Genomic DNA, 233,570 nt, shown 5'->3' with positions numbered 1-233,570 from the left:
AAAGATGTATTGAAATTGTCCGTATTTCAAAGCACAAAATGTCCGTGTTTCAAAACGATACAAGCCATTTGGAGAGCGATTTCATCAATCTGCATCAGGAGTCTTTTTAACCCTCTACTGTTTTCCTACTTCAAGACGCATCGTAAGACTGTGATCCGAAATGTGACCAAAACGCTGTAGAACATTATTTAAGGTAATGTATGTAATATTAAGTGGAAAGCGTATATCAGATTTATTGAGCATTATGATTGTAAGTACATAAAATTAATGACCCTAGATTCAGACTTGTTACTTACTATCTGTGTGACCTCTCTGAGCCTCAGTTTTCTTATCTACGAAATAGAGAAAATAGTATCTACTTTATAGAATTGTTGTCAGGAGTAAATAAGATCATGTATAGAAGATGCTAAACACAGTGCATTGTACATAGGACACAATAAATGATAGCCATCACAAATTACACAATAAAAACTTAAGAGGGATTTTGGGTGGTGTGGTTATAGTAGTGGGCTACCGGTAGCTTTATTCTCTATTTCCCAAACGTAGTATATTTCTATAAAATATACCTTTAAAAATATATTGGAGGGGTTAGGCTGGTGGCCAAGTGGTTAAGTTCGTGAGCTCCGCTTCGGCGGCCCGGGGTTTTGCTGGTTGGGATCCTGGGCACAGACATGGCACAGCTCATCAAGCCATGCTGAGGTGGCATCCCACATGCCACAACTAGAAGGACCCACAACTAAAAATATACGACTATGTACCAGGGGGCTTTGGGGAGAAAAAGGAAAAATAAAATCTTTAATATATGTATATTGGATAGGTCCTCTGTGGGAAAATCTTTGATTTTTGGGATTTGATTTAAGGGAGGCCTAAAGATGGAAGGATGCCAGTGCCAGTCATCCTCTGTACTGCACCATCCTTGTACCCTGTGTTTTCCCTCCAGTAACTTTCATCATGCTTCTCTTTCTTTAATGTCTCTATTCTCCCACTAGACTATAAACAGGAATCGTGACTGTCTGGTAGGCACTCTGGAATTGTTTGATGGTGTGAGAACTGCATTTGGGAGAAACCTGTTTTGTTTTTGTTTTTTTGCTGAGGAAGATTTGCCCTGAGCTAACAGCCATGCCAATCTTGCTCTATTTTTAGTATGTGGGCTGCCAGCACAGCATGGCTGCTAACATAGCCGTACAGGTCCACACCTGGGAACCAAACCGAGGCCACCGATCCAGAGTGGGCTGAACTTAACCACTAGGCCACCAGGCTGGCCCGAGAGCAACCTGTTTTAAGCTCACTCATTCTATACATTCTGGACCAAGGTTCATTTCAGCCACACACACCCTTTGGTGCCACTAATGTCTAGCCTCATGTCAGGAGCTATGGGGATCTGGATTTAAGACAAATGGGGTGGAGTAAGGATATGGGATGGTGCTAGCAACTGAAAGCGAATCTAAAAGGAAATTTGCATAGCAGGCCTTCCTCAAAATCAGCGAGGGTTGTAGAAGATAGCAACCTTGTCCCACAAACCATACATTGCCAAGCCCTGGTCTACATGTGTCTAATGGATAGAATCTTCTGCATAAGGTTGAATTCTTTAAATAATGAATATATTGATAATATCTTAACCTGCATGTTTATAAATAAATAAATAAGGTCTCTAATATATGGCCAAATATCAGAAAGGTTTTTAGTTGGGGAACTACCTACAGGTATATTGCTTAGGACGCCCCCTCCTCATCTGGCCAACAGAAATTCTGTCCAGCTTTACAGTCTCCGTTTAGTGCTAACTCTTTTATATACACTTAAAGCCTACTCCTGTAATTATCCTTTTCTGTAAAGTTTCATTACATTGTGGTTGTTTGCTCCCCTTGTTCAACAAATACAGATTGAGTGCAAGACACTCAGTGTAGAAGCTGTGGATACAAAGATGGCTCAACAAAGCTTCTGCTCTGCTAAGACTGAGGATCTACTCAGAATATTGGAATATGCCCACATTAACTACATGGCTCTCCGAACTAGTCGGAGCTCTTGGCTGTGAACAACAGAAACCAGAGAAGGAATTGACTGGTAGAATATAGGGTAAGCTAACAGAATCAATAGGAAAAACAATGAACCAGGCACAGATAATGGGTAGGAACCAAGGGGTAGGGGCAACAGGGGACAGAGGCGAGGTTATGTCACAAAAACAGTCTGGCCACTCCTGCCACCACTTCCACAAGTAATTTCCAATTCCATGTCTTGAGCAAGAATATATAATTGGTCCATGATGAGGAAAGGAATGTGTGACTCTGCCTCCCACTCAGACACTTTGAGGTATGGGCTATCCAAAATAGACACTTCAAGGTATGGGCTGTCCAAAATAGAAGAGCTGTGTACTGATTTCCTATTGCTGCTGTAACAAATTACTGCAAATTTAGTGACTTAAAACAACACAAATTTATCATCTTACAGTTCTGGTAGACAGAAATCCAAGAAGCCTTTGTGTTTTTTTGCTGAAGAAGATTGGCCCTGAGCTAACATCTGTTGCCAATCTTCCTCTTTTTGCTTGAGGAAGATTGTCACTGAGCTAACATCTGTGTCAATATTCCTCTATCTTATGTGGGATGCCACCACAGCGTGGCTTGATGGAGTGGTGCTAGGTCCACACCTGGAATCCGAACCTGCGAACCCTGGACCACTGAAGCGGAGTGCAAGAACTTAACCACTATGCCAGCAGGCTGACCCCCAATCTTCCACTTTTTGCTTGAGGAAGATTCACCCTGAGCTAACATCTGTGCCAGTCTTACTCTATTTTGGGGCGTGGGGTGGTTTCTGGAAGATTAGCCCTGAGGTAACATCAGCCACCAATCTTCCTCTTTGTGCTGAGTAAGATTGGCCCTGAGCTAACATCCATGCCCATCTCCTCTATTTTGTATCTGGGACGCCTGCATGGCTTGATAAGTGATGCATAGGTCTGTGCCTGGGATCCAAACCAGCAAACCCCAGGCTGCCAAAACAGAGCACACAAACTTAACCACTATGCCACCAGGCTGGCCTCTTCCTCTATTTTGGATGTGGGTTGCCACCACAGCATGGCCGCCAAGAAGTGGTGTAGATCTGTGCCTGGGAACCAAACCCAGGCTGCTGAAGCAGAGTGCACCAAACTTAACCACTAGGCCACGGGGCCGGCCCCAAGAAGTCTTAACCTTAAGGTGTTGGCAGTCTTTCTGGAGGCTCTTGGGAAGAATCCATTCCTTACCTTTTCCACATTCTAGAGACTGCTAACATTCATTGTCTCCTGGCCCCATTCCAGCAATGGCATCACTCGAACCTCTGCTTCCATTCTCACAGCACCTCCTCGGACTCTGATCCTATGCCTTCCTCTTTATAAGGACCCTTGTGATTGTGTAACCGAACTCAGTGGGTTCGTCTCTTGGCGAGTGCTGAGCCAAAAAGCACAACCAAGGCAGAATTAGGTGAAAAAAGGTTTATTGTCTGCAAGAGTAATGGAGAATGCTGGGGCTAGCTCCCAATGCAGTGTATCCCTGAGCTCAGTGCCAGTGGAAACTGTACACATGAGAGCTGAGGATAACAGGTTTATTTGTAACAACTGTGTTCATTTAGGGCGCTGCGTAGCAGGTAAACATGCTACTTCGTACATGGCATGATCTGAAAATGGCTGCTTGGACTCTCCCAGAGGAGCAAAATTTAAGATGCTAATTACTTTAAGGTAGCTTTAGGATCCTTGGTGCTGGAACATTTGCCAGGGGTCTTGCTGCAAACATGTAAGTTTCTCTGTGAGATAGCAACATCTGCAAAACAGAGACATCAGTTTCTGCAAAACAGAACACACGGTCACTTCTTGTCTGAAAAACATTTGACATACCATGTTAGATGTTGATCAGATCCTCGGTAACCCTTTCTTTGCCTGGTTCCCTGGTCACAATTACATTGACCCCACCTGGATAATCCAGGATAATCTTCTCATCTTAAAATCCTTAGCTTAACCATATCTGCAAAGTCCAATATTCACAGGTTCAGGAGATTATCACTTGGACATCTTTGGGGGCGCATTATGTTGTCTACCACAAGCTTCCAAAAAAACAACAAATATCCAATACAGTTTCTTATAGCACCTATAAATTTAATATTCCTATGTCTTTTTCCCATCTACTAAATTACAAACTCTTGGAGAGAAAAAAGAGTTATTTGTATAACCCAAATTATTTGTGTGTGTGTGTGTGTGTATATATATATAATATCCAAGTTATTCATATATATGGTATGCATAAATATATAATATTTTATATATAACATATATTCCCCAAAATTGTATATATATATATATATATATACCAGAACAGTTCTTTGCCTATAAAATGTGTTCAATACATATTTCCAAAATGAATGCATAAGCTAGTTTTGGGTCAACAGATGAGGCAAATTATATTAGTGTGAATGCTTTGCTGCTATAACAAAGAGGCCTCAAAATTCAATTGCTTAAAGAAGGTAGCTGATTTTGGAAGAGTGGGGTGAAAGAAATGTCTCTTCTTCATGAGGTTGTTCAAAGACCAACATTCCATCCATAAATTTCCTTTGCTATCTCCTAAAGTAGTGCTTCTCAAAGTTTAATGTGAATGTGAATCACCTGAGATCTTGTTAAATTCAGATTCTGATTCAGTAGATCTTGGATGAAGTGTGAGATACTACTGACCTCTCAGGAAATCACCGTTTTGAGCAGGAAGACATTAAGGGACTTGTCCTTTTCTACTTATTTGAAGATGAGTTGCAGGCACATCTGGGTTTCAGCCCACAGGAAGAAAAACAGGGGAAGAGGCACAGGGCCCTAATTTCCTTTTAAGCAAGAGGAATAGGAGGGATGTGCACAAATCACTTCCATTCACATGTCATTGGTGAAACAGTTACATGGCCTTGCTGGATGGAAGTCTGGGAAATGTGGTCTCTAGCAGGACGGAGGTATCCAAGCTTAGACTTTTATTGTTATACAAGAAGGAGACAATGGATTTTGGTGGAAAACCAGCAGTCTCTGACATGCAAATGTTGGATTCTTTTGTAAGGAATCTTCAAGCTGATAAAGTTTTCCTGAAACAAGTGACAAAACTCCTGGTTGTTTAGTCTTCTCACCTGTAAAATGAAAATTAAATAATATCTTTCACCTGTAAAATGAAAATTAAATAATATCTTTCCCTAGATGCTCTCAATGTTGTAAGATTTGAAGAGCATATATGTCAGGAATGATGTCCAAATAGAGCTGATCCAGAAGAGAACACATGCCAGGTGCACTCATATTTTTGTGCATCTACCTTCTAGGCTGAGTTCAATTCCAGAAGATTTAATTAATGAACCCAAAACAAGAAGTAAATGATTTGTAATCCTTAACCTCAAAAAGTTTCTTTGAGAAACAAATATCTCCAGAACTGGACATAAATAAACTGTTCTGGCCCAATATTTCCCTACCTATACTACTTTTTGCTTCAGTTGAATTCAATGATACTTGAATATACTTCACTTTCTTACCTCCCATTTTTTCTTCCCCACCCCTACCTTGGAATCAAGTTCTCCCCACTTCCTCTCCACTTACTTGCATCTCACCTCCATGATACATTTCTAAACCCTACAAACTACAAAGTTTTCTCTGTCTCTTTAAGCAATTGCTTTTTGCATCATTCACTTAACATTTAATATTTACTGTCTTTTTTACATGTGTATAGAGCAAATATGTTTTATCTTTCCACCTAGACTATGAATACTTCTTTGCCTCTCCTTCATAAATGTTTGACAGTTAATTCAATTAGAGAATTCAGGATCATATCATGCTCTGAAGCATTTTAATAATTTTAATTCTATCACCATCTGTATATTATCTGCTTCATGTCTGGACAGCAACTACATCTATCTTGTTTCTCTCTGTATCCTCTAGGCCTGGCACAGACCCATCAAGGAGTAGGCATCCTATATTTGCTGAATAATGCATTATGGATGTTGGTGATAGGAATTACGAAAAGAAAGAAATTGAGGCAGTGGGGGACAGGAGGGTTCTGGAGAGACAGTAAAAGCAAAACCTCAAAGTAATCAAATTCATTAATTCAAGAATTATTTATTGATTGTCTACTCATGGATTGCAGGAGCTAATAGTCTATCAGAAAATGTAGAAAAAATTATTAAAATAAGTAATGACTGTGCCTATAGAGGATGAGAAGATTATCTAGAATAGAGCAGAAGACATATGTGCAGGGCTGTGGCAATAGACAATGTAGGGTGGGTAATATGGACATGATTATAGAGAGCCTGAGTGCCAGGATAAAATGTTTAGTCTCAATTAAGTAGAGTTTTCTATTTTCTTAAAGTCACTGGTCATCACAAATAAGAAAAGTAATATTGGAGTTTCCGTGTGCTAGACCTTTCCACATGATCCCTCATTCCAAAGCCAAGATCTAACCTAAGTCAAGACTTCTTTTTTTTAAGATTAGCACCTGTGCTAACATCCGTTGTTAATCTTGTTTTTCTTCTTCTTCTTTTCCCCAAAGCCCCCCAGTACATAGTTGTATATTCTAGTTGTAGGTCCTTCTGGCTGTGGTATGTGAGAGACTGCCTCAGCGTGGCCTGATGAGCAGTGCCATGTCTGCGCTCAGGATCTGAACTGGCGAAACCCTGGGCTGTGAAGTGGAGCATGGGATCTTAACCGCTTGGCCACAGGGCCAGCCCCAAGAATTTTTATATAGGGATCCCTGTGAGTCAAGGCAGGAAGGCCACTTTAATGTTCTCTACTTCTTCTTCTTCTTTTTTTTTTGGTGAGGAAGGTTGTCCCTGAGCTAACATCTGTGCCAATCTTCCTCTATTTTGTATGTGGGACACCACCACATCATAGCTTAATGAACTGTGTATAGGTCTGTGCCTGGGATCCAGACCTGCAAACCCCAGGCAGCCAAAGTAGAGTATGCGAACTTAACCACTATGTCACTGGGCTGGCCCCTGTTCTCTACTTTTAAAATTAGTAAAGTAATACATGTACAAGGTTTAAAATTCAAACAATAACAAGACAATATATAAAGAAAAATAGAACTCTTATCTCTCCTGCCCCACCCCCAATCCCACTTCTCACAGGCAACTGACTTTAGTCCTTTGTGATTTTAGGTCTCCTGGTGGTCACCTCCATGATTCTAAACAATGGGCTTATAAGCCTATTTGTTAATTTATCAAGTTTAAGTATTATCTATTGAATCCCTCTTGTAAAATATAAGGATGTGGCTTATCATGCATATCAACCTCTCCTTCCCAATCTTTTTCCTTCTCCCAATTTTTCTAATTATAAATTTTAGTTCTTTTATTGATTACTTTAAAATTTTTAACATACTTAAACCTCCATTTCTTTTTCCAGGAGACCTTAGACCATTTCTTGACTGCAAATATATTAGATAAGGAAGGTAGAACTTCTAGCTGTCTCTTCCCCTTTCTATCTCCCCTTTCACATTCCAATATCTTCCAGCTAGACCAACACTTAGACAGTGAAATATTGTCAATCACAGAAACTGAGAATATTATAGCATCAATGAGAAACGGACAAAAATTAGGTTAGCTCCAGAGGGCGGGGAACAAGAAAGATGTGACAGCAATGACAGTTTGCTCAAGAGAAATGAATTCTTTCATCATATTATTAGTTTATTAGTATCAACTATATTAATAATCCTTTTAATCTCCACTAAGCCATATTGTCTGCACTATCACTGTTTAGGTGATGAGCTCTCTTACTTAAGTACTGTACAACTTTAGTAGATTTTTTCAGGAAGTTTCTGAGAATAGTGAAATCCCTTATTCTATATTTTACTGAAAATATCTTTATTTCAATCTTATTCTTGATGATAATTTAGTTGAGTTGGGATTACTAAATTAATAGGAATTTTCCCTCAACACTTTGAAGATATTCTTTCGTTATCCTCTATCATCTAACATTAGTGAGGAGACCTTATTTTTTTGTTTAATTGTTATTACTTTGTAGCTTATGTCTTTTCTCTCTGGTAACTCAAAATTTTCTCATGTTCATAATCTTATGAGTTTCATTATTATATGTCTGGGTGTCTATTTCTTTTAATTCATCCTTCTCAGTATTTGGGTAAACTTTTGAACTAAGGACTTACATTTTTGAATATAGCCTATTCTCTCTTTTGGAATTACAATTAGGTTTTTGTTGAAAATTCTTTATCCTTCATTTTTCTTATCTTGTCTTTCATCTTTTTTTAATCCTTTATCTCTCTGTGAAATTACATTTTAATTCTCAGTATATCTTCTGAATCATTTATTCTCTCTTCAATTGTGTCCAATCTACCGTTTTTCCCATCTATTTCTTTATATTTTAATGATTATATTTTGCATTTCCAAGATTGCATATTGGTTCTTTTTCATAATTTTTCTATCTTGATGTGTATAATATTTGCCTATTTTGTTTTCATAATTTATTTGTCTTTTTAAAGAAGATATGATTGCTTCATTCATAGTAATTTTTTTGTTGTCATTACTATTTTTTAACTTGTTATTTTGAAATACTTTGAATAATACAAAGAACTCCTGTTTACCCTTCACCAATTGTTAACATTTTGCCACATTGCTCTATCTATTTATCTATCTGTCATCTATCTATCTGTCATCTATCTATCTATCATCTATCTGTATATCTATCATCTATCTACCTACCTATCAAATACACTCTCATGATTTTTTCTGAATCATTTGAGAGTAAGTTGCAGGTATAATGTCCCTTGGCCCTAAATACTTCAGTGTGCATTCCCTAAGAACAAGGACATTCAATTACATAATCATAGGACAATTATCAAAATCAGAATATTCAACATTAATACAATGATACTATTACCTAATCTACAGACCTTTCTCAAATTGTGCAAAATGTCCTTTATAACAATTTTTTTCTAGTCTACCATCCAGTCCAGGATCGTGTATAGTATTTAGTGTTATGCTTTTTAATCTTTAATATCAAACAATTCCCCTGACTAATTGTAAAGTCTTTTAAAGACTTTTACATAAAAGTAAATTCATCTAGAATAAAATCATAATGCCAGTTGTGTAGAGGATACACAACATTGTACAATGAACCTCTGTGTTATCAGTATCCAGACTTAACAAAAATTCAAATTTTACCTAATTGCCTCATCTACCTTTTTCCTTCTTTCTCTGCTTAAGAGCCTTAGTTAAGTATCTCTAAAAATATATGGATTATTTTCTTATATAACCACAATGTCATTATCACACCTAACAAAGTAACACATTTCTTGGAGTCATCTAATGTGGAGATCATAATCAAACTTCCACAACTGTCTTTAAAATGTTTTTTGTTGCTGTTGGGTTTTTTTGTTTGTCTATTTTGTTGGGTTTTTTTCTGGAATCAGGATCCAAATGAGATCCAGTTATTACTTTGTGTTGTTATGTCTCCTAAGTTTCTTTTAAAATAAAGCAGCTCCCCCTTTTCCTCCCTCCCTTTATTTTCATGCCATTGACTTTTAGAAAAGCCAGGTAAATTGTTCCATACTATAAAAGTACCATATTCTGGAGTTATTGGTTCGCTTCTTTGTGGCATCCTTTAACTTGTTTTCCTCTATCCCCCATATGTCTTAGACGTAAAAGATATTAGCTCTAGAGGCTTGGTTAGATTCTGGTTAAGCATCACTCCAAGTGAAGTAGTCTATACATATATATACAGTTGCTTTGTCATTCTTTCTCTGGTAGTTTATTTATTCATCAAGAAATTTACTTTGTAGCTGATTCTTGTTGCAAATTGCTTATAAATTTCCAAAACTCAAGCTTAATCCTGCTCCTTTTTCTTAGTTTATAAGGTCCATTTACTAGAGATTCATGTGTTTTTTTGGGAGGGAGGATCCATTTTATTCAATAAAAATGCCAAAGCTTGTCAAAAATAAATAAAAAAACCAAATATTACAAAAAATTGCGTGTAAATGAAAGAAGTATGTGAAAATTACATTGTAAATGTTCCTTTGTGGGTGTTTTTCTACACGTTTTTTGTATCTGAGGTATTGTGGAGTTTCCTGGTAATCTCTGTTCATTCCATTCATTCAACAATCATTTACTGACTATCTTCTATTTTTTCTAGCTTTATTGAAATATAATTGACATATAACATGGGGTAGGTTTAGGGTGTACAATGTGTTGATTTGATACAGTTATATATTGTGACATTATTACCACAATAGGGTTAGTTAACACCTCCATCATCTCACGTAATAGCCATTACTTTCTGTGTTGAGAACAATTAAGATCTACTCTCTTAGCAACTTTCAAGTATATAATATAGTATTGTTAACTCTAATCACCATGCTGTATATTTGATCCCCAGGCTTATTCATCTTATAATTGGAAGTTTGTATCTTCTGACCAACCTCTCCCCATTTCTCCCACCCCTCAGGCCCTGGCAACGACTATTCTACTCTCTGTTTCTATGAGTTTGGCTTTTTCAGATTCCACATAGAAGTGATAATATACAGTATTTGCCTTTCTCTGTCTGATATATTTCACTTAGCATAATGCACTCAAGATTCATCCATGTTGTTGCAAATGGCAGGATTTCCTTCTTTCTCACGGCTGAATAATATTCCATTGTGTATATATACCGTATTCATCTATAGCTGGACCTTTAGATTCTTTCCATATCTTGGCTATTGTGATTACTGCTGCAATGAACATGGGTGTACAGATATCTTTTCAAGAACCTGACTTCGTTTCTTTGGATCTATACCCAGAAGTGGGACTGCTGGATCATATGGTAGTTCTATTTTTAATTTTTTGAGGAAACTCCATGCTGTTTTCCATAGCATCTGTACCAATTTATATTACTACCATCAGTGCACAAGGATTCCCTTTTCTCCTCATCTTTGCCAACACTTGTCTCTTGTTTTTTTTTTTTTTCCTTTTTGATCTCTTGTCTTTTTGATGATAGGCATTCGAATAGGTGTGAGGTGATATCTCACTGTGGTTTAGATTTGAATTTCCCTGATTATTATTAATGTTGAGCATCTTTTTGTGCACCTGTTGGCAATTTGTATGTCTTCTTTGGAAAAACATCTGTTCAATTCCTGTACCCATTTTTCAATTGGGTTATTTGAGGGTTTTTGCTATTGAGTTGTCTGAGTTCCTTATGCATTTTGCATATTAACCCTTTATTAGATATATGATTTGCAAAAATTTTCTCCCACTCCCTAGGTTGTATTTTCATTTTGTTGATCATTTCTTTTGCTGTGCAGAAGATTTTTAGTTTGATGTAGTCCCACTTATTTATTTTTGATTTTGTTGTTTGTGCTTTTGGTGCCATATCCAAAAAATTGTTGCTAAGATCAATGTCAAATAATTTTTTCCCTATTTTCTTCTAGGCATTTTATGGTTTTAGGTTTTATATGTAAGTCCTTAACTCATTTTGTGTTAATTTTTGTGAGTGGTGTAAGATAGGAGTCCAATTTCATTCTTCTGCATGTTACTATCCAGTTTTCTCAGCACCACTTATTGAAGAGACTATCCTTTCCACACTGACTATTCCTGGCTCCCTTATCAAATAATAGTTGACCATATATGTGACGGTTTATTTCTGGACTCTCAATTCTGTTCCATTGGTCTATGTGTCTATTTTTATGCTAGTACTATATTGTTTGGACTACTGTTGCTTTGTAGTATAGTTTGAGATCAGGAAGTGTGGTGCCTCCAGCTATGTTCTTCTTGCTCAAGATTGCCTTGGCTATTCAGGGTGTTTTGTAGTGCTATACAAATTTTAGGATTGTTTTCCTATTTCTGTGAAAAATGCCATTGGAATTTTGATAGAGATTGCATTGAATCTATAGATGACTTTGGGTAGTGTGGCTATTTTAACAATATTAATTCTTCCAAACCATGAACGTAGGTATTTTTTCATTTATTTGTGTCATCTTCAATTTCTTTCATCAATGTCTTATAGTTTCATTGTACAGAGACTTCATCTCCTTGGCTACATTTATTCCTAAGTATTTTACTTCTTTTGATGTTACTTCAAATGGGATTGTTCGTTTATTTCTCCTTCAGATGTTTTGTTTTTAGTATATAAGAACACAACTGTATGTATTTCTGTATGTTGATTTTTCATCCTGCAACTTTACTGAATTTGTTGATTAGTTATTACAGTTTTTTGATAGAGTCTTCAGGATTTTCTGTATATAAATTATATCATCTACAGACAAAAACAATTTTACTTCTTCCTTTCTGATTTGGATGCCTTTTAGTTCTTTCAATGCCTGATTACTCTGGCTAAGACTTCCAGGACTGTGTTGAATGGGAGTGATGAGAATGGGCACCCTTGTCTTGTTCCTATTCTTAGAAGAAAAGCTTTTAACCTTTCACTATTGAGTATGTGGCTTGTCACACATGGCCTCTATTACGTTGAATTATGTTCTTTCTATAGCCGATTTGTTGAGAGATTTTATCATGAAAGCTTATTGTATTTTGTCAAATACTTTTTCTGCATATATTGAGATAACGGTATGATTTTTATCTTTCATTCTATTAATGTGAGTATCACATTTATTGATTTGCATATGTTAACCCATCCTTGCATCCAAGGGATAAATACCACTTTGTCATGGTATGTAATCTTCTTGTTTGTTTGTTGCTGAGCAAGATTAGCCCTGAGCCAATCTTCTTCCACTTTATATGTGGGTTGCCACGGCAGCATGACTGACAAGTGGTGTAGGTCCACGCCCAGTATCTGAACCTGTGAACCAGGGCCACTGAAGCGGAGCACACCAAACTTAACCACTCCAGCATGGGGCTGGCCCCTATATGATCCTTTTAAATGTGCTATTGAATTCGGTCTGGGAATATTTTGTTGAGGATTTTTCCATCTATATTCATCAGGGATATTGGCTTGTAGTTTTCTTTTTTTGTAGTGTCCTTATCTGGCTGCTCTTCCAGCTTCTTCCCACCCCCTCAAGGTCCTCCCCTACCCCTCCCACCCCCCTTCCCCCACCCTTCCCCCACCTCCCGCAGTTATACAGCCCATGATTCAGTACTCTGGATGAGGTGAGAGAGAAATGAGCCTCTTTGGCAGCATCCTCACACACTCTCACTTTACCCTATGGGAGAATTCATGGGCTGAGGAAGATCTTTCTTGGCCCTAAGCTGTGCTGCCTTGGATAGGTGGGGGGGAGGGGTGATAGGGGTAAAGCCAAACTGTTCCTCTTACCCTCTCCAATGTGTCCAAACTCATGTTTTTTTTTTTTTTGCTCCAATGGTGTGCAGAAATGTCTCTGCTAGAAACCTGAGCTTCCACAAAGGCTCTCTCATCCATGAGAGATTATCTAAGACAGTATTTTTCAGGGGCTCTTGGACCATGGACAAGAGGGTTTAGAGCCAGTTCACAGGCCACCATAAGGTCCACAGCTGAAACCGAGGTCTGTATGCTTGTTACCCGATGCACAGGTGGGCAAGACTCCTACCAGGTCCCTTGGCATATGGTGCTAGCTCCCACAGGTCCCACAAAGGCACTTCTGTCTGTGGATGGATGTGGAATTATTGTTATTAAGGGGAAGGATATGAATGAGGGAAGACTTATTCAGCAATGGTGCAGATTGTCCGAGCTCATATACTAGAGATTTGAATCACAGTTTAAGATTCTAAGAAAAATATCCTATCTTCTTAATCCTGCTGAAGGATGCCTCATATGGACCACATGAATTTGCCCCCTGAGTACAGCTGATTGGACAAGAGTGAGCACTGAATCAAAGGGCAACCATTCTTTGGGCTGGCTAGTGATGTATGAGATGGCTAGACTCAAACAGATGAGGGCAGCCAATCAGTTGTTTTCAGGAATTCGAATTTATACTGAGGAAATAGGACATTAACAGAAAAGTTTGTGATAAATTATTACTTGCTCACAATTGTTTGTTCCATTTCTGTCTTTGCAATGCTTCCTTGTAGGTACAGTGTCCTTTCCTGCCTTGTCAGCTTTGGGCTTGGCCATGGACCTTGTCTTGGCCAATAGAAATAAGTCCGTATGATGTACACCACTTCAGAGCAGAAGCTTTACGTGTGCTTATGTGGTTTGATTGTTTCTCTCGCTCCTGATCTTTTAGAGAACAGCGTCTTCTAAAGAGTAGCTACTCTTTCGGCCTGGGTTGTGGAATGAGAAAGCCTCAGAGCAGTAGAGGCCAGCAAAATCTAACACAGCTGCAGGAGACTTGCAGCCCCTATTAATGGGAACAAGAAATAAAATTTTTTTAAAAAAGAAATAAATGTCAGCCACTGAGACATTGCGGTTTGTTCCCGCAGCAAAAGCCGACTAATGCAAAGCTGTAACTAAAAGAATGTGTGAAGGGAACGGGGTTCCATTAAAGATCACAGCAAGCCAATCCTTTTCTTTGTGAGGTAGAGAAAAGATAGAAAGCAAAGATTCAACAGGTGCGTCCTGGCGCCCTCGTGTGTTAGGGTTCTCCAGAGAAATAGCACCTGTAGGATGTGTGTGTGTGTGTATTTATGAGTGTGTGTATACACACACACATATATATAAACAGATTTATTGTAAGAAATTGGCTCATGCGATTGTGGAGGCTGAGAAGTCCCAAGATCTGCAGTCAGCAAATTGGAGACCCAGGAGAGCTTGTGGCCTGTTTCCAGTCCCAAAGCTCGCAGGCTTACGACCCAAGAAGAGCCGATATGTCACTCTTGGTTTGAAGGCCAGAAAAGACCAGTGTCACAGCTCATGCAGTCAGGCAGAAGGAGTTCCCTCTTTCTCAGCCTTTTTGTTCTATTCAGGTTTTCAACTGATTGAATGAGGCCCACCCACGTTAGAGAAGGTGATTTGCTTTACTGAGTCCACCAATTCAAACGCTGACCTCATGCAGAACCATCCTCACAGAATAATGTTTGGCCAAATGTCTGGGCACCCCATGGCCCAGTCAAGTTGACACATAACACTGACCATCACAACTGCTATTTCAAAACTCGTGGCACCACCTACTTAGAAGAGTCACCTTGATTGACAGTCAAAACAGAACACAATAGCAGAATGGAAGTTCCTCCTACGCCCCCAAAAATTGGGATACTGAAACAAGAAGGAAAACGGATGTTGAATGGCAAAAGCACAAATGATCCCTATCGTGGGTCTTTGGCCTTGCCATCAGAAGAGACTAAAATGACCTCAAAGCTTCACCAACACTACCTACAAAAGCGTGTAAAATTGGTCAAAAACATGCTGCATTCAAGGATATTGATATTAGACAAGTCTAGTGGTACCATTACTGTGGAATGAGCAAAACATCCTTCAATTACTTTCTCACTACAACCCTAGCTCCTGCTCCCTCATTACTCACCTTTAATTATGTGAACAATTTTTAATTATGATACTCCTGGTACTATAGTGATAAGCAAACTATTTTGATAAGGTTTAACTCAACAAGTTATTCAGGTATCCCTTCAAATTATTTAAAACTGCTGCCTATGCATATTTACTTATGTTAACATATTTAAGTTTTAGGCTATCTAGTACAACTTGATTTTTTTTTTTTTGAGGAAGATTAGCCCTCAGCTAACTACTGCCAATCCTCCTCTTTTTGCTGAGGAAGACTGGCCCTGAGGTAACATCCATTCCCATCTTCCTCTACTTTATACGTGTGATGCCTACCACAGCATGGCTTCCCAAGCAGTGCCATGTCCACACCTGGGATCCGAACCAGTGAACCCTGGGCCACAGAGAAGTGGAACGTGCACACCTAACCACTGCGCCACTGGGTGGGCCCCTACAACTTCATTTTTAAATGTGAAAATTTATCTACTAAATTTCTGAAATTGATACTTGCTTTCACAACTCTTTTTTTTTTTTATTAATGTTATGATAGATTACAACCTTGTGAGATTTCAGTTGTACATTATTGTTAGTCATGTTGTGGGTACACCACTTCCCCCTTTGTGCCCTCCCCCCACCCCCCCTTTTCCCTGGTAACCACTGATCAGATCTCCTTGTCAATATATTAACTTCCACCTGTGAGTGGAGTCATATAGAGTTCGTCTTTCTCTGACTGGCTTATTTCGCTTAACATAATACCCTCGAGGTCCGTCCATGTTGCTGCGAATGGGCCAATTTTGTCTTTTTTTATGGCTGAGTAGTATTCCATTGTGTATATATACCATATCTTCTTTATCCAATCATCAGTTTCTGGGCATGTAGGTTGGTTCCACATCTTGGCTATTGTAAATAATGCTGCGATGAACATAGGGGTGCAAGGGACTCTTGGGATTTCTGATTTCAGGTTCTTAGGATAGATACCCAGTAATGGGATGGCTGGGTCATAGGGTATTTCTATTTTTAACTTTTTGAGAAATCTCCATACTGTTTTCCATAGTGGCTGTACCAGTTTGCATTCCCACCAACAGTGTATGAGGGTTCCTCTTTCTCCACAACCTCTCCAACATTTGTCGTTCTTGGTTTTGGATGTTTTTGCCAATCTAACGGGTGTGAGGTGATATCTTAGTGTAGTTTTGATTTGCATTTCCCTGATGATTAGCGATGATGAACATCTTTTCATGTGTCTATTGGCCATATTCATATCTTCTTTTGAGAAATGTCTGTTCATGTCCTCTGCCCATTTTTTGATCGGGTTGTTTGTTTTTTTGTTGTTAAGCCGTGTGAGTTCTTTCTATATTGTGGAGATTAACCCTTTGTCAGATAAGTGGCTTGTAAATATTTTTTCCCAATTAGTGAGCTGTTTTTTTGTTTCAATCCTGTTTTCCCTTGCCTTAAAGAAGCTCTTTAGTCTGATGAAGTCCCATTTGTTTATTCTTTCTATTGTTTCTCTCAACTGAGGAGTTATAGTGTCTGAAAAGATTCTTTTGAAACTGATGTCAAAGAGTGTACTGCCTATATTCTCTTCCAGAAGACTTATTGTCTCAGACCTAATCTTTAGGTCTTTGATCCATTTTGAGTTTATTTTGGTGTGTGGTGAAAAAGAATGGTCAATTTTCAATCTTTTGCATGTGGCTGTCCAATTTTCCCAGCACCATTTGTTGAAGAGACTTTCTTTTCTCCATTGTAGGCCCTCTGCTCCTTTGTCGAAGATTAGCTGTCCATAGATGTGTGGTTTTATCTCTGGGCTTTCAATTCTGTTCCATTGATCTGTGGACCTGTTTTTGTACCAGTACCATGCTGTTTTGATCACTGTAGCTTTGTAGCATGTTTTGAAATCGGGGATTGTGATTCCGCCGGCTTTGTTTTTCTTGCTCAGGATTGCTTTAGCAATTCGCGGTCTTTTGTTGACCCATATGAATTTTAGGATTCTTTGTTCAATTTCTGTGAAAAATGTTCTTGGGATTCTGATTGGGATAGCATTGAATCTGTAGATTGCTTTAGGTAGTATGGACATTTTAACTATGTTTATTCTTCCAATCCGTGTGCATGGAATGTCTTTCCATCTCTTTATGTCGTCATCAATTTCTTTCAAGAAAGTCTTGTAGTTTTCATTGTATAGATCCTTCACTTCCTTGGTTAAGTTTATCCCAAGGTATTTTATTCTTTCTGTTGTGATTGTAAATGAGATTGTATTCTTGAGTTCTTTTTCTGTTAGTTCATTGTTAGTGTATAGAAATGCTACTGATTTATGTATGTTGATTTTATACCCTGCTACTTTGCTGTAGTTGTTGATTATTTCTAATAGTTTTTCTATGGATTCTTTGGGGTTTTCTATATATAAGATCATGTCGTCTGCAAACAGCGAGAGTTTTACTTCTTCATTACCTATTTGGATTCCTTTTATTTCTTTTTCCTGCCGAATTGCTCTGGCCAACACCTCCAGTACTATGTTGAATAGGAGTGGTGAAAGTGGGCACCCTTGTCTTGTTCCTGTCCTCAGAGGGATGGCTTTCAGTTTTTGTCCATTGAGTATGATGTTGGCTGTGGGTCTGTCATATATGGCCTTTATTATGTTGAGGTACTTTCCTTCTATACCCATTTTATTGAGGGTTTTTATCATAAATGGGTGTTGGATCTTATCGAATGCTTTCTCTGCATCTATTGAGATGATCATGTGGTTTTTGTTTTTCATTTTGTTGATGTAGTGTATCACGTTGATTGACTTGTGGATGTTGAACCATCCCTGTGTCCCTGGTATAAATCCCACTTGATCATGGTGTATAATCTTTTTGATGTATTGCTGTATTCGATTTGCCCGAATTTTGTTGAGGATTTTTGCATCTATGTTCATCAGCGATATCGGCCTGTAGTTCTCCTTCTTTGTGTTGTCCTTGTCAGGTTTGGGGATCAGAGTCATGTTGGCTTCATAGAATGTGTTAGGGAGTACTCCATCTTTCTCAATTTTCTGGAATAGTTTGAGAAGAATAGGTATTAAGTCATCTTTGAATGTTTGGTAGAATTCTCCAGAGAAGCTGTCTGGTCCTGGACTCTTATTTTTGGGGAGGTTTTTGATTACCGTTTCTATTTCCTTACTTGTGATTGGCCTATTCAGATTCTCCATTTCTTCCTGATTCAGTTTGGGGAGGTTGTAGGAGTTTAGGAAGTTGTCCATTTCTTCCAGGTTGTTCAATTTGTTGGCATATAGTTTTTCATAGTATTCTCTTATGATCCCTTGTATTTTATTGGTATCTGTTGTGATTTCTCCTCTCTCATTCCTAACTTTATTAATTTGCGATTTCTCTCTTCTTTTCTTGGTGAGTCTGGCTAAAGGCTTGTCAATTTTGCAAATTTTTTCGAAGAACCAACTCTTTGTTTCATTGATCCTTTCTATTGTCTTTTTTGTTTCAATATCGTTTATTTCTGCTCTTATTTTTATTATTTCCCTCCTTCTACTGACTCTGGGCTTTGTTTGTTCTTCTTTTTCTAGTTCTGTTAGGTGTCATTTGAGGTTGCTTATGTGAGCTTTTTCTTGTTTAGTGAGGTGAGCCTGTATTGCGATGAATTTCCCTCTTAGGACTGCTTTTGCTGCATCCCAAATGATTTGGTATGTGGTGTTCTCATTTTCATTTGTCTCCAGATAATATTTGATTTCTTCTTTAATTTCTTCAATGATCCATTGTTTTTTCAGAAGCGTGTTGTTTAGTCTCCACATTTTTGCACCTTTCTCTGCTTTTTTCTTGTAGTTGATTTCTAGTTTCATAGCATTATGATCAGAAAAGATGCTTGATATTATTTCAACTCTCTTGTATTTATTGATGTTTGCTTTGTTTCCCAAAATATGGTCAATCCTTGAGAATGTGCCATGTGCACTTGAGAAGAATGTGTAACCTGCTGTTTTTGGATGAAGTGTTCTATATATATCTATTAAGTCCATCTGGTCTAATTTTCATTTAATTCTGTTATTTCCTTGTTGATTTTCTGTGTGGATGTTCTGTCCATTGGTGTTAATGGTGTGTTGAGGTCCCCTACTATTATTGTATTGTTGTTGATGTCTTCTTTTAGTTCTATTAAGAGTTGCTTTACAAATTTTGGTGCTCCTGTGTTGGGTGCGTATATATTTATAAGTGTTATGTCTTCTTGGTGGAGAGTCCCTTTTATCATTATATACTGTCCCTCTTTGTCTTTCTTTATCTGTTTTGCTTTGAAATCTACCTTGTCTGATATTAGTATAGCGACACCTGCTTTCTTTTGTTCATTATTAGCTTGGAGTATTGTTCTCCATCCCTTCACTCTGAGTCTGTGTTTGTCTTTGGGGCTGAGGTGTGTTTCCTGGAGGCAGCATATTGTTGGGTCTTGTTCTTTGATCCATCTTGCCATTCTGTGTCTTTTCATTGGGGAGTTCAATCCATTTACATTTAGAGTGATTATTGAGATGTGGGGGCCTACCACTACCATTTTATGTCTTGTTTTCCGGTTTTCTTCAATTTCCTTTGTTTCTCATCCCATGGTTTAATCTGGTCTGATGTAGAGCTGCTACTCTCTGTTGTTGTCCTTCTACTTATCTCCTCTGCTCTTGGTTTTGTAGCCCCTTTCCTTTTTTGGATTTTTCAGGAATGAGAGTTTTCCTGAGGATTTCCTGAAGAGAAGGTTTTGTGGCAATGTACTCCCTTAATTTTTGTTTATCTGGGAAAGTTTTTATTTCTCCATCGTATTTGAAGGATATTTTCGCTGGGTAGAGAATTCTCGGCTGTAGGTTTTTGTCCTTCAGATTTTTGAATATATCATTCCACTCTCTTCTAGCCTGTAAAGTTTCTGCTGAGAAATCTGCTGATAGCCTGATGGGGGTTCCTTTGTAGGTTAGTTTCTTTTGCCTGGCTGTCCTTAGTATTTTCTCCTTGTCGTTGACTTTTGCTAGCTTCACTACTATATGCCGTGGGGTTGGTCTTCTTGCATTGATAAAGTTTGGAGATCTATTGGCTTCTGTCACCTGAAGATCCATCTCTCTCACCAGATTTGGGAAGTTCTCAGCCATTATTTCTTTGAATAGGCTTTCTGCCCCTTTCTCCTTCTCTTCTCCCTCTGGTATACCTATAATCCTTACGTTGCATCTCCTAATTGTGTCTGATAATTCTCGGAGAGTTTCTTCATTTCTTTTTAGTCTTACTTCTCTCTCCTCCTCTGCCTGCAGCATTTCTATATTCCCATCTTCCAAATTGCTAATTCTTTCCTCCATATTATCGGCCCTACTGTTCAGTGCATCTAGATTTTTCTTAATCTCCTCTATTGTGTTCTTCATTTCCAGTATTTCTGTTTGGTTCTTCTTTATCGTATCAAACTCTTTTGTGACATAGCTCCTGAACTCGTTGAGTTGTCTATCTGAATTCTCTCTTAACTCATTGAGTATTTTAATGATGGCTGTTTGGAAGTCCTCGTCATTTAGGTTATATATCTCATTTTCTTTGGGATTGTTTTCTGTGTATTTGTTATTTTCCTTCTGTTCTGGAGATTTAATGTATTTTTTTCATATTGCTTGATGTTGTAGATTTGTGCCTCTGCATAGAGATAGAGTTTAGTTGCTCCTTCTACTTGTTTCTGCTGGTGTGGTTGGGGAGCAGCTGTTTATACTGCGCCAATCAGGAACCCTATCCGCAGTTGCTAACTGGGCCTGGGCCCCTCCTCATAGTCACAGTGGTCCTTTGGATTCCCTCTTCTGCCGTGGGGGCCGTCACGGAGGGGCTTCAGGCTGCTGGTGCCTACTGTTGCAGCCCACCTAGACATGCTCCCTCCTTGGGGTCTGCAACGGTGTTATGGGCTTTTCCAGCGGCCAGGGGTAGGATCACTTATATTTGCTGCTTCGTCACTGTCGGCACCCACAAAATCTCACTTGTCCACTATGGGTTGCAGCAGAGCTATTGGCATCTTCTACAGTCTGTGGTTAGCTCACCTAGCTATGCTACTTTTGTCCCGGGGTCTTCCAGCCTTGTGGCTCCCGGATGGGTGCTCTCTGCTAGTGCTGTGCAGAGGCTTTCACTGAGGCTGCTGTGAACCTGTAGGGTTTCCCCCTAGGCTACGGAGCTGGGTTGCTGGAACTCCACCCAGCCCCAGTCCTGTTCCCCAGGAACTCGGGGAGCCCTTTGCCCTGTCTGGGGGATAGCCGGAGATCCTGATTTCAGTGGTAGGTGGTCAGCTGCTGCCCTGCCTGATATTCTCCTCTCTGGGACCCTCCTGGTGTTGTGGATGCTGGGCGTAGCCCCTCCGCTAATGGCAGACAGAGAGTTTTGTCTGCTGCCCGGGCAGAACTCTGGAGCTTCCCCTCCGGGGCGCGGAGCCAGCCTCTGGAGCTTCACCCAGCCCCAGTCCTCTCCGAGATCTCCGGCAATCCCTAGCCCCATGGGGCGGGCAACGGCAGCTGGGGGTCACCTCGTCCTCTGGGACTCTCTCCGGGACTTTCCTGGAGTTGTGAATGCTGGGCGTAGCCCCTCCACTAATGGCAGACAGAGAGTTTTCTCTGCTGCCCGGGTGGAACTCTGGAGCTTCCCCTCCGGGCCGCGGAGCCAGCCTCTGGAGCTTCACCCAGCCCCAGTCCTCTCTGAGATCTCCGGCAATCCCTTTCCCCACTGTGCAGGCAGTGGCAGCTGGGGGGCTGCCGTACCCTCTGTGATTGTCTCTGGGACCCTCCGGGTGCCGTGAACACTAGGCGGGATCTCCCCTTCAATGGCGGGGTGAGACTCTCCCTGCGGGCTCAGGTGTGTAACTCTAGAGTTTCCCTCTGCGTTTAGGAGTAATTGTGGGGGGTTTAGGTAGGGTTCTGGTCACCTGTTTCCACTGTCACTCCTCTGGTGTGTGCTCGCTCCTGCCCTAGGTGAGTGTTGATCTTCTGGTGGCGTCCGTTGGAAGAAAGCCGCTTGCAGGTACTAGGCTGTTCAGTCGGGGTCAGAGAGTTTTCACCTATCTCCACATCCTCCCGGAGGGAAGTCCGTCCGCCTTCCGATGTATAGTCACGTGGGTCTCTCAGACATCCTGAGATGCTATCTGGATATCCTTTGTTAAGCAATGAGTGTCCAAATAATTGTAGACTTGAAGGGGGAGAGACAAAGAGGACTACTCACTGTGCCATCTTGGATCCTCCTCTGCTTTCACAACTCTTATGTTGAAATGGGGACCATTTATTTGGCTCTGGAAAATAATTCAGGAGACTATGGAGGAAATGTTTCATAATCCCAGTACAGAAATGTCCATGCATCCTCTAAACTAGTTTGAAATGAAAGGATGAGATTCTTGTAAACTTCCAAGGTGCCAGTGTCCTCAGGAAGCAAGACGTAAGCTACTTTTATTTCATTCTTTTTTTTCTGCTTTAAATATCAACGTAGGTCCTGAAGTTCATTTTATTGATTGAGTAGTGCATCTGAATGTATAAATTTTCACTTTGCTCTCTCTAAGAAATCTACAACGAGATAAATGATAATTTGCATAATTTGGAGCAAGATTTTGGAACCCTGAAGCAGAAAATTAAAGTGGAGAACTGGGTGGCGGTAACAGAAATATTGATTTAAAATCTGCTCATATGCTCTCAAGTGATTTCTTAGTGTGACAGGATGTCTGTCAAAAATAACAGTGGTGTTCTTGTTTTTCTACTAGCAACTCACCTGGGAACCATAGCAACAAAACTAGATATTTCTTTCCTCCTAGAAACCTACACACATTTTAACAAAGACTAGTGCTGGGCAGTGTGTTTGGGAGGGAAACAGGAGGAAAATATGTAAACACTTCCCAAAGAAAAACAGACTCTTTTAATCACATATATTTTCATTCCCAAATTACTTTTGATCTCACATTCAGATTCCTTTGATTCCACAGAAAAGTTCACCATGTTTTTGCTAAAGTTTCTTATAGTAATCATGCCTGTATCTTATTTTCCACTGCACACCTATTTATCAAATCCATTTTATGATTTTCACTCAGTTTTTTAAAGATTGGCTCCTGAACTAACAAATGTTGCCAATCTTCTTTTTTTTTCTCTTTATTCTTCTCCCAAAGCCTCCCAGTACATAGTTGTATATTGTAGTTGTGAGTGCCTCTGGTTGTGCTATGTGGGATGTCGCCTCAGCATGGCCTCATGAGTGGTGCCATGTCTGTGCCCAGGATCTGAACTGGCAAAACCCTGGGCCACCGAAGCAGAGCACATGGACTTAACCACTCAGCCATGGGGCCAGCCCCCAGGTAGTTTTGTAAATATACAGTAAAATTTGCCAAAATTTCCTGGTTTTTCTCCATAGAGAATTAGAGTGTTGACTCAAACAGCCAATAATAAATCTGTAGATCAAAATGAAGTGAGTTTAGTATATGATTGAGTCTGAGGACCATAGCCCAGGAGAGCAACCCCCACTAGGTGAAGGAAGCGCTCCAGAGAAGCAAGGTGTACAGCAGGGTTATGTACTATTTTGGAACAAGAAACATCCATCAAATATGACAGGAATACTTTTTTTTCTTTTTACTACAGTTACAAGATGTTTGCTACATGGTAGGCAGGATAATATGACCCTGGTTTCTGGGAAGGAATGCTTATCTTTGAAGAAATGCTGATATGGGGAGGGAGGTGTACACCCCTATCTTTAAAGGCAGCATTCTGTGCTTTGGCATATTGTTTAACATTTAAAGCAGATGTACAATGCATGCTTAACAGGCCATGACAGGCCAGTCTGGAAAAACAAGTTCAGGCCAAATCAGTTTTAAGCCAAAATGGCTTCCTCGTATACCTCAATATATTATCTTTCCTTATTGCTTTTCATTTATTCCAAGAGCGACCAGCAGCTATGAGGAACATTTCTTTTTTTGACCATAAATTTTTTTTTATTGAGTTAATGATAGGTTACAATCTTGTGAAATTTCAGTTGTACATTAATGTTTGTCATTCGTGTTGTAGGTGCACCACTTCACCCTTTGTGCCCACCCCCCACCCCACCTTTCCCCTGGTATCCACTAAACTGTTCTTAGTCCATAATTTTAAATTCCTCGTATGAGTGGGGTCATACACAGATTATCCTTCTCTAGTTGGCTTATTTCACTTTACATAATTCCCTCAAGGTCCATCCATGTTATTGCAAATGGGATGATTTTGTTCTGTTTTGCAGCTGAGTAGTATTCCATTGTATATATATACCACATCTTCTTTATCCATTCATCTGTTGATGGGCACTCAGGTTGCTTCCATGTCTTGGCTATTGTAAATAATGCTGCAATGAACATTGGGGTGCATAGGACTTTTGGGATTGCTGACTTCAAGCTCTTTGGATAGATACCCAGTAGTGGAACGGCTGGATCGTATGGTAGTTCTATTTTTAATTTTTTGAGGAATCTCCATACTGTTTTCCATAGTGGCTGCACCAGTTTGCATTCCCACCAGCAGTGTATGAGGGTTCCTTTTTCTCCACACCTCTACAACATTTGTTATTATTAGTTTTAGATATTTTTGTCATTCTAATGGGTGTAAGGTGATATCTTAGTGTAGTTTTGATTTGCATTTCCCTGATGATCAGCGATGATGAGCATCTTTTCATGTGCCTATTGGCCATCCGTATATCTTTTTTGGAGAAATGTCTGTTCATGTCTCCAGCCCATTTTTTGATTGGGTTGTTTGATTTTTTGTTGTTGAGTTGTGAGAGTTCTTTATATATTATGGATATTAAACCTTTGTCAGATATATGACTTGCAAATATTTTTTCCCAGTTAGTGGGTTGTTTTTTTGTTTCAATCCTGTTTTCATTTGCCTTGAAGAAGCTCTTTAGTCTGATGAAGTCCCATTTGTTTATTCTTTCTATTGTTTCCCTTCTCTGAGAAGGCATGGTGTCTGAAAAGATCCTTTTAATACTGATGTCAAAGAGTGTACTGCCTACGTTTTCTTCCAGAAGCCTTATGGTTTCAGGTCTCACCTTTAGGTCTTTGATCCATTTTGAGTTTATTTTGGTGAATGGTGCAAAAGAATGGTCAATTTTCATTCTTTTACATGTGGCTTTCCAGTTTTCCCAGCACCATTTGTTGAAAAGACTTTCTTTTCTCCAATGTATGCCCTCAGTTCCTTTGTCAAAGATAAGCTGTCCATAGATGTGTGGTTTTATCTCTGGGCTTTCAATTCTGTTCCATTGATCTGTGCACCTGTTTTTGTACCAGTACCATGCTGTTTTGATTACTGTAGCTTTGTAGTATGTTTTGAAGTCAGGGATTGTGATGCCTCCCGTTTTGTTCTTTTTTCTCAGGATTGCTTTAGAAATTCGGGGTCTTTTGTTGACCCATATGAATTTTAGGATTCTTTGTTCTAATTCTGTAAAGAATGTCATTGGGATTCTGATTGGGATGGCGTTGAATCTGTAGATTGCTTTAGGTAGAACGGACATTTTAACTATGTTTATTCTTCCAATCCATGTACATGCAATGTCTTTCCATCTCCTTATGTCGTCATCCACTTCTCTCAGAAAGGCCTTGTAATTTTCATTATATAGGTCCTTCACTTCCTTAGTTAAATTTACCCCAAGGTATTTTATTCTTTTTGTTGCGATTGTGAATGGTATTGTGTTCTTGAGTTCTTTTTCTGTTAGTTCGTTATTGGAGTATAGAAATGCTACTGACTTATGCAAACTGATTTTGTACCCTGCAACTTTGCTGTAGTTGTTGATTACTTCTAAGAGTTTTCCAATGGATTCTTTGGGGTTTTCTATATATAAGATCATGTCGTCTGCAAACAGCGAGAGTTTCACTACTTCCCTCCCTATTTGGATTCCTTTTATTCCTTTTTCTTGCCTGATTGCTCTGGCCAGGACCTCCAGTACTATGTTAAAGAAGAGTGGTGATAGAGGGCATCCTTGTCTTGTTCCTGTTTTCAGGGGGATGGTGTTCAGATTTTGCCCATTGAGTATGATGTTGGCTATGGGTTTGTCATATATGGCCTTTATTATGTTGAGGTAGTTCCCTTCTATGCCCATTTTGTTCAGAGTTTTTATCATAAATGGCTGTTGGATCTTGTCAAATGTCTTCTCTGCATCTATTGAGATGATCATGTGGTTTTTATTCCTCAGTTTGTTGATGTGGTGTATCACGTTGATTGACTTGCGGATGTTGAACCATCCCTGTGTCCCTGGTATGAATCCCACCTGATCATGATGTATGATCCTTTTGATGAATTGCTGAATTCTGGTTGCCAAAATTTTGTTTAGAATTTTTGCATCTATGTTCATCAGTGATATTGGCCTGTAGTTCTCTTTTTTCGTGGTGTCCTTGTCAGGCTTTGGTATCAGCGTGATGTTGGCATCATAGAATGTGTTAGGAAGTGTTCCATCTTCCCTAATTTTTTGGAATAGCTTGAAAAGGATAGGTATTAAATCCTCTCTGAAAGTTTGGTAGAATTCCCCAGGAAAGCCATCTGGTGCTGGGGTTTTATTCTTTGGGATGTTTTTGATTGCTGTTTCAATCTCTTTTCTTGTGATTGGTCTGTTCAAATTGTCTGCCTCTTCTTGAGTGAGCTTTGGGAGATTGTAGGAGTCCAAGAATTTATCCATTTCCTCTAGGTTATCCATTCTGTTGGCATATAGTTTTTCGTGGTATTCTCTTATAATCTGTTGTATTTCTGCAGAGTCTGTTGTTATTTCTCCTCTTTCATTTCTGATTTTGTTTATTTGAGCTTTCTCCCTTTTTTTCTTTGTAAGTCTGGTTAGTGGTTTGTCAATTTTATTTATCTTCTCAAAAAACAGCTCTTTGTTTCGTTGATCCTTTCTACCGCCTTTTTCGTTTCAATAGTATTTATTTCTGCTCTGATTTTTATTATTTCTCTCCTCCTGCTGACTTTGGGCCTTATTTGTTCTTTTTTCTCTAGTTCAGTTAGGAGTAGTTTAAGATTGCTTATTTGGGATTTTTCTTGTTTGTTAAGATGTGCCTGTATTGCGATGAATTTTCCTCTTAATACAGCTTTTGCTGTATCCCATGTGAGTTGGTATGGCATGCTATCATTTTCATTTGTTTCCAGGTATTTTTTGATTTCTTCTTTGATTTCTTCAATGATCCATTGCTTGTTCAGTAGTGTATTGTTTAGTCTCCACATCTTTGTGCCTTTCTCAGCTTTTTTCTTGTAATTAATTTCTAGCCTTATAGCACTATGATTGGAGAAGATGCTTGTTATTATTTCATTTTTTTTAAATTTGTAGAGGCTTGCCTTGTTTCCCAACATATGGTCTATCCTTGAGAATGTTCTATGTGCACTTGAGAAGAATGTGTATTCAGCTCCTTCAGGGTGGAGTGATCGATATATGTCTATTAAGTCCAATTGCTTTAGTTTCTCATTTAGCTCCACTATTTCCTTGTTGATTTTCTGTCTGTATGATCTGTCAATTGATGTGAGTGGGGTGTTGAGGTCCCCTCCTATTATTGTGTTGTCTTTAACATCTTCCTTTAGGTCTGTTAATAGTTGCTTTATGAATCTTGGTGCTCCTGTGTTGGGTGCATATATATTTATGAGCGTTATTTCTTCTTGATGAAGTGTCCCTTTGATCATTATATATTGTCCCTCTGTGTCTCTCTTTACCTGTCTTATATTGAAATCCACTTGGTCTGATATAAGAATTGCAACCCCTGCCTTTTTTTCCTTGCTATTAGCTTGAAGTATTGTCCTCCACCCCTTCACTCTGAGCCTGTCTTTGTCCTTGGGGCTGAGGTGTGTTTCTTGGAGGCAACAAATTGTTGGATCTTGTTCTTTAATCCATTTTGCCACTCTGTGTCTTTTTATTGGAGAGTTCAATCCGTTTACATTGAGAGTGATTATTGATGCATGTGGACTTAATGCTGTCAATCTGTCGCTCATTATCTTGTATGAGGAACATTTTTTGCTTTTGCCTCTTGTCTTTTTTGGGAAAGAGCAACCTGATTTTCCTTCTGCAAACCAGCCCTTCCTCCTCTCTCAGTGCTGGTTTGTGTGGGGCTGACCTCATGTGTTCCTGGTGTAAACAATCAGAACACTGCTTCTCTCTGCCCATAGTGATGGGCTCAAGGATAGATAAAAGACTCAAGCAATGAGAGGATGTCCCCAGGAGCCTGGAATGATTAGGCTTCTCGCTGAGATTGCTACCCTTCTAGAAAGTAACCTGGTGCTTTAGGGCCACGAGAAGACTGTGAGAAAGGGCCAACCCAGAGGAGAAGGCATCTGAAGGTACAAGGATCCTGACATGATTTGAGCCCCTGGATTCAAGCTCAAAACTGACTTTTTCCCTAAACTTTTTAATTACTTGAGTCAATAAATTTCCTCTTCTTTAGTCAGTTTGAGTTGAGTTTTCTATTTGCAATCAAATGATTCCTTATACAAAAGCATATGTTGTGAAAATCATATTCTAAGATGAGCACCATCTTTATATTTTTTCCCACACGTTTAAATATTTTCTGTAATCACATTTTATGTATTAAATGATAACATGTATTCTGAGTTATTAAAAAGAACATCATTTTAAAAATTCAATTTTGAAAACAAAGCTATGTGTGATAGAAGCAGCATTCGATTATGAGTTGGGAGACCTGGGTTCTATTTTGTTTTGTGTCTAATTGCAATTTAGGGTGTGGACATGTTACAATTTCCTCCCTGAGTATTGATACAATAAGTAGTTTGAGTTGGATTATCTCTAAAGTCATTTCCAACATTAAAATTCTGTGACGCTAAGAAGTATAACTTGGAGAGGAAAAAATGTAAAAGATTACACTACATAGGAGAAAATAGAGAAGAAAAATCAAACCAGTTTTCTTTCAATAAAACCTGGGTATTTATTTGAGGTGCTCATGTATAAAAGCTTTGATCTGTTGGGTGAAGGAAAAGAAAATGATTGTGGTAGGGTGATTTTTTTTTTTTTTTTTGAGGAAGATTAGCCCTGAGCTAACATCTGCTACCAATCCTCCTCTTTTTGCTGAGGAAGACTGGCCCTGAGCTAACATCCATGCCCATCTTCCTCCACTTTACATGTGGGATGCCTACCACAGCATGGCTTGTCAAACAGTGCCACGTCCACACCTGGGATCCGAACCCAAGAACTCCAGGCCACCGAAGCGGAAGGTGCAAACTTAAGTGCTGCGCCACCGGCCGGCCCCAGTAAATTCTTGTTCCCCACTATTACCTGTCCTTCCCTATTGCAATATTACATATCTTCACCCCCTTACTGGGAGGCTTGACCTTATGACTTGCTTTGGCCATGAGATGTGAATGGAGGTGATATGTGTCATGTCTAGGCAGAAGGGTTAAGAGTTAAATCATGGGTCACCATGTCCTCTTTTCCTTTGCCGTGTTGATCAGCGATATTCCAGGGAGAGGCTGCGCCAGCAGCCTGGGTCCCAGAGTGAGTAAGACATGGAACAAAGCTGCAGCTGAGCCATAACGGACATGTAGTGTGAGGGAGGAACAGACCTTTTATTTATGAGCCGCTGAGATTTGGAGGACGGTTTGATACATAATCTAACCTCTCCTGACTGATGCTGTAGTAGTGACTGAGGAAAACTGTATTGAGGCGGCCATGCAGACTCTGAATATTCAAAGCACATTCATGAAGGCCTGATTTAAGTCGAGGTAATGGTAATGTAATAATGACTAAGACTGAGCCTAGCACTGTATTAACTAAGACAGAAAATTCATACAGCGATTATTTTTTTCCAATTTTTCTAAAATTAATTGACTAGATGTCAATTGTATTATTTAATATTAGAAAAATAGAGCCTGCATTAGTGCCAGAATCATAAAGGAGCCACATCTATAAAAATTCAGTAACAGGAAGCTACTTCAAGCCTAAAGTGACTTTATGTGAAAAAAGTTATCGTTGAAATAAGAAATAATGATTTCAAAAGTGAGGCTGATAGTTAGTTGGAAGCTGTGAAATCCTGAAGCTTAAAAATAAGTGGATTTATAAATTCCATCATAAATTGGAAAAGAGGTTGAATGTGCCCTCTACACGGAAGTATAGTAACACCTGAAGCAATCATTATAAATTGCATGTAATTGGTTAAAATCTAATTGTAACTTCCTTTTTGACTCTAAAAGAATATATTGAACACATGTAATTAATACACGTGAGGCCAATAAAAATAGAGATTACTATTTCAAGGGGCATTATAAAGGATCAATTATTGATTGTGGGCGGTTTTATATGCCATGTTCTGAAGTAGAGACTAGCCTACTCTGAAAAAAAGGCTCTGAGGGAATTTGCAAAGAAAAGTGCTTTGAAGACAATAATGGAGACTATACTATAATCAAGTTTTGTACCAGTAGTGTCTGGTAATCTTGAAAATAATCTCCTTGAAAAAATGTCACATGAATATTGAAATATAATTAGCAGTTGGCTAGGATTTCTAAATTAGAGTCCTAAAAGTAGTGATAATGCAGATAAGACACCCTATCTGACTCTGAAAACCTTGGAGAGTAATGTCTGATGTGTTACTTACACTTCCCAAATCTCAAATAAATTTCTTTTGGCCAACTCTAATTCAGTATCATACAGGGCATGGAATTATGAAAAACATACTTCTAGCGTAACCAAGTTGACACAGCACAAAACCACTGGGAACCCTTTTATAATTTTATCATATTATAGTTATCTTTCCATGTCTGTACATATAAGTCTTTTTCAGTTTTTGTCATGGGTAAAGAGAATTTTGTGATTCAGTTGTTATTAACTGTTATTAATTAAGATATTTTATCATAATTTTATATTACAAAGGTAATAATATAAATTGTTCCATGACACTCAAAATACAAGAAATCTATCATTTGTTTTTCTATATACAATAACATCCTTATATATACTCCTATTTCTCCTGTTTTCCAAAGTAGATAAGATATTTATTATCAGTAGGGTGACAATATGTCCCAGTTTATGCTGGTTGTCTTGGTATAATTAACCCCCTTTCTCTTTCAAAAGCATCCCAGTTTGGACAATATATATGTCACTTTAATATCAGTCATTATTTGGGGGTCTTTCCCCATCTCCACTAGATTGTACTGGAACCCAGGAGCTTATCTTGATCCAGGAAAATGGGAGGGATCTGGAATTTAATCCATAGTGGTTGCCACTAATCCTTCTGTTACTTAGTTTGGGTGCTACCGTTGAAACTGTCCTCAGAGCCTGGGCTCTCAGTGGCCAGTTCTCCCAGGTACTCACATGTCCCTCCCTATACAATCCTCTTACAAGCTCCACGTGGACTCCGGGACCCTCCACAGGCTCCTTCCCACCCTCTCCACCTTTCTTCTCAATCTTGGATTAGTTTAGACCACCCTCAAACTCCCTTAATTTAGAGCACCAACTTCTTTGCTCTCCCCTTTAGTACCATCCAACTGAATTCTCCTTTGGTGACACGGATCACTCAAAATAAAGGCTGGGTTGGAGTTGCATTTAAGAGGGTCTTGCAACACAAATATAATGATGGAGGGACACTAATGCCTCAATAATGTACTCTTACACTGCAATAAATTTCCTTATGCATGTGTATCTTGGTGCGTATGTGTGAGCATTTCCATGGGATCAGTTCCTAAAAGTGAAATTCCCTATCAAAAGGCATGTATATATTTTAAACCACTTTACTCAGGTATGATTGACATAGAAAAAGCTGTACATTTTTAATGTATACAACTTGATGAGTTTGGAGATAAGTGTACACACATGAAACCATCACTGCAATCAACGCCTTAATGCCATAAGCATGTCTATCACCTCCAAAAGATTCCTCCCACCTTAGTAATTAATTAATTGTGTGTCATAAGAAGATTTAACATAAGATCTACTGTCTTAGCAAGACTTTAAGTATGCAATAGAGTATTATTAACTTTAAGCAGTATGCTGTACAGTAGATCTCTAGAACTTATTCATCTTGCATAACTGAAACTTTGTACCCTTTGACCAACACCTCCCCATTTCCTCCTTTCCTCAGGCCCTGGTAACCACCATTCTACTCTCTGCTTCTATAAGTTTGACTATTTTAGATTCCTCATGTAAGTGGGATCATGTAGTATTTGCTCTTCAATGTCTGGCTTATTTCCCCTACCATAATGTCCTCCAGGTTCATTCATGCCACAAATGGGAGAATTTCCTTCTTTTTCATGGCTGAATAATATTCTATTATATGTGAATATCACATTTTCTTTATCCATTCATCCATTGATGGACATTCAGGTTGTTTCCATGTCCTGGCTATTGTGAATGATGCTACAGTGGGCATGGGAATGCAGATATTTTTTTGAGATCCTGATTTCAGTTCCTTTGGATGTATACCCAGAAGTGGGATTGCTAGATCAAATGGTAGTTCTATTTTTAATTTTTTGAGGAACCTCCACACCATTTTGCATAGTGGCTTCACTAATTTACATTTCCACCAACAATATACAATGGTTCCCTTTTTTCCATATCCTTGCCAACACATGTTATCTTATGTGTTTTTTTTTTTTAAAGATTGGCACCTGAGCTAACATCTGTTGCCAATCTTCTTCATCTTCTTCTTTGTCTTCTTCTTCTTCTTCTTCTTCTTCTTCTTCTCCTCCTCCTCCTCCTCCTCCTCCTCCTCCTCCTCCTCCTCCCCTCCTTCCCCCCTCCCCCTTCCCCTTCTCCCGAAAGCCCCCCTGGAACATAGTTGTATATTTTAGTTGTGAGTGCCTCTGGTTGTGCTATGTGAGATGCCGCCTCAGCATGGCTTGATGAGCAGTGCCCAGGATCCGAACCTGGGGAACCTTGGGCCACTGAAGTGGAGTGTGTGAACTTGACCGCTTGGTTACAGGGCTGGCCCCTATCTCATATTTTCCTGATGTGGTCATCCTAACAGGTGTGAGGTGATATTTTGGTGGTTTTAATTGGAATTTCTCTGATGATTAGTGATGTAGAGTACCTTTTTATATACCTGTTGGCCATTTGTATATCTTCTTTGGAGAAATGTCTATTCAAGATTCAGGTCCTTCACCCATTTTTAAATCAGGTTGTTTTTTTGCTATTGAGTTGTGTGAGTTCCTTATGTTTTTTTGAATGTCAACTCTTTACCAGATAGATGGTTTAAGAATATTTCTTACATTCCATGGGTTGCCTTTCACTTTGTTGAGTGTTTCCTTTTCTGTGCAGAAGCTTTAGTTCGATGTAAGCCCATTTGTATAAATTTTTGCTTTTGTTGCCTGTGCTTTTGTTGTTATATCCAAGAAATCATTATCAAGGCCAATGTCAAGAAGGTTTTCCCCTATGTTTTCATTTGGGAGTTTGTCAGTTTCAATTCTTACAGTTAAGACTTTAATCCAATTTGAGTTGGCTTGTATATGGTGTAAGTTAAGGGTCCAATTTCATTCTTTTGCATGTGGATATCCAGTTTTCCCAATGACATTTCTTGACAAGACAGTCCTTTCCCCATTGGGTATTCTTGGCACCCTTGTTGAAGATCAGTTGACTACATATGTGTGGATTTATTTCCAGGCTCTCTATTCTGTTCAGTTGGTTTATCTGTCTTTTTTTAATGCTACTGTTTTGATTCATATAGTTTTGTAATATACTTTAAAATTGGAAAGTGTACTGCCTCTAGCTTTATCCTCTTGCTAAAAATTTATTTGGCTATGAGAGATCTTTTGTGATTCCATTTGTTTTTTTCTATTTCTGTAAAAAATACTATTGGGATTTTGATAGTAACTGCATTGAATCTGTAGATTGCTTTGAGTAGTATGGAAATTTTAACAATATTAATTCTTATAGTCCATGAACATAAGCTGTCTTTTCAGTCATTTGGCCTTTTAAAATTTCTTTCATCAGTGTTTTATAATTTTCAGTACACAAATCTTTCACTTCCTTGGTTAAATTTATTCCTAAGTATTTTATTCTTTTTGATGCTGTTGTAAATGGAATTGTTTTGATTTCTATGCCTTTTATTTCTTTTTCTTGCTTAATTGCTCCAGTTAGGACTTCCAGTACTACGTTGAATAGAGGTGGCAAGAGTAGCATCCTTGTCTTGTCTTGATCTTAGCAGAAAAGCTTTCAGTTTTTCACGACTGAGTATGGTGTTAACAGTGGGCTTTTCATATATGGCCTTTTGCGTGTTGAGTTAAGTTCCTTCTGTACCAATTTTCTTGAGTGTTTTTATCATAAAAGTGTGTTGAATTTTGTGAAATGCATTTTCTGCATCTATTGAGATGATCATGTGATTTTTATCCTTCCTTCTGTTAATGTGGTGTCTCACATTGATTTATTTGTGTGTGTTTAACTGTACTTGCAGCCCAGGAATAAATCCCACTTGGTCATGATGTATATCCTTTAATGTACCATTGAATTTGATTTGCTTATATTTTGTTAAGGATTTTTGGATCTATATTCATCAGGGATATTGGCCTGTAGTTTTCTTTTTTTGTGTGGTGTCCTTGTTTGGCTTTGGTATTGGGGTAATGCTAGCTTCGTGAGTTTGGAAATGTTCTTTTCTCTTCAATTTTTTGGAATAGTTTAAAATGATCTAGTATTAATTCTTCTTTAAGTGTTTGGTAAAATTCAACTGTGAAGCCATCTGGTCCTGACATTTTCTTTATTAGGAGGTTTTTGATTACTGATTCAATCTTCTTATTTATTTGTCTGTTCAAGTTTTCTATTTCTTCTTTATTTGTTCTTGGTAGATTGTATGTTACTAGGAATTTATTGATTTCTTCTAGGTCATCCAATTTGTTGCATATAATTGTTCACAATAGTCTCTTATGATCTTTTTTATTTCTGTGCATCTGTAATTGTTCCTCTTACATTTCTGATTTTATTTACTTGAGTCTTCTCTCTTTTTTCTTAGTCTAGCTAATGGTTTGTTGTCTTTACCTTTTTGGAAAACCAACTCGCATTTTTGTCAAATTTTCTGTTGTTTTTCTAGTTTCTATTTCATTTATCTCTACAGTAATCTTTATTATTTCCTTCCTTCTGCTAATTGGGCTTGGTTTGTTCCTTTTTCCCTAGTTCGTTGAAGTGTAAAGTTGGTTTGTTATTTGAGATCTTTCTTCTTTTTTAATGTAGGCGTTTGTCACTATAAACTTCCCTCTTACTACTGCTTTTGCTACATCCCGTAAGTTTTGGTATGTTGTGTTCTCATTGTCTTGTGATATTTTCTAATTTCTCTTTGATTTCTTCTAAGACCCAATGGTTATTCAAGAGTGTGCTATTTAATTTCCATGTATTTGTGATTTTTCCTATTTTTTTTACATTATTACCTTGTAGTTGTATTCCATTATAGTTGGAAAAGATATTTGGGATGATTTCAATCTTGCTAAATTTGTCAAGACTTGTTTTGTGTCCTAACATATGTTCTATCCTGGAGAATGTTCTGTGTGCACTTGAGAAGAATGTGTACTCTGCTGCTGTTGGATGGAGTGTTCTATATATGTCTGTTAGGTCCATTTGGTCTATAGTGTTATTCAAGTCTGCTGTTTCCTTATTGATTTTTTTTGGTCTGGGGGTTATATCCATGAGTGAAAGTGGGGGTATTTAATCTCTTCCTATTATTATATTGCTCTCTATTCTCCCTTCATATTTGTCAGTGTTTGCTTTACATACTTAGGTGTTCTGATGTTGGGTGCATGTATAATTGTTATATCTTTCTGTCAAATTGACCTTTTGTCATTATAAAATGACCTTCTTTGTCACTTGTTACAGTCTTTGATTTCTATTTTGTCCAATATAAGTATAACATCTCTGCTCTCTTTTGGTTACCATTTCCATGGAATATCTTTTTCCATCCTTCTCTTTCAGCCTATGTGTATCCTTAAATATAAAGTGAACCTCTTTTAGACAGCATCTAGTTGCATGTAGTTGATTTTGTCCTTTCAGCCACTGTATGTCTTTTGATTGGGGAATTTAATCCATTTACACTCAAGGTAATATTGATAGGCAAGAACTTAATTTTGCCATTTTGTTAATTGTTTTCTTCCTGTTATGTAGTTATTTTGTTTCTTTCCTCCTCTCTTGCTGTCTTCCTTTGTGACTTACTGATTTTTTGGTAATGACATGCTTTGATTCCTTTCTCTTTTTCCTTTGAGCATCTAGTTTAGGTATTTCCTTTGTGGTTTCCCTGAGTCTTACATAAAGCATCTTATAGTTATAACAGTATATTTTAAGTTGATAACCTCAATTGTATACAAAAACTCTACACTTTTACTTTACACGTACACACACTTTATGTTATTGATGTCATAATTTATGCTTTATATTATGTATATATTAACAGGTTTTTGTAGTTATAATTATTCTTTCTTTTCTTGTACCTTTTGACTTTTTTCATCCATTTTGCCCCACCCTTCACCTCTGGCAATCTGTTCTCTGTATCTGTGAGCTTGGTTTTTTGTTATTGTTGTTTTTAGATTCCACATATAAGTGAAATCATACAGTATTTGTCTTTCTCTCACTTATTTTACTCAGCATAATGTCCTCAAGGTCCATTCATGTTGTTGCAAATGGAAACATTTCTCTCATTTTATGCCTGAATGATATTCCATTGTATATATACACCATATTTTGTTTATCCATTCACCTGTCGATGGACACTTAGGTTGTTTCCATATCTTGGCTATTGTAACTAATGCTGCAGTGAACATGGCGGTGCATATATCTTTTTGAGTTAGTGTTTTTATTTTCTTCAGGTAAATACCCAGAAGTGGAATTTCTGGATCATATGGTAGTTCTATTTTTAATTTTTTGAGGAACCACTATACTATTTTCCATAGTGGCTGCACCAATTTACATTCCCACCAACAGTACACAAGACATCCTTGCCAACACTTGTTATTTCTTGCCTTTTTAATAATATTCTTTCTAATAGGTGTGAGGTGATTCCACATTGTGGTTTTCATTTGCATTTCGCTGATGACTAGCGATGTTGATCATCTTTTCATGTGCCTGTTGGCCATCTGTATGTCTTCTTTGGGAAAACGTCTACTCAGATCATCTGTCCATTTTTGAATTGGATTGTTTGGGTGTTTTTGCTATTGAGTTCTATGAGTTCTTTATATATTTTTGATAATAACCCCGTATCAGATATATAATTTGCAAATATTTTCTCCCACTCTATAGGTGGCATTTTCGTTTTGTTTATGGTTTACTTTGATGTGCAGAAGCTTTTTAGTTTGATGTAGTCCCACTTGTTTGCTTTTCTTGCCTTTGCTTTTGTTGTCAAATCCAAAAAACCATCACCAAGACCAATGTCAAGGAGCTTACTGATATGTTTTCTTCTAGGGTTTTGTGGTTTCAGGTCTTATATTCAAGTCTTTGATCATTTTGAATTAATTTATGTGTACAGTGTATGGTAGTTGTCCAGTTTCATTCTTTTGCATATGGATGTCCAGTTTTCCCAGCCCAATTTATTGAAGAAACTATCCTTTCCCCATTGTATATTCTTGCCTCCTTTGTCATAAATTAATTGAGCATATTCGCACAGGTTTATTTCTGGGCTCTCTATTGTGTTTTATTGATCTATGTGTCTGTTTTTATGCCAATGCCATACTGTTTGATTACTATAGCTTTGTAACATGGTTTCAAATCAGGGACCATAATGCCCTTAGCTTTGTTTTTCTTTTTCAAGTTTGTTTTGGCTATTCAGGATGTTTTATGATTCCATACAAATTTTAGGATTGTTTGTTCTATGTCTATGAAAAATACCATTGAAATTTTAATAGGGATTACACTTTATATTATTGATTTTATAATTTATGTTATATATAAATATTTTTGTAGCTATAGTTATTCCTAATACTTTTGTCTATTAATTTTTATACTAGAGTTAAAAATAATTTATAGACCCCTATTACAGTATTACATTATTCTGTATTTGTCTTCAATTTACCTTTACCAGTGAGATTTATACTTCATATGCTTTTATATTGCTGTTTAGCCTCCTTTCATTTCAACTTGGAGAACTCTCTTTAGCTCCTCCTCTTCTTCTTCTTCTTCTTCTTCTTGGTAAGGAAGATTGGCTCTGAGCTAACACCCGTGCCAATCTTCCTTTATTTTGTACCTGGGACGCTGCTACAGTATGGCCTGATGCCCAGTGCACCAGTCTGTGCCCAGGATCTGAACCCATGAACCCTGGGCCGCCAAAGCAGAGCACATGAAACCAACCACCACGCCACCAGGCTGGTCCCCCTTTAGCACTTCTTGTAAGGCTTGTCTAGTGGTAACAAACTTCCTCAATGCTGTTTGTCTGGGAAAATATTTATCTCTTGTTTTTGAAAGAACAGTTTTGCTGCGTATAGTATTCTTGGTTGACAGGTATTTTTGTTTTCATTTTTGTTTTTGTAAGCGCATGCATCACATGTAAGTCATGCATCACATGATGATGGGGATGCGTTATGAGAAACGTGTTGTCATTTTGTCAATGTGCAAACATCACAGAGCATACTTACACAAACCTAGATGGTATAGCCCACTACACACCTTGTCTATACAATAGCCTATTGCTCTTAGGCTACAACCTGTACACCATGTTACTATACTGAATACTGTGGGCAATTGTAACACCATGGTAAGTATTTGTGTGTCTAAACATACCTAAACATAGAAAAAGTACAGTAAAATACAGTATAAAAGATTAAAAAATGGTACACCTGTATAGGGCACTTACTGTGAATGGAACTTACAGGACTGGAACTTGTGAGTGAGTCAGTGAGTAAGTGGTGCATGAATGTGAAGAACTAGGACATTACTGGACACTGCTGTAGAGTTTATACACACTGTACACTTAGGCTACACTAAATTTATAAAAGATTCTTTCTTCAATAATAAATTAACCTTAGCTTACCAAACCGTTTTTACTTCATAAAATTTTTAATTTTTCAATGTTTTGACTCTTTTGTAATAACAGCTTAAAACACAAACACATTGTACAGCTGTACAAAAATATTTTCTTTTTTTATATCCTTATTCTATAAGCTTTTTTCTATTTAAAGTTACTCTTTACTTTTTAAAATTTTATTAAAAACTAATACACAAACACGCACATTAGCCTAGGCCCACACAGGGTCAGAATCACTCTTTCACCTCCACATCTTGGCCCACTGGAAGGTCTTCAGGGGACAATAACAGGCATGGAACTGTCATGTCCTATGATAACAATGCCTTCTTCTGGAATACCTCCTGAAGGACCTGCCTGAGACTCTTCTTGAGGAGGTGTCACTCATTTTAGAAATATATCCATGGTGGTTTGCTTGGCTTGTTTCTTTTTTTCAATCATAGGTTTGCTTGTAAGCAGATAATGCTCACTGAACATTCCTCTCTATTAATGAAAACTTTTCAGTGTTGGGTCCATGTTGTCAAAGTTTTTTTTTTTTTAAGATTTTATTTTTCCTTTTTCTCCCCAAAGCCCCCTGGTACATAGTTGTGTATTTTTAGTTGTGGGTCCTTCTAGTTGTGGCATGTGGGATGCCGCCTCAACATGGCCTGATGAGCGGTGCCATGTCTGCACCCAGGATCCAAACCAGTGAAACCCTGGGCTGCCGAAGCAGAGCACACAAACTTAACCACTTGGCCACAGGGCTAGCCCTGTCAAAGTTTTTTTTAATTTTTATTAATGTTATGATAGATTACAACCTTGTGAGATTTCAGTTGTACATTTTTGTTAGTCATGTTGTGGGTACACCACTTCCCCCTCTGTACCCTCCCCCCACCCCCCCTTTTCCCTGGTAACCACCGATCAGATCTCCTTCTCAATATACTAAATTCCACCTATGAGTGGAGTCATATAGAGTTCGTCTTTCTCTGACTGACTTATTTTGCTTAACATAATGCCCTCGAGGTCCGTCCATGTTGTTGTGAATGGGCCAATTTCGTCTTTTTTTTATGGCTGAGTAGTATTCCATTGTGTATATATACCACATCTTCTTTATCCAATCATCAGTTTCTGGGCATGTAGGCTGGTTCCACGTCTTGGCTATTGTAAATAATGCTGCGATGAACATAGGGGTGCAACGGACTCTTGAGATATCTGATATCAGGTTCTTAGGATAGATACCCAGTAATGGGATGGCTGGGTCATAGGGTATTTCTATTTTTAACTTTTTGAGAAATCTCCATACTGTTTTCCATAGTGGCTGTACCAGTTTGCATTCCCACCAACAGTGTATGAGGGTTCCTCTTTCTCCACAACCTCTCCAACATTTGTCGTTCTTGGTTTTGGATGTTTTTGCCAATCTAACGGGGGTAAGGTGATATCTTAGTGTAGTTTTGATTTGCATTTCCCTGATGATTAGCGATGATGAACATCTTTTCATGTGTCTATTGGCCATATTCATATCTTCTTTTGAGAAATGTCTGTTCATGTCCTCTGCCCATTTTTTGATCGGGTTGTTTGTTTTTTTGTTGTTAAGCAGTGTGAGTTCTTTGTATATTATGGAGATTAACCCTTTGTCAGATAAGTGGCTTGTAAATATTTTTTCCCAATTAGTGAGCTGTTTTTTTGTTTCAATCCTGTTTTCCCTTGCCTTGAAGAAGCTCTTTAGTCTGATGAAGTCCCATTTGTTTATTCTTTCTATTGTTTCCCTCAACTGAGGAGTTATAGTGTCTGAAAAGATTCTTTTGAAACTGATGTCAAAGAGTGTACTGCCTATATTCTCTTCCAAAAGACTTATTGTCTCAGACCTAATCTTTAGGTCTTTGATCCATTTTGAGTTTATTTTGGTGTGTGGTGAAAAAGAATGGTCAATTTTCAATCTTTTGCATGTGGCTGTCCAATTTTCCCAGCACCATTTGTTGAAGAGACTTTCTTTTCTCCATTGTAGGCCCTCTGCTCCTTTGTCGAAGATTAGCTGTCCATAGATGTGTGGTTTTATCTCTGGGCTTTCAATTCTGTTCCATTGATCTGTGGACCTGTTTTTGTACCAGTACCATGCTGTTTTGATCACTGTAGCTTTGTAGTATGTTTTGAAATCGGGGATTGTGATTCCGCCGGCTTTGTTTTTCTTGCTCAGGATTGCTTTAGCAATTCGCGGTCTTTTGTTGCCCCATATGAATTTTAGGATTCTTTGTTCAATTTCTGTGAAGAATGTTCTTGGGATTCTGATTGGGATAGCATTGAATCTGTATATTGCTTTAGGTAGTATGGACATTTTAACTATGTTTATTCTTCCAATCCATGTGCAAGGAATGTTTTTCCATCTCTTTATGTCATCGCCTATTTCTTTCAAGAAAGTCTTGTAGTTTTCATTGTATAGATCCTTCACTTCCTTGGTTAAGTTTATCCCAAGGTATTTTATTCTTTTCGTTGCGATTGTGAATGGGATAGAGTTCTTGAGTTCTTTTTCGGTTAGTTTATTGTTAGTGTATAGAAATGCTACTGATTTATGCACGTTAATTTTATACCCTGCTACTTTGCTGTAGTTGTTGATTATTTCTAATAGTTTTTCTGTGGATTCTTTGGGGTTTTCTATGTATAAGATCATGTCGTCTGCAAACAACGAGAGTTTTACTTCTTCGTTACCTATTTGGATTCCTTTTATTTCTTTTTCCTGCCGAATTGCTCTGGCCAACACCTCCAGTACTATGTTGAATAGGAGTGGTGAAAGTGGGCACCCTTGTCTTGTTCCTGTCCTCAGAGGAATGGCTTTCAGCTTTTGTCCATTGAGTATGATGTTGGCTGTGGGTCTATCATATATGGCCTTTATTATGTTGAGGTACTTTCCTTCTATACCCATTTTACTGAGGGTTTTTATCATAAATGGGTGTTGGATCTTGTCGAATGCTTTCTCTGCATCTATTGAGATGATCATGTGGTTTTTGTTTTTCATTTTGTTGATGTAGTGTATCACGTTGATTGACTTGCGGATGTTGAACCATCCCTGTGTCCCTGGTATAAATCCCACTTGATCATGGTGTATAATCTTTTTGATATATTGCTGTAATCGGTTTGCCAAAATTTTGTTGAGGATTTTTGCATCTATGTTCATCAGTGATATCGGCCTGTAGTTCTCCTTCTTTGTGTTGTCCTTGTCAGGTTTGGGGATCAGAGTGATGTTGGCTTCATAGAATGTGTTAGGGAGTTCTCCATCTTTCTCAATTTTCTGGAACAGTTTGAGGAGAACAGGTATTATGTCTTCTTTGAATGTTTGGTAGAATTCTCCAGAGAAGCCGTCTGGTCCTGGACTCTTGTTTTTGGGGAGGTTTTTGATTACCGTTTCTATTTCCTTACTTGTGATTGGTCTATTCAGATTCTCCATTTCTTCCTGATTCAGTTTGGGGAGATTGTAGGAGTCTAGGAATTTGTCCATTTCTTCCAGGTTGTTCAATTTGTTGGCATATAGTTTTTCATAGTATTCTCTTATGATCTCTTGTATTTCATTGGTATCTGTTGTGATTTCTCCTCTGTCATTCCTGATTTTATTAATTTGCGATTTCTCTCTTCTTTTCTTGGTGAGTCTGGCTAGGGGTTTGTCAATTTTGTTAATTCTTTCGAAGAACCAACTCTTTGTTTCATTGATCCTTTCTATTGTCTTTTTTGTTTCAATATCGTTTATTTCTGCTCTTATTTTTATTATTTCCCTCCTTCTACTGACTCTGGGCTTTGTTTGTTCTTCTTTTTCTAGTTCTGTTAGGTGTCGTTTGAGGTTGCTTATGTGAGCTTTTTCTTGTTTAGTGAGGTGAGCCTGTATTGCGATGAATTTCCCTCTTAGGACTGCTTTTGCTGCATCCCAAATGATTTGGTATGTGGTGTTCTCATTTTCATTTGTCTCCAGATAATATTTGATTTCTTCTTTAATTTCTTCAATGATCCATTGTTTGTTGAGAAGCGTGTTGTTTAGTCTCCACATTTTTGCACCTTTCTCTGCTTTTTTCTTGTAGTTGATTTCTAGTTTAATAGCGTTATGATCAGAAAAGATGCTTGATATTATTTCAACTCTCTTGTATTTATTGATGTTTGCTTTGTTTCCCAAAATATGGTCAATCCTTGAGAATGTGCCATGTGCACTTGAGAAGAATGTGTAACCTGCTGTTTTTGGATGAAGTGTTCTATATATATCTATTAAGTCCATCTGGTCTAATTTTTCATTTAATTCTATTATTTCCTTGTTGATTTTCTGTGTGGATGATCTGTCCATTGGTGTTAATGGTGTGTTGAGGTCCCCTACTATTATTGTATTGTTGTTGATGTCTTCTTTTAGTTCTATTAAGAGTTGCTTTACAAATTTTGGTGCTCCTGTGTTGGGTGCGTATATATTTATAAGTGTTATGTCTTCTTGGTGGAGAGTCCCTTTTATCATTATATACTGTCCCTCTTTATCTTTCTTTATCTGTTTTGCTTTGAAATCTACCTTGTCTGATATTAGTATAGCGACACCTGCTTTCTTTTGTTCATTATTAGCTTGGAGTATTGTTCTCCATCCCTTCACTCTGAGTCTGTGTTTGTCTTTGGGGCTGAGGTGTGTTTCCTGGAGGCAGCATATTGTTGGGTCTTGTTCTTTGATCCATCCTGCCACTCTGTCTTTTGATTGGGGAGTTCAATCCATTTACATTTAGAGTGATTATTGAGACGTGGGGGCCTACTACTACCATTTTGTGTCTTGTTTTCCAGTTTTCTTCAGTTTCCTTTGTTTCTCGTCCCATGGTTTAATCTGTTCTGATGTAGAGCTGCTACTCTCTGTTGTTGTCCTTCTACTTATCTCCTCTGCTCTTGGTTTTGTAGCCCCTTTCCTTTTTTGGATTTTTTCAGGAATGAGGGTTTTCCTGAGGATTTCCTGAAGAGGAGGTTTTGTGGCAATGAACTCCCTTATTTTTTGTTTATCTGGGAAAGTTTTTATTTCTCCATCGTATTTGAAGGATATTTTCGCTGGGTAGAGAATTCTCGGCTGTAGGTTTTTGTCCTTCAGATTTTTGAATATATCATTCCACTCTCTTCTAGCCTGTAAAGTTTCTGCTGAGAAATCTGCTGATAGCCTGATGGGGGTTCCTTTGTAGGTTAGTTTCTTTTGCCTGGCTGTCCTTAATATTTTCTCCTTGTCGTTGACTTTTGCTAGCTTCACTACTATATGCCGTGGGGTTGGTCTTCTTGCATTGATAAAGTTTGGAGATCTATTGGCTTCTGTCACCTGAAGATCCATCTCCCTCACCAGATTTGGGAAGTTCTCAGCCATTATTTCTTTGAATAGGTTTTCTGCCCCTTTCTCCTTCTCTTCTCCCTCTGGTATACCTATAATCCTTACGTTGCATCTCCTAATTGTGTCTGATAATTCTCAGAGAGTTTCTTCATTTCTTTTAAGTCTTGCTTCTCTCTCCTCCTCTGCCTGCAACAATTCTATATTCCCATCTTCCAAATTGCTAATTCTTTCCTCCATATTATCGGCCCTACTGTTCAGAGCATCTAGATTTTTCTTAATCTCCTCTATTGTGTTCTTCATTTCCAATATTTCTGTTTGGTTCTTCTTTATCGTATCAAACTCTTTTGTGACATAGCTCCTGAACTCGTTGAGTTGTTGGTCAGAATTCTCTCTTAACTCATTGAGAATCTTAATGATGGCTGTTTTGAAGTCATCATCATTTAGGTTATATATCTCATTTTCTTTGGGATTGTTTTCTGTGTATTTGTTACTTTCTTTGTGTTCTGGAGATTTAATGTATTTTTTCATATTGCTTGATGTTGTTGATTTGTGCCTCCGCATGGAGATAGAGTTTAGTTCCTCCTTTCACTTGTTTCAGCTGCTGCAGTGGGGGGAGCAGCTGTTTATACTTCACCAACCAGGAACCCTGTCCGTAGTTGCTAACTGGGCCTGGGCCCCTCTTCGTAGCCACAGTGGCCCTTTGGATTCCCTCCTCTGCTGTGGGGGCCGTCACAGGGGGGCTTCAGGCTGCAGGTGCCTACTGTTGCAGCCCACCTAGATGTGCTCTCTCCTTGGGGTCTGCAACGGTGTTATGGGCTTTTCCAGCGGCCAGGGGTGGGATCACTTATATTTGTCGCTCCGTTGCTGTCGGCACCCACCAAATCTCAGTTGTCCTCTATGGGTCGCAGGAGAGCTATTGGCATCTTCTACAGTCTGTGGTTAGTACACCTAGCTATGCTGCTTTTGCCCTGGGGTCTTCCAGCTTTGTGGCTGGCGGCTGGGTGCCTTCTACTGATGCTGTGCAGAGGCTTTCCCTAAGGCTGCTGTGAGCCTGTAGGTTTTCCCCCTAGGCTACTAAGCTGGGTCTCTGGAACTCTCTCCAGCCCCAGTCCTCTCCGAGATCTCCGGCAATCCCTAGTCTCACGGGGCGGGCAACGGCAGCTGGGGGTCGCCCCGCCCTCTGGGCTTCTCTCCAGGCCTCTCCCGGGAGCCCTGAATGCTGGGCATGGCCCCTCTGCTAATGGCAGACAGAGAGTTTTGTCTGCTGCCTGGAGGAACTCCGGCGCTTCCCCTCCAGGTCGCAGAACCGGCCTTTGAAAGTTCCCCCCGCCCCGGTCCTCTCCGAGATCTCTGGCAATCTCTAGCCCCACGGGGCGGGCAACGGCAGCTGGGAGACCTCCGTACCCTCCATGACTCTCTCTGGGACCCTCCGGGCGCCCCGAGCACCAGGCTGGGTCTCCCCGCCATTGGCTCTTCCCGCGGGCTCAGGTGTGCAACTCCAAAGTTTCCCTCTGCGTTTAGGAGTAATTGCGGGGGGTTTAGGTAGGGTTCTGGTCACCTGTTTCCACCGTCGCTCCTCTGTTGTGTTCTCGCTCCTGCCCTAGATGTGTGTGGATCCTCTGGGTCGTCCATTGGAAGAAAGCCGCTTGCGGGTACTAGGCTGCCCGTTGGGGTCGGAGAGTTTTCACCTATTTCCACATCCTCCCGGAGAAAAGTCCGTCCGCCTTCCGATGTATAGTCGCGTGGGTGTCTCAGACGTCCTGAGATGCTGTCTGGATATCCTTTGTCAAGCGATAAGTGTCCAAATAATTGTAGACTCGAAGGGCGAGAGACAAAGAGGACTACTCACGGCGCCATCTTGGATCTTCTCTCCCCTGTCAAAGTTTTTAAGGAGCTTGTTGAGGTCTGCAAAAGATTCTGCTAAACCTTTCACTGAATTTTCTTGGGAGTTCTTTTTTTTCTTTTCCTGCAGTTTCTCTTTCCTTTCTTCAGCTACACATTCCTGTCCCAGTTCCAATAACTCCTCATTAGTCAATTTCTCAGGAACCACCTCTAGGCGCTCCTCAATGCCACCCTTGTGCACACCCAGGTTAAGTTGTCTGCCGTCTCAACCACAGCCTTGTTGATTTTTGCAACCTCCTCATCTTTGGCAAATCCTTTGAAGTCATGGATGAACCTCTCAAGTGTCTTCTTCCAGATGCCATTCATACACTCATTGGTGACATCATCCCAAACACAAGCAAGGTTCTTGATGTAGTCATAGATGTTGTAATCCTTTCAGAATTGTCTTAGTATCTTCTCGGTGTCTTCCTCATTTGCAGCAATAGCCTAGGCAAAGATCCTCCTCAGGGAGTAGGCCTTACAAGCTGCTGTAAGTCCTTGATCCATTGGTTGGATCAAAGAGGTGGTGTTTGGAAGGAGAAACACCATTTTGACATTGGGATGAAGATCACCAATGAAAGGAGGATGTCCAGAAGCATTATCAATGATAAGCAAAATCTTGAAAGGCATGTTATTCTCCAAACAGTACTTCTCCATTTCACTGGCATATCAATACAGGAGGGTATGCTGGAATAGCAACTGGGTCATCCATGACTTATATGGCTCCTGTAGTCCACTGGCAGTGTGTGTTTATTGATATACTTGAAGGCCCTGGGGTTCTCACTGTGTCAGATCACAGAGGGTTTCAATTTGTAGCCTGCAACATTGTCCCCAAGCAAGACTGTCATCTTGTCCTTAAAAGCCTTGAAACCTGGCATTGACTTGGCCTCTTTATGGATGAAAGTCCTTTCAGGCATCTGTTTCCAGAATAGGAAGTTTTCATCCATATTGAATATTTACTCTGGCAACTAATTTTCCTCCACAATCAGCTTATCTAGAGTTTCCAAAAATTCTTCAGCTGCCTTCACATCAGCACTCACGGACTCACCACTCACTGGCTCACCACTCACTTTGGCATTAAGTAATGAATAATGACTGTTGAATTTGAACTACCCACAGCTATCAGTAAATTCAACATCATAGTTGGGTCCAACATTTTCTCTCAACATCCCAAACTTTTTGCTTTGGCTGTGATTGTTGTGGTGCTGAGAGAGATATGCTCCTGTGTCTGGTCTTCACTCCAGGTCATTAGAAGTTTCTCCATGTGTGATATAGGCCCTTCTCAAATTTTTGTTAGTCTCATTGCTTTCAATGAGGCAGACACCTTAACAGCTTCTGCCACTTTTTCTTGTTCTGTAAGATTGTAGCTATGGTGGAATGGGACACACCTGACTGGTGAACAATAACCATCACTGATTTTCCACCTTCATAGTCTTAAATACTTTTCATTTTACTTTCGGGACAATCACTTGATGATGCCTCTTACTGGTAACATTAGCAGTGGATTTTGTACACTTAGGGGCCGTGATAGATAAAACTACATGAGATTAGATCAAGCACAAGAGAAAATGATGCAATCAAGAGGCACAGTAAATGCAAGAGGTGTGAGTCTATTGCTGGTGTAACATGGCATACTATTTAACAAACTTTCCTTTTGGCAAGGAAGATTGGCATTGAGCTAACATCTGTTGTTAATCTTCCTCTTTTTGCTTGAGGGAGATTGTCACCAAGCTAACATCTGTGCCAATCCTCCTCTGTTTTGTATGTGGGACGCTGTCACACCATGGCTTGATGAGCAGTGTGTAGGTCTACGCCCTTGATCCTAACCCACAAACCCTAGGTGGCCAAAGTGGAGTGCACAAACTTAACCATTAGGCTATTGGGCTAGCCCCAACAGTAAACTCTAAAAAAAAATTTTATTGAGGCCATAATACTTTATAACATTGTGAAATTTCAGTTGTACATTATTATTTGTCAGTAACCATATAAATGTGCCCCTTCACCGCTTGTCCCCACCCCCAACCCCTATCCCCTCTGGTAATCACTAAATTGTTCCCTTTGTCCATGTGTTAGTTTATTTTCCACGTGTGAGTGAAATCATACAGTGTTTGTCTTTCTATATCTGGGTTATTTCACTTAACACAATACTCTCAAGGTCCATCCACGTTGTTGTGAATGGGACAATATTGTGTTCTTTTATGGCTGTGTAGTATTCCATTGTGTATATATACCACATCTGTTTTATGCAATCATCAATTGATGGGCACTTTGCTTGCTTCCACTTCTTGGCTATAGTGAATAATGCTGCAATGAACATAGGGGTGCATGAATCTCTTTGAATTGTTGATTCCAAGTTGTTTGGGTAGATACCCAGTAGTGGGATAGCTGGGTCGTATGGTAGTTCTAGTTTTAGTTTTTTGAGGAATCTCCATACTGTTTTCCATAGTGCCTGCACCACTTTGCATTCCCACCAACAGTGTATGAAGATGCCCTTTTCTCTACCTCCTCTCCAGTATTTGTAATTTTTGTCTTGGTGATTATAGCCATTCTAATGGGTGTAAGGTGATATCTTGGTGTAGTTTTGATTTGCATTTCTCTGATGATTAACGATGTTGAACATCTTTTCATGTGTCTATTGGCCATCCATATATCTTCTTTGGAAAAATGTCTGTTCATATCCTCTGCCCAGTTTTTGAAAGGGTTGTTTGGTTTTTTGTTGTTCAGTTGTGTGAGTTCTTTATATATTACGGAGATTAACCTTTCTTCAGATATATGATTTGAAAATATTTTCTCCCAGCTGGTGGGTTGTCTCTCTGTTTTGTTCCTAGTTTTCTTTGCCTTGCAGAAGCTCTTTAATCTGATGAAGTCCCACTTGTTTATTTTTTCTTTTGTTTTGCTTGTCTGAGTAGACATTGTATTCAAAAATATCCTTCCAAGACCGATGTCAAAGAGTGTACTGCCTATATTTTCTTCTAGGAGTTTTACAGTGTCAGGTCTTGCCTTCAAGCCTTTGAAAATTTTGAGTTATTTTTTGTGTATGGTGAAAGATAATGGTCTACTTTCATTCTTTTGCATGTGGCTGTCCAGTTTTCCCATCACCATTTGTTGAAGAGACTTTCCTTTCTCCATTGTATGTTCTTAGCTCCTTTGTTGAAGATTAGTTGTCCGTAGATGTGTGGTTTTATTTCTGGGCTTTCAGTTCTGTTTCACTGATCCAAGTGTCTATTTTTGTACCAGTACCATGCTGTTTTGATTACTATAGCTTTGTAGCATATTTTGAAGTCAGGGATTGTGATGCCTCCAGCTTTGTTCCTTTTTCTCAGGATTGCTTTAGCTGTTCAGGGTCTTTTGTTGCACCATATGAATTTTAGGATTCTTTGTTCTATTTCCATGAAGAACATCATTGGGATTCTGATTGGGATTGTGTTGAATCTGTAGATTGCTTTAGGTAGTATGGACATTTTAACTATATGTATTCTTCCAATCCATGTGCATGGAATATCTTTCCATTTCTTTATGTCATCGTCAATTTTTTTCAATAATATTGTATAGTTTTCATTGTATAGTTCATTCACCTCCTTGGTTAAATTTATTCCTAGATATTTTATTCTTTCTGTTGTGATTGTAAATGAGATTGTATTCTTGAGTTCTTTTTCTGTTAGGTCATTATTGGAGTATAGAAATGCAACTGAGTTTTGTAAGTTGATTTTGTACCCTGCACTTTGTTATAGTTGTTGATTATTTCTAATAGTTTTCTGATAGATTCTTTAGGATTTTCTATATGTAAAATCATGTCATCTGCTCACAGCAAGAGTTTCACTTCTTCATTGCCTATTTTGACTCCTTTTATTCCTTTCTCTTGCCTAATTGCTCTGGCCAAAACCTCCAGTACTATCTTGAGTAAGAGTGGTGATATTTTTGTTTATTTGGTTTTTTTCTTTGTTCTTTTTCTAGTTCTGTTAGGGGTAGTTTAAAATTGTTCATTTGAGATTTTTCTTGTTTGTTAAGGTGGGCTTGTACTGCTATGAATTTCACTGTTAGGACCCGTTTTGCTGCATCCCATATGACTTGGTATGGGGTATTTTCATTCTAATTTGTCTCCAGATATTTTTTGGTTTGTCCTTTAATTTCTTCAATGATCCATTGGTTGTCTAGTAGTATGTTGTTTAGTCTTCACATATTTGTCACTTTCCCAGCTTTTTTCTTGTAGTTGATTTCTAGTTTCACAGCATTATGGTTGGAGAAGGTGCTCAATGTGATTTTAGTCTTCTTAAATTTATTGAGGCTTGCCTTGTTTCCCAACATATGGTCTATCCTTGAGAATGTTCCATGTGCACTTGAGAAGAATGTGTATTCTGCTGTTGTGGGATGGAATGTTCTATATATATCTGTTAAGTCCATCTGGTCTAGTTTTTTGTTTAAATCCACTATTTCCTTGTTGACTTTCTGTCTGGATAATCTATCCATTGATGAGTGGGGTGTTGAGGTCCCCTACTGTTATTGTGTTTTTGTTAATATCTCTTTTTAGGTCTGTTAATGGTTGCTTTAGGTACTTTGGTGCTCCTGTTTTGGGTGCATATATATTTATAAGTGTTATGTCTTCTTGGTGGAGTGTCGCTTTTATCATTATATATTTCCCCTCTTTGTCTTTCATTGTCTTTTTTATCTTGAAGTCTACTTTGTCTGACATAAATATGGCAACACCTGCTTTTTCTTGCCATTAGCTTGGAGTATTGTTTTTCCATCGCTTCACCCTGAGCCTGTGTTTGTCTTTAGAGCTGAGATGTGTTTCTTAGAGGCAGAATATTACTGCATCTTGTTTTTTAATCCATCCTGCCACTCTCTGGAAGAATACATATCTTTCTCAAGTGTGCATAGAACATTCTCAAGGATAGACCATATGCTGGGAAACAAGGCAAGCCTCTATAAATTTAGAAAAATCGAAATAATAACAAGCATCTTTTCTGATCATAATGTTATAAAGCTAGAAATTAGTTACAAAAGTAAAAGGAAGGAAAACATCAAAAATAAATATCTCATCATTTTAACCACAAACTCACAACACAAGATGGAATAAGTTGTGACAATAATAACTTTAATGGAAAGAGGGAAGGGATGGAATTGCTTTAGTATAAGGAAATAAGAGGCTGTCAGAAAATGGACTATCTCATCTACAAGATTTTTTATACAAACCTCATTGTAACCACTAAACAAATAATCAGAACAGAGACAAAAATGATAAACAGAAATCTAAGAAAACCATCACAGAGAACTACCAAATGGAATTGGCAGTCTGAAATACATGGGATGAGAAACAAGGGAAAGCCGAAGAAGCGGAAAATGAGTGATAAAGTGGCAGCATGAGGCCCTCATATAGCAATAATCACTCTAACTATAAATGGCTGGAATTCTCTAATCAAAAGACTCCTTGTGTTATTTTTAATATCTTCTTTTAATAGTTGCTTTATGAACTTTGGTGCTCCTGTATTGGGTGCATAGATATTTATCAGTGTTATTTCTTCTCGATGGAGTGTCCCTTTGATCATTATATACTACCCCTCTTTGTCTTTCTTTAAGTGATTTATCTGGAAGTCTACTTTGTCTGATATAAGTATTGTGACACCTGCTTTCTTTTGTTTGCCATTAGCTTGGAGTATTGTCTTCCACCCCTTCACTCTGAGCCTGTGTTTGTCATCAGAGATGAGGTGTGTTTCCTGGAGGCAGCAAATTGTTGGATCTTGTTCTTTGATCCACCTTGCCACTCTGTGTCTTTTTATTGGAGAATACAATCTATTTACATTTAGGATGATTATTGATGTATGAAGGCTTAATGCTGTCATTATATCACTCATTTTCCGGTTTTCCTGCATTTCCTTTGTTTCTCGTCCTGTGTGCTTTGGTCTACCCATTGACTTCTGCAGTTTCTTATGCTTTGTTTCTTTGTTTTTTTCCTTATTTATTTTTCGTGTCTCTGTTCTGCTTTTTAGTTTAGTGGCCACCCTGACGTTTGTATTCAGAATCTCCTGCATAACATGGTCCATTTTATGATGGTCTCTTGTTTCCTTAGTCTAAACTGATTCAGTCCCTTTCCTCCTCCCCTCCTAAGTTATTCTCATATCATTCCAACTTGTGTTGTGAGTTTGTGGTTAAAGTGACAAGATTGTCTTTGTTTTTGGTGTTTTCCTTCCCTTTAGCCTAATGCTATAGTTGAATATTTGCTATCCTATTCTGATTCTATCTATTTATCTCCTTACTCTGTGTTTTCTGACTCCTCTCTCCCTTTCTTTCTTTTTTCAGGTATGAGGGCCTTCTTGAGGATTTCTTTCGGGGGGGGGGGGGGGGGGTGTCTCGTGGCTACAAAGTCCCTTAGCTTTTGTTTGTCTGGGAAAGTTTTAATTTCTCCCTCATATCTAAAGGATATTTTTGCTGGATAGAGTATTCTTGGCTGAAGATTCTTGTCTTTTAAAGTTTTGAATATGTCGTTCCATTCTCTCCTAGCTTGTAAGGTTTCTGCAGAGAAATCTGCTGAAAGTCTGATAGAGGTTCCTTTGTAGGTTATTTTCTTCTGCCTTGCTGCCCTGAGTATTCTTTCTTTGTCATTCATTTTTACCAGTTTTACTACTATATGCTTTGCAGTAGGTCTTTTTACATTGACAAATCTAGAAGATCTGAAAGCTTCTTCCACACACATTTTCCTTTCGCTCCCTAGATCTGGGAAGTTCTCTGCTATTTTCTTTGAACATGCTTTCTGCTCCATTCTCCTTCTCTTCACCTTCTTGAATATCTATAATTCTTATGTTGCATTTCCTCATTGAGTTGGATATTTCTCAGAGACTTTCTTCATTTCTTTTTAGTCTTAGTTCTCGCTCCTCCTCTGTCTGGAGCATTTTGACATGTCTATCTTCAGTTATGCTGATGCGCTCCTCTGTGATGTCCATTCGAGCATTCAGAGAATCCATATTTTGTTTTCTCTCTTCCATTGTGTCTTTCATCTCTAGTATTTCTGATAGATTCTTCTTTATAGTTTCAATTTCTTTTGTGAAGTAGCTCCTGAATTCGTTGAATTGTTTCTCTATATTCTCTTTTACCTCACTGAGTTTTTTGATGATAGCTATTTTGAATTCATTGTCGTTTAGCTTACATATTTGTGTGTCCTCAGGACTGAGTTCTGAGTGCTTGTCGTTTTCTCTCTTGTCTGGAGATTTGATGTAGTGTCTGATGTTGGAATGTTGGCTCTTTCTCATTCTAATATTTTTCAGTTGCTGTTACAGCATATCACCATGGGGTAGGGGTCAAGAGCCGCATATTCTGAGCCCTCAATCTTCAGCTGAGATGGCGTGGCACAGGTCGGGGGAGGGCCGCTTTCTCCTGCGTGCAGTCTGGGGTTTCTTGATCAGCTCTCGCTATCTGGTCTCCTGGGGTCTTGGCTTGATGTAGTCACTCCCTACGAAACCTCTTGCCCCATTAGAGGGCTTCCCTGTAGGCTGCAAGGGCCCTAGGGAGTCCTGGGTGATCCCATGGATGTGTGACCCCTTCCCCACTCCTTCCCTGATGGAGTCTCCTGCGGCAGCAACAGCAGTCTTTAGGGGAGGGAGTGAAGTTCTCTCTTACCCTGTTCCAGCTCCTCTGAGGGGGGCTCCCGCCTCTCTGCCCTCCGTCGTGTGGCTGCGTGTCTGTCTGAGGTTTTTCTGTTTTTAGGATGTCTTCTATTGGAGTTTGGATGCCCCTTTTGGTTGTATGTTGGAGCGGAGAGAGTCCTGGGTAAGTTCACTCTGCCATGATGCTGACGTCACCCTTCCTTCCCTTTACTTTTAATGTTATAATTAAGTGTTTGCTAATCTGTTCTGATAGCTGCAGTTTCCTGATTTTGCCTACCTACTTATCTCCTTGCTCAAGGCTTTGTAAACCTTTATTTTCAGGTACAAGGGCCTTCTTGAGCATTTCTTGTAGGGGGGTGGGGTCTTCTGGCAATGAACTCCCTTAGCTTTTGTTTATCTGGGAAAGTTTTTATTTCTCTGTCATGTCTGAAGGATATTTTTGCTGAATAGAGTATTCTTGGCTGAAAGTTTTTGTCTTTCAGAATTTTGAATATATCATTCCACTCTCTCCTAGGCTGTAAGGTTTCTGCTGAGAAATCTGCTGAAAATCTGATAGGGGTTCCTTTGTAAGTGATTTTCTTCTGCCTTGCTGTCCTTCATAGTTTTTCTTTGTCATTGTGTTTTGTCAATTTTACTACTGTATACCTTGGAGAAAGTCTTTTTATATTGATATAATTAGGAGTTCTATTTGTTTCATTCACTTGTATTTCCAGCTTCTTCCCCAGGTTTGGGAAGTTCTCAGCCACTACTTTGAACAAGCTTTCGGCTCCATTCTCCTCTTCTTCCTCTGGAAGACCTATAATCCTTATGTTGCATTTCCTAATTGAGTCAGGTATTTCTCGGAGAATTTCTTCATTTCTTTTTAGTCTTAGTTCTCGTTCCTCCTCCATCTGAAACATTTCTATATTTCTGTCCTCTAGACTGCTGATTCTCTTCCACAGAATATCAGCTCTGCTACTCAGGGAGTTCAGATTTTCTTTATCTCATCCATTGTATTTTTCATCTCCAACATTTCTGATTTTTTTCTTTATAGTTTCAATCTCTTTTGTGACAATTCAATTTCATTGAATTGTCTATCTGTATTTTCTTGTAATGCATTGAGTTTTTTATGATAGATATTTTGAATTCTCTGTCATTTAGATTATAAATTTCTATGCCTTTAGGATTGATTTCTAGGTGCTTATCATTTTCTTTCTGGTCTGGAATATTAATATATTTTTTCATACTATTTGATGGTGTGGATTTATGCCTCTGCAGTTATCTAGTTTCAGATTCCACCTGCTGCCCTTGCGTGGGGGTCAACACCTGTGTATTCTGAGCCCACCACAACCCCAGCTTTCTTGCTCTCAGCTGCTGCTCTGTACTTTCTCACTACCCCACAGACCTGTGCCAAGTGCTAAGAGTCACTCGCCCCTTTCCCTAGGGCAGTGCATGCACCAAGATGCTGGGACAATGGGCTCAAGCTCCACTATCTCTCTCCCTCCTGAAGGAGAAGTCTCAGGGTTGTGCATCTTTCCCCAGAGTCAATTCACAGAGGCACTGGGCATCAGCCACTGGAGTCTGTGGGCCCAGCTTGCTGGCTGGTGGGTGTCCACTCACTGGTTGCTGTGAGCCCTCACTCTTTTTATCTGTTCTTAGTTGCCATACCTATTCCCTTAACATCCTGAGTGGGGCAAGACAGAAGAGAGCTTCTTGGGCAGTGCCCCAAAAGGCTGGGGAAGCTGAATGCTCACTTCACTCTGTTACCCCTGTGGGAGAAATCATGGGCCAAGAATGTCTCTCTCAGTGCTGAGCTATGCCAGCTTGGGGCAGGGTTGACACAGATAAAGTGAAACTGTTCTTACTCTTCAACGCAGCTGCTTTTGGATCTTTTGCTCCACTGGATGCTGGAAACTCCCAACAGGAGTCTGGTGGTCTCATAAAGGTACTTTTGTCCATGGATGGTTGTTAAATCAGTGTTTGTCAAGGTATGAAGGCTGCGATCTCCTATTCTGCCATCTTGATGATGTCATCCTAAGTATATATGGCTTTAAAATATTGATAAAGAATACCAAAATTAATTCCTTGCAATAATAAATAACCATTTTCCCATTTCTTGAAAGTACTGGATATTATAAACTCCTAAGTTTAATATTAATATAAATATTAATGTTTATATTTACAGATTATCCGAATATTTTCTATATTTTCTTTCTTTCTTTTACTGTTGATCGGCAACCTTTTTAGAATGCCTTTTATCTTACATTAATCAAAATGTTTTCCAGTGTCATTTAAAGTTTAACTCTGTTTTTTGAGTTATTTACCATATAGAACTTTCACATTTTTATGTATCAAAGCTGCTAAACATTACCTTTTTGGCAGCATGGAAAATTCAGATGGTTTTAAACACCAGAAAGATAACACAAACAAGTAAAGTTGTCCAGGTGAGGACTGAGTGAACTAGAAAGCATACGCCCTAACAAAAAACTGCTATAGGTAATTGCTGCTGTGCATGATTCAGGCCCAGCGTTACCAAACTCACCCTTGAGAAACAGTTATTGGAAATCAGGTTTTAGTGGAAATAGACCAATTTTTAAATTAGCAAGTAAACAAAGTTTAAAAACATTGTATGACTCTAACAAAACAGTTACAAAGGCTGAATATTACTAAGGTCTTGTTACTTCTTGTAATTTTTCAGTTGATTTTTTTGAACATTTTTGGTAAACAATCATATAATTAGCAAATAATGAGGTTTACTTCAATAGTTATACTTATTTTTCTTATCTTGTTGCATTTGTTAAGATCCTCAGAGTAAGGTTGAACAGTAGGAATCCTATTCTTGTTTCTGAGTCTGATGTTTCTGTTTTCTGGTTTGACTTACCACTTTTATAAAGTTATTATGTAAATAATTTTAAAGAATGATGTGATTAAGATGATTATTGTTATGATAGCATACTGTTTTAACTTTTTAAGCATTTGTGGTGCAAGTGTGGATTAATTTAATAGACTAATTCATGAAACAAGAGAGCTAATGAGAAATACAATTTTAAGTATATTATTATGAAGAGGTTCCAATTTTTCTATGATAGAAAATGCACTTCCTTGAAATCTTGGTTGGAATGGATATGCCATTAAGATATAAAAGATTTTAACATACAGTTTGTTTGACAGTCTTATTTTTACATAAATATACTCTGCTTAAAAAATAAAAAACAGTGATGCTGACTTAAGACCACTTACAAGGAGTTTCTCCATTAAGCTTTACAGAAACAAAATGTTTAAACTTTGGAGTCAACTGTTATAGAAATTTCTCATTATTTCTCATAATGAAGTAAATATTTCTTAGATTATAAATACCATAAATAGTAATGATGAAATAAACAAGTTACAGAATGTTACATGTGAAAAGTATAATGCCACATATAAATGTAAAGGCCACATAAAACAACTTTATATGCATATATTCAGTAAAGGGCTAGAATAAGCATGAGAAGAATATACATCAAATTAATGGCAATTATTGCCTTTGGGGAGGAAGAGAATAGGAATGGAGCAGGTACAAAGAGATCTTTGATATTTCTAATTTCTTTTAAAGAGCAATTGGAAGCAAATATAAAGATAACATATCCTTAATCTGGGTGGTAGCAATAAAAATATATTTTCTATTTTTATTTTTTTGCAGAATCAAAAAATACCAATATTATGAGATAGCAGAGTTTAATGCAGTATAATTACATGGATAATCAGAATAACAATGTGGCATATAGGACAGACCTAGGAATTCTTATAAAGAAATAGCAACATATAAGTTAGCTGTAGTTGACATAGAATGTAATGTATATATGATGTAAAAAAGCAAATAGGGTTAGTATTATGAAATCATGAAAATATAGAATATATATCCAATTGAACAATGTCTAGAGATGAGTTTTAGCAAATAAAGTTCCTATTAAATGACATATCATAAAGGAAAAATAATCTCTAGTGCTCATAAGAGTGACAATTCATTTAATATTTCCTTCATGAAGTGTATTCAATCAACTAGAGGCTTTTGGTCCAGTAAAAAAAAATGACACATTATTCTATATGTTATTTTGCATTTGATGAAATGTTCCTTTATATCTTGGCCTACTATAAATATGTGATTTCATACTAATAAGCTTAGGAAACCAATGGACATTCTTTTTTTCTATACCACGATAGTGAAATCTAATAGGTTTTCCCCCTAAATAAAAGGTTACAGTATGTGAAATATACTAAAGTCTGGTAAGGGAAGAATCAGAATTTAATTCATGACTGATGTCCTTCAAAGCTGTGAGTTAACTTTCATATCCCAGATGGAAAATTGAGATGTGTAGCTGTGCGCCCCAGAATAGAGTATCAAATATTTAAAATTATTTCCTCATCTACAAATTAGGGATGGCAATTCCTACTTCATAGAGCTGTTAGGAAAATTCAATGATTCTTTTTATAAAGCTCAAAGTCATGTTTTGACTTTGAAACACTTGTTTGATAGCTTCAAGATCTTGAGTTATCTCATGGTAATAATGAATAATGAATAATAATAATGAAATAATTTTGAGTTTTCTTTTATTCTGGTAGTTCCATACATTTGACCTCATTTATCCCTAATCTTAGAGTATTCTTTTTGTGATTAAGTGACATATTTTGAATGAGAATTGGGTGTGAGTAGAGTTAGCAAATGTGTTGCACATATAGCAGGACTTAACATTACATAAAATCAATGATGCCTTTTTGATTAGGTATAATGAGGAGGAGATCTAAGAAACATCTATTCAGCCAAAGAAGGAACATCCAAAATATATCCTTCTACTCAGCTGGACCAGTATTATATTTTTGCTATGTAAGTCATCTGGAAGTCATTCTTAAACAATTGCTCTATGTAAATATTAGATGCCACACTGACAGTGACGCAGGCAAATGAACCACTGTATTCAATTTCATGCCCAAATCATCCTATATAGTAACTTTTGTAAACCTAAAATGAACCACATGTATAGAATTACACAACATATACATATTACTCTATTGAAGACCTTTAAATTATAAATCTATTTCTAAACATTTTCATTTTTTCCCCTTGTATCTCTAACACCTCAAAATGCTTTATGGGAATCAAGATAGCTCAGGAAGTAATGTCATATTTTAGGTCTCATGTGACAATTCATTAACATTTGACAAAAGACAGGAAATATTTCATCTCTTTGTACTTCAGGATTTGTATATGTGAAGTAGAATTAATATTAGTCTTTCCCTCCCTCACAAAAATCCAAGTTATGTAGACTCTGGAGGAAATCCATTAGCACACACGCTGAACTGTTAATACTGATTACTAAGGACTTGACGGGATGGGGGTGGGGTTTAGGACGGGCAGGTTTCACGTTACCATCTGCACTTCTTTACTGCAATGAGTACAGATCTTGCTCAAAAAAAGAAATACTAAAAGCATAAAAGATTTGGAATAAAATAGACCTATAGCATTGAGTGTGGCTTTATATACACACATCATTCAACTAGAAATTGATCTGTGCAATAAAAATAAGGAACTGTGATTAAGATTTCCAAGTGCAAATTTTAAAAAACAGGCTTAAAATCTTATTAGGTCCTCAGATATGACCATTTATTTTAGTAATCTTACATGAAAATTCTCAACTTTAAAAATTTACACTTACGTAGGTTTCTTTAATTTTTCTGAATGTTTTGTAATTTTCTTGGCGGATACTTTACATATTTTTCAGTGGATTTTGTTTACTGCAAATGATAATATTAAAAATTTTTCACTTTCTAATTGTCACTAGTATAGAGAAAAACAACTTATTTTTGTACATTGATCTTGTATCCAATGACCTTTGAAAATTCACTTAATTCCCACACTTTTTCTGTAGAAGCTTTCAGACTTCTATATACACAGTTATGACATTTGCAAATACATCAGTTTTATTTCTGTACAGTGGCTTATCACGTTCATAGATTGGAAGACAAAAGTGTAAAGATGTTAATTCTCCCCAAATTGATCTATAGGTTGAATGCAGTGCCAATCAAAATCCAGCAGGGTCTTTTTTGGGGGGGGAGGGAGGTGGTGGAAATTAACATGTTTTTAAAATTTATATGGGGATGCAAAGGGCCAAGAATAGCCAAGTCAATCTGGAAGAACTAAAAAGTTGGAGGACTTGCCCTACAGACATAAAATCCTATCATACAGCTACAGTAATTAAAACTCTGATATTGACAAGGATAGAAAAATATACCAATGGGTTGGTTACCTGTTTCATGATGCAGGAACAGATAGTCTTTTCATAAGTACTGCAGGATCAGTTAGATATCCATATGGAGAAAAAACAAGAAACAAATACCCTGGACCCCTATTTCACACATACACAAAAATGAATTCCAGATGGACTGTAGAACCAAATGTGAAAGTTAAAACAATAAAGCTTCAAGAGGCTAACAAAGGAGAATTGTCTTCACGACCCTGGGGAACAGGCAGAGATTTCTTAAATAGAACACAAAAAGCAGAACTACAAAGGAAAAGTCAATAAATTAGACTTCTATAAAGTTAAGAATTTTTATTATATGATACTATAGAGTAAAAAAGCAAGTGTAGTAGACATAGCATATTATTGCCATTTATAATTAACTACTTTCTTTGAAGACATTGTCTTTATTCATCCTAATAGCTGCTAGTAGTTGTGTTTTATTCTTGAGCAGAAAGAATTGTACAAGTGTTAAAATACTGAAAAATAAAAACTGGAAACTCAAACTAGCAAGCCAGTAAGAACCAACAAACTAATTTATGTGCTTACCGAATTTGGTTATTAAAAAATTTCTAGTGATACGAAAAGAAAATAAGAATGTATTTTATCAAGTAATTTGATTGCCATGTTTAAATTCTCATTTCACTTCCTGATATTTCTTCACTTTAAAGGAAGGATGAATAGGTTATTTTGTTTAAGCTGAAACCTCAAAATGACAAGTGATCTACAATTGCCTTGAGCCTGTGAATAATGACAGAGGCTGTTTTCTTTCCAGCCCAGAGTCCCAGGTCTCAGCTCAGGCTTGCTGGAGTGGTGGATGAGCAGGCTTGATGCTGAACCTCCACTCCACTCCACACCTAGTGAGTCTTCCTGTAATAAAGTGGATAGAAAGCTAAAATGTTACATTTCTCAGACCTTCTTGCAGCTAGCCTTCTGGATGCTATTTAGTTTTAGCCAAACAGATGCAGCCATAGAAGGCAGAAGTGAGATAAAGGGTGTCATGAAAGTGATTTTTCTGAGGCAGTGTTGACAGAGATCCCAGTGTCCAGACATGAGGTTCATAAATGCCAGCAGGAATGGTACAGAGCATCTAACATGGTATGGACTGTAGGGGGATGGCAAAATATTGTAGAGAACCAGCAGTAGCGTGGCTTCCTCATCACAGCACTCTCCTGATCCTCACCAGGTTGGTATACTTCGGGATTGAGTGGTTTCCTGAACTTGAAAGAGATGCGGCTCTCTTGGTTTAACTGGTTCTGCAGTATGGCTTTTGGAGTCATTCCTCAAGGCTCTGTCAGTTCTCAACAATTCTGTGCTCAGGTTAACATTTTGTTTAAAAAAAGTCCTCTCTAGCTTAAGCGATTTAGAATTAACTCTGTTCTCTGCACTTTACTGGACCTTAATACATCAATTCATTAGACCTTAATACATTAGGGAATGGTGATGGTTCGGAGAAGGTGGTAGGGACACTGTCCAGAACTGTGAAGGGTCTGAGGTTTTACCCTACCTGTAAGCCAGCCTGCCAACTTAGCCTGCCAGTTTCATGGATCCTGGCCACAGACATGAGACTCCTGGATTACAGCCAAGTGACTTTCTACTAACAGTACAGCAAGGAGCGTGAGCTTCATGTCTGTTTCAGTTCTCCTTGCCCCCCAAGTCCCAAGGGGGCGATGCAGAGTGGCTCAGGTGGGTGCTGAGCACACAGTGGGTTTGCATCACAGCCAAGGAACCCCAAACTGAGGGTACTTGACTCTTTTGAGCTCAATCAAATCTCCCCAAGCTTTGCCCTGGAGGGAGACACTATCTTTATTATACTGGACAGTAAACAAACCTGCCTTCCTCTCAAGGAAGACAATATTTTTCAAGGCAGTTCACTATGCACATCTCCTTGGAAAAGATATCCAGAGCAAAAGCTGTCAGAGCCTTTGCTCACAAGATGTGAGAAACACAAGAGATTCAGGGAGAATTGTTTCCCAGCAGACATCATCCAACCTTTCATTTTGACTATAACCACACTTGTTTTACAGCCAAAACCAGGTTTTATCTTTTAAAAATTCACTTTAATCTAGTCACACAATTTATATTTGTATACAGTCAGGGACTAATTTATAGCATGGTTTCTATTCATTTCAGCCATGAGAAAACACCATAGTCATTATTAAAGGTATCCATCCATAAATTACTTTTATTTCTCATTAAATGAGCACAGAGTCATTAGCATATTAATAACAGATATGTTTATTATTACATATCCATCAGTGCGGCTTTCAATACCACTTGAAACATGCATTATCATCCTAGAGACGAATCAGTTTTCCAGTGCTTCTTATTTGATACACATTACTGCAAAGCCATTATAAATTACTGAGGAGGTATTTGGTTAAAAAAATAAACAATAAATCATACTGCCCACATGGATAACTCTTGTTAATGGACAAGAGTGCAACAGTATTTATCTGGTAATTCCTATGTTAACTGGAAAACATCATAGATGTATTGCCATAATTTTCTTTTATACTGGTGCAACTTTCTACATATTTTTCAGAGTTTTATAAAGTCATTCATTATTTTAGCAGGTAGCTTGATGCAAAGATTGTACTCAATTTATGAAAGTCCAAAAAACCTCTAAATACTTTAAATTAAACCAATTATCAATGAAAAACCCACTGACACACATAATTTTTTGAAAATATGTTTTTTGAAATTTCTATATTTAGTCATGGCAGTAAAATAATTCTGTCAAATTAAGGCACTAAAAGGGCAATGCAACTCCCACTGAAAGTGTTCTAAGAATAATTTACATTTCAAACAGTGCATACATTTCTTATATGTTTGTTAACTTAATGTCTTTATCACTTAAAACCACAAAGAAATACATTATACAATTACAGAAATGATGTACCCCACAAAACGCTTTTAAACTTGGTTCTTTTGTACAGTTAGTTCCTAATGTCTTTAGTAGTAAAATAACTCAATATGGCTTGGCAAAAATGCATAGATTAAATGTAAATTTTTTTTTTTTGCCTTCTCCCCTTCCCCAATCTACAAACTTGCTGAAACACATACAGTATTTTGTAAAGCATAATGTAAGATATTTATTCTCCAACAAGTCCACCACGGGCAATCAACAGTAAGGCTTTTAAATTCTACAGTGAGGGCACTGATGTCAAGTGATGTCACTGCTTTCCTAAAATAGTTTTGTATAGTCTTGCAAGAGCACAAAAACTGAAGTCATTAAAAAATTTTCAGTTGTCTCATTTTGAGATATTTTCTTTACTCCTTCCATGAGCTGGTCTTGATAGTGATGGCCATTCCACTGAAAGTGAAAGTCCCTTCCTCTCACTCATGTGAGGAAAACTGTGTTCTATCATGATTGACAGGCACTTTCTTAGAAATTCAAAAAGGCAGCACCTTTTTAAAAAAATACATCTAGCTAAGCTTTCCCCCAATTGTACTCGCATTACATAGTAATAATTAATCTAAATCTACCTGTAGGCAAACCCGCAATAAAAAAAAACCCTCAGTGTACTTTTGTGCCAAAGCAAGGACAGAATAACAGCAATCTTAACCCTGAAGCCTGTGATATTTGTGTCAAAGAAACAGCCTGTCTGCTCTGCATGGTTAAAGAAGCCTGGTTTATCAGGTAGCATCCCACACGACTCCACAAGGCACTAGGTCACGTGGTTAACTGTTGGCAGAAATAAAAGAAAAAATTGTAATTTAATAAATGTATTCAGTTTAAAAATAGAGGAAACAAAAATTGGGAGAAAAGATGAATATACATTATTTTTATAATTAATAATACACAAAGTTTGGAAAATAGGAAAAAGGAAAAATACACTTAATATTATCTTCATTTTGCTTCTACTCTATTTCAAATACTTTAGATTATAGTTTTGTAAAAAGAAAAATTATTTTATTTTTATTTATTTATTTTGGTGAGGAAGATTGGTCCTGAGCTAACAGCTGTTGCCAATGCGCCTCTTTCTGCTTAAGGAAGATCGTCACTGAACTAACATCTGTGGCAATCTTCTCTATTTTATGTGGGATACTGCCACAGCATAGCTTGACGAGTGGTGCTCAGTCTGTACTCGGGATCTGAACTTGCGAACCCTGGGCCACTGAAGCAGAGTGCGTGAACTTAACCACTACGCCAGTGAGCTGGCCCCTAAATAATGTTAGATCTATCTTTTATTCTACACAAGAAAGGGCTGATATAGGATTCTACAGAAAAGAGTCGGGAGTGAGGCAATAATACCCTGGAGTAGCATGGTAGCTGAAGAATACAGAAGGTGGAATGGATGTAAGTAATTTCAAAGAGTCAGACTTGGTTACTGATAACAGAGCGTGAAGAAATAGGATGTGTTAAAGATGGTTCTAGGCCTGCTTGGAAGACCTGGGTGACATCAGCAGAGAGGGAAATCAGTTTTAGGTCTCAGCTTCTAGATTCAAATACCCCTCAATATGGGAGTATGCTCTAGAAAAGATGGTATTTTGCTTCAGGAGGAAAAACATAGGGTTTAGAACTGGATGAAAATGGGTTCCAATACTGACTATGCCACTAGCCCGTCTGTGTGATCTTATGTAAGGTGCTTAATTCCTCTGAGACTCATTTATTCATGTGTAAAATGAGAATTTAATGATATCATAACCTCTCTTCAAGAAAGAGTTTATGTCTTGTAATTATTTATTATAGGATATATTCTTGAAAAACTTCTATCAAAACCAGTTAAACCAAAAAAACAAAAAGAAGAAAAAAAGGGTATTTCACTGGGAAGTTTATTGTAACACTAATAAATAACTGATAAAACCAAATAATTTTTGATTAAAAAAATCTATGCCAACATAGTTAAAAACAAAAGATGAGCAAAGTATTCTATGAATCTATTTACATTAAAAAAGGTGTAAACCACAAGTTGTTCAAAACATTAAGAGCTAAATATGTGCCATGTATACCAACCAATGACATTAAAATTTGACATAGAACTAAATAAATATGACATTTATAAATCTTAACTTCTAACAGGAATCAGTTAAACTAATTTGTAAAGTCATTTCAAGTCATATATAAATACCTAGCTACAAATGATGCCCTCCATGGGGAAAAGAACAATTAGATTCTGGTTTTAATAGGTATTATCCAATCACGTTCACATTGTTAAAAAGGTTAACATATCAATCCTTACCTAGCTTTTCCTGACGTATTTTTGACCACTTTCCGGAAAGATTGATTTGCAGTGGATCTTGTAGAAAGCGTTCGAGGGGATGCACGAACAAAACCAGATGGTGGATTCTTAGGGATCTTCTTTACTAAATGAGTTACCCATTTTTTTTGTTCATCCTGAGAACATGCTAACAGCAGCATATCTCTTGCTGATGTTACATCATAACTTACTGTGTTAAGAAGAAAAGAGTACAATTAAAGTCATATAATATCTACTGAAGCCCTACTGAATGCATAATTTTATAAGTTCTTAAAAGTCTTAAAGATTTATTATGCCTAATTAAGCTTGGACAATATCCCTCTCTCCTTAATCTAATTATGGCTGAAAATTTAAAAAGAAAACATTAGTCATAAACTAATAAGAAAATTAAAGTAAAATCAGAATACAAAAAAAATGCAGAAGTAAAACAGATAAATATATTTTTAGAACACAAATTTCTTATCTTAAAATAGCTGTAGCCTGTATTCTTTGCCTCAAGCTGCCTCTGGTAAACTAGAGGCATTTTGTCTATGATACAGCATGCCAGTCCAGGTAGTGAAAACCAGACAGAAAGAAAATAAGCAGGAGATAAAAACTCAAGGGGGAATATAGTGGAACTTATCTACAGCTCTTCTCGACAATTTAGAATAGTTTCTCAGGGGTGAACTTTTTTTTTTTACAAGGGGGTAATTATCTTTGAAAACATTATGTTCAAAGCTAAACCTGTAAGTGTGAAATGACAGTTACATGTTGCTCCATATAGAAAAACGTTACACTTGAAGAAGTTATTTCATCGGGACTTAATTCTCTAATTTGTTATAAGATGTAAAAATAATTGTCACCCTTACCTTTACATGGAGAAATTAAGTCCTCTTTCTTATCTAAGTGATCTCTGTGGCACTTAACATGGCATCTTCGACATTCTAGGGCAGGGGGTGGCTTAAAAACATGCCAGAGAGGTTTGGCACAGGCCTCACAGTTGGCAGGAAAGTGGTAGAGTGTAGGAATGAACTCGTGGCCTTTGTGATTTTGAAAATTAGTTTTTTCAGCTTGTTGTACTGGTTCCATATCTACATCTTTTCTACATTCACCTTCATTTGCATATAGTATCTACATTCAGGAATGGTACAAGGAAGAAAAAAAACATCTTAGTCTGTACATACAAACTTTAAATGTATAAAAGCATTGGTGTAATTACATTGACTTCACAAAAGACACTTAATACTTAGGTAAAAGATCTTCTGAAATTATAATTTCAGATTTTTACCTGGAATATTTTAGGAATTTCTTCAGTTTCAGCTCTGTACACATCTCCTTGTGTTACAGGTCGAACGTGAAACAATTTACTAAAATGAAAATACGATATAGGCCATTATAAAAACTTGTTTACAGCAAAAGACATAAACAGATATATCACTGAAGAAGACACACAGGTGGCAAATAAGCATCTGAAAACATGTTCAACATCATTAGTCATTAAATGCAAAATTAAAATCACAGTATCAATATACATTTATCAGAATTTTAGAAATAAAAATAGTAATAACACCAATTGCTGGTGAAGATGCAGAGAAAGTAGATCACTCATATAATTATGGCAGAAATAAAAATTGCAGAGCCACTCTGGAAAACACTGTGGCAGTTTCTTACAAAAAACTAAACATATGCTTACCATATGACCCAGCAGTTACACTCCTGGGCCTTTATTCCAGAGAAATGAAAATTTCTATCTATACAAAAACTCGTACATAGCAGCTTTACTCATGATAGTGGCAAACTGCAAACAACCCGAATGAATGGTTAAATAAACTGTGGTACATCCACACCTTACAATACTACTCAACAAATAAAAGAAACAAACTACAAGTTGGATGGATCTCAGAGGAATTACACTGAGTGAAAAAAGCTGATCCCCAAGGTTACATATTATTTAATTCCATTTATCTAATAACCTTGAAATGACAAAATTAAAGAGATGAAGAACAAATTAGTGGTTACCAAGAATTAGGGAAGGGTGGAGAAAGGGCATTTCTTGTAGCTATAAAAAGATAGCATGAGGGATCCCTGTGATGGAATTGTTTTTTGTTTTTTTTTTTTTGAGGAAGATTAGCCCTGAGCTAACATCTGCCACCAATCCTCCTCTTTTTGCTGAGGAGGACTGACCCTGAGATAACAACCATGCCCATCTTCCTCTACTTTATATGTGGGATGCCTGCCACAGCATGGCTTGATGAGCATGGGTAGGTCCACACCTGGGATCTGAACCAGCAAACCCTGGGCTGCCGAAGTGGAGTGCACAAAAGTAGCAGCTGGGCCACTGGGCCGGCCCTGGAACTGTTCTGTATTTTGACTGTGGTGGTGGATACAAATCTACACGTGTGATAAAGGCATACAGATTGGAAGAAAAGAAGTAAAACTGTCATCATTTGGAGATGACATGATTATATATGTAGAAAAGCCTTGTAGAATCCACCCAAAAAACCCCATGAAACTAGTAAGTGAATAGCAAGATTAGTGGATTTAAGATCAATATACAAAAATAAATAGTGTTGGAACAACCAGAAATCGACAGGGAAAATAAAAAAATAACCTCAACTGCTGCCTCTTACCAAACACAAAAATAAATTTGAGATCAACCATAACTTAATTGTAAGACCTAAAAAAATAAAGTCCCTAGAAGAAAACAGAGAATACCTTCAACAAGCTTTTGGGCAGGCAAAAACTTTTTCGACAGACTACAAAAGGCAATAATCCTTTTCTTCTTTCCTTTTTTTTTTTTCTTGAGGAAGATTAGCCCTGAGCCAACATCCATGCCCATCCTCCTCCACTCCACACGTGGGATGCCTACCACAGCATGGCGTGCCAAGCGGTGCCATGTCTGCATCCGGGATCTGAACCGGTGAACCCCAGACTGCAAAAGCGGAATGTGTGCACTTAACCACTGCGCCACCAGCCGGCCCCAATAAGTCTTTTAAAAAATTGATAAATTGGTCCCCATTAAAAGACACTGTAAAAAAATGAATAGGCAAGCCATAAATTGAGAAAGATTTGTACTACATATTTCTGAGATAAGATTTATAAGCAGAAGACATATGCAACTTTTACAAATCAATCTTTAAAAGCAACCTAATTAAAAAAATGGGTAAAAACTCAGTGACACTTGACTGACAAAACAAAATGCTGGTAAAGATGTGGAGCAACTGAAACTCATATTACTAGGGAGTATAAAACAGTCTAAGCATTTCTGAAAACTGGTAGATTTTTTAAACACAGATTTACTCTGTGACCCAGGTTTCCCCTCCTAGATATTTACGCGTAAGAAATAAAAACTTAAATCCACAAAAAGAATGTTCATAGTATTCTTATTTATAATAGCCCCAAACCAGAGGCCACTCAAATGTCCATCAACAGAAGAATGGATGAACAAATTGAGATATATTCATTCAATGGAATATTACTCAGCAATAAAAAGCACAGACGATTTATACGTACAGACAAACACTATGCTGAATGAAAAAAGCCAGGCACAGAAGAGTACACACTGTATAATACCATTCATATGAGGTTCTTGACTAGGCAAAACTAATCTCAGTGATAGAATTATTCAGATTATCTCTTTTTTTTCTTTCTGAGAAAGGGAACAAGGGAGTTTTATGGCTCAGGGAAATGTTCTTGATCTTGTGTTGGGTGGTGATTACATGGGTGTTTACAATTCTCAAAAGTCATTGAACAGAAACTTAAGATGGATGCATTTTATTGTAGGACAATTACATCTCAATAAAAGGCAAAACAACAAAAACAAGCTCTCATCAATCTAAAAAGTATTTAACTTAGTTAAAAGATGCTGCCTTTCATATTAGTGTTTATGTATTATTACACTTAAGTGACCATTTAAATCATTACAATTAATGCTTTTTTAAAAAATTGGGAAATAAAGGAGAGAGGGATGTAGGCGTCATGGAGGAGTGAGCTTGCTTGGGACCCTCTCCCCTCCAACATACAACAAAAAGGAGCAATCATATTCCAACAGAAAATATCCTAATAGCATAGGAATCCATGGAGAGTAACGGCAGCCAAATGATGGAGGGTGGAGAGGCTGGAGTCCCCCTCGGAGGAGCTGGAACGGGATAAGAGAGAACTTCACTCCCTCTCCTAAAGACTGTGGTCACTGCCACGGGAGGCTCCGTCAGGGAAGGAGCGGGGGAGGGCTCGTGCATCTGCAGGATCACCCAGGACTCGCTAGAGACCTTGCAGCCTAGGGGAAAGCCCTCTAACAGGGTGAAAGCTTTCGCGTGGGGTGACCTCATCAAGCCAAGATGCCAGGAGACATGATAGCAAGAGCTGATCAGGAAACCGAGCACAGCATCCAAGAGAAAGCACCTCCCCCGCAACCCATGCTGTGCCGTGCCATCTCGGCTGAAGGTGGAGGGCTCAGAATATGAGGCTCTCGACCCCCATCCAGTGGCAATAATAGCACAATGGGAAAAACCTGTTCTTCCAGCATCAAGCAGTTCATCAAAACACCAGACCAGAGAGAAAACAAATACCCAGAATTCTGTCCTGAGGACTCAGAAATGAGTAAACTAAACAACAATGAATTCAGAATAGCTATCATCAAAAAACTTAGTGAGGTAAAGGAGAATATAGAGAAACAATTCAATGAGTTCAGGAGCTAGTTCACAAAAGAGACTGAAACTATAAAGAAGAATCAATCAGAATTACTAGAGATGAAAGACACAATGGAAGAGATAAAACAAAATATGGATTCCCTGAATGCTCATGTGGACACCATAGAGAAGCGAATCAGCATGATCGAAGATAGACATGGTGAATTGCTCCAGAACGAGGAGGAGAGAGAAATAAGACTAAAAGGAAATGAAGAAAGTCTCTGAGAAATATCCAACTCAATGGGAAAATGCAACTTAAGAACTATAGGTATCCCAGAAGGTGAAGAGGAGAATGGAGCAGAAAGCGTGCTCAAAGAAATAATAGTAGAGAACTTCCCAGATCTAGGGAGCGAAAGGGAAATGTGTCTGGAAGAAGCTTTCAGATCTTCTAGATTTGTCAATGTAAAAAGACCTACTGCAAAGCATATAGTAGTAAAACTGGTAAAAATGAATGACAAAGAAAGAATACTCAGGGCAGCAAGGCAGAAGAAAATAACCTACAAAGGAACCTCTATCAGACTTTCAGCAGATTTCTCTGCAGAAACCTTACAAGCTAGGAGAGAATGGAACGACATATTCAAAACGTTAAAAGATAAAAATCTTCAGCCAAGAATACTCTATCCAGCAAAAATATCCCTCAGATATGAGGGAGATATTAAATCTTTCCCAGACAAACAAAAGGTAAGGGACTTTGTAGCCACGAGACACCCTGCCCCCCCCAAAGAAAGAAATCCTCAAGAAGGCCCTCATACCTGAAAAAAGAAAGAGAGGGAGAAAGGGGTCACAAAACACAGAGTAAGGAGACAAACAGAATCAGAACAGGATAGCAAATATTCAACTATAGCATTAGGCTAAAGGGAAGGAAAACACCAAAAACAAAGACAATCTTGTCACTTTAACCACAAACTCACAACACAAGTTGGAATGATATGAGAATAACTTAGGAGGGGAGGAGGAAAGGGACTGAATCAGTTTAGACTAAGGAAACAAGAGACCATCATAAAATGGACCATGTTATGCAGGAGATTCTGAATACAAACGTCAGGGTGGCCACTAAACTAAAAAGCAGAACAGAGACACGAAAAATAAATAAGGAAAAAACAAAGAAACACAGCATAAGAAACTGCAGAAGTCAATGGGTAGACCAAAACACAGAGGACGAGAAACAAAGGAAATGCAGGAAAATCAGAAAACGAGCGACAGAATGTCAGCATTAAGCCCTCATGCATCAATAATCACTCTCAATGTAAACGGATTGAACTCTCCAATAAAAAGACACAGAGTGGCAAGATGGATTAAAGAACAAGATCCAACAATTTGTTGCCTCCAGGAAACACATCTCAGCTTCAATGATAAAGACAGGCTCAGAGTGAAGGGGTGGAAGGCGATACTCCAAGGTAACAGCAAACAAAAGAAAGCAAGTCTCGTAATAATTATATCGGACAAAGTAGATTTCAAGATAAGGCAGGTAAAGAGAGACAAAGAGGGCCAATACATAATGATGAAAGGGACACTCCATCAAGAAGAAATAATGCTTATAAATATCTATGCAACCAACACAGGAGCACCGAAGTTCATAAGCCAACTATTAAGAAACCTAAAAGAAGACATTAATAATAACACAACAATAGTAGGGGACCTCAATACCCCACTCACATCATTGGACAGATCACCCAGACAGAAAACCAACAAGGAACCAGTGGAATTAAACGAAAAGCTAAAATAGTTGGACTTAATGGACATATATAGAACACTCCATCCAAAAACAACAGAATACACATTCTTCTCAAGTGTGCATAGAACATTCTCAAGGGTAGACCATATGTTGGGAAACAAGGCAACCCTCTAAATTTAAAAAAACTGAAATAATAACAGGCAGCTTTTCTGATCATAATGCTATAAAGCTAGAAATTAATTACAAGAAAAAAGCTGAGAAAGGGACAAAGATGTGGAGACTAAACAATATGCTATTGAACAAGCAATGGATCACCGAAGAAATTAAAGATGAAATCAAAAAATATCTGGAGACAAATGAAAATGATAACATGCCATACCAACTCATATGGGATACAGCAAAAGCTGTATTAAGAGGGAAAATCATTGCAATACAGGCACATCTTAAAACAAGAAAAATCCCAAATAAGCAATCTCACATTACACCTAACCAAATTAAAAAAAGAACAAACAAAGCCCAAAGTCAGCAGAAGAAGAGAAATAATAAAGATCAGAGCAGAAATAACTGCTATTGAAACAAAAAAGGCAGTAGAAAGATCAATGCAACAAAGAACTGGTTCTTTGAGAAGATAAATAAAATTGACAAACTCCTAGCCAGACTTACAATGGAAAAAAAGAGAGAAAGCTCAAATAAAATCAGAAATGAAAAAGAGGAGAAATAACAACTGACTCCACAGAAATAGAATGGATTATAAGAGAATACTATGAAAAACTATATGCCAACAAAATGGATAACCTATAGGAAATGGATAAATTCTTAGATTCTTACAACCTCCCAAAGCTAAGTCAATAAGAAACAGAGAAACTGAACAGACAAATCACAAGGAAAGAGATTGAAACAGCAATCAAAAGCACCCCAAAGAATAAAACCCCAGGACCAGACGGGTTTCCTGGGGATTCTACCAAACTTTCACAGAGGATTTAACACCTATATTTCTGAAGCTATTCCAAAAAATTAGGGAAGATGCAACACTTCCTAACACATTCTACGAGGCCAACATCATGCTGATACCAAAGCGTGACAAGCACAGCATGAAAAAAAACTACAGACCAATATCACTGATGAACATAGATGCAAAAATTCTCAACAAAATTTTGGCAACCCGAATTCAGCAATACATCAAAAGGATCATACATCACGATCAAGTGGGATTCATACCAGGGACACAGGGATGGTTCAACCTCTACAAATCAATCAACGTGATACACAACATCAACAAATTGAGGAATAAAAACCACAAGATCATCTCAATAGATGCAGAGAAAGCATCTGACAAGATCCAACAGCCATTTATGATAAAAACTCCTACCAAATGGGGATAGAAGGAAATTACCTCAACATAATAAAGGCCATATATGACAAACCCACAGCCAACATCATACTCTTTGGGCAAAAACTGAGCGCCACGCCCCTGAGAACAGGAATGAGACAAGGGTGCCCTCTATCACCACTCTATTCAACATAGTACTGGAGGTTTTGCCCAGAGCAATTAGGCGAGAGAAAGGAATAAAAGGAATCCAAATAGGGAGGGAAGAAGTGAAACTCTCGCTGTTTGCAGATGACATGATCTTATATATAGAAAACCCCAAAGAATCCATTGGAAAACGATTAGAAATAATCACTAACTACAGCAAAGTTGCAGGGTATAAAATCAACTTACATAAATCAGTAGCATTTCTATACTCTAATAACGAACTAACAGAAAAAGAACTCAAGAATACAATACCATTCACAACTGCAACAAAAAGAATAAAATACCTTGGGGTGAATTTAACTAAGGAAGTGAAAGACCTAAACAACGAAAACTACAAGACTTTCCTGAAAGAAGCTGATGACGACATAGATGGAAAGACATTCCATGCACATGGATTGGAAGAACAAACATAGTGAAAATGTCCATACTACCTAAAGCAATGCACAGATTCAATGCAATCCCAATCAGAATCCTAATGACATTCTTTACAGAAATAGAACAAAGAATCCTAAACTTCATATGGGGCAATAAAAGACCTCGAATTGCTAAAGCAATCTTGAGAAAAAAAAACAAAGCTGGAGGCATCACAATCCCTGACTTCGAAACATACTACAAAGCTACAGTAATCAAAACAGCATGGTACTGGTACAAAAACAGGTGCACAGATCAATAGAACATAACTGAAAGCCTAGAAATAAAACCAGACATCTATCAACAGCTAATCTTGGACAAAGGAGCTGAGGGCATGCAGTGGAGAAAAGAAAGTCAAGAGACTTGAACAAATGGTGCTGGGAAAACTGGACAGCCACATGTAAAAGAATGAAAATCGACCATTCTTTTTTCACCATTCACAAAAATAAACTCAAAATGGATCAAAGACCTAAAACAATAAGGCTTCTAGAAGAAAATATAGGCAGTACACTCTTTGACATCAGTATTAAAAGGATCTTTTCAGACACCATGTCTTCTCAGACAAGGGAAGCAAAAGAAAAAATAAACAAATTGGACTTCATCAGACTAAAGAGCTTCTTCAAGGCAAGGGAAAACAGGATTGAAACAAAAAAACAACCCAGCAATTGGGAAAAAATATGTGCAAGTCATATATCCAACAAAGGGTTAATCTCCATAATATATAAAGAACTCACACAACTCAACAACAAAAAATCAAATGACTCGATCAAAAAATGGGCAGGGGACATGAACAGACATTTCTCCAAAGAAGATATACAGATGGCCAATAGGCACATGAAAAGATGCTCATCATCACTGACCATCAGGGAAAGGCAAATCAAAACTACACTAAGGTATCACCTTACACCATTTAGAATGGCAAAAATAACCAAAACAAAAAGTAACAAATATTGGAGAGGTTGTGGAGAAAAAGGAACTCTCATACACTGCTGGTGGGAATGCAAACTGGTGTGCAGCCACTATGGAAAACAGTATGGAGATTCCCCAAAAAATTAAAAATAGAACTACCATACGAGCCAGCTATCCCACTACTGGGTATCTATCCAAAGAACCTGAAATCAGCAATTCCAAAAGTCCCATGCACCCCTTTGTTCATTGCAGCATTATTTACAATAGCCAAGACGTGGAAGCAATCTAAATGCCCATCAACTGATGATTGGACAAAGAAGATATGGTATATATACAATGGACTACTACTCAGCCATAAAAAAGGATAAAATTGTCCTATTCACAACAACATGGATGGACCTTGAGGGTATTATGTTAAGTGAAATAAGCCAGATAAAAAAAGACAAGCTCTGTATGACTCCACCCATATGTGGAATTTAAACATGTAGACAAAGACAACGGATTAGTGGCTACCAGGGGAAAGGGGGTGTGGGGAATTGGCACAAAAGGTGAAGTGGTGCACCTACAACACCACTGACAAACAATAATGTACAAGTGAAATTTCACAAGGTTGTAAACTATCATAATCTCAATAAAAAGTTAAAAAAAAACTGGGAAATAAAATATCAGTACTCTCTGTACTTGCTCAATTCTTTTTTACATTGTAACTATAACTGGCTCCACAAATGTTTAATTCCAAAGGAATGGCAATACTTTAAGTTTATATTTCTCTTGAATAGCACCCACCAAACTTCACTTTGAAGTCATACTTTGTTGCATATGTTTTACCTTTCCTACTACTAGTCTTTAAACTCCTTAAATTTGGAACTGTCTTACTCATCTTTGCACAAATCTACAGCACCTATGATAACACAGGCAGTAGTGCTTAAGAAATGCTTTTAGAATGAATACAAGGAAAAAACCTAAGCTTATTACAGGCCTCTTTGACTTATTATTAAAAAAGGACAGATATATTTACCTTTCCTTCTTAACAATAACCACATAATCACATACTTTTCGAGATTCTCTCTGAATTTAAAACCAATAAACACTTGATATCAAAAGTTTGTCTTTAGAAAACATGAGTCAGGTGTGCAAAATTTTCCCTCTCACATTTTGCTAAAGTAAGATTTAATATAAAGTTACTATTGGGGCTGGCCCCATGGTGTTAGTGGTTAAGTTTGGTGTGTTCCGCTTCAGTAGCCTGGGTTCATGGGTTCAGATGCTATGCACGGACCTACACACTTATCAGCCATAATGTGGCAGTGACACACACATAAAGTGGAGGAAGTCTGGCACAGATGTTAGCTCAGGGCTAATTTTCCACAAGTAAAAAGAAAAATAGAGGAAGATTGGCAATAGATGTTAGCTCAGGGCTAATCTCCCTCAGCAGAAAAAAAAAAAGGTTATTTAAATTTGTTAAGAAAAAGAGAAAAGTAGATAACATTGATTAAATAACAAAATATAAACTAAATTGTACATCTAAAAATAACTATCATCAGTTAACACTCAACTGGCTTATAATTCAACCAAAGGCAACTTACTCTATGTCCAATACCATAGATGGATTGGATTGCTCCTTATCCTGCTCATCGTTATAGAACAAAATTTTTTTGCTGCTCACCACAACATACTGAAATGAGAAAAACGGGGGAAGAGGTATAAGAGCAACATTAACTTGGTTTAAAGTGATAAGCACAATATTTGCCATTTATGTCTAGATTATATTGTATTAATCTAAAATCAATGCTAATAATAGAGCAGTTAATTTAAGTTCTATGCTTTAAAAGTAAAATATAGAACAAAATATCAATTAGAAAAAATGAGGCATACGGTACCTGTTTCTTCCAGCCATATCGTTTGATATTTCCTCTATTTGGTATTGAGAGCCAACCTTCGATTCTTGACTCTAGGATAAAAAGAATATATGGAATTCAATCTTAAATTGTAACAAAAGGAAAAGCTATTACGAGCTGTCTGACAGCATGCAGCAACAGGCATTTAAACACAGCTAAATAAATAAGTAATATAATTTGCTCTTCCATGCTTCAATCACACAAATCAACTTTAATGGCCATACAAATAACTGCAGAAAAAAATCCCAAGCCACTTTCCCCATAAAATTAACATTTAGTACTCAATTATGAAAGTATGAAGTAACAACAATACCCTTAAGAGCCAGGCAAGACTGGAATGGATTGCAGCTTAAATGAGATATGATACAAAAGAATTTAAATATCACTTAACACTCATATAAAAATACTTAGCAAAAAAAAAAATTATGCAGCAAGTGGAACAAATCAGAGCCATGATTTACACAAGAAAGAGCAAGCAAAAGTACAGAAGTGTCCTATTACTCACAGAAGATAAGAATAGAAGATAAATAAATAAGGAATGCAGGCAGAATCAACTAGATATAAAGAATAAGAGACAAGCATTTTATTTGTTTTCTCAATACAATATTCTGAAAAAAATTTTGATAAAACACTCATAAAAATTTCAATAAAACTGTCCAAATTTGGCTGGGGGGAACTTAATTTAAAGTGCTCTGTCCAATTATAATTCTTATCAAACTAAAGAGGTATAAATAAAACCTTTCAAGTTTACGGCACCAGAATTTAATAAATAGTAAAAGAACACAGAATTCAGCTGGTCAACTGCTAATATTTTACCAGTTTGTGCATATTAGAAATTCCTTGACTAATTCGATCAAGGCATTTTATATAATTATTATTACTGTTTAAATATAATTAATGTTTATTAGAAATATCTGAGTTATAAAATAACAATTTCTAGCCGAATTGTATTTTTAAATCAGGTTAGAATAAGAGCATTTAATTAAGTGTTTTCTACGTCTATCTCATTATATTTGAAACAACAACAAAAAAGGAAAATTAACCAACTTTAAAGTACAATGCTATAATGTGACATTATATGATGGCTCAAATCATGACCCTAATGGGAATATATATTGCCCTTCTCCACATAACTTGAAAGCTCAGTAAGGAAGTAAAACAGCTCAGTCTTACAGTAATAGTAACAGTAAGAGGGATAATTTATTATTTGCCAAGTGCTTTACAAGTAATATCTCATATATAATCTATGTATAATCCCATGAATACAGGATATTATAGTCCTGGGATAGGTTCTACGATCATCTGCCATCAACAAATGAAGAGACTAAGGCTGGGCGGGGTGAACTGACTCGCCCAAGTGTACTCTATCAGTAACTGTCAAAGCTCTCGGGTGACCAGGCAGTCTAATTTCTGAGTTTATCTTCCTAGAGTACAGCTATTCTATCCTTTAACAAGCTTGGCAGTTAAGTGAATCAGGAGAAATGTTCTTCTTCCAACTTCTTCCATGTACCTAATGTCCTTTGCTTTTGTTATTCTCCTTTATCTAAACTGTAGTTGTTGTCAAAGGAAATAATGAGAAACTTCAGTTCAAAGTGATCCCCCTCTTCTCCCAACTTTTTTCTTAGTTGCTGTTATTTAGTTCAGCAATAATTATTCTGTTTCCTTAGGTAGTTCCTTGGTAAGTTTTGTGAGAGTGGGGGCCATATCCTAACACTTCTTTTTTTTTTAATAAACCTCAAGGCATCTGACACACAGAGTTGGTACTTGATAAATATGTTGATTATTTTGCAATTCTTTTTTCTGTATTAGCCAATTAAAGTAATCCTCTGTAAATGATGGTTATAATTTAAAAACCACAGGGCAGTTTTATATTAAATAACATGCAGAAGGATGCTGATCATTCACAAATATTCTATCTTACAAAGCAAAAAAGTTATTGCTAGAAAAATTTCCCTTTAGTGTGCCAAAAATTGCAACTCTTACTCCTAAGTCTATTCAATACCAGCAATTCTTCACTGAAAATAAAAGATGGGAAAGCCACTGAAATCTTGTCATTTACACAAAATTGTGTATGCCAAAATACCCTTCTGCCTTACTTATTTCTCTATGAGAATAAATGCTAAAAATATTTATGCTTCCTGGCTCTAGGTTTGGATTAACCTGCCAGTGTTTTCTTTAATATATTTTCAATGAGTTGTTGTATGCTATGACTTTATCTGTCATTTCAGTGTTCCTACAGAAATTTTATGTATCAAAGGCATTTTATTAACCAATAAACTCAATTTTATATTTGCTCTAATTTAAATTAAATGAAGAAATTTGGAACTCAAAAAAAGATGTTGAGGATATGTGAAAGTTTTTGCCAACTTAAAGCAATGATGTTATGGGAGAGAATTTTAGGTTTTTCCTTCTGGTGAATTCCCTTCAGGAAGGCAGGTGAACTAAACTCAGTGATAAATATAAATACCTCCTTTAAAACCATGACCACTTGTGATCTAAGTGGTAATTTGAAAGTATAATGCTCTAAATTCCATCTTTTACATCACAAACACAGAAGTCTGCTTCTCGAGATAAACTGAAAAAATTTTGAGGACTTCTAAGTGTAGATTATCATTGCTAATATGCTACAGAAGTACAAAAACAACTTGGCTCCAGGTTTTATATATTTGTAGAGCAATTTTAACTTAAAAAAAATTTAGATGTGTATTATTGCAGTATCAGCAACTGACTCCTTTACCCAAATAAGAGATGGAGAAGCTAACAATATATAAATCAATATCCAATATAGCCAATTTAAACATTAAAGCTAACCTCTGAAGACCATCAAAGTTTACCTGAATAAATCACATAATATTTAAGAAACAGAGCTAGAGAACCATCCCAAAATATTTTAATTATATTCAGAAGTGATATAAAAAAGAAAATGCTCAAGAATTCTGATGTACTTATTATCTCCAAACCATGGATTAGATTTGGGCAAAGTTAGAAACTCTCATATACTCAAATACTGGGAAACATACAAGAAATCCACTATTTACAGGTTTAAGTTGCATAGTCTGAGATCAGGTTGGATGGAAAGAGAATGATGCAGATAATTCATAAGAGATAATGAATATTAATAGAGTTTTGATACCACATGTTTTTCTTAATGCTTCATCTACTTTTACATTCTTTTCAGATTCTTAGGTCAGTCATTGCAAAAGGAGGAAATAGAACATGGAAGGAAAGACAGCTATCATGCAGTCTGTTCGTTATCTAGGCAACAGGCAAATCGTAACCCAAAGGGTAACATTTATTTTTACACAGTGTGCTAGGCCACAGCCTGCCACACAGCCAAAAGGAGGATGAAGACATAAGAGAAGGAAAGTGATTTTGAGAACTTCAAAGGGTTAGAAGTCAGAGGAGAACATTTTTTTCTAAGCTTTTTAGAACTGGGAAACTTAAGAGTAGAGATTGAATCTAGTTAGTGATGAGATGCCCACTGAGAAGATTATAGAGGCTGAGCTCTAGAGGTACAAGGTGACTAAATGAGAATCTTTATACTGAATGATGAAATCTAAGAGAAATAATGAAAGTAACATTATCAATTCACCCACTCAACTACTTAAAAAAACCTCACTGAACTAAAGACATGATCCTTATTTCAAAAGTAACTGTTGACTAAACGTATTCTATTCAGAGTCCTCCGTTTTTTAGTCTGTAGTTTAAATTCACTTATTAATTTTCTAAACTAAGTAAAGTTAATCATTAGTTATTACCTTCAAAAAATCTTTCAGATACTCAAATGATATATAACTCTCTCAAATTAAGGATGAATATCAAAATTCTTTAACAATTCTTCCTAGATATGATTGCAAAACCTTAACTTTATTTGCCAGGACCCATTTTCAAGCATCTAGTAAATGGCAGATTTAATACAAATTTTCAATTACTAGCAAAGCATTTGACACAGAGAGAGATAAAATAACATTGATAAAGATTACCCATTAATTTCTATCTCCATTATGAAAGTCAAGGGTTCAGTACTGTAGAGATCTTTGTATGTAAAATTTGAAGATCAAGAACACGGTAATAGAGAAAGAGACACCTCACTGGTCTGCTTTTATAGCAATGGAGAATGGCCACCAATACTTTTTTCCTCACAGAGTTTGCACTTTGAAAACCTTAAAAATAAAATCTCTGAAAATACACAGCTATTCTAAGTAATATACTCAGGATGGAGCCAGTAGAAACATTCAAAAATCTCTTTGTCGACTGACTCTTAAGTGGATTTATTAGTTCTGGATTCTGAAATCTACATAGATTCCTAACCTAAGTCTGCCAATCTAACCATCTGATCCTTTGAGATTAGCCTTCACACATAAACCAGGATGGAAGATAAAACTCATCACCTTCCTCCTCTTTAGAAGTCCCCCGAACTCATCTTTCAATTCAAATCTTCTAAATAGCATTCATCAATAAAAGACCAATCTCTGAAATGTTTAATTTAATACAAAGAAAACCAAGGCAGACATAGTAAGACATTATAAACCAAGTTAAAGGGAAATGGGTGGATAAACACAAAAAACCTGGTCAGGATATTTAACCTACGCTAAATGGAGTAAGATTTCCTTTACTAAATAACTATAGAATAATCTTGGAGTTAACGAAGGGGGAATCTAAGTTACAATTTCAGTTGAACAACTGAAAGAATGTAGCCAAACACTCCTAAAAGTCATATTCTTTACTGATGATTAAGTCTAACTTTAGAAAGTTGTTCAAGCAACAGCTGAAGCTAGAGATTCTTGTTAAATCCCAAGTGATCCTCCGATCAGGATGTGAACCTACAAGATTCTTAAGAGGCAGGAGGTTTCAGACAGCTATAAATGGGAAAACAGAAGGAACTGCTTGACCATTAGAATAAGAAATATTCCTTCCCTGCCCTTCCCTTTCCAGATAGCTGATTTTGAGCTATTGAAGCCAGAAAAGAATGGAGGCAAGGATTACATGGTATACAAATAAGAGTTGAATTCACTTCCCACTTTGAGTCCCACTTTCTTGACGAAGAACAATAATAAAATTTTCTAAGTAATCTATCAAGTTTCTTATATCAAATTCTCAAAAAACAAGTAATATCTGTTAAAACAGAATCCCTATAATATCAAATGTGCTGCTTTATAAATATCTTTCTATTTATGTATTATTCAGGAAATATACTAATGAAAATACATTTTCAAGTTTACAACCATGTAAATAAAACTTTCAAAACCTTGAACTAAGAATATGTACTACGTCAAATGAGTGTGTGCGTGTGTGTATTATATATATCTTTAAAATTTGTAATGCATGTTTTATAACCTGTTCATTTATAAATAGAACCTGTAATATGTGTATTTGTTATCTCTGTTAAAAAGAAACATACTACCACCTACACTACAATGAGCCCAAGAATGAGGCTGTATTTATTTTTTAATTGATTCTCCAGTGGAAAAAAAGAGACACAGAAAAAAAGCCTGAAATCCATGCTTCTCATTTTTGCCTTTACTTGATTCCCTGTCTCCTCACTGCACTTCCCAACCCCTTTTATCTCTTTCTCCAAATTTGAAACAAAGTCTGATTAAAGTTTATTACCACTACATTAGGTAGGCTTCTATAGAGCTGCTGTGGTTCTGATTAAGTACAGTTCTTAGTTTTAGCACAAACACACATAAAATATTAAAGAGCTGCTACTCATGAAAACATGTAAAATTTTCTTTAAACTGAGAGGCCTAGCAGCAGCTTCAACTTTCACCATGGAATTAGGCTGGTCGATGTAGGTTCATAATCTTCTTCAGGTTTCTATTCAGGCAGAGCTGCTCAGATCTATTTTAATAGTCTAAGATTGCTTATGACTGCTTTTATTCTATAAAATGCACTAAGTATACAAACATCACCAGACTTTGGCTATCAAAAACACAAATCTCTTCTTAAGGATCCATGGAAAAAATGACAAAGAGATAGAAAACCAAATGAAAGAAACATACTGTATATTCCATGACATTTAAGCAAACTTGAATGAAGTAATAGGAATATTCTTACCTGGAAGGTTTCCATCAGTTTCATCAGCACTAGGAAAACTTGCAACACTTGTAGAATCCGAAAGGTCCAAGAGTTTAGCACGCAATTGCTCAATGTCACTCTCTTTGCTAGCCAACTGCATCTGAAGCTCATTCCTGTGTGTACATTCTTCTAACAATTGCTATTTTTGAAAAATACCAAGACAATATAAAGAATCAAGATCAAACTTCCAACATTAAGAAATTAAGAATTAATGGAACTATAAATGATAAGTAATTTAAAGTTGCTAATACTAAAAATTATGTAAACTTCATGAACGTTTACTACCAGAGATATAACCATAAAAATGCAATTTCTCTTCCTCAGTAATACATTACTTGGATAAGCTCCTTCTCTACTTACTTTAAACAAGTTTTTTTTTTTTTTTAAATACCAAGCATCAAAAAACAAAAACAAAAAAACCTGTTAAAACAATAGACAATGTTTGTATGGCTTCAAATGAAGTAGTTTAAAAGGTAGATAGGACACTTCTCAGGATGGTAAAACCACAAATGGAGTCAGTGCTTGGATCTAAGTCTGTCTAGGACCAGAAACCATGTTCTCAATTTTGTGCTATTAACAAGCCAGGAAGTATCAGAAAATTAAGTTTGATATTTTGATTTCAAAAAAGTGAGTCATCATTAGAGAAAACAAAAAAACTACAATACTTTGTAATGTATGTTTTATAACCTATTCATTTATAAATAGAACCTGTAATATGTGTATTTGTTATCTCTGTTAAAAAGAAACATACTACCACTTACACTACAATGAGCCCAAGAATGAGGCTGTATTTATTTTTTAATTGATTCTCCAGTGGAAAAAAAAAGACACAGAAAAAAAGCCTGAAATCCATGCTTCTCATTTTTGCCTTTACTTGATTCCCTGTCTCCTCACTGCACTTCCCAACCCCTTTTATCTCTTTCTCCAAATTTGAAACAAAGTCTGATCCTTTATCCCAACTATAGTCAATATTATATCAGCCATATCTCAATTTCAGTTTGAAACCAAAGGGGCAAAACCCTTGGCTCTTTCTCTTAAAGTAGTGTCTCTAATCAAGCAGATGCTAATGAGTGAAAATTACTCAAGTCATCATAAAGCATCTTTTTAGGTTTTCAAGATCATGGTTCTTATTAGAGTAATAATGATAAAATTGTGGAGTGTATACACCTAAATATGCATTTTTATACTAAAAAAATCTAAACAAGATCAATAGATAATAGGTACATATAGTAACAGCAATTTAATAATCCTACAAGTACACACACACACACAAACCTTACCGCTTGCATGTCGTTCAGTTCCTTCTGATGTTTCACCACCATCTGGTTGAATTTCTCTCTTTCTTGGTTGAGTTCCAGTTGTAGCTTTCGATTTTCCTTTTCTTTCTTTCTCAAATCCTGTGTATTAGCTTTCTTTCTATCAATTTTAAAATCTTTCCGATTCATTATTTCTGCCAACTTGTTGACAGCCTATTTAAATATTAAAATATTATTAAAAAGGATCTATATTGTAGCCATCTAATTTAAATCTCCACTAAAAATGCATTTTTTGACATTTTGGTGGGAGGTGGAGCAAAATGGCGAGGTGAGCTGACCCGGGACTCTCTCCCCTCCAAAGTACAACAAAGGACTGAAAAAAAGCCCTGAATTTCAGCTAATGAACCTAATGCCAGGACTCAGAGACCTACAGTATCAAAAGACAGAGGATGGAGCCCCTGCAGCCTGCCTCAGAGGAGCTGGAACGGGGTAGGAGAACATCGCTCCCTCCCCTAGAAACCGGGATCGCTGCGCAGGTCCAGGAAGGAGCGGGGGAGGGGCCGCGCAACCAGGGGCTCGTCTAGGACTCCCGCCGCTGGTACAGTGGAAACCCGCTGACGGGGGAAAGCTTCCGTCTGCAGGGACCCCATAAACCCAGGGCCCCGGGAGACCAGAGAACAGAACTGATCGAATCCAGATGGGTGCACAAGAGAAACCGCTCCCCACCCCCAGCCCCCTGCAAACTGCACTGGGCGCCGCCATCTTGCCTGAAGGCAGAGAGCTCAGAATGCGCGGCACTCGACCCCCATCTAGTGGCGACAGGCTGTAACTGCAACTGAATTCTACTACCATGTGAAAAAACCGCTCCTCTACCATCCAGCAATTTATAAAAGCCCCAGACCAGAAGGAAAACAATAAAAACACAGAATTAAGTCCTCAGGACTTGGAAATAGGTAAACTAAGTGAAAATGAGTTCAGAGCAGCTATAATCAAAAAACTCAATGAGGTAGAGAGAAAGATAGAGAAACAAGCCAAGTTCTGGGGTTACTTCATAAAACAGACAGAAATTATAAAGAAGAATCAAACAGAATTACCAGAGATGAAAAACACAATGGACCAGATAAAATAGAATACGGATTCCCTGAATGCCCGGGTAGACACCATAGAAGAGCAAATTAGCATAATCGAAGATAGACAGGCTGAATGGCGACAGACAGAGGAAGAAAGAGGACTAAGGATTAAAAGGAATGAGGAAAGTATTAGAGAGATAGCGGATTCAATGAGGAGAAAGAATTTAAGGATCATAGGAATTCCTGAGAACGTGGAAAATGAAAATGGAGCAGAAAGTGTGCTTAATGAAATTATAGAAGAGAACTTCCCAAATCTAGGGATTGAGGGAGAAATGTGTGTAGAGGAAGTTTTCAGATCTCCTAGATTTGTCAATGTAAAAAGACCTACTGCAAGGCACATAGTAGTACAAATGGCAAAAATGAATGACAAAGAAAGAATACTCAGGGCAGCAAGACAAAAGAGAATAGCCTACAAAGGAGCTCCTATTAGACTTTCAGCGGATTTCTCTGCAGAAACCTTACAAGCTAGGAGAGAATGGAGTGACATATTCAAAGTTTTAAAAGATAAAAATCTTCAGCTAAGAATACTCTATCCAGCAAGAATATCCTTCAGATATGAGGGAGAAATTAAATCTTTTCCACACAAAGAAAAGTTAAGGGAATTTGTAACCAAAAGTCCTCCACTACAAGAAATCCTCAAGAAGGCTCTCATACCTGAAAAAAGAAAAAAGGGAGAAAGGGGTCACAAACCACACAGTAGGGAGACAGATAAATAGAACCAGAATAGGATAGCAAATATTCAACTATAGCATTAGGATAAAGGTAAGGAAACTACCAAAGCAAAGACGATCTTATCACTCTTACTATAAACTCATAACACAAGTTAGAACAAGAAATGAAAATAATAATTTAGGAGCGGAAGAGCAAAGGGACTAAATTAGTCTAGGCCAAGTAAGTAAGAGACCACCAGAGAAAAGACTATATTATACACGAGATTCTAAATACAAACTTCAGGGTAGCCACTAAACTAAAAAGTAGAAGAGAGCCACAAAACATAAATAAGGAAAAATCTAAGAAACCCAACATAAGAAATTGCAGTATCAAATGGGTAGGATAAAGCACACAGGAAGAGAAAAGCAGGAAAGCCAGATAATGAGCAACAGATTGACAGCTTTAAGTCCACATGCATCAATAATCACTCTCAATGTAAACGGATTGAACTCTCCAATAAAAAGACACAGAGTGGCAAAATGGATTAAAGAACAAGATCCAACAATTTGTTGCCTCCAGGAAACACACCTCAGCCCCAAGGACAAAGACAGGCTCAGAGTGCAGGGGTGGAGGACAATACTTCAAGCTAATAGCAAGGGAAAAAAAGCAGGGGTTGCAATTCTTATATCAGACCAAGTGGATTTCAAAATAAGAAAGGTAAAGAGAGACACACAGGGACAACATATAATGATCAAAGGTGCACTTTATCAAGAAGAAATAATGCTTATAAATATCTATGCACCTAACATAGGAGCACCAAGGTTCATAAAGCAACTATTAACAGACCTAAAGGAAGATGTTAAAAACAACACAATAATAGTAGGGGACCTCAACACCCCACTCACATCAATGGACAGATCATCCAGACAGAAAATCAACAAAGAAATAGTGGAGCTAAACGAAAAACTAAAGCAATTGGACTTAATAGACATATATAGATCACTTCATCCTAAAAAAGCAGAATACACATTCTTCTCAAGCGCACATGGAACATTCTCAAGGATAGACCATATGTTGGGAAATAAGGCAAGCCTCTACAAATTAAAAAAAATTGAAATACTAACAAACATCTTCTCAGATCATAATGCTATACGGCTAGAGATTAATTACAAGAAAAAAGCTGAGAAAGGCAGAAAGATGTGGAGACTAAACAACACACTACTGAGCAAGCAATGGATCATTGAAGAAATCAAAGAAGAAATCAAAAAATACCTGTAAACAAATGAAAATGATAACATGCTATACCAACTCATATGGGATACAGCAAAAGCTGTATTAAGAGGAAAATTCAGTGCAATACAGGCACATCTTAACAAACAAGAAAAATCCCAAATAAGCAATCTTACACTACACCTAATTGAACTAGAGAAAGAAGAACGAATAAAACCCAAAGTCAGCAGAAGGAGAGAAATAATAAAAATCAGAGCAGAAATAAATACTATTGAAACGAAAAGGGTGGTAGAAAGGATCAATGAAACAAAGAGCTGGTTCTTTGAGAACATAAATAAAATTGACAAACCCCTAGCCAGACTTACAAAGAAAAAAAGGGAGAAAGCCCAAATAAACAAAATCAGAAATGAAAGAGGAGAAATAACAACAGACTCTGAAGAAACACAATGGATTATAAGAGAATACTACAAAAAACTCTATGCTAACAGAACGGATAACCTAGAGGAAATGGATAAATTCTTGGACTCCTACAATCTCCCAAAGCTCACTCAAGAAGAAGCAAACAATTTGAACAGACCAATCACAAGGAAAGAGAATGAAACAGCAATCAAAAACATCCCAAAGAATAAAACCCCAGCACCAGATGGCTTCCCTGGGGAATTCTACCAAACTTTCAGAGAGGATTCAATACCTATCCTTTTCAAGCTATTCCAAAAAACTAGGGAGGACGGAACACTTCCTAAAACATTCTACGAGGCTAACATCACGCTGATACCAAAGCCTGACAAGGACACCACGAAAAAAGAGAACTACAGGCCAATATCACTGATGAACATAGATGCAAAAATTCTAAACAAAATTTTGGCAACCAGAATTCAGCAATTCATCAAAAGGATCATACATCATGATCAAGTGGGATTCATACCAGGGACACAGGGATGGTTCAACATCCGCAAATCAATCAACGTGATACACCACATCAACAAACTGAGGAATAAAAACCACATGATCATCTCAATAGATGCAGAGAAGACATTTGACAAGATCCAACAGCCATTTATGATAAAAACTCTGAACAAAATGGGCATAGAAGGGAACTACCTCAACATAATAAAGGCAATATATGACAAACCCATAGCCAACATCATACTCAATGGGCAAAAACTGAACGCCATCCCCCTGAAAACAAGAACAAGACAAGGATGCCCTCTATCACCACTCTTCTTTAACATAGTACTGGAGGTCCTGGCCAGAGCAATCAGGCAAGAAAAAGGAATAAAAGGAATCCAAATAGGGAGGGAAGAAGTGAAACTCGCTGTTTGCAGACGACATGATCTTATATATAGAAAACCCCAAAGAATCCATTGGAAAACTCTTAGAAATAATCAACAACTACAGCAAAGTTGCAGGGTACAAAATCAGTTTGCATAAGTCAGTAGCATTTCTATATTCTAATAACGAACTAACAGAAAAAGAACTCAAGAACACAATACCATTCACAATCGCAACAAAAAGAATAAAATACCTTGGGGTAAATTTAACTAAGGAAGTGAAGGACCTATATAATGAAAATTACAAAGCCTTTCTGAGAGAATTGGATGACGACATAGGGAGATGGAAAGACATTCCATGTACATGGATTGGAAGAATAAACAGTTAAAATGTCCGTTCTACCTAAAGCAATCTACAGATTCAATGCCATCCCAATCAGAATCCCAATGACATTCTTTACAGAATTAGAACAAAGAATCCTAAAATTTATATGGGGCAACAAAAGACCTCAAATTGCTAAAGCAATCCTGAGAAAAAAGAACAAAGCTGGAGGCATCACAATCCCTGACTTCAAAACTTACTACAAAGCTACAGTAATCAAACCAGCATGGTACTGGTACAAAAACAGGTGCACAGATCAATGGGACAGAATTGAAAGCCCAGAAATAAAACCACACATCTATAGACAGCTTATATTTGACAAAGGAGCTGAGAGCATACAATGGAGAAAAGAAAGTCTTTTCAACAAATGGTGCTGGGAAAACTGGAAAGCCACATGTAAAAGAATGAAAATTGACCATTCTTTTGCACCATTCACCAAAATAAACTCAAAATGGATCAAAGACCTAAAGGTGAGACCTGAAACCATAAGGCTTCTGGAAGAAAACGTGGGCAGTACACTCTTTGACATCAGTATTAAAAGGACCTTTTCAGACATCATGCCTTCTCGGAGAAGGGAAACAATAGAAAGAATAAACAAATGGGACTTCATCAGACTAAAGAGCTTCTTCAAGGCAAATGAAAACAGGATTGAAACAAAAAAACAACCCACTAACTGGGAAAAAATATTTGCAAGTCATATATCTGACAAAGGCTTAATATCCATAATATATAAAGAACTCTCACAACTCAACAACAAAAAAATCAAACAACCCGATCAAAAAATGGGCTGGAGACATGAACAGACATTTCTCCAAAAAAGATATACAGATGGCCAATAGGCACATGAAAAGATGCTCATCATCGCTGATCATCAGGGAAATGCAAATCAAAACTACACTAAGATATCACCTTACACCCATTAGAATGACAAAAATATCTAAATCTAATAGTAAGAAATGTTGGAGAGGTTGTGGAGAGAATGGAACCCTCATACACTGCTGGTGGGAATGCAAACTAATGCAGCCACTATGGAAAACAGTATGGAGATTCCTCAAAAAATTAAAAATAGAACTACCATACGATCCAGCCGTTCCACTACTGGGTATCTATCCAAAGAGCTTGAAGTCAGCAATCCCAAAAGTCCTATGCACCCCAATGTTCATTGCAGCATTATTTACAATAGCTAAGACATGGAAGCAACCTAAGTGCCCATCAACAGATGAATGGATAAAGAAGTTGTGGTATATATATACAATGGAATACTATTCAGCTGCAAAACAGAAGAAAATCATCCCACTTGCAACAGCATGGATGGACCTTGAGGGAATTATGTTAAGTGAAATAAGCCAGTTAGAGAAGGATAATCTCTGTATGACTCCACTCATATGAAGAATTTAAAAATGTGGACAAAGAGAACAGATTAGTGGCTACCAGGAGAAAGGTGGGGTGGGGGCACAAAGGGTGAAGTGGTGCACCTACAACACGAATGACAAACATTAATGCACAACTGAAATCACACAAGATTGTAACCTATCATTAACTCAATTAAAAAAATGCATTTCTTTCTTGAAAATCAGGAAGCAGGACATTTTGTGTATGTGAAAATTAGGAGAACTTAATGAAGGTTGGAACATGATAATTGGTAACACAAGTAACTACTGTTGACTTATCTCATTGTTCACATGTAAGAACTAGACAGGTCTGTAAAAATCCATTTATGGTTCAACAATCATTCAGCACCAATTATACTGTAGGTAGGTACTGTGATAGGGACTAGATACGAAAACAGAAAATACACTTATGGCCCAAAGGCATCCTAGTGTGGTGGAGGAGCCAGACAAGCAAGCATTACAGAACACAGCAGTAAGTTAAGAAGAAAGAGGCAACAGTGCTATGGGAGCACCTGACTATGCCATACTGAGGCCCTTCTGAATGTGAAAAGGAATGTAAATACAGTTGAGGCTAACTCTTGTTGCCAGAATGAAAAAATATATTGAAAAGGAGACAGAACTGTGAAAAGCACGTGAAATTAGCTACATAAACTGCAAAACATAAGTAATGACATGCCTGTTCTGTAGTAATGTTAAAAAAAAAAAAGTCATAGATTTTCCATTCAGACAGAAAAAAGCCCTAACCACAATCATTTCCATGCAGATTAGGTTCTATCTAGGATGAGGAGCCCTTAAATAAATTTTTTTATGCAGTAAAAGCTTACTTCACTGAGCTCATAAATGTATATTTGATTTTTTTCTAATAGTAAATCTAACATTTATTACAAGAAAAATCAAATATAGAGATATATTATGAAGAAAGCAAAAAGTCCTTGTAATATTACCCCTCAAAGACCACCTCTGCCAAAGCTTTCTCTTTTCTTTCAATCTGCTGGGTGTATATCTGTCTAGACTTTTCCCTATGTATAGAAGTATATTACATATATATTTAAATTTAAAAATAGAATCATGCTAACATTCTATGCTGCAACTTACTTTTGTAAATACTATATCATATATCATGGGAAATAATATTTCCCCATGTTATTACATGTAAATCTACTTCATTTATTTTTAATGGCACCTTTGCATTCCATTGTGTGGATGTATCATGATTTATCAATACTACACTGATGGGTGGTTGTGTTTTTATTTTTTCACTATTAAAAATAATGTTGCAGGGGGCCAGCCCTGTGGCCGAGCGGTTAAGGTTTGGTGTGCTCTGCTTTTGGTGGCCCGGGTTTGCCAGTCTGGATCCCGAGTGTGGACCTACTCCACTCATTGGCCATGCTGTGCAGGCATCCCACTTACAAAAAATGGAGGAAGACTGGCATGGATGTTAGCTCAGGGCTCATCTTCCTCAAACAAAAAAGAGGAAGACTGGCAATGGATGTTAGTTCAGGGTGAACCTTCCTTAACAACAACAACAACAACAAAAAGTTGCTATAATTACATTCGTATATCTTTCTTTTGAGCATTTATGGAAGTATTTATACAGGATAAATTCCAAAATGTGCAGTTACTGCGTCAAAGAATATGTACATTCAAATGCTTTATTCTGTTAAATTGTTCTTATGTGAATGAAGTCCCCCCATGTTCTTGCCAAAGCTGAGTATTATATCTCATTTAAATCCACTCATTTGACTGTCAAAAAGATACCTCATTATTGTTTTAATTTCTATTTCTTGGTTTACTACTATTGTGGTTGAGCTTTTTAAAAATGTTTACTATCTGTTTCTTTTTCTCTCAAGTGTCTCTTTTTTTTGCTGTTGGATTGTCTTTTTCTTATTTGCAAACGATATTTATATTTATTTATATATGCTATAAATATTCTTCCAAGTTTGTTTTTTTCAACTTATGTTGTTTTGGGCTCCACAGACTTGAAATTTCATATAATAAATGTCAACCTTTTTCTTCAAGGTCTCTGTTTTGGTATAAAGGTAAGTAAAACCTCCACTGAAGGATTTTCAACAGGTATTAAGTGCATTTTTGAAAGATTACTCTAGTTGCAACATGAAGGACTGCTGAGAGGGAGAGGAGATTAGTGGTAAGAAAGGTATTATAATCATTTACTAAAAAGTAGAAAATACTTATTTTACCATAAGAATTGAGTGAGGTACATAGTACCTTATGAAGAATTTAAATGACTGGATAACTTAATAAAATGACAAGATATCAAGTTTTAGTGTAAAAAGTCTGATCTAGCTACATCATTAAATACAAAGCAAAATGATACATCCACCTCTATAGTTTCTTACTTCTTCTCTCGGTTTCAGTCAGGTGTATCTTCTCTTCATTAAGTTTTCCTACTGTCAATTAGAGGTCTTCTATACAATCTAAAATACGTTCTTACTAGTCAAATGACTAGATGAGCTAGCTTTTTTAACTCAATTGAATTCCTATTTCCTGAATAAGTCTTCCATATTTAATGAAGAATTTACATTATTTGTTGCAATGAAAAGCTTAAATCTTATAACCTCAGTTTTAAGAAAAAGCTCATAAAGAGCAAATATTAACTTCTGAGTACATGATACTCAGATACAAACACATGGAAAAGGCTGAGAGCATGTATACCTGTGTTTTAAGGGTTCGTTCTGTATTGATATTCTTTTCATAGGCAGCCTTAAGATTACTGATCTCCTCCTCCTTCTTCAATTTATATTCTGTCAAGAAATTATATAAAATGTTACTGCATGGCATTAATTAAATGCATTCCAAATCAACAATGTCCTTAATTATTCAAATTAGTATACACTACGTAGTAACTTTCAGTACCTTCATTTAGATATTTTTTTCCAGCTTTATTGGTGTATAATTGACAAATAAAATTGTAAGATATTTAAAGTGAACAATGTGATGAACGGATATAGGTACACGTTGTGAAAAGATTCTCCCCACCCCAGGGAGTTAATGAACACATCCATCACCTCACATATTTACTTCTTTTTTTTGGTGAGAACATTTAAATTCTACTAAGGTACTTCTTAAGACTTCAGAAGTTGTTTAACATATGAAAACAAATATTTCCAAAACCTAACACACAACATAAACAGCTAAAGATTTACTTCTGAACTTGATTTCAACATTAAGATTTTTTTTAAAAACCTACATACCTTCCTCTGTCTTCCTCATTTTATCAGTTAACTCTTCATTTTCTTTTCTTAATAATTCAATATCTTTGGTTAGCATGCTATTCGTTTCTTCGAGCTAAACAAAGCACACAAAGTTTTAAGCTATAGTCTCTTTGCCAGTCTCATATTTAAAGCAATAACCTTTAAAAAAATACTTTGCATTTTCCATAGATGAGGACAGGTCAGAAGTTGCCTAACTATAAAAATTCCTGGTGTTTGGTTTAAAATGTGTAGATATAACTAAATTAAAAATATTTTAAAACAATGTTAGTTTCCAAAAATTATTTCAGTGTGTGCGTATACATACATATATATGAACAAAAGGAATAAAACTGTAATGGAAAGAGAACTAGACTGGAAAATAGGAAATTTGCATTTAGTTTTCTAGCTCTGTGACCCTTAACAAATCACAATCTTTCTAGGCCTTAGTTTCTTCATCTGAACGAAGATGTTAAAAATGACAAAAATGTTTGATTACTGTTAGTAATGTACTTATTCACCATTCTATGTATATTATTTCATTTAATCTTCATAAGAATGCTGTGGAATAGGTATTATTATTTCTATTTTATAGATGAAGAATCTGAGGCTTGGAGAAGTTAAAGCAAACTGCCAAGACAATGCAACTTCTTAGAGGCAAAGCTGGGATTTGCACCCAGGCCTGCTCACACCAGAGCACTTGATGGTGGCTTCAAAAGAAGTCTCTCTAACTCAACTTTCTAGCCCCGTGGTTCCATACAGACGATAGTATAAATTTCAGGAATAGGTAATTAGTTGTAGTGGTGGTTTTTCTATGATGGTTTTATGGATATCCATAAAGAATTTCTCATCTCAAAACAGTTTCTCTGAATTTTACAAAATTCTGGCCATAAAGTCAGTTGTAATGTATTAAGATAACACAACAAACGAATTTAAGCAAATCATTTCTTCACATAAAATACATTAAGATCTATAAACAGAAAGAGAAAAAAACCCAACAGATTGAACAAGAGTTTCAATTAACAACTGCTTTGGATTATATAAGTTATTTTATACATGAGTGCAGACTGACCACTGCAAGTAAAGTATAAGTAAATATACATGCACACACACTCACTCTGACACTTCAAGATGTGATTTAAATTAATTTTAGTCATATAACTTACCTGACTATCACACTTACCCGACTAACAGTGTGATCTTTATCTGTAATCTCTTGTCTATTTCTTGAAGCAGCTTTCTTGCTTTCTTGGGTCAATTCAAAATACTGCTCTTCTAGAAGCCCTCGCGCCAACTGCTCAGACTCAGCTTTTGTTTCTGCTAGATCCAACTGAGTAGCAAGAGTTTCTCTGCAATAGATTTATAAAAGAAATGGATATAAACAAATTCAGTTCATTCTTCCAACAATCATATGCTTAAAAAAACAATTATATTTAAATGATAAAAAGAATTAAGTTATTGTTAAAATAAACTTTGAATTCACTAGAAACTTTCTATAAAAGAAATTTAACCTCTCACACTTTGAAAAACTATAAAAGTAAAGAACTCTTAAATCTTATACCTGCTATTGTGCTTAACTAAGAAAAGGCATTGGCAGTCTACTTTTCAAAAGGAATTTGCTGTGGTCTGGAATGGAAGATAGTACGGCACAGGGGAAAAGTCATTGGCTTGTAACTCAGGAGGCCAGACTTGGATCCTTATCCCCATTGTATCACTACTAACTAACTGAGTAGGGACATTGGGCAAGTTCCTTACACTTCCTGAAGCTCCATTTAATCAAATCTGGAAAATGAGAGGGTTAAACTATTTCTGAAGTCCCTTCCAGCTCTGAAATTTATTGGGATTATGAAGACTTATACGTAGATTTGCAAAGCACTATTAACTATTCTAGGAATGTTTCTTGGGAATTACACTTTACAGCTTTTCAGAATTGACATTCAAACCAGGACCAGATCACTCCAGTTTGCCTGCTCTTCCTAAAGAGCACTTCTTAGATAAGTTATCTTGGTTATGACTGTACCCCCCTGTATACAGTATGTGTTCAATAAATGTTTGCTAAATGAATGAGTGAATGACTACTACCTATTTTCTACTAAGGGAAAAATAGAAAGAAAATATTCTGTCTCAAGCCTAAAGAGGGAGACACATACTAACTACAAAAAAAAAGAATATTCATTCATTTCCCCTCAAAATATTTGGTTGCTTACTATGTGCCAAACAGTATTCTAGGAATTAAGGCATACATTAGTAACAAAGTCTCTGCTCTCAGCAAGTATATATTAGTAGGGTGAAACAGACAATTTAAAAAAATGAACAAGTAATACATAGTGTGCCACAGAAAACAATAAAAGAAGAAAGGTGGAGGAGGCTGTGAATCTGGTCACTATTTTATATAGGGTGATCAAGGAGGCCTCTCTGCTAAGATGATATGTGAGAAGAGATATGAAAGAAGTAAGGGAGTGAGCCATGAATGTATTTGGGAATACATGTTTAAGCAGCGGAAGCATCTAATAATAAATCCCCTACAGTTGGTCTGAAGGAAGTTAATGTGAGCAGAGTGAGAGATGGGAGAACGTTGTGAGAGACGTAGTAAAAGAAGAGTGGAGAGAGGAGAACAGACATTGTAAGGCTTTCCAAGACAATACAGGTACTTCGGCTTTTACTCTGAGTATTCTGTTTTAAAAAGATCACTCTGGCTGCTGTATTAAGATCAGACAGTAGGAGGACAACGGCAGAAGCAGGAGTATCAATTAGGAGGCTACTGAAATAATCAAGATTGGAGATGATATTTTGGATCAGGTTGGTAAATGGTGAGAACTGATCAGATTCTGGACATATTTTTTAGTATAGTTAGAAAGATTTATTGATGGATTGAGTGTAGAGTATAAGAAAAAAAGGAAGAGTTTAGGATAACTTCAAGTTTTTGACTTAATGGGAAAGAACAGAATAACTAATACCAAAATGGGGGAAAACAGGAAGGAGCAGGTTGGCAAAGTGAGGGAATAGGGAAGTTTTTCTGGATATGTTACATATGCGATGCTTATTAAACACTTAAGTGGAGATGTCAAATAGACAGCCGGATATACAAGTCTGGAATTCAGGGGAGAATGTACTTGTACACTGATTCTATTTAAAGCTATGAGGCTGGATGAGAACAAGCAGGGAGTGATCCCTTGGGCCCTTCAAACTTTAAAGGTCTTGGAGATGGGAAGGGACAAAGGAGCAAGGGAGGCTGAGAAAGAGTAGCTTGTTCAATAAGAGGAAAATAGAGTGTGGTGTCACTGAAGTCAAGAAATTTTGTCAAGAGAGAATAATTGACTATGTCAACTGCTGTTGTTAAACGAGATAAGGACTGATAATTGACTATTGTCTTTAACTACGAGGAAGTCACCAGTGACCTTGAGAAGGGTTATTTTTGTAGAGTGATGAGTACAAGTCTCACTGGAGTGGGAGTGAGAGAGAATGGGAGAAGAGGACCTGAGGATAAATGGTACGTCACTTCTCAAGAAAGTTTGCTACAAAAGGAAACAGAAAAATGGGACAGTGGCTGGAAGAGGATATGTAGTTACAAGAGGGTTTACAAATTCTACAATATCTTAGGAGGTTACGGGTAAGTGCTACAGAGAAAAATAAAACAGGGAAGGCATATTGAACTAAGTAGCAAGGTAGTAGTATGAGGCGGAGGATGTTTGCAATCTTACAAAGGGTGTTCAGGGAAGATGTCTCTCAGATGCCCTTTAGACCTAGACCTGAAAAGGGTAAAGGAGGAGGTCATGTGGATATTCAGGGGAAAATGTTCCAGGCAGAGAGAAGAGAAAGTCCAAAAGCCTCGAGGCAGGAGAGTGACTGGTGTGTTGAATAGTAAGGAGGTCAATGTGGCTGTTGTCTACACTCTGTCTCCACTACCCCTACCCTTCCCATTCATGTCTTAATCCACTTTAATCTCGTATCTGTTCTCATCACTATTTAGGAACTGTTCTCAAAAAGATAACAAACCTTAAATATAATGGACAATTTATTTTTCAGTTGACCTTTCTGAGTATTTGGCACTTTAAATTACTTTCTCTTATTTGAAATATTCTATTCCCCTAGCTTTTGTGATACCCTACTCTGCTTTTCTGCTTGTATTACTGGTGACTTATTACTTTTCCTTCCTCTGCCCATTCCTTAAAAGTATAGGAGCTAGTCTGCCCTCAGCCTTTATGTCTTCTCATCCTATATTAGTGGTTACAACTTGTTGTCTGGGAGGCTCAAATGAGTCCACATAAGTGTCCCCCTCCCTCCCTCCCTCCCGACACACACATACACACACTCAAAATAAATTTGGGCCCTTTTTTACATTTTACATAACATTTTAAAACATTACATAACATTTTATGTTAAAACATAATTTTAGAGAACATTACAAAACATTTTACATAAAAATTCAGATTCCTGGTTTTTCTTGAAAGACCAGAAGATCTTGAAATACTGGATCAGTGTTACCATGTGCCAGCAAGTGGTTAGAACTGAGGACACGAACTCTTCAGTTTGTTGTAATCCTTACAACTCACACAATGAATGTACTGACATTTAGATCCAACTAACTTCAACCCAGTCACATATATGGTATCACGGGCTCATAAGTATGTAAACTTTGATATACACATTCATCTTAACAAATCTCATCTATCTGAGTGGTTTCAGTATGCAATGATTGTCAAATCAGCTACAAGTCCTTATCTTTTCTCTGAGTTCTGAAGCAATAAACCCAAGTACCTAGTATCATTTCTCTTTGAACATCCCATAAACATCTCAAACTCAACAGGTCTGAAACGGAAATAATCTTGTCTCCCCTCATCTCACAAACTTGATATTCCTTAACTTAGGGACTAGCACTACCATCAACCCAACTGCCCTGGTCAGAAACTCAAGAGTCCACCTGAAATTTTCCCTAACCTTTATCCCCACACCCCCAAATCTACAAGTCCTACTGCTTCTACTTCCTATTTTTTCCATGCACTTGCCTCTCTTTTTACTGCCAACTTACACTATAATTTTACATCTAGATTATTCCAATTATTATAATTGGACTCCCTGCATCCACCCAGCTTTGCCTCACTCCAATCCATTCTCCACTCTAAAGAGCAGAGCTTTCTAAAACACCAGCTTGTCAATCCCTAGCTGAGAATTTTCAACCATTCATTCATTATTTATTGAATACTTATTCAATGCAAGGCCCTGATCTAGGTGATGTGTGTGTGATGTAGGTGTGATGGACATGCAACAGAGAACAATAACAAAAACGAAATTTCTCATTCTTCAATGTTTGATAATTCCAAACTTTTCAGCATGCCACACAAGGCCCTTTGTTGTAATCTGACCCAAGTTTCTCTCTCCAGCCTTATCTGTCACCAACTGTCTCTCTACCTGCAAACTAAACCATTTGCTGTTTCCCAAATCACAGGCTGGCTTTTGCCTATATTGTCCCCTTCCCCATATCCCATTCCCTGGCAAATTTTACTTTTCCTTAGTTGTCACCTGAGAAATGTTCTCTGAATCCCACATGGTAAGATAAGGTATATCTTTAATGTATTCCGATACCACTTTGTCATAGCAGCCTACCTTAATTATATCTGTCTCCTGACTAGATTCTGAAACATCTGAAGGTAAGAACCATAACTTAATAATAATTATATCACTGGAATGAAGCACAGTACTTTGCACAATAGTGGTGACCAATACATTTATCTTGAATAGATCAAACAATGGCAAACATATTAACCCTATGAAACAACTTAGTATGGAGTGGATTGGGTGCCCCCTTCACAGTGAATGCAGACAATCTGGGATTGCATATTACATCGTAGATACCATACAAATGACAGGTAACACACTATACTCTACAATAGGAGTCTACTACTGTCAGAGAGAATAACCAGGAAATGTACCTTTGTTCGTACCTTAGACTCCACCTAGTGTATTAAGGACCACTGAGTGTCAAGGGTTGCTAACAACACAAAGAGGCAACCAGATATTACAAGGTTACATCTGAGGTAATCTTCTCTCTAAAAATCAGACTTGAATCTCATTAAGACTCCAGATTAGGGATGTCCAACAAAACTTTCTATGATCATAGAAATATTCTAAACCTGTGCTGTCCAATATGGTAGACACTTCCACATTTGACTACTGAGCACCTGAAATGTGGCTAGTACATCTGAGGAAGCAAAGCTTTACTTTTATTTAAATAAATTAGAGTTTAAATTTAAATGGTTACATGTGACCAGTGGCTACCATAGTGGACAGTACAGCTCTAGATTTAACCACGGATTTGCAAGAAACACAGAAGGATGAGGAAAATGTTCAACTAACTACAGAAACAGAAATAGTAAAATCACAACTGAGGAAAACTATACAGGACAAATCCAGTTCCTTCAATACTAAGTGTCAGGATAGTGATTACTCTTGTGGTGGGGAAGGAAGAAGGCATAATTAGGAGGGGGGATATAGTGGACAGCAAGGTCCTGTCTCTTTCATGGGAGCTGGTTATAATGATATTCATGATATAATTCATAAAATTGTACATGTTTTGCTACTTTATGTGTTTGTCTGCTTCAACAATAAGACAGTTAAAATCTTTAATTTCTTTCAAACATGGTTATATGGAAAGAGAATATAACAATGTCAGAAAACTAGTTTCGGTGTCTGTTCTGACGCTATCTAGCTATGAGAAGTTGTTACACTTAAACAGCTTTATAAGATCTTCTCCTTCTAAGGCCCTAACACACATGCAATGGAAATTAACCTGTCTAATAATACTAAGAGGAAGACCTTAAATACCTTAACCTACCATAAAATAGTGACTTGAAAATATAGCACAAACTGTTTATATAGAAAGAGATGTTTAAAGATTGAGACTCTTGAAAACAATTTATTGCCACAGTTTAGTGAATCTCTGTAAAACTGCTGTACTGTTAATGTATTAAATTATTTTTTCACCACAGACATACATTTTAGCCTAAATCTAGTTTGACTTGTTCTGAATTAGCCTAATAAGATTTGCCCTGCCATTCCCATCAGAATAATGGCACAACTACCCTCTATCTTTAAACTTAAATTTAAGTTAAGAATGCTTTGTTGTAGTAGTGATTCATGTTCTAAAGTAAAATGGACATACTTTTCATTTTGTAGTTCCTGTATTTTCTTTAAATTTTCTCTGTTTTTTTCTTCAATTTCTTCCTTAAGTTCCTTTACCTGGGTTTTATAAAGTGTCTGCAAAACAGTGATGAAGAAATAAGTATTTATGGTGGGTTAAAAAACAGTTTGGTTGTTTGTTATAAAGTGAAATCACATATGATCCAACAGTTCTACTCCCAAGTATTTACCCAAGACAAATGCAAGTATATGTCCACACAGAATCTTGTACATGAATTCTCACTGCAGCTTTATTCATAGTACCTCCAAACTGGAAATAACACAGATGTCCATTAACAGATGAATTTAAAAAATTGTGGTGTATCCATACTACTCAGTAATAAAAAGGAATGAACTACTGATGCATACAACATGATAAATCTAAAAAATGTTTTGCTGGGTGAAAGAAATGAGGTGCTAAAGGGTATATACGGCATGATTCCATGTGTATGAAATTCCAGAACAGGGGAAAATAATCAATAGTGACAGAATGCAAACCAGTGGTTGCCTGTTGACAGAATGCAAATCGGTGGCTGCCTGTAGATAGAGATGGGTAGAGAAGATTGACTGCAAAGGTTCACAAGGGAATTTTTCATGGTGAAGAAAACTATTACATGTTGATTGTGCTGGTGGTCACACGGTATACACATTTGTCAAAACTTACTGACCTATGCACTTAAAATGGGTACAATTAATTACATGGAAATTATACTCAAAAATATATGAAAAATATTGATTTGGGAAAAACATTATAAAGAAATTTAGCCAGCACTAGTACTCATTTAAATGTTAGATCAATTCTTGAAGAGAATACTGTTAGAGAAACTACTTCTCTTTTGTGTGGGTAGGATGGGGCGGGTGGTTGAGAGGCAGAAGAAATATCCATGAACAAGATTTATCAAACAGCCTGTTAACATATGAATAATATATACTTCTTAAAGAACAATGGTTCTTACAAAATTCAATAGGCTTTTGCCAACTCCATCAACAAATATTTAACAGGTATGAATAAGTATTAGATCCATATTGTGTTGGGTTCAGGGATTACAGAGTATACTTCCAGTTCTCAAGTTTATTTCCTTTTTTTTTTTTTTTTAACTATCCTCTTTAGTTTAAAAGATAAGATAAGGAAAAAAATAGTCAGGACCAGCAAATAGTTGTGGAGAACTACTTTTATACTGTACACTTAATTATCCCTCTAAGAAGTAGCATTTCTCTAGGGGAAAAATACATACATTTCTATGGGAATGCAAGTAAAGGAAGAGTGCTCTAGTTTAAGTGTTTACAATTTCTAAAATGAAATAATTCATTTTGCCATTAGGAGTCAGATTCTTATCTCTTTTCTCCAACTTCAGATAATGAAATTTATACGTGTAATGAGTGAAGGGATAAAAAGAAAAATAATCTGATTTGAAAGCCCCAATTAAAGAAAATATTAAATTTGGTTCATAATATCTTATCAAATTTAATGATATCTAACCCAATCCTCACAAGCAATAGAATAAATCAGAACTAAGAGACAGGATAAGGTTTTGTGTTATTTTTATAGAGGCAAAATCAGAATCTATACCACAAGTCATTTGACATTCATCCCAAAGAGGAGCTACTAGAAGCCTTGGTGGAAGCATATGGACAAGAAAGAGTGCACGATATTACAGAGCACTTTGCAGACGTCAGTACGACTCACTTTGAAAAAAATTAATGTTAATCTACACTCAGGGAAAGGTTTTTGGACAATACTGATTTTCTTACAAAATTTAAAAACATATTCTAGTGATGGTCTGATAAGCTAAGAAAGAAATACACAAAAAATAGTCAGAAAGTCACCATGTTTATCAGAAGATGAGCACAGTAGAGCACAAGGCTCTAAATCATATGAAAATTCTGCAGAGCTCTCAGATTTTTCTCGGAAAATTTTCAGATTTTCTCAGAAATCATTACTTCCAATATTGTTCACACTTGGTTTCTAGGGCATGTTCACCAGGGCAACCCAAATTCCACACATTTAATTGCACTGAATAAGGCTGTAGAAAAGTGGCTGCCAGTGTAATAGTAATGGAGCAGCTAGATAAATGTTTTGAAATGGTAGAGCATAAGCTTGGCAACCAAAAGAAACAAACAAAAAATGCAGAGGCTTCATTAAAGCCTCAAAGCATTAGCTGTAAATGCTAATCAACAGAAGTAGTGAAAATACTTGGGCCTGCAGCAAATAAGAGAATGATTTCTATGGAGGAAAAGCAAAACAAACATATAAAGTGCATACAGAGCTAAAACATTTGGAAAAAGCTCTTGAAATTAGTTACACCTACAACAGTATGTAGTTCTACCTACAAATATGATAAGTATACAAGAACCACACATGATAACATTGACACCCTAAACCACCCAAACTTGCTACCAGGCAAACAGAATCCTTAAAAGTCTTATAATAGTTCTAGTTTGATGGCAATTCTAGAAATGTTTGCACAAAAAAGGTCATTTCTTTACAAAGTAAACAGACCATGAACTCAGATCCAAAAATAAAATGTAGAGACGTAGATATGAAAAGGGGGAGGAAAATCGCTTCATAGTCATTTGAAAAAGAATCACAGTTCACATTAAAAATCTACCCTGTTTTAAGTCAGGTTTTGAAAGAGTCTATAATATTAAAAATGATTCTCACCGAGAAGTATTGCTCAGCTTCAAGCTGATCTTGTAGCTCCCGCATCTGTCCTTCATTTCCTCTATACTGTCTTCAGATAAAAGAGAAAATAGTACACAAATGCATAAATAGCTAGATGTTGGATTATTCTTTATTTATTAAGGTTGCTAAAATAAAAATGTTTACTAAAATGACCTCTGTTTTTAAAAATCATACTTCATTATACAGTATTACTTTAATAATTATATTTGGTCAGGCCACACTGTCTGGTTCCATTTTGCTCCTTATAAAATGATACTATGCAAAGTTGAGGGACCCCTTTTCTACTGAAGGTCACCTTCAGGAAAATACTAATTATGGACTAATCCAAATTGCAAAAGTAAACATGATATTGTTTTTTGTACATTTTTATAGAAAAAAGCATTCTTAGGGATATATTTGAAATGTCTTCTGTATTAAGTAGGCAATTAAAAACAGGCAACATGAATAATACCAATAATTCATACTATATATTATGGCCCATTAAGCACACAGGGAGTGGCAGAAATGAATAATCAGATAAGGAATCAAAAAGAAGGAAGGCAAGCAGCAAGTACAGTAACTGATAAAGGAGAAGGAAGACAGACAGAGACACTTACATATACTACACACAGAAACGGAACTCACATAGAGAGGAACAACGCAACTCAGAGACAGATTTTCAAGTATTAACAATTCCACCTGTGGCTGCTAGGTTTGATATTAGATAGTAATAGCTTTGTATTTTCATCATCTAACAAGCATATGGTTGATAAAAGGACGTAATAAATGTTCACTGAATGCCGAGTGAAAGTTATTTTGGGAGAAGAAAACTATAAAACATTACCTGGTGAAAATGGTGGCTCTAAAAGAATTTCACCAATATAAATCCAACAAAATAAAAACCGACAATTTTATCTGAGAATTACTGTGTTGTAAACGATGCTGGCAGATGAAGACATTATAACAAATTTGGAGAAAATAAAAACACATGACTTGGCATAAGATATACCTATTTTCAATAATAAATTTTTGAGCATGTCCTTATACAAATTCTGAAAGCAATACTGACACCTTGTCTCCATTTCAAGTAAGTGGGCACATCGCATCTCAGAGTGGAAGAAGAAGAAAAAAGATACTTTGCATTCCGAGATGAACCACAGGAACAAAATAAAAAACATCATGTCTAATTCTATTCTCTAAAATAAGGAAACCTTAAATATTTCCTGTAAGGTACTGAACCCTTAATAAAAACAAGTTTTATCCCTGATTTTTGTAATTCTAGTGTGAAGAAACATGATGATGTTTGTGGATATGAAAATCATGAGAAAACTGTGGTTTTTCCAGTGTAAACAGACTTACTTTAAAGTCAGTAGCATTGATAATCTCCTTGTTTCTCCCTTTAAATACCTGTACTTATTGTTTAGTAAGCCTGTCCTTCCAACTTCTTTGCAAGTAAATTCTTTTATTTCTAAGTGTTTTTTTCTAAGTCTTCCTTTCACAAACTCTAAGTACATAATCTAGACACACATAAAATATCAAACACACAAATGCTGAACACAAAAAAGAAATCAAGAATGTTATTTTTGAGACTTACTTTGTAAGCTGACCTAACTCAAACTCTAATAATCTCTTTGCTTCCAATAAAGTATTTATTTCCTGTTTCATCTGCTTTTCTAAACCTTTTAAATTGTCTGCCTCAAATGCTTGAGTCTTCAATTCATTTTGTAACAACAGTCGCTTATTTGATTCCTGCTCCAATTGCAGAGTTAGATTCTTAACCTATAAATGAGAAAAATAATTGAGATCTTAAATCTCTTTAATAATTTATTAGACTTGATTTGAAAGAATATTAATCAATCTCAATTACATCATAATGCCTTATACAAATACAGAATATTAGTATTCTAAACAGTCTTCATAGTTCTATGTGTTTATTACTGCAGAATTCACTGTGAAGTGAAATTAATTCCCAAATTTCAGGTATGAGATCTTGGGGAAAAAAATCTGATTTCTTTCTACTGCAACCTGTATGGGAACTATGGACTAGAAGGTAAGTACAAAAGCCACTTTTAGGGGGACATTCCCAAGGGGCATTTAAATTTACCTGTTCACTCATAAACGTTTTTGCTCTAGTCTACAACCCTTCAACGTTTAGTGAGGACTTCTTTAACTCCCAGATGTGACTAGTCCTAACACTCATACAGCATTTGGTACTTCCTTTTTAAATGTATGTTATGCTTGTAATCACTATTTTAATATCTGTCTTTCCTTCTGGGCTGTAAGTGCCACAAAAGTCAAAACCACATCTACCTTATTCACTACCCAACTTTTGCACAGAAACAGGTAGGTAACAGGTGGTCAAAAACTATGTTTTTTAAATGAGTGAATATTATCTTTCAAATTTTCAACATACATGCTTCCTGAGTGCTAGCTCTAATAAGTATCTCCAATCTCTCTTCTTTCTAGTCCATTCTAAATACTGCTACCAGACTAACTTTCCTAAAAGAGTGTTTTCGCTGATAGCTCCCTTTTTAAGTTTAAAAGACTATCAATAATTTGGTGCCCAAGTTTCTCCCATGACCACTGAACACATCTCTTCTCTGCTCAGATCAAGTCCCTTTTTGTCTCACTTGCCTATCTTCTTAAGCACTCAGGAATCACCCTGTTATTGTTATCTTCACTGATAACGTTACCTCAACAATTCAGGCTTCTGACTCTCAAACTAATAACTTCTGAGGTCTTAATCTTTAAAATAGTAGTAACATCCCATCTTTCCTTTGTGAAGTCTTTCCTGATTATTCCAGTCTTCCCTTTGTCCCTTCTCTAATGTATGTGGACTAATTACTTCCAGTCTTACAAATAATTTTTAAAATATATATAGTAACCACAAGGTTACAATGTCATTTTATCTTTTTATTTACTGCTTTGTAAATGTGTAGCCTGTGCTTGCTTTCTATCGATCTAAGCCAGTCAAGACTCTGCAGTTTAAGATTTTTTGAAATCTAAAGGCAATGCTTCTCTTTGGGATTACAGGATACTTTACAATAAAGAGGTTTTTTGTTTGTTTTTTGAAAAAGAAGACAGTTCCTTTAGGGGAGGAGCTACAACACTTCTATACAGTTGTACTGTCACAGTGCAAAACGGTACAGACTCTATGGTGTGAATGTTTAATAACGAGTCGAAGATGAAAATTTTAGGAGCTAGGGATATAGTGGTGACCATATAGCAGTGAACACAGATACATATAGGTTATTTCAATCTCTTTCATGTTTTTTAAATTACAGATAATGACTTTTCAGGCATAACTTGATTGTTTCTCTTTTATAAGATGAACAAAATCAGTACTATTTTTCTTACTTCATCCTCCATCCTTTCTTTATTTTCAGTCAAATGCTCAAGCTTCTGCTGAGATTGTTTCAGATCAACGTCTAGCATGGAACACTGTTTCTCAATCTGAACAACCCTATTTTCAGCCTTCTCTCGAGCTTCTCTTTCTTCCTTCAGCTTTTTTTCCATCTCTGTGAAAGAAGAAAAGTTAAAAACGTACATTTAAAGAAAGAGACTACTTTAATACTCTTCACTTTCAGGGACTGTATAAAACAAATCGGTGCCAAAAATCCCTACTGTTTTTATCCTGGGACTCTAATAGAGCTATTCATTATAGAAGTGCTAACGTTATTTGAATTATTTGTTTAGTGGGATCTCTAAAGGAAGGGAATTATAAAAGATAATAAAGTAATAAAATAAAGCCTTCTAAATCCAGCCCTCGTCCAATGATATAGGAGATTATTCAGTGTTATTTTCAGACCAGAAGGTGAAAGGATAGCCGGAAAAAAAGTGGAGTAACTAAGGAGAAAAACAGAGGTAGTTCAGATAAAAGCAGAAAAATAAGGTTGTGGTTATTAATCTATACTTTGCATTGTTCCAGAAAAGTTTCAAGACACCTAAAGCTATGATAAGAATTCTAATTTATGCAACTCAGATAAACAAGATTCCATGGTAATATGATGCCTGTTCTTTTTTAGGTGAGGAAGATTGGCCCTGAGCTAACATCTGTGCCAATCTTCCTCTATTTTGCATGTGGCATGCTGCCACAGCATGGTTTGATGAGTGGTGTGTAGGTCTGCACCTGGGATCCGAACCTGTGAACCCTGGGTCACTGAAGCGGAGTGCACAAACTTAACCGCTACGCCACAGGGCTGGCCCCTGATACCTATTTTAATTATTACCAGGAGATATTAGTCTACTGTGAGACTCCATTTTTGAGATATGGTAACTAAGGCTCTGAGAGGTTAACTTTTCCATGGTCCTGCAACTAGTAAATTGCACCAAGAGGATTCAAACTTATTAAGTCTGCTCTCTCCCTCTCAGAGATTGCCCCTCTAGGTGACAGAATAGAAATCATTAGAATGGAACTTTCTCATCTTCCCCCCACCAAACTTACAACCCTAGCTGCACCAATACAATCATCATCTTTTAATTCCCATCTCTCTAATCAAACACAAATCCATCCACTTCTGTTCTGGACTACGTTTCTTCAATTATTTCAACTCTTTCTCGCCTCAACAGTTACTTCCTCCCAACTGAATCACTCCCATCAACATAATCATCTAATTTATTATCCCCTTTCCTGAAATATCCTCCAGTGATCTCACATCTCCTCCACGATCTCCCATCTCTAGGCACCATCCCATCTCTGGTCACAGCCAAAATTCTCAAAGAGTTGTCTCTACTTACTGTCCTCAGTGTCTTACCTACTATACATTTATCTCTTTCCAATTTGGCTTCTATTTTCTACCACTCCACTGAAACTGCTCTTTGTATGGTAACCAATGACATCCATCTTGCAAAATTCAGAGGAGACACAATTTCCATATCTGCAATCTTCACTGACCTTAACAGAATTCAATATATTGAACCACTCACTCATTTTTTTCAGTACTTTACTCTTTGAGCTTCTAATACCATACTCTTTTGGTTTTCCTGCTACCCCTTTGGCTGCTCTTTCTTGGTTTCCTTTGTTGGTTTCTCCTCTTTTACCTGACTGCCAAATGTTAGACTGCCTAAGGGCTCCATTACAATTTCTCTTCTCTTTTGCCCTTATTCTTCCCTTAGCTGATCTCATCAGATTCTGCTTATGGCTCTATGTGTATGACTCCTGAACTGACACCTCTTCCCTGAGCTCCACATTTATATACCAAGTGACTATCTGATCTCTCCACCTACATATGTAATATGCTTTCAAAGTTAACATCCCTAAAATAGACGTCTACTTCCTTCCTATACCAAACCACTCCTATCCCAGTCATCTCAACATCAAAATATATTAACATCCATCCAGTTGTTAAAATTAAAAGCCTAAGTCTTTCTTGATTCCTTCTTTTCCCTCTTTCAATCCAATTAATCACCAAATCTTATTCTCTGTATTTCCACTTCTTTCTAGTTCCTCTACCAGCAATGCCTACAGCCTATAGCCTTCCAGCTGATCTCCCTTTTTAAACTGTTATTTCTCTCAAAAGCATTTGCCACACAGCAGCAGGACTGGCATTTTAAAAACATATATTACACATCCCAGCACAGCTTAAAACACTACAATGCTTCCCAATATTCCTAGAATAAGAGTATTAAACTTATCATGTCTTCTGCCTAGAATATACTTCCTCCTGCTCTTTAAATGGCTAGTCTATTTTGACTTTCAGTTCTTACCTCAAACATTATTCGCTCAGAGAGGCCTTTCCTCAGAAGCCCATCTAAGGTGGTAGCACCTAGAAACTATCACATTTTTGTGTATTTTCTTCAGATTAATGATTACAACCTGCACTTATTTTCATTTTTTTGCTTTTTTGTCTATCTCCACCATCAGAATATAATCTCTACGAGGAAAAGTTCTTCTAAGTCTTATTCTCTCCCAGTTGTGCCTGGCTGACAGTAGGCAGTCAATAATGAACATATGTGAAAGGAGTAACAGTAGTTCAATATGGCTGAAGCATGAGGTACACATAAGAAAGTGCAGAGTGGTAAGACTATAACAACAGGTAAGTACCAATTCAAAGATTCTGTACCTCATGAGGAGTTTCACATATACCTTGCAAACAATGGAAAGCCACAAAGGATTTTAAAAAGGACCAGCACAGTAAGATCTGAATTTTAAAAAAATCATTGTGACTTAAGTAAGAACAACAGATTGATGACTGGAACAACTCTTGGCAGAGTGAAAATTGAGAGTCTACTGCAATAGATCAAGCAAAGTGATGATGTCATCATGAACTAAAAGGGAACAGGAAAGGAAGATTACATTGCATATATTATTTGGAAGTAGAATTCCTGAATGATTCTGATTTCTGGCTTGGACTCCTGGATGTTAAACATCATCACCCTCCTTAACTATGACAATCTCTTCTATTTATTGAAAGCTTTCTATATACAGGCACTTTACATGCATTTTCTCATCTAGTTTTGTTTTCTTAATAGTCACAGAGTCATTAAGAGGCAAAATAGATTTGTCTGATTCTAATCTTGGGCTCATAAAAACTACACAGCTATCACGAAGAATAGTGAGAATAAGGGTAAGAACAGGTTTGACCGATAAGATCCTTAAGTTTTCCCTTGAACAAATTGAATTTAAGGTGCCAAGTGACACTTCCAGATTGTAGTAGGTTAGGAAGTGAGGAGAAGGTGAAGAAAAGGAAGACTCCTCTTTTTAGAAGTTTGGCTATAAAGGGAAGGAATAAAACAGTGGAAATTAGGGGCTGGCCCCGTGGCCGAGTGGTTAAGTTCGAGTGCTCCGCTTCAGCGGCCCAGGGTTTTGCCAGTCTGAATCCTGAGCGCAGACATGGCACCACTCATCAGGCCATGCTGATGCGGCATCCCACATGCCACAACTAGAAGGACCCACAACTAAAAATACACACCTATGTACTGGGGGGCTTTGGGGAGAAAAAGGAAAAATAAAAATCTTTAAAAAAAAAAAAAACAGTGGAAATTAGTAAGGATCACAGGTGTTGCAAGGGTTTGTCTATTTTCTCTGAGAGGCGAGAGATGTGTACATGTTTAGAACAAGAAAGGATTCAGTGGAGGAGAAAAAGTTGACGATAAAGAAAAGAAAAAGAGATAATAAGTTGAGATAAAAAGAGACTGTATCTGAGTACAGTTAGAATATATTCGCCAGGACAGGAAGAGGATCACTCTCCTGTAAGATGAGAGGGAAGATACTGAAGATAGATAAAGAAGTGGATAGGTTGATTAAGTAAGAGAACTAGATTTTGAGGAGTTCATACCTGTACTTTCAAGATTTCTTTTTTAAAGAGAAGAAAAGTTCACCTAAAAGTGTACTGATGAAGAAATGGCATAGGAAGCTTGAGAAGAAATAAAAGCCTGGGAGAAGGAACTGAAAAGTGATATATTAAAAAACTGACAGCTCAACTGAGGTTGGAGATAATGCATTGGGCTAACAACATCCATCTGAAGAAGTATTTGAAGTAAAGAAAGTGGCTGGTTCATCTGATCTAGGGTTGTGTTTAGAGGCATAATACAGTGGAAATATAAAAGAATGGAAAAATTGAGGGTACAAGACAAGAAAGCAGATGAATTAACAGACAATAAGTTCCAGAATGGACCAAGAAGAAAATAAAGGAAAGGGCTGGAAAACTGGGAGAAAAGAGAGATTCCACTGACTTTTATAGGGAGTAGAGGGGAGTAGAGAGAGGAAACTGGAAGGTAAAATTGCGATTTTAAAAATAGAAGGTATAAGAAAGAAAAAAAGGAAGGTATCTTTTTCTAGATCTTAATTTATAATTTTAAGAGTTTATACTACTATAAAATGAAATTTTGATCAAAATCAAAACTTTTGTAGGCATTATTAAAAACTAATCATGTAGAAAATATTAAAACTGACACTTACCACACATTGCAACAGACTTTGCCTCTTCAATAGACTGATGTTTGTCAGTTAAACGAGCTTTGGTTACTTTATGTTCATTTATCTCCTGTTCTAATCGTTGTTGTAATGATTTAAGTTTGTAGTTTAAATCTATTTCTAAATTATTCTTTTCCTGTAAAATGAGAATGAGAGTCATGTAATATACTGTGCAAACAAGACATTATTTAATGTCCCACAAGAGATAATATATGAATCACACTGGCCTGAAACGTGATACCATATTTACTTAAATATTTTTATTCAGGATGTAATTTTATTTTTTATACTTTCTTGTATATTTCACATTATCTCTGTCTTACTTTCTTTTTTTTTATGATTTTATTTTTTCTTTTTCTTCCCAAGGCCCTCCAGTACAAGTAGTGTATTTTTAGTTGTGGGTCCTTCTAGTTGTAGCATGTGGGATGCTGCCTCAGCATGGCCTGATGAGTGGTGCCATGTCCAAGCCCAGGATCCGAACCGGCGAAACCCCGGGCCAGTGAAGCAGAGCGTGCAAACTTAACCACTCGGCCACGAGGCCGGCTCCCTCCGTCTTACTTTTAAAGTTACAATAAGCACATATAATTAAAAGCAAAACATCAGCTTTTCTTTATCCCCCGCCCCTGTCCATTTGAATCATTAGCCATGGCTGATGGCAAGATAGGGTTGTGGTGATTACATTCAGGAGTGTTCATTGACGGGATCAGAAATTAATAGGGTAATTCTTCAGTTCATTTAAAAATTTTTGCTACCAATTTTTAAAAAATTAACTTATTTCTATCTACATTTGCATCTATACTTAGATTTACATTGCTTTGACAAAAGAACAAGTCAAAATGTATTCCATTTCTGTTTGGGTGCTGCTTCTGCTTTTCTGTCTTTCATCCTATTTCTACATTTACACCAGGCTTAGACATCAAAAAATTATCCTGATTGTCACAAAACATGTCCAAAGCACAAAATAACTGGAGGGTCTTCTGAATCATTTATCTGAGGATCTAGTAAACCTACATTTCAGGGAGGCATCAAAAAAGAGAGCGCTGGATCTGCATATTATCCGTTTAATCCCTTTTTGTTTTAGCAAAGTAGGGACAGAGGATAACCAGTGACGTTCTTTTTTTTCTTGGTGCGGAAGATTGTAGCTGAGCCAACATGTGCCAATCTTCCTCTATTTTGCATGTGGGACACCACCACAGCATGGGTTGATGAGCAGTGTGTAGGTCTGTGCCTGAGATCCGAACCCATGAACCCTGGGCCCCAGGAGCAGACTGTCTGAACTTAACCACTACGCCACCAGGCCAGCCCACCAATGACATTTTTGATTAAGAAAATTCTACATGCCAAGACCAATCACTTTATGCATTTTTTATTTTGCTAACTTTTACCAACAAAATGGAAAAACCTGGTCTACTATATACCAATCCATTGTTTTCCTTCTTCATAAGGCTAGTAAGGTTCAAACCTTCATCTTACCGATGCACAAAAAAATGGTAAAAAAATTCTATATGAAAAGGTATTTCCAAACCAAAGCAATTTGCGATGATCAGATAATATGAAACATCTAATACCTTTCAAAGGTAAAAACAAACAAAAATCACACAATAAAAAGCCCTAAATATGACACACATACATCCACTCAACCAATCAAAAATAAAAATCAAAAATAAACATAATAAAATAAAAAATAAAATTAAAAAAAATAAAAACTTTTATAAATATAAACATATAAACATTAGGAATGAACATTATTTTATAAACCACTTTATAATATTTGATAACCAGTGAATGCTATCTTATAATTAATGCATGTTAAATCATGTACCTTTTCTGAATGAGTAAGCATGTCTTGAGCCTCTTTTCTTTCTCCTTCCACTCTTTCAAGATTATGTTTGAGATGTTTCACCTCCTCTTGTAAAGATGTAATCCGTGCTATCAAGTGAGAAGAAAGTTCATGTCGCAAAGTCATCAAAACAAAAGTCTTTTTTTGTGTGACCATTAAGATAAAAAAAACTTTTAAATTTCCTGATCAGACAGAATTTATGAAGTGTTTTCTTATTAATATATACAATAACTACAGTATATAATAATAAAAATGCTAACTGGAGATCACCTAATATATGTTCCTCATTTCACAAGTGTTCAAAGAGATGGAGACTGAACTTGGTCCAGAAACCAGATCTGAGACCTAAGTGAGTGCTCTTCTGTACCATGTTAAGAGGAAGAACTTTTAGTTAATTAAGGCAAGTATTTAAGTGCTTTTTATGTGCCAGACGTTCTGAAAAGTGTTTAATTACTCTTAAACTTAATGAAGCCAAACTCCATTTTAATAGAAAACTAGGTTTTAAGGAATTCAAGTGCTCTAACAAAACTTAGTTTTAACCCACCTGAGGCTTACATCATGCAATGGTAGAAACTCATATTTAGCAACTCTCCTCATTAAAACATGCTTTAGGCCTTATATGTTTTTAATGCATAAGTATTTAACAAACATGCAAATTTGATACATGTAGAATGTACCATAAATAAATATAATATATGGTTTAGTTCAAAGGTAAGAATCTGTTTTCCTATTCTGTGATTCAAAGTGGCCTAGGGTTTGACAGGGAAATGGATAAAGTACCTTAAAAAATTTTATACTTGTTAAAGTTCAGTGTTTAACTTGCTCTACTTGCCAAAGTCTTCAATGCACTCTACCTGCTTCCCATACTTTAGTGTTTCTAAAGTAGTTCTTTAATGAACAAATGAATTTTAAATCTTTGGCATTAGATAATGCTTGTCTGCTAGGCTAGTTTTAGGAACCAAAGAGCAATGAAACAATTTATTTACACACACACACAATACGTATTACATTCATGTAGGAGTATGTTCATATAGGAGAAAGAAACACCTGATAGTTTCTTTCAAATGATTGGGCAAAAATACAAAGTATGTGTGTATTTGCATGGAGAGAGATAAAGCAAATATGGCGAAATGTTAAAGTGCTCTTAAAAAAATGCTTCCTCCTATATTATAATAAATAGGTTTTAAAAATCTGTACAAAGAGATAAATTCAGATTAAACTGAACTTTTTCTGTAGAACAAGTTTATATACACTAAATCCTAAGAAGACAAAGTAATGAAAATATATAAGTTGAATCCTTTACTGATTCATAATAACTCTATGTAAGACATGTTAAAATAAAATATAATTTATTTTCCTCACTTATCTTATTTTAAAAAACATGCTAGGAAGAAACTATAACTTGTCTGTGTAATACATGAAGGCAAAGAAGCTTCATATAAAAAATATAAAAATACAATGGAAGGAATAGAAGCAGAATATCAGGTATCATAACCTAAATGGATTAAAACAATAAAGCTTCTAGCAGAAAACAGAGAATAATACCTTCAGGATCTAATCAAAGAATTCAACAGCCCACACTAAACACAGCACTAACCAAAAAAGAAAAAATAATAAAATGGATTATATTAACAATAAGAAAGTTAACACCTCCTTTTCATTGGCAGACAGCATTAAAGAGTAAAAAGGCAAACCACAGAGTGGGACAATTATGATACATATATTTCATAAGGGACTAATACCTAGGACTCATACAAACCAACAGGAAAAAGCAAACAATCCAATTACAAAAAGGGCAAAAGACTTGAAGAGCACATCACAAATTGCCAATAAACATATGAAACGTTGCTCAATCAGAGACACGAGGGAAATGCAAATCACACATCACCAGAATGACTAAAACATCGAGACTGACAGAACTCAGTGGAGATGAGTATCGTCCTTGATGAGAACCTGGAGCAACTGAAACTCTTATACACTGCTGGTGAATGTAAACTGGTGTGGCTATTTTGAAATACTTGGAAGTATTTACTAAATCTAAATAAATATATACTCTATGGCTCTGCCACTCTTAGGTGTACACCAATAGGAAGCATATGTATCATTACCAAAATACTTACAAGAAAGCTTCTATCAGCACTATTCATAACTGCCCCCAAGTGCAAATAAACGAATATCCATTTGCCATAGAATGATAAACTGCAGTTGTCGTACATAATATGTCGTACATATTATACAGCAAAGAGAAATAACAAACTATTACCATATACAACAATACGGATGAACCTCACAAATTTGAAACTGAACAAAATAAACCAGACACAAAGGAGTATTTACTGCATGATTCCATTTATGAAAAGTTTAAGAATAAGCAAAACGAATTTATGGTGTTAGAAGTCAGAACAGTCATTACTTGGGGGGAAGGGAGTTAGTGACTAAGAGGAAGCACAAGGGGACTTCTGGGTTGTTGGTAATGTTTAGTTTCATGATCTGGATTCTTGTTATGTGGGCGCGTTCATGTTGTGAAAATTTCTCCAGATGTATATTTTTTATTTATTTTAACATGCGCATACATGTTAAGTTTCAACAACAAAAAAAGTCACTCAAAAAAATCTAAATATGTTAAAATCCCCAAATATGAAATCTACAATCTAAATTTGAGGCCCATCAACTATATACAAAAATTAAAAATAAATGAATGGGAAAGATATAACAGGAAAACACAAATTAAGCGAAAACATTCTCAAGGTCAGATGAGTTTAATATCATTTGTAACACAATTCTAATCCAGGAAGAAGACACAGAAGTCATAAAACCTTAACACACCAAACAACACTGCATTAAAAATATACAACAGCAGGGTATTTATGAAATACCCACAGCTAATATACTCAACAAACAATATGAAAAGAAAATTAAGACAATTCTATTTATAAGAGCATTTAAAAGAATAAAATCCCTAGGAATAATCTAACCAAGGAGGTCTAAGATTTGTACACTACTAAAAAGCACTGCTGAAATGAATTTTTAAAAGACCTAAATAAATGGAACTATATCCTGTGTTCATAGATTGGAAGACTTAATACATTAAGATGGCAATACTACCCAAAGCATTCTATGGATTTAACGCAATTCTCTAAAAATTCCAAAGATCCTTTAGGCAGAAATGAAAAAGTAGATCCTCAAATTATATGGGATTACAAGGAGCCTTGAACAGCTAAAACAATATTGAAAAAAAATAACAAAATTGTAGGACTCAAACTTCCCAATTCAAAAGTTGCTATAAAGCTACGGTGATCAAAACAGTGTGATACTGGTATAAGGACAGATATAATGGACCAATGGAACAGAAGTGAGAATCCAGAAACAAACTCATGTATCTACGGCCAACTGATGTTCCACAAGGATGCCAAGACCATTCAATAGAGGAAAGAATAGTCTCTTCAACAAATAGTGCTGGGACAATTGGATATCCACATACAAAAGAATAAAGTTGGACCCCTACATCATACCATATACAAAAATTAACTGAAGATAGGTCAAAGACCTAAATATAAGCACTAAAACCATAATACTTTTAGAAGAAGACATAGGGGTAAATCTTCATGATCTCGGATTTGGCAATGTCTTCTAAGATATGACACCAAAAACATAAGCAACATATAATAGATAAACTGGACTTCATCCAAATTAGCTTTTGCACATCAGAGGACATTATCAAGAAAGTAAAAAGACAACCTACAGAATGAAGAAAACATTAGCAAATCACATATCTGAAAAGGTCTAGTATCCAGACTCTTAAAAGTCAACAACAAAAAGATAAACAGTCCAATTTAAAAATGGACAAAGGACATGAATAGACATTCTTCCAAAGAGGATATACAAATGGTCAATAAGCACATGAAAAGATGCTCAACATCATTAGTCATTAGGAAAACGAAAATCAAAACCACAATGAGATACCACTTCACACCCACTAGGGTGACTATAACCAAAAAAAGTTAAATACCAAGTATGGGCAAGGATGTGGAGAAAGTGGAACCCATGTACATTGTTGGTAGGAATGTAAAATGGTGCAGTCATTTTGGAAAACAGTTTAGAAGTTCCTCAAAAGTTAAACAAAGATTTACAATATGACCCAACAATTCCACTCCTCGATATACACCCAAAAGATGTGAAAACAGGTACTCCAACAAACACTTGTACACAAATGTTCACAGTAGCTTTATTTCCAGTAGCTAACAGGGGAAAACAACTTAAATGTCCCTTAATAGACAAATGGCTAAACAACATATGGTATTGTACATACAAGAGAATATTACTCAGCCATAAATGAATGTAGTACTGATACATGCTATAACACGGATGAATCTTAAAAAATACACTAAGTAAAGGAAGGCTGACATAAAAGGTCACATATTGTATGAGGTCACTTACATGAAATATCCAAAATACATAAATTCAGAGATAGAAAGCATATTGGTGGTTGCCAGGGGTTAGGTGGAGGGGGATACGGGAAAGGACAGCTTAATGGGTATAACGTTTTCTTTTGGGATAATGAAAATGTTCTGGAACTAAACAGAGGAGGTGTGACTGCAGAACATTGTGAATGTACGAAACGCCACTGAACTGTACACTTTGAAATGATTAATTTTTTGTTATATGAATTTCACCTCAATAAAAAACACACAAAAAGCTGTTAGAAATACAAGGAGGCTATGAGGGAAAAAATCACAAACATAGTGGTTTAAAGAGATTAAAGAGACAAGATTAGACTACAAAATTGATCTATTGCTTTTCTTCCAAAAGACAAACCCAAAAACATATAAAGTAAAAACCTACACCATTTTCAAACGCCCCTGTAACAGTTAAAAACAAAACAAAAATGCATTATGAATTAATCCAGAAAAAAATCTTTAAAAAGTTCAAAAAAGGAGAAATCTGATAAGTAATAGTTACTGACTACAATAAAATAAATTAATTAGCAATTACAATGGAAAATAAGTATTTCCTACTTTTGTCCATTAAAAAGTCCTATAACTACCAATCCAATAGCAGTGTGTACCCATACCACCTAGGTTACAGTCTCTGAATGCCATATGCCACAAAAAGGACTATGGTTCCTCGGAAAATGAGTGATTTCACATCTAGGATAGAAAATGATCCTAGAAGATATATTATGTATACTAGAAAGAAAAGATGCCATCCAAGACTACTAGGGCATTGTCTAAACTTGAAGAGATTCTCACTAGCCTCAAATGAACATCAATAAAAATACTGCAATGGGCTTACATTAAATATATTAAAATTCATAAGTTCATAAATACATTTAAAAAGTCACTGGTTTCCTTTAGAGAATGCTGGAGAAATAACTTACTGTTCTTAAAAATGATAAAGGAAAAGAATCAAGTATTTAACCTTTTTTTCATAAGCTATACCTCAAGGTAACTATATAATTGATGAGAAAATGTTTATCTATATAGTAGTATTCCAGTTAATGAATGAATGAGGAAAGATAAAAACAGATCATCACCATTGCAAACTCCTAAAGAAACAAAGAATCGAGGCAGCGATCATCAATGGGGGCTAACATTACAAAAAGGGACAGCTAGACTTTATGTGCCTAAATAACATTGCTCACAAGTATTCTTGCCAAAGTCCTACATGAAACAGATCAAGCCGGTAGAACTACCAATTTAAAGCACTACAAGGGACAGAACATTATGTTAACTGACACCAGTAGATGGATTAGCAAAATTCAGGATGGGAGATATTCAATAGGACAAAAAAACCCTGATTTCTTCAACCAAGAGCAACAACAAACTACAAAGAACAAAAAAGGGAGGGGAAAACTATAGGTTAAAAGAAACTTAAGGGACATATTAACGACATGCAATGTGTGGGCCTTGACTGAACCCTAATTCAAGCAAAATAAATACAACAACAACAAATTATGGGGCTACTGGAAGAATGTGAGCACTGACTAGACATGACAATACTAGACATCACAGTATTAAATAATGCTCAACTTTTTTTCAGGTTTGATGATAATATTGTGGTTATATTTTCTACAAAAAGGGTCCTTATCTTCAAGAGATATTGAAATATTTACAAATTAAACAATGTGATGCCTGAGATTTGCTTCAAAATAATTCAGTGTCAGAGGATTGGGAAGAACAGGTGGGTAAATGAAACAGACTGGCTGCTAGATGAACATTATTGAAGCTAGATGATGGGTACACAAGGGGTCATTATAGTATTCTAGTGCGGTATATGACTGAAATTTTCTAAAACAAAAAGTGAAGGAAAAATCAACAATAGATTTTTTTTAAAAAAGACTTCAACATGGTTAATTTAAAAAATTTGTCTTTTTGCATTTCAATCTGAAGAATCACAAAGAAACTTACTAGATAAAGAACTTATCATTTCAGTTAAAATTTTCATTCCACTATGACATTTTGATCTTTGTCCCTTCATTCCTTTAAGCCTCTATGGCCTGGACTTATGGGAGCTTACTTTTGTCTATAACAGCAGCCTTATCTATACACTAGTCCAGGTATTGGTAAATTTCAGGCTTGCAGCATGTATTTCTACAGACATGAAGCTAACAATGTTTTTTTTCATTCTTAAAGAATTGTAAAAAGTAAAAAAGAAGAATTTGTAACAGAGATTGTATGTGGCCCACAAAGCCTAAAATACTTACTATCCAATTATGTTTGGGAAGTCACTTCCCATAGGTACGAAGCAGTTTCTGCTCATTAGTGTACAGGGAGGACATTCAAGTAGGAAATAATCATGACTCTGCCAGAAGCCCAGCATCCCAAACTATGAGAAATTTATACCTGAGGGACCTGAAATTTCTTAAGGACCATAAAAGATTAACGTAAAAAGTGTTTGCTTTTTTTTTAACCACAATGTATCTTTATATGTGTGCTGAGGCTCATGTAAGTTAGTGCATTCTTTAATGCATGTCAGCTTTGATTCACATTTAAGTTAAAAACTAAACTTTACAGGAAGCATTTAAAAAGGAAAAACGTCAACAATATATCATGCTATGAATTTTCCTTAACTTCACTGATACCTAAAAAACAGATTCAATTAAAAGCACTGTTGATGAACACATGGATGACAGTCTCTTCTTTGAAAGCTCAGTCCTATCTGGAAGATCACAAACTCAATTTTAGAATTGGAAGGATTTTAAGGGGTCACCTATATTAATCTCCTTGGGTTTATAGATAAAGACGGCAGATGGAAGTGACTTTCACACAGTTAACAAGCAGTATATAAAAAGGCCAAGAAAAGCAATTTAAGGAAGTAAAGTTTGAGGCTTTTCTAAAACATATAACAAGGTTACTTTCTTGGGTATATTTAGATCTATTTTAAGCCTAGTCCCTGAGAAATAAGATTGCACAATACTCCTCAGCTAAGAACCAATGAGAGATCCTAACGGCCGTTTCCATAGTCACAAAAACTGACCTTGACCTCTCTCCACAGAATTATAGCTAATCATCAAGCCCCATGAGACCCCAAACTATGTTCCCATCCTGTGACTAAGGTTAAAATGGACTACCCCACCCCCAACTTTTCCCTGAGAGATCTGGCAACTTCTCTGCGTATCTGTTTTGATTGGTAGTATGGATGCTGTTGCTAAAAGGAATAAAAAATAGAAAAAGATATACATGGGTAGAGCCAGGCATCTTTTTGAAAACAAACTAAATTTTATTACCATTATCAAAAGCGGTCCTTTATTCAGTTATACTCAATATTTTTCCTGGTAGACTCACAAGACTGCCCATCTCTCTAGTCCTAAACTTCTCAAGTACCTAATTCTTTATTTGTAATAGGAGTCTATTTCTGCAATTAAGTTCCTACTTCTACCAATAACGCATGAGCAATTTCCAGGTTTGTTTTGTTTTGTTTTTGTGAGGAAGATTAGCCCTGAGCTAACATCTGTTGCCAATTCTGCTCTTTCCACCTGAGGAAGATTGTTGCTGAGCTAACATCTGTAGCAGTCTTCCTCTATTTTATGTGGGATGCTGACACAGTGTGGCTTGACGAACAGTACTAGGTCCACGCCTGGGATCCAAACCTGCAAACCCCGGACCCTGGAAGGGGAGTGCACAAACTTAACCACTATGCCACCAGGCCAGCCCCAGGAATTCCCGGGTTTTAAAGGTGATAATCCTCTCTGCCTGGATTAGTTCCACTTTGAGTAAGACTTCCGTGAATTACGCATGATTTAAAATTGAGTTTTCAGTAATCTAGCTGTAAAATTGGAAATATCCACATTACCTACTTCACAGGGGTGCCTTCAAGAGTAAAGAAATTACAATGTGATATAAATATAGGTATTATCCTGAAAGAGGGAGAACGCCAATCATTTCTGGTTTTACCAGTCATTTTACTTATGAAGGCCAATATGATCAAAAATACATTGCCTTACACTTAAAAATGATCAAGATGATAAATTCTATGTTTTTAAACACAATTAAAAATAAAAAATAAATTTAAAAAAATTACCTTCCATTAACAGATAAACAAATGTGGTATATACATACAATGGAATCTTATTCACTCTTAAAAAGGAAGGAAATTCTGACATATGCTACAACGTGGATGAGTCCTGAAGACATTATGCTAAGTGGACTAAGATACAAAAGGACAAACATTGAATGATTCCACTTTTATGAGACAGTCAAATTCACACAGACATAAAGTAGAAAGGGGTTATCAGGGGCTGGGAGGAGTGGGGAATGGGGAGTTATTGTTTAACGGGTATAGAGTTTTAGTTTGGGATGAAAATAAAAGTTCTGGAGAAGGACAGTAGTGATGGTTGCACAACAATGTGAATGTACTTTATGCCACTGAACTGTATAGGGCTAAAATGGTAAAAATTATGTTATGTATATTTTACCATGATAAGAAAAAAATATTACCTTGAAGGTCTCCAATCATCTCAGAATCATGACCTCTGTCTCTTCGTTCAGCTTCCAATGCAGCTTGCAGCTGGTAATAATCCTTGTCCGTTTGTGACTTGGAATTCTCTAAAATTCTATTTCTCTCCTGCAATTCTCTGTTCAGGGACTCTAGCTGACTGACTGACTTGCTCATCTCAGTATGACTCTTCCTTAATCTTACAGCTGTGTCTGATTCTGTCCTAAGTAAGTCATTGGCTTCTTCTAGCTATTTAAAAAAGAGAGCAAGAAAATAGTTTTTTGACCAAAATACAATCAAACTTATTAATTGATTATAACTAAAAAAAAAATCATTCCAAAAACTTACCTGCTTTTGTAATTGTGCCACCTTCTCATTAGCAAGCTGCGAATTCTGACTGACTTTCTTTAAGTCTTCCAACTGATCCTTTAATGTAGAAACTAGAAAATGAAGGAATACGATGTAGATATTACAAAGTTTTCACAGAGGAAACATATAAATCCCTTTTAAAAAATGAAATTTAGTCATAGGCCATAACAGTCAAGTTACATTAGGCCCACTTCCAAAGCCAAATTCCATTTTGGACATATTTACATTTTAAATTCATCCAAAAGTGGAGTCTCGTTTCATAATATAGAATGCAAAACACATTTATTTCAACTGTTCTAATATTTCAAATTATTTTATTCTCTAATAAGGTCAATCTATTAGTAAAACGTATAAAGCTAGTTTTAATATTTATTTTTGAATACTAGTACAAATCTGTGAATAGTTCATTATTTTTAAAATGGTTCAAAATTCAAAAGATACCAAATGGTATACACAGTAGAATGAGCGTTCCTCTGTGGCTCCACATTATCTCCCAGTCCCTTTGACTCTCCTCACCAGCAACAACTATTACTAACGTCTTGCATATCCTTCCTAAGATAGTCATTGTATTCATCCCTTAATAAATAAAAACACATACATAATATATATGTATATTTTCACATGCAGATCTATATACACACACACACACTTAAGTATATAAGACACTCTTATTTTAAACAAATGATCTGTATTGTTTTTTCCGCTAAAAGATGCATCTTAGAGATTCTTTTCTTATAACAGTATATAAGGAGATGCTTTATTCTAAGATCGTAGTATTCTATCATGTAGATATACCAAAATTTATTATATCATTGATTATATTTATCTTGTTTATAATTTTTGCCACTGTAAATAATGCTACAATGAATAGCCTTGTTTATACATCAGTGTGCATGTGCATAATTGTATATGTAAAATAAATTCCTGGAAGTGAAATCACTAGATCAAAGGGTACAGAAGGCTATTTTAAATGTACTTATAACTACTAACATTAAAACACATGAAATTCTAGGTTAGTAGTTCTCAAATGTGGCTGCTTGTTAGAAGTGCCTAAAAAGCTTATTAAAAATACCGATGCCTAGGCCACATATCTAGATCAATTAAATTAGAACCTCTGGAATTTAAGCATCAGTATACGTTAAAGCTTCCCAGGAGATTCCAATATGCACACAAGGATGAAAATCACTACTTCAGCTAAAACACTATTACTGACTTTAATATGTTATAAACTTATCTTGGGATATGGATATTTAGCTCATGAGATATTTTAGGATTATTGCTTCAAAAATATATCATATAGGCACTATATTTAAGACAAGCTCACGACAAAGACCTCAAGGATAGTGTTAGACAGAAATTCCACTGTTTTTCCAAAGAAGTAACAATTTACCTTCATTTTCTACATTTCTCCTCTTCTCATTTTCCTGTTCTGCTTTTCTTTGGTACTCATTAATTCTATGTTGTAGTAACATTTTCTCTTTCTCAATCTGAGACACTGTAGATTCTAGATTTCTTCTTTGATTCCCCTGAGATTATAATGACAAAAGTTACCATTGTAATTAATGCTCCTCATTTATTTGAGAGAATACTCTGTTCTTTAAAATCACAATTTAGAAACAGAACTGTTCCATCAGCACAACAATCTCCTTCCAGCCATTACTTAAAGCCACACGTATCCCCTTCTCCCACCACCTATATCCCTGGCAACCAAATAGAGGTCCTCTATCTGTATAATTTTGTCATTTTGGGAATGCTATATTAACAGAATCGTATAGTATGGACCCTCTGAGATTGGGTTTTTACACTCAACATGCTGCCCATGAGATCCATCCAAGCTGCGTGTATCAATGGTTCATTCTCTTTTGTTGCTAATAATATTCCATGGGACAGATATATCAAAGTTTGTTCACATACTATTCACATACTGTAGAACATTTTGATTGTTTCTAGTTATTGGCTATTACAAATAAAGCTACTATGAAGAGTAGTGTATATGTTTTATGAGGATATAAGTTTTCATTTTTCTGGGATAAATGCCCAATAGTGCAATTGCTGGGCTGCCTAGTAGTTGCACGTTTAGTATTTTAGTAAACTGCCAAACTATCCAGAATGGGTGTACTATTTTACTTTCTTATCTGCAATGTATGAGTATCCAGTTTCTCCACATCCTTACCAATTCTGGTATGAACATCATTTTTAAATTTTACTTGTTCTAACAGTTATATGGTGATATCTCATGGTGGTTTTAATTTGCATTTCCTCAATGGCTAATGATTTTGAGCATCTTTTCATATGTTTCTTACCCACCTTGATGAAATGTATGTTCATGCTGTCTGCCAATTTTCCAACCAGATTATTTACTGTTGAGCTTTAGAGTTCTTTAAATATTCCAGATGAGTCTTTTGGGAAATACATAGCTTGCAAATATTTTTTCCAGTCTATAGCTTGTTGTTTCATCCTCTTATCATGGTATTTCACAGAGTAAACATTTGTTAATTTTGTTGAAGTCCAATTTAGTGAATTTTTTTCCTGGTATGGATAATGTTTGTGGTGTCATGTTTAAGAACTGTTTACCAAGCTGTAGGTAATTAATTAATTTTTGCATAAGGTGTGAGACAGGCTGAGGTCCGTGTTTTGGCCCATAGCTGCTCTAGCACTATACATCCTTCCTCCGTTGAATTGCTTTTGCACCTTTCTCAAATATCACTTGGCTGTAATGCAGAGATACTGATCCATAGTTTTTTTTGCAGTACTGTCTTTGTTAGATTTTGGTATCTGGGTAGTTCTAGCCTCCTAAAATTCATTGGGAGTGTTCCCTCCTCTTATATTTTCCGGAAGAGAGAGTGTAAAGTTGGTGTTAATTCTTCTTAAAACACTTAGTAACCATCTGGTCCTGGAGATTACTATTTTGAGGTAGCTTTTAAATTATGAATTCACTTCAATAGTTATAGAGCGCTATTCAAATAATCTATTCCACACTGTGTGAGTTGTGGTAGTTTGTATTTTTGGAGGAATTAGTCCATTTCATCTAAATTTCACACTTAACGTATTTAGAATTGTTTGTAGTATTCTCTTATGATCCTTTTGATATCTGCAGAGTCTGTAGTGATATGTCCTGTTTTATCCCTGATACTGATAATTTGTGTTCTTTTTCCTTTTTAATCTTGATAGAGATTTGTTGATTTTGCTGATCTTTCCAAACAGCTAGTTTTTGGTTTTCATTGATTTTCTCTTTTGTTTTTCTGTTTTCAATTCCACTGATGTCTGCTCTTACCTTTATTTTTCCTTCCTCCTCCTTGCTTTGGGTTTATTTTGCTCTTCTTTTTCTAGGTTCTTGAGGTAGAAGCTTAGATGACTGATTTGAGACCTTTCATCTTTTCTAATGTAAGCATTTAGTGCATAAATTTCCCTTAGAACACTGTTAGCTGTATCCCACAAATTAAGTTTTATTTTCACTTTTATTGTTCAAATATTTTTTTAAAAGATGAAGAGCCACAATGTTTTAACATAACTTTATGAGATATAATTAACACTCCAATGTATTTTTTCATTGCCTCCAAGACTTTCCTCTTTGATCTATGGATTATTTAGAACGGTGTTTAGTTTCCATGTGTTTGCAGATTTGCCTGATATCTGTTATTCATTCTAGTTTGATTACATTTTGGTCAGAGACCACACTCTGTGTGATTTCAGTTCTTCTAAATTTGTAGACATTTGCTCAGGATGTGTTATATCTTGGTATGTGTTCCTTGAGTGCTTGAAAAGAATGTGTATTTTTTTTCTAGATTGGCAACAGATGCTAGCTCAGGGCCAAACTTTTTTCTTTCTTTCTTCTCCCCAAAGCACCCCCGTACATAGTTGTATATTCTAGTTGTAGGTCCTTCTAGTTGAGCTATGTGAGATGCCGCCTCAGCACGGTCTGCACCCAGGATCCAAACCGGTGAAACCCTGGGCTGCTGAAGCAGAGCACATGATCCTAACCACTTGGCCACGGTCCGGCCCCAAGGAAGTATATTTTGCTGTCGTTAGGTGGAGGGTTCTATAAATGTAGAATAAGTCCTGTTGGTCGATGGTGTGGCTGAGTTCTCCTATATGTTTGTTGAATATGTCTAGAGAGTGGTATTGAAGTTGTGGAAATTAATAAACGAGACCTTAACTAAATTGGAGTTGGGAAGGTCTGTAGGGGGAGCTCTCATGCCCTATCACACATCATCAATTACACCAAACAGGAAAAGAGGTATGCTTGCATCTTCCACAGGAAGTAAAACTACTTTACTAGTAAGGGAAGACTTTTCTCCTAAACCAGGAACAGCCCAGCCACTGAGAAACGCTGCAGCTCAGCCAATGAGAAGCTGTTACCACCATGAACTGTTACTTTCCCCCAAGGACTTTCATTTAGAACAGCCCCTCTCTACTCTCCTCTTTTCCCTATAAAAGTAGCTCCCCTCCCTTGTTTTCCAGATTTGCCTATAGTTCGCCACAGCATGCACTTTCTGAATCACAATTCCTTTGGCTATCCCCAAAAAACTCATTCTGAGGATAAAATAACAGGCAAATCTGCTTTTAAGTTGACAAAGTCTCCAATAATAATCGTGGACTATTTCTCCTTTCAGTTTTATCAGCTTTTGTTTTACATATTTTGTAGCTCTGTTGTTTGGTAAATATAAATTTAGGAATGCTATGTCTTAGTGGATTGACCCTTTTTTTTTAAATTGAGGTCATGATAGTTTACAACATCATGAAATTTCAGTTGTACACTATTGTCATCTTACAGGAACATCCCTTCATACCTTCTGCTCATCCCACAGCCCCCCTCCCCCTGGTACCCACTACATAGTTCTCTTTTGGACTAACCTTTTTATCATCATGCAATGTGCCTCTCTGCCCCTGGTAATTTTCTTTCCCCTGAAGTCTACTTTATCTGGTATTAATATTGCCATTGCTGCTTTCTTTTTGCTAATGTTTGTATGACATATTTTTCCATCCTCTTACTTTCAGTTTACCTATATTATTTCATTTGAAGAGAGTTTCTGGTAGATAGCATATAGGTAGGTCATGCTAAAAAATCTACTCTGACAATCTCTTTTAATTGATGCTATATTTAATTTACCTTTAATATAACTATTGATAGGTTAAAGTCTGTCATTTTTGTTTTTTGTTTAATCTCTCTCTGTTGTTTCTCCATTTTCCCTTTCTTCTCTCTCTGTGGATTACCCGAATATTTTTTAGCATTCCATTTTGATTTATCTACAGTGTTATTGAGCATATCTTTAAATAGGTTCTTCAGTGGTTGCTGTATATATTACATTATATATGCATACTTTATCACAATCTACTGGTGTTGGCATTTTACCAGTATGAATTAAGTCACCTCCCTTTATGTATCCCTTTATCTTCCTGTTTATAATATAATCGTCTTAAATATTTCTCCTACATACATGGAGAACCACATTAGGCAATATTGTAATTCTGCTTCAACTGTCAAATATAATACAAAAAAACAGAAGAGGAGAAAGTAAGTGTATTGTATTTACCCCTATTTTTACTCTGTTGTTTTTTCTTCTTTCCTGATAAGTCAAGATTCCTTCTTTTATCATTTACTTTCTATTTAGAGAATTTGCTTTGCAATTCTTTTAGAGAAGGTATGCTGGTGACAAACTCTCTTAGTTTTCCTTCATGTGAGAACACTGTGATTTTCAATTGGAAAGGACTTTCCATTGGACATAGAATTCTGGATTGATCTCTTTTCCAGCCCTTGTAAAATGTTGTGCAACTTCCTTCCGTCCTCCATGGTTTCTATTAAGAAATCTGCTGTCATTTGCATTGTTCTTCCCCTACAGGTAAGTGTCTTTTGCTGTATTTAAGATTTCTTCTTTGTCATTAGTTTTCAGAATTCTGACTACTGTGTGTCTTGGTGTGAATATCTTTGGGTTTACCCTTTTTGTGATTCATTCAGCTTCTTGTAGGCTTACGTCTTTTGTTTGCAGGTTCATGTCTTGCCAAATTTGTGGAACTTTGTCATTATTTCTTCCTGTCCCCTTTATCTCCACTCCTTCAGCAATTTCAGTGACACAAATGTTAGAACTTCATTACTATAGTTCCACAGGTCCCTGAGGCTCTGTCACTTTTTTTACTGATATTCAGACTAGGTAATTTCTATTGTTCTATCTTCAAATTCTCTGAATCTTTCCTTTGTATCCTTCACTCTGCTGCTGAGCCCAGTTATTGTAATTTTTGGGTGATTCTACTTTATATATTCTTATGTCTTTGCTAAGACTTTCTATTTCTTTACTGAGACCTTCTAATTTTAATTTTTTGTTTCAAGTATGTCTAGTTGCTCACTGAAATATATTTATGATGATTCCTTTAAATCTGTGTGAGATCATTTTAACATCTGTGTTATCTCAGTGTTGGTATCTGTTTTTATCTTCGCTCATTCCAGTTGAGATTTTCCTAGTTCTAGTTATGACAAGTGATTTTCTATTGAAAACTTCACATTTTGAATATTATCTTATGATACTCTGGATCTTATTTAAGTCTTCTCTTTTAGCAGGTCTATTCTGTCACTGTTCTGGTGGGATTAAGGAAGTTCTGCCTCATTTCTGCCAGATGGAGGCAGAAATCTGGGTTTTCTACTTGATCCTTATTGATACACAGGTTGGGGGGAGTGGATTCTCATTATTGCTGGATGAAAATGGGAGTTCTGGCACCCCCCTAGGCCTCCACTGATAACATGGCTGATGGGGAAGGCATTTTGTTACTGCTGCCTACGTGACCTCCAGAGACATTGCTGTGGGGAGGAGGGCTCATTATTTCAGTATTAAAAGTTCAGACTCTCTACTAGGCCTCTTCTGATACAACCCCAGCAGGGAGTCTGAGGGGTACCCTGTGTTGGGTAGAAGTGGAAAACTAGACTCCCAACATGTCTCCAATGACATGTCTGAGGAGAGGGGAAGGCTTGTCACTGCCCAGGAGATATGAAAGTCCTTCTATTGAACCTTCTCTGACACCACTCTATCAGGGGGCTGGAAGTCTAGGCTTCCCACTCAGCCTTTGCTGGTGGGAGTGAGGTTATATTTTTTTACATTCTGTTTGGCTGAGTAGAGCAGTGATTGTATAAAAGTTTTCTGACTTGCTAGCCTGCCCCTTTCCTGGTCCGTTAGCTAGAGAGAGTCGCTTTGCTTGTCTGTGCTTGCTGGTGTTTCCAGATTGCTAGCTTCTCCAACACCTGGTCTGGGGTATATGCCACAAAAAGAAAACCCACAGTATTTGTTCCTCTGTCATTTCTTGGGACCCAAGTACTCTAGCTAGCTGGTCTGCTTTCTTCTCTCCACCTTTCAGAATCTTTTTACATTTGGTTTATATTTAATGTCTAGGGTTTTTAGCTGTACTTATTGGGAAGAATAGGGGCAAATACTTTTACTCCATCTTTCCAGAAGCAGGACTACTCTAATTTTATAATTAAGATCTCCCTCTCTACTTTGAATTTAGAAAGCTGAATAATTTAAATTTAGCATACTTGAATTTTAACTGTGTTTTAGAAATGAAATAAAAAGTGGAGGATATGCAAAAAAGATTTCTTAAATACTTAGAGTCAAATAAATAGTGCTAGGCTAAGTATACTGATCAATGGCAAGTTGGTAAAATATTATCTAAATCTTCCTAGATAACTACATATATATATATATCCAAAGCTACAAATGAAAAACAAACATACAAAAAAACCCACCACTGACAGATACTATTCTGAAAAGAGAAAATTAAGACGGCACAAAAACCATCAGAAAGATTAAACCTAAAATGAACAAAGGAAGTCATCAATAAGAAGAAGACCATAGAGAGCATATTTCTTTTCAGAGAACTCTTCATATACACAGTAAAAAGATATTTACACGTTGACCAAAAGGAATGAAAATATATTACATATTTGCAAACAAATATCTGAATCATGAAATGTTTTTGCTGTGTTTTCCTGATAATAAAAACTTCTTGCTAGGTGACCAAGGAAAACATGGGGAAAATTCTAAAATCAATACATTTCCTATTTGATCGCATGAAATTATGGTAACGTAAATCCTTTTAAAATTGTATTCTTTCCTCTTTCCTATTTGTCTGTTTCTTTTTGCTATAGTTCCAGATTCAGTTTCTGATCTCTTGATTCTCTTGCTCCTTTCTCACTTTTCAAATATTAAGAACCACTGAAATGAAATTCATGTACTAAAATTTAACATGGTTCTAAAATAAAACTACATAAAGGAAACAAAAGTATAATCTAATCTGCATCACTTGAATCTGCAGCTCCAAAGTGAGGCTTTCATCATAACTCTGGTTCTGTTCTATAGTTCAACCTATAGAGTTCAAATGCAATTTTCTCAGGAAACAAAATCAACCGAAAGAGGAAAAAACTCTCAAAAAGGAAAACTTCTGATTAGAAAACAAAAAGTACCTCTTCATCCAATTCTTTCATTATCTTGTCTAATTTTATGTTTGAAGTTCTGTAAAAACAAAAGCAATATAGATTAGAAATATCTTTATTTTTTATTGCCCAAGGGTGGAACACCACATACTTTACTTTTCCATTTACCTAAGATTTTTTAACCTTTTTTTGTGCTGCGGATTCCTTTGGCAGTCTAGTGTGGTGAACCTATGGCTTTTTATCAAAATAATATTTTAAAAGCATAAAATAAAATACGTAAGATTAAAAGAAGCCAAAATTATATTGAAATACAGTCAAAGTTTAAAAAATGTATGATTCGGTAATAATGTGCTACTTTATTAATATATTAAATCACAAGATCTAGTGGCAATAATTTCAAAGTAGTGATGAGCATAAATGATATTTAGAGATAACTACCAATTGTAATCGTCGAAGAGAAGAAAATATTTGTGATTTTTATTGGTAAAAAAAATTCACAGGTACTGCTAATAATTGTGGATTACTGCCTATGTTACTAATTGAAAGAAATGCTGAATTTCAGTTATAAATTAGATAAAATATTCACTTTTTCTCACCCAAGTTTAAGGACCTCAAATTCCATCCACGGTCCCTTTGGGGGAGGTTTATGGATTGCAGATTAAGGACCACTGGACTCCCTCATGCAATACTTGCTACTAAACAAAAATTAGCCATCTAACCTTTAATACAAGATTAAGTAAATGTAGGGAGAGGTGGCATATATAAATCAGTAAATGCACCACTTGACAACTTGGGCAAAAGTCTGAGATAAAATGAAGACGTATTATCTCCATCACAATTTGTTTTCTTTGGCTCTAAACATAATTCTGAGCTTCAAATCTGTATATGCAACATCTCACATCTCACATGGATGTCTTATCAAACATCTCATTCAGCATGCCCAAAACTAAACTTATTGCCTCTGCTCCACACCCCTACCCATAATAGCAATCTGTTTCTCCTCCAAGTGTCCCTAAGCAAAGGGCACGACCTTGGAATCACCCTTGACTCATCTTCCTCCTTCAGTCCCATTTAGTTGAATTAATATCAAGTGCTGCCAACTAACCAGACACTTCTTTTTAAAAAGCAAATTTGATCCCTTTTTTTACTTCTTAGTTTAATAACTTTCAATGTTTTTCCATCACCCTTAGGATAAATTCCAAATTTATTAGCTTATCAAAAACAAAGTCCTTCAAGGGGCTGGCCCGGTGGCATAGTGGTTAAGTTCGCGCATTCCGCTTCAGCGGCCGGGGTTCACTGGTTCGGATCCCCAGTACAGACGTGGCACTGCTTGGCAAACCATGCTGTGGTAGGCGTCCCACATATAAAGTAGAGGAAGATGGGCACGGATGTTAGCTCAGGACCAGTCTTCCTCAGCAAAAAGAGGAGGATTGGCAGCAGATGTTAGCTCAGGGCTAATCTTCCTCAAAAAAGCCACAAAAATCCAAAGTCCTTCAACATCTAAACTCTGTTGATCTCCCCAGCTTCATCTCAGTCTTTTTTCTCCCACATTTGCATGTTTATTGGCCACTCTGGTCATTCTTATTTCTTTCCCAAATTGCTCCCAACCACCACCACTACCCACTAGTTTCTCATTACTATTTTTTGGATGGAGAAACTTCTCAACATTTATGCAATAATATTTATCCACTTCCTCCCCTTATTTCCATATTTTATACTTAAAAATTCCTCCCAAATCCTGGGATCAATTAATTATTTGTTTACATTCAAGTGCTTCTCTAAAAAGTTTGTAATATATGCTTAACTATCTGATCTATCAGGAAAGGCATGCAGTGAGAATTTTACTTGTTCCCTCTCCCCTCCACTCACAAAACTACCAGTATTCCCAATTCCATTTGTTGAATACTTAATCTTTGCATGACCTCTGTATTTCATTTATTCAATACTATCCACTAAAACTATAAATAACTACAAAAGGTACTGTTTATAATTAATGAGTAACTCACTGTGCCGAGTTATTTAAAATAATCTTGATCATTCCATATTTTCATAAATATAGAAGCTCTTATTAGATTTAGACTCATAGGAAAAAAAATCTGAGTTATTGCTCTAGAGAATCACAGTGTAAAGAAATTAGAATGTCTGCATTAAAAATTTTGTGAATTCTAATCTTCAACGACATTTACATTTTAGAAAGCACCTTATTGAATGTAAACTAATTTGGTCTTTCAGTCAGCTAACGAAAATGGGAGAGAAAAGCAATAAATTAGGCACTAAGTGAACCAGCACTATAGTTTTTCAATAAAGACTACTGGGAGCAAAGGCACTTTAAATATTCCGAAGAAAATACATCCATAACTAAAGCCAACATAAATGTGACTTTCGAATTCTAGCCAAGACATTCTTCATTGAATGCATTGTCAGTAGCAATGTTTATATCTCTACCTTACTTCTGTCTACTTTAAATGTTTAAAGAGTGCAAGCTTTATTTAAAATAAGCATTTGCTATACAACTTTTAATGCGAAAAACATATAATTATATTCTCACCTGCACTTCTGCTCCATTTCATCTTTTAATTGCATTTCATTATGCAGCTGTTCTTCTAGCTTATAAATTGTTTTTTGCAAATTTTCCTGCTTTAATTAAAAACAAAAAAATTAAAACTCATTTTACTAAGAATATTCCTAGAAAATTTAAAAATAGCAAGTTTATGTTACCATTTTATACCTATTTGGGAGGGAATTATTTGGTTCAATTTTATTCTTTCCCTTTCTATTTGAAATTTTTATTATTAATTTAACAAGCTTTTTTTTTCCAACATCTAATAATATGTCAGGCATTGTGGTAGGCATTAATAAGATAAAAATTAAAAAGATTTGGTCCCGGTTCTCATGAAGCTAATAGTTAAATAGTGAGGCATAGGGTAATTGGAAGCTGAAAAGAACCTACAATAACTCAAGGACATACACACAAATATTACAATATAAAGTGGTAAGTGATAATAATATTATATACAAGGTGTTCTGAAGGAGAGAAGAGGTCACATTTAATTCTGCCAAGAAGATGTAATGTTTGAGACCTACAAGATAAGAGATATTTATCAAGCAGAGAAGGTGGCAGAAGGAAGGTATTTTATCCAGATTGACCGAGTCCAAAAGCATAAAGGCAAAAGAAAATATATTTTGGAAATGAGAAGAAATCAAGTATAGGCAAAGCACAGACTACAAGAGGGAGAAGGAGACATATAAAATCTGAAAAGGTGAGTGGGCCCATAATCCTTGTATGCAAAAGTAGGAGTTGGGGACTTTGGCCTATAAGCAGTTTAAAAAGGGAAATAACATAGTACTGGCATTTTAGAAACATCACTTCGGTAATAATAAGGTGAACAGATTAGAAGGTAGAGAAATTCTACATAAAGCAACCAGTTAATAGGCTACTCAGACAGTTCAGGCAAAAGAATATATAGGTCTGACATAAGGCAGAGAGGCTGTAGGAATGAAGAGGAGGAAATGGATAACTGTGTCAATTAAAAGGCAGAATTTATGATCTAACAACTGATTAGAAGTAACAGAGTACTATTACTAACAAAAATAGGTAACATAACAAGAACTGCTAGGGACAGGATGGAGAGAGGAGAATCATGAGTTTAGCTTTGGCCTAGGTTGAGGTGCCAGAGATATACAGGAAGAGAAGTCCAGTCAGAGAGAGAGAAGACAGATTCAGGTCCAGAGCTCAGAGGTGCAAGCTGTACATTCATGAGATTACCCATAGAAAATGAGCCGACCAACAGCCAAGATCAGAACCTCCTTAAACACATTTAATAATTAAAGGGGGAGGGAGGGAAAAGAAGAGAGAGGGGGGAGCGAGGAGATCCTGCAAAAAGAGGACTGAAAATAAACCCAAAGAGGCAGGAAGAACAAAAGAAAGAAACAATGGGAACATGAAAGAGTTAAAAAGCCAGAAGTTCCAAGAAGAAGGGATTAGTCAGTGTCAAATGCAGTAAAAAAGAAAAATAAGATATGGAATGACAATTATTCATTGTATTTGGCAGTTGCAAAGTTGTTCATTAGCATCTCTGCTAGAAGTCTTTCAAGGAAGAGTTGAAAATTAAATTAGTTGACTTTTGTACTTAGTTCCGGGTTAAAAGAAATAGTAGGCATGTCAATGTTTTCTTCTTGCCCTGTGATCTTACCGGAGCAAAGATACAAGGTAGCAGCCACTAACAGAAACTTATGACAGTCACCCCTGAATAAGATCAGCCCAAAGAAAACAATTCCATTGAATATTTTTTGAAGTCCTAATGTACCACTAATCCGACAGAAATTTAACAGAGTGAGAGCTGGGTCACAGCAGCTCCTCACTGTCACCTTCTCTAGGTCAAAGGTGCTTTAATTTTAAAGATTTATAAGCCCTTGTTAGCTATATAACTTGGCAAATATCTCTATTGGGATGAGAACTTAAAAAAGAAAGATGGCCAAAAGAGCTAAGAGGTACTCACGTAGTTTACTCTCCCTTTTCTCACTTTCCCTTCCCATCACATGTTTTCTTACATTTAAGACTAATATATCAAGGAGAAAGAATTATATCAGCTTTTAATAGATGATTGCTACCTGCTCCCCTCCTCAGTTAAAAATATGTAGCCTACAGTACACAGAGTTCAAAGAATGCTCTAAGGATGTCTAGATAATTATTTCTGATATTTTTAGAAAAGTCCTGGCTAACCCAAAAATGACCTCAAAATGTAAGCAAGTAAGTTTTTTTTTAAACCTCTGTCTCATGAATATGAGCTATATGCACAAAAGAAAGGACTCATGTCTCTAATGTTTACTTCCAAAATTAATTTTCGGTAGACAAATTAGACGATGATGACTATACTGGTTATTCTCTATTTGCCCCCCTCCCTTCTAGCCTTGAAGATCCATCCTCTGCCCTTCTTTGCCTTGAAATCTACAGACTGCATTACCTACATTCCATTGCCCTATGATTTTAAGGTTGGTTTCAGCCTATGGGAGACACCAGCAGGAAATCAGAAGTGGGAGAAATGAAGTATTCATTCTCCCCACACTCTTCTTGCCTTACTGTTGTTCTGGCAGTGTTTTCTATCTTCTGTGCTCTTCTTTCATGATTCTAGGCTTTCTCTGAGCTGTGGTAACAAGACTTGTCTCTTCAGACTAGGGGAAATGGCTTCCCCACTGTTGTTCATCAATGGGTACTTTAGCACTCTTTATTTATTGCTCCCTTTGACCCTGCTCACAGCACTGTTAACAGTCCCTTCATTAAATTCTCTTCATTCAATGAACGAATAAACAAAATGTGGTAGATACATACAATATAATATATTCAGCCTTAAAAAGGGATGAAATTTTGACACATGCTACAACATAGAAGAACCTTGAGGACATTAGGCTAAGTGAAATAAGCCAATCACAAAAAGTCAAATATTGTATGATTCCACTTAGACGAGGTACCTAGATTAGTCAAATTCATAGAGACAGAAAGTAGGAGACTGGTTACTAGGGGCTCACAAGAGAGTGGAATGGAGAGTTTAATGGGTACAAAGTTTTAATCAAGGATGAAAAAAGTTCTAGAGATGGATAGCGGCAATAGTTGCACAATAGTGTGAAGGTACTTAATGGCACTGAACTGTACACTTAAGAATGGTTAAAATGGTAAATTTTACGTTATGTATATCTTATTATACACAAAAGCACTTTCATTTAACTCTTTTGAATGTGCCATCTGTTTTTCCTGTCAAGATCCTTACTGATTTATTATAAATTTCTAATTCCAAAGATTAGAAGGATCACCACTGTCAATCTGTGTAGCAATTTACGGTTTACTAACTACCTCCACATATAATACCCCATTTGGTAGCTAGGCAAGAAATCAAACTAGAGAGGAGACAATAGGTAAAAAGTGCTATAAAAATTTAAGTTCACTAACCACACATTCAGAAGCAATAGATGTTCGCTTAATATCATGCACACAAAATACATTATCCAAAAACTAACTTAAAAAAAATAACAATAAGAAAATACCTACCAAGCTTTTATCCACATTGGAGCTAGTTCTGTTATCATTAGGATTTGTTGAAGATAAGTATCTGAGAGGAAAAAAGTTTTTAAAGGTAAACAAAACAAACTCTTCAATATCAAATAATAACTAATAACAAACACTACATGCCTATTTTTTGTTCAGTATTGTACTTGCTTTGCTTTTTAAAAATTCAGTACAGGTTCATAGTTCTTTATTTTAGAAAGAAAATATAGAAATGATACATACATTCAATAAAATCCCTAAGTAGGTCTGAAGCAGCACTCTGTAATCATATATCATCTTACTATTTCTACAGCAAAGCATATGAATATTCATACCAAGTAGGATAAATAAAAACCATAAATAGCCTCAAGTTAGTTCAGACTGGGTTTTTGGCCATGAGAGCAAGATATGGCAGGGTGTTTTTTTTTTAATGCTTTTTTGGTGAAGAAGATTGGCCCTGAGCTAATATCTGTTGCCAATCTTCCTCCTTTTTTTTCTCCCCAAAGCCCCAGTAAATAGTTGTATATCCTAGTTGCATGTCATTCTAGTTCTTCTATGTGGGATGCTGCCACAGCATGGCTTGATGAGTGGTGTATAGGTCCATGCCCAGGCTTCAAAACGGCAACCCCCAGGCTGCTGAAGGGGAGCACGTGAACTTAACCACTTGGCCACAGGGCTGATCCTCAGGATATGGCAGGTTTTGTCACCAGAGAAATCACTAAAAAACTTTCAGTTGTTAGAGCTCTTTGGATTTAAGGCTTGGATATAAGAAACTGTTGAATACAAGGAAAAACCAGAAAACATAATCAAGTGCATGACAATATACTACAAACAGTACATATAACGTTTATTTAATTCACGATTACCTTTGTATAGATAAACCTAAATAAATTACCTGCTATTAACTATAGAAAATCCAAAAACATTGGGGGTTGTTTATATCAACATCTCAAGTGTTTCCAAAACCAAGCCAGAGACTAATTGATAAAAATACAAAAAAAGAAAGGATTTCATTTCATTTCTTCCTTAAGTGGTCTCAGAAAAAACCACTTTGAAGTTTCCCTCTGTGTGTATTTCAATATAAAACAGCCATAATATTACACTCATGGAGTGTCAAGGGAAAAGGATTAAAATATTGGACTTTTCTAAGGGTCAAGTACTACCTACCTGGTTAGTGATGCAACCAAAAGTATTTAGTATTATCTTACAGTTGAATTATTGGAGAAAGTTCATAAAGCAGGACTAAACTGCCTTCTTGTTTTCTAAACTTGACCTGAATTGGCTATTACAAAAAGTTCTGGCTAAAATAACAAGATGCTTCACTTTCAAATAAGGTTTGCTAAAATAAAACTTCAGGGGCCGCCCCATGGCCAAGTGGTTAGGTTCGCGTGCTCTGCTTTGGTGGCCCAGAGTTTTGCCAGTTTGGATCCTGGGTGGGCATGGCACCGCTCATCAAGCCATGCTGAAGCGGCATCCCACATGCCACAACTAGAAGGACGCACAACTAAAAATATACAACTATGTACTGGGGGGCTTTGGGGAAAAAAAGGAAAAATAAAATCTTTGAAAAAAAAAATAAAATAAAACTTTAAATGTAATAATTACTCCAAGTAATTCAAATATCTAATATGCAAATGGAGTATAATTTGTAGAAGTACATATTTTTTAATAAATTTAATAAGTAGATTTAATACACTCAGTAAATGTCATCATATGGTTCACTGTATTACATTTGGTTTTAGCACTTTCAGATTTCTATTGTGTGCCACTTACCAACCTATATTGTACAATTTATCCATTTCCTTACTAGGATATGAGCATCTCAAGAAAAGGTACTGTATGTTATTTACCCATCTCCCTGCACCTTGGTGCTTAGTATACACCTGACAAAAACTAAGCTGTTAAACGTGTCTGTTCAATGAATGAATGTTCAGCATACTGAAATACTGTTAAATGTTTAACTTATATCTCAAGTCCATTTGAAAAGACTAAAGCTAACATTAGCTCAAAATAATGATAGTAATAGCTAACAGTGGGTGCTTAATCCATGCAAAGCATTGCTCTAAGTGTTTTACTGTGTTTTGATATCCTTAACCCTTACAACAACTCTAAGAGAGAAGTATGATCATCATCATCATCATCATCCCTATTTTTGAGGGAATGGACGCATAAAAGATTAAAGTAAGTTGTCCAACATGACGACGTCTTACATGCTATAAGACATGGTGAGTTCATTTAGTGGTTTTTGGGAGGAATCACTTAATTTTTCAAAAACTAAAAATTACAGGCCTTTGGTAACATCAATATAGTAATGATAATACTAGAAAACTATATATGGTTCCAAATTGTACTATGAAATCAGAACTTTCTGAATAACAAGATTAACCAAAATATCAGTACTAATAGAATCTTTTAACCTATTAATTAACTTGAAATAATAAATAATTAACTTGAAAATATAAAGTACATCATTCAGCAAAAAAATTTCTGGAAAACAATATCCTGAACACAGATGAGTCTGAAAGAAATTAAATATGAAACAATAGAAATATCATAGATCGCTGAAAAATGGCACATTAAGATCTCTCTTCATATACCATTAAATCTACTTTAAATGTTTTTAAAATGATTTTTAGATACTTCTAAGAAAATAATATGACTACAACAAAATTAGTACCTACTCCTAAAATCAATGTTTAGCATACTTACCTACGATTGCTATAATATGTAAATCCTACAAAAGGTAGTTGATTGCCAACAAAAGCTTTAGGTATAGGGAATGTTTCTTCATCTCCTTTATCTTCTTCCAGGTCATCAAAGTTACTTGTATCAATGTCACTACTTAAATCAGGTACAACTGGCGCTACAGCTAAAAACAGACACAAAATTAGTAGTTCACTTCAAATTTAATATAAAAATAAAATGAAGTAAAGATTTCATACCAACTACTAATAGTTTCCCACATACAAATAACTTGCAAACCACAAATTCCAAATGTATTGAATCTCATTATAGTAAACTTTATTAGGATTATTAATCAATTGATATTGATCATTATGTACTTTTGTGAAACAATTATCTCCAAAATCACCTTCAGTTATCATCTATACCTCAAGTTTAATTTGAATATTACAAGTCAAGTATTATTAAGGTTTGTTTTAGAATTCATCATAGTATAAAATATGCAAAAGCAGTCAGGACTACAAAAAAGACTTTTCAGAAACTAGCATAACAAACTGTACTCAAAGTTGATTAGTTTCAAATACAATATTCTGTTTATTACTCTGCTCCATAGCAAACTACAAATCAAGGTTGCTTCTTAGCAGTCCTGAATATAATAAATAATTTGGTACTGAAATATTTTTACTCATCTAGAATCTAGATGATAAGTATCCCACATACCCCCTCAGTTTATCTCTATAAGATTAAGTCACAAGGAGCAGAGTATTTTCAATTATATTATCAGACTAGGTACCTTCCTTGGATCAAGTGATTAAGAAACAACTTAGTGAGGTAAAGAGGGCAGGGATATAAAACATGGACACAGAATCTTCAAGAGTTATAAGCTTGTTGAGGAGCAAGAGACATATATACTTAAAAATATAAAACCACACATGGTAATGCTTAAATCTTCATAACATAGGAGAAAATACCATATGAACCTACTACTACTACTATCTTCTTTTGGAGTTTGAATATAATACAGAGAATATATCTAAAAACAAAATTTTGGAAAAATGCTTTTTAGTTTAAAGATACAGGATAAAACATCATTGAAATATTATCATCAAAATATTGAATAATTATTTTAAATACAATCATATCATGTTTCCTTAGAGAAAAATATGAAGATGAACAAACAAACAACAAGAAAGTGACCTAGTTTCATGGTCTTAATCTCTCATATAAAAGAATCATTTTTCTATTGAATTATCTGGGTATTCCAGGCAAGAAATAACTATTATTATGCATCTTAGATGCACTGAACTATCTGATAAATACAGGAATGAAACAACACATTTAATCCAAAGAAGCTATAGTACTAACTAACAATGAATGAGAAAATATCTTTTCCACCATTTTCTTTCCTTAATGGCCAAGAAAACTGCCTGACTAGACAATTCTACCTTCCTAATAATAAAAACTGCCTCATTTGTAAAATGAGGAGGAAAAAAGTTGTCTCTCCTACTGAAGTATACAAATTTTGGCATAAATTTTACTTTAAAACAGTGGTTTTCAATTTTAAACCAATTTTGTCCCATGGGGGACATTTGGCAATGTCTAAGTACATTTTGGTTGTTATAACTGGGGAGGAGTGCTACTGGCATCTAGTGGGTGGAGACCAGGGATACGGCTAAACATCCTACAATGTTAAGAACAATCCACACAAAAAAGATTTATAAGGCGTAGTTCCAAGGCCAAGAAACTTTGTTAAAATTAGCATATAAAAAAGATTTTAAAAGGAAGCAGAGCAACTTTGGTGCATTTTCTCTTGCTGTTTCAGATGGACCTAGTCTCTTTATAGATGACATAGCATTTCAGAATAGTTTTAAAATAAAAAAAATTCTGACTAAATTCTGAGATACAAGTAGGGGAAATCTTGGGAGAATTATAAAAGTAATTATTTCTGCTTCCAAATTAAGATATTTAAGCTTTACGTAATACCATATAATGACATCACAACTAGTAACTAACATAAGAATAAAGATAGCATTACTGAATTACCATTGATTCATAGGGTATTCCATTCTTTCAATAAACAATTGGTAATATAGGAATCATGTTCCATAAAAAAGAATCCAGCTGATGTCACTGAAAATGGCAGAGTAGGTAGCTCTAAGAAGCCACTCCTCCATTGAAGTATCATTAAGCTAGCAAAAACTATCAGAATCAACTTTTTTCACAAGTCTGAAATCTAAGAAAAACTTAAAACAAACAGGGGAATGTTTAATGAAAGACGCTGCTAAATTTTGGCATTTAAGGAATGTTTGTCACTGGCTGCCAGCTGAGATAATGGAAAGGGGACTTAATTACCACACATGATAAAGAATTACAGACTTAGTAAAAATAGTTTGAAAAAACTGCTAAACAAACAGATGACTAAAGCCCAGAACAAGCAACAACAGCAAACCTTGGGAGGTGGAAATTGGATTTCCAGAGTTAAATGTTATAATGTTCAAAATACCCACTTTTCAAAAAAAATTACAAAGCATGTAAAGGAACAGGAAAAGTGTGGCCCATTTACAGGGAATAAAGAAAATGACAAAAACCATCATTGAGGAGACTCAGACATTGGTTTTATTAAACAAAGACTTTAAATAAACTGTCTTAAATGTGCTCAAAGACTAAAGGAATCCATGGAAAAAGAACTAAAGGAAACCAGGAGTATGACACCTTAACAAATATAAAAGATCAATAAAGAGATGGAAAGAGGTACCAAATAGGAATTCCAGCACTGAAATGTACAGCAGCTGGAACTAAAATGTACTTGAGGGGTTCAACAGAGATTTGAGCAGGAAAAGGAACCACTAAACTTAAAGATAGGACAACTAAAATTATCAAATGTGAGGAACAGAAAGAAAAAAGAATGAAAAGATGAATTTTGGGGATACCATAACGCCGACCAACATACATATTATTGAAAGTCCCAGGAAAGTAGAGAAAGGGGAAGAAAGAATATTTAAAGAAATAATGGCTGAAAACTATCCCAATTTGATGAAATACATGAATCTACACATCCAAGAAGCTCAATGAACTTCAAGCAAGAAAAACTCAGATCCACATCAAGACACAGTATAATAAATTTTCAAAAGACAAAGACAAAGAATCTTGAAAGCAACAACAGAGAAGCAATTTGTCACATAGAAGGGATCCTCAGTAAGATTAACAGCCAATTTCTAAGCAGAAACCTTGGAGGTCAAAGGTAGTGGAATGACATAAAGTGCTGAAAGAAAACAGCTGTCAAACAAGAAGTCTATATCCAACCAAATTATTCTTTAAAAATGAAGGAGAAATTAGGATATCCCCAGGTAAAGAAAAGCTGAGAGTTCATTGCTAGTAAACCTGTCCTACAAGAAATGCTACAGGAAGTTTTTCAGGTTGAAATGAAAGGACACTAGGCACTAACTTGAAGCCTTATAAAGAAATAAAGAACACCAGTAAAGGTAAATACAGGTAGATGTAAAAGCCAGCCTTATTGTATTTTTGTTTTGTAAGTTCACTTTCCCCCCAATATGATTTAAAAGACAAACACATAAAAGAATAGTTATAAACTTATGTTACTGAGCACACAATACATAAAGATGTAATCTGTGACAACAACACAAAGGGAGGAAATGGATCTGTATAGGAGCAGTTTTTGTTTGCTACTAACAGTAAATTGTATCAATTCAACCTAGATTGTTATCATTTGGGGATGTTAAGTGTAATCCTCAGGGTAATTACTATAAGAAAATGACTAACATACAGAAAAGGAAAAGAACAAAGAAGTAATAGAATAAAGAATAAAGAAGGAATCACAACAGTGCACTAGAAAAAAATCCACTAAATACAAAAGAAGGCACTAATGCAGGAATTGAGGAACAATTAGAAAGCAAATAGGACAATGGTAGAAGCCTTTCCATATAGTATTCACTTTAAATTTAAAACTCACCAGTTAAAATGTAGCGATTAGAAGAATGGATTAAAACATAGACTTTAAGTCAAAAATGGTTAAAACAGACAAGGAAAGATATTACATATTGATCATATTGATAAAAAAATCCATTCATCACGAAGATCTGACAATTATAAATATATATACATCCAACAGCACAGTTTTAAAATATATATAGCGGAGGCCAGCCTGATGGCATAGTGGTTAAGTTTGCACACTCCGCTTTAGGAGCCTGGGATTCATGGGTTTGGATCCCAGGCACAGACTGGCACACCATTCATCAAGCCACACTGTGGTGGTATCTCACATACAAAAAAAAAAAAGGAAGATTGGCACAGATGTTAACTCAGGGACAATCTTCCTCAAGCAAAAAGAGGAAGACTGGCACCAGGTGTTGGCTCAGGGCCAATCTTCTTCACTCTCCTCCTCCCAAAATAAAATAAAATAAAATACATGTAGCAAAAAATGACACAAAACAAGGGAAATAGTTCCAAATAGATAGTTCTAAAATAACAGAGTCTTCAATAACTCACTTTCAAAAAAGGACAGAACATCTAAAGAGAAGATGAATAAGAAAATGGAGGGCTTGCACAACACCATAAACTAACTAGATGTAATAGACATATATAAAGCTCACTCCACCACCAACAGCAGAACACACATTTTTCACAACTGCACATGGGACATTCTCCAGGATAGACCATGTTAGCTCAAAAACAACTTAATAAATTCAAAGAGACTGAAATCATATAAAGCATCTTCTCCAACCACACTGAAATAAAACAAGAAATCAACAATAAAGGGAACACTGGAAGTTTCACAAATACGTGGAAATTAAACAACACACTCTTAAACAACCAACGTGTCGAAGAAATCACAAGGGAGATAAAGAAAATGCTTCGAGATGAATGAAAATGAAAATAACATACCAAAACTTATGGGATTCAGCAAAAGCAATACTCAGGGGGAAATTTTAGCTGTAAACGCCTACATTAAACAAAAAGAAAGATCTCAAATCAGTAACTCAACAGACACCCTAAGGAACTAGAAAAGGAAAAGCAAACTAAGCCCAGAGCCAGAGTAAGGAAAGAAACAATAAATATTAGAGTGCAGATAAACAAATTATAGAAGAGAAAATTAACAGTGAAAACTAACAAAATCAATAATTAGTTCTTTAAAAAGATCAATAAAATTGACAAATCTTTTACTAGATTAAGGGGAAAAAATTAGACACAAATAACTAAAATCAGAAATGAAAGTAGGGACATAACTACTGACCTTCTACAAATAAAAAGGGATAAAAGAAAAAACTATGAACAATTGTATACTAACATATTAGATAACCTAGATGAAATGACAAATCACTAGAAATAGACAAACTACCAAAACCTACTTGAAAAAGAAAATGTGAGTAGAGATTTAAGCAATAATTAAAAAGTCCCAACAAAGAAAAAAAGTCCAAGACAAGATCATTTCACAGTTGAATTCTACTAAACAAAGAAAAATTAAAATCAATCCTCCTCAAACTCTTCCAAAAAACAGAAGAGGGAACACTTCCTAATTCATTCCATGAGGCCAGAATCATCCTGACATCAAAGCCAGAGACACCACAAGAAAAGAAAACCACCTATCAATAACCCAGATGCAAACATCTTCAACAAAATACGAGCAAACTGAATGTAACACTATGTTAAAAGGGTTATGCACTATGATCAAGTGAGATTTACTCCAGGATGGTTCACAATATGAAAGTAAATCAGTGTGATACACCACATTAACAGAATGAAGAAAAATTCCATGTGGTCATTTCAACTAACACAGAAAAGCATTTGACAAAAATCCAACACCCGTTCATGATAAAAACACTCAGTCAACAAGAAATAGAGGAGAATATGATAAAGGGCATTATCAAAAACCCACAGCCAACATCATACCCATGGTGGAAGAATGAAAGCTATGATCAGGAACAAGACAAAGAGGCCCACTTTCACACTCCTATTCAACATTGTACTAGAAGTTCTAGTCAGAGCAATTAGGCAAGAAAATGAAATAAAAGGCATCCAAACTGAAAACATATTCAATGCAACTGTTACCGAAATCTCAATGTCCTTTCTTGCATGGAAAACGGAAATGGAAAACCCATTCTAAAATTCAAATGGAATTTCAAGGGGTCACAAATAGCCAAAACAATCTTGCAAAAGAAGCACAAAGTTGGGAGAGGGGCTGGCCCCGTGGCCGAGCGGTTGGGTTCACGCGCTCCGCTGCAGGCGGCCCAGTGTTTCATTGGTTCGAATCCTGGGCGCGGACATGGCACTGCTCATCAAACCACGCTGAGGCAGCGTCCCACATGCCACAACTAGATGGACACACAACGAAGAATATACAACTATGTACCAGTGGGCTTTGGGGAGAAAAAGGAAAAAATAAAATCTTTAAAAAAAAATAAAAAAATAAAAAAGAAGCACAAAGTTGGGAGATTCATGCTTGTTGATTTCAACGCCTAAAACAAAACTAGTGCAATCAAAATGGTGTGGTACTAGCATAAAAAAAGACATATAGATCAATGGAATAGAATAGAGAAACCAAAAATAAACCCTCGCATATGCGGTCAAATGATTTTTGAACAAGGGTGCCAAGACAGTTAAAGGAAAAAAAACAGTTTTTTCAGCAAATTGTGTTGGGAAAACTGTATATCCACATGCAAAGGAATGAAGTTGAACCCTTACCTTATACCATATATGAAAATTAACTTAAAAGAATGGAAAGCAATGACTCTGACATATATTTGTACACCAATGTTCAGAGAAGCATCACTCAGTGGCTAAAAGATACAAGCATTCTAAGTATCTATCAACAGATGAATGGATTAAAAAACAGGGTAAATACACACAGTGGATATTATTCATCCTTAAAAGGGAATGAAATCCTGATACATGCTATAACATGGATGAACCCTGAAGACAAGTGAAATAAGTCAATCTCAAAAAGATAAATATTGTATGATTTCACTTATTTCAGGTACCCCAGAATAGTCAAAATCAGAGAGACAGAAAGCAGAATAGTGGCTACTGGGGAGTGGGGTTAGAGGAGAATGGAAATTTATTGTTTAATGTGTACAGAGATTTAATTTGGGATGATGAAAAAGGTCTATAGATGGATGGTGGTCATGGTTGCACAACAATGTGAAAGTGCTTAATGCCACTAAGCTGCATGCTTAAAAATGGTTAAAATGGTAAATTTTATGTTATATATACTTTACCACAATAAAAAGATATTTTTCCTTAAGTTTATTTCAAAAATAAAAAGAACCCAATATAATGCTGAGAAAGTCTAAACTCCTAAACCCCTGAAATTTGCTAGACCCTAAATTCTTTATCCATGAAGCCTACACTGATAACCTCTCCCTTGAGAATATAAAATTAAAAGAGAGGACACTAGACTTCATTAATCCACAGAACCTAGAATAGTATAAATGTGCTTACAGACAATGACTTTTGTTTATTTTTAACTAGTAAAGTGAAAATTTATTGCATGAACTGACAGTTAACTACTGTTGCCATCTTGTGTATTTCCCACCAGCTATAGGTGGACTAAGTAATGGGAATACCTTATCTCAAATGAGATCATGAATGGAAAAGTGTTTTGCAAGTTACCACATATTATATTTAACATCGTGTTATTAATAATGTATTATTATATGTAATAAATGTTATCATTTTCTTTCCCCCCAAATTCACCTGCCAACAAATATTGATTTCTAGTCTGTATAATACTGAATAGTGGAAATCTTTAAATGGTGCATGTTATTTCACATGATCAAAAGCTTTGGAGTCAAACAGATTTAGATTTTAATCCTGACATTGTCTGTCACCTGCTAGCAGAATGACCTGTAGCAAGTTATTTAGGTCTTGTCATTTCTTCTGTCTTCTATCTTTAATCTCACTCCTGTCATTTTTTCAGTTCTATCTCAAATGAGTGGAAAAAGTAATTTTATGATCTCAACACTCTGTGACTCTCAATTGCAAGTGAATAAGATCAAGAAGTTCACGGAAATCTGCCAAAAATCAAGCTATTTTGTACCCTGCTCCCACACCACCAAGGAACAGATGGTGAAGATTAATTGCCATTGTAACTTGGAGACATGTAAGTGGTAAAACTACCAAAAGAACTATTATTTGTAAAAGGTAAGCAATTTGCCAAAGAAAATTGGAGAGTCCAAAAAATAAAGAATTATAACTGTCACATAATTTTTTAAAACTTAGCAGGTCAGAGAGGTCAGTTCAGAATACAAGTATTCTTGGTATTTTAGGGGTGGGAAGTAAAGAAGGGGTAGGAAGAGGGAAAGGGAAGAAGAGAACAATAAGTTCTACAGACTTCAATTTCTCTTTCTTTTTTTACAATGGCCACAAAATAGGAGCTATTAGAATTAAGAAGAACTATCAAAATGTTTATAAGTATGTTAAATCTAAATACACCATAGCAAAACAGATAAAATAGATCTTAAAAAGATATAGAATTGACAAAAAAGACTAATAAAATTATCTAATTGTAGAAATTCCTTAAATAGTTCATTTGATTTAAAGCAATGAAGTAATTACTTTACCTGCTTTTTTTCATAAATATAAACAGTTCTATTGAAGTATAACAATATATGCTCAGCATATACTAGGTGTTCAATATTTGTTGACTAGGTTACCTCCTCTCCTAATTAATAGCAGCTTTCAATACAAAAAAGGAAATTTGTCCTCTCTACTTTTTAGAGAGATTTATTGTGTGGTTATTTTATAGTTATTTAAGCATTGCTTCACTTTGAAAAAGAATTTAAAGTAATACAAAAAATACTTTCTATTTTCTTCGGTCCCTTTTTAAATTTTCTTCAGATTTATAATCATATAAATCGTACGTTTTCAGCCTTCTTAAACTCTACTAAAAGCATAACTTGAATAAAAACACAAAGCTTTTCAATGCAATCCTTCATCTTCTTACTCTCTTCTCTCTTCTTTGTCTTGCAACAGTTTCTCATGCAGCGAGAAGACAACAATCACTTCTCACTTACTTATGAGGAGGAGTAAGTTCCTTATTTCCCAGTGTATAACTGTTAATAAGTTCTCCCAAGGTTAAGCTGCTCCTGGAGCTCCTCCAGATATGTCATTCAATGTCATTCTTTGTAGCAGTGTAATTTCTTAATTTCCGCAAGAATTTCTTATTTCTCCTCTTTCCCTTCTCAATTTTATAAGCTTAGTACAATGTATGTACTGTACTTGAAGGCAATATAACCGTTTCTTTTAAAATATTTGATAACTAGGATACTTAATTAATATTGGCAAACCTATATGATCTGTTTCTTCAAAATTAAGATTTTTCTCCCCTGAAAGAACTATCCCTCAGTCTCAACTAGATAGGCAGGTCTTAAGACAAATACCTAATTTGTAACTCTTTCTAAAACTACTATTATTATTGTTCATTGTCGTTGCTACAGCAGAAAGTTACGGGCTGGTATACACTATCCTTTCTTTGATAAGTAAAAGGGAAAAAAATCCCTGAGACTTCAACAGGGGAAAAATGAATTCCTGGCCTCCCAAATTCACTAAAATGATGGTGCCATTGTAATTTTGATTCAGCTATGTTGAACAAGATTTTCAGTGACTCATCTTATAATTTTAACTTTTTTCTAAAATAGGGAAATGTTCTAAACTGACTGAAAATGAACTTCTTGCACACTAAATATTTTTATTTCTAAATTGCAAGCTGCAAGCCTGATGGAATCAAGTATACCAGAATTTCCTATATCTTTATACAAATTAAATTCTGATATTTATTATTTGTTATTATTAACAGAACCTTATATTTTAGGTTTTAGTAAAAACAAGAGATAACTTATCTTTTCACAAGAAATATATTTTAATTTCTTTACCCCTTATTTATTGACTTCTTCCACAGTGAGATACTAAAGTCTAAAACAAAAGGCAATTCAACAAAGATCAAATATCAAATTATGACTGTTGAGCCCAACTCCATTACACACATATAATAATTTATCTTGGTGTCTTGAGTGGGATATAAGAGAAGTAGCAGTACAATTTCCCCAATATTATCAAATAGTCTCCTTTTAACTAGGTTAGGACAATACCCACACTACATTTGTGTACTTTGGATTTCCATCAGACAAACACATATATTAGTAACACAGTTTCAACAGACTATTTACCACAAATACTCTCAAATATTCACTGCAATGTGCAAGAAAAAATAACTTACTGTCTCGGAGTGTTTCCCAAGCCCACTGATCATTTTTAAAGAAGAGATGTCGTTTGATTTCTTCTACGCCATTTCGCCCTAATCTCACCTCTCTAAACAGAGAAAGAAGGAGAAAAATTATTAAGCATTTAAGATATTATTATAACGTGTCCAGATTTATTTTTGGGCACAATGCTAAATCTGTGAAGGATGATAAATATAGTTCTATATCACCGTGAAATTATACTGCTTGTCAGCATAATTTTCAGCTTAAGTAAAAAATAAGTTGAAGACTGAGAATAATAAAGAATCTTCTGAAGAAAACAATAAATAAAAAGCACCGACTTGCTGATACTCTGTGACTTTTCTATTGACAACAAAAATCTAAATGAATGGCTCACTTTGCTTCATTAGCACAATGAATAAAACACAGTGAATCTTCTTAATAGCTTTTTTTAAATAGTGGTAGTAAATCGTTCTTTGCAACCGACAACCTTCCCTCACATCAGAAACTAACAAAAACCCGGAAATACAGTTTAAATTTAAAATCGCCATTTTATACTCAAATATTTTGTAGCAATCAAAAACAAATGACAACTAGTTCTTGACATTACTACAAAACTGAGAGTTTTAACAGGACAAGTCACTGATTCTTGGCCTCTTCAGTGAGCATAGTAGAGAGTGTCTAAAAATGTGTGCTTTTAGGGGCTGGCCCCGTGGCCAAGTGGTTAAGTTTGCGCACTCAGGTTCTATGGCACATAGTACTTAACTCAGAGTACTTATCTTTCTGTATAAATGTCTAATTTGCTTGTCTATTTTCCCCAAAGGACTATAAGGTGGTGGAGAGTAGTGGCTGTGTAACTTATTCATTTCTATATCCCCAGCATCTAACACACAGCATCGCATTTATATTTATATGGAACATATATTAAAATGTAAGAATTTGAAAAACTATACATTTCACGCTCTTAAAAGACATAGAGAAGGAGGATAAGTTACTTTTAATTAAAGTAAATCTGAAATTGAAATATATTTAAAAGTACTAGGCCTCTCTACTACTTAAATTAACAATATACGACCATAAATATTAAATATAATCTTAGTCATCTGCTTCATGTTTAAACTTAAAAAGTAAACCACAAAATTATACATGACATGCCATTTTTGTTTCTAAAACACACACAAGCATATACATTTACAAAACTGCTCACTGAATCTGGAAGACATCATATGACTATCTCTAAAAGGAAGGGGGTAGGAAATATATAAAAATACTTTTTTTTATTGCTTTGCACTATTTACTTAATTTTAACAAGCATATACCATATCTAATTAAATCTTTTTTCCAGCTCTACTGAGATATAATTGACAAAATTTTAAGATATTTAAAGTGTAAAATGTCATTATTTGCTATACATACATTGTGAAAGAATTCCCCCATTGAGTTAATTAACATCCATCATCTTACATATTTAGCTTTTCTTTTTTGGGGGTGAGAAGATTTAAGTTCTACTCTCTTAGCAAATTTCAATTATACAATGCAGTAATACAGTGCTATCTTAAAAGGCACCAATTGGAAGATCTATCATCATTTTTCTATCACTAGGAAAAAAATATTCCTAATTAAATTAACACATGCCATTGATTGTAAGATGCACTGTAATTTCAGAAATGTTAACATGTTTAAAAAAATCTCAGACTCAATAAAATATACTATCATTTTTATAGTTGGCCAAGTTAAAAATTTAACAATGAAATTTTCAAAAAAATCATCTCATCTAGCCATCAGAAAAGAATATACTATTATCCCAATTTCTTAGGTAAGGCAAGTGAGTTGAGATCCAGAAAAGCCTCCAGAAAACTATAAAATTATGTTAGGTTTCACTGTCATGACTGATTTTTGGGAATGGTAACATTTTTATTCCAATAGTTCAGATATAGGAACTCAGATATAGACCTTAAAAACTGAGCAGCAAAATGAGAATTTCCTTAGAATAAATAGAAGTTAGTTCAATGTTAAGATTATTTACCGGTCAGTAAGGAAGGCACAAATAAGATTTTTTGCTTCTTTTGATATGTCATTATCATCAGGGAAGGTAAGTGAATTTTTATGGTTCATAATCTTACTGTAAGTTCCAACCAGAGAATCTGCATAAAAAGGTGTATCACCTGAAAAATTGATAGAGAAAACAAAAGCAAATACAACACACTTAAAAAAATCAATTCAAAGGAAGAGTCAGTGTTACCTGTTGAAAGATTACTAAATCTGCATTAAGCTAAAAACATACACTCAATATATAAAAAGAAATAACACATTACAAAGTTGCTTTAAGCTTCTCAACAGCTTTTAAAAACACACACAAAGCAGGTTTGGATCAGTTTGTTTCCTACAAACAAAATCAACACTGCTTAATGTAATAAATATTTTATTAGAAGAAGCCAAGTGGTAAGTTTTGGGGTGAACAACTATGCTAGAGGTACACAAAATACTACTTTACTCACCTACAAGCATTTCATATAAAAATACCCCAACTGACCACCAGTCACACTCTCGTCCATAATAACCATCACCACCTTGAGATTTCAATACTTCAGGGGAAATATAATCAGGTGTTCCAACTGCTGTATCACATCGTACCATACCTTCCTAAAAAGAGCAGCAGGTCAAATCTTGAATTAGGATAATTTCAATATAGAGTCTCGAATATTTAAAATAGCTTCCTTAATACAACTTATAGAACTCTAAATCTTTGGACTATAAATATACCAAAACCTAATGTAAACGACTAAAATGGACAAATAGCTTAATCATATATACATATTATATACACAATATATTCATTGTGCATGTATGTATGTGTATGGATACATCAGTGATTTTTATTTCATAATGCTCACTAGAAAGACACATTATCACCATTTATTATTTCCTTAGTTGTGCCAATATAATGATCTCATCTTAATTGCAGAAACAAGTATATAAGCCAATGCAAATAGACTGAGGGGCTAAGATGAATCATTTGCTAACAATAATATATAAATGCTGAATTAATTACTTTTTTACTAAAATAGACATTCATTTTAACTGTGCCTGAAACTGTGAAGAAAACATTCAAGAACTGACTTTAGAATGGGGAAGCTTGCGTATGGGAAAAGGGCATAATAGTGTTAAGCACACTAAATATCTATCTGATAATGCATTTTAACTTTCTCCAAAAACAAAAAACAGAAACAAAAAACTATACATACCCATTAGTTAATTTAGCTGGTATGAATGCGAGAGAATTATAATTAAACGTTCACAAAACAGTTCTTATGTAGTGTTTCCTTCTAACCAATAATTGTCCTTTTCAAAATAATAAATACAACTTTCTAGTTATTGTTCTGTGTTAAGTTTCAAAGAATATAAACTGTTTCAACTGAAAATAAAGCAGCATACTTGCTACTTCAGCTATGTATGTAAGTTATTTATTATATAAATAGTGAGGATTGATATCTTTATAAGGCTGACTCCCAAAATAAATGGTAAGATCATTAACATATTAGAAGGCTAAGTAAAACGCTAAAAAAATACACACATTACTGAAATCCAATTTTTATGAAAGTCTAATTTTAACACTGTCATTAGTGACTAATTCCATTTCTAGTTACCAGTAGTGTATATTACAGAGTTCTTATAAAGGATTTAGTAAATCTGGCAATCCACACTTACCCTAAGTAGAGAGGAAAAAATAAATCACTCACTAGTTACTAACGTAACATTGAAACCATGGCATCTATTTCAACAAATAAGACAGGTCACATCAATTCTGTACAAGTCCAGCTATGGATGGTAAATTCTTATAATATTTTCTAAAAAGCAGCTATCTTGAATTAGCAAAAGCTAAATTAAAATCTAATTATTTAACCTTATTCATCTTCATACAAGTACCAAAATCTGCTAACTTCAAATGTCCAGATTTATCCAGCAGCATGTTATCAGGCTTCACATCCCTGAGGGGGAAAAAACACAGTAGAGTATTTCCGAAACAGATCAAACACTGATAAAAATTACGTGAGGCAGTTATTTTAGGTCATGTATCCTCACTCAATGTAGATAAGGTCACTTTTGATCTATTCAAATGTACTTTCTATCTATATCTATAAATTGATCTTCAGCAGGGAAACTCCTTTATATGTTCATACCTCAAAAGAAGACATATAATATTTTTCTTTTAAGTAGAGTTTGATTCTTCCAGGGAAAAATCAAATCATTTGATAGAGAATTACGATAAAAAATGTAACACTCAGACATAAAAAGTAACTGAAACACACTTTTCAACATAAGTATATAAATAAGCCCATGACAGGGTCTAAAGTCACTTTCTTTTTTGTATCCCTGGCACTTAGCATAGCAATTGCACACTGGATTCAAGCGGTGATTGCAGAACAAAAGAAATTATTGTCCTAATGAATAAATATGATCTATTCACTAAGTAAAAGCAAGTTAATTTGTATATTAAAAAATTTGTATGTAAAAATCTAATCAGGGGCTGGCCCCGTGGCCGAGTGGTTAAGTTTGCACGCTCCGCTGCAGGCGGCCCAGTGTTCCGTTGGTTCGAATCCTGGGCGCGGACATGGCACTGCTCATGAAGCCACGCTGAGGCAGCGTCCCACATGCCACAACCGGAGGGACCCACAATGAAGAATATACAACTACGTACTGGGGGGCTTTAGGGAGAAAAAGGAAAAATAAAATCTTTAAAAAAAAAAAATCTAATTAAAAGCAAATTAATTTGTATATACAAAAAAGAAGTGTTTAACGCTCTGGCACATACCTCAGACAACCAGCTTATAATTTTTACCTTTCAGATCACCACATAAAAACTATATAATCAAATTAAAAGATATTAAAGAATACAGTGATAACAACATTAAACTGGAATGTTAAAACTATGAATTTCAAAGTTTTACATTCTGAAATAACACATGTCATTTGAGAAGAGAATAGGTAGATTTAGAGTGGGAAATATCAATCAAATAAAGTTTAAGTATTTTTCAGCTTTTTTCTTAAACAAATGAGAAAATTCAAAGCATTTTTATCTTTACCTATGAATAAAACCCATGGAATGGATTGCATCCAAAGCAAGAACTACTTCTGCAGTATAGAATCGTGCCCACTTCTCAGGCACATCATAGTTGCTCATTAGGTTTACAAGATCTCCACCAGGCATGTATTCCATCACCATGTAGAGATAACGATCATCTTGGAATGCATAAAAAAGCTACACAAATATGAAAAAATACATTAAGATTAAGCAAAATTTTTCATTTTTAAAAACTGGCAAAAATACTAATATAAGATTTAATTAAAATAATCAAATTATAGTAGCTGTAGTACTCTTAAAAAAAAAGAAACAAACACAAACATAAATACCACAAAGACCCTTCATATGCAAAGGAACTACTAATTGTGGTTATTTCTGAGGAGTTAGATAGAGACTTTTTTTCTCCATACATTTCTATACTAATTGTTTTTATACTGAGAATTTTTAAATAATTAAAATAGCTTCAGTGAAGAATATCTAAGTCTCCTAAGCAAAGAAACATTGTGGTTCTAATTTAGTTTGTGCTTTAGTGGTGTCTACTGCTACATATCAACACCACAATTCTCAAGAAGTCTGATACACTGGGCTACAGTCTCAGCTGTCCCTTACTAGTTGTGTGACTGGGCCATTCACTTAACCTCCCTGAGTCTCTGTCACTATAATCCCTTCTAGAAGAATATAAGGGACCATACACCTTGTTTGACTGTATACTTGTTGCTCAGTCAGCATTTGGATGCCTGGTAGTTAGCAAGTGCTTAATAAATGTCTAATGAATAAAAGCATAAATTAGGGGTGTACCTAATGGGGATTAACTGCCTTTCGGAGTTGTTGAAAAGATTAGTGAATATAGAAAGCACTTAGTAGAAGAGCTGCTCAATTAATGATAGCAGTCAATAGGAGGAGGAGCAGAAGCAACTAGCAAAGCAGCAGGAAGCAGGCAGCACCCAGAGTCAAAGCAGGAAGAATAAAGTCGATTGATATAAAATTGGCAAGAATATCAGGCAAAATGTATTTATTATGTGACCAGAGTTGAAGTTAAAAGAAGAGCAAATTTACAAAAGAACATTTTAGGAAATACAAGATTAGAAGTGAACTAAAATAAGTAAAATAAGCCCTAGAGAAAATGATTTACCTAGACATTTATATCTTAAAATCTTCCTTTTTATGTTTCAGTTTTTTAATAATGTTTAATGATTTTAGTTACAGATTTAGTTATTTTAATTAAAAAAGCATTTTGGGGAAAGACAAGAAACTAAGTGTCCCCTCGTAGCTATCTCAGATTAAAGTATACAATTTATCATTTGGGCATCATAGTTAAAGAAACATCGTTGATTTAGTGGCAGTTTATCCCATTTATAGACAATGTATCAAGAAAAACAAAGCTTTGAGTACACTACAGAACACTGAGGGTTTTCTCTATCAGTGATTCTCAAACAGAGGTGATAATTTTCTCCCCTCAAGCCCCACAACCCAAGGAGACGTTTAAAAATGTTTGAACACATTTTTGGTTGTTACAACTGATGTGATGTATGGGATGCTGCTAATGGTATTACCTGGGTAGAAGCCAAGTATGCTGCTAAAAATCCTATAACGCACAGGATAGCCCCCAACAACAAAGAACTATTTGGCCCAAAATATCAATAATACTGAGCCTGAGAAACCCTGACCTACTTAGTTGATAAAAACAGAGCAGAGTATTTCAAGTATAAAAAGTCTCATTATGGGGCCTGCCCCGTAGTCACCCAGTGATTAAAGTTCCACAGGCTCCACTTCGGCAGCCCGGGTTCATGGGTTGGGATCCCAGGTGCGGATATACTCCACTCATCAGCCACACTGTGAAGGCATCCCACATACAAAAAACAGAGGAGGACTGGCACAGGTGTTAGCTCAGAGCTAACCTTCCTCAAAAAAAGAGGAGGATTGGGGCTGGCCCGGTGGCACAGCAGTTAAGTTTGATTGTTCAGCTTCGGCGGCCCGGAGTTCACCAGTTCAAATCCCAGGTGTGGACCTATACTTGCCAAGCCACGCTGTGGCAGGCATCCCACATAAAAGAGAGGAAGATGGGAGCCAGGCCGGTGGCACAGCAGTTAAGTTTGCACATTCTGCTTCTTGGCAGCCTAGGGTTCGCTGGTTTGGATCCCAGGTGCAGACATGGCACTGCTTAGCAAAAGCCATGCTGTGGTAGGCATCCCATGTATAAAGTAGAGGAAGATGGGCATGGACGTTAGCTCAGGGCCAGTCTTCCTCAGCAAAAAGAGGAGGATTGGCAGTAGTTAGCTCAGGGCTAATCTTCCCCCCTCCACCCCCCCCCAAAAAAAGAGGAGGATTGGCAATGGATATGAGCTCAGGGCCAATCTTCCTCACCAAAAAAAAAAGTCTCATTATGTAAATCAAACATTTTCCATGTCCTTTTTATACCAATTACTAGTATGCTTACTGATGATACTTTTCACTATAAACTGTAAATAAATAAATCACAAAATACACGTTAGGAATTTAGAAATGGTCTAACCCAGTAGTTTGTTTTTGTTTTTTTTCAAACCAGAAGAGAAGTTTACTTCCCCCATATACAAGACAGATAAAACATGGAGCTGTTCTAATTGAGGCAGAAATAGAAAATCCAGAATTACAATCTACTCAAATTCCTGCTTCCCTCCATTACTTCATCTGAGGTATCTCTACAGTTAAAAATAATCTAAGCCAACTTCCACATTTCTGAGCAAGGAAACTGAGGGCCAGAGATGTAAATAACTTGGCCAAGGCTTCATAGATATGCCTGTGGCAGTCAAGACTAGGACCTACAACTACTGACTTTTAGTGTATTTTTCTTTCCACTGAAAAACCCTAAGGGCAATAGAATATTATTTGGAGGCCTAGCTTAACTCACTTTTCCCTTCATTTTTCCCACTTATTCCTCTACACAAAATGATAGAGACAGAGAGTAATTAATAAAATATAAGAATCTCATATTTGGGAAAAAACTTAAATTTCAATATTAAAGTATCCACTTAGAGTATAATATATATGACTTTCCCCAAATCAAAGCAGATTATTTACATTGTCTAATATTTAAATTCTACAGAAACAAAATTATTTAGCTTTGTTCTTACTTTTGTCGTAGAGAGGATTCAGTAAAATTAAATCTTATGATTTTAAAAATAACAGTATGTTAGATAATTTTGTAATTGCCAACAAATTCTCTATTACTGTTTGAAAAAGCAAACTAAGCTTCTCAAATATGTTTAGTTACAAACTAGTACAGCAATAATCAAACAATAGCAAAAATCATACCTGAACGACCCAAGGACTATTAGCAAAAGCCATGATGTCCCTTTCTTCCCAGAAAAAAGCAGAATCGGATCTCTTAATCATTTCAAATTTGCTGAGAAGCTTCATAGCATATACCTTCCTGGTGGATTTATGCCTTACCTTTAAAATTGAAAATGGAAAATAATGAACCTTTCATTAGCAGCTCAGCATTTCCCAGAACAATTTACTGTATGATTTTAACACCTTGTTAAATAATTTAACATTGTTAGCTATTTTTATTTCTTCTCTTCTGCTGAATTATCCCAATTGGATAATGTCAAGATTTTAATTACCAGACACAAGTAATGTTAGAAAAAATCTTTATTCCCCATGGGACAATCCTTCTCTTCCACCCTGCTATGTACGTTGCTTCCCATTTATAAAACTTACTTTTCCATACGATTTTAGATAGTCTAGTATTAAGAGTAGAGATTTCTCTTCTGATGCTTGAAACCTCTTCTCTACCCATGAATGCTTGGGGAAAATATTTCACACCACTGCTGAACCTGACATTAGGCTTTCATATCTTTAGGCAGAAATGTGTAGAGCAATTTAAAGCAACAATTTTATGAAAACAATACTTTCCCAAATAATATATGTTAAACATACAAGTGGATTTTTTAATTTTAAAAAGTTACTGTTTTTTAATCTCATTAAAATAACCTACCAATTGAACTTCTCCAAATGCACCTCTACCAATCACCTTCACTACTTCATAATCTTCAGCTTTCATTCGCAGATCTCTAATTTTATTTATTGTGTCTTTATCTGTATGAAAAGAAAAGTTTATAACTTTAAATCACTGAAGCATTACAACCAACACTGCTTATTTTACATTCAAGTTCTTGAGAAACACAATGAAAAAACATTCATTAAGAATTACTGAGGGGCTGGTCCCATGGCCGAGTGGTTAAGTTTGTGCGCTCTGCTTCAGCGGCCCAGGGTTTCACCAGTTCGGATCCTGGGCGTGGACATGGCGCCACTCATCAGGCCACGTTGAGGTGGCGTCCCACTTACCACAACTAGAAGGACCCACAACTAAAATATATAACTATGTACTTGGAGGATTTGGGGAGAAAAAAAGCAGGAAAAAAAAAAAGAAGATTGGCAACAGTTGTTAGCTCAGGTGCCAACCTAAAAAAACAAGGAATTACTAAATATATAGTAACATGTAAAGTTATAAAACAGAGAAATGTTCAATGTACTAAGAACTGTTCTAAGTAAATTATGGAATGACTTCATTCTAGCTATTAAAATGTTTCATTAAAATCTGCCTTAATAGGATGTTCTAGAAAACAAATATTATACTATAAACACACACTGAGAATAATTAGTTAATTAATTCCTGGTATTTTAAGTACATATCAAATTTGAATTGAGAGACCATGGGTAGACATTTTAGATTAATGAAATAACATTTTCTTTTATCAAGTCAGTTTTAATAAGCCTTTAAAAAAGAGATAGATAATTTAAGATATCAAAGGCCAGCATGCTAAAGAATCACATAATTATATCATTACATTTCTCTATTTGAACCTAGATTTTAACTTAAAACACACAGTGGGAATCACTGCAATTATTTATATAAACCTGTCATGCTACAAACTACAATAATTTACAAATCCCCACTGGATAGATATTCTGATTCCTAATTTGGTCATAGATTAAAATAGGGCTATTTTAATCCACATGGGTCAACACTGGCATGAGATTACATGGAAAAGCTTCACATTTCAGAGTTGTACAAAATACAGAACAGCTATTAAACTTAAGTTCTAGTTTCTAATAAAAGCTGCACATAATATTCTTGTCTTTCTTTTTAAACGCACATTTGAACTCAAGCATTTGTGTATATTATGACCAACAAACACATGCAACAGAGAACAAACACAAGGGTAACACAAACGAACACAATTTTCACATAAAGATAACGTAAGGACATCGTATTTTAGGTTACATATCAACTGCAAGATGCACCAGAAAGATATAGATGATAATCAATTAATTTACTGCACAAATATTTCTGTCTACCATACAGGCTGTATTATAATCACTGTAGATAAAGATAATTTTAAAACATACAGTAGTTCCCCCTTATCCATGGTTTCTCTTTCTGTGGTTTCCATTACCTATGGTCAACTGATGTCTGAAAATACTAAGTGGAAAATTCCAGAAATAAACAATTCATAAGTTTTACATTTCGCGCTCTTCTAAGCAGCAAGATGAAATCTTGCACAGTCCAGCTCCTTCTTGCCAGGTACTTGAATCATCCCTTTGTCCAGCTTATTGATATTGTATACACTACCCACCCGTTAGTCACTTAGTAGCCCTCTCGGTTATCAGATTGACTGTCGTGATATTACACTGCTTGTGTTCAAGTAACCCTTAACAACAGCCCTAAAGCACAAGAGTAGTGATGCTGACAATTCAGATATGCCAAAGAGAGGCTGTAAAGTGCTTCTTTTATTTGAAAAGGTGAAAGTTCTTCACTTAAAAAAAAAAGCATATGCTGAGGAAAATCATATGCTAAGGTTGCTAAGACCTATGGTAAGAATGAATCTTCTATCAAAGTGTGTAGAAGGAAAAAGAAATTTGTGCTAGTTTTGCTGTGGCATCTGAAGTATGTATATATAGGAAAAAACATCGCATATATAGCACTCGGTACTATTCACGATTTCAAGCATCCACTGAGGGTCTTGGAAGGTATCCCCCGTGGATAAAGGGAGACTACTTGCAATTCCTGCTCTTAAGGAGTTCAAACTCCAGCAAACAAAACAGAAACAAACAATGAAAAAACAGTACTACACACACAAAAGCAATAAGGGAGATAAGCACAGAGTCTGTGGAATACTAAGGAAGACACCTAACCCAAGCCTTCCTGGGAGGAAGGTGGCTAGAAAAGGCTTTCTAGAGATGATAACACCTGAAATGAGTCTAAAAAGAAGAGTAGCAGTTAGCCAGGTAGGGAGAAGAAAAGAGAAAACTAGACGCAAATGGGCAAAGAATATAACAAGCTCTTTGTTGCTGGAGTATCAAGTTTGCGGTAAGGATTGGCGGAAGAGGCTGGAGGGCACAAAACTGGTTAAGGAGCTTAAACTTTACCTGTAGGTCAGTAGTTATAAAATTATATAGTTAATCATCAAAAATCTTTTTCACAATAAAGTTTAAAGCAGCTCAATATATAAAATAGATAAAGTGCTCTGCTTCAGGAGGGTAGTGGGGGGAGGGGTGTCAGAGAGGGGCTGCAGGCTCTTCTAATTTATACTCTTCCAGAATGCAGCCCCAGAGAGTCCTGTGGGATCTGCTGGGAACTGAGAAGCATAATTTGAAAACTACTACTATTGGTCAGAAGCCATGAAAAGAAGTAAGCCAGATAAACAACACAGTCAAATTTACATTTCAGCTAGACCACTCTGGGGAGTACGTAAAAGATGAATTCAATAAGGGCAAGACTGGAGGTGGGGAGAATTTTAAGAGTACTGTAATACTCCAGATGAGAGATAAGAAAGTTCTGAACAAGGATGGTATGTTATAGAACAGCCTGTGGGGTTGAGAAAGGATCCCTGGCTCTTGTTATATGCGGTTTAGAGCCATACATAGACTATGAAGTCTGTAGTTTGAGTTCAGAAAATATATCTGCTGTAAATTTGTGTGGAAATGGAGATCTTGCCTCCTGTTTTAATTTATGACAGTACATGAAGTGTACAAAGCAGCTTGACATTACTTGTGATTCTAACAATATTAGTTGTCGAAATGACTATTACATTTAAGTTTTGCATGAAAGTGCTGTTTTGCCTTTTAATTTTAGGTTGAACTCATTAAGAGACATTATGAAGTCTGGAGCAAAAACTCATTTCCAAAGTCAACAAGTGTTCAATAAAAATTTAATGACAGCTGAGAATGGTTTTTCTCATTCAGAAAAACCTTCATCTTGGTCCTTGTTTTAGCTCACTGCCATACAAGATACCATAGACTGGTGGCTTAAACAACCTTCATTTTCTCACGGTTCTAGAAGTAAGAATTTCATGATCAGTGAGCCAAAATGTCTGGTTTCTGTTATGTCCTCTCTTTTTCGTTTGTTGGCAGACAGTCTCTCTGTGTGCTCACATGACCTCTTCCTTGCATGCGCATGCACAGGTAAGACACTAATGCTATCTTATCAGAGCCCCAGCCTTATGACCTCATTTAACCTTAACTGCCTGCTTATTGGCCCTGCCTCCAAATACAGTCATATTGGGGGATAGGGCTTCAACATGTGCATAGGGGAGAGGGAAATATAATTTAGTCCATAGCAGTCCTTAACTAAAAAAAAAAATCACAATAAAATGTTACTACTGCTAAGCCATCAGTTCCATATGCTAAGACATTGGGATGTTCAGCTTCAATTTCTGAGAAAAATTTACAGAATTGATGACGGCTAAGTCCATGAGTATGAATGATGCTTACCATTAACACTGTGGTTCAATAACACATGATACACTCAAATATTGTCCACAAAGTACTTGCTGATGTATAATACAATAACTAACTATAGGCTTTAAACACCTTGTGTCTGCACAAGCTTTCTTAGTTTGTCTAACTAAGCCTTTTTCTGCACCATACGTAATTTTAACTACCATCACTTATAACACATCTTAGCAGACTCCACTTCAAGTTTAATGTTTTCTCAACTTCTTTAAAAATATTCTTGCCTGTACTTGTTCCATGCAGACTATACATGGAGGATAATTCTTCAATCACTTCAAAGCCTGCACCAACTCCTCAAATAAATAACCAGTGTCAAGGAAAATCATTCAAATGATTTGTCTTGTTTCTTAATTGACTATTGATGTTGCTCCCAATGGCCTTAATTCTTTGAGCAACTGTTCTTGCCAAAAGCTAATAAACAAGGTTTTCTCTCTGTACACATTTGTTTTGCTATTGCAACACTCATCATCAGTGAATGGCTCTCCCTACTTGGTTAGCAAACAAGCCACTTGTAAACTTATGTAAGGTCGCAGCCTCATTTTCCTTTCTTATTTTTGAGAAGAAAATTCTGCTGTGACGAGATATTCCCTTTCAAATTTTCTATTTTTTCTGACTGTTGCTTTCCTGTGAGTTGGGAATACTATGATAACTGCTTAATCTGGTAATCTCAATGTATATCGTAATCTTTTAGCACAGTGTCACTGCATAATAAACACAATGCTTTGCCATCTAACAATTAAAAATCCACACTCCACTGTGCCTCAAAATGACAACATTCAAAGTTCATGTTTCTCTTTCTCTCTTTTTTTTTTTTTTGACATGATGGGTATACACTGGGAATAAAAAATAAATAAAATGTTGTGGTATGGTGATACACATGGAACACCTGAGTTGTAACTGCATCACTGTGATTTATGGTGTGCTATGTGAAGCAATGACAATGCCATGTATGATTTCTATCACAACTACTCAACTCAGCTGTTGTTGCACAAAAGTAGTCACCGACAATACATAAAAGAATGAGCGAGGCTATGTCCCAAAATATTTAAGGACACTGAAATCTTGAATTTCATATAATTTTCATGTCACAAAATATCACTCTTCTTTTGACATTTTATCATTCAAAAATATAAAAACCATCCTTAGCTCATGAGCCATACAAAAACAAGCGGTGGCCTAGCTTTGGCCTATGGGCTGTAGTTTGCCAACCCATGCTCTAATGAAAACCCAGCTCTCCTCCGAGGTCACTGCTTCCCCTGCAGCTCTCACGTGGTGACCTTTACCCTCCCACACGCCTTATACCAATGCCCCTGAAAGCTGCACCTGAAAGTGGGATAGGTGAACTCACAGCTGTCTCTATACATCCACTCTAAATCTGCAGCTTTGATTTCCATGTTATTAGGTTCTATCTCCCATTACTTCTCATTGTTGCTGAATCTATTGACCTTCAGGTCATCATATCTCTGCTAGACCATTTTAGTTCCTCGTTTACTGACTATATTGACAATATTCCCCTGTTTTAATTCTTAAGGATTTTAATATATCCATAGATGATACTTGTAATAATCCGGCCTCTCACAACCTTTTAACTTCTCTCCTTCAATGATCTTGTCCTCCACCTTATCTCAGCCACTCATTTCCATGGTCACATACTAGACCTTGTCATTATCAGTAATTATAATCCTCCCATAATTTCAATTTAAATCTCACATTCTCTAAGCACTCTCTTAGCGTTCCTGCTCACTCCCTCCAATAACTCAACTCCAATAATCTTCAAGTCCACTGACCACCAGTCCACTGATCTATCCCATTTTTACTGTACCACATTACACTGACAGCTTCTCTTTCTTACCTACCCAGCTTAAATTACATGGTCAATTATTATAATCACTCGTTTGCATACACCTTCAATGCCTCGGCTCTCTTCTGCTTCATTATACTTAGTTTGGCAAAACCATAATCCTAGTTAAATCAATTCTCCAACTAACTCTTACGTCAGCACCCATGCAGTTGAATATGTCTGGATAAATACACAAAATCATATTGACTCATCCCATTTTAAATTCATAATCATAAACATAAAGCTGGTCCTTAATTCTGCTCGGCAATCATGTACTTCCCTAGTCTATTTCTCCTACTCTGCTAGAGAGACTGTTATTTCACATTTTCTTCTCTCTTCTCAAACCTCCCACAGCTCTCCCACTGATCCTTATTCACAGCTAATGACCTTGTTGGCCAATACCCTGAAACAAATGAAACAATCAGGAAACTGCTACAGACGTACCACCATATATATTTTCAACTACCAGCATGTGCACTCATACACTTGATCTCTCACCTTCTACTATAGGAGCATACCGCTATCTTAGATCAGTCTCTTCACCAGTGATCTCATCCTTTTTCACTAATTCAAGGACACTGCTCCAGCAATTCTCCCCTCTTTCTCCTGTTTCATTAAGCTTTCCCCTTCCTAACTGGATCCTATCATGCTATTTTTATTTCTATCTTAAACAAACAAATCTCTTGATCCCATTTCTCTCACCAGCTACTGCCCCATTACCCAACTCCTCTTCAAAATTCCTCAAAAGTTGTCTATACTCTCTGTTTCTAAATCTTTCTTCATATTTGCTCTTAAATCCACTCCAAGTGGGCTTTGGCCATTACCTTGCTATCAAAATTGCTTGTCAGAGTCACAGATGATCACTACGTTGCTAATCCAAAACCAACTCTCAGTCCTCATTTTGACATATCAGCAGTTTTTGACACAGTTTGATCACTCTCTCCTGGTAAACTTTCTTAATATTTGACTTCCAAGATACCACATTCTTCCAACAATACTAAGGGTGTTTTTTCAACCTCAATGGTTACTTCTCAGTCACCTTTGCTGTTTCCTCCTCTTCTCCTAGATTTCTTAACACTGAGGCATCTCAAGGCTAGGTTTTTCATAGTGTTTTCGTCTCTATCTACACTCTTTTCTTTGGTGGGATTTTAAAACCATCTACATGTCAACAACTCCCAAATTTTATCTCGAGTCCAGACCTCTCTCAAACTTCAAATTTATATATTCAATTGCTTACAAAATATATCTACGTGGGTAAGGGACATCTCAGATTTAACATATCTGAAACAGAAGAGATGTTCTCACTTAAAACCTCTACCTGTGATCTCCACGTTTCAGTTGATGGCTCCATTTTGCCCGGGGCAAAAATGTAGGGGGCATTCTTGACTCCTTTTTCTTCTTACACTCCACATCCTATCTTTCAGGAAAACATGCTGGCTCTACCTTTAAAATATATCTGGAACCTAATGACTTCTCACCCTCTACACTGCTAACATGCTAGACCAAACCACCATTTTCTCTTCCTTGGATTATTGCAACGCTTAATTGATTTCTCTGTGTCCTTGCATCTCCATAGTCTATTCTTAACACGGGGTGATATTCTTAAAACATAAGTCAGATCATGTAACTCCTCTGCTCAAAACTCTCTAATGTCTTGCCATCTCACCCAGAGCACAAGTCAGAGATTACAATGGCCTACAAGACTCTACATGACCTAGTGTCCCTATTTCCTTACTTCTCTGACATCATCCTACTATTCTCTCCTTTGCTTAATCCTCTCCAGTCACAACGGCTTCCCTGCTGCTCCTCAAACATGCCAGGTACACTCACTTCTTAAGGCCTTTGCTCTGGCTATTCTTCTGTATGCTATTCTCTTCCTTCAAACATCCACATGCTTAACTCTCTCAACTACTTCAACTCTTTTCTCAAATGTTGCCTTTTAGTGAGCCTTATCCTAGTCATCCTATCTAAAACTGCAAACTTCTCAGAACTTCTGATTCTTCTTATAGTGTTCTATTTTTTCCCATAATAAATATCAACCTCCTTGCCTTTTACAGAATTTGTTTCACGCAAAACAATACTTGCAAAAGTATAAATTTGGTAAGCCCTCACTAATATTAAAACCAATAAATAGGACTGTGTGACAATAAGACTCTTTACCAATTTCTGATTGTCAACTGTGTTGAGCGAGGTGATGCTGGCAGAAAGTTAAGATTTAGAGAACTGACATATTACTACACAGCACAGTAAGTAAGGAATAAAATGAGCAAATTGGGTCACAAGTAGACACCATAAGTCTTGACAGGCCCCTAACTAGCTAACTGGTGTCTAAATAGTCACAACTTAGCCAAAGAGGTAGTGCAGAAATGTTGAGAATTTACAGTTTTGGGGCTAGCAAAAATTCAAAAAGACCTTAATCACAAATAGACTCTTCAATCTAACTTTCTGGAAAGCAAATGGATGATTTTTCTTAAGAGTCTTTAACAAAAAAAATCACACTATACCCAGTAAATTCTTCTAGGAATCTATTCTAAGGAAATTAGATATGGCGTGGAACCAAGATTTCTATAATAAAATGTTTTAAAAATATAGATTAAATAATTTCATACACACATAATGGAATATTAGGCAACATTTAAAACTGTGTTGTTGAAGAATAATTACATAGATCCCCATCAAAACACCAAAGGCATTCTTCATAGAAACAGAAGAAACAATCCTAAAACTTGTGTGGAACCACAAAAGACCCCTAACAGCCAAAGCAATCCTGAGAAAAAAGAACCAAGCTGGAGCTAACAAGCTTCCAGATTTCAAGACTACACTACAAAGCTATAGTAATAAAAACAGTATGGTACTGGCAGAAAAATAGACCCATCGACCAATGGGACAGAATAGAGAGCCCGGAATTAAATCCTGGCACATATGGTCAACTAATATTCAACAAGGGAGCCAACAACACCCAATGGGGAAAGGACAGTCTCTTCAATAAATGGTGCTGGGAAAACTGGAGAAACACATGCAGAACAATGAATTTGGACCCCTATCCCACACTACTCACAAAAATTAACCTGAAATGGATCTAAGACACAAACATAAGACCTGATACCATAAAACTCCTAGAAGAAAAAGTAGGGAAGAAGTTCATCAATGTTGGTCTTGGCAATAATTTTTTGAGCATGACACCAAAAGCACAAAAAAACAAAAGAAAAAAAATCAACAAATGGGACTATATCAAACTCAAAAGCTCCTGCACAGCAAAAGAAACAATAAACAGAATCAAAAGACAATCCATAGAATAGGAGAAAATTTTTGCAAATCATATATCAGATAATGGATTAATGTCCAAAATATATAAGGAACTCATAGAACTCAATCACAAAAAAACAAACAACCCAATTCAAAAATGACATTTCTCCAAAAAAGGACAACAAAATGGCCAACACACACATGAAAAGATACTCAATATCACTTATCATCAGGGAAATACAAATCAAAACCACAATGAGATAGGGCCAGCCCTGTGGCCTAGTGGTTAAGTTTGGCATGTTCCGCTTTAGTGGCCCAGGTTCAGCTCCCAGGTGCAGATGTACACCACTCGTCAGTGGTCATGATGTCGCAGTGACCCACATACAAAACAGAGGAAGACTGGCACAGATGCTAGCTCAGGGTGAATCTTCCTCGGCAAAAAAAAAAAAAAAAAAGCAAACCACAATGAGCTATCACCTGTTAAAACGGCTTTCATCAAGAAGACAAGAGACAACAAGTGCTGGTGAGGATTTGGTGGAAAGGGAACCCTTTATACTGTTGGTGGGAATGCAAATTGGTCCAACCACTGTGGAAAACAATATGGAGGTCCCTCAAAAAATTCTAAAAAGACACACCATATGACCCAGCAATTCCACTTCCAGGTATATACCAAAGGAAATGAAAACAGGATTTCAACAAGATATATGTACTCCCATGTTTATTGCAGCATTAGTCACAATAGCCAAGATACAGAAACAACCCAAAGGCCCATCAACAGATGAATGGATAAAAAAGACATAGTAGACATACAGAATAGAATATTATTCAGCCATGAGAAAAGAAGGTATCTTCCCACTTGTGACAACATGGATGGACCTTGAGCACATTATGCTAAGTGAGATAAATCAGACAGAGAAAGACAGAGACTGTATGATATCACTTATATGTAGAATCTAAAAATGTTAAACCTGTAAAAAAAAAAAAAAAAAAACCAGTAAAGTGACAGTTACCAGGAGATGGGGGGAGGAGGATAAGGATGATGGTGTTTAAGGTAGAAACTTGTAACGAGTAGTAAGTAATCCACAGAGATCTAATGCACAGTACAATAAATATAGACAATACTGTACTATAATTATGTAATGTGATGAATATTGCTACATTGGCAATCGTATTACAATATATAAATGTATCAAAATAACATGTTGTACACCTTAAACTTGCACAATATTACACGTTAAATTTACTCAGTAGAAAAAGAATATCACATGGAATGATGTTCAAAATACAATGTTGAGCAAAAAACCAGAATAAATTGCATGTGGTATACAAACTCAATTTTCTAAAAACACAAATATACATCACTAAATAGAGATAGAAAAAAGGACAAAAGGAAATATACCAAAATAATAACTGTAGTCATCTCTGAATGTGGTGGGATGACAGAGTATTTTATTCCTCACATTTTCTATATATTTCAAGTTTCCTATAATGATTCTGTTGCTTTCTAATGAGAAAAAGATATATTTTGCCTAGCTTAAGATTCTAGATTATAAAATGCACCATCATTTTATGTACCACTACAGATTGTAAGATACATCCCAATTGCATATTTTTTAAAATGTCAGAATAGATAAATATGGTAATAAAAGCTATGCACAATACACTATTTGACCAAAATACCGCTACTCTTTGCCTAAAGAAACCCAGTATACCTTGCCTACTTTTAGAGTGGCCAGAGCAGCCCTAGCAAGCTCTAAAATTACCTAACACTTATCTGGAAAACTTACAATATGAAATTCAATTCCATAAGAAAATCTGATTGTTTTAATGAAAAAATTATTTTATGCCTAAATCTTCAAATAAAATTCAAGCTCCAAGAAGATGTGCTATGTTTTGCCAGTGTGTACACACACACACACACACACACACACACAGACACAATCCAGTCTGAGAAATAGATCAGCAAAAAAAAAATCCAAACTCCTCAACATAGAATACAATAGCTTTTAGATCTTGTTACTACCTGATTCGCCAGTCTTATACTTCTAGATACTTTCCCCAATAATGCTCTAGCAATGCCCAGTTATTTGCAATTGCCCACACAGTCATACTGTTTCATATCTCCACACCTTTGCAGATGGTGACCACCAGCCTAAAATGACTTGCCCCACTTTATTTGACCAGGTTACTATCAAACGAGATCTACTTCTGTATCTCCTCCTCAGCCATTCCTGAGCCCCTCAAGTAGACGGGATGGATCCCTTCTCTGGGACACCAATATTTCCCTATTATTTCATTTATCAATCTGGACTGGAATTGTTTATATAGCTATGTTTCTTCTATTACATGCTACATTTCCATTTCCTTAAGGCTGGAGACCATACTTCATTCATGGATATGTTGCTGATGTATGTATGTGCTCAATGATACTTACTGAAACATTAAAAACATTTAATGATGTTATTTACAAATGGAAACAATCAATTACATGCAGCTCTTATTTATTTAGGAACAAGAGAAAAACCACATATATTTACTCCAAAATAAAAACATATATTTAAAAATCAATCTTGGGGGGCTGGCCCCCTGGCCGAGTGGTTAAGTCTGTGCGCTCCGCTGCAGGCGGCCCAGTGTTTCGTTGGTTCGAATCCTGGGCACGGACATGGCACTGCTCATCAAACCACGCTGAGGCAGCGTCCCACATGCTACAACTAGAAGGACCCACAACAAAGAATATATAACTATGTACTGGGGGGCTTTGGGGAGAAAAAGGAAAAAATAAAATCTTTAAAAAAAAAAAATCAATCTTGGGTTTCTCAAAATGTTAAACACAGAATTACCATATGACCCAGCAATTCCATTTCTAGGTAACTACCCAAGAGAAATGAAAACACAGGCCCACACGAAGAACTTAGACAAATGTTCACAGCAGCATTATTCCTAACAGCCAAAAAGTAAAAACAATCCAAATGTTCATCAAATGAGTGTGGATAAAAAAAAAATGTGGTATATCCATACAATGGAACACTATTTGGCAATTAAAAAGAATGAAATACATGCTACAACATAGATGAACCTTGAACACATCATGCTAAGTCCAAAAAGCTAGTCACAAAAGACCACATATTGTACAACTCCATATAACAGGAAATGTCCACACTGCCCAAACCATACAGACATAAAATACATTAGCCATTGCTTAGGGCCAGGAGCTTGGGGAGAAATGGGGACTGACTGTTCATGGGTATGGGGATTCTTTATGAGGTGATGAAATGTTCTAAAAGTGATTCAGGTAATGGTTGCACAACTCTATAAATATACATAAAAAACAATGGATTGTACACTTTAAATGAGCGAATTTCATAGCATATAAATCACACCTCAACAAAGCTGTTTAAAAAAAAATCAATCTTGGGTTTGGCAATGATTTTTACATATTTTTAGTTTTAACACCAAAAGCAGAATCCATAACAGAAATAATTGATAGACTTTATCAAAATCAGAAACTTTTGCTCTGTGAAAGACAATATGTAGACTTTTGAGTCTGCAGGTGGAACTTTACCTCCCTGTGAGTGTGGGCTGAACTAGTGACCAGATTCCAAAGAATAGGGTATGGAAAGGGAAAATAATAACTTTCCAGGAGAGAAGCCTGGCAGACACTATCTTAAACCAAGTGATAAAGCTTAACACTACCATTGATAAATTATGATGATATCAAATATCCCAGATACAATGTGATGAGAAGCATACTTCATCTCTGTGGTACTCGTCCCCAAAACCCAATCCCCAGTCTAATTATGAGAAAACATCAGACAAATCCAAATTGAGTAACATTCTACAAAATACCTGATCAGTAATCTTCTAAAACATCAAGGTCAAAAAAAAGAAGGAAAAATGGAGAAACTCTCACAGACTGGAAGAGACTAACAAGTGTCACCTAAACTCAACATGATATTCTAGATTGGATTCTGGAACCAAAAAAAGGAGATCAGTCGAAAAACTAGTATCTGGATAAAGTATATAGTTAGTTAATAGTAACATACCAATTTTCATTTCCTAGTTTTAAACTATGGATATACAAGATGTTAACAATAGGGAAAGCGGGGGTAAAAGGCATACAGGAATCTCTGCACTATTTTTGTAAATTTTCTGTAAATTTATCACAAAGTAAATAAATAATTTACGAAGAGGATATTTAATATTTCTTTTTAAAATATCACTAAATCAGATAGATTTTTATTTGTAATAACTTCAAACAAGATTTTGTAACATCCTAGGCCATACTGCATAATATATTCAATTTTATGGCTCCATTTAAAAATTCTGATTTTTATACCACCTTGTGGTATAAAACCACATTTTGGCAATATACATCAAAATGTAAACTGGACACAACCTTTGACTCAGCAATTCCAGGAATTCACTCCAAAGAAAGAAAAACCAAGAATACCAAGTTGTATGTACAAGAATGTTCATCACAGCCTTATTTATAATAGTGAAAAGCTGAAAGGAACCTAAGTGTCCACTTCTATAGAAACAGTTTTTAAAATTATAGTACATTCATTCAGTGGAATATACATATTCATTTTTTTTAAATGTGTTATCTACAAAAAAAGATATTTTGCAACTTGCTTTTCACTAAACCCACTAAGGATAGCTGAGAGAATTCTACTGATATAGATTTGGGTTGTTCTAACTTTTTGCTCTAAAACAATATACATTTGCTATGATGAACATTCTTGTATTTGCAGAGGTGTTCTTTACAGGATACATTTCTTAAGTATTATGTTCTGCTCGTGAAGATTATTAGTTTTAAAATATACTGTCCAACTGCCCTCCAAAATGACTATCAATTTTTACTCTCACTTAATCCTCACCAAACCCAGATATTATTCTTTTTTATCTTTCCTATTCAGATGGGGGGGGGGGGCTTTTTTCTTATTTTAACTCATATTTCTTGAAATACTAATGCATTTGTTCAACTGTCAACTGCTCATTGGTCATTTGTATTTTTTCTCCTTTATACTATATATTCAGTTACTTTGTCCAGTTTTTATTGTTTGTGTTTTTCTTACTGAGTGGAAGAATCTCTTCATATATTAGAAATATAATTCTATTAAATATGTTGTAATTTTTTCCAGTTTGTCAGTGTTCTTTACACTTATATATATGTTTAAATGTAAATATATATATATATATATATATAAAGTTTTGATATGGCAAAATCTGTCAACGTTTCCTTTACAGTTTCCAGCCCTGGTATCGTGCTTTTCAAACAAAAGGCATTCCCTACGTGAAGACTATAAACATAATACCTATAATTTTACCTAGTACCTTATGTCTTTATATTTGTATATGTTATTAATTGGAGACTGAATTTCATTTTCTCCTCATATGGATTTCTAACTGTCTCAATACAAGTTATGGAATAATCTACCTTTTTCCCAATGATCTAAGTGCCATATTAAGCTTTTATTAAATTTTCATATAATAAAAAAGTATGCTTCTAGACTCTCTATGATGATCTATTGGTCTTATGTCTTTCAACAAAGTACTATTTTTCTTATACTTCAGTATCGAGTTTGAAAAACTAATCCCAAAATATTATGACTACAATCCTGCCCCCGTCTCCAAGAAATGGAGACTCCTTCACCACTCAAGTGCTAGAGTTTCTGAACTATGCAAGCTATTTATACACTTAATGGGCAACAAATCAAAGATGCCAAAACCCGACGACATTTCAATACTTTATGGCTGGAAATGTCCCACATTCATGCAGACTCTTACATGTACTTTAATCTTAGTTGTGGAGAAGGAACTTTTTAATGTCACTACTAAACAGTAGTTTCACATTTTTTTCATTAGTTGAGGAATCTGAAATAGGAATTGTATACTAATCACAATACATGATCAGATATAATCTATTTATATCTCTTCCTCTCAAGAAATTTATCATTTTTAAATGTAGAATAGTATTTAAAGATAGTATATAAATTTTGTTGTTTTTAGAAATTTTGCTTTTTAGAGTTCCCGAAAAAGTGTAGACTTCTAACGATATCTAACTTTATATTCAAAGTACATGAAAACCATCTTTAATTTTACTACAGATAATGTAGTACACATCCTCAATATCACAGTACGTGATTTTATAAGTGTAACAATACACTCTTAGGAGAACCTACCCACAAACATTAAAATGAGGGTTCTTCTACAAGTCATAAAAACTTCTGAAGTTTCTTCGCATTACTACTATAGCTTAATTTAAAATGAGGAAAAAAATTTTCCCTTTTTTATTGAGCCATATGTACCTTTTGTGTAATTATACAAGGAGCTAAGGCAAAAACAATCATTGCTTTTACTTCCTTGGATAAAAACAGATTCACTGATGATATTAGCAGAGAACATGCTAAACTGAAAATAATTCATTTCTCCATCACTATTTTAAATAAAAGGTAATTGTTAATTTTACTCACCAACCAATGAGTGAACAGCTAATTTAAAGATAACACTAACATTTGACTATCATAACAATCATTTAATAAGTAGAAAGGTATCATGGTTTTACAAATTTAAAAAGCATGAAAAAAGAAGTATTTTATGGTCTGAAGTATGCCAGAGTAATGACATATTACCACTTCAACATGGAGTAAAGGAGAACAAATCTAATTCTAACAATCATTACCCTTACTGTCTGTTGACATACAAATACATATCTATCTAATTAAATGTGTGTAATCCATAAAATCTTGTTTTTGGAAGGAATTTAAGTAATCACTAAAGAAAAGGTTAAATTCCATTTTATAGAACACTAAAATATTGTGTAGTTGGTTACCAAATATAATTACTTGGAAAAGCAAACAAAAACTTTAGATACAACCCTTTACAATACATGTAAAATAAAACCCTTTAACACAGTGACTTAATACAATGATACAATGATTTACCCTTTACAAAGATTAACATAGAAATGTTTGACGGAACTTTATTTTCTACATCTTAACTGAAATTATTTGTTCTTGTCATGTGTGGTTTGTTGACTTATTTGTATGCTTGTTTTTGATTTGATGATTCTGTGTGTGGGGCTGCCTTTTTAGAAATCACTATTCTGCAAAAGTTTAAGAAACAATTGCTAAATATATCATCTTTAGGTTAGTGGTTTCCTGTGGAAGAGAAAGACATGAGGCCCATGGCTTAGGTTGTAATTTAACTTTTTTTTTCCTTTTCTTCTTCTTCCCAAAGCCCCCCAATCCGCAGTCGTATATTCTAGTTAAAGGTCCTTTCAGTGCTGCTATGTGGGACGTCGTCTCAGTCTGGCTTGATGAGCGGTGCTAGGCCTGCACTCAGGATCCAAACCTGTGAAACCCTGGGCCACTGAAGAAGAGCACGTGAACTTAACTACTTGGCCATGGGGCCAGCCCCCTGTAATTTAATATTTTATTTTAAACAAAAACCCAGAAGCAAATAGGGCAAAATATTAATTGTTCGTTTAATCAGATGATGGGTACACAGAATACACATGAAATATGTGGTAATAAAAAATAATTTTAAAAAAATCAATGTTCAAGCTCTACCAAAGGAATACTTTCTAGATCATCTCTAACAAGTCAGCACTTAACCTCTAACGCATTTAACAAATATGTAATGAGTACCTAATATTTAGTCAGGTCTAGTAGTAAAAATACAAGCGCCCTGGCTTTCAAGGCACTTAACAATCTAGTGATGAGGGAAGGAGTAAAAGAGGAATGGATACCAATCAAATAACTATACAAATAAATATAACCTGTGATAAATGCACAAGATGCCATGAAAACACACACCCAGCAGCAGGATATCTGACCCAGCCCAAGGGGATAGGAAACTAAAATGAAGGCTTATTTACAATTTAAAGGATGACTCCTTTAAGTTGGATGGGGTTGGAAGGAATTCTAGGAAGAGAAAAACATCTAAAAAGTCTTGCAGAGAAAGTATCAAGGTACTTTCCAGGAAATAAACCTAAACAGTGTGGTTGAGGTGTAAGGAAATGAGGAGGAGAGTAGTACAGATAAAAATGAATCTTGCGGGATACAAAATCAATGTACAAAAATCGGTCGCGTTTCTATACACTAACAACGATGTAGCAGAAAGAGAAATTAAGAATACAATCCCATTTACAATTGCAACAAAAAGAATAAAATACCTAGGAATAAACTTAACCAAAGAGGTGAAAGATCTGTACACCAAAAACTATAAAACATTGTTGAAAGAAATCGAAGAAGATACAAAGAAATGGAAAGATATTCCGTGCTCTTGGATTGGAAGAATTAACATTGTTAAAATGTCCATACTTCTTAAAGCAATCTATAGATTCAACGCAATCCCTATCAAGTTCCAACAACATTTTTTACAGAAACAGAACAAAGAATCCTAAAATTTATACAGAACAACAAAAGACCCCGAATAGCCAAAGGATTCCAGAGAAAAAAGAACAAAACTGGAGGTATCACACTCCCCGATTTCAAATTATACTACAAAGCCATAGTAACCAAAACAGCATGGTACTGGCAAAAAAACAGACACACAGATCAATGGAACAAAATTGAGAACCCAGAAGTAAACCCACACGTTTATGGACAGCTAATATTCGACAAGGGAGCCAAGAGCATACGATGGAGAAAGGAGTCTCTCCAATAAATGGTGTTGGGAAAACTGGACAGCCACATGCAAAAGAATGAAAGTAGACCATTCCCTTACACCATGCACAAAAATCAACTCAAAATGGATTAAAGACTTGAATGTAAGACCCGAAACCATGAGACTTCTAGAAGAAAACATAGGCAGTACGCTCTATGACATTGGTCTGAGCAGCATATTTTCAAGTCCCATGTCTGACCGGGCAAGGGAAACAAAAGAAAAAATGAACAAATGGGACTACATCAAACTGAAAAGTTTCTGCACAGCAAAGGAAACCATCAACAAAACGAAAAGACAACATAACAACTGGGAGAAGATATTTGCAAAGCACATATCAGATAAGGGGTTAATATCCAAAATATACAAAGAACTCATACAGCTCAAGAACAAAAAAACCAACAATCCAATTAGAAAATGGGCAAAAGATCTGAATAGAGATTTCTCCCAAGAAGATATACAGATGGCCAACAGGCATATGAAAAGATGCTCAACATCATTAGCTATCAGGGAAATGCAAATCAAAACTACAATGAGATATCACCTCATTCTGGTCAGAATGGCTATAATTTACAAGATAGGAAATAACAAATGTTGAAGAGGGTGTGGAGAGAAGGGAACCCTTGTTCACTGCTGATGGCAGTGCACACTGGTGCAGCCACTATGGAAAGCAGTTTGGAGTATCCTCAGAAAATTAAGGACAGATCTCCCATATGATCCAGCTATTCCACTGCTGGGTATTTATCCAAAGAACTTGAAAACACAAAGGCATAAGGATACTTGCACCCCTATGTTCACTGCAGCATTATACACAATAGCCAAGACTTGGAAGCAACCTAGGTGCCCATCAAGGGACGAATGGATAAAGAAGATGTGGTATTTATACATGATGGACTACTACTCAGCCATAAAAAGTCACGAAATCCGGCCATTTGTGACAACATGATGGAGCTTGAGGGTATTATGCTGAGTGAAATAAGTCAGAGGGAGAAAGTCAAACACCATATGATCTCACTCATAAGTAGAAGATAAAAACGACAAAAAAAAAAAACCACATAGCATTGGAGATTGGACTGGTGGTTACCTTTGGGGAAGGGGGGAGGGGGGAGGGCAAAAGGGGTGATTAGGGTCACATGTGAGGGGATGCACTATAATTAGTGTTCGGGTGGTGAACATGATGTAATGTATACAGAATTCGAAATATGATGCACATCCAAAAAAATAAATAAATAAAATAAAAATAAAGTTAAAAAAAATGAATCTTGAATGATCACGCAGAGCTTCATTAAGAAAATCTACAGACAGTGATGTCAGCATCATGGTGGAGTGTGCTCTTCTCCCAGACTTTCCCCACAACACACAAGGAAAAGGACATTCACAAACCAACAGAGGACATTCACACAACACAAAAGATGTCTGAGAGACCCAGGCAGCCATACATCTGAAGGAGGAGGTGCTAGACCCCCAGGAGGAAGTGGAAGCCGGTAAGGGGATCTCTTTTCCCTCCCCGGCAGTGATCTATGGCAAGGGACCACAGCGGCTCTGAGAAAAGAAGGGGGAGGGGCAGCTCTTTGAAGAAACACCTTCGCTCTCCAAATTCCCTCATAGCCTGTGAGAAAGCTCCACACAGAGGGGGCAGAGCTACTACCGGGGTGTCATCACCAAGCCAGCACCCCAGAACAGCAGACAGCAAGGGCAGAGGGAGAATGCCCTGGGATCACACACACAAAAGAAAGTGCCCATCTGTTGCTCCAGCAACTCTTATTCAACATAGTACTGGAGGTTTTGGCCAGAGCAATTAGGCAAGAAAAAGAAATAAAAGGAATCCAAATAGGCAAGGAAGAAGGGAAACTCACTGTTTGCAGACGTGATTTTATGTATAGAAAACCCTCAAGAATCCATCAGAAAAGTATTAGAAATAATCAACAACTAAAGCAAAGTTGCAGGGTACAAAATCAACTTACAAAAATCAGTTGCATTTCTATATTTTAATAAGGAACTAACAGAAAGAGCACTCAAGAATACAATTCCATTAACAATTTCAACAAAAAGAATAAAATACCTAGGAATAAATTTAACCAAGGAGGTGAAAGATCTACACAATGAAAACCATAAGACATTACTGAAAGAAATCGATGATGACATAAAGAAATGGAAAGATATTCCATGCACATGGATTGGAAGAATAAATATAGTTCAAATGTCCATACTTCCTAAAACAATCTACAGATTCAATGCAATCCCAATCAAAATCCCAAAGACATTCTTCACGGAAATATAACAAAAAATCCTAAAATTCATATGGGGCAACAAAAGACCCTGAATAGCTAAAGCAATCCTGAGAAAACGGAACAACGCTGGAGGGATCACAATCCCTCACTTCAAAATATACTACCAAGAGATAGTAATCACAACAGCATCATATTGGCACAAAAACGGACACATAGATCAATGGAACAGAATTGAAAAGACCACACATCTATGGACAACTAATCTTCGACAAAGGAGCTAAGAACACACAATGGAGAAAGGAAAGTCGCTTCAATAAATGGTGCTGGGAAAACTGGACAGTCACATGCAAAAGAATGAAAGTAGACCATGATCTTTTGCCATACACAAAAACTAACTCAAAATGGATCGAAGACTTGAAAGTAAGATGTGAAACCATAAAATTCCTAGAAGAAAATATAGGTAGTACACTCTGACACTAAGATATCACCTTACACCCATTAGAATGGTTACAATCACCAAAACAAAAAATGACAAATGTTGGTGAGGATGTGGAGAAAAGGGAACCCTCCCAGACTGCTGGTGGGAATGCAAACCAGTGCGGCCACTATGGAAAACAGTATGGAGAATTCTTAAAAAATTAAAAACAGAAATATCATATGACCCAGCTGTCCCACTGATGGATATTATCCAAAGAACTTGAAATCAACAATTCAAAGAGACTTATGCATCCCTAGGGTCACTGCAGCATTATTCACAATAGCCAAGACGTAGAAGCCCATCAACTGATGACTGGATAAAGAAGATGTGGTATACATATACAATGGAATACTACTCAGCCATAAAAAAGGACAAAATCGTCCCATTTGCAACCATATGGATGGACCTTTGAGGGTATTAAGTTAAGCAAAATAAGCCAGACAGAGAAAGACGAACACCACATGATTTCGCTCACACGTGAAAGATAAACTAACACATGGACAGAGAGAACAGATTAGTGGTTACCAGAAGGGAAGGGTGTTGGTGGGGGCAAGGGGGTGGGCATAAGGGCTAAAGGGGCACATTTATATAGTGACAGACAAATAATAATGTACAGCTGAAATTTCACAATGTTATAAACTATTATGAACTCCAGAAAAGAGAAGAAAATCTACCAAAAGGCTGGGAATGAGGTTTGACTTAAATGTGTAATTAAAAATGAATCCTTTGACAGCAATGTAGCAAAGCAACTGTAAATGGGCAAAAGTAGATGCACTGAGACTAGACAGAAGACTTACTGCAATCATTCAAGCGGAGATGATGAAGCCTGAACAAGAGTAGTCGTAGTAGAAGACAAAGAAAAGGTTAGGCCTCTGTCTGAAGACTGCCACTAATCAGAAATCTACATTTAGCGGCCTTTTCTTTGGTTCACAATCAGAACATTTACTTATCTTTAATATTCTGGCAGCTCCACATTTCTCCAAAGTTTTTCCTAAGGATCCTCAATCACATCAGCATGTTAATTCAATATTCTAGGGTGTCGTCTGCCTCGATCTGGGGATGTAAACTAATTTAAAGTACTCAAATGTTTTCTCTTTCCCTGAACTTCAATTCCTTTAAGTTTAAAAATCATGAGAATAATGAAAACAAAAAATGATACACTAAGTAATTCTTCATCCAATCCATTAACCCAAAAGTTCCAATCTGTCATTTCAGTCTGTTCTTCCATTTGTCCTCCTTACCCCTTCCCGCTCATAAACCAAGTTCAATTTATACCAAACTCAAAGATAACATACTTCTGGATGGCTCTCTGACTTAATAAATGCTGTTCCCTCTCTGCCTGAATTGTTCTTCCTCAATTGAGAAATCTAGCCCATCCTTTAAGACTCAACTCAAATATAACATTCTTTCTGAAGTTTTCTTTACTCCCTCAAGCTGTGTATCATTACTTTCTCTACAAACTTCCACTATTATAAAGATGGATATATACATTATTATTCACTTCTGTGTGTATTTCCCTCCACAAGATGGGAAGATCTACAGTTTAAAAATACAAAAAACACTGTCTTATTTTTCATGTCTTTAGTGACTGGACATTCAAAAAATATTTCAAGAATAAATGGTCTCATGTAGTGAATTTACCATTTTCTCATACTTCTTGAACTCATAACTCTAAATGAGGAAAGGTTAGAGCGGGGAAGTTACTTTTGTTGTCTTAGAAACTTTTCGTACATCTTGGTTTATCAAAGGCTTTTGGCCTAACATAATTTCTATAGATTTATACTACTCTTTTGCATTTATTCCTGGATGTGTACTCATACTTGACATGCTCATTCATATGTTTCCAATTGGAACTGAGAACTCCGTATGGAATAACTCTGGTTTCTTTGGCTGCAACATTCTTTTATTTACACCTTCTTGAAATTTAATCCTTCACTTGGAATCACTATTAATAGAATTTATCTTTTCATTAAATTTTCTAAGCTTGGGGCATATGCCTGACTGTGCCCAGCATTTCTTTCCTTCATTAATATAAGGTCTTCAGAAGTGGTTCTCAACTGAGGGCAATTTTGACTCCTAGGGGACATATGGCTAAGTCTTGAGACATTTTTAGTTGTCACAACTGGGGAAGGAAGAGAGTGTGCTACTGGCATCTAGAAGATAGAGGCCAGGAATGCTGCTAAACATCCAACAACGCGAAGGAGTATCCCACAACAAAGAGTTATCTGACCCAAAATGTCAACAGTGCCACTATTGAGAAACCCTGGTCTTAGAGTAAACTGAATGCTTTGTCTCAAGGTCTCTGTCACATCCCAAATGCTAACCAATTCCTCTTTTTTGGTCACAAACTTAGAATAGCAATTACTCTCATTACTTCCTCAATAATTAAATTATCAGCAAAGCAAATAAAAAGTTCATTAACTGTTCTGTATGCTTTTATAAGTGGATAACTACTATACCATCACTACCATAGCTATTATGCCACTTTTGTAATCTGTATTAGGAAAGCTATAGTATGTAACCATAAAACATCATCTCTGGGTTTATTTTCTTTATCCAAACAAACACTCTCTACCACATGTTTACTCAGGTTCATGGATTTTCTTCATACAATGCTCTTCCCTCCTCCATTACCTTCTTTTAGACTGGTAAGATTTGCTTAATAAGTATGCTTTTCTACTAACATATCATAATTACGAATCTTGTACCCCAAAGTCTCAGTGACATTCATAATGGTTTACAAGCATATACAGTCATAATTACTGTTCCCAAATTCCACCTCCCTCCTCCCAAAGCCCCCCTCCCCAACATGTTTCTTTAAAAATGTGACTAACTCCCACCAAGATAGTTCACTTTATCTAGATATCTCTCTAACTCCTACTTAAAGTTCACTTTAAAATCTTTATCAGTTATGTAAGGCTGATAAACATTTTCTTTATAGTCCTCATCATTTAGCTATCATACACCAGAGTCCAGAAAAGAAAATCTTTCTATTTTTAACTAATTATTCAGTTAAATGGTCACAGATTCTCTTTTTCCTTTCAGTCTCCATACATTCTTCAACACAAAGAGATGAAAATTAACAGCTTGTAATACAGTTAAGCCTGGAGTTCAAAATATTTCAAGCTGCTTGCTATACTTTAAAGCTGCTATATTTTACTGAGACTTAAGCCGAATTATTATTAAGCCGAAAGATTTTATACCATACTCTAGGTGTATTCTTAGATCACTACATCTGGTATGTCAGCAAAAAGAAATTCAAAACAAAACATTTACCTTTAGTAAAATAATTTTAATGTACACACTAATGAAAGCTATAAATATCCACATAAATGAATTTCAGCAGTATGTAAAATACTATCCTATGAAAATATATTACTCTATGTAAAATATTACATAAATACAATTTCAGAAGGAAAATGTTATAATGTCATGTAAATGGAATCATACAGTAAGTACCTTTTGTGCCTAGCTTTTTTCACTTACCACAATCCTTTTGAGATTTACTGATGATGTTGCACCTATCAGTAGTTTACTCCTTTTTAACTGTTGAATGTTCCATATGGGGGGATGTACCACAATTTGCTTATCCACTTACCAGCTAATGGGCAGCTGGGTTGCTTCCACTTTACAGCAATTATAAATAAAGCCTTCTTAAACATTTTCATACAGGTCTTTGTGTGAATTCATGCTTTCACTTCTCTTGGATAAATACCCAGGAGTGAGATTCCTGGGTCATATGGTAAATGCATGTATAACTTTACAAGAAAAAATGCCAAATTGTTTTCCAAAGTGCCTTACCATTTTACAAACCAACCAGCAAAGTGTCAGAGTTCAGTTGCTCCACATTTTCATATACACTTACAATGTCAGTTTTTAAAATTTTATTCTTTTCTTTTTTTCCTCCTTCTTCTTCCCAAAGCCCTCCAGTACATAGTTGCATATTTTTAATTGTGGGTCCTTCTCACTATGACATGTGGGATGCCACCTCAGCATGGCCTGATGAGTGGCGCCAGGATCCAAACTGGCGAAATTCCGGGCTGCCAAAGCAGAGTGCACCAACCCAAGTACTTGGCCACGGGGCCAGCCCCTAATAGTTAAGTACTGGTATCTCACTGTGGTGATAATATGCAACTTTCTAATGACTAATCACGTTGAACAGCTTTTCATGTGCTTATGGGCACTGTGTATCTTCTTTGGAGAAATGTCTGTTCAATTCCTTTGACCGCTTTTTTTTTGGTGAGGGAGACTGGCCCTGAGCTAACATCCATAGCCAATCTTCCTCTTTTTGCTTGAGAAGAGTGGCCCTGAGCTAACATCTGTGCCAATCTTCCTCTATTTCACATGTGGGATGCCACCACAGCATGGCTTGATGAGCAGTGTGTAGGTCTGTACCTCAGATCCGAACCCTCAAACCCGGGCCCGTGAAGCAGAGCACATTAACTTAACCACTACACCACTGGGCAAGCCTCACTGTGACCATTTTTAAATTGGGTTGTCTTTTTATCATTGAGCTGTAAGACTTCTTTACATATCCTAGACACCAATCCTTTTTCAGTGTTACGATTTGCTAATATTTTCTCCCATTCTATGGGTTGTCTTTTCATTTTCTTGATAGTGTCCTTGGAAGCACAGAAGTTTTTAATTTTGATGATGTCCGACTTATTTTTCTTTTGCTGCTTGTACTTTAGATTATCTAAGAAACAATGGCCTAATCCAAGGTCATGAAGATTTACGCCTGTGTTTTCTTCTAAGAGTTTTATAGTTTTAGTTTTTACATTTTGAATTAATTTTGTATATGGTATGAGTCTGGAGTCCAACTTCATTCTTTTGCTATGGATATACAGCTGTCTGAGCACCATTTGTTGAAAGACTATTCTTTGCCCTTTCACATATTTTACAACTATTTTCTCCCAGTCTGTAGCTTTTTCTTAGCAGTGTCTTCTGAAGAGAAAACTTTTGAATTCTGATGAAGTCTAATCTATCTTTTTTTTTTTTTTTTTTTTAAATGGCTTGTGCAGGGCACCAGCCCCGGGGCCTAGTGGTTAAGTTTGGTGTGTTCCACTTTGGGGGCCCAAGTTTGGTTCCTGGGCACAGACCTACACTACTTGCCAGCCACCATGCTGTGGTGGCAACCCACAGACAAAATAGAGGAAGATCAGTACAGATGCTAGCTCAGGGTGAATCTTCCTCAGGAAAAAAAAACAAAAAAAGGTTGGTGCTATTTGTGTCCCATCTACGAAATTCTTCCCTAACAAAGTCTCAAATAGTTTCTGTTTTCTTCTGGAAATGTTATAATTTTAGCTATTACATTTAGGTCTATGAACCATATTGAGTTAATTTTTGTATATGGTGCGAAGTAAGGCTTGAATATTGAATTACCATATCATCTTTGTTGAAAAATCAATTGATCATATATGTATGGGTCTATGTCTGCACTCTCTATTCTGTTTCATTTATTTATGTGCTTATTCTTTCATTAACATTATACTGTCTTGATCTTGAAATCCAGTAATGTTAATCATCCAAATCTGCTCTTACTTTCCAAAATTGTTTGGACTACGTCAGATCCTTCAGATTTCCATACAATTTTAAAATTGCTTGTCACTTTACACAAAAAAGTCTGCTTAGGTTCTGAGAAGACACAGATTCTACAGATCAATTAATTTGGGCATTCTTGACATTTTAATATCAAATCGTCTAATGCATAAACATTGACTATCTGCTTGTTTTTTTGTAAGGTCTTCTTTAATTTCTCTCAGTAATATTATGCAGTTTTCAGTATACAGGTCTTATATATATTTTGCCAAATTTATCCCTAAATTTTTCATGTTTTTGCTTCTACTGTAAATGGTGCTATATATTATAATGTCAATTTCAAATTGCTTGTTGCTAAATATAGAGAAATACAATTGCTTTTTGTATACTAATCTTCTAACTTGCAACCTTGTTGAACTTAATTAGTTCTTCTAGCTTTTATTGTAGAATCCTGAGGATTTAGTATACAGAAAAGCATTTGTCTGAATACGTAAAATTTTACCTCTTCTTTTTTAATCTATATGATTTTTCTTTATTTTACATTATTGCACTGTCAAAAACTTCCAGAACAATGTTGAATGAAAGTGATGAGAGAAGACACACTTGCCTTTTCCCAAGCTTGGTAGAACATTTAGTCATACACAATTAAATACAATCTGAATTGTAGGTTTTTTGTAGATTCTCTTTATCAGGGTAAGAAAGTTTCCTTCAATTCCTAGTTTGCAGAGAGATTTTTTAATCAAGAATGGATACTGAGTCTTATCAGTCCTTTTTCTGTATCTTTTGAGATGATATTACAGATATTTTTAAATATGTTAATATGGTAAATTACACTAATTGATTTTTGAACTTCAAACTAACTTTGCAATCCTGGTATAAAGGTTCCTTGGTCACAATTTTTACCTGATGCTAGATATGACCTATTAAAATTTTGTTATATCATGGTACAAGAACAGGCATACAGATCAATGGAACAGAACTGAAAGCCTAGAAACAAAACCACACATCTATGGGCAGCTAATCTTAGACAAAGGAGCCAAGAACATACACCAGAGTAAGGAAAGCCTCTTTAATAATTGGTGCCGGGAAAACGTGACAGCCACAAGCAAAAAGTGGAAGTAGCCCACCAGCTTTCTCCATACACAAAAATAGACTCAAAATGAACCAAAGACTTGAAGGTAAGACCTGAAACCATAAAACTTCTGGAAGATAATATAGGTAGTACACTCTTTGACATCTGACTTAAAAGGATCTTTTCAAATACCATGTCTACTCAGACAAAGGAAACAAAAGAAAAAATAAACAAGCGGGACTTCATCAGACTAAAGAGCTTCTGCAAGGCAAAGGAAATCAAGATCAAAATGAAAAACATCCCACCAAATGGGAGAAAACATTCGCAAATGATATATCTGATACGGGTTAATCACCCTAATATACAAAGACTTACACAAATGAACTACAAATAAACAAACAACCCAATCAAAAACTGGGCAGAGGATATGAACAGACATTTTTCCAAAGAAAATATAAAGGGGGCTAATAGGCACATAAAAAGATGCTCAATATCATTAATCATCAGGGAAATGCCAATCAAAACTACACTTAGATATCATCTTATGCCCGTTAGAATGGCTATAATCACCAAGACAAAAAACAACAAATGTTGGAGAGGTTGTGGTGAAAAGAGAACCCTCATACACTGCTGGTGGGAATGCAAACTGGTGCAGCCACTATGGAAAACAGTATGGAGATTTCTCAAAAAATTAAAAATAGAAATACCATATGACCCAGCTATCCCACTACTGGATATTTACCCAAAGAACTTGAAATCAACAATTCAAAGAGACTTATTCACCCCTATGTTCATTGCAGCATTAATCACAATAGCTAAGATGTGGAAGCAACCCAAACGCCCATTGACTGATGATCAGATAAAGAAGACGTGGTGTATACACACACACACACACACACACACACACACACACACACACACAATGGAATACTACTCAGCCATAAAAAAAGACAAAATCATCCCATTCACAACCACATGGATGGACCTTGAGGGCATTATGTTAAGCAAACTAAGCCAGACAGAGAAAGACAAACACCATATGATTTCACTCATATGTGGAATATAAACAAACTTAAGGACAAAGAGAACAATTTAGTGGTTACCAGGGGGATGAGGGGTGGAGTGTGGGCACAAGGGGTGAAGGGGAAAATTTATATGTTGTCTGACAAACATTAATGTACAACTGAAATTTCACAGTGTTATAAACTATTATGACCACAATAAAAAAAATTGCTATATTATTCTCCATACTTTTCTCCAATTTAAAAACCAGACTAAACTACACAAGTTTATCAGTTAAAACAGTTTACTTCAGCTTTATACTTTCATTTTATTTTACTTATCTCTACTGTGGTTATTGATATGTCTATTTATAAAACATAATATAAAGGTATACTTAATATTACGAAAGCAGCAATTTGCACAGCAAAAGGAGTAATAGATTAAGAAAGCATGTGTTTCAATTCTTGCTACCCAACTTTACAAAATTACACACCCTCCTTCGTACTAGTAAGCATTTATCCTTTGCCTCCCATCAAATAAGAAATGGCCAAGTTTCTCCATCTTTTGCTATAGTGTTAAGCAGAGAGGTAAGCAAATGTAAACAGTAGGGCCAGTCTCGGTGGCCTAGTGGTAAAGTTCAGCCTGCTCTGCTTCAGCGGCCCGGGTTCAGTTCCCAGGCATGGACTATACCACTCTGTTAGCAGCCATGCTGTTCCAGCAGCCCACATATTAAAAAATAGAGAAAGATTGGCATGGATGTTAGCTCAGGGCAAATCTTCCTCAGGAAAGAAAACAAATATTTTTTTTAAAGGGACTGGCCCGGTGGCATAGTGGTTAAGTTAGCCCACTCTGCTTTGGTGGCCCAGGGTTCACAGGTTTGGATCCTGGGAGTGGACATACACAGCATTCATCAAGCCATGTTGTGGCAGCATCCCACATACAAAAGAGAGGAAAGTGGCACAGATGTTACCTCAGAGCAATCTTCCTCAAGCAAAAAGAGGAAGATTGGCAACAGATACTAGCTCAGGGCCAATTTTCCTCACCAAAAAGAAAAAAAAAACCCCATAAACAGTAATAAAATTTTCCTGGCATTTCAGTAAGATGTGAGAAATCAAGAAAACTTTCATACTTAAAAAGTTCCCAATTCAGAATCTGGCACCATATCCCAAAGTAAAATTAAGGCTGAATAAATATTTTCATTAAAAACAGAAAAACTAAGAAAACAGAATTGTTAAGTAAAATTCTTAGGCAAGATTTCAAAGTGTAAAAGAAACTACAACAAAGTAAAAAGATTTAACTATTTAGAAAATAAAACTTTTCTGACAAAATATATGTAACCAAAATTGAAAGATAATGCAAAAACCAACCCAACCTAAATCTATCAATATGTATGGTTTAGGAACAGAAATAAAGAAACAGAGTGGGGATGACTTTATGATGTACATCTTATTCCCAATTCTTTAAGATTAAAATTTTAAAACTATTTTAATAAGTTCTTTAATCAAATTTTTAAAGGATAGTATCTAATATCAAAATCCAAAAAAGTTTTCAGAAAACAACATCTGTAAAACTTAAATATAAGCCAGCTTTCATGGAGAAAATTCTTATAAGTCTATGGTAGCAGAGCTTTTCATATATAATCTAATCTTAACTGCAGTTTTAAAATACAGCTAATTCATTACAGAAGAAAAATAGAGGATAAATATAACATTATTGAAATTCAATGTGCAGGTACATATATGCTTATTTTAACACTTATTTGAGCCACTTTGTTTTGAGTCCCTTCCCTGCAAAATATTTTATAGATTCTCCTGATTGGTACACAAACTGACTAATACGGTTTCTTTCGCATTTCTACTCAGTTTAGGTACGAATTATTGATGAAATAACCAAAGAGTAGACAGAAGGAAAAAAAGAAATTTTTTAAAATGATCTAAGTCAAGATTGTGTTACATACAATCTGTCATTAACCTCCACAAAAAAATTACTTACATCTGCTTAAAAAGTTGTCAATATTTTTGTTTTTTCTTAAGGCAGGAAAATCCAAATCATATACCAAAGCATCCAATCCATCCTAAACAAATAAACAAACAGACAGTTAGTTTTTTGGATCACACCATGAACACTTTCCTTTCTTATGAGTAAAGAATAAAACATATGCTTTGACATTTAATTTGCCCTCTCTCATACATCTTGCATTCATTTAACACCTTCTACAAGGCTACATGAGTACCAGGACAAGAAAATATTTGTTTTTATTTCATATAGGGATGAAATAAATTTTCACCTTCTAACTCTCTCCCAGGCCAGGGAGCAGCAAAATCACCAAAAATTGGCTACAAGTGACTTCAGCTTATGCCCTTTTCCCCTCATAAGGGCATGAAATTTTATTTTTCACTTCCCCTTCTACTTAGTGCACATATCTTTGTTTCACAGACACTCAGCAAAAACAAATGGCCTATATTTGTGACTACAAGTATTTCACAAGGTAGTAGCTAAGTAGCAGTTCCTAAAATGTGAAGTTTAGTATAAAATAAATTCTTAGATACATTTTTTCCTTTCCTTTTTTTTTTTTTTTTTGAGGGAGATTAACCCTGATCTAACATCTGCCACCAATCCTCCTCTTTTTTTTGATGAGGAAGATTGGCCCTGAGGTAACATCCATGCCCATCTTCCTCTACTTTATATGTGGGATGCCTGCCACAGCATGGTTTGATGAGCAGGTGCACAGGTCTGCACCAGGGATCAGAGCCAGCAACCCCTGGCCACCAAAGTGGAGTGTGTGAACTTAACGGCTGCACCACCAAGCTGGTCCCTAGATAATTTTTTAATTACAAAAACATATTGGGTTTTCCTAAGGGTTCTCTTTCTTTCTTTGAAGCACTTTCTAGGGCAATCATTAGTAAAGGACAAACTTTAGTTTTTACTGTTCGGTGGATGTTTAAATATTATCTAAGCAAGTACAGGGCAATGCGAAGGTGTACTAATCAGTGTTGAAGTGGAAATGCATCTATTCAGATTATATCCTGTCATGTAGCAGGAGGAACATGCAAATAATCCCAAGTAATTTTTATTTTATTTAGCTGGGGAAATTAAGTTTGTTCCAGCAGAGCCCAAGAATAAAAACAAGCAGCAAGGGCCAGCCCGGTGGTGTAGTAGCTAAGTTCACGCACTCTGCTTTGGCGGTCCAGGGTTTGCGGGTTCAGATCCTGGGCCTGCATCTACACACTGCTCATAAAGCCAGGCTGTGGCGGCGACTCACATAAAAAATAGAGGAAGATTGGCACAGATGTTAGCTCAGTGACAACCTTCCTCAAGCAAAAAGAGGAAGGTTGACAACAAATACTAGCTCAGGGTCAATATTTCTACCAAAAAAAAAAAGAAAAGAACAGAAGCAGCAAAGGAAGACTCGACCCTGGACAGTCATGTTCATAAAAGATAGAATGAAAAATTAAAGCCAGAGGATATACAGACTTTACACTTTGTATTAAGCCACGAGTGTGAATTACTCAGCTTTTACAAGACTTAAAATAGTCCCGCTAGGAAAACAAAAAGTAGAGTAAAATTTAAACAGGCCTTAAAATATATCACTGCATAAGTTGGAAACTGACCATGGAGAAGATGGCTAGTAATACCAATGTTATTCACTGCTTTAAGAGACCAACCCACCCTATACTGGCTTTTCAAAATTCAGAAGTTTGTACAGATCTGAAGAAAAAGCTCCTCCTCTGAAGCAAGTTCATCTATCCCTGAGATACATTTCTTAGAGTTCTATAAGCCAACTGAATATTTATTTTGCATATTAATTCTTTTTAAAGAAAAGAGATGAGAACTTTCACATGAGAACTTGACTTTTAGGAAGACCAGCTAATGCTTGGTCTATTTTAAATTGAATAACCAAACCAATAAGTATTGGAATTCACTATTTTCTAGGAAAAGGCAAATTAAATATGAATATTTAAAAAAGGGGGGGCTGGCCCCATGGCATAGTGGTTAAGTTCAGCATGCTCTGCTTTGGCAGCCCAGGTTCGTGGGTTCGGTTTCCGGGTAGGGACCTACACCACTTGTCAGCCATGCTGTGGTGGTGACCCACATGCAAAGTGGAGGAAGACTGGCACAGATATTAGCTCAAGGCTAATCTTCCTCAAGCCGAAAAAAAAAAAAAGAGTTAGATTGTCAACATATGTTAGCTCAGGGCCAATCTTCCTTAGGAGGAAAAAAACACCTTTGACCAGATTTTTAAGTTCTTTAAGGCAGAAACCACAATCAACATCTCGTTTTCTCCCACAGCATCTTATAGAATGATCTGAACAAGTTGGCACAAAATGTACAGTAAACCAAGGCCAGTCTGGTGGCATAGCAGTTAAGTTTGTTGGTTCAGATCCCCAGCGCAGACCTATGCACCACTTATCAAGCCATGCTGAGGTAGGCATCCCACATATAAAGTAGAGGAAGATGGGCATAGATGTTAGCTCAGGGACACTCTTCCTTAGCAAAAAAGAGGAGGAATGGTGATGGATGTTAGCTCAGGGCTAATCGTCCTCAAAAGAAAAAAAGAAAAAGTATGTATGTTAAACCAATGATTTTTACGCTCAACAGCAAAAGCATTACATTATTCAAGAAGCAATATTCTTCTTAGATTAGATACTAAGCTTCAGTGCACTGTGTCACTCCAAAAAATTATACAGACCATAGAGGAGTGCAAGTACTATTACCTACACAAGAAAAATTTTACACCAAATTTTGATACCTTAAATTTGTCTAGGAAATGCAAGTAGGTATAATGGAATAACCTCAATATATTATTATACTTTGTAACTATTATTTTAAGAGCTCCTAGTAAACATCTACTTCAAAAGGCACTTTCCAGTTTTAAAAGGCTCAGAACATCTAAATTTATAATAGCTTAAATTGTTTCCTGATATCAAATAAAACACTAAAAAGTGAGGGAAAAGTATATTAAATTTTACTCACATGCTCTCTTTGGTAAATATACTGAAAACAACTGCCTCCAATCTTACTCCAAATATGTTTTACAAAATGTTGGACAAAAAAGAACCTCAAAAATTACCTTGTTTAACCAACTCATTTTATAGCCAAGGCAAATAATGAGAAATATTAACTGGCTTGTGCAACGCCACAGAGCTAGCTAGTCAGCTGTGTCCAAATCAAAATACTCTTTCTAGTAGTTATAGACATAACATGACCACGACGAAAATATAATTTAAAATATCCTGACTCTCTTAAAAATGAAATTAGGAATTAAGAATAACAATGTATATTTAAACCAAGATATACTGTTCAAAAAGTAACAGAAATTGGGGCCGCCCGGTGGCGCAGCAGTTAAGTGCGCACATTCTGCTTTGGCGGCCCTAGGGTTCACTGGTTCGGATCCCGGGTGCGGACATGGCACAGATTGGCAAGCCAGGCTGTGGTAGGGGTCCCAAGCATAAAGGAGAGGAAGATGGGCACGGATGTTAGCTCAGGCCCAGGCTTCCTCAGAAAAAAAGAGGAGGATTGGCAGATGTTAGCTCAGGGCTAGTCTTCCTCAAAAAAAAAAAAAAGAAGGGGCTGGCCCCGTGACCGAGTGGTTAAGTTCGCGCGCTCTGCTGCAGGCAGCCCAGTGTTTTGTTGGTTCGAATCCTGGGCACACACATGGCACTGCTCGTCAAACCACGCTGAGGCAGCGTCCCACATGCCACAACTAGAAGGACCCACAATGAAGAATATACAACTATGTACCGGGGGGCTTTGGGGAGAAAAAGGAAAAAAAAAAAATCTTTAAAAAACTAACAGAAATTAATAGAAAATCATAAGTCATTCTTCTAATTACTGGCAAGGACTCAAACCTAGTGTTCTCACTCAAAATCCTATGTTTTCTCTATTATACCTCATGTTTTACTCATAGCATGGCAGATACTGTGGGCTTTCTTACCCCAACAATTATTACCCCCTTCTACCTTCCTAATTTAACCTTGTTTCTTTTCAGGGCACCTACCCTCTTCCATGAGACTATGAGCTTCCAATGAGGGAGAGACCTTATCCAGCTCCAGAAGATTGGTTCTGATTAGTCTAATTTAAGTAAAACATGGAGGCCCATTACTTTTGCCAGTGTTCAGCTTAAGTACAGGAACATGGCAATAATCTGGCACATGAGACATGAGGGAAAACCTACTGAAAGGTTTCTGAGAAAAGCTTCTTCTCTCTTGAAAGAGAGACAACTAAGACCCAGCCTCTCCTTTCATGAAAAATTGTCATGTCTGTATGTGACACCTTAAACAACAGCAACCATCTTGCAGCCTCAAGGGAAGTTGGCAGAGGAAAAAGCCAAACACAATGAGGATGACAGAGCTAAAGGACAGAAGGAACGTGGGTCCTGATGTTTGTTGAACCACTGAATTAACCTACTCTGCAGCCACTTTACTGATACTTTCTTGAGATAATAAATTTTCCTTATGGTTTAACTCAATTTGCATTGGGTTTTCTATTTCTTGTGACTAAAAGCATCCTAAGTGAATTACACTGTAAGAGCTCAATAATTAACACCAATGAGTTGAAATAGCATTAATCAATGCGTAAGCTAAAGGACTTGTTGCACTGAAAAGGCAAGAGAACTGCCCATTCAATAGTGAGCCAAGGGGCAAGATGGGGCTGACAAAAAGTGTCACTCTTAGGTAAATGTTGTTTGTGTAACTGGACAGCACTATGGAGAAGATTTTTGAGTTATACTTAATAATAATGAATTCCAGATGGGTCAAAAAAATTCTACCATGAAAAAATAAAGCAAAAGCATTTTAAAGAAAAAAATCTATTTGCATGTTACTGTTGGGAGGACAAGTCATATAACCTTTCTTTGCCACAGTTTTCTCTTTTGTAAAATGGGGATAATTACCTACAACTCATAAGGGATTTACGAAAATTAAATGAGTAAAGTACGTGAAGTATTTGGCCCTTAAGAGTCCCACTTCCCTCTCTTTATTTCTCTAGTTGACATTTGAAAGTTCTACAAGTCAGTATCACTAGTGATAGAAAGGACTTAAAGAGAAAATAGACATTTTAGTTATGTCGTCATAAAACCTTAAGAGTAAATATTAGGTCACAATGTTAAATCCTTTCACAATGTAGTAATCTCACCTATGATTTTTTCCTTTTTTTTTTACATAGGGGCATCTGACTTTTGCTTGACCAGAGAATGTGATCATGCATTTGCTAACGGAAGATGAACTGCCTCAACTAATTGTATATGGTTCACTACGTGTTTGGACCTATCATCATACACTTTAAATTCTTTCTTTGCTAAGGCAGATTTGCCCTGAGCTAACATCTGTGCCAATCTTCCTCTATTTTGTGTGTGGGTTGTTGCCAGAGCATGGCCGATGATAAGTGGTGTAGATCCGCACCCAGGAACCAAACCCAGGCCACGGAAGCAGAGCACGCCGAACTTAACCACTAGGCCAGGAGGCTGGCCCCATACACTTTAATTTTATAGTAGTATTAGATAGTATATGGCTTTTCAGTATCATCCGTAAGTAAAACTTATGTGCCTTCTATCAGAGAAATAAAAGTAAAGAGAAAGAAAGTATTCTTCTAGCATAATCTAAAGCATAGACCAACAGAGGCTAGAGGGAGTCAAGACACTGGGGTGGGGGAAGAGGGATGCAGGCTTCTACTTTAATGCAGTGGAGAAGCTACAGAACATAAGGAATATCTATATCCAACCATGAACTGGGACCAGGAATCCTGACTTTAATTCAACACTCCAAAGTTCTGTAAAATAATGAAGGATAAGACTTCCCCACTTCCTAAAGTCTATATTCTATATCACCAGAACTCAGGAGCTTAACAGAAACTAACATTCCTCCAAGTGCAAAAACAATTCACAAGAAATAACAGCCAAAGTATGCAGTCTGACTGCTTCTTCACTTAATTTTATGACTTGGGCATGAAGGGAAGCTACGTTCTACTTTCACAACATGTTCATCATACAGCTTAATCATGAATTTAAGAAATGTAGAGAAGATACACAAGAGAGAAGCCAAACAATGTCAAAGAATTACAATAATTAAATTCTTTGCTATCCATAGTTCAACAATGACAGTAGACCAGTTATAGCAGTATATTTCGAAAGAAGCTAGTTACAATGGAGAAGTACTTTCACAGACACACAAAGGAAGGTAAAATTAATTGCAAGCATAACATTTTATAAGAATCTCTAAAGAATGAACATTTCAAATTTCTTAAGAAGGACTGGTAATAGGAGGGAGAAAAGCACCAGTTGTGTTATCTCACAACAGAGCTTAAGCAAGAAAAGAAGTAGAAGAAAATTACTCAACTGAACACTGCTGCAAACTTTAGTTCTCTGGATAGTTTTAAATTACAAAAAAAAAAGACTCATGTATAAAATATCATTTATGATTAGATCCATTAGGAATAATACATTTGTTATAAGGTATGAAAATATAATTGCACTAGGAAAGAAAGATACACCATGTATAAAAACATTCATTTTTAAGTAAAATTTCAAAAATCTACATGTTACTATTCTAAACTTGAGAATACTTTTTGAGAAACTACAGAAAAAATCCATTAAAACTAGGGCAGTAAAATCAGGGCTTCTGAAAACCAAACTATTTCCAAAATAGGCTGACATTTGGCACTAAAAGACTCCTGACAAACTTTTGATGACAGGGGCCAACCTGGAGGTGCAGTGGTTAAGTGTGCATGTTCCACTTCGGCAGCCCGGGGTTCACCAGTTCAGATCCCAGGTGTGGACATGGCACTGGCTTGGCAAGCCATGCTGTGGTAGGCGTCCCACACAGAAAGCAGAGGAACATGGGCACGAATGTGAGCTCAGGGCCAGTCTTCCTCAGCAAAAAAGAGGAGGATGGGCGGCAGATGTTAGCTCAGGGCTAATCTTCCTCAAAAAAAAAACTTTTGATGACAGAGAATGTACTAAAGAAAACATTTTTGATACATGTAAATCTCTTCACTAGGTAAAGAAAGAAGGAATTTCTCAAAATTAAGCACTGATATGAAAACAAAAACAGAATTTCCTCAGAGGGTTTTAACTTCTGATATTAAATACAGTTAAAATCTGTTTAACCAGTGTGACATTACTACATATATTAATGCTCCCTAGGACAAATATAGTGCAAAAAAATTAAGTATTGCAACTATTTAGCAAAACATACAATGGCTCTTCCAGATCAGTCTCCAACTATGCCTTTCCAGCCTCATTTTCTCTGCATGCATGTATGTAGGCTTAAGCCACAATATGCTACCAGCCATCTCCCAAACAGGCCCTGCTTAATCCACCCAATGTCTTTGCACCTGCTCTTTTCTCCAGCTGGAATGTGAACATTACTTATGTTCAGACTGCCTCAAATGTCACTTACTTTATGCTGCCTTCCCCAACACCCTGAGAAAATGTTAATAATGACCTCCCATGTGCTTCCTATTATAGGAATCATTGCATTTAATTGTTATATCATAATTATTTATTTATAAGTCTGCCTCCTACTCAGTAGGAAGACAGAAATATTAATAGTAATAACAATAATAACAAATACTTCCTGTCTCTGAGAGTTCATTGGTTAGTAGGTAGAAAAAGTAAATAACATAGGATCCTCAGTCTTATAAATAGGTACTACATGACAGAGAAAGGACAGTTTAATCAACTGGAGTTTCATAAAGCAGATGAAATTTGAGCTGATCCCTACAGAATAGAATTTAGAAAGAATAAGACGGAGGTGAGGCAAGGCAATCTCGAGAGAGGAAAGACAAGGACAATTTGGAGAAAGAGAATAGGATGGTCTGGTTGTGGAAGGATGAGAGAAGGAGGTGCAGGAGACAAAGCTCTGAAGATGGGTTACAGAATGTGCATTAAAGGTATAACATACCAGGCTAAGAATTTGGGTATTTATCTTCTGATATCCATTTGGAACCACAAAAATTTGGGGGGGAAGGAGAGTGACATGACTGGTTTTTAGTTTATTAAAGTCTGACAATGATAAAGATGATGAATTAGAACAAGGAAAAAAAGGTGGAAAAGGGAGCAATGAGGAGGACACTGTGGTAATACAAGCACAAGAAGATAAAAACCTGAACTAGCAGCTGGTCCGTGGCCAAGTGGTTAAGGTCACATGCTCCGCTTTGGTGGCCCAGGGTTTCTCTAGTTCGGATCCTGGGCGCAGACATGGCACTGCTCATCAGACCATGCTGAGGCAGCATCCCACATAGCACAACCAGAAGGACCTGCAACTAGAATATATAACTATGTTCTGGAGGCTTTGGGGGGAAAGAAGGGAAAAAAAAAAAAAAAAAAGAATATTGCCAACAGTTGCCAGCTCAGGTGCCAATCTTAAAAAAAAAAAAAAAGTCTAAACTAGGGCTACAGGAATGGAGCATTAGAAGCAAAAGAACCTGCTGAATGACTGAAAGATGGCAGGAAGGGTTAAGAACGATTATATGATTGTAAAAATGACTCTATATCCTCCAGTTTAGGTGAGTAGATAATGACTTCATTAACCAGGGAAAGAATACAATTTGAAGAGAGAACACAAATTTTAGACATACTAAATTTGAAGTCACTGTAGGATACTATTTTATGGATAACTAGATGGCCGCTGAAAATATGAGCTTGAATTCAACAGAAGGATTGAACTGTGATATATGTTTGTAAATCATGAGAACACACTTAAATCTACAAAAACAGATGCAACAACTCAACAGAAACAACTCATTCTCCCAGACGTTTAAAAAAAAAACAAAAAACCAAAACACAAAACCCAAAAGTTCTTTGAACTTTGTAGGAACTCAGAAAAACAATCAAAGGTTTTAGAGCAATTAAGCAAATGTCCAGTCCAGTAAAAGCCATCTTTAAATGGTAGGAAAATTTTGTAACATTTTTACTTACTCTTATCCCACTCCCTCCCAAAGTAGTCTTGGTCTTGAACAGATGGCACACTGATTCCCACTTCTGCCACCCAGAACTGGATGGAGCAGAGTAACACTGTATTTGTAAATTATTGTATATGTCTGTTCTAACCTGTCTGGAAGATGCCTGAAGGACTAAGGCAAGAACGTTGTCTCTGTTTCGCATAACTGGGAACACAGGCAGAAAAAGCAGTGGGCGCTGCTCAATAAAAGCCACAAGACAACTACAAAACCCACAGATTCCTGAGGCAAGACATTACAGTGGAGACATACAACAGACTATCTAGGCCCAGAGGAGAAGAGGTGGTGACACTCTTCAGGAAATTTTTTTAAGAGGTCACTATCAACCTTAAATAGAACGCTTCATCAGAGAAGGGGCAGAAACCAGCTTATAGTGGGTAGAAAAGTTAATGGAACATGAACAAATGATATAATGGCCGAAAGAAATGAGAAAGAATAGAAGCTTACATGATTTAGAACCTAAACCTGATGGAAGACTTTTAGGTAGAGGAAACATATTTTATAGAAGATACATGATTAAATGAGGTTCCAAAATATGTAAGGGTGGACAGAATCAAGATACAAAGTCAAGACATTAACCTTGTAAAGTAGGAAAATACTTCTATGTAAACAGTATGCTGTCAAAAAGACATGGAGTCATATTCCAATCTAGAACACTTAATAGTAACAAGATCTTGAACAAGTTATTTAACCCCTCACAGCCTCAGTGTTCTCATAGGTAAAATAAGGATAATAACAGTAACTACCATATAGGGCTTCTGTAAGAAACTGATATATCCTAATAAGTCAGAGAAACACATTCATGGGTAATTTCAAAGAGGATTTTCATCCCTATCACTTTAAGTTTATAGGTATGGGTGTATACAAGCTAGACTTTCTCTAGGCATGAATAATTTTAAAAATTCAGATGGCTTGATTTTGCTTGGGGGGAGAGAGTTTGTTGCTTTTCAAATTATTCTTTCAAGTGTCTGACTCGTGTCTTTGGGGAAAAATAAATAGATATCATATGTTCTTTAGTTAGTAGCGCTATAAGAATATTTTTTTAAAAACCATATAATTGTTATCTTCCTAAAGTTCCTATACAAATTTCCATAAGACCAGGCTTTGATCATGGGGGGGAGCAATGAACAGATATATAGACCTGTGGAACGATAACAAAAGATTTAACATTTGTATCACTGGAGGTCCAGAAGGAGAGAAGACAGAAAGAGAAGAAAAAGGATTAATACAAATAAAAGCTAAAAATTTCCTAAATTTGGCAAAACACATAAACTTATAGATTAAAAAAATTAACAGGCCATATCCAAAGAAACCCACACCAACAAAACACCTGTCAAAATAGAATTCTATATCCAGCAAAAGAAAAAAACAAATCAAAACAAATTTATCAAGATTTTTTTTTATTTCCTCAGATGACAGAAAACTAAGAGATTTGCTACCAGCAGACCTGTCCTAAAATAATGGTTAAAGAAAATTCTCTAACTTGAAAGAAAGCGACTAAAAAAAAGGATTTTGGAATATCAGGAAGGAAGAATAAATGAAAACAGTAAAAATATGGGAATATACAATACACTTTCATTCTCTTGAAAGTTGAAGCAAAAACTGTAACATTATCTGATAGCTTCTCAGTGTATATAAGGAGATATTAAAGATGAATATATTATAAACAAGGAGGGTAAAGGAACATAAAGGAAGTAAGACTTCAATCCTTCACTTCAACTAGAAAACGTCGTAAATTAAATGTATAAATAACGTATGTCTAATTTAATACCCAGAGTAACCAATAAAAAAGCTACACGAACAAATAAACACAAAAGCGCCAAAGGTAAATCAAAATAGAATAATAATAATGAATGTTCAAGTAGTCCATAACAAGGCAAAAATGGGACACAGGAAAAAAAAAACAGGGAGGTCAAACAAAAAATAAAACAGCAGATTTATAAGCCCTAACATAACAATTACATTATATGTAAATGGTTTGAAGCAACAATTCAAATTAAACAAAACATGATCAACCTACAGACAAGAAATTCACTTTAAATGTAATAATATAGGTAGGCTGAAAGAAAAAGGATAAGAAAGGATATACCAGACAAATAGTAATCAAAAGAAAGCTGAAATGGCTATATTATTACGAAATAAAGTAGACTTCAGAACAAAGAAAATTACTAGGGTCAGAGTGGAAAATTACATAATGATAAAAGAGTCAATCCACCAAGAAAGCATAACAATCTAAAATGTATATGTTCTGAACAACAGAGCTGCAAATCACATGAAGCAAAAATGGATAGAAATCAAAAGAGAAATATACAAATCCAGTTTTAGTTGCCAACTTATACACTCCTCTCAACAACTGATGGAACTAGACAGAAAATCAGCAAGAAGAACTCAACAATACCAAGAACCAACAAGATCTAACTGACATTTATGGAACATTCCATCAACAACAGCAAAATACACATTCTTTATAAGCGTGCTCATGGAATACTTACCAAGATAGACCGTATTTTGTACCATAGCTCAATCCTCAAATTTGTAAGAATTAAAATCATACAGAGTGTGTTCTCTGACCAAAATGTAATCAAACTAAAATAAATAGCTGAAAGATAGCAGGGAAATCTCCAAACACTTGGAAACTAAATAAAATATTTCTAAAAGAAATCCATGGTCAAAGAGAAAGTCTCAAGGGAAATAAAATACACATTGAACTGAACAAAAATGAATATACAACATATAAAAATTTGTGGAACACAGCTGAACCACAACTGAAAGGGAAATGCATAGCGCTAAATACTCCTATTAGCAAAGAGTCATAATTTTGAATCAATAATCTAAATTCCTTTCTCAAAAAACTAGAAGAGCAAAATAAACCTAAAGCAAACATAAGAAAGGAAGCAATAAAGATAAAAACAAAAATCAAAAAGCTGGTTCTTTGACAAGATGAATCAAACTGACAACCGCCTAGCAAGACTGACAAAGAGAAGATACAAATTACCACTATCAAAAATCAAACAGGCACTAACATATGGATCCTGCAGCTACAAAGGGTAATAAGGAACTACAATGAACAACTCTACACATAAATTTGACAACTTCAATGAAATGGACAATTCCTTAAGAAGTACAAACTAAAATAACTATACCAATATGAATAAGATAATTTAAATAGTACTATTAATTAATAATGTAAAGCCCACCAAAAAAGAAATCTCCAGGGCCAGATGGTTTCATTGGAAAATTCTACCAAATGTTTAAAGAAGAATTAACACCAATTTTATGCAATCTCTTCCAGAAACCAGAAAAGGAGGGAACACTTTCAATCTCATTTTACACAGCCAATAGTACCGTAACACCAAAATCAAAGTCAGTACAAAAGAAGAAAACCATGGATCAATATCTTGCATGAATATAGATGCAGAAGTTCTTAACAAAATATTAGCAACAGAATTCAGCAATATATAAAAGCAATTACATACTACCAACAACAAAGGTTTATTCCAAAGATGTAAGACTTATTCAATATTCAAAAATCAACCAGCATTATTTCTAATAGCCAAGGCATGAAAGCAACCTAAGTGTCCATCAATGATGAATGGATAAAGAAAACATGTATGTATGTGTATGTGTGTGTGTGTGTGTGGGGGCGCGCACCTGCGCGTGTGTATGATGGAATATTATTTAGCTATAAAAAAGAAGGAAATCTTAGGGCCAATCCAGTGGTGCAGCAGTTAAGTTTGCATGTTCTGCTTCAGTGGCCCAGGGTTCACCAGTTCAGATCCCGGGTGCAGAAGACCTACGCACCACTTATCAAGCCATCCTGTGGCAGGCATCCCAAACATAAAGTTGAGGAAGATGGGCATGGATGCTAGCTCAGGGCCAATCTTCCTCAGCAAAAAGAGGAGGATTGGCAGCAGATGTTAGCTCAGGGCTAATCTTCCTCAAATAAATAAATAAATAAATAAATGAAAGAAAGAAAGAAAGAAAAGAAGGAAATCTTGTCATTGCAACAACACAGATAAACCGAACTCACAGACACTCAGAGATACAGAGAATAGACCAGTGGCTGCCAAGGCAAACTTCCAGTTATAAAATAAGTAACTTATAGGGATGTAATGTACAGCATGGTGACTGTAGTTAATAATACTGTATTATATATTTAAAAGTTGTTAAGAGAATAAACTTAAAAGTCTTCATCACAAGAAAAAAATTCTAACTATGTATGTGATGGACGTTAACTAGACTTATTATGGTGTCTATTTCACAATACATACAAATATCAAATCATTATGTTGTTTAACTGAAACCAATATAACGTAATATGTCAAATTATGTCTCAATTTAAAAAATGAAAAAAATCAACCAATGTAACCCACTATATGAACAGGCTAAAATAAAAATCACAGTATCCACAGATGAAGAAAAAGTATTTGACAAAATCCAAAATCCATTCATGAGGAAAACTCTCAGAAAACTAGGAATAGAGGTGAACTTTCTCAACTTATAAAGAATATCTATTAAAAAAACCCTAAAACTAGCATCATACTTAATAACGAAAGACTGTTTTCCCTCAAAAATCAAGAACAAGGCAAGGATGTCCTCTCTTACCACTCTTATTCAATATACCACTGGAACTCATAGCCAGCTCAATAAAGCAAGAAAGGGAAATAAAAGGCATACAGATCAGAAAGGGAGAAATAAATCTGGCCCTCTTTACTGGTGATATGATTGTCTATGTAACAAATCCCAAGGAAGGTACAAAACAAAAACAAACAAAAAACACCTAGAACTAATAATGAGTGAGTTTCACAAGGTCATAAGATATAAGATCAATATGCAAAAATCAATTGTATTTCTATATATTAGCAATGAACATAAAGAAACCAAAACTTAAAATACAATGCCATTTACATTTACTCAAATGAAAAAGGAATATTTAGGTATGAATCTAACAAAACATGTACAGGACTTATGCTGAAAACCACAAAACACTGATAAAAGAAATCAAAAAAGATCTAAATAATTGGAGAGACATTTGGTATTCATGGAAAGATTCAAAATAGTAAAGATGTCAGTTCTCTCAAAACTGACACACAGGTTTAATGCAATTCTTATCAAATTCCAGCAAGAGTTTCTGTAGATATAGGCAGGATTTTTCTAAAATTTATATGGGAAAGCAAAGGAACTAGAAAAACAATTTGGAGAAAGAATAATGTAGAGGAATATCTGTAGCCTAGTTTAAAACTTAGAGCTACAAAAATCAGGACAGTGTGCTATTCTGGAAGGAGAGACATATAGATCAATGCAACAGGATAAAGAAACCAGAAATAGGGGAGTGACGTCAGCCTCATGGTGGAGTGAGCTCTTCCCTCGGACTCTCCCTTCTAAAGTACAACTAGAGGGACATTCAAACACCAACAGAAGACATACACACAACACAGGAGACATCTGGGAGACCCATGTGGCCATATGCCTGAAGGTGGTGGTGAGGGTGGATCCTCCGGAAGAAGGTGAAGCTGGCAACAGATGTTAGCTCATGGCCAATATTCCTCACCAAAAAAAAAACCTGATTAGAAAATGGGCAAAAAATATGAAAGCTATTTCACTGTACTGATGACAAATAAGCAAATGAAAAAACATTCAACATCATTAGCCATAGATGAATGTAAATTAAAATCATTATAAAATATCACTATACACCCAATAGACTAATAATACGAAAAATAGTTACAATACCACTGCTACTGAGGATGCAGAGAAATTGGATTTCTCACACATCGCAGATGGGTATATAAAATGGTAGGGCCACTCTAGAAAATAGTTCTACAGCAAGCATCACATGACCTAGCAGTTGCACTCATGGTCATTTATCCCAGAAAAATGAAAAGAGTGTCCATGCAAACATCTATACATGAATGCTCACAGCAGCTTTATCTCAAATAGCCAAAAAATGGAAACAAAATTATCTTCAATAGGTGAATGGCTAAACCAACTGTGGTATATCCATTCAATGGAATAATATGCTGCTATAAAAAGGAATGAACTACTGATACATGCAATAACTTGGTTATATCTTGGGGCATTATGATGATGGAAAAAACCAATTTCAAAAGATCACATTCTGTATGATTTCATTCTAATAACATTCTTCAGATAAAATTATAGAGACAAAGAACAGATTAGTGGTTGCCGGGGTTAGGGATGTGAGGGGTGGGGGATATGACTATACAGGAATAACACAAAGGAGATCTTTGTGGTAATGAAATAATTCTGTATCTTGATTGGAGTAGTGGCTATAGAAATCTACACATCTGAAAAAATGGCACAGAACTATACACACACATTGAATAAACTGCAATATCCTGGTTTCAATACGATATTATAGTTATGTAAAATGTAACCATTGGAGGAAACTGCATGAAGGATGCACTGGACCTCTCTGCACTGTATTTGCAACTTCCTATGAATTTATAATTATTTTAAAACAAAAAGTTAAAAAGAAAGACAAACAATAGATGCCAATGCCAAAATGACACATAGATTGGAATTATCTGATAAGGATTTTTAAAGCAGCTATTATTAAAATGCTCCAAACAAATAAGAGCAAACACACTTGGAATTAATGGAAAGATGACAGTGCAGGCAATAAAAAAAGAACAGAATGGAAAAATACAATAACCAAAATAAAAAACATACACTCAATAAGCTCAATAGCACCATGAAGGCAAACAAAAGACTCAATGCATTTGAAGATATATCAGTAGAAATTATTCAATCTAAACAGAAAGAGAAAAAAAATTTGTTTTTAAATGAACAGAGCCACAGGGACTTGTGGGAATGAGACCAAAAGGTGAAATATTTGTGTTGTGAGAGTTCCAGAACAACAGGAGAAAGAATATGGTGCAGGACAAATACCTGAAGAAACAAAGGTTGAAAACTTCCCATATTTGCTGAAAGACATAAACCTACTGATTCAAAAAGCTCAGCAAATCCCAACAGGATAAAACCAAAGGAATCCACTTCCAGACACATCATAATCAAACTGCTAAAAACCAAAGACAAAGAAAATACCTTAAGGACAACCAGAGAAAAATAACACACTACATCAAAGGGAAGACCAAATTGGATAACTGCAGATTCCTCACCAGAAACTACATGAAACCTCTGAATGAAGTGGAACACCATTTTTAAAATGTTGAAAGGAAACAATTGTCAATTCAGAATTCTACAGTTATTGAAAACATCCTTTAGGAATGAAAATGAAATAAAAACATTCTGACAGGAAGGAAAACTATGGGACTTCATAGCTAGCTGACCTGCTGTAAAAGAACTACTTAAAAAACAAAAACCCAGGGCAGGCCCGGTGGCACAGTGATTAAGTTCACACGTTCCGCTTCGGCAGCATGGGGTTCACCAGTTCAGATCCCAGGTGCGGACATGGCATCGTTTGGCAAGCCATGCTGTGGTAGGCATCCCACATATAAAGTGGAGGAAGATGGGAACGGATGTTAGCCCAGGGCCAGTCTTCCTCAGCAAAAAGAGGAGGACTGGCAGCAGATGTTAGCTCAGGGCTAATCTTCCTTAAGAAAAAAAAAAACCTAAAGGAAGTTCTTCAGACAGAAGGGAAATAATAGGAGAAGGAACATGAGGTAAGGAAGAAGAACAACAGAAAGGAAATATATCTGTTCTTCTATTGAATTATTTAAAATATATTAGACAGTTGAAAGCAAGTATTATAACATTTTCTGATGGGGTTTTCAACGTATATAGCTGTACTATATAAGGCAACTACAACATAAAGAGGAGGGTAAAGAGGCCTATATGGTTGGTGAGGTAAATTCCACATCAAGTGGTAGCATATTGATTCTAGGTAGACTGTGAAAAATTAAGTATGTATATTGAAATCCCTAAAACAGTAGCCACTAAAAAAACTTCACAAAAGATATAATAAAAGCCACAATAGATAAATTAAAATGGAATACTAAAAAATGTATAAATAACCCAAAAGAAGGCAAGAAAGAGAAAATAAGAACAAAAACAAACTGAAGAAACATCGAACAAATAATAAAATGGGAGACTTAAACCCTAACATATTAATACTTACATTAAATGTGAATAGTCTTAACACATTGATTAAAGGGCAGATCATCAAAATGGATTTTTACAAATAAACCCATTACATGTTAATATAAATAACATATTTTTATGAAAATTATTTTTAATTGATAAGAAGAATGGCATTATTTTACATTTTTACAAATCTCTTTTATCTGGCTTAATAGAAGACAGCTGGTCTCTCATATCTACTTCTGCATTCAATGTGCTGCAATACATTGTCTTGGTTGAAGTATGAAAACCTGACTTCACATAAATACATAGTTGGAAAAGGAAACAGTATTTAACAGCATTTTCAGATAATTGTGGAAATTCTTTGCTGTTACACCAAATTTGACAAGTGGTGTTTCTTAAAGGTTAGTTGCGACATGGAATCTGAAACCGTATCAATGAGCTTTTTGCACTCACTTTGCAACATTAAAATGTATCGGTCTATTTGTACTTTGAGTGGCTCTTTTACTCATGAACGATTTTATAACGTCACGCATTGGTCATTTAGAAAATACTGGCTGACTGAATTATGAGCTCTTGAAAATGTTAACACATTTCATCATACAATATTGAAAAATCACATTTATTAATGTCACCACCAACCTCATGAGAAAAAGTCTTTAGGCATTGGGAAGTTGCTGAGCTCAGGGTGGCAGATACAAGTTCCCCAAAATTCCTATTTTGACCTAAAATCTCTAGTTTTATCACTGGCCACAAATACTATCAGTTGTTTTCCAACTACCATACTTCAAAACCTAGTCAGCATAGGTCCTTGCCAAGTGACACACACACATAAGAAAGCCATCCATAGACACATTCTTCATATTCAAAGGCCATATTACTGACAACAGTAAATAAATGTTCAGTTCTGTCATGGGACCATGAATCTCTTCACCAACTAAGTATCTTTTCCTTTTTTAAAAGTCAGGTTTATTGAGGTATAATTTTCATAAAGTAAAATTCATTCTTTTTAGGTTTATAGTTCTATGAAGTGACAAACATACAGTTGTGTAACCACCACCACAATCAAGATACGGAACACTGCCTTCACCTTAAATGTTCCCTCGTACCTCTCTGTAGGCAATCCCCTATCTCATCCCTAGCCCCTGACAAGTGTTCAGTTCTACTATAGGACACTAGTCCCTTCACCAAATACAGAGATACTAATATTTTTTAATGTTTTCCCAAAGTCATCCCATATCCTACTTCATACCAATTCAGTAAAATGTTACTAGTGTCTCCTGTTAAATTATGTGCATGACAGTGTCATTAATCATCACCATCATAACTATTCATTTTCTTCTACTTCAGATCACCATGCTCCATAGCTTAGATTGCCTACCAACATTCACTTTCCAGACATGTCAAATCCAACAAAGATAAGTCTGGGCAGGCAGCTATTTGAACCTTGCAATACACTGCAGGTTCAGTCAAGGAACTGGCTCCCATCCCTCATCCAGTCAAGTTCTAGACCACTGCTTCTAACATAAAATATTACAGGACTTACCTTCCCTGCTCCAACCCAGTCAATAAACACTTACTAAGATCTTTTCCCTACTACTTCGTATTTCATTTTCCCCACTCCATTCTTTACCAATCCTCATACTTTTCAGTCAACTTAAATACTTCTTATTTAGTGTATTCTGTGTACAAATCACTCTCCTCGCTGCCATGGAAACACTTCTCTGTGTGGCATATCATCTACAACTACAGTGATCTTTCCACTATACTACAGATGATGGATCAGAAAGTCTGCCACTTACCTGCTATATGCTGTTAGGCAATTCATTTACCTTTTCTAAGGTTTACTTTCATTTACAAAGTGGGAATAACACCTGCCTCACTCAGCCCACGGGATTGTTGTAAAGATTAAATAAAATAATAAATGTGCAAAGTCTTATAAAAATGAGTATTATTGGCTTTTGGTCCCTCATCCAAAATTCAGAGATATCAGGAGGAAAAAAAATCCTTGTATCTTTATACAGACCACTTATAGTTTTAAAATATGTTATCTCCCTAGAATACATACAGCTTAGTTTAAATAAATTACCAATTATACTGTATCTCAACATCATGTCAGCCATTCTTGGCTTTTGTGACAGAAACAAGACATTTTCTAGTAATTCAACAACAAACAAATACTTATCGAAAACTTAAAATATGCAAGGCACTGCTCCAGGAACTAGTGGTACTTCAGTGAACATGAGGATCACATATCTCCTCTCACAGCACCTACACATTGAGCATCAATACCTCAAACTATAATAGCTCAGAAACCCAAGAGCTATTTAAGTAATCAAAATGTGTTTTCAGTTAGGAAAAATAATTAATCTCACAGGAAAAGTAAATTTCCAATCTCTTTCGAATTTGTAAAAAAAATCTGTTTTTTAATATAGCAAACTATTCTTTTATAGCCTGTTCTCATTTAAACAATTTCTCTACAAGTTCCTAAGAAAAGAGCAGGTCTTTTCCTTCCAGCAGACAAAGGAACAAGGTACTGGGAAGCTACAATGATGATCGAGGGTAACATTTTATTTGGATTCTAATCAAATTTGATTTCATCTCCCTCCCCCCAAAAAGTCAGATCAACCAAACGAAATAATACAAAACCAGCTTTTTCACAAAATGTTCATTCTCTTTCATATAATCTGATTTTTCTTAAACCATATTTTAAAAAAGAGAAAAGAACTTCTTAAATAGAAGGCAAGTTTTTTCCATCCAATCCTACTTTATTTTGTTTTCCTCACAGCAGCTTCCCAAATGAGGTATAAAGTCTAGCTACTTGGCAACTATTCAGTCCTTCCCAAACCTGGCTATGTAATCACCTAGGCCCCATTAAGAATACAAATTTCAGGGGCTGGCTCCATGGCCTAGTAGTAAAGTTTGGCACACTCCACTTTGGCAGCCGGGTTTTGGTTGCCAGGCGTGGACCCACACCACTCATCAGTGGCCATGCTGTGGCAGCAACTCATGTAAAAACAGAGGAAGACTGGCACACATGTTAGCTCAGGGCAAACCTTCCTCAAGGAAAGAGAGGAAGACTGACAACAGATGTTAACTCAGGGTGACTCTTCCTCAGAAAAAAACAAGAATACAAATTTCAGCATACTATATCTCCCAACTCCAACTCTCATATGGTAGGGCTGTGGTGAGGCCTACAAGAATCTGTATTTTGATGTGATTGATCCACGAACAAGCATTTGGAAATCTTTCACTACGTCACCCAAAGACTTACTATTAAAACATAGCAGCAGACAGGCATCCTTTCATTAAAGGACCAAATGTGATCCCAGCTGTGGTCTTAAGTTGGCAGTGTCTGCAACTAGCTGGCAATACTTATTCTAATTCTAACGTCAGATAACTTAATTTAGTAAAAAAGTCACTTCCAAAAAAATATAAAGAAGAATAAATTATCATTACTTGGGGTTCTCTTGATGAGGAGTCCCCACCTAACATAGTAGATATTTGTTGTTTGGGGCTGCCCAACATGTCATTTCTCTTTCTCTTGGTAACTGAACTCCAATTTCCACCCCTCCCTCATGCACTTCTGAATATCTTGGTATAAGCTGACTCACCCTCTGAGACTGGAGCACATGATGAAAGCCTAAGCTTATCAGCACACCATTCTTCTGACCACTGTGATTGGTTCGGACATGGGCACAGGACCTGAGTTGACCAGATCAGTTAGAAACTCTACTTGAAGGTTAAAAGAAAAGACTTTTTCTTCCCACTGTGCCTGAACAAGCAGTCTTGGAAGGTAGTGGCAATTATCTTACAACCACAAGCAGCTGTCTATCCGAGAAGGGAGACAATATTAAAGAAAGAGATCTAGAAGACCAGCTCCCAGTCACATCATTTGAGCCCTGAAAAAAGACATTCCTGAAGCTACAACCTACCTATTAAGTATTCAGAAGCAAAAGATGTTCTTTATTGTTTAAAAGCTAATTTGTGTTGGATTTTCCAGTCCTTTATAATCAAAAGATCCCTAATTAATATAGGTAAAAAGGAGTAGAAACCTCTATAGGTCCTTAGCCTTCAATTCACTAAATTCAGTGGCTACTCTGCAACTACTATAAGAAGGAAGAAAGGAGCAGGGACTGAGCTTGAATGCTACAATTACAAAATAAGCCCATTGTTTTCACTTAGACCATAATTCATTTAATTATAATAAATTTTTACTCTAAAACTATCCGAGAAAATCTATGTGAGGTTAGTAACTTCTCCTTCCTCTTCTACTCGAAAAGAGGGTAGAAGCTATGGGGGATGGGGTTGAGTAGGGTAATGCCAAAAGGCAACCCAGAGCGGCAGGATAAGCTCCTACAGGCAAAAAGGCTTTAGGAGACAGGTCAGATGAGCACAGGGCATGAGGGCAACAGGGAGCAAGGGGCAGCCATTTATCACCACCTTCTACTATTGTTTTTGTGAGGTTTCAAACCCTGCTTTATAAATTATCACATTTGATGTTCACCACGACCCTAGGAAATAAATTATTATTAACTCCATTTTACAGACTGAGAAGACCACTGCTGAAGAGAGTTTAAGTGACTTATCCAAGGTAATAGAAAAGAGGGAAGGGAGAAGGGGTGGTATAATGAACATCTATGTTATTGCTGCCCTGCCCCACTGCCCACATTTTCCTGGGAATTGCCCCCTCATTCTCATAGTTCTCATGTGACCCTACCCTCCTTATCATAAGTGATGAGTTGAGGTGTGGGCACCTGACCCAAGCTGAATCAATGAATCTTTTGCTCCAGAGCTCTGGATTTGAGACTCAAAGATCTGAAGTCAGTGATTGAAGCTGACAGTCTAAGATATAAAGCTCCAGTGCTCTGGATAGTTGTATTTTCCACAAGTGACTAATACCAGTCTACAATCAGAGAGAATGAAAAACAGTAAGAGAATAAAGAGAGAGCCTTGCTTGCATTTGAGGCCCAAATTCTAGTTCTTACTGAAGCTCAACCAAATCTTTACTTTTAACGAGATCAGGTTTTCCTGAGTCTATAAATTCTTTTTGCCTAGGAAAATTCAAGTTGAGTTCTACCACATATAACTGACAGAGTCCTAACTAATTCATACAGAAGGAACAGGAGAATGAGGGTGGGGGAAATAATCATACACAACAATTGACAACTATTAACTGAACAATAATGTCCAGAATTATGCTAAGCCCTCAAGGAATTCTCATTAGAGAGGTAAGACAACACTCAAGACAGACTCATACAAGATAGCTCTGATCAAGTTCTAAACAACATGAGACAATTACAAACAGCATAGGAGTTCAAAAAAGAAAATAACAGTACAAAACAGTTGTGACTTATGTTAAACTATAAAGAAGGAGAGAACTCAAAGGAAGAGAAAGACAGAGCCTGGAACTGTGAGAGGAAAGGAAAGAGCAGGTAACATGCTACAGAAAGTGAGAAAATCCACCTGGAGCAGACAGTCTATTTTGGAGAATGGTATGAATTAAGACTAAGTAAATAGGCAAGCCAAGACCACATGACAAAAAGCACTAAAGTTAAGAGTAAGAAAGACATAGTATAGATTATACTAGCAAACTGCTAGGGTGTTGCACCAATGCAAGAATATTGGGCTGAAAATTCACACCTGGGTAGGGTACCAATAACAAAAAGCAAAGATCAGATTCAAGAAACATTTCAAATAATCCCATTCTACTCTTCTCCCAAGATTCCAAGTAGTATTTCTAACTACAGTGGAGCCTTCATCAAATCTATAATACAAAGGTAAAGTAAGAAAAGGAGTAACTTGTAACACCAGGATGAAACTACATATAAATTATTTCATTTAATCCTCATAATTAAAAACAATGAAGTAAGTATATCATGATTCTCATTTGCAGATTAAATATATTCAGGCTCAAAGAAGTTAGATAACTTGTCCAAGAACGCACAATAAAAAGCTGGCTTGCAGAGTGGGGAGGTGGATAATAATCCACTTGGCCAGCACAAAAGTCCTTTTTCCCAGGATAAATTATGAAGATACATAATGATGACAATGATGATAATAATGGTAGCTAACATTTACTAAATGCTGGAAACTATGCAAAGCATGCTACATGTGTTATCACATTTAATATTCCTAACAGCCCTATTAAGAGTCTATGATTAATCTTATTTGAGGATGATGTGTTTCCGTCCTAAAAAAGTTAAGAACTTTGTCCAACATCACAAAGCTAATAAATGGCTAACCCGGGTGGGATTCAAAATCAGTCTGACTTCAGGGGCTGGCCCCGTGGCTGAGTGGTTAAGTTCGCACACTCCGCTGCAGGCGGCCCAGTGTTTCGTTGGTTCGAATCCTGGGCACGGACATGGCACTGCTCATCAAACCACGCTGAGGCAGCGTCCCATATACCACAACTAGAAGGACCCACAATGAAGAATATACAACTATGTACCGGGGGGCTTTGGAGAGAAAAAGGAAAAAATAAATCTTTAAAAAAAAAAAAAAAATCAGTCTGACTTCAGAGCCCACGCTCCTAACCACTTCGCTAAACTGCCTCCATGACCAGAGATTACTAGAAATAAGCAGAGGAAATACAACAAGGATGAGATGAGTAAACACTTTTAAGGTGGATGATAAAAATCAAAGAAATATTTTCTTTGTCCTCCTATTAAAGAAGCAGTAAAATTTAAGCAATCAATGAGAGAACAAATAGAAGATGTATATCTAAAACAGAATTTCCTGATAAGGTTGGGAATTTAAATAAACTCATCTAAAGACAAATTAATTTGAAGATGGTTTCAATTAGTGAATTTTGTACCATACTCCTAAAGAAAAGCAAGTTCAGAGGTGGATATGATCTGTCCAAGGCCACACAATTTTTCAATTTACAATTTAGAGTCAATTAGAGAGTAGATTCAGTGCTTCAGACCCTTTCCTGATCCTGTTCAGTTTTTCTTTTACTATACCATACCCACATTCTTGGAAATCAAATGTGCAATTCTGTTAGTGTTGTTAGAACTAAGATTTTTTCATGTAAAAGAAAAAAATACAAACTCGAAGAGATAATAAACAGAAACTGGAATTATCAGTATAAAGTATTTATTCTTCTTTTCAAAAATAAAATTTCATAGCTCTATTCATTAAACAAGGACAAGAAGCAAACTCAACCCAGTAGCAGACTGTGGTCTCAGAACATCATTCCTCACTAAAAGGAAAACAATGGCTGATTTCCAAGTCTGGGGTAAGGAATGTACAATATTACCCTAGCCATCTTATTACACCAAAAAACAAGAAGCTCTATCAAAGACTATTAGGGTCATATACAAATAAAATGGGAACCAATGTAAAGAGGTTCCTCAGGGGCTGGTCCTGGGGCCGAGTGGTTAAGTTCACGAGCTCCACTTTGGTGGTCCAGTGTTTCACCTGTTCAAATCCTGGGCGCGGACATGGCACCGTTCATCAAGCCACGCTGAGGTGGCATCCCACATGCCGCAACTGGAAGGACCCACAATTGAAAAATACACAACTATGTACCGGGGGGCTTTGGGAGAAAAAGGAAAAATAAAATCTTTAAAAGAGCTTCCTAAACCAGTCAAAGTCAGCAAAGATGACAAAAATTGACTGAAATACATCAAATATATTTTTAAAATGGTTTCCATAATGATGCCAAAAATAAAAAACAAAACAAAAACAGAGAACTACATAAATAAATGCTGGGTATATCTTGCTTGCTGATCCGCATGGACTGGATCAATGAGTTCTTTTGCATACTAGCTTTTCAGGCAATGGGAGACCACAATAGGAGACAGTAGGGTGGGTGACCAATAAAGGGGAGGGGGTATATTCCCGATTCCCTTACTGCCAGATCAACATGCTTCTCTCTAATTAAAACCACAGCCCCTGTCAGACAGCCCTCTCCATAGAGCTACCCTCCCCAATTGCTCTTTCCTTGTCCCTTCAGGCCTAGAGGTGATAGCAGCTCTCTTTCCTACTGTTACTAGCCCCAGGGTACTGCACTATGCCTAGTGATTTCCTTAATATTTTCTATACCTTTGGAAACAGTCCCTTTCTGAAACTTCCTTCAAATACCCAGTTTGTGCCATGTCTACCACACTAAGGTTCCAAAATACTTTACTCTGAAAAGTGGCTATTAAAGAGAAACAGTGAAGCACTCATCCTGTATTTTATGAACTGTATTTCACAGTAAGCAAACAGCCCTACAGATTATGAGTGAATGATCTTAAATTCTTAAGTTCTCAACTCAAGAATTATAGTTAAGAGGGGCTGGCCCAGTGGTGCAGTGGTTAAGTTCACACGTTCCCCTTCAGCGGCCTGGGGTTTGCCAGTTCCGATGCCAGGTGCAGACATGGGACCGCTTGGCAAGCCATGCTGTGGTAGGTGTCCCACATATAAAGTAGAGGAAGATGGGCAGAGATGTGAGCTCAGGGCCAGTCTTCCTCAGCAAAAAGAGGAGGATTGGCAGCAGATGTTAGCTCAGGGCTAATCTTCCTCAAAAAAAAAAAGGAACTACAGTTAATAAATGTGAAAGGAATGACAGATTTAGAAAATCATTATTTTGCTATCCTTAATAAAATAACTGATTCAGCTAAAGATCATAAATGGATAGATGAAATCAGATGAAATCAGATGAAAGGATGATGAGTGATTTTACAAAGGAAGTTATTAACATGTTGTCATCACATGAACACACTAATCAACCTTAGCATCACTAAGGGTGGGCCAGCCAGACGTTATGTGCCTCCTGATGTGATGCAAAAGAAAACATAATCTATGAAATACTGTTGACTAAAAACTTGAAATAATTAGGGGCTGTCCTGGTGGCAGAGCAGTTAAGTTGGCGTGTTCCGCTTCGGTGGCCTGGGGAATCGCTGGTTCAGATCCCAGGTGCCGACCCACACACCACTTGTCAAGTCATTCTGTGGCAGGCGTTCTGCATGTAAAATAGAGGAAGATGGGCATGGATGTTGGCTCAGGGCCAGTCTTCCTCAGCAAAAAGAGGAGGATTAGCTGCAGATGTTGGCTCAGGGCTAATCTTTCTCAAAAAAAAAAAAACTTGAAATAATTAAACCAAGCTTTATATCAAACTAATTACTGGAAATATGGAAGATACAGGAGAAAGGTAAATGACATCACAAGGAAACAAAAAGAAAAACCCAGAATGTGAAACATTCTACAATACCAATGACCTAGTTTTTTCAACAAGACAATGAGGTCGGGTGGGGATGGGGGGTACAAAAGATAAGGGAAAAGACGGCTCTACATTAAAAAGAGACTCAAAAGACCTAACAAACAAAAGTAACACGTGAACTTTGTTTGGATCCAGATTCTAATTAAGCAACTGTAAAAAAGACACTGTTTTAGACAACCAGAGAAACGTGAATATAAACTAAGAATTAATGATACAAGGGGGCTTTTAATTTTGTTAATGATAATGGCCATTGTGATACTGCAAGAAAATGTTGTTTTTTTTAGAGATGCTCACTGAAGTATGTAAGGGTGAAATGACAATATTTAGAATAAAACATTTTGGCAAGAAAAGGGTCAATGATGAAGCCAGTGTGACAAAATTTTGAAAATTGTAGAATCTGGGTAATGGGAGTTCACTATACTATTTTCCCTACTTCTGTGTATGTTCAAAATTTTTCATTTATAAAATTACCAAACAAAACAAAAATCCATGTTCTTTTCATTATAACCATGGTTTTCAAACTTGAGTGGGTCTAAGAATCCACATTTCATGCAGAATCCTAGGACTCATCCACAAGAATTCTGATTTTATTTGTCTGGGCATAGGCCCAGATTCCATTTTTAACAAGTCTTCAAGTGAATCTGATACAGACAATCTACAGACTCATATGTGAAAATTATACACTTAGACTACTTTACCACAAGTCTTTAAATATATCCCAAACCTTAGAGGAAAGGCATGATCCTATCTCTGACCTCCCCTTCAAGCCTACCCCACTCCTATCGGCTCATAATTTATCCTTTTCCTGAGACTATAAATTCCATGAAAGCAGGCTATGTTTGTTTTTACTTACCATGGTGTCCTCACTACCAATCAGAGTGCCTAGCACACAGTACACACCAAATAAACATTTGCTGAATGAAAGAATGAATAACAGCAAAAAGAAAAGTTAACTGTGGTCAACTATTTCAAAATTAGTTCCAGGGATCAATCTGAGATAAAATTTCAATTTTGTGCCAGAAGTCAGTATAGGAAGTACAGAATAAAGATTATATAGGTAAAGTATGGGAATAATACTAAAATTAAAATAAAATAGTAAAAATAAATAAACTTAGGAATAAAGAGGGGACACTGGTTAGCTTATCTTTTAAAATACAACACAGGTATGAGACAACCTCTCACCTCTCTGAGACACCAAACTTTGGACATTAATGTGAGCATCTAACTTCCTATTAATTGTTTAGAAACTATAATGAAAACTGTTTAGAAACTATAATGAAAATGTACTCATATTTTGCAATCCCAAACAAGAAGGGCAGGTATATCAGAGAAGTAAACTACGTATATACATTTTAATGGATATACAAATTAGTAATTCAATTACTACTTTCTCTGTTCAAAAAATACAAACCCCTACAATTATGAATGCAAAAAAGAATAAGTGCCAAATATAAGAATTAAAAATCAGCTTAGGATGACCTTCAAGGCCATATAGAATGAGTTTCAAAAACAGCACTTATTAAAGATAGTTCCTTTTCTTATATTTCTCTCCAACACCATTCAACTTTTTAATTTTATTTCTCAAGTAATAAATCAATGACACAACTTTTTAGGTTTATATGGAAGTATAACAAACAAAGACCCAGAGAATTTTTAGAGATACAGTTGACATCACCAACTCTTCATTCTGCAAATGGGGCACCTGAAGTCCAGATAAATAAAAAGATTTATTAGTTATACACAGTTAATAGCAAAACAAGGATACGCCAATGCTCTGAATTTCCAGTCCAGTGTTCTTCTCACTACAACCATGCTAATAGCATATTTTAAAAAATCAATATTTTCCACTGTGAAATGCAGTACTATCTGTTCATCCTTTTGAACATACACGTGTGTGGTATCCATCAGCTATGCTCTAGACTTAAACTAAATGAATGTACCTCTTTTTTAGTGAGATGAGAATGAGGAAGTAGAGGTACTGGACTATTTCCAGCAACAGAATGCCATATGCAATATTTCCTGATATGTGGGCTTTTCTACATATATAATGGAATCGCTAGTTTTTATCATATACACACAATATCAAAACTTATAATCATGAAATAAAACTAAAGTGTACAGTTATGCAAAATCTAATCTAAAACTGAGAATTTACTCTTTGTTCATTACAAAATTTTATATGTGGTTCCTTCTTCTGGATTAAAAACATTTCTGACTCAAGAGATTAATGAATGGCCCAATTCATGTCTCAGCTGTTACTCTGAGCCACCTCTCTATACACCCACAGGGTACTTGTAGTGCAAGAGGGCCTATTTACAGAACACAGACTGAAAGTATAAAAGATACACACAGGAAGAAAGCAAGATAACAACTAAAATCTCTGCAAACCAGCTTCCAACTGCCTTTCTTATCAATCTAAACCCTTGGCACAAAGTAGGTATGTTATAAATCATGACTAAATGAATAAACAGTCTCCCAAAGCCCCTCCCCATTCTACTGAATCCATTCTAAACGTCTTCATTTTCAGTTACAATTGGCTTGGACACTTCAATAAAGTACAGCTGGATTATGAATTTACGGGCATGGCCTGAGGTACCAGATAAATTACAGTGTACTTAGAGAAGACGATAAGTATCAACTTCCAACCTAAGCACAGTGACTCACATATAACAGGAATATTATAAATGACAAAAATAAGTTACCAATTAACAAATGCTTACTAAATGCCATATGCTGTGATAACTGCTTTGTCTATATTATTTAATCCTTATGACAACCTAGTCCTATTATCCCCCCCCACTTTCCTGAAGATGAAACAAGCTTTAAGAGGTTAAAATAACTCACCTAAAATCATCTAGTAAATACATGGCAGAGACTACGTTTGAGTCCAAGTTTCGACCCTACATAAAGATTTATTAAATGAATGAATCAATGGAGTAATTTGTTTTTTTAAAAAATTCTTGCAACATATTAACATCAAAACAGTCTGGTCCAAACTAACCAGATACAGAATTAATACTGGTGATACCCATTAACTCATAAATTAACAACACTGGCAGGCACATAGCTTCAAGGCCCAAGATTTAATGACCTCAGGTCTTTTCATTCCATCAACAGTAATATAACCCCAAGTGTGATCAATTCAACTGGCAAGATGCACAGAGGGCTTATACAGCAAAATCTCTGGAATGCTAGCCAGAATCTGCTGAAATAATCCAATGTGTGGCAGAGGATTGTCAAAGTTAATGTTCACAACAAAAATTCCAGTTGAGTGACAGGGACAGTAGCTGTGTAAATGACAAAATAGATAAGTAAAACAGAAGAAATCAGGACAAAACAGGAGAAAGCTTATTTTGGAATATGAGGAATTTGAGTGATAAGATGACATCCAAATAGAGATGTCTAGCAGGCAGGCAGATATTTAGGATTTAAAACCAGGAAAAAAGACTGAAAAATAAAGATTTGGATATCATAGACATAGAGATGACAATAGTTGAAGCTATAAGAATGGATGAATTCTCCAAGAGAGTGAAGAGAAAGATAAGTATTACAAGCCAACATTAAGGCTGAGAGAAAAAGAAGTTCACAAGGAAAAGATGGGAAAGTGCTGGGGCAAGGAAGCCGAGGAAAAAAGAATTTAAAGGAAGAAAAACTAACAAAACAAACAGCTTCATTTACATTTGCCTTCTACATTCTGAAAAAGTGACTAATAAAAAATGGTAGTAACAAATATGTACAAAGGGGACAGCAGTATTAGAACACAGTGTGCACTGTTGAACTACTGCTGGTTCCCTTCTCTCCATTCTACCCACCCTTTGCTACACTTCCACCAGCTACAAAAAAACAGAAAAAAGTCATGCTCTTAACTGGCATCCTGAAGCAGTGTGCTAATCATGCTACAGGCAAGATAACTGCATTTTCAAGAAATGTATGTCAAACTTCAAGACAAATATATACCTAATCTTCCCTCTCACCCACCTTTGTTCTTTCTTTTTAATTTACAAATCATACACATTTTTTCCTCTGGAAAATTAGGCAAACTCTATCCCTTACTGTTTTCAGAAGGACTCAAAACTATCGAGAAATTAACAAACCCTAGAGCAAATGATGCTAAGGTTAAAAAAAAAAGTTGGGAAAAGTAAAACAGCTCTTAATAATCATTTTAAACCATAACATGGACAATAAGAAAACCATTAGGACACTGGAAAGAATCTGACTTACAGAAAACCAAGTTTGAGTAATTTGGATGATCTAGAAAACAAGTAAATAGTTACCATAATACTATCTTATCTTAGTATCTGCAGACTATTTTAGCATTTTATTTGCAATATGAAAAATGGACTTATGCAGTTCTTAAATTATATGTGTTCAAGAAAAGGTGTGATAGCCACTTATCAGGGCTTTGTCCAGCTACATTATTTTATAACTACTAATACTCATGATTAGTATCTCAAAAAGAAAAAGCTGCTTTGTGGGTAAGGTGGTTTAAAAGACATTTGCCAGCCAACTCTTCTGAAACCAAAAGGTTTGGGAACTTTCATTTCTGAAGAGTGGATCTAGTCAAGGAAGTTGCGAATAAACATAACTTGACAACTTTATTTTTGGGGATTACAAAACAACCCCTAGAAGTTGAGTGCTGCACATGACAGATAAGATGCACTCAATAAGCATCAGTTAAATAAATCAACAACGGCCAAAATAGTAGAGAAAGGCAATCAATTTAAAAGAAGTATTGTCCCTACAATACGTGAGATGTCCAAAATCAAGACAGGGAAGAGTAAGAACAGACTCACTGAAAAAGGTGGAATTACCTGATAGGTCATTCTGAAGGGAAGAATGAATGGAATGAATACTTAATAGCAAACATAAAATATCATGCAAAGAAAATTCCTGCTAAACACTACGAAACTGGAAAAAAGATTTTGTCTCCAAATAAAAATTCAATTTTTACCAACTTCAGATTAGTATGGTAATAAAATTTCAACAAATATCAGTAAGCAATTATGGAACTAAACAGAAAAAAGGGCCAAGTTTATAAGATTACAAGAGGGAAAAAATCGGTTGACTATTTTCTTTTTCAAAATGTTCTTTTAGAAGTCTTGGGCTCCAAGATACCTCGCTGTCCTAACTCTGAAAGGCCTTGATTTGCCTTTCTTGACACTTCCTCTTTGTTCAACTTTCATCTTTTACCCTTTTATCATTCTATCAGTTTCAACTTGCAACTCTCTGCAAATGATTTCCAAACTGTTATCTTTAACTATGAGCTCAAGTTTCATATCTGCGACTGTCTACAGGTCATTTCTTTGTGGTTGTCCCACCATCCCCTCAAACACAACAAATCTAAAATTGAATTTATCTGTTGCCTATTCTTCACAAGCGACTTTCCAAACCCAACTTTGCTGTTTTCATCAGTCTCCCTATAACCCAGGCTCAAAATTTTTAGATCATCTAACTATTTTCTCTCTCTTTGATTCCCCCCTGTCTTCCCCAATCCTGCCAATCAAGTTCCATCAGTTCTTCCTTCCCCATTCTAATGCCCCAATTTTGGGATTCAATCATTTCTGGACTGTCACAAAAATTTTTTTTAAACTCCCCCATCTCATCCATCTCCAGTCTCCACACAACCCATTCTGCACACCAGTACCAGAATCATCTTCTTCGTAAATATTTAATAGCCACAATACTCTAAAGAAAATCTAAACTCCTTAGCCTAGCAATCAAATCTTCCACGCCGTAACCCTCTATCTTTCCAACTCTATCTTCTGTTTCCCTAAACATGTCACAGCCAGTCATGTCTCCACCCTCTATTCATGTTATCCTCCACTCCTCTGAATACCTTCTATTTAAATCCTATCCATCCATCATAAAGCATACTCCAGCTCTCTCAACTGACAGTGATTTCTTTCTTTCAATATCCAAGAGTATATATTACCTATACCAATTATTTTTAATTTATCACATATTTTCTCAACCTGTGAAGTCTTTTGCTTTGTTTCTGAGTATGTATGTGAGATTAGGTCTTGTTTTCCTAAATAGACCGGACTTTCAAGGAAAGAGTACATGACTTACACTTCCTTGTATCCTCCACATTTCAATAAATCTGTGAGGTTCCCACCAAACAAAGTTATGGCAAGAGGCTAGAAGACAACTAAAAAAAAGCTACCTACACCCTCCTTGTAATGCTGCTTCATGGAATAAGGAGACCAAAAAAGCAAAGTAAAACAAAGATATATGGTAATTGAATAAATATTAAAATTAGACTTCTTAAAAGTTACAGAAATCCTCACTAGAAAGATGTGTTCTAATTCCTTCCACTTCGCTCATTCAATATAATGTTTTAAATTGTATTAAACATCAACCTTCCTTTCTGTTTCCCAATATGAAGAGCATCCATAACGTCAGCGAGACATTTCAAAGATACAACTCACAAGGCTCAAATTTCCTAGTCAAGGATGTCTGCAGTAATTTTGAAACCTTTGGGGAGAAACTTTCTTGTAAAACTATACACATTTAAAACCATACACAGTATTTAGAGTCACTGAAATTCATGCTAATTTTAAACAATCTACATGACTTTCCTTACTCAAGATGAGATTTTTAAATAAATTATTTCTCTGAATGGCATTATTTTGTTCATTTAATCTTAATCCCAAATACTGTGTACATCAAACATTAATTCTCTAAGGAGGCTATAAATTACTATCTATATACATACTCCCTGCAACTTTAGAGATCACGTAGTTTTGTTTGGACTAAAATAGAATTATTATATAATTTTTAGTTGTTCAGCAAAGTAAAAAGAGAAGCTCTCACAGAGTTTGCAATTGTTATTATTATTAGGGGAAATTGACAAAATTTAAGAACTCCAATTATTTACAGATAATTGTCTATGCTATCCATCACTGAAAGATTTTTTAAAATAGGATTTTGGCCTTTCATATCATAAAAACTTATTTAGAATGTTTTAAAGGTGACAAAGCAAAGCACACTACAACCAAAAAAGGGCAGTTGAGATAAAATATCTGTGCAGTACTTTTGTCATCAACAATATTGTAATAGGCATTAATATTGTGATGACCCATCATCAGTTATCTCGGGTTTTTACACTTATTAGTCCAGCAAAAGTTACCTATTTCAGACTCCAGTTACCTATGACATTTTGGCTCAAAAGCCACTTCTTCAATACTGATCCTTCATTGTCACTTCCAAGTTTAAAAACTAAACCCTTAGGAGCTAAATCGCTGTAAATGGGAAGTAATTAATCTTTCCAATATTACTGTCAAACCGATCAGAAAGATTAATATCACTAAGATCGCCATTCAACAAACTATATACGTAGTAATAACTTGGACGCGGTACGTTTTTACATGCAGCCTGCAACAGACGTTTACAAGTATCTTTTGTGTAATGATGAACTGAGTCAGCGCTAAGAGCTCAGAGAGTAGCGAGGACAGAGCCAGTCCAATGATAAAGACGGCCACGGCATGAGATTTCAGTGGTCCTCCCAGATTCTTCGGGAAAAACACCGTCCAAGATCATGCACACCTGAAACTTTCTTTTGCAGATAACTAGACTGAAAGCAACAGGAAGGCAAAAACATACAGAACTTCAGACAAGCAGAAGAGAACAGTGCTACTCACCAGCAAACAATCCGAATTCACTTCCGATTTGGGATCCCGCAGCAGGTTGTCTATTTTTTCAAACCGAGTCTCAAAACTGTCCCCAGTCGACATGTTGCTGCTACTGTGACAATACCCTCGTACCAGCAGCGGAAAGCAGTTTCAACCAACTTCCTCCGGCGGTGGGTTCTCCGCCGCGGGGCAGAGGAGCCGGAACCTCAGGGTCACCAGGTGCGCCCGGTCCCCCCCCTCCCCCTCACTGAGGGGATCTCCGCTCTCCGGACCCCGGGCCGGGGGCAACAGCGACCCACAGTCGCTCGGACGCCCAAAGTCGCATCCCACCCGGCAGCCCCTCACGACAGCCCACAGCGCCGTCGCCACCAGCCTCGTCGCTCCGGCGAGGTGCTTCAGCCTAGCGGGCCCCAGCCGCCTCGCCCACGGAGGGTTCCCCGTCCCGAGAGGGGCAGGAGGGGGAGAGAAAGACAAGCAGGGTGGAGACTCCTCCGGGCAGCAGGGGAGGGAGAAGAGGAAAGGCGAAAGCGAAGGGCGGGCGCGGAGCCGTGCCAGCTGCCGCCGCCGCCGCCTGGGCCACGGGCCGGCCCGCTCCGCTCTGAGGCGCTGTAGGCTGGCTAGCCGCGCATCCCGGCGCCACTCGGCCCGGCCCGACGCCCCGATCCTTCTCGGCCGAGAGCTGGTCCCCGCGGAATAGTCTCACTCTCCCATTTTGTCCCGTGGCTGCTGGGGCTGCTGTCGCGGTGTCCGGCGGGGCAGGGCGAGGTCTATGCCCGCTGCAGACTGAGGAGAGGAAAGGCTGGAGAGCGGGCGGGGAGGAGGACGCGAGTCCGGCCCCGGCAGCTGCTGACGGGGGAGCTCCTGGGAGACGCTGCGGCCCCGGCTGGGGAAAGGGCGAGTCGCGACGGCAAATGCCTGGGGGGGTGGGGCGAGGGGGGCCTTGAGGGACTAATATGTCCGCCTTCCTGTTCAAACAAACGGAGACCGCCGGCGCGGACTGCGCATGCGGGGCGCGGACGTTCGGAAGGGGAACCGGCCCGGCGCCGAGAGCGCGCACGCCGGCGCCTCCGCAGGGCCGGGCCGGGCGGGGCGGAAGGCGGGGCGCGCCGGGGCCCCGCGGGCGGGCGGAGAAGGCCGGCAGCGGAGAGGAACCGGCGGGGCGCGGCGGGCGGCCCGGCGCTCGCCCCGGCCGGCTCTGAGGAGCCACGCAGAGCTGCCGGGAGGGTCCGGCCGGCGCTGGAGCGCTCGCCCTATCCGCTTCTTGTGGGCTGCAGCCGGCCGGAGAACTCGAACGAAAAAGAGGGTGCTTGTTGTTGTTGTGTCGGAGATAGGTTCTTGTTTAGGCAAGATGCCTTTTCGCCGGAAGGCACCAGCATTTTAGCATCAGCGGGGTTTGGATTTCAGTAGTACTTCATCGGTGGCCATCCGTGAACCCCCCAACGTTTAGCCCGTCTACGATTCCATGGGAAAATTAGGAAGTAATGCAGTACTCAGCCCTCCTAAACCGAGCGTGTGTGTCAGGGGAGCATTAAAATACTGACTCCGGAAGATATCGTCAATAGAAGTCAAGCTCAATTTAGTTTAAAAAAAAAAAAGAAAAGAAAGGAACCTCACAGGGAAAAAAAATCAATATTTTTAAGTTATTCATACTAGTTCTCCCACACCATTAATATTCCCACTGTAGTTCTCTTCTTGATGTATAATCCTGCTGTCTCAATTTCAAATCGTTCATTGAAACTTAGAACTAATTTTACCAGAACTAATGCAGAACGTGAAAATAATGGGCATCTCCTCCTAATTCAGTTGCTTCCTCGACTGTGGTGTGAGAGAGAGTGAACGGCTTGCTGCTCGATCTGCTGACAGAGTAATGTTCTTCGCTGCTTTCAGCAGGAAGTCTACCTTAATTCATTTCTAATCAATCTTCAGTTTTGCTCATACGTCAAATTAAGCATCGGTAGAAATAGAAAACTTGAGTGTCTTCCCGCACACTGGAAACTGCTACAGGTGAACCAAACCAATTGTCTTTCTACATAAAAAGCATTGTAGAGCATCTGAACCGTCCACCAACTTTCCGTTGCCAGTCGGAGTTTAGGAAAATGTTACATTGTTTGAAAAATGTCTATTCTGTTTTCATTTTATTAGACAATATTTAGAGATAAAATTCACTGAACAAATCAAGATAGGAAGTAAGTCTTCACAAAAATCATATCAAAGATGACAACTAGTCGAAATTCAGGTATTTCGTTAAATGCTTTTACAGTGACTTTTCTTGGCTCCAGTATTTTAAGCCAGTCATGTGAATTGAATTTATTTTTAAGCAAAGGGCTTAAAATAAATCCGGCAGTTGCCTTAAAATAAATTTCGTAAACCATGCTTGTCCATTTTTATTACCATTTTTAGGTATTCTTAGGAATTTTGTTGTTTCTCAGAGAACTGTGAGCATTATGTTGCTTTCCATTTGGACACATGAAAAAGTGCAGGTAGCTAAGATAATACGAGTGGCACTGATAAATGTAAGTGGGACTGAAAACCAATCTGGCAAATCTACTAGAAATATAAGTGGGGCCTATATATTTTACTTATCTACAAGGCTAATCTGATGATTGTAACCCCCTACTAGTTGTCTTTTACCATAAGCTAGGTGGACTTTGCATTGATGTCTTTTTTTAAAAAATAAAAGATTCCTCACTTCTAATAGGATAGAATCCTATGACATTAAATTTCCTTTCCAACTTTAAAATTCTGTTATCTAATTGTGACTAATCTCTTCAAAAGCATTGTGGATATTTGAGATCACCCTTTAAAGTATATATTAAGATCCTAAGTGAAATTGCAAAATATTGATATCATGTATAAATATAACAATATAATATTAATTATACATACTTAGTGCTTACTGTATGCTAAAGAAATATTCTATGCACTTTATAATTAGTATCTCATTAAAACTTCAAAAGAACTCGGCTATGATTATACCTACATAATAGATAGGGAAACTGAGGTACAGAAAGATACTTTATTTGCTCAAGGTCATGACAGATCCAGATTGGAACGGAGGCGGTCTGACTCCAGAGTCCCCACTTTTAACTGCTGAGTATGCTAATGCTATCCGATGCTAATACAATAACAAGTACTTTACGATTGTATTATTTACATTAGCACAGATTTAAATGATTCTATGTAAAAGAGGAAATTATAAAATTTGCAATGTGATCAGTATGATTACAGTCCCTAGGGAAAGATGTGAAATGATTTTAGCAAGGTTCAAAATAAAAAGACCTTGACGATATTCAATAACAGTGGCTTGGCTATAGGTTCCCAAACACTGGGTCCAAGAACCAGTGGCAGTTCTTCGTGGAGTTTTCCTGACCTAGAGCAAAATGAGAAAGATAAAAACCTTACTATATGTTTTCATAAAGTAAGCAGGTCTAATTTAAGACTGTCCTTCAGTCTGAAATTCTCTTTACTACTTTTTTAAAAGATTAAATATACTTTCCTTCAAGAAACAAGAGGAATAGTAAATGGTACAGGTTTTAGTGTTATTACTTGGAAAGTAAAAAGTTACAAAGTTGGAAGCTCTATGCAAATATATAGTTTGGTTAGTTATATCTTAATTTTTATGGGTTTTTTTTAGGTCTTCTTCTTCTTCTTTTTTTTTTTTTTTGGTGAGGAAGATTGGCCCTGAGCTAACATCTTTTGCCAATCTTCCTTTTTTTTCCCTTTTCTCCCCAAAGCCGCAGTACATAGTTGTGTATCCTAGTTGTAGGTCACTCTAGTTCTTCTATGTGGGATGCTGCCCTCAGCATGGCTTGATAAGTGGTACGTAAGTCTGCACCCAGGATCTGAACCAGCAAACCCCAGGCCACCAAAGCGGAGCGTGTGAACTTAACCACTGGGCCAGGGGGACGGCCCCAATTTTTCTGGTTTTTTAAATTCAAACATCTGGAAACATTTAATTAAGATGAGACCCATGCTAGGACCTAATGAAGAGACTGCAGTGCTGAAAGAATTTGAATGAGGCATATTTGGGAGAGATCATGGAAAAATCAGAAAGATTTGGGTGTAGACTTGTGTATAGTGAAAGGCAATTAAGTTAGCATTCCTTTTGGTTATTTGGTTGGAAATAGACTCAGTTTAATGTTTATGGAATTTCTTTCATAAACAGTGATGTGGTAGCTAGCCTCCAAAGATGGCCCCCAGTGAACCATGTCTCCCAGTATTCATGCCCTGATGGAGTGCCTCCCACACTGAATCTAGGCTGGGGCCTTGACCTGCTCTAACCAAGAGAATGCAGCAAAATGGCTCTGCGCCAGGATGAGGCCTAAACTTGGAGAGTTTGCCTGGCAACTAACAGTTTAGTGCTCTGGGAAGTCCAACTAAACTGAGATCACCATGGTGTGAGGAAACCCAAGCTAGCTAATGGCAGGAAGACATCACATGGAGAACAACTGAGGAATTCAGCAAACCTTGAGAATGGAGCCACCAGACTTAGGACCCAGGCCGCCAGGCTGAGCCACTCAAGCAGCCCCTAGCCATTTGAAATGCCCCAGATGATACCACATGGAACAGACAAGCTAATCCCTCCAAGCACGGCCCACACAGCAGAATCATGAACAAATAATAAAATGGTTATTCCTTTGAGCCACTAAGTTTTGGGGTAGTTTCTCAGCAATAAGTAACCAAAACAGTTAGATTTCAGGAAAGGAATTAGTCATAGTTAAATATGTATATAGATATATATTGGGAATAATTTTTATATTTTTTAATATTGCCTACTATACAGGGAAACTGTCCACATGGAGCATTGTAAAGGAATGACAAATTAACTGCTGTTTACAGTCTTTACTTCAACAAAACCTTTTTGCAAAGTAAATGTAAGATCTTTTTAAACAAGTGAAGAAATGCTTCCAGATTTTAAAAATTATTATGAAGTTATCATATTCCCATATAAACATATTTTTACCTGTATTTTTATATTTTCTCAAGTTAGTGTATAATCATGTCTATTCTGCCTAAAAAATATACCAAAAATTCAGGTACATACTGTAAATTGCATATCAATTATAATTCAGTGCCACAAATTGCATGTAATTTCAAGAATGCATATCACAGGGGCTGGCCGCATGGCTGAGTGGTGAAGTTCGCGTGCTTCACTTCAGCGGCCCAGGGTTTCACCAGTTCAGATCCTGGGCACAGACCTAGCACTGCTCATCAAGCCACGCTGAGGCGGTATCCTGTGTGCCACAACTAGAAGGACCCATAACTAAAATATACAACTCTGTACTGGGGGGCTTTGGGGAGAAGAAGGAAAAAAAAATGCATATCACAAATGTGTTAAGAATGTGATGTGGATAAGTTCCTATAGAAACTTTAGCTAATATTTCCAAGAAAATGTTATACTTATTATGTTCAATATAACTTTCCAAAAGGGCATTAAATTTTTTTTTAACATAGGACAACTTCACTTGATTCTGAACAACTTTAGTAAACAGAAAGTTGTGAAAATTTAGGTTCAGTTCTGTTTTAAGAGGTTGGTTTTATATAATTAATTCTTACCCTAAAGTAGTTAATATGTACATATTTTTCTAGGTCTGCCTAGGCAGAGTTGGGAGTGTGGGCATCTATCAAGATTACGGCAAGGAAAAGTGTAAGGCAGGCTGTGAGCACAGAGGCCTTCTCCTGACTCACCCTGGAATGCTTTCCTTTAACATCTGTTTTTTATTTCTTAGAAGCTGCTATTCCATTCAACTGCAAAAATACTTGCATTGACCCTAGAAACAGAATGGAGAAATAGAGGGAAACAGATTCCTATAAAACAATTACTGGGCTGGTCTGCTGGCACAGCAGTTAAGTTCGCACATTCTGCTTCGGTGGCCTGGAGTTCGCCAGTTCGGATCCCAGTTGTGGACATGTGCACTGCTTGTGAAGCCACGCTGTGGCAGGCGTCCCATATATAAAGTAGAGGAAGATGGGCATGAATGTTAGCTCAGGGCCAGTCTTCCTCAGCAAAAAGAGGAAGATTAGCAGCAGATGTTAGCTCAGGGCTAATCTTCCTCAAAAAAAAAAAAACAATTACTGACTTCTTGATTTATGCCGTTGCCAGCTTGGGCATCTTGGGCATCTGTTACCACACTCACATGCCCAAGCATGCAAATGACTGATATTGCAATTTATTCCAAGGGTGGGACTGTTATGTTTGTGAACACCCTGAGATAGGGGGTTTGTGACCATAGTAAGAGAGGGAAACCCAGATCAAGAAGATACGAACAGATACACAGAGTTGGTCACATACTCTTTCTCGTTTTTTGCAACAGCCTTCTGTCCAGATTTCCCCCTCCTACCCAGCACCACTCCACTGAGTCCCAAGGCTAAGTGTACTTTCTGACGCATTGCTTTTTAGGTTCTTACGTCTTCCTCTTTAGGGCCTTTACATTAGTGAATTGCCTTTTTTGGCAGTGACCTGCTCTTCACCCAATATCTACTTCCCTTTTTTATTCTTCACAACTTTTATCACTTATCTCAGTCCCAACTTTAAGACTTCCATTCCAAAACACCTGGAAACAGAAAAATGTCTGTTTCTGACATTTTACCATGTTTCCCTCCCTTCCATCATTTAAATACCTCCTGAAACATCACAACTTCCCTAAAATCTCTAGACTTTAACTGGAAGAGAGGCACTGATTCCTCATACCTACCCATCAACATAGAAATATTACTCATACACGATCTATGTACTCTTTCTTCATATCCATGACACTTTGTGCACTTGACCCCTTTTTATTCACATACAGTGTAAATACTCTGCTAGTTGAATTCATACATTTGTTTTGTTTATGTGTTCTTGTCATTGCTACTTCATTCCCTAGGGCATACACTAGGACTTTAAAAGCAATATTCATGTTTTTCTTTTCATTATAAAAATAGTACATGCTTATTGTAAAATTTTTGGAAAATATGGAAAAGTAAGACAGAGGACAAAAACCACCCATATTCCCACCACTAGATTACAATCTTTATTGATATTTCTGGAGTTTTTCTTTTAATCTTTTTACGCCCTGCAAAAGTTTGTTTCTTTTACATGCTGTATATTCAATTCTTGTATACTTTTTTCAGCTTATACAAAATCTTGTAAGCATATTTACCTTAAACATAACTTTTAATACCTGCATAATATTCCATTCCAGAAATTTACCATAGTTTATTTAACCATTACTCTGTTCATCCTATAAATAGTGCTACTATAAACATCTTCGTACATAAAGTTTTTCTTAATTTAGAATTGTTTCCTTAGAAATGATTCTCAGAAGTGGGTCGAAGTATTGTAAACACTTTTGATATATTTTCCCAAATTGTTTTTCAAAATAGTGTAACCAAACGAGGTTTATTTTGCCCATTGCACAGAAAACCAATCACCAAAATGATGAGTTTGCAAAGAGAAAGGGTTAATCGCAAGGCAGCCAAGCAAGAAGACAGGAGAACAAATCTCAGCTCTGCCTCCCCAAAAATGGAGACTTAAGGATAGTATGGGGCAAGGGGACAAGGTGTTCTGAAGTGTGGGCATAGATGATTGCAGGCAAGGAGTGAGGTATTTTGATGATCTGCGCAGGCATAGTCAAGCTTCATGGCTCCTCACAGGACTCATGTTTACAAAATGGTGGCATAGGCATGATCTAAGGAGGGAGTTTTTAGCTCCCTGACGTCAGGAGTTCACCAATTGGTCACTCATGCAGGCCCAGTTGATGGGTTGGTGGTCTTAACCCGCCTGAATCAAACAGGGGGTCCTAATTCCTGAAAAATAGTTCAAACATGCATTACCATGGTGACCCAGGTGCCAGGGAGATGTAATCTATAGGAACCTGGTGGGAGTTGGATAATATATTGCCTAAGCAGCACAGTTAACAATGGTGGGCAAACAACTAAAAGCTGTAATTAATAGTTATAAAAAAAAAACCACTTTAGTTACTAGCTCCCTAATCATTAATGGCTAACTCGTTCACTGGTTTCAATAGTAACACAAGTTTACATTCCCACTGTTAATGTTTACGTGCCTTTTTATGGTTCTCTCCTTGGCACTGGATATGTTGTTATTAATATCTTAGCTCTTTGTTGTATTAATTTGCATATCTTTGGTTATACTATGAGGTTGAATATTTCGCCATATGTTTGTTAACTAGTTGCTTTTTTTTGCTATGAATTAATTTATGATCTGTGCCTATTCATCAGTTGGGTCTTAGAATTTTTCTTATTGATTTGCATGAACATATATATATATATTTATATATATAAATCTGTTGTAAGGATACTAAACTTTGTTTTATAATTGAAAATTTTTACCAATTTTTTGTTTATTTTAAATTTGAATGTATTTTTGACAACCAAAATCTTTACTTTTTAAAAATTCTGTCAAATCTGTGACTTTTTAAAGAATTTCTTTTACTATTTTTATATTTAAAAGTCCTTCCACCTTCCAAAACCTTGTCATATATACTTTTATTTCTTCCTCCCCTCCTCTGCTACAGCTTGGTTTTTTAATATTTTGTTTTTACTTCCAATTGAAATATATTTGGATATATCAAAGAAAGTTAGAATCTCAAATTGCTAAACAATTCTATTAACACCATTTGTTAAATAAGCTTGTCTTGCCTTATGGATTGTTACTTTCATTATCATGTGTTAATTATATATGTAATTATATTTATTCTTGAACCATTGTGTTCCCTTGTAGATCTATTTATTCTACTTGCATAATAATATAACTATAGTTATGTGGTTTCTATTGTTGTTTTATGTTTTGTTTTGTTTAGTGGGGGAAGATTCACCCTGAGCTAACATCTGTGCCAATCTTCCTCTGTTTTGCATAAGGGTCGCTGCCACACTACGGCTGCTGACCAGTGGAATAGGTCCACACCCAGGGACTGAACCCGGGCTGTTGAAGTGGAGCACGCTGAACTTAACCACTAGGGCACAGAGCCAGCCCCTGTGGTGTGTTTTAATAGCCCAGAAAAGCTAGTCCTCTGCTGTTACTTTTCTTTTAAAAGAAATTCCTAAGCTGTTTTAACTAGTTATTCTTACATACGATTTTTAGAATAACTTTTCAAGTACCTCCTCACTCTACTCTCCATTCTATTGCCATTTTAACTGAAAATATTTTAAATTTAAAACAATTTGGAAAGAAAATCTTTATGATATTCCATCTTCCCAATAAAAATTCGGTGACTTTTATTCAAAAATTTAAAAATATTTCTTGACGAAATTTTATAGATTTTTTTTCACCTAAGCCACACATACTGTTCACTGAGATTATTTCTGGGTATTCTAAAATTTTCATTGCTCTCCTGAATAGGATCTTTATTTTGATTATTTTAGGATTACTGATATAAACAAGTATTGTTGATTATGATGTATTTAGCATCTTTTACCCAGCCATTTTGCTGAACTGCTATTGGGTCTATAAAATTTTCTTACGTGTTTTGAAATTCTTAAATATATATTGATAACTGTCGTATTTCATTGTGTGTAAGACATCAGCAATTATAAATTACATAATTATTTTACATAACAACAAAAGGGGAGAAACAAACTATGACAAATCATTGATTCTGAGATGTATCTCAATTTTGGAGAGGTTAAATATGTTAAAGGGCAAATCTTAAATTTGATAAGATATCACTCATTTCTAAATAATGATGATTTGGTTCCTTTCTCACTGGTAATCATTCCTCCCATCTCTTTCAGGTCTCAGTGTCTTAGCCAGAGCAATAGAGGTAGATAACAGGCATACTTATCCTTTGCCAGTTTTCCACAGAGGTAATTCATCTTTAAGCATAATGTTAACTTTTGATTAACATAAACACCCTGTATCATGTTAAGACAGTATCATTGTATTCACCGATATATTGATGTCAATCAAATACTAACTTCATTATATTCTATAACATATGCTTTTATTTAATTAACATTTTTCTTAAATTGTGTCACTTTTTAAATGTAAATTTAGTTTAAAAGGAAACCTTATATCACTGTAGGAGATGGAAGACAGAATTACTTCCCATAAGTGGAAGGTAACCATAAAAATAAATAAAATAACATAAAACAATGTTATAAACTTTTGTTTACTTACTGTTGCTTGCTTAAGGCTCTAAGCATAATGCCAATTCTTTCTTATTAAAAAAAAAGAAGGACATTATCAAGTGCTAGAGAAGTGTTAAAGATAGATACTAGTGCACCAAACTGAAACTTTCTCCTGAAGTAATCAGATTGCAAACAGAACTGAAATAGCGTAATGTTCTCGCTGTAGTTAAAACTATGTCAGAGTCACATCTAGAATCACTTATCCAATCTGTTTTTGAAACTTTCTTGGGAATGCGTTTCATATTTTATCAGGTGCTTTCTTTGGTGTATGTTGAGGTTATTTTATAGCTTTTATTTTACTTAAGCTAATGGTTGATATATGTATCCTATAAATAAAGTTCATAAATAAATTTTAAAATAAATAAAAATAATATAAATAAATAAATATTGTTACACTTGTAGTCCCAGAGATACACACACACACACACACACACTCATGCTAACATGCAATGAATTCTATTTTCTAATAGTTTATTTAGGATTTTTCTATCTGTATTTATAACTGTATTGCAAAAGTTTTAGAGATTTTGTTGAGGTTGCTACAGGAAATAGAAACCATTTGAAGCCAATTGAAGCAAAAGCAGAAACCATAACTGGGCATCAAGAGGGACTGAAACCAGGACTTGAGAAGCTCTGATGAACCAAGGGTACTCTCTGAGTGTTTCCAGGCCTCAATGGTTCTCATCTCTGCTTCTTGTGGGTCTATTTTACTCTTTTTCCTGTGTCCATAAATTGACATTTTCTACTTCTCCCTGCACATAAACCAACTATAGCAACTTCAGCATCATATGCATACAGTGAATTTATGTACTGACAGAAGTCGAGAAGTATCTCATTTCAATCTATATTCTGTAAGTTTAACATCATTATTTTTTGAACAGTTAATATGTGCATATGACACATAAATCCAAAAGATACAATATGGTATACAATGCAAAGTAATTCTTCCTCCCGCCTCTGTCTATAAGCCACTTAGTTCCTTACGTAAAAGGCAAAGTTTGTTCAGTTTCTTGCATTCTTTCCATAGGTGAACAATCATTCATATTTTGTATATAAATTTTTCTCAACCATGCTTTTTTTCCCTGTTATAAAATACATCTTAAAAATTCTTCCATATCAGTAAATACAAAACTGTCTCAATCTTTTTAACAGCTACAGAGTAGTTCACTTTTTTGCATGCACAACAATTTATTTAACCAGTACCCTATCAATGGACATTCAAGTTAATTACAATCTTTTGCTATTACTAAAAAGAACACTGCAGTGAATACTTTTGTGCATAAGTCCCTCTGAGTTATTTATTTTAATTCTTCTTTTTTTTAAATGATT

General features: G+C 36.3%; 2 protein-coding genes across 3 annotated transcripts; both read right to left on the bottom strand.

The window, feature by feature from the left end:
- Positions 1-62,215: 62,215 nt before the first annotated feature.
- On the bottom strand, positions 62,216-223,047 carry ROCK1 (Rho associated coiled-coil containing protein kinase 1). Of its 2 annotated transcripts, none has more exons than NM_001163985.2 (33): positions 222,120-223,047; positions 188,244-188,325; positions 158,378-158,478; positions 157,693-157,830; positions 154,403-154,578; positions 153,223-153,307; positions 151,817-151,961; positions 151,345-151,483; positions 149,336-149,427; positions 139,132-139,291; positions 136,426-136,486; positions 132,931-133,019; positions 130,413-130,461; positions 123,357-123,492; positions 121,946-122,037; positions 121,600-121,846; positions 112,646-112,752; positions 110,809-110,959; positions 106,266-106,426; positions 104,503-104,687; positions 102,909-102,978; positions 100,230-100,324; positions 94,254-94,419; positions 93,074-93,167; positions 92,535-92,623; positions 83,831-84,019; positions 82,530-82,689; positions 76,455-76,525; positions 76,161-76,249; positions 66,649-66,727; positions 66,230-66,491; positions 65,364-65,571; positions 62,216-63,865 (listed from the first exon to the last, which is right to left on the bottom strand). In NM_001163985.2, exons 1-33 carry the CDS (start codon positions 222,210-222,212, stop codon positions 63,862-63,864), a joined length of 4,065 nt encoding a protein of 1,354 aa, NP_001157457.1. In that variant the 5' UTR covers positions 222,213-223,047; the 3' UTR covers positions 62,216-63,861. The 2 variants fall into 2 exon arrangements, with proteins under 2 accessions (NP_001157457.1, XP_014583090.1); XM_014727604.3 differs by having other exon boundaries at positions 62,336-63,865; positions 132,931-133,016; positions 222,120-222,368.
- Positions 222,511-228,500, bottom strand: LOC138915347 (uncharacterized). Its single transcript, XM_070221203.1, has 2 exons — positions 228,403-228,500; positions 222,511-223,396 (listed from the first exon to the last, which is right to left on the bottom strand). The coding sequence occupies exons 1-2, from the start codon at positions 228,498-228,500 to the stop codon at positions 222,511-222,513; spliced, it is 984 nt and encodes a 327-aa protein (XP_070077304.1).
- Positions 228,501-233,570: the final 5,070 nt, after the last annotated feature.

The sequence above is a fragment of the Equus caballus genome, chromosome 8 (assembly GCF_041296265.1).
Source record: "Equus caballus isolate H_3958 breed thoroughbred chromosome 8, TB-T2T, whole genome shotgun sequence".
NCBI lineage: Eukaryota > Metazoa > Chordata > Mammalia > Perissodactyla > Equidae > Equus > Equus caballus.
This window is presented reverse-complemented; position numbering and strand designations above follow the sequence as displayed.

What these genes read in the sequence shown, in the direction of transcription:
- LOC138915347 (XM_070221203.1), bottom strand. Translation starts at nt 228,500, where the DNA reads ATGCGTCAGAAAGTACACTTAGCCTTGGGACTCAGTGGAGTGGTGCTG. An exon ending in GTTGCAAAAAACGAGAAAGA is followed by an intron (nt 223,397 to 228,402) that starts GTATGTGACCAA and finishes TTTTCGTTCGAG; the next exon opens with TTCTCCGGCCGGCTGCAGCC.
- ROCK1 (NM_001163985.2), bottom strand. Translation starts at nt 222,212, where the DNA reads ATGTCGACTGGGGACAGTTTTGAGACTCGGTTTGAAAAAATAGACAAC. An exon ending in TGAATTCGGATTGTTTGCTG is followed by an intron (nt 188,326 to 222,119) that starts GTGAGTAGCACT and finishes TTATTTGTTTAG; the next exon opens with GATGGATTGGATGCTTTGGT. An exon ending in TCTATGGTATTGGACATAGA is followed by an intron (nt 66,728 to 76,160) that starts GTAAGTTGCCTT and finishes TTTTCATTTTAG; the next exon opens with TAAATTGTTTCACGTTCGAC.